General features: G+C 42.7%; 12 protein-coding genes and 1 pseudogene across 18 annotated transcripts in view; 5 read left to right on the top strand and 8 right to left on the bottom strand.

Moving 5' to 3' along the window:
- LOC311116835 (thrombospondin type-1 domain-containing protein 7A-like) overlaps nt 1-37,590 on the top strand; it is a gene marked incomplete at both ends in the record, with an annotated part of 107,647 nt that extends 70,057 nt beyond the window's left edge. Inside the window, 19 exons of the mRNA XM_084157455.1 lie at nt 3,738-3,853; nt 5,298-5,433; nt 8,427-8,530; nt 10,066-10,260; nt 10,807-11,073; nt 16,697-16,875; nt 17,789-17,922; nt 18,095-18,248; nt 19,754-19,895; nt 23,090-23,205; nt 23,871-23,988; nt 31,775-31,920; nt 32,133-32,307; nt 32,685-32,858; nt 33,883-33,978; nt 34,113-34,198; nt 34,556-34,769; nt 35,603-35,690; nt 37,500-37,590. Of these exons, the coding sequence (XP_084013581.1) occupies nt 3,738-3,853; nt 5,298-5,433; nt 8,427-8,530; nt 10,066-10,260; nt 10,807-11,073; nt 16,697-16,875; nt 17,789-17,922; nt 18,095-18,248; nt 19,754-19,895; nt 23,090-23,205; nt 23,871-23,988; nt 31,775-31,920; nt 32,133-32,307; nt 32,685-32,858; nt 33,883-33,978; nt 34,113-34,198; nt 34,556-34,769; nt 35,603-35,690; nt 37,500-37,590 (2,731 nt within the window). The remainder of the gene's footprint in view (nt 1-3,737; nt 3,854-5,297; nt 5,434-8,426; nt 8,531-10,065; nt 10,261-10,806; nt 11,074-16,696; nt 16,876-17,788; nt 17,923-18,094; nt 18,249-19,753; nt 19,896-23,089; nt 23,206-23,870; nt 23,989-31,774; nt 31,921-32,132; nt 32,308-32,684; nt 32,859-33,882; nt 33,979-34,112; nt 34,199-34,555; nt 34,770-35,602; nt 35,691-37,499) is intronic.
- Nucleotides 37,591-40,479: 2,889 nt separating this feature from the next.
- Nucleotides 40,480-46,265, top strand: LOC311111595 (neurexophilin-1-like; the record flags this gene model as incomplete). The annotated part of the gene is made up of 2 exons (XM_084154362.1): nt 40,480-40,557; nt 45,504-46,265. 2 exons carry the CDS (start codon nt 40,480-40,482, stop codon nt 46,263-46,265), a joined length of 840 nt encoding a protein of 279 aa, XP_084010488.1.
- A 13,170-nt stretch (nt 46,266-59,435) lies between these two features.
- LOC311117810 (islet cell autoantigen 1-like) lies at nt 59,436-67,752 on the top strand. Its single transcript, XM_084157566.1, has 15 exons — nt 59,436-59,566; nt 59,817-59,915; nt 60,392-60,421; nt 60,537-60,711; nt 60,951-61,023; nt 61,193-61,316; nt 62,922-63,120; nt 63,562-63,687; nt 63,805-63,903; nt 64,143-64,246; nt 64,356-64,396; nt 64,700-64,762; nt 64,962-65,240; nt 66,179-66,271; nt 66,519-67,752. The coding sequence occupies exons 3-15, from the start codon at nt 60,405-60,407 to the stop codon at nt 66,638-66,640; spliced, it is 1,515 nt and encodes a 504-aa protein (XP_084013692.1). The 5' UTR covers nt 59,436-59,566; nt 59,817-59,915; nt 60,392-60,404; the 3' UTR covers nt 66,641-67,752.
- A 552-nt stretch (nt 67,753-68,304) lies between these two features.
- On the bottom strand, nt 68,305-89,446 carry LOC311117792 (glucocorticoid-induced transcript 1 protein-like). 2 transcript variants are annotated; one of them, XM_084157565.1, is made up of 9 exons: nt 89,274-89,446; nt 88,774-89,154; nt 85,645-85,793; nt 79,633-79,725; nt 75,441-75,548; nt 73,354-73,491; nt 72,684-72,873; nt 71,319-71,439; nt 68,305-70,843 (listed from the first exon to the last, which is right to left on the bottom strand). In XM_084157565.1, the coding sequence occupies exons 2-9, from the start codon at nt 89,102-89,104 to the stop codon at nt 70,426-70,428; spliced, it is 1,548 nt and encodes a 515-aa protein (XP_084013691.1). In that variant the 5' UTR covers nt 89,105-89,154; nt 89,274-89,446; the 3' UTR covers nt 68,305-70,425. The 2 variants fall into 2 exon arrangements, with proteins under 2 accessions (XP_084013691.1, XP_084013690.1); XM_084157564.1 differs by having other exon boundaries at nt 75,441-75,551; nt 89,274-89,356.
- A 584-nt stretch (nt 89,447-90,030) lies between these two features.
- Nucleotides 90,031-99,654, bottom strand: LOC311113471 (GATOR2 complex protein MIOS). Of its 2 annotated transcripts, XM_084156695.1 has the most exons (12): nt 99,417-99,435; nt 97,973-98,850; nt 97,337-97,826; nt 96,760-96,858; nt 96,322-96,576; nt 95,728-95,897; nt 93,783-93,848; nt 93,496-93,654; nt 92,924-93,076; nt 92,347-92,551; nt 91,591-91,720; nt 90,031-91,387 (listed from the first exon to the last, which is right to left on the bottom strand). In XM_084156695.1, exons 2-12 carry the CDS (start codon nt 98,789-98,791, stop codon nt 91,297-91,299), a joined length of 2,637 nt encoding a protein of 878 aa, XP_084012821.1. In that variant the 5' UTR covers nt 98,792-98,850; nt 99,417-99,435; the 3' UTR covers nt 90,031-91,296. The 2 variants fall into 2 exon arrangements, with proteins under 2 accessions (XP_084012821.1, XP_084012820.1); XM_084156694.1 differs by having other exon boundaries at nt 97,973-99,654.
- A 1,611-nt stretch (nt 99,655-101,265) lies between these two features.
- On the top strand, nt 101,266-112,725 carry LOC311123791 (uncharacterized protein; the record flags this gene model as incomplete). Its single annotated transcript, XM_084158219.1, has 35 exons — nt 101,266-101,392; nt 102,267-102,829; nt 103,509-103,529; nt 103,621-103,680; nt 103,847-103,900; nt 104,001-104,045; nt 104,188-104,214; nt 104,306-104,350; nt 104,454-104,498; nt 105,521-105,574; nt 106,149-106,217; nt 106,307-106,375; nt 106,580-106,648; nt 106,810-106,878; nt 107,038-107,106; nt 107,234-107,302; nt 107,439-107,507; nt 107,629-107,700; nt 107,820-107,888; nt 107,978-108,049; nt 108,135-108,203; nt 108,330-108,398; nt 108,505-108,573; nt 108,677-108,745; nt 108,880-108,948; nt 109,109-109,177; nt 109,287-109,355; nt 109,531-109,611; nt 109,696-109,731; nt 109,818-109,854; nt 109,944-110,164; nt 110,953-111,286; nt 111,545-111,729; nt 112,123-112,396; nt 112,553-112,725. The coding sequence occupies 35 exons, from the start codon at nt 101,266-101,268 to the stop codon at nt 112,723-112,725; spliced, it is 3,561 nt and encodes a 1,186-aa protein (XP_084014345.1).
- Nucleotides 112,726-113,117: 392 nt separating this feature from the next.
- LOC311127067 (uncharacterized protein) lies at nt 113,118-126,705 on the bottom strand. Of its 2 annotated transcripts, XM_084158815.1 has the most exons (14): nt 126,027-126,705; nt 125,772-125,911; nt 125,330-125,505; nt 124,946-125,106; nt 124,510-124,650; nt 124,255-124,376; nt 123,426-123,594; nt 120,520-120,665; nt 119,777-119,901; nt 119,448-119,574; nt 118,407-118,540; nt 117,190-117,311; nt 115,127-115,260; nt 113,118-114,031 (listed from the first exon to the last, which is right to left on the bottom strand). In XM_084158815.1, exons 1-13 carry the CDS (start codon nt 126,509-126,511, stop codon nt 115,170-115,172), a joined length of 2,139 nt encoding a protein of 712 aa, XP_084014941.1. In that variant the 5' UTR covers nt 126,512-126,705; the 3' UTR covers nt 113,118-114,031; nt 115,127-115,169. The 2 variants fall into 2 exon arrangements, with proteins under 2 accessions (XP_084014941.1, XP_084014942.1); XM_084158816.1 differs by lacking the exons at nt 113,118-114,031; nt 115,127-115,260 and having other exon boundaries at nt 116,398-117,311; nt 126,027-126,701.
- A 2,253-nt stretch (nt 126,706-128,958) lies between these two features.
- On the bottom strand, nt 128,959-145,813 carry LOC311126609 (septin-7-like). 2 transcript variants are annotated; one of them, XM_084158540.1, is made up of 14 exons: nt 145,724-145,813; nt 143,920-144,022; nt 141,603-141,709; nt 139,673-139,773; nt 139,368-139,502; nt 136,911-137,028; nt 136,552-136,644; nt 132,826-132,922; nt 132,665-132,716; nt 132,386-132,514; nt 131,510-131,530; nt 130,693-130,828; nt 130,249-130,391; nt 128,959-130,033 (listed from the first exon to the last, which is right to left on the bottom strand). In XM_084158540.1, exons 2-14 carry the CDS (start codon nt 143,927-143,929, stop codon nt 129,994-129,996), a joined length of 1,182 nt encoding a protein of 393 aa, XP_084014666.1. In that variant the 5' UTR covers nt 143,930-144,022; nt 145,724-145,813; the 3' UTR covers nt 128,959-129,993. The 2 variants fall into 2 exon arrangements, with proteins under 2 accessions (XP_084014666.1, XP_084014667.1); XM_084158541.1 differs by lacking the exon at nt 131,510-131,530 and having other exon boundaries at nt 145,724-145,800.
- An 884-nt stretch (nt 145,814-146,697) lies between these two features.
- LOC311114477 (serine/threonine-protein kinase Nek10-like) lies at nt 146,698-158,567 on the top strand (the record flags this gene model as incomplete). Its single annotated transcript, XM_084157195.1, has 33 exons — nt 146,698-146,855; nt 147,009-147,075; nt 147,166-147,299; nt 147,386-147,481; nt 147,575-147,659; nt 147,849-147,890; nt 147,990-148,068; nt 148,155-148,222; nt 148,411-148,490; nt 148,592-148,678; nt 148,870-149,094; nt 149,454-149,593; nt 149,870-149,931; nt 150,079-150,156; nt 150,257-150,321; nt 150,407-150,509; nt 151,269-151,397; nt 151,746-151,883; nt 153,463-153,508; nt 153,591-153,712; nt 153,859-153,961; nt 154,179-154,254; nt 154,430-154,559; nt 154,653-154,723; nt 154,883-155,181; nt 155,270-155,341; nt 155,454-155,508; nt 155,652-155,689; nt 155,785-155,885; nt 156,038-156,148; nt 157,974-158,079; nt 158,249-158,319; nt 158,484-158,567. The coding sequence occupies 33 exons, from the start codon at nt 146,698-146,700 to the stop codon at nt 158,565-158,567; spliced, it is 3,321 nt and encodes a 1,106-aa protein (XP_084013321.1).
- Nucleotides 158,568-160,286: 1,719 nt separating this feature from the next.
- On the bottom strand, nt 160,287-179,847 carry LOC311108485 (retinoic acid receptor beta-like; annotated as a pseudogene). Its single transcript has 9 exons — nt 179,697-179,847; nt 174,697-174,848; nt 173,006-173,147; nt 163,617-163,646; nt 163,342-163,508; nt 162,745-162,921; nt 161,527-161,731; nt 161,076-161,234; nt 160,287-160,451 (listed from the first exon to the last, which is right to left on the bottom strand). The product of its transcript is annotated as a retinoic acid receptor beta-like (transcript).
- A 17,218-nt stretch (nt 179,848-197,065) lies between these two features.
- On the bottom strand, nt 197,066-204,341 carry LOC311126602 (nuclear receptor subfamily 1 group D member 2-like). The gene is made up of 8 exons (XM_084158539.1): nt 203,884-204,341; nt 201,360-201,587; nt 201,067-201,155; nt 200,759-200,903; nt 199,895-200,571; nt 199,454-199,630; nt 198,955-199,165; nt 197,066-198,441 (listed from the first exon to the last, which is right to left on the bottom strand). Exons 1-8 carry the CDS (start codon nt 203,900-203,902, stop codon nt 198,245-198,247), a joined length of 1,743 nt encoding a protein of 580 aa, XP_084014665.1. The 5' UTR covers nt 203,903-204,341; the 3' UTR covers nt 197,066-198,244.
- Nucleotides 204,342-208,570: 4,229 nt separating this feature from the next.
- On the bottom strand, nt 208,571-214,909 carry LOC311120852 (ubiquitin-conjugating enzyme E2 E1-like; the record flags this gene model as incomplete). 2 transcript variants are annotated; one of them, XM_084157900.1, is made up of 6 exons in its annotated part: nt 208,571-208,762; nt 209,208-209,355; nt 211,406-211,538; nt 212,668-212,718; nt 212,998-213,131; nt 214,823-214,909. In XM_084157900.1, 6 exons carry the CDS (start codon nt 214,907-214,909, stop codon nt 208,665-208,667), a joined length of 651 nt encoding a protein of 216 aa, XP_084014026.1. In that variant the 3' UTR covers nt 208,571-208,664. The 2 variants fall into 2 exon arrangements, with proteins under 2 accessions (XP_084014026.1, XP_084014025.1); XM_084157899.1 differs by having other exon boundaries at nt 212,998-213,172; nt 214,823-214,904.
- Nucleotides 214,910-215,321: 412 nt separating this feature from the next.
- On the bottom strand, nt 215,322-253,454 carry LOC311120843 (ubiquitin-conjugating enzyme E2 E2-like). Its single transcript, XM_084157898.1, has 6 exons — nt 253,316-253,454; nt 251,173-251,358; nt 245,845-245,895; nt 217,883-218,015; nt 216,463-216,610; nt 215,322-216,087 (listed from the first exon to the last, which is right to left on the bottom strand). Exons 2-6 carry the CDS (start codon nt 251,349-251,351, stop codon nt 215,990-215,992), a joined length of 609 nt encoding a protein of 202 aa, XP_084014024.1. The 5' UTR covers nt 251,352-251,358; nt 253,316-253,454; the 3' UTR covers nt 215,322-215,989.
- Nucleotides 253,455-288,358: the final 34,904 nt, after the last annotated feature.

Genomic DNA, 288,358 nt, shown 5'->3' with positions numbered 1-288,358 from the left:
CTCCATGCAAGATCTCACCTCGTGGAGTTGCAATGATCATGAGAGCGGTGAGGAATCAGCCCAGAACTACACGGGAGGATCTAGTCAATGATCTCAAGGCAGCTGGGACCATAGTCACCAAGAAAACAATTGGTAACACACTACGCCGTGAAGGACTGAAATCCTGCAGCGCCCGCAAGGTCCCCCTGCTCAAGAAAGCACATATACAGGCCCGTCTGAAGTTTGCCAATGAACATCTGAATGATTCAGAGGAGAACTGGGTGAAAGTGTTGTGGTCAGATGAGACCAAAATCGAGGTCTTTGGCATCAACTCAACTCGCCGTGTTTGGAGGAGGAGGAATGCTGCCTATGACCCCAAGAACACCATCCCCACTGTCAAACATGGAGGTGGAAACATTATGCTTTGGGGGTGTTTTTCTGCTAAGGGGACAGGACAACTTCACCGCATCAAAGGGAGGATGGATGGGGCCATGTACCATCAAATCTTGGGTGAGAACCTCCTTCCCTCAGCCAGGGCATTGAAAATGGGTCGTGGATGGGTATTCCAGCATGACAATGACCCAAAACACACGGCCAAGGCAACAAAGGAGTGGCTCAAGAAGAAGCACATTAAGGTCCTGGAGTGGCCTAGCCGGTCTCCAGACCTTAATCCCATAGAAAATCTGTGGAGGGAGCTGAAGGTTCGAGTTGCCAAATGTCAGCCTCGAAACCTTAATGACTTGGAGAAGATCTGCAAAAAGGAGTGGGACAAAATCCCTCCTGAGATGTGTGCAAACCTGGTGGCAAACTACAAGGAACGTCTGACCTCTGTGATTGCCAACAAGGGTTTTGCCACCAAGTACTAAGTCATGTTTTGCAGAGGGGTCAAATACTTATTTCCCTCATTAAAATGAAAATCAATTTATAACATTTTTGACATGCGTTTTTCTGGATTTTTTGTTGTTGTTATTCTGTCTCTCACTGTTCAAATAAACCTACCATTAAAATTATAGACTTATCATGTCTTTGTCAGTGGGTAAACATACAAAATCAGCAGGGGATCAAATACTTTTTTCCCTCACTGTATTTTTCCCACTGTGTCTTCTCTTCCCACCGTTCTACTTGGCAGGTAGGTTCGATTAGCGCTCCCTTAGGAACCTGGCAGAGCAAACAAGCACACGTCTGCCTCGCTGGTGTGCATGCAGATGTGCCCCAGCTTGCTCACAGAGGGCTCAGAGCTGTCTTCACACACCCCGAGGCAGTGAACCTCACACAGTGTCACCACACACACTGTCAAAGCCCAATAGAGAGGAGAGTCTCTCAGAGACAAATATGTCACTCCCTCAGGCATACGCTTCTATCAGTCGATATACAGAGGACTGCAGTGGGATTTGGAACTAAAACATATTGGTTTATAGATTGTGACAATTTGCATGTGGATTGACGTCTGATGTGTTTGTATAATCGCACTGATGCTTACTTGGACTACCGGAAAAGGATGAAAAATGGTGATAGTGTTTGATAGTCATAGTCGATCATGTGAATGTGTCCTAATGACAACTGTGTTTAGTCACTGCGGATGACAGTGATAGATGGTTGAAAGCTGTCGAGACAGAGGCCAAAGAAACTTACGCACAGCCGGAGCTGTTTTCTCTCCAAATTTTAAACAAATTTTGTTTTATTTGCTGTTGTATTTTTTTATAATTAACATAATTAGTCCTTATCGTTTTGTGCCAGGCCTTGTGTGCTTTTGCAGTCTCTTAAAACGATGTTCAACCATACAGTATACTCCTTTTGAAGAATCTCTTGTCGAACAGATTATTCAAGTGATAATAGCAAATAGCAGAACAAAAACATTACCCTTGCAGACTCTTCTTAATGATATGCTGTGGGACAGACTCAGAGTAAATGTTGTGTTTCTTGCCTCACTACAAATCATTACATTTAAAGATCATTAAGATATGATAACACTAGCAGGGAAAACAAGTCGGCTAAAACCAGATGATGCTTTAATTGGATAATCTAATGACTAGTCGAAAAGTCTGCATACTTCAATAGCCGTGAAGACTGAGTTTCCTGTGGCGTCGGTATTGTTCTGGCAATGAAAGTGGCCTGTTTTTTTAATGAGAATGTAATTTATTTTTAATAATCCAAATTCTGATAATACCTGTCATTACACCTGACCTAACATACAATTAAAATAAAAGGGAACAGTAGGAATGTTTCTGTCTGCTGGAGCATTAGTTCAGCATTAGTTATGTGAGGTAGTTAAGTGCTCGGGTCAACAACTCAATCTGTGTCATGTTGTTGTGTCTCATATGTTTTGTCTGGAACGTTGTTAAAACTGAAAGGGAACAGTAGGGATGTTTCTGTCTGCTAGACTAGAGGGCAATCAGCTTTAGTTATGTGAGGTGTATTGAGGTGCTAAATGCTCAGCTCAAAAGCTCAATCTGGATTATGTTGTTGTGTCTCATTTTTTACTGTTTTGTCTAGAAGATTGTTCCCTGTAGGCTTTTCTTTTGAAGTCTTTTGAAGTAGCTTGTCCTTAAACAGGTTCACATTACCTTTGCACTTGTTGTTAATGCAGTTAATCTGTGTAAACTCTTTAAACCTAAAGAGGAAATAAGAAACTGATTTGACCCATATTTATCATCATCAGCATCGCTCTATTCTCCATCCCTGAGCACTGCTTTGGAGTGTAGAACCGGTGTACGAACATGCCAGAGGATTTGTCTCACTAAAGAGGGATTTAGTTCTCTCTATTGGTATTAAACATAAATCTCTCCTCTCTTCGCATATCTGCCTGCTGCATTATTACATTGTGCGTGTGAGGCACCCTGTTTCTCCCCTGACGACACAGTGCTAATGAGTGGAGCAACCCCAGTAGAAGATAGTGCTCCTACTCCCAATGTGTAAACCTGACCCAGATGATCAGCGCTAGCTAGGCTATCTATGCTATCTCAGCAATAGGATAAGGAAATAGAGCCGCACTTAGAAAGCCCCAGGAGAGCCCATGTCCGAAACATCAGATTACTTGATGTCTTTTAGACTGACAATTTCCCCCCGTTTATCTTCGTCCAGTGGCCATTCACTGGGGATCAGAGGTACTTATAACTATAGGCTGAAGATTACATATAACCCTTTGTCCGTTAAATATGAAGACCAACTCCAACCACAATCCCAGAGATCTAACGGATTATCGTCCAGTAATAGAATCAATTTAAAACAGAGCAGAAAGATGGGAAGGATTCCCATGGAGGGTCTTATCTATAGTGAACTGAATCTAGCCTGGAGGAATTAACTGCAGATTCTCCATTTAAGAGGAATGAATATTAACAAAGGCACTGCTGAGCTGCTAAAGCCGTATACTGTAGGTCATGTTTAAATTTCCCTACATAAGACATAAGATGATCTTCTCTTTCCTTATCTGTCAGTGGTACCATAGATTGACATGGACATAAGACATAGGACTTCTTATCAGACAGTTGCTTCTTGTTGTTCTAGTTTGTGCTTCAGAAAACACTGGATTTCTCTCAGTAAAAGCCAAGTGGTTTTACAAAGAAAAATGACATAGTAGGAAGCCAAGCAGGTTACAGTACTTTCTAAGAGGAGCATCTTCAAAGCCAAGAATCTATCATTGTTCGTCGATAGCTCCATGGCTCTTGGCCAATCGGATGAGTCATTTGAATTCCTGCAGCCAAAGTGAGAAGCCTGTGTCTGTGTGTTACCAGCTATATGTTTGTGTGTTTACCATGTAGATGTCCTGAGAATCCTCGTCCAGGTACAGTGCGGCCCTGTCGAATGCCCTGTAAGAAGGACTGCATCGTCACCCCCTTCAGCGACTGGTCCCAGTGCTCTCCCACCTGTGATGCAGGTATGAAAGAAGAGTTCAAGCTACTGTGAAAAGACATGCACACAAATAACAACCCTACAGATGTAGGGTCTTAATTTGATGACCCTGTTGCAGGAGAACTTACCTGCTATGCAGTGTATTTGAGGCTTAAAAATACTTCTAAAGTTTGTACTTTCCACTTTGAAATTTCAGACGTAATTTTCCCTATGAAAAATTTATCAACCCCTACAAAAAATTTATATTAATTCTAATCCACATAATAATTCACATTTCCCGTTGCTGCAGGAATATTTTCCAGCTGTAGCAAACTGGCTCAAATTAATATCATACATCTGTATCTTTTCATTGTAAGTCTCTTGGAAACTAAGATCTATGGACCAAAAATGCTCTCCTAAAAGGAATTGCTTACTTATCCAACCTCTCGGAGGAACATTATGTATGGCAGCTTTTATCATGAAGCATCATTTGGAGATCATTGATATTTTAAACCAATGGAAAACTGGGACGAATAAGGAAACTGGCACCAATTGGGTGATGCATGCAATGTAAACGGCTCATTACAGTTTCCTTAAATTGTATTACTCTCGTTTCATTACGGATATTTCATTTGACAGATTGACATGTAGGATGACCTTAAAATTACCTAATTTAGTGTAACCCAGTAAACATACTAGCCTATGGCTACAAGTGACAGGGTGCCATGTTGTTGTTGTTGTTGTTGTTGTTGTTTTCATGCTGTGATAAAAACGCCTCCAGACCAGGTCTCTTTTGTCAGACAGCCATGTCCACAGCTGGAGGACATTGTTGAATACATTACATTGATTTAGGGCATGAAATCATCATCGTTCAGATTTTGATGACCTCTTTATTTGGCATGAGAGCATAAATCTTTGGCCCTCGCCACACACAGTCTCAGATTTTGATAGTAGTGCTGATGTTCTCCTACTGTATAGGATGACCTGCCTCGCACCCACACTGGTTGAAACTAAAGGTCAGGGATGCACAGAGCCTGTAATACACTCATATGATTTGATTAAACACTCCTGGGCCAGTCCTGGACCATAAAACGACATCTTAATCAGTCTAGGTAGCCAGTGCTCTGGCTCAACTTTATAGTTCTTTATTGTATTTATTCAACGGTGTGTCTAATGGGAATACCACTGATCATGGGGAAAGCATCCATCTTGTTGATGTTACTTCATCATTAGATTTGGACTTGACGACTATATCGATTTTACTGCAACAATAAAGCAGTCAACATTCGCCCACTCTGCCCTGAATATGTTAGTTTGATATGGAATGTCTCAACATGATATACATTTCAGAAATGTGTCAAAGTACCTAAACCTCTCTGACTCAGTGTTGAGCCAGACAGGTTTAGGTACTGTGACAAATTTGCAGTGTTTGAAAATCTAATTATAATATATAATTAAAGTAATACTTCATGTACTGTGTGCTTTGTCAGCTGGTAACATTCAGAAGAAGAAGCAGTCGAGAAACCGCGTCATCCTCCAGCTGCCAGCCAACGGGGGCCAAGACTGTCCTGAGGTGCTGGAGGAGGAGAAGGACTGTGCGGCTCCCAAAGTCTGTCCTGGTTACAGGTACAGCACAGTACCAAGAGTACTGGCAGTTATACAGTGCCTTCAGAAAGTATTCACACCCGTTGACTTTTTCCATATTTTGTTGCGTTACAGCCTGAACTTAAAATTGATTAAATTTAGATTTTGTGTCACTGGCCTACACACAATACTCCATAATGTCAATGTGGAATTATGTTTTTAGATTTTTTTTAAAATTAATAAAAATGAAAAGCTGAAATGTCTTGAGTCAATACGTATTCAACCCATTTGTTAAGGCAAGCCTAAATAAGTTCAGGAGTAAACATTTGCTTAACAAGTCACAAAATAGGTAGAAGGATTACTTTATCCTATCCCAGGTATTCCTTAAAGAGGTGGGGTTTCAAATGTCTCCGGAAGGTGGTGAGTGACTCCGCTGTCCTGGCGTCGTGAGGGAGCTTGTTCCACCATTGGGGTGCCAGAGCAGCGAACAGTTTTGACTGGGCTGAGCGGGAACTATGCTTCCGCAGAGGAAGGGGAGCCAGCAGGCCAGAGGTGGATGAACGCAATGCCCTCGTTTGGGTGTAGGGACTGATCAGAGCCTGAAGGTACGGAGGTGCCGTTCCCCTCACAGCTCCATAGGCAAGCACCATGGTCTTGTAACAGATGCGAGCTTCAACTGGAAGCCAGTGGAGTGTGCGGAGGAGCGGGGTGACGTGAGAGAACTTGGGAAGGTTGAACACCAGGCGGGCTGCGGCATTCTGGATGAGTTGTAGGGGTTTAATGGCACAGGCAGGGAGCCCAGCCAACAGCGAGTTGCAGTAATCCAGACGGGAGATGACAAGTGCCTGGATTAGGACCTGTGCCGCTTCCTGTGTAAGGCAGGGTCGTACTCTCCGAATGTTGTAGAGCATGAACCTACAGGATCGGGTCACCGCCTTGATGTTAGCAGAGAACGACAGGGTGTTGTCCAGGGTCACGCCAAGGCTCTTCGCACTCTGGGAGGAGGACACAACGGAGTTGTCAACCGTGATGGCGAGATCATGGAACGGGCAGTCCTTCCCCGGGAGGAAGAGCAGCTCCGTCTTGCCAAGGTTCAGCTTGAGGTGGTGATCCGTCATCCATACTGATATGTCTGCCAGACATGCAGAGATGCGATTTGCCACCTGGTTATCAGAAGGGGGAAAGGAGAAGATTAGTTGTGTATCGTCAGCGTAGCAATGATAGGAGAGGCCATGTGAGGATATGACAGAGCCAAGTGACTTGGTGTATAGCGAGAATAGGAGAGGGCCTAGAACTGAGCCCTGGGGGACACCAGTGGTGAGAGCACGTGGTGCGGAGACAGCTTCTCGCCACGCCACTTGGTAGGAGCGACCGGTCAGGTAGGACGCAATCCAAGAGTGAGCCGCGCCGGAGATGCCCAGCTCGGAGAGGGTGGAGAGGAGGATCTGATGGTTCACAGTATCAAAGGCAGCAGACAGGTCTAGAAGGATAAGAGCAGAGGAGAGAGAGTTAGCTTTAGCAGTGCGGAGAGCCTCCGTGACACAGAGAAGAGCAGTCTCAGTTGAATGACCAGTCTTGAAACCTGACTGGTTTGGATCAAGAAGGTCATTCTGAGAGAGATAGCAAGAGAGTTGGCTAGAGACGGCACGCTCAATAGTTTTGGAGAGAAAAGAAAGAAGGGATACTGGTCTGTAGTTGTTGACATCAGAGGGATCGAGTGTTGGTTTTTTGAGAAGGGGTGCAACTCTCGCTCTCTTGAAGACGGAAGGGACATAGCCAGCGGTCAAGGATGAGTTGATCAGCGAGGTGAGGTAGGGGAGAAGGTCACCGGAGATGGTCTGGAGAAGAGAGGAGGGGATAGGGTCAAGCGGGCAGGTTGTTGGGCGGCCTGCCGTCACAAGTCGCATGATTTTATCTGGAGAGAGAGGGGAGAAAGAAGTCAAAGCATAGGGTAGGGCAGTGTGAGCAGGACCAGCAGTTTCATTTGGCTTAACAAACGAGGATCGGATGTCGTCAACCTTTTTTTCAAAGTGGTTGACGAAGTCATCCACAGAGAGGGGGGGGGGGGGGGGATTCAGCAGGGAGGAGAATGTGGCAAAGAGCTTCCTAGGGTTAGAGGCAGATGCTTGGAATTTAGAGTGGTAGAAAGTGGCCTTAGCAGCAGAAACAGATGAAGAAAATGTAGAGAGGAGGGAGTGAAAAGATGCCAGGTCCGCAGGGAGTCTAGTTTTCTTCCATTTCCGCTCAGCTGCCCGGAGCTCTGTTCTGTGAGCTCGCAATGAGTCATCAAGCCACGGAGCTGGAGGGGAGGACCGAGCCGGCCGGGAGGATAGGGGACATAGAGAGTCAAAGGATGCAGAAAGGGAGGAGAGGAGGGTTGAGGAGGCAGAATCAGGAGATCAGGAGAATCAGGAGATTGCACACAATCCAGGTGTGCAAAGCTCTTAGAGACTTACCCAGAAAGACTCACAGCTGTAATCGCTTCCAAAGGTGATTCGAACATGTATTGACTCAGGGATATGAATACTTATGTAAATTAGATATTTCATTTTCATTTTCAATAAATTTGCAAACATTTCTAAAATGATGTTTTCACTTTGTCATTATGGGTATTGTGTGTAGCTGGATGAGAAAAAAACATGTTTAATCTATTCTGAATTCAGGATATAACACAACAAAATGTGGAATAAGTCAAGGGGTATGAATACTTTCTGAAGGCACTATACATGGAGATGATTACACCAATGATGATACTATTGCTACTATCGTTAGCAACTCTTACTCATGAAGTGTATTCTCATTATACGATAATTACCTCTACTGTCTGCTGATAATGTTAAGTACAAAAATGTATGCACTCACTACTGTAAGTCGCTCTGGATAAGAGTGTCCGCTAAATGACTCAAATGTCAAATGTAAATGAATATGATTATTTTAATGATTATGATGACATTGACTTGATGATCATCATCACGTTCAACATCACTATCATTATCACAATCATCATCATCATCATAATACTTCCTCTATTGCAGGTGGAAGTCACACAAATGGAGAAGGTGTCAATTGGTGCCATGGTACATCAGGGAGGACAGCCCAGGGGCTCAAGAGACATGTGGACCAGGTCTTCAAACAAGAGGTGAAATTACATCTCTTTTCTTTCATGAATCCCCTTTTATTACTTTCTCGTCTATCCAATTTAAACATCCACAATGAAATTGACATTCTTTGTGGCCTCTGAATCTCAGCCAGGAGAAAACAGATGGATTTGGCAATGTTAGGAGAGGCCAATTGTGCTTCCTAAACCACTTGTCAAATCCCCCTACTTAGACAAAGATGTGAACTGGGGTTGAAACTCCCTACAGCACCGAGGACACCATTTGTCATCCCTCAGTGAATTTAGGATGTCAATGTCTTCATGACTAGACATCCACCTTGCTTGTGACAGTTGGAGTTTCTAGGTACCAGGTACCTTAGGCTCTTTTCATGCAGCTTTAATTACAGTTCCGTTTGGGAGAGCTGCTACATTCCCCCTCTGGCTAACTACAACCTGTAAATATGTTTCAGTTGTAAGCATACACCAAATGACAGCATTTTGAAGCGTAAGTTTGACTTGCATTCAGGAATGGCTCAACTACTGTAGCTGCATGGTCCTCTGTAGCTCAATCGGTAGAGCATGGTGCTTGTAATGCCAGGGTAGTGGGTTCGATCCCCGGGACCACCCATATGTAAAAATATATGCACACATGACTGTAAGTCGCTTTGGATAAAAGCGTCTGCTAAATGGCATATTATTATAATAATAAAAGAAGCTGTACTACAAAGTACTGTAAATGTATTTTTTCAGGTCAGATAGAATAATTAAATTTTTGTATAGCTTCAATGGAGAACTATTATCAGTGGCAATGTTGTAAATTGCCACTTGTGAAGTTCTAATATGCATAAATGGTAGGAGGCACATTACAATTTCCTTTTCTTCATACAAATGATCTGACATCCAAACATCTTGCCAATCCTACTGAGTGTTGGACTGACTCTCACAGCCTGTGATAGTAGACGTCAACATCCCTGGGCTCTCAAGCATCCAGGTCACTGTTTGTCATTCTCTGAGACATGTTGAGACATAGTGCCTCTTTACCCCTGGGGCGTCTCACAGCTTCTCACAGCGTCTCACTGCTGTGTACCTGGAGGGACCTGGAACACTCCTGAACGCCAGTCACACTCACCGTCAACACACATGCCCCCACAAACAACCCCACACACATCAACAGACTACAGCAATCCAAAGGTATAGAGTCAACAGAGGCCCAGGGAAGTTTGAGCAGAACTCTGCTTGTAGGTTACTTTGGGGTAGCATAATGAAAAGCACATATTGCAATATCTCCAGTAATGTCCTTTTAATCAAAATACAACATATTTGACGTATTAACATTGAACCTGTATTGACCGTTATTTATATTTTACCATAACTCTTATTTCTTGTTACAGGCAGTATAAACAAAACTGTCTGCCTGAGGCTGTGTTCAATTGACAGCCACCCTGTGTTACATAGTACACCTTTTCTGCAACCCTACCGAACCAATCAATGTCTCCATTCCTGCTAAATCTCTGTGACCCAGACAAAATGGCCACCAACCCTGTAAGGGACACTGTGCCTTTGATTTCCCCCCTCAGCCGTGTCCTGTCGCCAGCTGGACGGAGCGCAGGCAGACATTGGGGAGTGTCTGAAGTTTGCCAACACCATGCCCCCCATCACTCAGCGGTGCCAGCTCCCATGCCAGGACGATTGCCAGCTCACCAACTGGTCCAAGTTCTCGTCCTGCACAGCCGACTGTGTAGGGGTTCGAACCAGAAAGAGGTTGCTTGTAGGTGAGGAATGGTAACAAAACGTGAGGACTTTTGGCAGTATCGCACCTTTGCACAGTGGCAGTCCAGTAAGGAAGTATAGCTTATAAGCAACACATGACTGATTGAGTTTACGCTATGACCTTGTGAGAAGGGGAAGTAGCATGTAGCCTGCTAGAGTGCAGCATAGATGCTATTAGCAACTATTAGCTCAAGTCCCTTGGTTTGGGGAGCAGCCTGAGAATTGTAAAGAGGTCTGGTCCAATTCATCTGGATGTGGAATATTTACATTTACATAATGATGCATATTAATGCCTGGTGATGGGCAGCTTTTAAATTGCACGACAGACAGGCAGACACACACACAAACTTCATACCTACTATGTAGTCCTCTGTAGCTCAATTGGTAGAGCATGGCGCTTGTAACGCCAGGGTAGTGGGTTCGAACCCCGGGACCACGCATACGTAAAAATTTATGCACACATGACTGTAAGTCGCTTTGGATAAAAGCGTCTGCTAAATGGAATATTATTATTATTATTACTAACCCCTATCCTCTCTCCCCCCCAGGGAGAAGCAAGAAGAAGGACAAGTGTAAGAACACCCAGATGTACCCTCTGAGCGAGACCCAGTACTGCCCGTGTGACAAGTACAACGCCCAGCCCGTGGGCAACTGGTCCGACTGCATCCTGGCCGGGGGAGACCGCGTGGAGAGCCTCCTGGGCATAAAGGTCCAGGGGGACATCAAGGAGTGTGGCCAGGGCTACCGCTACCAGGCCATGGTGTGTTACGACCAGGACAACAGACTGGTGGAGACCTCACGATGCAACAGCCACGGTGGGGTGGAGTTGTTGGGTGTGTGGGGTTGTTGGGGGTGTGGGGGTGTGTGGGAGGATAGGTGGAAAAATGTGGGGTGTGTGTGTACCCCCCAGGGGGAAGTCGACTAGCCGTAATCCCTCCTGAGCCCCTCACACACACACACACTAATACACACACAGAGAGAGTGCGACCTAATCGCATCATGCATTGCTCCGTTAACTACGACCCCTGATCTCTGATGATGACTGCTGACCTGCCAGCACCAAATCTGCCCCAAATCACAGCTACAGTGTTTGGTTTGATGCCAAGGGCGGGGATGTGGGTCGACTGGGTTGTTAGGTTTCTCTCCAATGATGATTTCAGTGATACAGTAAGCACTGTGTGTACCAAACTTTGCAATATCTGTATTTGAATTGAATATGTTTTGCCACTTTCAAAGTTATCTGGCTCTCATGAATATCACTATTTTTAAAAGTGCTGTTTATTTTTAAAACTGTACTATTTTAACTGAATTTGACATGATTTCTTTTCTCAAACATTCTTGTCTGGACTATTCTTATCTGAATCGCTCTTATCTCCTTGTTCTTAAAACATTAAGCGCAAAGGAACACTCGATACCATCTCAAATTTGACACATGAAGACAAATTGCTTTTAGAATAGTTGAATTTTGAAGACGTGTACTGATATAAGCAGTAGCACAGAGCGAGATATAGAAATTAACACATCAGTGTCATGCATTTCTGAACAGAGCCTAACCTATGACTCAGAGATGCAGTTGCACATTAGTAAGCCTGGGACTGGGTATGACTGGAGCCCGACATTGGGACGTATTAGGAAAGAAAATATGTATGTTTGTGGGACAAGGTATACTGTATATTATTATGGAAGGGCATTATTGATAGTGTACTAGAAGAGTGTGTTTTTGTAATAGAGATTACATTGTTACGTATCGTCTCATTACAGTATGTATCGTAATACATCCAATACCACTCTCCCTTCCCTATCTCTCTCTCTCTCTCTCTCTCTCTCTCTCTCTCTCTCTCTCTCTCTCTCTCTCTCTCTCTCTCTCGCTCTCTCTCTCTCTCTCTCGATCTCTTTGTTTCTCTCTCTGACTCTCTCTCCCCCTCTCCCCCTCTCTTCTCTCCCTCTCTCTATCTCTGACTCTCTTTCTACCTCTCTCTCTCTCTCTCTCTCTCTCTTGCTCTCTCGCCCCCTCTCTCTCTCTCTCTGCGTATCTCTCACACTCTCTCTCCCGCTCTCTTTCTCGCTCTCTCTCTTGCTTTTTCTCTCTCAGTCTCTCTCCCTCTCCCTCTCCCTCTCCCTCTCCCTCTCCCTCTCCCTCTCCCTCTCCCTCTGTCTCTTCTCTCTTGCTCTCTCTCTATCTCTATCTCTCTCTCTCTCACTCTCTCAATTAAAGCAAATTACATTTGCTTTATTGGCATAACGTAACAATATACAAATTGCCAAAGCTTACTTTGGATATTTACAATATTAACATAATTAAAATAATAATAATCAATATTGTCAATGGGACAACAGTAACAACAATAACTAAGGGTCAAAATAACCATTGAACAATAACAATATAGAGGACATGTGCAGGTTGGTTGGTCTGTCAGACACTGTCCCTCATCTTATGGCAGGCAGCAATGTAGTGTGCTGCCAACCCACAGCTCTCTGTGTCCTCCCCCAACAGGACGGGTAGCCTATTCTCATCAGAGAGGTCATTGAAACCCTTCCCCAGGTTCCTGTTCACACAAATGCCTCTGTAATTGTTAGGGTCAAATATGTTTCCGTTCTTAAAGATTGGGGTTATGAGTCCTTGATTCCAGATGTCAGGGAAATAACCTACACTCAGGATCAAGTTAAACAGTTTTAATATAGCCAATTGACATTTTGCACTAGTGAATTTGAGCATCTCATTTAGGATGCCATCAGGTCCGCATGCTTTTTTAAATTTGAGGGCCTCTCTCTCTCTCTCTCTCTCTCTCTCTCTCTCTCTCTCTCTCTCTCTCTCTCTCTCTCTCTCTCTCTCTCTCTCTCTCTCTCTCTGTGTCACTGTCTCTCTCTCTCTCTCTCTCTCTCTCTCTCTCTCTCTCTCTCTCTCTCTCTCTCTCTCTCTCTCTCTCTCTCTCTCTCTCTCTCTCTCTCTCTCTCTCTCTCTCTCTCTCTCTCTCTCTCTCTTCCCTCTATCCTCCTCCCATCATCAGGGTTAATGCTAATAGAAGAGGAAACATTGTCCTCTCCACCACTGTGTGTATGGTGACATATTGCCCCAGGCTGTGATCGAGATCAGTGAATGTAGTTATCTCCATTCCCCCCAGATATCAATAGAGGCAGGGATTAACGCTAAAAGGCTGTGTTGCTCACAGCTACAACATTCACAGTCCTTTTACTGCTCACTTTATTTTAGAAGGCACCTTCCTTTTTTTAAAGGGCGTGGATGCTTCGAGATAACTATTTAATCTATTGCTGATTTGTTGGAGTCTATGGAGTTTTCCTCATTTTTTGGGGTTAAAATTTTCACATGTGAATTGTTAAAGTCTCCATGGTGGGTAAAAAATATGTTGGTTGGGAGACTGACTAGTGACCATGTGCACAGAATCCATATTAGGAACATTGCCATTCCTCCTCATTAGACCTCACCCCTTACCTTGATAATGTTCACAATATGGATTCTGTACTTTGTTACTCTGCTATGACATTTTCTATGATTATATACTATAGGATGGCTCTGAGGGCCTTGGCCTTGGCTTGACAGGAATTGGGTGGTTAAGAGGGAATGAGGTCACTGTGGGAATCTGCGCTATATGTGGAGGCTTGTAGTAGTAGTAGGGCAGACATGTTGGTAAGGACCAGTAACCTCTAGCAGTGTGGGAGGTTGTGGTGGTGATGTGGTTTTGTTGGAGGCGGACATATTAGTAAGGGCTAGGGAACTACTCTACATGGGCAGGAGAACGCTGTTGAGGATTAGCTAATATAGTGGGAGGATGAGGGGCTGCCATGGTATTAAGAGATGACTGGGGCACTTCCAAACTGCTGAAAATGATGCAGCAAAAAATCAAGTGAACGCAATCGGTTGTGCTAAATCTAAGCTGTGCAACCATAAATGTTTATATTTAAATAGTACGATTGAACTTTTGATGCTACACATCCTGTCTATGAATCCCTCAAGAAATGGAATACAGAATGCAGTTTTTCACCCACCTCGTATCCTCCCATTCCACCACACCCCTGCACACACACAGCGGACAACTATACATCAAAATGTGTTTTGGTTTGAAACTGTCTTTACACTGTAGCTGTAGGACTAATCAAACATATACAGACACTCTCCATATTTTTAACTCTGGTACTAATTCCACTGAGTGGAATTGGCACTGTAGGAACCGAACTGTAGCATGGGGTTAATGTACATGTATAGGAGATGGAACACATTCGTGATGGTTCTTGAACTACATGGAATAAGGGGTGATTTTAATTAATTGGGCTGGCTTAAAGAGAAATTGAAGGCAATAAATAACCTGGCCTATGTGGCATCGATATTAGTCAGAAACATTTGTTCTAGTGTCAAAATGTACTACGAAGTGTAAATAGGATAATTTTGCTCATAGAGTCAGTCTCGTCCAAACAGAGATTTGAGAGATAATTAGGAAAAAAATGATACGTCACGGAATGAAGGGTACAGTATCAGTTTTCCTTGGATTGGGTTTATTTCAATCCTGCCCACAGCTTGCAGCATCCAAGTAATCATCAATTTGGGAATGCGCAGCTGCCCATGGTCAATTTGGTTTGACATTCCTCATCCTTATGGGGCTAGTTAGGGACAATCAGTAGATTACACAATGTACATGGGACAATATTTTAAAATGTCAATAGCTCCAAATTTCAATAACTTAAAAATCTCTAACCAACTATAAATTGTAGAAATTCATATAGAAATATTAAAAGCATTTAATGAGACAACTAAAACGCCTACAATACCTAAATCTCGTCTTATGTTGCATTTCCTAACAAGGAGAATTGAAACCGAGGCTAAATCAGGAAGTTCATCCCCTCTTTAAGGGAGTCTGGACTAGAGAGGGAGGTCAAGGGTGATGACCCTGATTATAGAAGTCATGCTGATCCCAGCAGGACACTGAGAGGGCGATGTGGAGATGGACTGAGGGCCACTGTGGGTGTAATGGGGGGAGAGGTCAATGGGATATGTGGGAGGTGTGTGTGTCAGAGGAGGCTCATTGTAATGGCTGAAATGGAATAATTGGAATGGACTCAAACATGTGGTTTCCATATGTTTGATGTGTTTGATACCGTTCCATTAATCCATTCCAGCCATTACAATGAGTCTGTCCTCCTATAGCTCCTCCCACCAGCCTCCACTGGTGTATGTGATGTCACATGACAGTAAGACGTGTCACTGTGCCACTAGGGTCACCCCTGTTGGGATCGGAGAGGCTTTTCTCCCTGCCACCCCGTCTTCCTGTCACGTGGTCTGTCCCATCACTCAGGGAGCTCCTATGTTTGAACAGGATTCCAGGGTAAAATACTGCTGACAATGGCAGCAGTTTAATAGCCAGGGCTTCCAATCAATCACAAATCTAGCGCCTAGAGAGAGTCTTCAGGAAGACAGAATGTTGTCAAAAAGTGCATTTTATGCACAAACACTTCATTTTGTCTCCTTCCGTGTTCACTACATTGATTTAGATGTTTTCCAATTAAAATCTGGATTGGACCACAGGGAAATGCTGTTACACAATAGTTCAGCCTCAGGCCTTAAGCTTTAGTTCAGACCCAGCCCTCAAACTTATACAATACACTGTATATTCCAGTTCCTTAACAACTGTCTCGTGAAAGCATAGAGAAGAAATGTGTTGTTCCCCACTGAAATGTAGTCAGTGGTTCACATGGATAGCCTCCTCCAGTGAATTAGCCTGGGACCTCTGTGTGTTTGTCCAGACAGACACAGGATATCAGGATTGGGGATGTAGGCATCCAGATAAACAGGAGTAATAAGCAGAGTGAGATGCTTAAGCCAGCCAGCCACAGTTACCATGTCATGACCCTGTCAGCCACTTGAGGAAACATAGATTACATGAAAAAGCTTACAGTGGACCCAAACCACTGCTCAAGTGTATTTTTAGACTTGATATAACAGCTTCATATGAGACCCTGGAGTGTAGCTCTATTGTTATAGCACAAAATCAACAGTCTCTGTAAATCAACAGTCTCTGTAAATCAACAGTCTCTGTAAATCAACAGTTGAGTCATTATTTGCTCATGTTGTTGGTACTAGTATTGGCTTTCTGGTCATGTGATATCGTTACACCTTGGATTTTGTCTAAGTTGCACATACAATATTTTCAACACACACAAGTTTATTATAATATTATTGTTTATAACAGAAAACAAAAAAATAATAGGTAACACTTTATTTTTGGTCAGTGCTTTTAACTCCTTCATGAAAATGTCCTGAACATGCCATTGAGTTTTATAACATGTCATAACCTTATTGCAATCAGACCGAAATAGATGCTATGCCATGGAAAGGAAAGGCTATGCTTCTTAGGGCTCCTGAGGGCCTCTATGGGCCCCTGTCTTTTCCTGGCCCTTCTCACACCACTCTCTCTCTCCTCCATGCAGGCTACATTGAGGAGGCATGCATCATCCCCTGTCCCTCAGACTGTAAGCTCAGTGAGTGGTCCAACTGGTCCCGCTGCAGCAAGTCATGTGGTAGCGGGGTCAAAGTGCGTTCCAAGTGGCTCCGGGAGAAACCCTACAACGGAGGGCGACCCTGCCCCAAACTGGACCACATCAACCAGGTACAGCATGATAAACACTCACAAGGCTGTCTAATGTAGAAATGAGTTAATGTTTACTTGTAAGAATTTTGTCTGACAGCTGAGGGATTTCCTAATATGGATGCCATTTTTTCCTAATATGGATACTGTTTTTCAGGCACTGTTTGTGATAAAAAACAGTTTTTGTGTTAGCAACACATTATTACAAACACATAGGAGAGAGAGAAACAAATTAAATATTCATGAAAATATTCAGTTTGCATTACCTTCCATGACTTTCTCTCATGATTGCCAAATTGCTTTTGCTGGGTAGAACAGAGAGCCAGAGGAATGAACGCTATAAATGGATCCGTCCACACTAATGCCCCTGTGAGCTGGCTGATTCCTGATTTGAGAAATGAAATAGTTTACCTTCAATATGAATAGAAACAGATTCAGAGAAGTGGATTAAAGTAATGTCATGTTGATCTGTTTGTCACTGTTTGAATTCTCTAAAGGGGTCTTCACAGAGGCAGCCTTGATTTACAATGTCACATTCATCAAATGTTTGATCTTAGCAGTTCAATATTTGCATTTGTCAATTATACCAAATCTATGTCACTTTCATTCCACAATGCACACTGGATACGGCTTACCACAATAGGCCCAGGTAAGACCCTTTTCTGTATTATGAATTCATATTGTCAACAATGTTACATATACAGAATATCTCTATTTGTGCATAGTACTGTACAAAACATTCACAGATGTAGCTTGGTAAGATTAAAAAGGATGGACATCAGCACTAACAAAACACCTCTGATAATGTCTTAATCATCTCAACACAGTAATATCATTGACGCTATTCTTGTCATCCAAACTCAATTATAACGGATGTAATAACCATATAAAATACATATTAATGTCAAACCCCTTGCCTGGTGCCTTCCCCCAGGTGTATGAGGTTGTGCCCTGTATTAGTGACTGTAGTCAGTATGTGTGGGTGGCTGAACCCTGGAGTGGGTGGAAGGTCAGCAACGTGGACCTGAAGGAAAACTGTGGAGAGGGCGTCCAGACACGCAAAGTCAGGTACTATACCGTTTCACTACATCACACTAATGTAGACTAAGTAAAACCATCCCAAGAAATGTTCTACTCCCTCATATGAAGAATATATTGCATTTGATTGACAGTTGATTTTAATGGAAAATATTTTGACTATGTAAGGTCATATGAACCCATCTCTGGGCCAATCCCGTAGGTGTATGCTGAACACTATCGACGGTCCATCTGAGTCTGTGGAGGACTACCTGTGTGACCCAGAGGACATGCCCCTGGGGACGCGGGGAAGCCGGCTGCCCTGCCCCGAGGACTGTGTCCTCTCTGACTGGGGCAGCTGGAACCGCTGCAGCCTGGTAAGAATAACTGGTCTGAGACCAGTCATCTCTATTCATGTATGTATGATGTGTATGTGATGGCTGTAGTAAGAAGTATCCTGGATCTGTACAAAAGTGTTGGCCTCTCTGGAGTCGATGCAGCCTGCTAAGAACCACTGGTACATGTCTGTGGTAAGAACTGACACTGGATCTGTAGGAGAGTATTTTTAATTCACCCACTGATTCTGTGATATGAAGTCCTGTGATTGCAACTGTGATACCCATTTCTCACTTTTTGAAAGAGACTCGAACATAACATAAGGAGTTTGTTTGTCTTAGTATAAATGGACTGTGAGTCTTTCACAGTATGATATTTCTTCCTCCACAGAAGCAGAAAAATAATAAAAAAGAAATATGTGCTGTAGAACGGTAACAAATGCCTGTGAATCACATTATCCAATTCTCACCCATTAACATAGACAGGGAAAGAAACCGAGGTAACTACTCCTGAAAGAGACTTCACTGGAGGTGATTGTATTTCTGGATGTAAAAATCCCCTAGTGAAACAGATGCACCTGCTCTGATCGGATCATGAACCACTCTCACTCTCTAGCCTGACACATCCAACATGTCATTACTGCTGGGAAGCCTTTGTAACATGGTAAAGATAGACAGACCATGGTTGTCTCACAGCTGTAAAATAGACATAAATATAAATATGTATAAAATATAAAATAGTACATATACTGAATACAATCAAAGTCCAGTAGTTATCCGCAGTAACAGTGGGATGCTGCCTTGGTCCACTCCTACCTCTCTGACACATTTCATTGGTTGTAAAAAAGCGATTGAACTGTTTCGACGTCACCTGCTGTTTTCCTGAAAGGGCACCAGCCATTGTTAATCACACCCCATTCTCTTTAAGTGCTTGACATGCTGACTTCCCACAATTCCAATCTCGACATGGAGTCGCGCTGGTACCAGCAGGGCTTGTTCTATGTTTTATTCATGACGAACAAAACATTCCAGCAATGGAGTTATTCCAGAGGCAGCGTTTTTTCCGCTCTCACACTGTGTAAATTGAATGTAAGGAATGTTAGGATGGAATTTCTATTTGAGAAGCATCCTCAACTTTTTCCGGGAACAAATTCCTAATAATTCCATATTCCGGGAATGCCAGTAGAGAGGATATGGAACAGTTGTCAGTCCTGGGAATTGGGAATGGCATGACATCAGAACATGGAACCTTAATCCATTTATTTAGGAAAATTAAATATGGAGCAAGAAACTGGGAAATAATCCAGAAGCCTGCAAATTCACACAGTTTAATCGACTTTTATGTTCAATAAATATGGACATCATGGCAGCAAGGTCTCTCCATTGAAAAAGGGCTTAGTTCCAGCTCAGTGATCTGTCTACGTATAATTCTTATCACTTGCTGCAATATGGATTTGTAAATAATTTACGCTATAAGAAAAATGCACGGCCCTCCCCCTTTTTGCTCAACCCCTCCATGTTTACGTGAAATTGTGCCTACCTTTCAGCCATGCAGTTACAACAACAGCAGGAAACGGACAGCCTACGCCATCAGGTCACCTGGAGCAGGGAGACCATGTCCAGACACCACAGAGAAGGAGCCATGTCGTCTGAACCTGAACTGCTTTCACTATTTCTACAACATCACAGGTAAAAAAAAACGAATGAATCGCAGAACATCCCACTTTGACATCTTCCATTTAGTTTGTCTATAAGTAGGTACTTTCCCTTATCAGTGGCTATCTACTTACACTGTTATTTAAAGGCCCAATGCAGCTGTTTTTATCTTAATATGAAATAATTTCTGGGTAACAATTAAGTACCTTACTGTGACTGTTTTCAGTCAAAATGGTCAAAAAGAAACAAAAATAGCTTCCTAGAAAGAGCAATTTCTTGGTCTATCAACTTATTTACCGCCTGGTGACTCCATCACCAAAACAGGCAGACATTTCAGGCAGTGTTTTTAAACAGCTCTTACACTAAAAGTGCATTATCATCATTTTCACAGTATTTTCATAGTATTCTTCCAACCTCATAGTGTGGAATATATATAAAACACAGGAAAATCACGTTTTTGACTGCACTGGGCCTTTAAGTGTTCTAATTTTACTCATACTGAAATAACTTTACCCAACTAATGCAGTTTTTTTTAAATCTATATACACGCTATATGGTAGTGTATTAATATTGCACACTCTTGGTGCAGCATACTCTATCTAGTGCTACTCCTACACCACTTGCTCCAATTAAACTGCACAGTCTTTTAATTTTTTGGTGGCTCCTTTGTGATTCCAGAGATTTGTAGTGTTATCTTCAATACCGTAGCTCTCTATCCCTCTCCTTCTGTTGCTCACTTCTCTATAAAACCCCACTGCTAATATGTAGCGCTCCGCTCCCAGCAGCACCCAGGCTTTTCAGGGCCACACAGTAACTACGTAAATAAAATACCAGTAGAGATCATTACTGGAAATGCTCTATTTCATGTTGCCAGGGACCATCTTGCCTCTGCTTCTTTGAATCGCTCTCTCTCTCTCTCCGCAATCTCCCTCTTCCACTCCCCCGAGTGCCACAAAGCTTTGCAGCAGGAGTTGAGCTCCTAAAACAGCCGCTAAAAACAGCCACTCATCTTTGTCAGAGTGTTGCAGGCATTTAAGTGATCCCCGGGCCCCTCCGTGGTAGACAGGCTTCCTGGCTTTAACTAGAGCCATGTGGTTATCTGACTGGGGGCTCTGGGACTCCAACTTCTCTGGATTCAAATTATATGCTTCACTTCAGAGGCTCGTTTATTTTGGGTCTGTATTAAACAGGTTGAACTGCAAAGTCAAGGTGGTGTCTGAGAAATTAGTGATGGGAGATGCGAAAGGGGCACAACACACAACTTGATGTCTTTCTTGAACAGTGGTGAAAGTACTTACGTTTTGGTGTAAAGTTTTTTTGAGTATCTGTACTTTAATTTTCTATTTATATGTTTGATTACTTTTCCTTTTACTTCACTACATTCCTAAAGACAATTATGTACTTTTTACTCCATACATTTTCCCTGACACCCAAAAGTACTCCTTACATTTTGAATGCTTAGCAGGACAGGAAACTGGTCCAATTCACACACTTATCAAGAGAACATCCCTGGTCATCTCTACTGCCTCTGATCTGGCAGACTCACTAAACACAAATGCTTTATTTGCAAATGGCGTCTGAGTGTTGGAGTGTGCCCCTGGCTTTCCATAAATTTAAAAAACAAGAAAATTGTGCCATTTGGTTTGCTTAATATAACATTATTTTACTTTTACTTTTGATACTTAAGTATATTTTAGCAATTACATTTTACTTTTGATACTTAAGTATATTTAAAACCAAATAATTTTAGACATTCACTCATGTAGTATTTTACTGGGTGACTTTTAACTTTTACTTGAGTCATTTTCTGTTAAGGTGTCTTTACTTTTACTGAAGTATGACAATTGAGTACTTTTTCCACCACTTCTCTTGAAATAGGCGTGGGCGTTTCTTTTGAGCTTTTTACGTGCTCCTCCGTCATGTGCCCTAGTTTAGCTGTCAAAAGCATGGCAGAGCAGGTGTTACAAGCGGTCATGACTCTGTTCAGTTAATGAGTTCAAGTGTTAGAGGTGTTCTCTATGCATCTGTTGCCAAACTAATCAACTGCCATCAAACTCAACTGAGTAAATATCCTATCTTTAGAAAAGGGCTTGGGGTTGGAACTGCCTAAAACAGGCTTTGACATCAAATGTACCCTTTGCGTAATGATTGAAGCTTTGCACGCGTATCTCAAGTTTGGGCCAATGATGTATATAAACACTATATTGCATGAAAGGCTTTGAAGCCACCGGTCGGGCATATTGGTACTCCCCAGAAGAAGGAGTCATCCATAGGAATGAATGGAACTCTACAATATTTCAATTAAATGTTTCAAGGGAAAAATTACATGTATTTAAGTATTTTAATATTGTACTGGGGACAGCAACATTATTACTCTCAAAAAAGTATACTTTAAGGAAAATGTTCTTATATATTTATTTTATTCTTATTTGTATGTTTAGCTCACATAATATAATTTCAAAGTATGCATTAAGGTGTCTGTAATAGAATAAACTTGGTAAACATTTCTATAGCTTATTTCTTACAACGGTGGGGGAGTAGTAAAATGGAGATGCGGTGGCTTCAAATCAGCGCCCCCTGTTAGCTATCTAGTGTATATATAAATCATTGGTTACTGTACACTGAGTATAGAAAACATTTAGAACACCTGCTCTTTCCATGACATAGACTGACCAGGTGAATCCAGGTGAAAGCTATGACCCCTTATTGATGTCACTTGTTAAATCCACTTAAATCAGTGTAGATGAAGGGGAGGAGACATGTTAAAGAAGGATTATCAAGCCTTGAGACAATTGAGACATGGATTGTGTATGTGTGCCATTCAGAGGGGTGAATGGGCAACACAAAAAAAATGTGTGCCTTTGAACGGGGTATGGTAGTAGGTGCCAGGCACATCGGTTGGTGTGAAGAACTGCAACGCTGCTGGGTTTTTCACGCTCAACAGTTTCCCGTGTGTATCAAGAATGGTCCACCACCCAAAGGACATCCAGCCAACTTGGCACAACTGTAGGAAGCATTGGAGTCAACAAGGGCCAGCATCCTTGTGGAACACTTTCAACACCTTGTGGAGTCCATGCCCCATGACGAATTGAGGCTGTTCTGAAGGCAAAGGGGGGTGCAACTCAATATTAGGAAGGTGTTCCTAATGTTTGGTATACTCAGTGTATGTTTGTGAGTTTTGGTTGAATTTGAGTGTGATTTCCATACTGGTCTGCCTTTCCCCTCAGACTGGAGCACATGTCAGCTAAGTGCCAATGCTGTGTGTGGGAACGGCATCAAGACGCGGATGCTGGATTGTGTACGCAGCGACGCCAAGTCTGTCGACCTCAAGTTCTGTGAGGAGGTGAGACCCTCTTAAATGCTCTATCCCCAAATCCTGATTACGATCCTTGCTCTCATTCAGGTACACTATGATGAAAGTCAATACTGAGTCAATACTAGTGATATTGAAATTTGACCTTTTCCAGAGTAACTGAACCATCTGTACTGTCAATAGTTTGAAGTTGTGTGTCCTTAGAGTATTGCTAATTTAGCTCAGCAGAGCAGCAGTAACGTAATATATTATCTATTTGGATCAGTATCAGCCACAAGTGATTCTAGGCCATTAAAATGACAGGCATGTACTGTATCTCCATAAAACATTTAGAAGTGTTTACACATGAGGACTGCTGTAGTCCCATCAGATTCAACTCAATTCATTCATAATCCATTCAGACTCTCTCAAATTGTCCGCTGCAGGCTGTAGTGGAAAGACTAACCTCACTGCTATTGAACCCATGGCCCAGTTTCAGTCCGGCTCAATCAGTGATAATAGGGTTTAAACAAGCCGGGTGCCCATCCTGTGCCAGAACAGAACCAGAGACTCCTAGGAATTATAGGCTGTTTACCTAGGGGTCAGACAGAAGTAATGGGTCTGGGCTGGCTGTAACAGTCTGTTGCAAAACCCCACTATGATAGGTGTTGTGACTGATAATGTTACTGAGTGAAAATGATCCCGCTCTTTCATAGCTGAGCCTGGAGAGGAAGTGGCAGATGAACATTTCCTGTGTGGTGGAGTGTCCCGTCAACTGCCAGCTGTCTGATTGGTCAGCCTGGTCGGAATGCTCGCACACGTGTGGACTGGATGGTAAGGCAAAGACCTGATCATACTCTTATATCCTTATACTGTCAATGGCTCCTAGGTAAATGTCTGAGATTTTAAAAAAGGACACTTAATGGGTTAACTTCTCATGAGGGTAATCAAACCAGACTCATCTTGATGGTTATTAGAATATTGGTTCCATATGAGATTGTCACGAACGTTGAGAGACGGGTCAGACCAAGGTGCAGTGTGGTATGCAAACATGTTTATTTAATACTAAACACAAAAAAAACAAAAAAAACAACGTAACGTGAAGTCCAAGGCTATACACAATACAAGGCTATACACGGAACAAGATCCCACAAACATAGTAGGCAACTGGGCTACCTAAGTATGATCCCCAATCAGAGACAACGAGCGACAGCTGTCTCTGATTGGGAATCACACCCGGCCAAACATAGAAACACAACTCTAGATCCTAAACATAGAAAACATAGATTCACACACCCTGAGTCCACAAACAAGAGTTCCATACGTCAGGGCGTGACAGAGATACAGTGCATGAGTTACATAAGGAATGTTTGAATGTTCTACAATTGAATGCCTTGTTTGCTACAAATATCCTAGTCAAGCTATTATCACAAAATATCTCAGACAGCCATTGTTCGGAAAAAACAAGATTACAAACAAAACAATAAGCATTAAACACAGTCATACAGTATCTTCAATCTCACCCTATTTCATTCATCCAATGTCCTTACATAATAGAATGCACATCTTCCTACATTTACATTACATTTTAGTCATTTAGCAGACGCTCTTATCCAGAGCGACTTACAGTTAGTGAATACATATTTTCTTTATACTGGCCCCCCGTGGGAAACGAACCCACAACCCTGGCGTTGCAAACGCCATGCTCTATCAACTGAGCTACATCCCTGCCGGCCATTCCCTCCCCTACCCTGGACGACGCTGGGCCAATTGTGCGCCGCCCATGAGTCTCCCGGTCGCGGCCGGCTGCGACAGAGCCTGGATTCGAACCAGGATCTCTAGTGGCACAGTTAGCACTGCGATGCAGTGCCTTAGACCACTGCGCCACTCAGGAGCTCAATGATAACATGGATGTCACATGGCTAGGTTAGTTCTTTGTAAATAATTCTAATCCTGATGGGACAATAGAGGAAAACAAACTAAAAACATTAAAGGAAAACAAGGCAACAGTAAACATCCCCCACGAATGATCCCCTCCAGAAATTAGCCCAATAACATTTTGATGAAAAGCAATATTTTTAGAGCCTGTACATATTCCTACATTCGCATATTCCTACATTCGCTGTGCTATCAACCCATGTTAAATCAACAGCTCTTCTACGCTGTCAGATTACCAACGATCATGGGGATCTCTGCCTGCACAAAAACAACATCGGCCCATTTGAGACACATCACATCACACTCTTACTGGGGGTGGGAGAACCCAAGAAGGGTTCGGGAAAAAATCACGAAACTGCTCATTGAACTGAGAGCGATTGCATCATAAATCGCCCTGTAAAGTGACTGCTCTGTCCTTGTTGTTTGTTGTTGTGCAGCATCAGACAATTGATTCTGTCCTATTATGTCTGTCTTCTCGGGGCCCTGTGGGGAGCCCTTTGAAGTAACAGCCAGCCTGTAGCCTCTAGCACCTGCAGCTAAATCACAGGCAAGAGATACAGTGGGGAGAACAAGTATTTGATACACTGCCGATTTTGCAGGTTTTCCTACTTACAAAGCATGTAGAGGTCTGTAATTTCTATCATAGGTACACTTCAACTGTGAGAGATGGAATCTAAAATAAAAATCCAGAAAATCACATTGTATGATTTTTAAGTAATTAATTAGCATTTTATTGCATGACGTAAGTATTTGATACATCAGAAAAGCAGAACTTAATATTTGGTACAGAAACCTTTGTTTGCAATTACAGAGATCATACGTTTCCTGTAGGTCTTGACCAGGTTTGCACACACTGCTGCAGGGATTTTGGCCCACTCCTCCATATAGACCTTCTCCAGATCCTTCAGGTTTCGGGGCTGTCGCTTGGGCAATACAGACTTTCAGCTCCCTCCAAAGATGTTCTATTGGGTTCAGGTCTGGAGACTGGTTAGGCCACTCCAGGACCTTGAGATGCTTCTTACGGAGCCACTCCTTAGTTGCCCTGGCTGTGTGTTTCGGGTCGTTGTCATGCTGGAAGACCCAGCCACGACCCATCTTCAATGCTCTTACTGAGGGAACGAGGTTGTTGGCCAAGATCTCGCGATACATGGCCCCATCCATCCTCCCCTTAAGGGGACAGTCGTCCTGTCCCCTTTGCAGAAAAGCATCCCCAAAGAATGATGTTTCCACCTCCATGCTTCACGGTTGGGATGGTGTTCTTGGGGTTGTACTCATCCTTCTTTTTCCTCCAAACACGGCGAGTGGAGTTTAGACCAAAAAGCTATATTTTTGTCTCATCAGACCACATGACCTTCTCCCATTCCTCCTCTGGATCATCCAGATGGTCATTGGCAAACTTCAGACGGGCCTGGACATGCGCTGGCTTGAGCAGGGGGACCTTGCGTGCGCTGCAGGATTTTAATCCATGACGGCGTAGTGTGTTACTAATGGTTTTCTTTGAGACTGTGGTCCCAGCTCTCTTCAGGTCATTGACCAGGTCCTGCCGTGTAGTTCTGGGCTGATCCCTCACCTTCCTCATGATCATTGATGCCCCACGAGGTGAGATCTTGCATGGAGCCCCAGACTGAGGGTGATTGACCGTCATCTTGAACTTCTTCCATTTTCTAATAATTGCGCCAACAGTTGTTGCCTTCTCACCAAGCTGCTTGCCTATTGTCCTGTAGCCCATCCCAGCCTTGCGCAGGTCTACAATTTTATCCCTGATGTCCTCACACAGCTCTCTGGTCTTAGCCATTGTGGAGAGGTTGGAGTCTATTTGATTGAGTGTGTGGACAGGTGTCTTTTATACAGGTAACGAGTTCAAACAGGTGCAGTTAACAGGTAATGAGTGGAGAACAGGAGGGCTTCTTAAAGAAAAACTAACAGGTCTGTGAGAGCCGGAATTCTGACTGGTTGGTAGGTGATCAAATACTTATGTCATGCAATAAAATGCAAATGAATTACTTAAAAATCATACAATGTGATTTTCTGGAATTTTGTTTTAGATTCCGTCTCTCACAGTTGAAGTGTACCTATGATAAAAATTACAGACCTCTACATGCTTTGTAAGTAGGAAAACCTGCAAAATCGGCAGTGTATCAAATACTTGTTCTCCCCACTGTACGTGTTTTAAGAGTGGCTAAAGGTGCAGTGGGGATCCTCACCTGATCTATAGAGGATGTTCTGTTGGCTAGAATTATTTCAGAGGGAGAATGTTGTATTTTACTGTCTGAGAAGTGTAGCAGGTGTTCTTTGTTTTTTGGTTGAGGGAGAGGATAGCTGGCTCTGTGTTGGTAAATAAGCTGTTATATGTGACCAATTGCAAAACACAGATGGAGAAAGGGTAAGGGGTTTGAAAGAGTATGTGGCGTGGAAGCAGTGAGATGGATTTATACGAGAGGGGTGGAAATTGAGGAATGAATGCGAGAGGAAGAGGTGTAAATTGAGGCTGTAGTACTTGAAGTACCAGTGTGTTACAGCAAATCACAACCTGTGTGTGTGTGTGTGTGTGTGTGTGTGTGTGTGTGAGCTCACTTAATACCTATACTTCATCTGAGATGATACACTCTTAGTATAACTACTGTATACATCACATTGCAAAGCCCTTAGAATCAAGAAAGCTTACAAAACACTCAAACTGCAGCACACTGGATCCATTACACATAAGAGACTTCACCACCTCATATGCTCCTGTACTGGTGTTATATAAAAGGAAGGCAGTAGTTGGCAGAACAGAAAGGAAAAGTAATTTTGCTCAAGTGGAAGAGTGGAAGTAGAGAGGTAATCGATATAGCTGGAGGACAGAACAGCATAGCAGGATTTTTCAAGAGCTGCCTTTGTTAAGTCAAGCAGTTATGGACAACTAATACAGTAACCTATGAATAATACAGTAACACACACGCACACACAGACGCACAGGAGTACACACGAATACACACACACACAAATACACTGTCACGTTCGTTCAAGGACGGGTCAGACCAAGGCGCAGCGTGAAATGCGTACATGTTTATTAAACAGAATAAACACACGACAAAACAATAAACAAACGAAACGTGAAGTCCTAAGGTAACACACAACAAACCTAAACACGGAACAAGATCCCACAACCCATGAATGCCAATAGGCTGCCTAAGTATGCTCCCCAATCAGAGACAACGAGCGACAGCTGCCTCTGATTGGGAAACACACCCGGCCAAACATAGAACTACAAACCTAGATCACAAACGTAGAAAATACAACATAGAACATTCACACCCTGACTCAACATATAAGAGTCCCCTGAGTCAGGGCGTGACAGTACCACCCCCCAAAGGTGCGGACTCAGACCGCACAAACTTTACATGACAGGGTAGGGGCCGGGTGGGCATTCCGCCTCGGAGGCGGATCCGGCTCCGGGCATGATGACCACATACTCTCCGCCTCCCGGTTGCGCCTCTGGTCTGGTCTGAACCTCAGTGCGCTGCTTCCCCTCTCCTTCCTCCCACGAAGTACCAAGCCCTGTCTGGACCCTGGTGTGGGAGACCCCGAACCTGGAGAGGGGCTGACGTCTGGGTCTGGACTGGAACCGCTGACCGGAGCTGGACCGGGCACCGGTGGAGCGGACTGCTCAGGCTCCGGACTGGAGCTGCTGACCGGAGCTGGACTGGGCACCGGCGGAACGAACTGCTCTGGCTCCGGACTGTAGCCGCTGACCGGAGCTGGACCAGGCACCGGTGGAGCGGACTGCTCAGGCTCCGGACTGGAGCCGCTGACCGGAGCTGGACTTGGCACCGGTGGAGTGGACTACTCTGGCTCTGGAGTGGAGCCGCTGACCGGAGCTGGACTAGGCACCGGTGGAGTGGACTGCTCTGGCTCCGGAGTGGAGCCGCTGACCGGAGCTGGACTCGGCACCGGCGGAACGAACTGCTCTGGCTCTGGAGTGGAGCCGCTGACCGGAGCTGGACTAGGCACCGGTGGAGCGGACTGCTCTGGCTCCGGAGTGGAGCCGCTGACCGGAGCTGGACTCGGCACCGGCGGAACGAACTGCTCTGGCTCCGGAGTGTAGCCGCTGACCGGAGCTGGACCAGGCACCGGTGGAGCAGACTGCTCAGGTTCCGGACTGGAGCCGCTGACCGGAGCTGGACTTGGCACCGGTGGAGTGGACTGCTCTGGCTCCGGAGTGGAGCCGCTGACCGGAGCTGGACTAAGCACCGGTGGAGCGGACTTCTCTGGCTCCGGAGTGGAGCCGCTGACCGGAGCTGGACTGGGCACCGGTGGAGCGGACTGCTCTTGCTCCGGAGTGGAGCAGCTGACAGGAGCTGGATTGGACCCCGGTGGAGCGGACTGCTCTGGCTCCGGAGTGGAGCAGCTGACGGGCCGTGCCGGACTGGACACACGCACCACTGGTCTGGTGCGAGGAGCAGGCACAGGCCGGACCGGACTGGGAACACGCACCACAGGCCTGGTGCGAGGAGCAGGAACAGGCCGGGCCGGACTGGCAACATGCACCACTGGCTTGGTGCGAGGAGCAGGCACAGGCCGGACCGGACTGGGAACACGCACCACTGGCTTGGTGCGAGGAGCAGGTACGGGTCGTACCGGGCTGGCGACACGCACCACTGGCTTGGTGCGGGGAGCAGGTATGGGGCGTACCGGGCTGGCGACACGCACCACTGGTTTGGTGCGGGGAGCAGGCACGGGCCAGACCAGACTGGAAACACGCACCACTGACTTGGTGCGAGGAACAGGAACGGGCCGGGCCGGACTGGGAACACGCACCACTGACATGGTGCGAGGAGCAGGAACGGGCCGGGCCGGACTGGGAACACGCACCACTGGCCTGGTGCGAGGAGCAGGAACGGGCCGGGCCGGACTGGGAACATGCACCACAGGCCTGGTGCGAGGAGCAGGAACGGGCCGGGCCGGACTGGGAACACGCACCACTGGCTTGGTGCGAGGAGCAGGAACGGGCCGGGCCGGACTGGGAACACGCACCACTGGCTTGGTGCGAGGAGCAGGAATGGGCCGGGCCGGACTGGAAACACGCACCACTGGCTTGGTGCGGGGAGCAGGAACAGGCCGGGCCGGACTGTGGAGGCGGACTGGAGGTCTGGAGCGGAGAGCTGGCACAACCCGTCCTGGCTGGATGCCTACTTCCGCACAGTATGTGTGAGGCATCAGCACAGGACGCACTGGGCTGTGCACGCGCACTGGCGATACAGTACGTATAACCGGCGCAGGATATGCGGGACCGAGAAGGCGTACTGGAGACCAGTAGCGTTGAACCGGCACATCCTGTCCTGGCTGGATGCCCATCTTCGCACGGCACGTGCGTGGTGCTAGCACAGGACGTACAGGACTGTGCCGGCGCACTGGCGACACAGTACGTAGCTCCGCATAACACAGAGCCTGCCCAGTCACACGCTTCCTCGCGTGAGTACGGGGAGTTGGCTCTGCTCTAACACTAGGCTCCGCCAACCACCCTTTTAGCCCCCCAAAAAAATTTGATTGCGGCTGTCTCTCGGGCTTCTTCCTCGGCCGGCGCCTTCTGCGTTGCCGTTACTCCTCCCAAAGACGGCGATCCATCCCAGCCTGAATCTCCTCCCAAGTCCAGGATCCCTTACCGTCCAGGATCTCCTCCCAGGTCCAGGCTGTCTGCTCCAGGGCATGCTGCTTGGTCCATGTTTGGTGGGATCTTCTGTCACGTTCGTTCAAGGACGGGTCAGACCAAGGCGCAGCGTGAAATGCGTACATGTTTATTAAACAGAATAAACACACGACAAAACAATAAACAAATGAAACGTGAAGTCCTAAGGTAACACACAACAAACCTAAACACGGAATAAGATCCCACAACCCATGAATGCCAGTAGGCTGCCTAAGTATGCTCCCCAATCAGAGACAACGAGCGACAGCTGCCTCTGATTGGGAAACACACCCGGCCAAACATAGAACTACAAACCTAGATCACAAACATAGAAAATACAACATAGAACATTCACACCCTGACTCAACATATAAGAGTCCCCTGAGTCAGGGCGTGACATACATACTAACTGTTTGTAGGCCTATACTGTAATTACATTTATTTGCCAATTAATTGAATGCACTGAATGGTGAATTAACTGACATTAAAACAAAGGATGAACTTTAGAATACTGCTCCATTCAAAAGCAAGGAAAAAACAAAGGACCGAAAACAATACATCATTGACTTGCGTTTGTCTAGACAGAGATCAGTGCGGTGTTTGGTTTGTAGCCCAACCCCATGCATCTCTCTACTCAAACATCAGTCATATTTTGATGTAAATTACGGTCAAAACATCCTTTCTGAATAAAATAGTCCCAATGTCTGCATGTCTTTAGGAAGATGTGATACTATAACTACTACATATGTAGGATCTTAATTTGAGCCAGTTTGCTACAGCAGGAAAATAATCCTGCAGCAACAGGAATTATTATCTGGATTATAATTCATGGACATTTTTGAAGTGGTTGATTACAAAGTGGAAATTACAAACTTCAGGAGCCTTTTAAACCTCAAATACACTACACTGCATTGCAGGAAAGTTATCCTGCAACAGGGTGATCAAATTAAGATCTTACATCTGTACAAGACTAATTGTCCAGTGAGTGTCTCATGCTGCATCTTTGTGTTCTAGGGAGGATGTGGCGGAGCAGGGTGGTGGTGCAGGCGTCCCAGGGAGACGGGCGTCCCTGTCCCTCTCAGTTGGAGCAGTGGAAACCTTGTCCTGTCAGACCCTGTTACAGGTGGCAGTACAGCCCCTGGTCTGAGTGCAGAGTGGAGGTAGGCTACAACACACACTGTCTTATTCACTCTTTGACCCTTTCACTCAGTTATCATGCACAGAGGATATGATCTGACTTGTGTGTGTTGGTGTGTGTGTGTGTCTGTGTGTGTGTGTGTGTGTGTGTGTGTGTGTGTGTGTGTGTGTGTGTGTGTGTGTGTGTGTGTGTGTGTGTGTGTGTGTGTGTGTGTGTGTGGTGTGTCTCCCCCAGGAGGTAGTATGTGGAGCGGGACTTCGCTACCGGAACCTGTCATGCTTCGTGTCGGACGGCTCCAGAGAGGGAGAGGGCAGCATGGTGGAGGAGGAGCAGTGTGGGGGTCTGGAGCTGGCTGTCAACAGAGACAAACTGATCATACTGAAGGAGACCTGTGTTCTGCCCTGTCCAGGTAAACAACTAGCTAACTGTATACAGCACTCCTGTCATATGTAGGTGTGCTGTTTTTTTATATTGTGCATCATGGTACAGTGTGGGTGGTTGCATAGATCTAGAGATGAAGCCTATTCCTGTACAAAAAAAGCATAGAGAAAAAACAGCACAACACTGTGAATTCATAACATCTTTTTATATGCAGATATACACATACATTACATCAACAACAATCTGCTTTGAACTGTAATAGACGTTCTTTAACCCCAAGAGTTTAATAATCCTGACTTGGTTAGCTTTAGTTGTGTTTCTTGCTCTGTTGTCTTTTCTCTAGACCTATCACTCCAAATGGAACAAAGCTGTGTGGTTCCCTATCTCCTCTCTCTCTCTCTGAAGGTGAATGCTACCTGATGGAGTGGTCTGACTGGAGCCCGTGTCTGAGTGTGTGTGCCAAAGGGGCCGGCGTGGACTTTGGCTCTGTCCAGGTGCGCTCGCGAGCCGTCATGGCCCAGGAGCCCGAGAACATCCAGCTGTGTCCTGACCAGGACTGGGAGTCCCGACCCTGCACTGGTGAGACTGGGAAAACAGGGTTGTATTCATTAGGGCACACAAGCAAAATGTTTTGCAATGGAAGACGAAAATGAATGTTTTTTTATTGGACAATTAAGGTAGTCCCTTCCAGCTTCGGTCCTTTTTCTTCCATTTGGTGCCTAGTGAATACGACCCAGGTTTTATGTTTTCACCGAAGTCAAATAACAATGCCCATGAGGAATTTATTTTACCAGGTCAAAATATGGCAAAACAAATTCCTCATGTTTATGTACAGTACTAGCATTGTCCCTCAGGCATCTTATTCATGGGTTAGACTAGAGCATAGAGTGTTATGTGAATCCCCAACCCCCCACTACATCCCCCTGGGCTCTGGCTGGGGAGTCCCTCGTCTTCTCACCCACTGCTGCGGCCGCCCCACGGCAGCCATCGCTGGAATGACCTGGTTTATAAGCATCACTATGGGCCCATGAGGGAGAGGGGAAGGGGTGGCCCAGCGCTCTGGGACAGAGAGGAGGGGGAGACAGGGGATAGAGAGGAGAAACAGGAGAGAGAGGAGTGAAAGAGAGAGAGGGGAGAGGTAGAGAAAGCAATATAGGGAATAAAGAGAGAGAGAGAGAGAGATAGAAACAGCTCAGATCATTATACCCTGACAGATAACAGTATAAAAAATGTATTGTATTGATTGTAGTGATGATAATGTAGCTAGCGAGCACTGAGAGATAAATCTCTATTTTTTCATGGTTAGATTGTTCATTTACGATGGAGTTGAACTACTTGTGCAGGTGATTAGTTACATAGGGCTCCCTAAAGAATACGGGTCATTTGGAGTACTGATGGAGATATTGATAAAACATTAACAGCGTTCATGGTAAGCCGTCTAGCAAAAGCCTGAGCCTTTCATCCAGAATGTAAAAATCGAACCACACCCCTCTGTTCAATTCAGTTCAGTTTAATTCAGTAGAACTGATCTGAATTCAATTTGGCTCTGTTCTGTACCTGGCTTAATGACTCATCGATATCATTATGTCTTGTGCTGTTACAGATGGGGAGTGTTATGAGTACAAGTGGATGAGCAGCACATGGTCAGGCTCCTCTCGCATCACCTGGTGTCAGCGCTCTGATGGACTCAACGTCACAGGTAGACACTACTAAACCTTTAATGGTGCATAAATGTACTTCTTTCCATATGCCTTATTATAGTTGACATCAAAGTCTAAAGATCTGCCCAATCACATGCCATCTGATCCTTCTTTGGTGACCTTTGACCTACAGGAGGATGTCCCCCTATCAATCCTCCAGGGGATGACAACAACTCCTGTGGCCCACCGTGTCAAATGCCAATGTCCTTCTGTTCTGAGGTGAGCTGTTCACGGGTAGTCATCTATGTTTAGTGAGAGTGGTTCAAATTAGGTTTGTGCTCTGAACACGTTGCACTTCAGTCCATTCTAGCATGGCCAGATAGTGACAAGCTGACAACCGTGGTTGTGTCTGAAAGCATTACTAGCTGTCAAATCCTTGCTTCCTCCATCCTTGTCTCCTCAATTCCTCTCAAAGTGCATCAGAGGAGAGGATCCAAGGTCCTCCCTCTGACCTCCTCCTCCAATTAGATTTGAAAGAAATTGAGGAAACAAGGACAAAGGAAGCAAGGATTTGACAGATAGTAACATATTCAGACACAGCATTGAACTGTATTTGTGTAACACTGCCCTCTCCAGGCTGGCGTGTGCATGTGCGAAGAGGGCTACACCGAGGTGATGTCCTCCAGTGGCCAGCTGGACCAGTGCACCCCCATCCCAGTTCTGGAGATCCCCACAGCCGGGGACAAGAAGACTGACGTGAAGACCAGCCGTGCCATCAACCCCACCCTGCCTGCCACCATACAGCCTGGACGCACCGGACGCACCTGGTACCTGCAGCCCTTTGGACCAGGTGAACCAGCTACGTCACTAGCGTAGAAGTAGGGAACACACATTCAGTAACTTGCAGGTGCAGGGTACAAAAAGTAAACCCATGATAGAGGCTGCGGGGCATTATTTCTTACAAGATCCAGCTACGTCGACCACAGTAAATAGCTTTTATAGCTTTTGGTTTAAGAGAGTTACATTTCTGCACACTCTTCTGACAATAGCAAATATAGCAAGAATGTAAAGTGATGGAGGACCAGTTTGGATCTGCTACTCTTGCATTATTGCTAAATAAGTGCATGAAATGAAAAGGAAGCACTTGGCTGATGTTTTGTTAGATGCTGCAACAGGATTGTAGCCAATACAGGAGATACCATGTATTATGCTAATTTCCTGTATGCTCTTACCTAATATGAACTGCTTTAACATTTCTAAAGACCAAAATGCTTTGTTAACAACATAGTGCTTTCTGGTTAGAGCGCTGCATGTCACTGAGGCTGTAAGTGGAACTTGGGCTCTTACCATTTTCAACAGATTGAGACTGTCTAAACATGTCCTTCAATGCACAATTCAGACCAACATTTTCAAAGGCAGAAATGAATGGAAACTGGCATATGTTGCCTTGCATTGCTAATCAACAAAACATGTCCATTTTGTAAATTGCGGAACTAAGTGAAAGCGCTGAAGACTACTTTCAAAAGGATGCCATCATCAACCTTGTGTTCCTTCCTTAATCCAGTTCCGTTAGATGCGTGAGCAAAGTGCTTGACAAATGAATTGTTCTTCCCAATTCTGATTGTGTTACTGACACAGTCAGCCGTGTAGCCAGCTGAACTGACAGCCCTCCCTCCTCCACAGATGGCAGGCTGAAGATGTGGGTGTATGGTGTAGCAGCCGGAGCCCTGGTGCTGCTCATGTTCATAGTGTCTATGATATACCTAGCTTGGTGAGTCCGCACTGATCTTGTCCTTTTTCAGTCGTTTTTAGTCATCCATCCCTTTATCATTCATAAAAAATCCCCATAGTGATTTGTTTTGGTCCGATTAGATTTTAGATTTTGAACCCCTTCATTTAGTCGTTAGTCAGTTCAAACCCCCTCATCTTTTTGGTTGATTTATTGTTTTGTTGTTGTTTGTTTTGTTGTCTTCATGCCATCTGTCGCCAGCAGCAGTTACAGTGTCATCCGCCGTCATCTTCAGGCCACCGAGTCCGATGCCAATGGGACGGTGGTCTGGATGGGCCAAAATGCACATGAGTTGACTTATACGTGCCCCGATTGCCAAGAATTGGGCCAAAGCAGTGGCCAAAGCAGTGGCCAAAGCAGTAGCCAAAGCAGTGGCCAAAGCAGTGGCCAAAGCAGTGGCCAAAGCAGTGGCCAAAGCAGTAGCCAAAGCAGTGGCCAAAGCAGTGGCCAGGGAAGCAGCTAAAGCGGAAAAGTGGGTGGCCCTATGAGTAGCTGCAGTGCCCATCCTTGACCCCTGACCTGTGACCCCTCCACCAGTGTCACATGACATGTCCCGCTTGACTAAATGGGTGAAGTTGCTGGTGCAGGTGAGGTCCCAGGAAATCACCTTCTAGGGGTCCCTCTTACTGTAGGTGGTAGGCTCCGGATAGAACCTGGTCGTAGGTAGGCTTCCGACTTTAGGATAAGCTTACCTTCCCCAAATCATAAACCTAAACCATTAGAGCAGTGGTCTCCAGACACACCTAATTACTAATCAACAACTCAAGATGAAGATTAGTTGACTCAGGAGTGTTAGTGTTGACCTGGAACAAAATCTGTGATCAGGGTTAGTGACTACTAATGTGACTACCATTGACTAATTCAACCCCTATTAAGACTCATTCTGGCCTTTTCCTGTAGCAGGATTTCCAAAACTCGGTCCTGCCCCCCCCTCTGGGTGCACGTTTTGGTTTTTGCCCTAGCATTACACAGCTGATTCAAATAATTAACTAATCTTCAAGCTTTGATCATTTGAATCAGCTGTGTAGTGTTAGGGCAATAACCAAAACGTGCACCCCTTGGGGTCCCGAGGACCGAGTTTGGGAAACGCTGCTTGTAGACTAATTTGTTTTCTTGAATGTAAAATCGCACAATGATGATGTCATACTGCCCTCTGGTGGCCATGACAGATATCTACTATCTTTTAGAGCTGGAGCAACATTCCCCTGCTTTTACCCAATCCCCTCTGCTATCTCATCCCTGTTTATCCTCTATTTACCATACATTGTCACATACATTTATTATGTTGCTTACGTTTGTTATGCACGGAACACCAATTGTTGAGGATGATCACGTTCACATTACCATCAAGAAATATGGACACATGCAGTAGAAGTAAGCATTTATGCATGCATCTTTTTGAGGCATTAATGATTGCAGGACAACAGTAGTGCTTCTCTTTTCCTAGGATGGTGATGTTTGCTAAATAGCTCTGTAATATTCTTGCATTGTCAGAGCTGATACAAAAGGTACTTTATAGCTCAGAGCCATAGAAGTCAAGTGAAGCATGGCCACAGATATGAATGCAAATTAACATACTAATACCTTTAACTTGCTTTTTATCTTTTTGATATGCCTATGTCTTCCGAAATGTCAGTTTTATAGAGATATAGTTCATTTGGAACAATCGCAGCGATATGTTAGAACTGACATAATAGTATGCCACTTTCTAGTGTTGGTGGTATTTTACTTGCACTGTAGTGTATAGATTGTAAGGCATGGTAGTAACATGTTGTCTACTCTTCCTCTTAGTAAAAAGCCAAAGAAACCACAGAGACAGAGGCAGATGAACAACCGATTGAAACCTCTCACCCTAGCCTATGACGGGGACGCTGACATGTAGGACTCTGGGATAGCCTAGTCCTCCAGAGACCTGCCACACCTGCCATAAAAACAAAGAGACATATCCCATCATAGGAAGGAAAGGGATGTTTTCATCAGCAGATCAGAAGAAGACCAACGGCCATCTTGAATCCATTGTGGGTCCTCCAGAGTTAAATGGAGATTGGAATTGAGGAAACATTTCTCCACTTAGACATATTTGGGGTTAGTCCATTTCAAGCAGCAGTTCTCCTTTTTCTCCTTTTATTTTTTGATATTTCCTTACGCAAAAGCCTTCACAGCCTCCACTCACTACGAGGAAAAAGCCTTTTTTTTGTTTCCCCTTATTTGTCAGCAAAGACTGCTTTCAGATGGAAGGGCTGCTGCGAAGAGACAAACTGTTTTGTCTTTGAACACAAACAGCACAAGCTCATTTATTTGCCGTGTTTTCTGCTTGTCACTGAAACGCTGAGAGTCTGGAGGCTTAGGATGCGCTGACGGTTCGCACGTTGCCAAAAGTCACCGCAGGGAAGGGGAGAAAATCTCCATGAAAAGGCTCGGATTTCTTTCTCAAACCTCAACTGGATTTTGACTGAAATCTCCTTCTTCAGTCGCAAACAAAGAGATACTTTTGATTTCTGGTTGATTCCTAGGCAGAGGCCTATCTTGAAGGATGAACGTACAGACAGAGAGCACAAGATGAGAAACGACCACTGGTTACTGGATCTATTGCTTTGTTTCAGATACTATTATTGCACTATATTAGTGCAGCATGAAATGCACATGATGACTTATACATTGTATTGCCATATAACATTGCCTCTCTTAAGAAACAACCATATGCAGTTGGAAACAAAATGAAAATAATGGGCATTTTCAATGGAACACTACACCATGGATACATGAAAACTGGAGATGATGTCCACATTTTATAACACAGGGGGTGTGAATCAATAGTAAATATGTATAGATTTTATTTTGTCACAATTGGTTTTGTTTTTGGTCCCATATCTTTTGTGGTCTATATAGTTTATTTGGTATTATCCCTCTCTATGCCTAAATGAAATCCATCAGACTACTTAAATGAGGACAATTGATTCTGTTCTTGCTTACAATGAGATATTTCCAATGGTTTAAATGTTCAAAATATGAAGCATAGCCCATATGTAGATGGAAGATAAATGGGTAACTGGATTTTCTTCTTTTTTAGATAACATGTTTCGCAAAAAACTAAACCCTTCTAAAGCTAAAACGATGTGTGTGGCTACTATTGTATTTTTATCTAACTTCTAATGTCACGCAAACGTAACTTCTGCCTTATTGTCAATGATCAACTATCTACAGTACCATATACATTCATGAAACCAACATATTTAATGATGGGTGCTGCACAGGTTTAAACTGTATGTCGTTGATATGTGATGAATGATTGATGAATTTGATGATTGATGAATTTAGATGGAAGTTAAACAATACCATTTTCTAGGAGCTGTCGGGAACACTACAGTTCTTTTAAGTTCTCACTTAAGACTATTTAAATGTCTTTTTTCACAATGACCCATATCATAGGTGCCCTTACACATTATAATGACGCAGTCGTTCTCCTGAGGTACAATATTACATCATATATTCTGTATATATCGAGGTCCATCTAAGCAACCTTCATTACAGTATATGAATACAGAGGAAATATGATGCCGCTGTCCTACAGTGGCAGAATTCGACTAGTCTGCCTGATAGCTAGAAGAGCAGCTGATGAGGAGAATGTTTACTTTTCTGTTAGTTTTCCTTGTAAATAATAACATTTGTTAATTTTCTTGAAAAAAATATCAACATATGTGTACATTTATTTTGTATTGCACAGAAATGTTTAGTTTGAATATTGCAAAGTGGGTGTATGATATTGCTGATGGTGGTTCTCTTGATGCAAGTTGTGTGTTGTAAAAAAAGATAAGACTCCGTCATTTTGTAGAGGTTGTTTATATATGTATCGGAAGAATTACTAAAAATAAATGAAGAAAATGTTATAAACATACTAAGTTACAGTGAAAATGTTGATGGATGCCTTTCTACTGTACTGTCATTACGTTAGATGTACCACTAGATGTCTCTATAGACACAAATGAAAAGTTATGTTGCAAGGCTCTCTTGCGGTCTCTTCTTTCCCTCTATCTCTCTTTTTACCCCTTCTCTCTCTTTCGCCCTCTTCCTGCCTTTCTCTATCCCTCCCTCCCTCCCTCGCTCTCTCTCTCTCTCTCTCTCTCTCCCACCCACCCCCTCTCTCTCTCTCTCTCTCTCTCTCTCTCTCTCTCTCTCTCTCTCTCTCTCTCTCTCTCTCTCTCCCACCCTCTCTCTCTCTCTCTCTCTCTCTCTCCTCTCCTCTCTCTCTCTCCCTCGTCCTCTCCTTTCTCGCTCCCTCTTCCTGCCTCTCTCACTCTCTCTCTCCTCTCCCTCTCCCTCTCTCTCTCCCACCCTCTCTCTCTCTCTCTCTCTCTCTCTCCATCTTCTTGCCTCTCTATCTCCCTCTCTCTCTCTCCCTCTCTCTATCCCTCCCTCTCTCTCTCCCTCTTTCTCTCTTCTCTCTCTCTCTCTCTCTCTCTCTCTCTCTCTCTCTCTCTCTCTCTCTCTCTCTATAAAACATCACATCACACTGACAATCAGACCTACAAGCACTACCATTCACGCAACACCGCCACTAATCCTGGGACAAAGAACGTATCATTCATCTTCCAATAGACAAAACATAGACAGAGCATTTGATTTTCAACCCTCAGTCAATCTGAAGATTGATCCCTGCTATTTGCTCCAGGGTCTGTTTTGGGTTTCTCTTTTTCATTTATCTCTGTAGTTGTGGAATTTCTACCTAGTCAATTAGAATTTTTTCAAGAAAGGGTTTTGCGTACAGGTTGGCATGAAAAGTGAAGGACTACCAAGAGGAATGAAGTCCACATGTTGGTGCGTCGTTGTTCTCCTGTCACTCATTTCTATGGTAAGTTTAGTTTTTGTTGTCGATTATGTAGTCAAAATCGATTTTAGCTACCAGCTAAATGTACAGATGTTGCCTGTGCCATAGCATTTTTCCAAAGACCTTTTTACTCACAAGTGTTTGGTAAATGTATATGCTGCATAGATATTTTGAGAATGCTTTTCAGCACCTTGGAGAGCACCAATCTTTGCTTTTACTCTTAAAGGAAATTTCACCATATTTCAACTTCAGATTCATCATCTCCAGCAACACCCCAATATCAACATATGTGAAAATGGCGTGTTTCTATGTTTTGTAGTAAAAAAGATAGAGGAAGATAAGTCTTTCCAATGACATCATCAACCAATGCCTACTAATAGTTGATTAAAATCACACGATGCACACCGATGATGTCATTGGAAACACTTATCTTCCTCTATTTATGATGAATATGAAGTTGAACAATTGTGAAATTTCCCTTTAAATCTTTAACTCATCTATTGTTTTAATAGATGTACTATTGTGTTGTGTGCAGAGGGAAACATTTTGTCATTCACATTCCTATGGTTGTAGATCTAATTTTAATCAATCAACTCAGATTAATCTCCCATTTGAGTCACTCAATTCAGTTGAAAAGTAATAGTGCTTGACATTTCACCTTTTGATAAGCTTGACATAATATCTTCATTGTTACACCATCACAGTTTCTGACAACCCAGTGTTGTTAATCTTCTGGTACACAGTAACCCTGCATGAGGTACATCTGTCAACAGACAAAGAGAAACAGGCCCAGTTGTCTCTTACTAATTATTTTCATTTAATCCCACAAAGTTGACTAATCTTCAATAGTTACCTTGGGTTATCAGCACTTAATTTGCATAGTGATTGAAATAAGTCAATTATTAATAATTATTTCTACGACTTAATTCCCATTATCGAATTGAATTTGCAGTCTTGAAAATTATAAACTCAATTTCATACTTGACTAGGCTCACTAATCATTTTATCCCCTGAACTAATGAAGCCTTTCCTTTTTTAAGGAACACTTTTATTCAGTGGAATATGATGCAATTATATTAAACTAATGCTATATTACTGTAAAATGTCATTACAGTATTGTAAACATAAAGCGTTGGATGTACAGAAAGTGTTTACTCTCAATTGTACCACTTGATGTGAATGTTTTTCCAGGCTTTGCCTCCAAATTGCTTCGCCATGCTTTAATGGGGTGCTCATAATTGTTTCGTGCTCGGCGCATCCTAAGCTCTAGCCTCCAGCTCCTTCGACAGATTGACAGACCCATGGGAACCTCTCAAACTTATTTTGGACGCCTTTGAACCAACTCGTGTGTGAAATAATATGATGATGTATTTATCCTTTGGGTGAGTTGGAGAAGCTAGTGGCTAGTCGTTTCTTTTGTCACAATAATAACCTTAGTCCAACTGCTGACCATTTTGATTCTCTACAGAAGTCATGGCGATAATACCGTACTGCCCTAGTCGCTCCAAATGGTGCTATATCTTTGATAGTCTTCCATTCTATTTCACACCTATTTGAGATGTCTTGAGATGCCTCACTCTAAAGCTCATAATATTTTACCCCTCAGGTAACAGTGGGGTTAACATGGAGACCACGCTTTCTGGTGATTTCACATTGATCTCTGTTCATCTCTGAGAATGCTATAGTTGATCCATGAAAACATCAGAGAAATAAAATCCTACATTTTCCAAGATCAATTTGGATATCAGCACAACCATACAATCCCCGAAAGAAGTGATGGCCAGCTCCCCCAGGAGAGCTACTGATTAGTAGAATCAAGTGTGTTAGATTAGGGCTGGAACAAAACCCTGCAGGGAGTAGCGCTCCAGAAGAAGGGTAGGCCACCACTGCCCTAAAACATATCCCTGGAGATGTGTACAGTCTTACTGCGCTTTGATCCAATTCCATTCTGCTCACTGAACGATGGAATCATGTCCCTGCGGACTCACAGATTCTGAATGGTTCTGATTGACCAGTGCTGTAAGGTGCTCTCTGAGATTCATTTAGGCACATATGGTAGCTGAGAGTTAAAAGGGAACTAAATTTTGTCATGTCAGTGAAGATCCTTTATATGCTAAATAGAATGGGTGGAATGGCCATGATTCTTGGATTTACAATGATGCATCAACAGGGTGCAATTTTGTTTCACTATAACACAAAATACTGAGACAAGTTATGGTAAACAAACAACTAGAAAATACCCAAACAAGATGTCAGATGGACGACATTGTTGCTTTGAATAGGAATAGAGATAGCTGGTTCCAACCATTCTAGCTCAAATGAATGTTTAACCGGAAGTGTCGTCTCTAATCGCAGCACCCAGAATTCACTCAATTGAGTTACTAAAATGGTAACAGTCTGTCGGAGGAGACTAGTCTGCCTCAGAAACACCCCTAAGAGTTCCAGCTGCAGTACCATTTCAGTGAATGAAAACTGACACATTTTTAATAGTCTCTCCTAGGTGTTTTTTAGCTACCAAGGTTGTCTTATCAAAACAAGAAATGGTTGCTATATTAGGGTTTTAACCTATAGCATATCCTCCTCTTCACAAGGGAAGCTACTGTACAGTCCCAGACTTTATCTTCCTCTCTAGGGAAAGTATACCTTAACAGGAATAGATAACATTCAGGTTCATCCACCTACTGTGTATACCACACATTATGTCTATGGGTATTTTCAATAGGACTCACTGGGGTGTTTCCTATAAGGTTTCAATAAGGTATGTTCTCGATGATAAAATCATCCCAGTATTTGTGTAATCATGTGCAGGAATTCTGGTTTGTTTGAGGCCACAGGTAAGATTGAAAAAAAGTGAGATTTAGAACTGGCTGATGAGCAATGCCTTAAACCTTTCAAATTCACCCCAGTACAGCTGTTGGTGACAACCTGTTTCTCCACCTCAATTTAACACCAAATCATTTTATAATAATATAATATGCCATTTAGCAGACGCTTTTATCCAAAGCGACTTACAGTCATGCGTGCATACATTTTTGTATATGGGTGGTCCCGGGGATCAAACCCACTACCTTGGCGTTACAAGCACCATGCTCTACCAGCTGAGCTACAGAGGACCACCATTTTCCTGTCTTCTTTGTCTCAAACAGAGCGAGGTAATTTTGGCCTTTCCTCAGACAAGGCTGCCTTGATGTAAATGTTGGTTTAGTCAGGAGTGCCTTGATTTGCCTAATCTCTGTAGTGTGGATTACAGGTTGGTTATAATCCGTGAATTGGGGTCCCTGTGAATGTGACACGGAGCCCTCTAATCCCGACCATGACAGTTTGCACAGGCTGTCAGGTGCTTCAGATGAAAGCTAATTGCATGACAGTATTGAACCCAGTTTAAATACGCTCATGACAAGACAGCATGGACCAAGCTAGCTCTCAAGAGAAACTGAGAAATGATGTACCCTATACAGTGTAATTGTGCATATGGTTGCTTAGGAGAAACATGTCTGAATCAACCAAATGGGCTATATGTTGTGAGATCCTTAAAGGGAAAACTAAAGCTGTTACTTTCCAGGTCGCCCTCGCAAAAGAAGCTTCTAACCTCAAGTCTTTCTCCTGGTTAAATAAAGGTTAAATGAATAAAAAAAATTGTTGGCAGTCCTTCCGAGTAGGGGGAATCCATTGAGATTGAGCTTCAGTCATTTAGCAGCACAGTTAATTACAGCTCTATGAAAACTATATTTGATTTGGTCATTGGAGACCCCACTGCTAATGAATCAGGAAAGAGAAAGCCTTGGGAAATAAATGGGGCTTATTTGAATTATGGGTCATACTTCCTATTCAATGAAACTGAACCACTCAACCTTTCCTATTTCTTTTCATACGGAGAATGCAAATGTAGAGTAAAATAACATTCTTAGTGCAAAATAATTGTCCAAAGTGTAAAAAATACCTTAAAGTCATTATATTCTTGTAGTGTAATTTAATTTTAAAGCTTTCTTCAACAATGTGCGTTATGAGGAGTTGATTATTTAACTAGAGTTTAGTAAACTGAACAATACATAAATAGTTGCCCCTTTATAACGCACATTGTTGAAGAAAAGTTTGAAATGAAATCAGGCTGCCAGATTATAATTAGGTTTTTGCACAATTCTTTTGCACTACACATTTCTTTTTGTTCATTGTATGAAGTCAAATTTGGCCCAAAACAAAGATGAGATTGAAATTAGGCTTTAGCACCACTAAACAGATTTGATATTTTTCAAAGGAAGTATTCTATGTCCAAATCCAACATGCATTCATACTATAACTGTTGCAATATACTGACTACACTACCGCAATGCCATCCAGTGAACTTTGTGAAAGAGAGAAGACCTTATTCTCCCAGTATTGATCTGGGGTAAAGGTACAAAATGTAAGGCTTTGCCTAGACAGATCTGCTGTCACGTTCCACAGTTGAGGATAGGCCATCACTGTCACCATTCTTCATGAAGTGCAGGGGGAATCTTAGCCCTCTCATCTGTATTATTATAAGGGCTGGAGTAAAGGAATCATCAATCAACCGTTCAGGGCACATTCAGCAGGTAATAGTCTGCTGTTGCATCACGTCTGTAGGCTACTGAAAAAACGCTTCATTCATCTATATGTATGGCAGGATTGAAATGTCCTTACTCTTCATAAAGGACACTGTGTTCATATGAGGCAATTGTGTCATGCACTGCATTTGTCTCATATTCTTTCTATAGCCATTAGTCACAACCTTCAGCATCACTGAATTTCAAATGGGAATTGACTTTATTGCCATTTCAGACCTACAGTTAATGTATGATCTATTGGTATATAACAAAACAATGACATATCAAGGACAGATCACTTTTTATCCTACACAGCAGGCTTATTTTTGTATGGTTTATTCCATTCATGGCATGCCTGTTGTGTTTCATAATTGAAATAGGATTGTAATGTCTCTTTGTTTTCCACAGGTTACAAGTGCCCATTCATCTGCTTCTGGAAGCTCAGACGTTCTGAAGTCAGAGAGCCCAAAGTCAAGAGCTAAGGACCTCTGGACAACAGACTCCAGCAAGGACTTATCCATCAGTCACCTGCTCTCCCAGACCTTTTATGACAAGAACCTGTCTGGCCTGGATCTGAACTATGACAAGTTAGAACCGTACTCTAAACAGGAGCTATGGGACTGGCTCCACAACACCTCTAGCCTCCATGACCCTCGCTCCCGATCCAAGAGGAGACCCATCGTCAAGACGGGCAAGTTCAAGAAGATGTTCGGCTGGGGCGACTTCCACTCCAACATCAAGACAGTCAAGCTCAACCTGCTGATCACCGGGAAGATCGTAGACCACGGCAATGGCACGTTCAGCGTCTACTTCCGCCATAACGCCACGGGCCAGGGCAACGTGTCGGTGGGACTGGTGCCGCCCACCAAGGCCGTGGCGTTCCAGCTGCAGCAGTCGACGGTCCTCGAGCCCAAAGACACCAAGCTGTTCAACTGCAGGGTGGAGTATGAGAAGGTGGAGAAGGGCACCAGGAAGTCGCTGTGTTCCCACGACCCCTCACAGAGCTGCCCTCAGGAGCAGACCCAGAGCCATGTGTCCTGGCTGTGCTCCAAGCCCTTCAAAGTCATCTGTATCTACATCTCCTTCTACAGCACCGACTACAAGCTGGTGCAGAAAGTGTGTCCGGATTACAACTACCACAGCGATACTCCCTACCTCCCCACCGGGTGATTGGCTGAGCGGCTATGGGAAAGGAACAGAGACAGACAGGGCATTCGCTCCTGAGAGGTGTCAGTTGATTTGAGCTAGGCTGGCACGGCCCTCAAAAGAACAGGGGGGAATGCTGTACTGTCGGAACAGAACTGTTAAAAGGTATTATTAAAGCTAATGTATCTCTGCTGCTTGTGAGATCGCTACACTGAGCAGACCTTCCCTATGGCCATTATACAAGCATTTAGGACGCAACATTTCCTGGCTTGGCATACTTTTTACTAATGTATTTTGACCCTCTATAGTAGTTATAACAAAGTACTCAGACGGAGCCCTCCCTGAAGATTTGTCATTATGTACATAATAACAGAAAGCCCACTTGATTCTATTAGAAACTGTTTTCTTCTTCTAATTGAACTCTGTGTGTTGATGGAATATAATTTTTCATTTTCCATCTCTCTCATTGTCCATTTCTGTTTGTCACTGGTGATCACAAAACGGAAATTAAATAAGTAGATGTCGACTTACTGTGAAGGAAAGTGTCAGAATGCATTAAGACTTGCCATCTATTTCATTACATGTTTGTATCTGTATGACAGCCAGAAATACAGATCCTTTCAAAATGGTTTCTTTTTCAGTCTCAGTGAATTATTGAAACATCAACATGGGGAAAATACACACTAAATTGGAGGCATCTAGGATCTAGGCTACATTTAATAAGAGCAACTCAAAAAAATAAAAAATATTCCTACAGATATACACTGAATATACCAAACATTAGGAACACCTTCCTAACATTGAGTTGCACACCCTTTTGTCCTCAGAACAGCCTCAATTCATCAAGGCATGGAGTCTACAACGTGTCAACGCATTCCAAAGGTATGCTGGCCCATGTTGACTCCAGTGCTTCCCACAGTTGTGTCAAGTTGGCTGGATGTCCTTTGGGGGGTGGACCATTCTTGATACACATGGGAAACTGTTGAGCATGAAAAACCCAGCAGCGTTGCAGTTCTTGACACAAACCGGTGCATCTGGCACCTACTACCATACCCCGTTCAAAGGCACTTAAATATTTTGTCTTGCCCATTCACCCTCTGAATGGCACAGATACACAATCCATGCCTCAATTGTCTCAAGGCTTAAAAATCCTTCTTTAACCTGTCTTCTCCCCTTCATCTACACTGATTGAAGTGGATTTAACCAATGACATCAATAAGGGATCATAGCGTTCACCTGGATTCACCTGGTCAGTCTATATCATGGAAAGAGCAGGTGTTCTTAATGTTTTATATACTCGGTGTACATTGTTTTTGGTAGATAAAAAAAAAAAAGATTAGCAATGGTTTTCAGCTCTGACATGGATACCATGTTGATAGCAATCTCTTGCCATCAGTTATATCCTATCCAACACAAGTTAATGTAGAGTAAATCAGATCAATGGAGGCCTTTCATTCATTATTGATCAATATTTAAAAAATAACCATTTCTGTTTGCCCCATGACAAAATACACAGTAAAGAGTCCCCACTCTGTTCACTCTAAAAAATGTAATCAATGAAATCAAAGGAAGGTACAGCATAAAATGTGCTGCTTGCCAAAGGACATGCATTAAACTTCAGGGGCATCTCTCCACACATTATAACAACTATATAATCCCATTTCTGACACCAATAACGCCAATTCTGGATGATGATGATGTAATAACACTATACGATAATGATACTGGATATTCGATTTGGCCATTAAGCTTTCATTATGTAAATGTGATGCTTGTAGCTGATTGTGAAACATCTATGAGAACCATCACTGTGATCGTCATTGTGTAAGAACATAATGTCTGGGTTTGATAGGCACCTTGAGGTATAGTTCTTTATGCGGTTTGCATTGTACATCTAACTAGTGAACTATTACATGGAATGCAAGATTTGTACTTTATAAGAAGTAGGGTGTGTTTCCTGTGAAGAGAGGGGCCTATGTGAACAGGGATTTGTGATGTGCATGAACAGAGCTGACAGAAATAAGCATTAACATTTGACTCATAAATTGAGAGCAGTTATCTGTCATCATGGCTACTGCATGACAAATGTTTCAGATTACTTTTTTTGAGTGGGTCTTCCATTTTTATAGTCATTTTCTGTATAAAGTCAGTTAAATATGTTGCCAAACTGGACACTCTTGTCTTCATTTTGTGGAATACACTATACTGCACTTGAGTTATGGCTAATTATTATTTATTTGAAATATATATATGAATCCAATTGCACTGTTTTAGATGGACTATGTCCGATAGTTGCACTTGGTTCTGAGTCTATGCTCTATCTGGCACCATTTCTATGAATGAAACTCTCTATCTGTAATATACTACTGCATGATTAACACAAGGCTTTTGATGAGTGAATTATCCCCCATCCTAGATCCAGTCCGTTGGTGCAGTTTTCCTGGGCCAGAGCCATACACCAAGCCTCTGGTCTCCTCCTGCTCTAAGAAAACTTCCTGATTAATGTGGTCGGGGGGGGGGGGGGGGGGGGGGGGGGGGATGTCACAAATGGCAGAGAGAATCAGGGGATTTCTCCTTCAGACTCCCAATGACACCCAGTAGCTGCAGGAGTAAACAGATGACTAACCACTGGCCTTTTGGCAGCCATTGGAGACTGGGAGGAGGAGGAGAGCTGTAAACGTTGCCTTGACATTTAGGTGGATTAAAAAGTTATTGGGATCTGGCTCTCCTGGTGTCAGAGGTAGTTGACTCCGTAATTAATTGTGCCTTGGTCTTTTTTCAAGAAGCTAAGCTAAAAGCCTGCTAAGTATCATGCTTGTTGCAGTCCTTCACATACTGTATGTAGGGCTAGGGACACTTGCTTAGCCTAGCTCTTTATCTGATATGACATCTATATTAGTGACCAAATAGCATATCACTCATAAACAGATAATCAGATGGGGATGTCAAATTACTTATTTGAGTATTGGCATCAAATTCCAGAGTACTATTTTCAGAATTCATGTTATGTTTTGGTTTGAATCTGTGAGGTTAATTTCTGTGTGAAATACTGACATATTAAAGCTTTATCAGACAATGGCTTGTGGTTTTTGAATTACAAATGAATTGCTCTCGTCCAAACGTTATTACTATCCTGGAAATGAAAGCTCACTCATTGTGAATGTCTCATATCAGGTAAAAACTAGAGAGAATTAATTAAACTTTGTCATTTTAATTGCTTTAGTGACAGCTGTCCTTAGGTGATGGAGCTATCCCAATGCACATACTGTGGCTTGTCAATTACTTTCCCAGTGAATAGATTAAAAAGCCACAGAGGATTGGATCGTTTCATTAGTCTGAATTAATGCCCCTGGGCAGAACAAGGTATGAACACTTCGCCCCTAAATATGCTGCAAAATGAACAATACTATTTAGACCATATGAATAGAATCAATTGTGGCAACATGAAATTAAGTTTACGCTCTATTAATCCTTTCAAACTGCTCGTGCAGCAATATTTGACATGCTAAACTTTTGTCACTCAGTTCCAGGCAAATTGTTGCCATTTGGAGAAGGACGTCATTCTATTCAACATTCAACTGTATGGAGAGAATTCATATTTGATGTAATTTGAGCGCAATTGGACCACCACATGAACATCTGTCTATGCTTCTCTCTGGAACAGTAGGCTTCCACAACTACAAATTCTCACATTATATTCATTAAGACAGTTTCTGAAGCTATTTTTACATGTTCACGTTGTCAGCTGGTACACTGTATGGCTGTTTTCAACAGCTTTCACTGTAACTCAAAGCAGGTCGACTACCACTCTACCTATTGCTTCAATAGAATAAAGAGAATCAAGCCATTAATCAAATGTTCCATAAAGGTGACTTGAGGAAGCATTTTTAATTGGACATTTTGACCATTTTAATCAAATTCACATTTTGATCATAGGGATAATGAACCAATTTAGCGTAATAGGTACACAGCCAACTAGACACTATTATATTTACACATTACACTAAGTAGGGCTGAATCATTCATACGTAGCAACAATGGTAAGTGTGAAATTGAACGATCCAAAGCAGACACCTAAGTAAGTATTGACGTTTTTAAGTGAAGGATCCATTGGCTCCTGTAAATGACATGAGGCTTAAGCGGATTACATGCCTCTCACACATTCCTCTACCCATCGTCTGTGTTATCAGCCTCCAATCAGCAGGGACACTGTAGCTCTGTATTTCCCTGCTACGGTTATGTATCGCCAACGAGAGGAGAAGAGGCTGAGCCAGCTCCCTTGTCTGAATATGTTTGGCCCCATTTCAAGTACAGAAAAAAAACATATCTAAACATGTAAATAAAGGTAATTATGATTCATGACCAGTTAATGTATACAGTGCCATGTTTACTTTTAACTACTCTGCTGCTACCCCGCCTTGGATATTCTGGCGATGAAACAATCAGGGTCGGCATGTTTTTGAGCTGGGGGTTAGTTTTCAATTGATTTATATCTCTAGAACCTCTCCTCCTACCTCTACCGCTAAAGGTGAGATGGAAAGGCAGTGTTTGTGACAGAGATGAACTAGGTGCTACGCAGAGAGAGAGATGATGCACTTAAAAAATGCATCACCATTAAATCAAGGAGTAACCTTGAATGAGTCAAACTCTGTGCCAACACAGTGACGTGAATTCTGCCCTCAGTGCCACATAGAATGCCAAACAGTGTGGGGATGGAACTAGCCAGGCACTGGCATTAACAAATAGTACCTTACTTTCCCTGACAAAGTCTTATGCAATTTGTTGTACAGTGAAATTCAGAGAAACTATAAAGACAAGAATGTCATTCAACCTATTAAAAGCAAATATTCTTGAGTGTTTGAACGTTTAGAGGGCTTGTCACATCTGTTCCAAGAGTAACTGACAACCATTAACTGCTGATACGTAGGGGATCCAAAATACAATATCCCAATCTAACCCTCAAAACCAACACTTGGTGAAACATGCGATATCCACATCACTGGTTGTCAGTGGCTGGGACTTGAAAGCCTGCTGAAAACGGGACCATATTGCAGTATAGTAAAGTGTATGGACAATTCCCATGAAGGGGAAGGGATTATGGATTTAGGCCTCTAAGCTGCCTGGATGCCCAGTGAGGATGTATCTGTGCTAGAGACTAATCTTCAAACACAAGCAGAAGAAGTGATGAATCCTGACTGGGCACTGAGGAGTTCGGCTTGGAATCTGGATCATGTTCTAGTGACAAACTGAGGAAAGGTAGAGAGAAACAGACACTACTTTGTAACAAAGATGGGCAGAGAAGTTTAGGTTAAAAAAATGCATTTTGGAAAAGCACTGAGTTTTGGCATAAAGCCTTTATCAGGTCTTCTCTTGCCATCTGTAACAGTCGAGATACAAGACTGGTAAAGGGCACATAATGCTTACAGCAATGGTCAGGAGAGTCTTGTGGTCAAGTGTGCTGTGTAAAATATGGACCTAGGTTTTTATACATTTCATTTGTATCGTTTTCATCTGGCATAAAGCCTAGGTCCACCATGAGAAGGATTGAGAGTGGAATTTGTGACTCCCAACCTATGGATGAATAAAAACGACCATCTGAAATTGTTTCCCATCAAATCCGGACATAGCTTTACTGTACAGCGGATACAAACTACTGAGTGGCGCAGTGGTCTAAGGCACTGCATCGCAGTGCTAGCTGTGCCACTAGAGATCCTGGTTCAAGTCCAGGCTCTGTCGCAGTTGGCTGCGACCGGGAGACCCATGGGCGACGCACAATTGGTCCAGCGTTGTCCAAGGTAGGGGAGGGTTTGGCCAGCAGGGATGTGGGTTTGTTTCCCACGGGGTATGAAAAAAAACAAAAAACAAAACAAACAAAAAAACATGTATGCATTCACTAACTGTAAGTCGCTCTGGATGAGAGCGTCTGCTAAATGACTAAAATGTATAAGAGCAGTAAATTATGGTTCTCAGTAAATGCCATGGTTCCTTATCATCAAGCTTAACTGCAGAGAGAAAAGTCAATTGGGCAATTGTTAGAGACCTATCAAGGCAGGAATAGTCCATTTGGGGGTCAGGGGATCTGGAGTGGAAACCTTTCTGGTGACAAACACATTTTTTTATTTTCCTTTTGACCCAGTGTTCTGGGAAATAATAAGGCATTTGTTGGTTGCAGACACAAACCAATTTGCTCAATTAGTCGTTAATTGTGACATTTGCTAATGTAGGAGGGTAGAGAAAAGTATTTTAACAAAGAACAAGACTGTGACAAGGAAGACACAAGAGCTTAATGGAGATGATCCTCAAGTGGACACAAGCTGCAGTAGGAGAATGGCACTTGTCAGACAGAAAGAATCAATCTGTTAGGTAGCCTCCGGTCTGATTGAGATCTTCATAAATCGATAACCTTTCCCTGAGAGTCTATCCTGATTTAATTGTATTGCAAAAAACAACTATTTTAAGATGCTCCATTTTCTTGTGTAGTTTAAGTAGAACCAAATTGGTTTGATAAGATCTAGGACGTTGAGATAGGGTTGGTAAGAGCAGTTGGAGGAACAGATAGGGTGGAGGACATCAGTAAGTATGGAAATGATAGAGATCAAGATTAAAATGAGACACTACTACATTAGCCCAAGCCTGGCCTGGAGCCTTCCAGGGAAGTCAGAGGTCAAGCTATGAACTTCTCAGAGGAAAGGGAAATTTAAATGAAGTGGAAAGGAGACATATTAGGATTTGTGTGAAGAGTATGGCAGAGTAGTGCTTTACGTAGTCTCTCATGACAGACTGTTCAGGCAAGATTTGGTTCTCTGTTCGTAGATTATACTTTGCATAGATTCACATGACACAACGTTTTTACATCTTTAATGAGAATGACCTCTTTACATAAAAGCAAAGAAGTGATTAAACACATATAATTGTTATAAATCCATGGATAATTGATTGATTGATTTTATTTGCCAGTTTTAAAAAATACATATACACACAGTACATACATATTAAACACCTGACAGGGATAACACAAAAAAAGTCAATGACTCATTTCCATTGTGGTCCCTTAATGGTGCAAAACATTACATAGATACACACAAAGATAGATTACATAGATATAGATACACACAAAGATAGATTACATAGATATAGATACACACAAAGATAGATTACATAGATATAGATACACACAAAGATAGATTACATAGATATAGATACACACAAAGATAGATTACATAGATATAGATGCACACAAAGATAGATTACATAGATATAGATACACACAAAGATAGATTACATAGATACAGACATAAAAAAAGGTCATTTGGTTCAGTCATCAGCCTTTTGGTAGGCCTATGATGTTGAAACTCACGATGAGGATTTAACAACTTTTTATTGATCGTATCAGAATCATTGAATTGATGAGGCATCATCTCCATAATAGTATACAATCTAAGGAGCTATAATTGAATGGACTTCAGTCATGATGAGACAAACACATCTATAGGTCAGTGCTTCAATGGAAAGGGAGGGACAATCCTTTCTCCTTTCCTTGATGTTTTGCTGCCATCTTATGGTCGTAACTGTTACCACAGCATATCTGCTATTCATTTCCTTTATAGTCCATAGTCTGTTACTGTATGCTGATGTAAACCATGTTATTGCAGTACAGATGTTGCCTATTACAAATGTGTCTTTATTATGAAAACATAGTGCATTAGTAATTCAAAGACACATTCTGTTATAATTGTATGCTCTCTCTCTCTCTCTCTCTTCTCTCTCTCTCCTCTCTCTTTCTCCTCTCTCTCTCCCCTCTCTCTCTCTTCTCTGTCTCCCACCTCTCTCTGCTCTCTCTTTCTCACTCTCTCAATTCAATGGGGCTTCTTTATTGGTTATGTTTACATTGCCAGAGCAAGTGAAATAAACAATTAACAAAAGTGAGAAGAAACAAATGTAATAACAACTACAAAAAATGATTATTAACAGTAAAACATAACAAATTGCACTCACAAAGATTTTACAAATATAAAGACATTTCAAGTGTTATATTATCAGCTATGTAGTGTTTTTAACAATGTGCAAATAGTTGTAGTAGGAATAGTGGGGGGAGATAAATAAGTATTTAAATGTTGTTTTTGCTCCGCTGGTTGCCCTTTCCTCATGGCAACGGGCCACAATTATTTCTGCTGTGATTGCACATTGCGGTATTTCACCATGGGAGTTGATCAATGTTTGATTTGTTTTCAAATTCTTTGTGGGTCTGTGTGATCTGTGGGAAATATGTGTCTCTAATATGGTCATATATTTAGCAGGAGGTTAGGAGGTGCAGCTCAGTTTCCACCTAATTTTGTGGACAGTGGGCACATACCCTGTCTTCTCTTGAGAGCGAGGTCTGCCTATGGTGTCCTCTCTCAATAGCAAAGCTATGCTCACTGAGTCTGTACATAGTCAAGGATTTTCTTCATTTTGGGTCAGTCACAGTGGTCAGGTATTCTGCCACTGTGTATTCAGACCCCTTGACTTTTTCCACATTTTGTTAGGTTATAGCCTTATTCTAAAATTGATTTAAAAAGATTGTCCCTCATCAATCTACACACAATACCCCATAATGATGAAGCAAAAACAGGTTTTTATTAGGTTTTGCTCATTTTTTAAAATAAATTACACTGAAATGTCATATTTACATAAGTATTCAGACCCTTTACTCAGTACTTTGTTGAAGAACCTTTGGCAGCGGTTACAGCCTCAAGTCTTCTTGGGTATGATGCTACAAGCTAGGCACACCTGGATTTGGGGAGTTTCTACCATTCTTCTCTGCAGATCCTCTCAAGCTCTGTCAAGTTGGATGGGGAGCGTTGCTGCACAGCTATTTTCAGGTCTCTCCAGAGATGTTTGATCGGGTTCAAGTCCGGGCTCTGGCTGGGCCACTCAAGGACATTCAGAGACTTTTCCCGAAGCCATTCCTGCGTTGTCTTGGCTGTGTGCTTAGGGTTGTTGTCCTGTTGGAAGGTGAACCTTCGCCCCAGTCTGAGGTCCTGAGCGCTCTGGAGCAGGTGTTCATCAAGGATCTCTCTGTATTTTTCTCTGTTCATCTTTCCCTTGATCCTGACTAGTCTCTTAGTCCCTGCCGCTGAAAAACATCCCCACAGCATGATGCTGGCACCACCATGCATCACCGTAGGGATGGTGCCAGGTTTCCTCTAGACGTGACGCTTGGCATTCAGGCCAAAGAGTTCAATCTTGGTTTCATCAGACCAGAGAATCTTGTTTCTCATGGTCTGAGAGTCTTTAGGTGCCTTTTGGCAAACTCCAAGCGGTCTGTCATATGCCTTTTACTGAGGAGTGGCTTCCGTCTGGCTACTCTATCATAAAGGCCTGATTGGTGGAGTGCTGCAGAGATGGTTGTCCTTCTGGAAGGTTCTCCCATCTCCACAGAGGAACTCTAGAGCTCTGTCAGAGTGACCATCGGGTTCTTGGTCACCTCTCTAACTAAGGCCTTTCTCCCCGGATTACTCAGTTTAGCCGGGCGGCCAGCTCTAGGAAGAGTCTTGGTGGTTCCAAACTTCTTCCATTTAAGAATGATGGAGGCCACTGTGTTCTTGGGGACCTTCAATGCTGCAGAAAATGTTTGGTACCCTTCCCCAGATATGTTCCTCGACACAATCCTGTCTTGGAGTTCTACGGACAATTCCTTCGACCTCATGGCTTGGTTTTTGCTCTGACATGCACTGTCAACTGTAGGACCTTATATAGACAGGTGTTTGCCTTTCCAAATCATGTCCAATCAATTGAATTTACCACAGGTGGACTCCAATCAAGTTGTAGAAACATTTCAAGGATGATCAATGGAAACAGCATGCACCTGAGCTCAATTTTGAGTCTCAACGCAAAGGGTCTGAATACTTATGTAAATAAGTTGTTAAAAAAAAAAAAACTGTTTTCACTTTGTCATTATGGAGTATTATGTGTAGATTGCTGAGGATTCTTCTTTTAAATCCATTTTAGAATAAGGCTGTAACGTAACAAAATGTGGAAAAAGTCAAGGGGTCTGAATACTTTCCAAAGGCACTGGAACGAGTTTTGTTAGGCCTGAGACGAAGTCGAGATTGAAGTATTTTTAGCCAGATCCTAATTGGGATGTTGAGTTTTATGTTCATTTTACATTTACGTCATTTAGCAGACGCTCTTATCCAGAGCGACTTACAGTTAGTGAGTGCATACATTTTTCATACTGGCTCCCCGTGGGAAACGAACTCACAACCCTGGCGTTGCAAGCGCCATTCTCTACCAACTGAGCTACAGTTACCTGTGGTGGGGATGCTTAGTTCGAGGTACAGTAGGTATAATTCTTTGTGTGCTCTAGGGTGTAAAGATAGAATTTGTATTTGTTGTCCTGGCAACTGGACATTTTTTGGAACACCATTATTTTCGTCTTACTGAGATTCACTGTCAGGGGCCTGGTCTCACAGAATCTGTGCAGCAGACCTAGGTGCTGCTGTAGGCCCTCCTTGGTTGGGGACAGAAGCACCAGATCATCTGCAAAAACTCCAGTAGGGTGGCCGGGTGCTGCAGACTGTTCTAGTGCCCTTGCTAATTTGTTGATATACTGTATACAGTATGTTGGAGAGGGTAGAGCTCAAGCTGCAACCCTATTTCATCCACGGCCCTGAGGAAAGAAATCTGTCTGTTTATTGCCAATTTCAACTGCACACTTGTTGTTTGTGTACATTGATTTTATATAATATGATATGTTTTTCCCCCAACACCGCTTTCCATCACTTTGTATAGCAGACCATCATGCCAAATGTAGTCAAAGGTTTTGTTGAAATTAACAAAGTATGAGAAGACTTTGCTTTTGTTTTGTTTGCTTGTCAATAAGTGTGTGTGTGGTCTGTCATACGGTATTTTGGTAAGAAGCCAATTTGACATTTGCTCAGGACATTGTTTTCAATGTTGGAGTTTGCTGTTGATGATACTGCAGATGATTTTTCATGAAGCAGATTCCACAGTAATTATTGGGTTCAAATTTGTCTCCACTTTTGTGGATTGAGGTGACCAGATGTTGGTTCCAAATATTGGGGAAGATGCCAGAGCTGAGGATCATTTTAAAGAGTTTAAGAATAGCCCATTTGAATTTATGGTCTGTATATTTTATTATTTCCTTTAGTATACAATCAACACCACAGGCCTTTTTGGGATGGAGGGTTTGTATTTTGTCCTGTAGCTCATCCAATGTGATTGGAGAATCCCATGGGTTCTGGTGGTCTTTAATAGCTGATTCTAAGTTTTGTAAATTATCATGTCTTTATTGTTGGTTATTTGTTTTATGCCGAAAAGGTTGGAGAAGTGGTTTATCCATACATCTCCATTTTGGATAGGTGGCTCTTCGTGTTGTTTGTTTAGTGTGTTCCAATTTTCCCAGAAGTGATTTTATTTTATGCATTCTTCAATCACATTGAGCTGTTTTCTGACATGCTTTGTTCTTAGTGTATTTCTGTACTGTTTCAGTGATTCCCCATAGTGAAGGCGTAAGCTACATTTTTCTGGGTCTCTGTGTTTTTGGTTGGATAATAATAATAATAATAATAATAATAATAATAATAATATAATAATAATATGCCATTTAGCAGACACTTCTATCCAAAGCGACTTACAGTCATAGGTTTCTCAATTTCTTTCTAAGGTTTTTGCATTCTTCATCTCTCTCTCTCTCTCTCTCTCTTGCTCTCTCTCTTTCAAAGGGCTGTCCCTTGACTATATTTGTATTTATTTGTTAATCAATTCATCATAAGGCCATGATGTTATATCCTCCTGAGACCCAGCAATTCATTTTGGTCCTCTCTAATGGACATTAGTTGTTGGTGCATAGCTCTAAGGCCGTAGATGCCACTGTGTTAGTTTATGTTGTACCCTTGAGAGGACATTCTGGGCTTTTCAATGATATCACATGTGTGGGGTTGTCACCTTGATACTTTTTTATTTCTGGTTCATCAAAATGGCTACCATCACAATTACCATCACAATTAGCACATTTTATGGTAAGTGTGTGTAATTGTGTAATTATAATTTTAATGACTTTCATATTCAAATTGTTTCTGAAGCCTCGTTTATACCTGGTGTGTAATGTGTCCTTTGAACTGATTGTGCCCACATTTTCAGAAATATGCCTACGCATGATATTAAAATGTGTCTCACTGCGACCAGATTTCCTGGTCCCTCCCTGTATGCAAATTATTTGGCAGCTATTCTTTCACAAAAAAATATGTATTTATTTATTTTAAGACAGATATTGATGTCATTAGTCAATTGTGCCACCTGGCAATGATTTTAGGAGGCGGGATCATGATGATTTAAATGGTTTCACTGTCGATATCCAGACACAATGGACGAGTTCTTCTGCCCAGGCGTTGCTGACTGCTGCCAGATCTTACAACGCCAGAATATGTATTTTAGGTATCAGCAAACCACATCATATGTTATAGCAATCCGTCTGTCGATGACGTTGCACACAACCATTGGTTGATGCCCATGCAACGTCTGAGCAGGGGATCGCGACCAATGCGTGCCTGACTACCCCCGGAAGCGGTCAGGAAGATCAGAATCAGATCACAATGCATCTTTTCATAATCTACACCTGTCTGAAAATGTGGGCACAATCAGAATGTGGACAAGAAAAAGGATGCAAGTTAGAACCAGGTATAAACGGGGCTTAACAGGTATCAAGAATAGTTTGGTGAGTTTTCAGAGCAGTGTAATCATTTTTTTTTCTTCACATTAAATAAGAGCTAAATAAGAGCTTGTTAGTAACTGTCCTCTGTAGTGGGCGTCAAGATGCGCTAACAATTTTTACCTACATTTTACATTTACATTTTAATCATTTAGCAGACGCTCTTATCCAGAGCGACTTACATGAGCAATTAGGGTTAAGTGCCTTGCTCAAGGGCACATCGACAGATTTTTCACCTAGTCGGCTCGGACGTACTGACCCCCTTTACTGTCATTTTTCATATTTACCATCAACCGAGTCCTTAAGGCCACTACACTGCACATAACAAATTATATAATTACATGCAGGGAGGTTATTCATGCAAACCTATCCCCTGCCGCTTTATTTGCCAATCCCAAATATTTGATCAACAAACGCGACTGCACCTTTTTTTAAGGGAGCGAAGTGGGAGTGAGTTTGGTGCGTTGTTACATGACGTCATCGATCATTCTGCGCAAGGATTGTACTCAACAGAATGAGCAGCTGGTTACACTGTATAACCTACAGTCAATAATAATAGAATAAATGTATGGACGTTGGCTATAGCTGAATGATAGGCTATCAACACAGCAAGGTATGTGATTTTCAATGTAAATGAATTGCTTTTGGTCAATAGGTGTTTATTGGCGGCTATAAGAATATGGAGAGGGGACGGTCTGGTTCACATACGCTGATGATGGGAAGCCTTCTGTGTTTATTCTGGTACGGCGGCCGAATAAAGCCGGACATTGCAGGAATCATCTTATTATGAATCTTCTGTTATGACATTATATTTTGCTATCTGATGATAATGTATTGAACAAGGTGCGTGCTTGCCTTCTCAGCGAGCGGCCTAAAACCAGGCACCTTATTATCAGAGGCTGCTGAATCGTGACAGCGTATTGCCCTTTCGGGTCTGGACTGTTAGCCTACAGACTAGCATGGTAGGTTGAGCCTTGTTTCATTTTGTAAACGGTTATTATATATATATATACCTATTTCTCAATGAATAATTCAATGTTTGTTGTTGTTTGAACTGTCTATCGAGCAAGATAATGAGTCCCCTAACATGATACATTTTATATAAATATGTTTACCAAAAAAAGTATATAAAAAATAATCATTAATGCATGAAAATAACAGAAGGATTGGGTTCATAAATTGGCCATTCTCCCAATCATTTGCCCATGACTGTCTAGGATAACAGGTTGTGCAGCAGGTGCACTTTTCAAAATGGTGTTGGATGTCAAGTTTGTTTTCACAGTAGCTACTTTTGGTTAATATTTGACCTCAACCAATGGGCAGGTAGAAACTCATACAGTTTGAGTCCACTGTCAACACCATTGGTCCAGACCTACCTGGTGAAGGGAGTTGAAATTGGCCTTCAAAGCCTTGACATAACATGTCACCTATGTTACAGGTAACCTGACAAAATGGAGAGGGGAAATTAGTGAGTACACAAACATTCACCATATTCATTGAATTAGCATCACAAATGTATTTATGTTTTTTATCATATGGCTGATAAAGTAACACGACTTTGACCGTTTCGGATGTCATTGCAGTGGTGGCTACTCCCGGGAATATTTTGACCGCTTTATTGAAAGTCAAGACTCGTCTGTGGTGAACAAGTTCCAGCAAAAGTACTGGAAAACCAAACAGAAGATCATCAAGGTCACAGGAAAGAAAGAGGACGAACATGTCGTGGCGTCAGACGCAGACCTGGATGGCAAACTGGAGGTTAGCTTCACAGATCAAATGCTTCAAATCTGTTTTGTTACTGTTTCATGTATACATTGTCATAGATACACAGACAACTGTTGGGCCAATTCCCAAAGACCTGAGCTGACAATATCAAGTATCAACCTCCGTTAATCTCAAATAACAGAGGCAGATGACTGTTAAAGATTAGCATAAAATGCATATATATTTGTTGACTGGCATGACTGTGCACAAGTAATTTTTCCATGGCATTGTAGGTGTTTCACTCTGTCCAGAGAACATGCATGGAGCTATTGAAGGTGATAGAGCAGTACCAGAGAAGAATCTGCTGTGAGTCTGTTTTTCACCCTCACATTTGGCACCCACTTCCATGCTAAACGCTAGCATTTACATGTCGGACCCAGTTACATCAGGATACTCAAGGTTCTTCTGGACCCGGATTCTGAAGCCCTGTTCAATCCTCTGAGTTCTACTATGTGGTTCTATCCCTCCTCTTCAGTTCTATCCCAGGAGGAGAATGAGTTGGGGCGGTTCCTGCGCTCACAGGGCTCCCAGGACAGGACCAGGGCTGGGAAGATCATGCAGGCTACCGGGAAGGCCCTCTGCTTCTCCTCACAGCAGAGGTTTGTACCTGGACCACACTACCAGAGGACAGACAGACACACTGGATATTGCAATGCAGATAGAGAGACAGACAGGATAGGGGGCTCACATTACAAGGTAGAGAGACCGACATGCAGGATAGTAGTCTCTCTCCCTCTACCAGAGGAGACGAGACAGACTACCAGTGTAGAGAGATAGACATGCAGGATAGCAGTCATAGGCGGCGCATCCATAAGGCTAGGGGAATTCAATTGCCAACATGATATAGCCTAATTAGCCTACTCCTGTCTATACAGAAATAAATAAAATCATTCAAAATAGGCTACTACACCAGAAAGCATGGTTTGGCCACAGAGGATCATTAACTTCTTTTAAAATGGGCGGCAGGTAGCCTAGCTGTTAAGAGCGTTGGGCCAGTAACTGAAAGGTTGCTGGTTTGAATCCCAGAGCCGACTACTGTTGGTGACTATATTTTAGTTATCAAAATTCTCAACTTAATTGAGTGAACAATCTTATCAGCACCAGCCGAGGTCATCGGCTATATCCCTGGTGAGTGCACATATTCACTGATCAGTGCCACTTGAAAGTTAGGTTTTGGACAATAATTTCCTCTTCTGGGTTAGATGGACGTCATATTGAATGTATTTGTGTCTCCCCTTCTCGTAGTCCTATTATAATATATTAGGCCTAGGAGAAGGGGAGACACGAATACAATATGGATCAGACAACATCATTTTTATTGATCTGTTTGTCAGTGTCAGCAGAGTAGGTTACCCTGTAATTTTTGATTCTGCTAATGTCTCCAGTCATATAAAGTGTTGTAGAGTTGCATGAAATGTGTTTATAAAAGATTTTTCCCATGCAAAGAAAGGAGAAGAAACGTATCTGATATAGCCAGGGTCTACTCTACTTTACTACTCGCTCAGCCATGCATTGAACAGTATTTTTTGCAAACAGTGATTGAGTTATATTATTAGCCTAAATCATGACTATCCAATCTACTCATCACATTATGAATAGTAGGCTATCTTACATAAGTCTGCAAATGCGATGATGCATGGAATGCTATATTATAAAGGTACATTTTTATGGAGAAAATTAGCTTCCCCAAACTTGAAACTTATGCACTGTCTATGATAGTCTCCATCTACCAGAAGAGAAGAGTCAGACAGACAGACCAGTGTAGAGAGACATGAGACAGGAGATTGCATCAATTGGCTCCTAGGGGACAGGCTAGGAGTCTGCTGTGTAGCGAGACAAAAAGAGAAAGAAAACAGCATACAGTGACAGCTTTGTATTCCGACAGACATAGGCCTGTACTGTACTGTATCAACACAGTACCCAGAGTGTTTGAATAGAAACTGAAGACTCATTATTGAGAGAGTGCTATGGTAATCCATGTCGTTTAGGTAACGGTTCAAAGGTTCATTTTTACTTACTGTTTGCTGCTCCATCTTTAAGCTTTAGTGACCATAACGCAGTCAAAAAGAGTCCGAGTATATTTTCATCCAGTTCCTGCTCTTCACCCCACTCCCTCATCCACATTGTGTCAGCTGCACTTGTGTCAGCTGCATTTGGATGAGTGGAATTGTTCTCTGTTGATGACAGTATTTTTTCCCCCTCAGGCTGTCTCTGCGTAGTCCTTTGTGTCGCCTCTACCAGGAGGTGGAGACTTTCCGCTACCGGGCCATCTCTGACACCTGGCTGACGGTGAACCGCATGGAACAGTCCAGGACGGAATACCGTGGAGCACTGCTCTGGATGAAGGACGTATCCCAGGAGCTCGATCCAGACACACACAAACAGATGGAGAAATTCCGCAAGGTTAGTGTACTCTCTTTAGATATAGGTCTCAATCATATCAGGATGAAGGACTGTTTAAACAGTATGGATGAAGTCTGTGGGCCAGATTGATTAAGCATGTGTTCCTCTTTCTTTACAGAGAGAATTCAATCTGAGTTTCATAGAATCATACTGAAAATGGAAATTGTTACATTTACCACTAGATGGTGCAATTTACTGTAAAATTGTTGTGTGTGTGATTGTGTACTTTAGTGTGGAGCTGATTCATGGGAACTAGGGGAAAGGCATGTTTTCTTCTGTTTAGTGTTGGTTGCACTCAGGGGTTATCTTGAGTGAGAAAGACTTCAGTTGCACTTGCAACATCTGTGTATTCTGATGTGTGATCTTTATTCCATGCAATGTTATGTACCTATGTTATGATCTTGTCTTCGGTTGAGCAATATTTAATATCTCTTATCTCAGGTTCAAGTGCAGGTGCGAACCACTAAAACAAGCTTTGACAAACTGAAGAATGATGTATGCCAGAAAGTCGATTTATTAGGAGCCAGCCGCTGCAATCTGCTCTCTCATGTTTTAACCACATACCAGGTACACCAGAATATCAAGGAGTGGTGTATGTACAGAAAGTAAAATAATAATTATGGCATAATAGTAATTGTTGGCTACAGGCACAGCCTTGTGCTAATATGTATTTGGGTGTTTCAGACCACCCTGTTGCACTTCTGGGAGAAGACGTCTCACACTATGGCTGCCATTCATGAGAGCTTTAAGGGCTTCCAGCATTATGAGTTCTCTACACTCAAGGTGAGGGAGGCCTCTATCATATCACTCTGTAAGCTGTATCATTTGTCAGGATTTAGGAAACGGTGAATAGTCCGTTTCATATCTGTGATATACTCAAAAGATGTCCATACAGTTTTGTACTTTACATTAAGAAGGAACAGTATGTTTCACCATAAGGCCTCAGTTAGACGACAGCACAAGTTGTCTTTGTCAGTGTCATGTCTTGTGACGTCATCAGTATGTCGTTCTTCTACTTCCAGAGCCTCCAAGACCCCATGGATAAACTATCATCTCAGGGATCAAAGAAAAAGGGGGAGAAGAAAGCCAAAGCAAAGAAAGATCTTGAGGAGACTGCAGATGACCAGTAAGTGGAAATCCATACAACATGACAGAATTCATTTAAAGTCTTACATTAGGCTACACAGGATCATATACTGTACACTATATGTAACATGTTTATTTTTTGTCCATAGACTTGTCTCAATAGATCCCAATGAAGAGTCCAATGAAGAAGGTAAAGGACAATAGTGTATTAGGAATATTTTAACTAAATAACAAGCCATTGTAACGCACAATTGTTCTATACTGATGGATTTAAGGCTAGATTAAATCAGATTCCCGACACCCGCATAGCTGTTGTGTTGACAGTGTCTGAGGTGGAACTGTGATAGAGCTGTCAAATCCACAAGCGGCTACCGGCATTATACCTATCACGGACATTGCCATTGGCTGCATAGAGTCCGGTTTAATGCTTAATTAGATTGAATCTAGGCCTTAAACCAAGTTACCATGCACTTTTCACTCTCATCCTATGCAGCTCAAACCAAGACACCTTCTGGACAATTCTTTGAAGACATCGACCTTAATAGACAAATGACAGGTAATGTACAGAAGCACCTCCTCAACGTATGTGTCCCAATGTCCTAAATGAATACCAGAGAAAAATAAATGAACAGATCATGTGAAATTATTTCTTATTTCACCCCAATAAACATACTTAGCAGCCATATAATCAACTACCCATTATCAGGCCCCACTGTCCACCTCTCAATAACACAGTATTTGATTGGTTCTTCCAGGGCCTGAGGATCTTCTCTCAGCCTTTTCTCGTCAGGAGCAGGAGGAGGGTGGAGAGAGGGACAGCATGGCCTTGTTGAATGAGATTCTGGGCAGCACGTCTCTGGATGAGGGCGAGTTTTCACAGGAGTGGCAGGAGGTGTTTGGTAAGGGGGACCAGGGGAGCGGAGTCGCTAGTAGAGGGGGCCTAGTGGAACCCCAGCAGGAGGAAGACTCCTCCATCTTCCTCCCATCTTACCTCCTGGACCAGAACAGGAACAACCTCCAATCTTCTCTCTCAGGTCAGAGGTCAAATACTGTAGATCATACAACACTGTTATGCATATTTATTCATTGGTCAGATTCCATTGCTCTTCATTGAAAAACAAACCATGTGAAGCATCACCGTGTAGCTCTTCCAAAACACAGGATTATGTGGGGAGAAAGCATGTACAAGGTCATCCTTGATTAAATTGAGGAGAAATCCCTAACCAGAGTATGAAGCATGCGACAATTGAATCAATTTGTATTATTAGCGTAATTAAATTCAACCCTGTGGTTGGTTAGATTTTATGAATGAGCCCAGAAATGACATAATTAGGGCTGTGCAGTCGGCCTTGACAGTTTTTCTTCTCTCTGAATAAGTACTTCAACAAATAAACCTTGCGTAACAATTTCCACACTGAGAGAAAAGTGGCCCTAAAATGAGTTTTGAAAGCTACAGCTGTGTAAGTAATAGATAGTGGCTATTTGATTTGCTTACCCATAGCTAATTGCTAATCTCTTTCCATTCCATTTCTCTCTGGGTCTGGGCAGCGACTACTAGTCCCTCATCTGTTTTTGTGTTTGTGTCTATATTTATCGAGGGGGGCTAGTGAAGTGAACAGTCACACTGAAATATAATCTTTTAACCTCATGTGGATCTAAATGTATTATTAAACACACATTTCCATTTCACACCACACTTGTACAGGGTACATACATACGTGTACATGTGTGAAACAGTACAAATATAAGCAACCCTTATTTGACCTTTGAAATGGTTATGGACTGACAAAATAGTATTTTGGAGAACATACATAGATTTGGTAAAGACATGCATTGTTCAATAATTACAATATTCATGTCTATTGCACAAAGTCAATACAAAAGCTCTGTGTGAAAGTAATTTATTGTCTCCTGGATCAAGCAACAATGTGTATCCCCTCAAGATAGGTCTAAATCTGCATCTCCCTTCCAGATTGGGCCATGAGCATTCCACAGCCCATCTCCCAGACAACAGAGCAATCATCTGGAGCCAATCAGAACCCCTCTAGGCCAGCAGCAGCGAGAGGTAGGATTGGGCCAAACGAGTAAAACATATGAATAGAATTGAAAGAAAGGGTTTAACTCATAAAAAAGCTGTGTTTCCAGCAATAACCTGTGTTGGAGTGCTTTTCGGAATACTTGTGGGGTATAAATATTTCCAGGAATAGCACGTCTGAGTCAGATGAAGCCCTGTATTAAACAAGACATCCAAGTTTACTGTGTGAGATAGTAAACTTGTGTGAAATAGTTTACCCCTGGTTCTGATTTTACAGAGATGCCAGAGACCTCCAAAGACCTCTCAGCCTGGTTTAACCTGTTTGCCGACTTGGACCCTCTGTCGAACCCAGATGCAGTAGGCAGGAGTGGTCCGGAGCATGAGCTCCACAACGCATAGACCTGCGACCTGCTTCACGTCTAGGGCAAAATTCTCCAGTATAAGTTAGCATAATGCAGAACAAGCCTATGGTTATTTTGCTGTTAACAGCTGTTCTAGGGTCATCTCTCTCGACCCCTGTCCTACTCCTTACCATTATGAGTTGAACAACAATTTGGCCCTTGACCAGCTGTTACGGATGCATTTACTGTACATGTATTCAATGATATCAATCGTTTGAGCTTGAAATCATGAATGCCAAAAGAAAAATGTTATTTGTGTCTGTTTGACATGATTTATCAATGTTTGTAAGTTATCAGAGAGGGTAGATGCTTTCAACAACCAAAGGATGTACGAAGGATTCATGATTAACTTTTTCAGAATTATTGCCTTGTCATTCGGGTATACCTGTAAGCTTTCTGGTGGTGACAATGATGAGACCCATCTCAACAATAGGAAAATCAGTATACAGTATGAAAGAGTAAAATCAGTATCAGTTTTGGCTGATAGATCATACATTTATTGCATGTTTTGTGTATTCCATATTTAGATGTGATTTCACTCACAATTTGTTATTGTTGACAATAACATATCTAACATTTGATTTATTTGAGATACCCTGTCTTTAGGGCCGGGAATAAATTCAAGGTGCATTAGAGCAGCACAGCAGACAATGCACCTTTTTAAAGGCATTTTCTCAGACGTTTGCAGAAATCATATTCACAGTAACAGCTGCACATGTCGACTAAAGCGTAAATTACCTTTAAAAGTCTGTTCTAGTGCGCTGTTCTATAGCACGCCTCAGATTGAATCCCAGCCTAGGTGTACATATATTAACTAGCTGTACTTTCAAGTACACAATCTGTATTATATTGCTTGGAGAGCAACCTGTGGAAGAGTGAGAAATGTGCATAAAACACATACTAACCTGCATAAAATAGATATGCCGTAATTGGTGACTGGTTTTAAGCGTGTAAACAAGAAATTTAGAGAATATTTACATTACTTTTATTAATTGTGTAGTGCTGACGTGTGCATTTTGATTTTCAGTTAATCTTTGCTAAATGAGACTAACTTATTAGAATTAAACTATTGCCATGATTTACATTAAAGCCTTGTTTATTCCTGTATTATCTTATGTATTGTTGCTTTATTTGAATGCTGTAAAGCTATGCTGTTGTTCCTCTTGTCAGGTTACAACTACCACAAGACTGTATCCTTCCTCTTAGGTTTATTAGCTTTGAATAGATAGTGGGATGTGTGCATTCTCTCAACTGACAGCATTTCTACTATCTCACTATGAATTCCTGAATCATATGCTGTCACTGTAGGCTTCCTCTGAACCATGAAACTAAACTAATAAGCCAGGTTTAAGGAGTTCTAGGGCACGATTCAAACCTTCTCAAGTTCAGCGCCACAGCACGCTTGAAATAAAATGTCAGATTCAGACAACATATGCAGCGTTTACCGTGAATGCAGGAACGTTGCCTTTTAAATTAAATTTGTGCTATAGCGCTGAACTTGGCGATACGGATTGAATCGAGCCCCTAGTCCCGTGTGGCCAGCCTAACAAAATCCTGTCTCGTTGGAAGCCTGGGCTTCATAAGCTAAAGGGGTTCTAATAATAACATTAAAATAATGTGAAGCTAGTGCCTTAAAAAAATAATTTAGACAAACAGCAAGTGTGATTTTATTGCTTACTTTATTGTAAAAACACACAAGGTCTACATATAAAACATGGAATACACAGGCATGATATATTAGTGCCGAACATGGCAAGCCTTGCTGAACTTTGAAAATAATGTGTTAGTATGATTCAAACTAGTCACGGAGCAGCGGTCATCTTTACCGACAAAATATACATCTAGGTTTGAGTGGATTGTGTTGCATATGTTTGTTCGTTTTGCAAATGGTTTTGGCTATTTTTATTTGAAAAAGCATTTCTTTTATTATTTGTAAATATTATTGCCAAGGGGTTTTAACGTAATGTATTGAAGATACATAATACACTTAGGCACTGGATTCAATTCGTATCGCAGAAGTATCGAGGGAGATCCACGTTATAGCACAATTTAAAGGCAATGTTCTCGCGGTACTTCCGCAACACGGATTGAATCCAGCCCTTGTACAGTTTCATGAAATATTTTACTCCATACTGAACGTCAAATCAACACTAGTTTGTATTTTTTTAACAGATCTGTAATTGCACACTTAACATTATCTGATTTGCTTTACATTTTATATAGTACTGTGTAATATTACTATTAAATAGTGATTATCCCGCCTGGAATTAAGTGCTTTGAAAATATCATTAGCCTCAATGTTAAGTGAGACATTGACAGAATTATAAGTGTTTGTTGATTGCTTATCTATTTCGTACAATTTAACTTTCTGCTTTGCTTTTTTTCCTAATTTCTTTTTTTGTTGTTGCTTAAAATATTGTTTTTAGGGGTAGATTCTATCAGATCTGCACTAGCCAACAACCGCATTAGAGCTGTCAAATCCACAAGCGGCTCCCGGCATTATACCTAAAGCGGACATTGCCATTGGCTGCATGGAGACGCATTAAGAGAAATCCCATGCAGCCTTGTTTACAAGTTTGAACACTGTAACGTGAGATGTAATCTATACCTCGATAGAAGTTCTCATTATTTTGTTGAATGATTTTCAATTTGAGCGTCATTATTTCTATATAGCCTACACTTTCTCTTTCTGAATTTCTATCGCGAGTGGGACGGGTGTGGCTTCGTGACAATGATCACAGGAGCAGCTGTTCACCGATTTAACAGCTCCAACGCAGTAACACCTCTGACCGCTGGTTAACGCTTAATCCGATTGAATCTAGGCCTTATTTTGACTATACTAAATCTGCTAATACTGTTGATATATTGGAGCTACAATATAATAACCTCTGGAATGTCTTAAGCACTTGAAACTATCTTTACGGATTTCCCGTACACCAGGTTATCATTTCTATCGATGGCAATCCTTTAATAAGTCGTGTTGAAAGATTAGAATCAGCACTTGTTTAAAGACTATGGAATGTCTTAGGAGTAATGTCATGAATTAACCATAAAAGGCAACGTTGAAGTTCATGCATGAGTAGTACATTCCAAATGACCTGAGTTCATTGGTTCTTCAGGGGACCTGAAACAAGGCAATGTGGGAACACTGCTTTGTAGCTGGCTGTTGGGTCACTTTCAGATAGTCTTTCTTTAGCTTTTTGTCATGAGTTTACAAACTGGACTGAGACCTGAAATAAGTAGAAACATTCGGGGAAAAGTGGAGCATTGTATTGTAACTGTAGGACATCCCAATAGGGTTTTCAATATAAACAGGCATGTTATTTTTTTTCCATTTAAAAGCTTATCCATGCTGTAATATTAGCTAGCAACACAGAACAGCTAAATAAGCTGGTTAGATAAACATTTTCAAAATTCAATAAAATATATGTTCTTCTCTTGCCCATTTAATTTTTTCTCAATTTCTTGAATTGACTTTGATAAAGCTGATTGCTACAGAACACAATACATGAAACAATCGAATCTACCCTCTGAAAAGAAAACAAGTCTTTCTGGAGGATGTTGCCTGCCACACCTTGCAGAAGAGAAGGCTAGGTTAGTAAGAATAGGCCCTCCTTGCTGGCTAATGTTGCATTAAAAGAGCCATACTCAGCTAGCCTGGTCCCAGATCTGTTTGTGCTGTTTTGCCACCTCCTATGGTCATTGCGACCATAGGAGTTAGCAAGACAGCACAAACTGATCTGGGACCAGGCTAATGCTCAGCAGCTGGACTGTCCCTGAGAACTAGCTGGTAAGAAGGATGTGTGTAGTGGAGCAGGGATCTGTAGACAGGCCGTCTGAGACCATTGCTGTGCTTGTCAGTTGATTAGTGTCTGTGTTAGGGCCTGTGTCTCGGCTCAGACTGTCTGTGCTGTTCTCTGTGCTTGTGTCGGTGCCTACGCCTGTGTCTGAGCTACTGACCATGTCTGTGCCTATAGACGAGCTCCAGTTAGTGGAGGCTAGAGTGGTGGAACTAGTGGGTGTCATGGCGTCCTCGGGCCATGTGCTGCCTTTTCCATGGAGACCAGGGCTGGAAGAGGTTGTGGTGAAGAGGGAGGAGCAGAGGAGTTTGACGGGACAGAAGGCGGAGCCCCTGGGGATGAAGTTCACCTTGTTTTTGTCTGGGCATGAAAAAAGAGGGAAGCCTTTGGAGACACCAGACCTGGGGAGGAAAAGAGAGGGAGATGTCTTCATCTTTTTATCATCACATACCAAAGTGTGTATATGAAACACCTACAGTGAGAGAGTCCTACATATGTAGGATCTTAATTTGATCACGCTGTTGCAGGAGAACTAAATGAAGATCCTACATCTGTACAGTGGCATAAGGACATACAGTATCAGACCAATTAAAAAAAGAAACTAAAACATGTAGCACTATGAAGTTGAGAAGCATTACAATTAGAAATACCCCTCAAAGTAGTGAAGACGGCAGCAGGTAGCTTAGTGGTTAAGAGCGTTGTGCCAGTAACCGAAAGGTCGCTGGTTCTAATCCCCGAGCCAACTAGGTGAAAAATCTGTCGATGTGCCCTTGAGCAAGGCACTTAACCCTAATTGCTCCTGTAAGTCGCTCTGGATGAGAGCGTCTGCTAAATGACTAAAATGTAAATGTAATGAAAAGGAGAGAGAAGACTTACACCATCTCTTCAAACACTTTGACCCTCTCACACCCCTCCGGAGGCTCCCGTTTGAACATGTAGCTGTTGTTGGGTTTGGGAGAGGTGGCAAACTTGGGAAGGGGAGAGCTGCATCCGCTGTCTGAAAACAGAATGAAACATGTAAGCAGGTCATTGTGGGGATCCCTTTAAAAGGAACATGTGTTAGCGATCTGTTGTCTATAGAAGACAATGAGGTGATTCATACAATACGGCACAGTATTAATATAGCATGAGACATTTATCATTAACCAAATCCTAATCACTAGACTCCTGAGCAGAGTATATGAGCGGAGCGTGCCCAATTTGATTGGAGCGTGGAGCGAGATTCCCAAAGGCTGGAGTGTCGGCCTTCTCACTCGCTCCAATTTCGCCCCCAGTAGCGCTTACTTCACGAGCTCAGGGCATGCCTGCCCCAGCATACATTTATAGTCTACTTGTTTTGATTGGGTTATTTTGCCTAAAAACCTTTAGGCCTACCTATAGAAAAATACAAAAAAACTCTGCATCTCTGCCCAGCCTGGCAAGATTGGCCAAAAGGGTGTTTATGGAGAGGATATTCTCCGCTGCTGGCGGCTCTCCAGGCACCATTGCATGAGCCTGAAGCCACAGGCTGGCCAAACTCGTGTTTCTAAAAATGAATTCAAAAGGCACTAACAACTCATTTTTCATTTAATTTGTATTTAATTAAAAAGTAAGTCACAGCCTATATGCGCAATTTATAGACTATAATGATTTAATACAACAAACTGTTGTTTAACTGCTGAGCCCTTTATGTCCCTACCAGCCTATTGTGTTACACTCACAAATGCTTCACAATGTACTTCTATGTAGACTATAGCCTTGAAATAATTGAAATAATATAAATAATATAGCCTAAATAATCCATTTTCGTTCCTTCTTAGGCTCCCTGTCTGGCTCCTGACCTATTTAGAGTGTTTATATGCTGTTTAATATGACATGTAGCCTATTTGAAATGATGTTCGCTTCTTACATTTACCTTCTCATGTTTATTCAAATACTTTTCATTCAAATCCATATGGTTTGGTATCAATACTTAAAAAACAATTGGTAGGTCCAGGTATTCACAAAAATAGATCGGTGTTGGTTAAATTGTGATTTTAATTAATGGAGCGAATTTGGAGTGAGTTTTTTTTCCTGTGAGCGTAGAGCGGTTTTTAACGGAGTGGTAGGAAAGGACATGGAGCGATGAGCAGGATTTCCAACTGCTCAACTACGCTCACAAACTCTGCTCCTGAGATATGCAATGGGTGGAGACTGTTGAATGTGTGCACTGAACAACAGCAATAGATCATGCAAGCCAAAAAATGCATCTGAATGGAATACCTTTGTCAAGCTCTTCTGCAGAGCAGGGGCTGCCTTCTGGGGAGTGGAGGGGGTCAGGGGTGAAGGGGCAGGGCCAGGGGCTGGAACCGCCACTAGAGGGGGCCTGGGTATCCGTGTCGCGTGTGTCACCGCCATTGCCGTAGCGATGAGGCTGAAAGGGGGCGCGGTGGCCGTCCAACACGTCCAAAGCCTGAGAGGTCAGAGGTGGAGATGGAGGGAAGGATGAAGGAGTGCAAGAACCACAGCAGGACACTATATCATTTACAATTATTATTGATCATCATACAGCAGTAAATTCAATGCATTCAGTTAATTTCAGTATTATCACACTGCATGTAAACTCCAGTTTGTGTGGAGGTATTAGAATGACAAGCAGAAAAGCGAATACCAGTGCAGATGATAATGCCTGGTACTGTATGAAAACGTTCAGAGCCCTTCTGCTTGTGCTGCAAGGTACAGCTGATTCTGAGATGAGGAAGGCTTGCTGTGCTGCAGGTCATAAATATGTGTGCACGAGTGCCCACATGCATGCACATGCTTCAGGGAGAGCAATTTTGTTAACCTGTCAAGGTTTACTTCCCTACTTCACACACAATTTACAGCTCTACTCAACTCTCAGCAATTTAAATCAGTGTGAGTGAGAATATAGTGTGTGTGTGTGTCCCCCCACCTGTATTCCCTGCTTCCAATCCTCTCTGATGAACACATTCTCCAGCTCGTGGTTGATGCCCTCCACGCTGCTAGGCACTCTCGATATGAGGGACTTTGGCACTGGGATATTCAACAGGGCTGTGGAAACCACCTTATTCTGGAAAATATGGCAAACCAATGGTTAAATTACATTTTGTTAGGTGTTGGAAATGTTTTGTAGCTTTTCTATGATAATTTTAAAACAGACATCTAGTCAATTGTATGCTCTCCCCAGTATTTCAGTGTATGATATTGCTATAGATTGTGATTTATGTGAGATTAAATATGAAGTTAAATGATATTAAAGTGAGGTCAACGATAATATAGGATAATACAGATTGTGATCTATCACAAGTGAAAGACATACCATGGCTAATTTAGTTTATGTTCTTTTTCCCAGTGCTTTGTTTACAGTTGCTCAGTATCCGTTAATGAATTCACCACAAACACAGAGACGACTGGGAACTTGGCATGCCCAGACACGTCTCCTCCTCCTCTCCCTCTCTGTCTTGTCAGAATGTCAAAATAGGGACAAGTGACCTAAATCAAATATAACACTCCATAAAACATCTATTGACTTATAAACATATATTGACATGTAAACCACAGTTCAAAAGTTTGGGGTCACTTAGAAATGTCCTTGTTTTCAAAAGAAAAGCATTTTTTTTGTCCATTAAAATAACATCAAATTGATCAGAAATACAGTGTAGACATTGTTAATGTTGTAAATGGCTATTGTAGCTGGAAACGGCTGATTGTTAATGGAATATCTACATAGACATACAGAGGCCAATTAACCGGGATGCTGACCTTCTAGGCAGAGTTGCAAAGAAAAAGCCATATCTCAGTCTGCCCATCTTAATCTTTTATTTTTATTGGCCAGTCTGAGATATGGCTTTTTCTTTGCAACTCTGCCTAGAAGGTCAGCATCCCGGAGTCGCCTCTTCACTGTTGACGTTGAGACTGGTGTTTTGCGGGTATTATTTAATGAAGCTGCCAGTTGAGGACCTGTGAGGAGTCTGTTTCTCAAACTAGACACTAATTTAATTTGTCCTCTTGCTCAGTTGTGCACTGGGGCCTCCCACTCCTCTTTCTATTCTGGTTAGAGCCAGTTTGCGACGTTCTGTGAAGGGAGTAGTACACAGCGTTGTACGAGATCTTCCGTGTCTTGCCAATTTCTCGCATGGAATAGCCTTCATTTCAACAAGAATAAACTGACGAGTTTCAGAAGAATATTATTTGTTTCTGGCCATTTTGATCCTGTAATCGAACCCACAATTGCTGATGCTCCAGATATTTTTGCTTTTTTAATCAGCACAAGTTTTCAGCTGTGCTAACATAATTGCAAAAGGGTTTTCTAATGATCAACTTGGATTAGCAAACACAACGTGCCATTGAAACACAGGACTGATGGTTGCTGATAATGGGCCTCTGTAAGCCTATGTAGATATTCCATAAAAAAATCTGCAGTTTCCAGCTACAACAGCCATTTACAACATTAACAATGTCTACACTGTATTTCTGATCAATTTGATGTTATTTGAATGGACAAAACAAATTACTTTTCTTTCAAAAACAAGGACATTTGTAAGTGACAACAAACTTTTGAACGGTAGTATATATATATATATATATATATATATATATATATATATATATATATATATATATATATACACACACACACACACATCAATATATGTTTTATGGAGTGTTATATTTGATTTAGTTCAGGCATGTTTCCTGTCATATACATTAATATGACAGGAAACATGCCTGAACAATTGCCTGAACAATTCTGCACTACAGCAAAGCCACATTGTTGTTTTGGAAAGACAAGTTGCCTGAAGCAGAAACAGCCTGGCACCCAGGCTACCAAAACCCTAGTCTATAAATTTACAATCAAGTATTATCCATAATAAGTACTGTATTTATTTAAGGTTGTACATGGTACGGTGACACTCCCACTGTGAATATAGCATTGGGGCAGACACCATACTAGTACAATGCTACCATGCCCTGTGATCTGGGTGGCAGACAGGGAGGCAGCAGTAGGGTATAACTCACCTGGGGTTGGCATGGGGTGCTGGTGTGTAGACCCGGCTGCTGATCCCTGTCTTTGCTCTGGCGGCTGACCTGTTTACTGCGCTGGAGCTGCAGCCTGAGTTTAGCAATCTGCTGGAGAAAGACAGGGGGTTTATCTCAGAGAAAAATGAATGGTTCTCAATGGACATTCAAGGTAGCCTGGTGGCCCCATACTGTATGTGCTGTGTAACCAACACTTCTATTGTTTCATGCCATACATGGCAGAGAGGAGTTGGCTAAAGCACAAACAGACTGGAACACCAGGCTATATTTGAGATATAATTCAATAGAATATGCCTTTAGCAAAGGTACAAAGCAATAGGTAAGGGATAATCAATGAGGGGCAATGCATTCGATGGAAAATTATGCACGATGTGGAAGGTGTGCTACGATGCGCAGCGGAGTGCCACTAAGCTTCCTCGGAGTTGCATTGCTTTTTTTTGTTTTCCTCAGAATAGCATTTCTCCAGCATTCGGAGTGATTTGTCCACAGATTCAGAATGAACTTGAAAAATGTTGTAAAGAGAGGGCTTTTATGGATGTAGCTATGATCAAACATAAGTGAAGTCAAAGGGTTATTTTGTTTCTGTACTGGTTATATAATCATAACATAATCAGTTATATAATGCAGACTAAGGCGAGGTCTTTTAATGCTGATTTTATAATCCTGGCAATACAGTACACAGAAAGAGTATGTCTACTTTATAGGATGCCCTTCCCTGCATGTCATCCATAGAGGTTATTATAGAACAGTACCATGTCATCCATAGAGGTTATTATAGAACAGTACCATGTCATCCATAGAGGTTATTATAGAACAGTACCATGTCATCCATATAGGTTATTATAGAACAGTACCATGTCATCCAGAGGTTATTATAGAACAGTACCATGTCATCCAGAGGTTATTATAGAACAGTACCATGTCATCCAGAGGTTATTCTAGAACAGTACCATGTCATCCATAGAGGTTATTATAGTACAGTACCATGTCATCCAGAGGTTATTATAGAACAGTACCATGTCATCCATAGAGGTTATTATAGTACAGTACCATGTCATCCATAGAGGTTATTATAGAACAGTACCATGTCATCCACAGAGGTTATTATAGAACAGTACCATGTCATCCATAGAGGTTATTATAGAACAGTACCATGTCATCCATAGAGGTTATTATAGAACAGTACCATGTCATCCACAGAGGTTATTATAGAACAATAGGGCGGCAGGTAGCTTAGTGGGTAAGAGCGTTGTGCCAGTAACCGAAAGGTCGCTGGTTCTAATCCCCGAGCCGACTAGGTGAAAAATCTGTCGATGTGCCCTTAAGCAAGGCACTTAACCCTAATTGCTCCTGTAAGTCGCTCTGGATAAGAGCGTCTGCTAAATGACTAAAATGTAAATGTAAAATGTAACAATTGTGCCCTTGAGCAAGGCACTTAACCCTAATTGCTCCTGTAAGTCGCTCTGGATAAGAGCGTCTGCTAAATGACTAAAATGTAAATGTAAACAGTACCATGTCATCCATAGAGGTTATTATAGAACAGTACCATGTCATCCACAGAGGTTATTATAGAACAGTACCATGTCATCCACAGAGGTTATTATAGAACAGTACCATGTCATCCACAGAGGTTATTATAGAACAGTACCATGTCATCCACAGAGGTTATTATAGAACAGTACCATGTCATCCATAGAGGTTATTATAGAACAGTACCATGTCATCCATAGAGGTTATTATAGAACAGTACCATGTCATCCATAGAGGTTATTATAGAACAGTACCATGTCATCCATAGAGGTTATTATAGAACAGTACCATGTCATCCATAGAGGTTATTATAGAACAGTACCATGTCATCCATAGAGGTTATTATAGAACAGTACCATGTCATCCATAGAGGTTATTATAGAACAGTACCATGTCATCCATAGAGGTTATTATAGAACAGTACCATGTCATCCAGAGGTTATTATAGAACAGTACCATGTCATCCAGAGGTTATTATAGAACAGTACCATGTCATCCAGAGGTTATTATAGAACAGTACCATGTCATCCATAGAGGTTATTATAGAACAGTACCATGTCATCCACAGAGGTTATTATAGAACAGTACCATGTCATCCACAGAGGTTATTATAGAACAGTACCATGTCATCCATAGAGGTTATTATAGAACAGTACCATGTCATCCACAGAGGTTATTATAGAACAGTACCATGTCATCCACAGAGGTTATTATAGAACAGTACCATGTCATCCACAGAGGTTATTATAGTACAGTACCATGTCATCCATAGAGGTTATTATAGAACAGTACCATGTCATCCATAGAGGTTATTATAGAACAGTACCATGTCATCCATAGAGGTTATTATAGTACAGTACAGTGTGGTTCATCTGGATTGACTTGCATTGAGAGAGTACATGATAGGAGTCAATAATGACAAGGCGATCCATATGAGGTTTCTGAAGATGAGAAAGAACAAAGCAGTGTAAAGCTCATTGTATTAAAGGGCTGGACCTCACAATATGATCACAATACTTAGGTGAGCGATACGATATGTATTGCGATTCTATATGTATCACGATTCTGTATGTATTGCGATTGGATACTGCGATTTTATTGCGATTTGATGTTCCAAACATATTGCTCACTATATGTCTGCAGCAGACGGATAAGAAAAAGCCATGACAAAATGAGTTGGAGAACTAGCTATAGGATGATAAATACCAGAGTTCTGGCGAAGGTACACCTGACTAGCGCTAGCTAACGTTATCTTGTATTTTATCTTTTACAAATCAATACTTGGAGTCAACAGTATCGATATATAATCGACCAAAACAATATTGCGATACTCTACTGCTTTGAAACTCAACTCTGGACCTCGAAGCCAGTTACACTGCGTTTTTTTTTGTTCCCCTCTAATCAGGGACTGATTTAGACCTGGCACACCAGGTGGGTGCAATTAATTATCAGGTAGAACAGAACATCCGGACCTCGTAGGGTAAGATTTGAACACCCCTGCTTACTGTATTGATTCCCCCTCCCCCCCATCTCTACTGTATAGTACCACTCACTGTTGGGTGGGAGGATTTGGCCTTTGGCTATATATGACTGGGTCTCTCAGGATATAAGTGTCAGCTAAAATAATACATTTCATTGACAATATGTAAGACTACATGCCAAATCCAAATGTACCTATTGCTACTTTTATACACTACAATGGGCGACTAAGTTAAACTTAGATCATTAGTATCTTTAGAAACATGTACATGTTGCTATACTGTATGTTACTACATGTACATACAGTACAGTATCATATCATCATAATCATGTCAAGAACAAAAAGAAACATCTCAACATAGTGAGAGAACATTCCATCCATTTAGTGTTTATTGGTCATCTAACAGGCCTATCTTATGTAAGTCAGCCCATTTCAAAAGCCTCAATACCATTGTTTTGCTGTGTTGCTCTTGAGCAAAAGCCAGCAGACTGTAACAAGCTTATATATGTGTTGTTTGCAGGAGGAGTAGGCCTTTATGGAGTTAGATAAGGTTCATCCTTGTCACTAGAGTATCAACAGGGCCAAGCTGAGGGGGAAATGATATGGCTGTTACACCCTGCAGACAAGTTCAGTGCCTGCTCCCCCTCTCAAAACAACCAGCCACAATGAGATGCGACGGACTAGGCTACAGAGGGAAAGGAAGGTTAAATAAAGACTGTGGTCTGGAAGAGCTAGAGAACTAATAGCTCAATGTGGTCTCCAGCTAGCCACTAATTCAGCCAGGCAACGCGCATGGAAACCGACCTTCAGGAGCATAATATTTAACTGAACCTCATATCCTGACAAATAAAACACATTTCAAGTAATGGCTGAACCTCAAAGCTCTGACAAAAACTTGTTGGAGGTATATTTGACTGTGCACATACAGTGCAGCTCCAATAATGTCAACAATACAACTCTTGCTGGATGTTTTGTGACAGACCAGCTATTCTGGTCTAACGTTAAACTCCTCAGAGAGTTATGGTGTTGACATTGGTTACAGTATTGGATTACAAATAATAGGATAGCGCTCCTTACAGTTGTTTTGGCTAGAGACACAGGTCATGCAGAGAGTGTGTAGGCTAGCCTATATATGCTAGGAAGTTTGAGTGTGGCACCTACCTCTTTCAGATGGTCTGCGCTACCCCAGGAGGCTGACCGCTGGTGTGGGCTTCCCTGCTCCCCTCCAGCATCCTCTATCCACAGACCAGGAGTCTGAAACACACACACACACACACACACACACACACACACACACACACACACACACACACTCTAAGCAGTGGATAAACAAATACACCCACATCATCCCCTTCATTTGTATGGAATTCAGGAAGACTGAGACAAGACTCTGGAATTCATTGAGATGAACAGATGAGAGAGAGGTGGGTGAAAGCAATCATGAACCCTGTGCCTTCGCCAGAGATGCACACATCTGGAAACAATCAAATTAGTCAAAAATGGTCTTTGCGGGATAAAGATGGATGCAGCTCACCAGAAGCAAAAAACAGTAATAACATGTGTGATAGCTACTACTTAAAGTTGTATCCTTACAGTTGTAACGACAATCCACATTAGGACAGATTGCCAAAGGCTAATTTGTGGTTGGTGATTGACATACTACATACTAACTACTAGCTGGTAATTCTGTGGGAAATGTCTGCTCTTTCTCCACTACAGCAGATAGAGAAAAGTGCTCTAGTGTCTACAAGAATGCAACCTTTACATAAATAAGGAAACGGTTAACTTATGTAAAATACATGCAAAAAAGAGACAGGATGTTTCAAAAGCATGTTTGCAACCATGATGCACTTCCCTTTGATTATGCATATCAACAGTGACATTGGTCCTCCAAGGCGTCGTGGTCAATACAGTAGAGTGAAGCATCTTAAATGTCAATGTCCTCGTACTGCCTTACGTTTGACCCTTGTCGAAAAACAAAACATCCTCTATAACGCACAACGTTACACAAAAGACCCACTCTATGATATGCAATATGAAGAACACCAGTGAAGCGTTAGGGCTGGCTACTGGCACATTGCTCTTCAGAAAGGACAAACGGTTTAAACGGGTGTTTGTGCCCCAATAAAGAGGCCACTATGCTGGATGACAGATGTGCTACCGTTTAGAGTAACATTTTGTACATGGCTATGGTATTGCTGTGGTGTTTGATGCTAGAGCCAAACATTGAGGGCTGAATGAATAGTGAAAGGAAAGTTTCCACTGCTAAGTGCTAACTTTGCAAAAAGTTATATTGAGATGTTAAGTAATATGGATATTATTAACTTTACTAATTATTAACTAGCCTAGTTCTCCAGTACTACTAAAGCCTACCCTTCAGCAAATAGATAAAATGGTACAAGAACATAGCATTGCCATAGGCTACTTATCATCATTTTAATAACAATTTAAATGTTTATTTTTAACAACAAATGAAGTGTCTGTTCATAGAGCTCCCAGCTTTGTTTACTTCAAGACACTTGTATCAAGTTAGTTTTTGCACTTCCAGCCTGCCTTGTGGGTTTGTGTGCCAGGTGTTATGCCAGATAATGCTCTGGTGAAATAAAGTTAGCGTACTTTACTTTCACAGCCTACAGCTCATGTTAAATGATTCTCACCCCACTTAAAATCCTGTTTGATTCCCCAGCAGGGATACTGAACGTCAATGGATTTACAATGGAATTCAAGTTGGTTTGTTTAGTTTACATGCTGAGGCAAGAGTATAGAATGCCGCTGCTATCATTTGGTCTGATTTGAGTTGATGAGGGCATTACGTTCTGGTTCTGTGAGCTTCTTGGTCTTCTCATCTACAGCGCATTCTGAAAGTATTCAGACCTCTTCCGTTTTTCCACATTTTGTTACGTTACAGCCTTATTCTAAAATGGATTAAATAAATGTTTTCCTCATCAATCTACACACAATACCCCATAATGCCAATTTAGACATTTTAGCAAATTTCTAAAAAATTAAAACAGAAATACCTTATTTACATAAGTATTCAGACCCTTTGCTATGAGACTCAAAATTGAGCTCAGGTGCATCCTGTTTCCATTGATCATCCTTGAGATGTTTCTACAACGTCATTGGAGTCCACCTGTGGTAAATTCAATTGATTGGACATGATTTGGAAAGGCACACACCTGTCTATATAAGGTCCCACAGTTGACAGTGCATGTCAGAGCAAAAACCATGTCATGAGGTCGAAGGAATTGTCCGTAGAGCTCCGAGACAGGATTGTGTCGAGGCACAGATCTGGGGAAGGGTACCAAAAAATGTCTGCAGCATTAAAGGTCCCCAAGAACACAGTGGCTTCCATTATTCTTAAAATGGAAGAAGTCTGGAACCACAAAGAGCTGGCCGCCCGGCCAAACTGAGAAATCGGGGGAGAAGGGCCTTGGTCAGGGAGGTGACCAAGAACCCGATGGTCACTTTGACAGAGCTCCAAAGTTCCTCTGTGGAGATGGGAGAACCTTCCATAAGGACAACCATCTCTGCAGCACTCCACCAATCAGGCTTTATGGTAGAGTGGCCAGACAGAAGCCACTCCTCAGTAAAAGGTACATGACAGCCCGCTTGAAGTTTGCCAAAAGGCACCTAAAGGACTCTCAGACCATGAGAAACAAGATTGTCTGGTCTGATGAAACCAAGATTGAACTCTTTGACCTGAATGCCAAGCGTCACATCTGGAGGAAACCTAGCACCATCCCTACGGTGAAGCATGGTGGTGGCAGCATCATGCTGTGGGGATGTTTTTCAGTGGCAGGGACTGGGAGACTAGTCAGGATCGAGGGAAAGATGAACGGAGCAAGAGCGCTCAGGACCTCAGACTTGGGCAAAGGTTCACATTCCAAACAGGACAACGACCCTAAGCAAACAGCCAAGACAATGCAAGAGTGGCTTCGGGACAAGTCTCTGAATGTCCTTGAGTGGCCCAGCCAGAGCCCGGACTTGAACCCGATCGAACATCTCTGGAGAGACCTGAAAATAACTGTGCAGCGACGCTCCCCATCCAACCTGACAGAGCTTGCGAGGATCTGCAGAGAAGAATGTGAGAAACTCCCCAAATACAGGTGTGCCAAGCTTGTAGCGTTATACCCAAGAAGACTCGAGGATTTAATCGCTGCCAAAGGTGCTTCAACAAAGTACTGAGTAAAGGGTTTGAATACTTATGTAAAATGTGATGTTTCAGTTTTTTATTTGCAAAAATGTCTAAAAACCTGTTTTTGGTTTGTCATTATGGGGTATTGATGAAGGAAAAAAACTATTGAATCCATTTTAGAACAGGGCTGTAACATAACAAAATGTGGAAAAGGTCATGAAGTCTGAATACTTTCCGAATGCACTGTATCTTACAGTATGCACGTCTCTAAAACATGAGGAACATTTTAGTGAATAGATAAATATCTTTGACAAAACGCTTATTATGGATTCAAGCTGCTTGAAGAACATGGAATGAGCAGTAATGCATAACTGCTTACTTTAGACAACTCATAAGTAAAACATGCTGAGTTGATTGTCATCGATAATATACAGTCCACATCCTGCCTGTGTAACAATTCTAAAAACAAAGATTAAGACAGTCTTTAGTCTGGTGTGTGTGTGCGCACACATGCAATCATTGCACTCTGTCTGTCTGTGTGCCTGTGTGTGTGTGTGTGTGTGTGTGTGTGTTTAATCTTCATACAGACATTCTCTGTGTTCTGTAACCACAGGGCCTAGGGCAGATAGATCTATCCCGGAACAGTGATTAGCATATGTATGGCCCTCCGCTCCTCACTCCCACACAAAGGCAGACGGGCCAGCCACGAGGGCCAGGTGGTAAGCAGTGGGATTCCTCTCCTCGCCCCAACCATCGCCTGAGGGACAGGTGCAAACAACTTCACCTCCGTCTCTAGATTGTATGCTACAACAAAGAGCTGGGACTTTTTGTCCCAGGTTTTTTTGATGTTACAGTGTTACAGGCGATTTGGGATAATGGGATATTTTGTTAACAGGAAGAAGCTAGTCTGTGACTGTACTTGGGGAGCTTGTGCTTTTCCTAATCCAAGTGGTTTAAGTGAAGCAGTCCACACCATCATTAGGGGAACGTTGATTCTATACAGTGAGGGAAAAAAGTATTTGATCCCCTGCTGATTTTGTACGTTTGCCCACTGACAAAGAAATGATCAGTCTATAATTTTAATGTTAGGTTTATTTGAACAGTGAGAGACAGAATAACAACAAAAAAATCCAGACAAACGCATGTCAAAAATGTTATAAATTGATTTGCATTTTAATGAGGGAAATAAGTATTTGACCCCCTCTCAATCAGAAAGATTTCTGGCTCCCAGGTGTCTTTTATACAGGTAACGAGCTGAGATTAGGAGCACACTCTTAAAGGGAGTGCTCCTAATCTCAGTTTGTTACCTGTATAAAATACACCTGTCCACAGAAGCAATCAATCAATCAGATTCCAAACTCTCCACCATGGCCAAGACCAAAGAGCTCTCCAAGGATGTCAGGGACAAGATTGTAGACCTACACAAGGCTGGAATGGGCTACAAGACCATCAGCAAGCAGCTTGGTGAGAAGGTGAATACATTTGGTGCGATTATTCGCAAATGGAAGAAACACAAAATTACTGTCAATCTCCCTCGGCCTGGGGCTCCATGCAAGATCTCACCACGTGGAGTTGTAATCATCATGAGAACGGTGAGGAATCAGCCCAGAACTACACAGGAGGATCTTGTCAATGATCTCAAGACAGCTGGGACCATAGTCACCAAGAAAACAATTGGTAACACACTACGCCGTGAAGGACTGAAATCCTGCAGCGCCCACAATGTCCCCCTGCTCAAGAAAGCACATATACAGGCCTGTCTGAAGTTTGCCAATGAACATCTGAATGATTCAGAGGAGAACTGGGTGAAAGTGTTGTGGTGAGATGAGAACAAAATCGAGCTCTTTGGCATCAACTCAACTCGCCGTGTTTGGAGGAGGAGGAATGCTGCCTATGACCCCAAGAACACCATCCCCACCGTCAAACATGGAGGTGGAAACATTATGCTTTGGGGGTGTTTTTCTGCTAAGGGGACAGGACAACTTCACCGCATCAAAGGGACGATGGACAGGCCATGTACCGTCAAATCTTGGGTGAGAACCTCCTTCCCTCAGCCAGGGCATTGAAAATGGGTCGTGGATGGGTATTCCAGCATGAAAATGACCCAAATCACACGGCCAAGGCAACAAAGGAGTGGCTCAACGAGAAGCACATTAAGGTCCTGGAGTGGCCTAGCCAGTCTCCAGACCTTAATCCCATAGAAAATCTGTGGAGGGAGCTGAAGGTTCGAGTTGCCAAACGTCAGCCTCAAAACCTTAATGACTTGGAGAAGATCTGCAAAGAGGAGTGGGACAAAATCCCTCCTGAGATGTGTGCAAACCTGGTGGCCAACTACGAGAAACGTCTGACCTCTATGATTGCCAACAAGGGTTTTGCCACCAAGTACTAAGTCATGTTTTGCAGAGGGGTCAAATACTTATTTCCCTCATTAAAATGCAAATCAATTTATAACATTTTTGACATGCGTTTTTCAGGATTTTTTTGTTGTTATTCTGTCTCTCACTGTTCAAATAAACCTACCATTAAAATTAAAGACTGATCATGTCTTTGTCAGTGGGCAAACGTACAAAATCAGCAGGGGATCAAATACCCTTTTCCCTCACTGTACGTAGCAACTTGAACCTGGAGGCCCACTCACCACTTCCGAAGACTAAACAAAGAGCCCCAAGGTGAATGAAGGGTTAAAGGGATGAAGCCATGTAAATGAGGCTGGGCGGCGCTCATTCAGCCACATGAAAGGATTCTATTAGGACGGACAGCTCGGCCATGGTCAATGGCCCTGCCATCATCATACATATTCAATATGGGTTCATAACCACAAAAATCTGCCCATTCTCAAACTGCATTGAACGGTCAATCACGTTGACCAGAATAGTGAGTGCTGATGTGTGGAATGCTACCCAGGAAAATTGTGGTCAAAATAAACCCAGTACGTGTTTTCCTAAAGAGAAACTTGATTTAGAAAACATATGCATTTAAATAAATTATTATGATGTGCACCATTAGCTTTTATGGGTCCTTTGACCTAAAGTTACCTGTGTGGCTTTGTCTTTCATGCAGGAAGGGTAGGGTCCGTGGGAGTCACGAGGCCACTGGCCTGTGAGGTACGGCCCCATAATGGCGTCCAGGGAAGATGTCCGCCGGATAGCACTGGAGCTACGCGCCTGCAGTTTGGACCTCTCTCCTACAGGAGCGAGGGGAGAGCAAGGGTCAGGACAGGACACACCCACACTGTCATACTGAACAATGTCTTGTTGTTTTCCATAAACAGTTCTATTGCTAACCTTATTGAGTATCAGTGCTTTACAGTGATATATACTAGGCCTAACTAATCTGGTTGTGTTGAAGCTAGGTCTGATGTTATGGGAGCTGCCTTCTCGAAGCCAAAGTAGTTAAACACACACCACCCACATAAGAACTCATAAACAACCACACCACAATTAACATCAATACGGCCTGCATTCACTCAACATTCCTCCTGCAGTAACTCACAGTAAAAACCCAAACACAGAAATGCACTGTTTTTCTAAAGCAGGGAGACATGGAGGGGGAAATGGGTGAAAGCATAGGCTAGTAGGCAGTATTATGCTTTGTGATTGTTGAAAGTCAATGGGAGCTCCTTGCTTTCCATTTCAAAGAGCTTATGAAGGGTGAAGCAGGTGACCAGGGTACACATTCTTCATTCAATCTGTTCCTTGTCTAGGTGCACAGTGTTCCTTTTCGATACCACTACACACCACCTAGGCTCTAGGGTCTAGATGATCAGCCAAGTCTGAGCATATCAACCAAAAGACATTGGCTAAGTAAGTAAACCCAATGACCTAGGGTAAACTATCTGAGGAAAAGGGAGTGGATTTCCATCAATATTGTTACAGCCAAAGTTCTCCAAACACAGCATGCAAATTTAGCCCGAGTGATTTTCCACCGTCTCTCCACTTTGCTAAATTTAGGCTCTCAAGAACAAAATAAAGTCAGATAATTTTCTGGCTTTTAGTATGCATAAGGTCCCTTTCACAATTTTCAAATCAACCTTTTCAAAAATAGTGAACTTTCTACCAAAGTTGATAGATTTTAGGCTGGGTTCTAAATTTAACAACATGCTTGTTTTCCAATTTACTCTTACTCTGCAGTTTGGGGACGTGTGACAATGAGGAAGGCCATTTCAGCACAGCTGGCACTTTGACAGGGAGGGGGAGTTTCTTTGTTGTGGCCATTGGGATGGCCTAGTGTGGGGATGATGTCATAGTGTGAACCTAAAGGTCATGCGGTGGAATGTCACCCTTCTCCATGGCCTTCACCCTGGCCCGTTGTCCTGGCGACCCTTTCACCACCACCTAGCTCAGATGAGATGAGTGATGCCAATGAACATGCTGACTGACTGAAAGGAAGATGCCCACTAGTTAACTTCTCCAATGTTCCAATCACAAAGCTGCATGGCTGACAAGGACACAATGTATTGTCCACTTTAATGTTTAACCTTAATTTGTCAGATGCCTCGAAAGACAAAACCACAAATTCACCACAAATTCCCTTCAGTGTGTTCACTGCAAATAGCATACAATTCTGAGGAAACGGTCAAATAAAAATACCTCCATATTTCCATTTGACAATGAAAGATGAACAATACATTTACAAATGTCAATTTCCATCCCTGTACACTTCCCAGTGCTATCCCAATTCCACTTGTCGCAATGCAATGCAATGCACCTCCTACCCCTAGCTAGCAGATGACATCACATGAAACAAACTAGCCTTGTTTCGACTGGGAGGTCACTGCCATCAAACAGCGGATCAAGTCTCCATCACGAACTATGTGACTGGACACTGCTCAGGGTTGAAGGTCATCTCATTCTGAGGACCAGGGAATGCAAGGCATGTCATGCCATTTTCCCGAACATAGAGTTACCAACCCCACAATAACCGCAATGCAGCTCAGAGACAAGGAGGCTGCCATCTTGGGGAAAGGTAAGGCGGACGCCATTATACTCCACTGATGTAGGAGAGCGTCAAGACAGCTGGAGTGTCATGGCTGTCACTGGTTGAACCATGGTGATTCATGACCTGCCCTCGTAAAGTGCCGGAGGTCATTGTAGTAAAAATACCTTGTTGCATAGTGAGTACAACATAGTCCTGGATGCAAATTTGGAGTCACAGAACAGGTTCGACGCAGTCTCCAAGCTGTGACAGAAAAAGCTAACGGTATTCAGAGATTTCTGCTTCACAAAGGCAAGCAGACATTAACTGGATGCTTTGTGTGTCTTGCGTTTTACTGCATAGAGGGTTTGCTGAGAAATACAACTAAAGTGTTCCAGAAAATATTGTGTTGGGGAAGATAAATATAATCAGTCTCAATACCAGAGGCAACATCAATATTTGGCAGGAGACCCTGTCTCAGAAACAGGATTTAGAGTGGTCTAGTCTCCCATCTCCCCCTTCAGTCCACCCTCCATCTCCTTATCACCTGAAAGTAACAATGGCTCAGGTTGAAGCAATAGAGCCATGAAATGTCACACCACTCACTTCCATTCTCCATAACATAGGGCTCACAATATGTTCTCGATGTGTACAATACAGTACAGGTGAAAGGGAGTAGGTCATATACCTGTAACCTGACTGTTTGTTCAACAACGATTCTCAGGTTCTACGTCCCCTTTACAACCCATAAGCATGTTTTGCTGCCAATGATCTCCTCCCCTTTTCTGTCAATAGTCCATAAGCAGCAGGAGTGTAAGAGGAGAGGACACTATAAGCTTCCTTATTAGTGACGTACTGTAGTAGTAGGCCTACATATGGGCCTACTTCCCCTTTTGTGTAACTCTGGGGCCATATATTCAATCAAAACTAATATGCTGGTGAGGTTTTATACAAATTATATATTACATGAATCCTAATCAGCACAAGACAAATTATGTTTTTGACTTACCTTATAAACCTTGGGACCTATTCCTTGTCAGGGTGACTGAATAGGGCCCAGTGAGTCTCATTAATCCATCAATATTGTACAAATTAATTCATCTATAAAATGCATAGCAAACACTGTATTACAGGAATACAAAAGGCCTACAATCTCTTGACCATCACCAAGAGCAAGCTAAAGGGTGCATTTGTCCTGAATACATCGATATTGTAGCATGTGGTAGATGGTTAATATAACAATATTTTACCTCTACAAACGGGTGAGTTTGGACCCCGGTCAGGTGAGTGCGAGACCCTATTTTCAGGAGACAGTCTCTGTCTCGTGGCACCAGTGCAATTTACTCCAAGATTCAGTGTCGCACTTGGGGGAGATGACCCGCGGCTATTTGTCGGTCCATTGTTGCCTCCAACAGAGTGAGACGGAGAGCGTGTCGGGCTGCTCTGGCCCCCGCGTAGGAGCTGGTAGGGCACAGTAGCACGGATGGGGTGCAAACGACAGCTGTTGGATAAACTGGGGGACCCTGCATTGCTACGTCTGACTGTGGACTGTTGTTGAAGCGAGTTGGTGGGAGCTGACATTCTGCTGCTTCGTATCACTTTCAGGAAAAATATCGCCAAGATATCCGCTTCTGGAAAACAGAGGATACACTTCCTTTAATTCTAGCTCGTATGCTGTTCGAGCTCATTTAGCAGCTATCTCGCAGTTATCTTGCATCTCGAAAAGGCGAATTCTACTGCAATAACTTACCTGAAGAACACTAAAACAAGTCTTCTTTGTGCATGTTTGTCGAAAACGTTCAATATATGTTGTTTAAAAACATAATTTGTACAGTTAGCTAAACATATTTACTATTTACTATTCTTTGGTTCTTCCCTACCTTCCCCACGTCCACTGTAAATGACAGTTGTATCGACAAGACTACTGGCTGATAAACGTGGGCGGGCTGCACTCTTTCATTCTGATCATGTGGTTGGACAGCTAAATTATACAGTAACATTAGTAATTGGTCCAATGATGTCTATCGACTGTACTTTCAGCCAATAACTTCATCGATGTATTATAAGAATTGGACCAATTTCTTTCTCAAAACCTTCGTTTTAAAAATTAACTTAAGAATATTTGTGTAATTACCTGTACAATTAAATACATAATTTTTGATGTAATGACAATATGGACGAAATGTTGTTGGACAAACCTGATTCTAGGACAAAGACATGATTTGATTAAATATTTTTAAATCAAATTTGCATAGTCCCAGGACTAAGCTATATGTGTATACGTGTACCCCCTAGATATTTACTGGAGTCATTGTGTATTTTATATCCTCTAGATAGGCAAATGTAAATGTGAGACAAAATGGTAACGGTTGCATCATACATGATAGAGAATACCAAAGACGTAGGCCTAAAGTTGTAATTAAAAGAGCATTCGTTTCCACCATAGATTTAAGCAATTTGTTACTTTGATTCCGTTTTCAAAAGGCAAATGCAAAAACCCTTTTAGGAGACTTGAGTTCAAGTAACTTTTTATTCAGAATGGTACACGCCTACCGAATTTGTCAACCCCACTCCATTATGGGTCACAAAAGGGTACACCATAAAACATCCGACACTGACGGACAGTGGTGAAAAACAGAATACAGTAGCTCGCATGCCCCCTCCCTACTCCATGACTAAGTGATTTAGCCAGCACGGTGCAGGCTCCTCTCACTTACAATGGTTCCCCGAGTCGAATCAGTAGAGTCCAAGGGGGTTGGTGGCAGAGAAAGAAAAACACATTTACAATGCAGCTTACACATAGCCGTCCCTGTGGAGTACGTCTGGACACCCATCCCGAATTGATGTGTGGTATGCATATTTTGTGCGCAATTTTAGCCCGGGAAGAGAGAACCGAGGGCCTTCTCGCTCTCCAGCTCTCGCCTTCTTTGAGTCAATGGTGTTCAGTGGTGTTCCGGCAGCTGAAGTTCTTTATGAGGAGAACAATCTGGAGGGTCTTGTCGGAGTGCCGAGCAGCTGCTGTTTTTTCTCTGCCTCTTTTCACCAGCCACAGGCCGGGAGTGGGGAGGTGAATACACAGACAACTTCCCCCCTCCCTGCCCCTGCACTGTAAGCCCTAACATACAATGTGAGATGAAGAGTGGCACAGGCCAGTGTAACCAGAAGAGAGAGAGCATTGTCAATGTGTTCTCTTTCTGTTGCCTGGGGTAACTAACTTTCTTCCTTCATCACTTTGTCAATGTTTTTCGAGATATCTGTCCGATTGTGAACCAGAAAAAAAGTTTGAAAATAACTAGAAATATAAGTCTTAAAACATAGCTACAATATATTGGCACACAATCACATCCTTTACCTGCTGGCTGATTTGAGGCATAGGGGAAATTAAGGCTATAAGCGAAAGCTTAAATTAAAGGATCATCCTGATTCAGGTTTGGTTAGAGGAGGCCGTTTATAACACAACCTTTATAATATATCCCTTTAAGGATCTCCTTAATGTCATTAGTAAGTATCAAGTCACAATCCTTCAAGACATTCATTGATTCATCAGTAACACATCTAGCCTCTCTTACCATAAGATTATGAAAAGATGTTATGTTTTTATTCAACTCAAGCTATCACCCAGTGTTAACACTATTCAAGCGGCCTGTCCAGAACAGTACCCAGCAACCTGGCTTAGTCTGGGGTGTGTTGACTGGTGGGTGCTGTAGTGTAGTGAGAGTGCACAGGCAGGTTTTAGGCTGGTGGTTAGGCTGTGGCCCCTACCAGAGGCCCCTCTAGAGGCTGTCTGAAGGCACCAGGTTTCCTGTGGTGTCCAGCTGCATGCACTTACAGGTGCAGGCCGACACTGGACACTCTGTATGGTCCCTATGGGGAACAGAGAAGACAACCAAAGGTGAATCAATAAACAACCAATAGATAACCATTCAAATGCACAAACCACTGAAAATGTGACACTTCTCACAAAGCTACCACATTGCCTGACATCGTACAAGACCTATGATTCATTCTGTTCACAAAACTACTCCGATACAGAAAATATTATCTGAACGTTCCGGTAATGTTCTTACCTAAACCAGCTGAGTATGTGACCTGCGTGGCCGCCATGGCGGCAGTTGTGGCACCAGGTGAACCAGTTGTTGAACTGGGCCAGTTTGTTCTCCCTGGTCAGATCCACCTTCTCGTCTGACTTCCCCGTGCCTGGAAAAAACAACAGTGGAATCAAGTCCAATCAATTGAATTTACCACAGGTGGACTCCAATCGAGTTGTAGAAACATCTCAAGGATGTTCAATGGAAACACGATGCACCTGAGCTCAATTTTTAGTCTCATCGCAAAGGGTCTGAATACTTATGTAAATAAGGTATTTCTGTATTTGTTTAGTTTTTTTATACATTTGCAAACAATTTCTAAAAACCTGTTTTCGCTTTGTCATTATGGGGTATTGTGTGTAGATTGATGAGGAACAAATTTAATTAAATTTTTTTTAGAACAAGGCTCTAACATAACAAAATGTGAGAAAAGGGAAGGGGTCTCAATACTTCCCGAATGCACTGTATGCATTTTTCTCGCTCAATTACCCTGAAGTGTGTGTATGCACTTGCATTCCTATTTGCATAATAGGGTGTGTAATGAGGAAGTTAGACTGGCTGCAGAACTGTGAGAGTAGGGTAAAGTGGACCTTCGACACTGATCCATGATCAGTTTTTTATTCTCTTCCCATAATGGTTATGGTTAGGTTTAGGGGAAGGTAAACAGATCCTAGATCTATGGTTACAGGCAACTTCCACCCAGAGCCTATCTGTGGAGCATACCATGTCCAGTACCTGGGCAGTTGGACACAGGCGTGCCCATGTTCATGAGGCAGAGGGCACAGCGGGGGAGGGGCTTCCTGCAGCCGGGGCAGCTGGTGACCTTTGACTTGGTGGGCGAGCCGCTGACCCCGTACTGGCTGAAGCCGCGGCCCTGGTGGGGCATGGCCGAGCAGCTGTACGATATGGATTTCCCACAGAAGTTACAGCTCACAAACACCTGTAGCAGGCAACAACACAACAGTCAAGTGTGATAAGGACTGGCAGGTTAAATTAGAGCAAGCAGAAGCCACATGAATAGGTTATAGCGTCGAGATCATTGTTGAGATTATGAAGTTAGAGATTAATGTACGGGTCCAATATAGTGTTTCATTATCTAACTGACCAATAACAAATAAATAACTAGCATCACTTATTAATCAGGATATTCATATTCATTATTGTCTTTTAAGTTTATGTAAAACCTGCAAGCAAGTTGGTCACTCAGTCACATCCTCCATGTGCAGATTTATGAACAGATAGACCAAAATACAGAGAAATGAATAACTATGAACAACTGTCCATCTCTTAGTGCAGTGTTCCCTTTCCTTGCCTGTGCCAGTGGTTTGGAGCTGGGGTCCAGCTTGCTCCTGTGGATGTCAAACTCAGCCCGTTTGTGCCAGAACCTCCATGCGTCCAGCAGGTTGCGGTAGTTCTCGATCCAGCACTGGACACGCGGGTCCTTCACCACCTCCCCTGGGGAACCCTGGGAGGGAAGAACACTAGGTCATGAAGCTCCCCTTACGGTGACAAAGTTATTTGAGTTTGAATCAGAATGGAAGTGGGCTCCCATAACTGTGTCAGTCTCACATCAACAGCATAGCTTCTATGAAATGTGTATTGTTATGTCACTTTTACAGTTGTTTTTCATTCTATCAGTAAGCATTTGAACCCCAGCAAATCTTACAAATTCAACAAATCTATAAGCCTGAATGTGGGAAAAAACTTGGGTAAAAGATCCAACAATCGATCTTGAGCGAAACTGTCTAAATTCTAGCCAACATGGGACAGGTGATCATAGTTAGTATGAACCACAAGGTCAGTCAGCCTGTTGCCTCGACTACAACCGTTCTACGGTGTGATGTCGGGCAGTGCAAGACTATTCAGCCCCTGCTCTGACCATACCTTGAGCATGCAGAAGCTGGCGGTCTGGACGTCTCCGGTCCGGTCCACGTAGCTCTCCATCAGGTCCACTCCGTCTTTGGTCAGCCCCGTCAGCAGGATCCCCTCCAGGTTCCCCACCTCCTTCATCTCACTGGTCAGCTTCTCCATGTAGCGAGGCAGCTACATAACAACACACATAGAAAAGGAAACACATTCCTTTCAATAGATAGAAACGGGGTAATCAGTGAAAAAAACGATGATTATCTATTTAGTATATGTTGTTGTGTGTTTGCTGGAGGAAGTCTTACCTGTGCGTCGTTAAGGAACATGCATGCGAAGGCCACTCGGTCCGTTACGGCCACACTACTCTCATACTAAGGAGGGAAACACAAAAAGGTTTGTATGACTAAGTTGTACTTTTTTTATGTTGGAATCTTCAAACTACTATGTCAAACACTGCCCTCTTCATGCTGCTGCTGATATTTAGGATTCATTTGTAGTTTCCCTGCTTTTTGTGGATCCCATGAAAACTCACTGAGGCCCCCTGGTGGTCCCTAGCCCCGTTTGACAATTCCTGTACAGTCGTGGTCAAATGTTTTGAGAATGACACAAATATTAATTTTTACAAAATCTGCTGCCTCAGTTTTGATGATGGCAATTTGCATATACTCCAGAATGTCATGTAGAGTGATCAGATGAATTGCAATTAATTGCAAAGTCTCGCTTTGCCATGAAAATGAACTTAATCCCCAAAAAACATTTCCACTGCATTTCAGCCCTGCCACAAAAGAACAAGCTGCCATCATGTCAGTGATTCTCTCGTTAACACAGGTGAGAGTGTTGATGAGGATGAGGCTGGAGATCACTCTGTCATGCTGATTGAGTTAGAATAACAGACTGGAAGCTTTAAAAGGAGGGTGGTGCTTGAAATAATTGTTCTTCCTCTGCTAACCATGGTTACCTGCAAGGAAACACGTGCCGTCATCATTGCTTTGCACAAAAAGGGCTTCACAGGCAAGGATTTTGCTGCTAGTAAGATTGCACCTAAATTAACCATTTATCGGATCATCAAGAACTTCAAGGAGAGAGGTTCAATTGTTGTGAAGAAGGTGTCAGGGCGCCCAAGAAAGTCCAGCAAGCACCAGGACCGTTTCCTAAAGTTGATTCAGTTGCGGGATCGGGGCACCACCAGTGCAGAGCTTGCTCAGGAATGGCAGCAGGCATCTGCACGCACAGTGAGGCAAAGATTTTTGGAGGATGGCCTGGTGTCAAGAAGGGCAGCAAAGAAGCCACTTCTCTCCAGGAAAAACATCAGGGACAGACTGATATTCTGCAAAAGGTACAGGGATTGGACTGCTGAGGACTGGGGTAGAGTCATTTTCTCTGATGAATCCCCTTTCCGATTGTTTGGGGCATCCGGAAAACACCTTGTCTGGAAAAGACAAGGTGAGCGCTACCATCAGTCCTGTGTCATGCCAACAGTAAAGCATCCTGAGACCATTCATGTGTGGGGTTGCTTCTCAGCCAAGGGAGTGGGCTCACTCACAATTTTGCCTAAGAACACAGCCATAAATAAAGAATGGTACCAACACATCCTCCGAGAGCAACTTCTCCCAACCATCCAAGAACAGTTTGGTGACAACCAATGCCTTTTCCAGCATGATGGAGCACCTTGCCATAAGGCAAAAGTGATAACTAAGTGGCTCGGGGAACAAAACTTCGACATTTTGGGTCCATGGCCAGGAAACTCCCCAGACCTTAATCCCATTGAGAACTTGTGGTCGATCCTCAAGAGGCAGGTGGACAAACAAAAACCCACAAATTCTGACAAACTCCAAGCATTGATTATGCAAGAATGGGCTGCCATCAGTCAGGATGTGGCCCAGAAGTTAATTGACAGTATGCCAGGGCGGATTGCAGAGGTCTTGAAAAAGAAGGGTCAACACTGCAAATATTGACTCTTTGCATAAAGTTAATGTAATTGTCAATAAAAGCCTTTGACACTCATGGAATGCTTGTAATTATACTTCAGTATACCATAGTAACATCTGACAAAAATATCTCATAACACTGAAGCAGCGAACTTTGTGAAGACCAATACTTGTGTCATTCTCAAAACTTTTGACCACGACTGTACTATAGCCCTTTGTACTTTTGCCTAACATAATAATGAATGTTATAAAGGGTTGGATAATGCATATAAAAATCTGTCAACCCAGTCTATATCAATGGTTTACCCCCTTCCCTGCGTACCAGTACTCCGTCGTAGGTGCCAGGCTCACTGGTGAGGAAGGCAAACATGACACACAGGTAGGGGTTCTTGAGCTGCAGCCTCAGAGAGCTGCACATCTCCCTCCACAGGGAACTCTTCTCGTCCGTGTAGCCTGACAAAGCCATGGCAACCACGTTTAGGTTCAGGTCCCCTGCGAGGAAGGAAGGGTGGGGAAGTTTGGTTTATTTCGCTTGGATAGCTTGGTTTATTAGCCTGGTTCATTAGTCGTTTATTCTCTTGGTTTATGAGCTTCCACTGTACACTATAGCCAAATCCTAACCTAATATTAGTGGGTATACTTTCTGACTGTATACTGCTTTTGTTTACAGTGGTGAAATCCTAGAAGTATGTTATGGTACTTTTGCTGTGATGGAAGTGACACCTCAGGCACAGGAGGGTAATGCATGTGCTGTTAACACTCTATATCTAATTAGTCTCCCTGTCAGTCATGTGACCAGGCAGTAATTAGTAGCATACTTTATGCAGTGTATATTGCAAACAAGTTTTCGAGCCCTTACAAAGAATCTTAAAAAATGCATTACATAGCCCTATCACAGATGACTCCACTCCAGTACCTCTCTCAGCGGAGGCTCCCTTGTTGAGGATCTGGATGGCCCTGCGAATGTCCAGGTTGAAGAGGGCCACGGCGGCCGCACGCTCCCACTCGCCCTCCCCCTCCAGGGAGCGCAGGAAGGGCTCCACGTTGATGTCGGGCCCCCGGCTGATCCAGCCGCACAGACGCAGGGCAAGGCTGCGCTCCTCGCTGTGGAACCTGGGTACGTCCGTCTGGAGGTCCGAGCCGCTCCAGCACCGCCGGTTCTCCGTAGTGCCTGGTGGAGTAGAGATCAACAAATATACAAATGATACTTCAGGGGCTTTTTTGCTCCGTGAAGAAAATCCTAGGGGAAACACTGAAAAAGTTGTACAGTGTTACATAGTACTTTCAAGGGTTCAGCCTGTATATTTAGCCTAGATATAGGCCTAAAGATTATCTATATCTTTAGGTTGCTTACCTGAGCTGGACTTGACTATGTTCTTGATGCCTGAATAGACCAGGGCCTGTTTGTTCGCCTGCTGTTTCTGCTCCATGTCTTCAGTGTACTGCTTCATGAGTGATACTTACATAGGAAATGGAACGCTGGGACATCATAAGAACCACAGTGCAAACAGTGACATACAATATAGCAACTTAGTCTATGTACATTGTATCCAGTTTGTCAGGTGTAAGAACACAAAGACAAATGATAATTCAATTCATCACTACAGTGCAAGCAGAAAGCCAGGCATGTCTCTCACACAAGGACATTGTGTCTACTTTATCTAAAATAAACAGAACAAACAGCACATAATTACTCACGCAAAGCCAGATATGTTTAGAAATGAGTATGCACCAGTAATATAATAAAGCAGGGGTATTCAACTCTTACCCAACGAGGTCCGGAGCCTGCTGGGTCTCTGTTCTACCTGATAATTAATTGTACCCACCTTGTGTCCCAGATCTAAATCAGTCCCTGATTAGAGGGGAACAATTAAAAAACGCAGTGGAACTGGCTTGGAGGTCCAGTTGAGTTTGAGGGTAATAAAGGATATAGAATAGAGTGTACCACAGGGACTTGAGCTGGGGGTCGTCCCCTCCGGCCAGCAGATGGTTCTTCCACACCTGGACCGTATCATGACCGTACCTGGACTGGGCCCTCTGCCTCATCTTAGTGGCTATGTCCTTCTCTACTGTACCCTCCCCTCCCACGCCCCCCTCCTCGGCACACTCATACAGGTGCCTGCCGCAGGCCCACATGAGCGAAGTGGTGGAGCTCCAGGCTAAAGAGATACGTTCGAACACTGTGAAGTCGGTCATGGCGCGGTTGGCGGCCGAAACCACCACCATGCGGTTCTGGGAAGTTGGGTGCCAGGCGAAGCTGCCGATGAGGCTGTTGCTGGGCTGCACGCTGCGCTCGATGATCGTGGGCTCTGTCTCGTCGCCAATGGGCGTGGGTGTGTGCTGCATGTCGTAAAGGCGAATGATGTTGCTGTCGCGCGTCAGCGTGGCCAACAGGCCCATGCGCGTGGGGCACCAGGCCACCTGGGAATGGAAGAACAGTGAGTTACATCCAAAACATGTAGGCTATCACACAAAAAGTATACTCCTGATATGTGCAAGTCGATTTGTACACTGGATGGCAGGGGATAACAGAATTTTACAAACAAACAAGCATACCAGTAAGTTACCTTGGTGAGCGGCTTGGGCTGCTCGGTGAGCGTGAGCACTGGCTTCTCAAACTTGCGCAGGTCCCAGATGGCCACCTGGCCCTCGAAGAAGGAGGCCACACGGTCGGGGAAGTGGGGGTCCACTGTCACACCCTGGATGGCCTTGGTGTTGACAAAGGTCTTCTGGCTGGTGTTGCGCAGGTCAAAGATGGCCAGGTTGCGGTGCATGCCAGCCAGGAGCAGCTTCTGGTCACGGGGCAGCCAGCAGAGGGACAGGCAGGCATCGTTCTGGCCTATCTCATACAGGGGCTTGGTCACCACTAGGCCAGAGTCTGTGTCTCCTGACGAGAGACGGATCTTTTCAGCGGCTACACTAGCCTCTGGGGAGAACTTACTGCTAATGTCCCATATGAGCACTGAGAAGTCTGCTCTGTGCTTGTCCAGCCCTGCGGCTAGCCAGTTGCTGTCCAAAGGGTTCCAGGCTAGGGTGTTGCATTGACGTGCATGCTTGGGCACAAACTCCTTCCCCATCAGCTCCTTGCACTTGGAGTTGTGGCTCTGCCCTAGGCTAGTGAGGACTACCCTGCCGTTAGCCTGTCCAACCGCTAGCAGACACTCAGGCTCGTGCTTTGGGTACCAGGCCACACATTTCATGTATGGGGTGTCAGAGTTGATAGCTAATAGGGTAGCAGCGGTCTTCTCAGAGAGGGGGAGGGCTCCGGCTTTGGTCTCGCCGCTCCCCACAGGTCCTATGCGGTAGAGTCCAAGCTCTGAGTCACAGATGACATAGCGGTCAGCGTGGTGGGGAGACCACAGGATGTCTGGCTTTGAGCCACTCATTGTTCAAATGGAAAAGCTTCTGTCCAGGAGAATTGTCTTGATGGTTACAACTTGATATACTGAGGGAAAACAGCATTTACAGTACAGCTGAAAGTTACCAACTGGCATCTACCATGTAGTCTAGTACTGAGCAAATTAACATGTTTAGCCTAATTTCTATAAACTTAGCTTAAGATATTGTACAAATGTTGTCACCATGTAGTTAGCTACCATTATGTGTAGCACGGGAGCAACACATTAGGTCGCTAACTGCTAGCTAGTGACATGTGACAAGTGGCACAGCTAACTAATTACCTAACGTTAGAAACTCACGACTTAGCTAGCAATCCCTAGGCGTAAAATAACGTTGTTACTGCAACATTGTAGTTAGCTAACTAGTTAATTAAACAAAAACATGTGGATATAAGATACTTTGCAGCAGATTTGTTAGCAAAATATCTGAACGTATGCTAACTTAGCTAGCTACAGTAGTTAGCTAACGTTATCTGGCTAGCTACAATTTTGTTGACATTGCAAGATTAGCTTCCTGAAGTACCAGTATCAAGGAAACAGATGTACCGCAAATAAACATTCGTAAATTGTGTTTCTAATAATAAAGATACAACAATTATTGAAAGAAACGTACAAATAGCTACAGACAAACCAGAGTTTCCACTAGTTACCACAGCCACAAAGTCTATGTGGCTATATCGTAAAAATTCATGAAAACAAACATTTGTTTTTTAGTCTTAATTTAAAGCTGGGGTTAGGTTTAAAATCACATTTTAAGAAGATAAATTGTAGAAATAAGCGGGCTTTGTGGCTGTGGTAACTAGTGACGACCACAAACCTATGCCGTGCTTGTTTTTGTGTTACACCTGAATATTTCCCCGGAAAAGTAGATTGCTATTCGAGGCGTCCGGTTACGCACAAACCAGTTAGAATTTTGGGGAACACGGCACTGTCAATTCCTAAAGGTGGCGCTACAACCAAAGATGTATGATATTGGGATACTACTACGTTTGTATTATACTGCAATGAAACGACAGGGAGCAGGTCTCGAACCCTCAACCTTCCAGCGCGCCATCGACTGTGCCCTAAAAGCATGCTCCCGTGGCAGAGTCGATATCCGCGCTTATAAACCCAGGGTCGTTACAATACTGTAATAGTAGATATGCATGTTTAATAGGCTTTTACATCTGTTAGATGATCAAGGGTTTTCAAAGCGCTAGGGGTCCCCGGAAAAGTTGGAGAAAGAGAAGAAAATTCAGCCCTCATATTTTTCATTAAATTATATATTTGTTTTATTATACCAGCAGAACATGAGTTGGGACATAACAAGTTAGCCCTAGTTTACCATAGCACTGGCAGGTTGGCCTTATCCTACTGTAAATCAAATTAAGTCTCATTCCACGTGGAGCCTGTGTTCCGGTTCTGACTGCTTCTATCTATTGAAAAAACATCATGCCTGTTTTTCAAGTTAGTAGGCGTGCAAGTGGAGAAGAGGAAAATCGTCATAACATGTATCAGTTGGGACCTTTATGTACAACATCCAAACAATCACCATGCAGAAAGGTTACAAACAGTTCTAACTGGCAAATAACAGGATTCAAACATAGACTGTGGGGAAAGTGAAATGTTTCAATAAACCACAACGTGTTTTAACTTTTTATCCTTAGCTTATTACGCATCTATAATGCTTAATTAAGCATAATACGTTATAAGGAATTCATGAAAGTCGTGTGTACACTGCCCAAAGCTACAGTATTTCGCGCGCTACTATGGGTGACTACAATTTATTCAGTGTCTGTGAGTCTGTAAAATTTCATTAAGATAAATGAAGATAATACATATTGACATGTAGCGCACAATAATCTACAAATTCTTGCAGAGGAACAGAGCGCTGTCCATCCCTATGCGAATCACACTTCACGTCGTGGACTAGTCCGAACCGGTGATCAGGACGAGATGCTGCTTCCTAAACCACTCCAGATGATTATGCCAAAACCGGTGGCTGTATTTAAATGAGAACTAAGGTAAGATTATAAAAATCCACATTTTCAAATCAAATGACAACTTTTTGAGTAGTTGGCCAATTCTTTTCTCTTGTGCAATGTAAAAGATGAAAAATAGATTACTTTACACTGATGACTTTGTTTTCTAGGCAAAAAAAAACAAAACATGAATGATGTGGCATGTTGTTTTAGTTGAATATTTCGTTTTTTTTTTACGTGCCAAGGAGGTGTGCTCTGTATAAATATTTGACAACATTAAAGGAATTCATAAAGTACATTTATTTTGCCAGCTTCAGCCCATAGTTGATACAGTGAATGCAGATGGCTCATGTAGCCTACTGATTGATTCTGTGAACCAACAATTGGGGTGAGAATCAAGAATGATCGTGATTGAGGAGGAGAGCGCATCCACACCTGACATATAGAATGATGTCACACTTGAATAAGACATATGTTTGTTTTTTTATGTATAGGGTGTGAATGTTGAGAAAGGACAACATGGGGAAAGGAGTGGCACTGTTCATTTTACTGTTGGCAGTTCTACATGAGGCCAGAGGCCAGAGAAGAAGAAAAGGAAAGTACAGTGTCCTCAGAGATGGAGGAAATGGTAAATGAAGTCATTAAGTCCACGTTAGTGATGATGGTCAGTCACTGTGGCTTATGCATGATTCCTTTGATCTATATGGCTACATTACATCTGAAATATCCCATGCATGTTAAAGGGGGGCTGAACTTACTGATTTAGCCTCTGTTTCAATCCTCCTCATTAGGAAATGCGACTGAGAATAACAGTTACCGTTTTTTTCCTAATTATCTCGCAAATCTCAGTTTGGACTGACTTTATGACGAAAATTATCAAATTTACACTGTGTAGTAAACGTTGACACTAAAATATTTTTTTCTGACTCATATCGATGCCACATAGTCCGTTTTCAAAAGGAGAAGTTGCTTATTACATTCAGTTGCTCTTTAAGGTGTTAGGGTCTTTTGTAAACAGGGTGCACAATCTGCTGGAGAAGTCAAATAACTTTCTCACCCAACAGGAGGATTTAATTTATCAATGTCTGATGGTGCCTAGTCTCAATCATTGTAACAGCAATTTATTCTAAGTAGATGTATACTGAACAAAAATATAAACGCAACATGGAACAATGTCAAATTTGATCAACTCTATGCGAAAGAAATCTGTCGCGCTGCATGAGGCAAATGGTGGTCACACCAGATACTGACTGGTTTTCAGATAAATAAATAAAAAGGTATCTGTATTCCCAGTCAAATGAAATTCATAGATTAGGGCCTAATGAATTTATTTATTTTGACTGATTTCCTTATATGAACTGTAACTAAGCAAAAATCTTTGAAATTGTTGCATGTTGCGTTTATATTTTTGTTCAGTATAGATGTTCATTTGCTTTTGACATTGGCCTGAAGTTTATCCAATCGATCTCCATGTGAAACACATGTATGTATCCCTCTCCCAGACATGGCAACATGTTCCATGGAGGTGGCCTTCATTCTGGACAGCTCAGAGGGCGCCAAGACCTTCCTGTTCGAGAAGCAGAAGTCCTTTGTTCTGCATTTCAGCACTGGTCTCACCATGCTCCAGGTGTCTGGATGGACCCTGAGGCTGAGGATGGCTGCTCTGCAGTACAGCAGCTCCGTGTCTGTAGAGCACAGCTTTACTGCCTGGCAGGACCTGGATGTGTTCCACAGCAGAGTCAGCTCCATGGCCTACATTGGCCACGGCACCTACTCCACCTACGCCATCACCAACGCCACGCAGCTCTTCACCCAGGAGACCAAGGAGGACAGCGTCAGGGTGGCGGTGCTCATGACTGACGGTGCTGATCATCCGAGGAACCCTGATGTGATCGGAGCAGCGGCAGAGGCTAAGGGTAGTGGTGTGAAGCTCTTTGCTGTAGGGTTGTCGGACCTAGCCCGCCAGAACAGTGCCAAGCTCCGGGCTATCGCCAGCACGCCGGCCCAGCAGTTCGTCCATAGTCTCACTGACCCCCAGCTAGAGGAGAAGTTACTGAAATGGTTGGTGAGTGTTCTGTCATCAAAGTCACCATACACTCAAGTTGAAGATGATTGGTATGCTGAACCAGGCCGGCATGGTATGGCTTGGGATCATTATTGTTGAAAGGGTATGATAGTACCACCACACTGTCTTCACACATTTTTCCTGAGGTTTGTGAGGGTAAGAAGTGGCGAAAACTAAGTTTGAGTTAGTTGCCACACAACATCACTGTCCAACAGTACTGAGCTCCTCAGATAAACTTGTCTTGTTATCATGTCTGTGTCCTAAGCGCGGGCTCAAACCTCAATGGCAGAATTTTCCTGTGTGGGAAATTCTTCCCCTAATATGCATTTTCCATAAACACAGAGATTTGTCTATAGGTCAAGACCTGTCTATGGGCAGACAATAGCATGAATTATACATTTCCCAAAAATCCATCATAGTTTTTCAAATTCATATTCATCATTAGCGGAGGTTTAAAAGAGAACAACTTTATTAAGCAAAACTGACAGGAAGTGATCTAGCTATCTATCCTCTCTGTTGTTTTATTCTTCCATAGAACAATGTCTTGACCATCTGTACCATTGTTCATGTACAGTAAGGCTTGCTCAGGTACAATACAATGTTCAGTTAATAGTGGTACTGTTGGAATTGTTTCTAGGTAAAAATCTCACACAATCTTCTTGTATTTTTTCCCATCCAGGGTGCAGTAGCGCTTGAGGCGGTAAGTACTTCAAAACAATAAACACTACAATGGCACTGAAAGTAGCAGGTGGAGTGATACGATTGATTTTGTATTATTTTCATTGTATCAGTGTCCACAGGCTAAAGTGTGTTTGTGTGAAAGAGGGGAGAGAGGCCCTCCTGGAAACCCAGTGAGTATACTAGATGTTTTTCAACAGAACATGTACGTCAACAGTAAGGATTATGCAGTATCCCAGTATGACTGACACACTACACAAAAACATTGTAAGAAATACTGAATACTCTCATTCAATAATGACTCCATATACTAACTTTTTAATTGTGTGTTTCGTCAAGGGTAAAAAAGGAGATCCAGGATATGAAGGACCATCTGGTCCAAAAGGATCAAGGGTAAGTATTAAGAAGATAGTGAATTTCACTATTTTAATGGCCTCAGTGATTTACATACAATCCTGATCTCACATTTATAACACTGTCTCAATTCTACAAGGGAGAACCTGGAGTCAGTGGCCGACCAGGAAGTGAAGGTCTTGAGGTATACTATATATTTCTTTATTCTGTAATTATTTTCTGAGGCATTCTATTCTAATTAACTTCCATCTAGCCACCATATTTCCATAGTTGACTGAGATACCTTTCAGTACAGGGCGTTGAACACTGTTATTCTTACTTTACAGGGCAGTCCTGGTTATAAAGGTGACAAGGTGGGACATCTGTTTTCAAGACATTTCAGAATACAACTGTCTTGCTTAAAGTGTCTTGCCAATGATTGGTTGAACCTGTGCTGTATTTCAGGGGGAGATAGGAGACTGTGGCACTCCTGGGGAAAAAGGAGATGAAGTAAGTTCACTGATTACTGTGCCATTTTGGATCAATCATCATTGTGATCTATTCTACAGTATGCGTGCCAACTGAAGCATGATGTCATCTTGTCATCTTACAGGGCCCTGGAGGACCTCCTGGCCCACGGGGACCCAGAGGAGACCAGGTACAATGTAAAATTGTTGTTTTTATAAGAACACTACTACTTCAATACATTAATAGGTATCTTTCGCTACCTATTTAGGACCTTGTCTTAATCATGATCGCATATGATACAGTATGATCATATGGAATAGGTTAATTGATTCTCAATTAATGATGCACTTTAGAGCAAAGGCTGAGTACTTTTTTCACTGAAATGTTGTTTGATGACAGGATGAAACAAGTTTAAAAATACCCAGAATCCTGAGTACAGACATTGAGAACAGACTACATATAAGTATAGTAACAATCATCACCAGTCAGAGAGATCCCTTTTTCCATTTCATTCTCAAACATGGAAAATGGAAGTTGAGTTTGTCGTTTTCCCACCCATGCACTTATGGAATGTGAATTTTGGATTACGCCTAATCCTGATGCTAATGTGAGTATCTAAAGCAGTGAATCCAAGCTTGCAGGATATTATTCTTTTCGAGGAGCAGACTTTGTGTCGTAGGATTAGCTGCTAGGACAGGGTTGCCAGTACAGTGCCACTATTCCACCTCACTATCAGCCCCTCGTCTGGCATGGTATCAAAATGTACGCACTCACTAACTGTAAGTCGCTCTGGATAAGAGCGTCTGCTAAATAACTAAAATGTAAATGTATCAGTGGTTGTGTTGTTTTGACACCAGGCCCTGAGAATGGAAGGAAACTACTGTTCTGTTCATCTGTATTGCATTAGTTCAGTTGTAAGAATTGACTACCAACTGGTACATTGTAAAATATAAAATACCCCTCCTCACAACATAGTTTTGGCAGATATCAGGGCTGAGTTAGATTTTCTGGGCTATCAATTCTATACAAAGAGTAACTACATAATGTACAGTGAGAAAAAAGGCTGTGTAGATTTCAAAACCATTTCACATGGAGCTGTTAGGATACTGCAATGTAACTAGTGCATTATGTAATTCAACTTCATTGTACTTTTATTCATTGTACTTTTATTCATTAAGGCCATTTCTGGATATTTTTTTGTTTCTTCCACAGGGTGTTAACGGACCACCCGGGGACCAGGGTCCGGAGGGCCAAACAGGACCTAAAGTAGGCACACTGATTCTCAGCCAATGACATTCATGGGTGCTAGGAAATCAGCCTATTACATTCATGGGTGCTACTGTATGACACTTTCCTACATGGAAACACATTTTCACACAGCATCTCTATTGTCAAAGTGTGTTGCTTGGCCAGAGGAGCCATGAGAGCTGAGTTGACCTTTCTGTCCAAGTCTATTTAAATACTGATCATTCACTTTCTTTCACACCAACCAGAACTCTTAAACAAGGAAGGCCTTGGAATCAAGAGTGATTTAGAGCCATTTAGCAATTGCATAAAGTATAGCAGGAACAAGTGACTGCTGTATTCTTCGTAAATGCCACTCACTCTGAGATGCATTATTGAATCCCATGAAGATCCTTTGTCTGCATTTTATTGCCATTTTCCATCCTCGTAGACTTCTGTTGGAATGGATAGAGTTCCTCTGTGGAGAAGCACTGTGGATGAGTTTTCTCTCACAGTATGAACTTGGAATAGAAGTGTTTTATGACTAACTTGTTGGTGGTGTTGGTTTCAAATAGTAGGTGTTTTGACGTATTCACACCATACACCTCTAACACAGGGGGACCAAGGACCCACCGGTGCATCTGGACCAGCAGGTGAAATTGGCATTGGGTTCCCAGGTCCAAAGGTAACCCAATAATAACCAATACAGTGATTATGCTATACATTTACAGTTTATGTAAACACATAAATGTTGAAATGTGTCATTGTTCCCAGGGGGCCAAAGGAATTCAGGGAAGACCAGGACCCCTTGGTCCCATTGGAATAGGAGAGCCAGGACAGCCAGTAAGTATTAGATACCAGCTTTGGATACCCAAACAGTGATCGCTATGGGAAAGTTATACATGACCCTATCCTTCTACCTCTGATTCATATGATCAGATCTGACAATGGTAATCTAAAGACAAAACTAAATGTTGCCATTTACTGGACAGTAAATGTTGAAACTGTTTGAGTGTCAAAAATGATGAGACTGTTTGTTTATTTCAGGGACCCCCAGGACTTGCTGGAGCACAGGGTAACCAGGGAGCTGTTGGGGAGGGGCTCCCTGGCCCAAAGGTGGGCAAATATTTGAGTGTCTGAGTATTATCCTGTTTCATGTATACTGTTATGTATAATTGTACACAACCAAGTCAGAATGAGGTCTGGTGTAAGTACAATGGGTCATGGATATTTAATATTTTAAAAACTCAATGTGGACTCAAGTATTTCTTTTTCAGGGGGATCGAGGCTACGAGGGCCCCAGAGGTGAGCGTGGTCTCACAGGTGTTGGGGTCAAAGGTGATAAGGTAAAGCAAGTTTAAGACTATTGGACATTGCTATGTTGAGGTCTCAAAAATATTATAAAGATGGTCCGTATGATGATAAGTGATCAATGATCCATTGAGAATGATCCCATATTCCTTCAGTGAAATGATAATTGATGGGAGGTCTTATGTTTCTCTTAGGGAAATCCTGGACAGCTTGGATCACAAGGACCGGTGGGAATGCCAGGGGCAGGGATTCAAGGAGAAAAGGTACATTCTGATTAAACTGCAGTCAGATCCTTTTGTGTAATGTCAATTAGTCTATTCTCACACATACTATATACTCACACATACTTATACTAATATTCCTTTTCTTCTAATGTTCCCTTCTGCTCAGGGGAACCAAGGGCCAGTTGGCCCTCCAGGCCCCAGAGGGAATCCAGGTGTGGGACTTATGGGCGAAAAGGTAAGGTCGAAGGTCACATGATCAAAGGGAGTCTAATGTCAGACAAAAACGAAAATCTTAGATCTGAATGCAAGACGCAACCGTACAGTATATTCATTTAGTAAATATGATATCACATATACTGTTTGTTCTGCAGGGAAGCCAAGGCTTCTCAGGTGAGCCTGGAATCCCAGGGGAGAGAGGTGTTGGGGAGCCAGGACCTAAAGTAAGTCTGATGGTTCAGTAAGACAGTATTTACACCAGATCAAGTAAAACTGTGTAAATAGAGATTTGTAAATGAGTAATGAATCATTCATTGATAACAATTTGACCCCCTGCTCCTCTAGGGAGACCCAGGATCGGAGGGGTTACCTGGTATTCCGGGCCTCTCTGGAGAGGATGGAGCCATAGGACAGAAGGTGGGCACAGTGTGCTGTGATGCAATGTCATTATCACTAGGACAGTACATTCATGCCAGTCTGTCAACTGACAGCATTCATTGTTGACAGTATTGTGTATTTATTTCACATGGTATCAGGGTGACATTGGTTCACAGGGGCCCAGGGGACCTGATGGGGCACCTGGAAAAGGTGTCCCTGGAGAAAAGGTACAGATCAGTTGTATTAAAGCATTTTCACTATTTCAACGGATGTATGGAAAAGAGTGTCTGAAATCAAGCTGTGACTATTCTCTCAGGGGGACCGAGGGGAGCGGGGCTCCAGAGGCCAGCTAGGAGCAGTAGGGCCTGTGGGGACAATGGGGGCCAAGGTAAGCACATGCACAACAGTCATGCTCAACACTACTGACCCAAAGCATGGTTTGTTGTGCTGTTAAAAAGTGTTTCCTGTTTCAGGGTGAACCAGGAAGTCCTGGACGAGCAGGTACAAATGGACCACCTGGGCGGGGTTTACCCGGTATCAAGGTAAGTTCTGGTGAGAAGGAACATTAACAACACTGTTGGTTACCACTTTATTAGGAGGGTTACCGTATCTTAAGGATGATGTCAGTGTTCTATGTTCTATTCTATGTTCGGTTGTTTTGTTTACAGGGGGATCCTGGTGCAGTAGGCCCACCCGGACATGTCGGTGAACCAGGAATAGGGATCACTGGACCTAAGGTAATTGATTCAGCTTCTTTCAGTTTGATTTGAGAGGTGCAAGTATTTCTTCAATGTCCAATGAAGCACATAAGACCATTGGTGTGAAACCACTCTCACTTTTTAGGGTGAGAGAGGGCTACCAGGGTCCATTGGTCCACCTGGGCTTGAAGGGGAAGGCCTTCCTGGAACTCCAGTAAGTATCCCCATTTTCTCTAATATTATGATCATATTCATTGATCTATGCTGACTATTCAGTATGTATACTGTATGAATGCATGGTCTGTCATGCTTATTAGGGACCCCCTGGGATACCAGGACTGGCAGGCGAGATTGGACCAGAAGGAAAAGGTTTACCTGGTCCTAAGGTGAGTTTTCCAGTGTAATGATTGCATAAACTCGATTTAGGTCACAAAATAACCCTAACCCAATTATAGGGTCAACTTTATTTTAGTTTTGTGATCTATATGTGAGTATTTAACCTGAGGATCTTTCTGCTCAGGGAGACCGGGGAACTCCAGGCCCCACAGGACCAGCTGGAGCACCAGGAGTCGGGCTAATGGGACCCAAGGTCATAAATCCTATTCAGACCAATAATAATCATTTTATCAATGTGTCGGAGGAGAAAATTAGCCGTCATGATTAGAGTACACAGGATATCAATGATTGAGCAAGATTGATATGAACCATATGACTGGCGGAGCATCAAGATCACATCATTCTTTCTGCAGGGGTCTGCTGGTCAGATTGGAGCACCGGGTCCCCAGGGACTGCCTGGAGAGGGCATTCAAGGACCAAAGGTACAGTTAAAGGACCATTTAGTACGCCATGTTAGGTCATGGTACAGCCAGGCATATACTAGTGCTGTGTTTCCACAGGTCAAATTGCTGAATTGAGTTTGTCTAATAGGGGGAGTCAGGATTCCAGGGGATCACTGGCCCCAGGGGCCCCCCAGGACAGGGTATTCAAGGGAATAAGGTAAGAACCTCCACACAAACAACATAAAAATGTAGCTTTATAAATAAATAGATGTTATCCAATCTCTAATCTAGGCACCTAGACCCAAATCCAGTCTCACAAATGGTCTTGAACTTGACAAACTTATATTGTTTCCAGGTTATAGAAAAATGATGCAGTTTTACCGTTCCTACAGGGAGACAGGGGGTTTGTGGGTGAACGAGGCAGAAAGGGGGACAAGGGAGAGACTGGAGAGACAGGAGCGGCTGGACCTTTGGTACTAGTCTTACTAGAAATCTGGAAAAAGCATGGACATTATCAGATTTATATATTTGTTATTAAGTGATCTCCTGAATTACAGGGCAGACTGGGAGAAAAAGGGGAACCTGGCCTAACAGTAAGTAGAGTTTGTTTTGTACACTGTACCTCCTTACTGTAGTATTACAATTACTAGACACTAAAGTGTTTTACCATCTGTTACAGAGAGAGGAGGTCATCAAACTGGTCAGATCTATATGTGGTAAGTGTGGTAATTCACACACCAGGTACAATACCATACCTATAATGGCTGTTGGCAGAGACGTTCAATGAATCTTTCTCTTTCCCCAGGTTGTGGGGTGAAGTGCCGTGAGAGCCCACTGGAGTTGGTCTTTGTGATTGACAGCTCAGAGAGCGTGGGCCCCGACAACTTCAACGTGGTCAAGGACTTTGTGAACGCTCTGGTCGACCGCGCCTCCGTGAGCCGAGAGACCACTCGCGTCGGGGTGGTTCTCTACAGCCACATCAACATGGTGGTGGTCAGTCTGCACCAGCAGGCCAGCCGGGACCAGGTCAAGACTATCTCAGTTTTACATTTTTAAAAACTTTATTGAGGCCTCTGTAATGATTACATTCAATTCATATGACATAACAGTACAACGCAAGGTGAGTGGAAAAACAGTACAAGATGGTGACACACCCAAACATAGAATAGGCTACAAAATTACTGGATAAAAATAAGTGCCGATCTGATTAGTGGCGTCTCCCAATCCTGGTTCGAATCCAGGCTCTGTCGTAGCCGGCCGCGACCGGGAGACCTATGGGGCGGTGCACAATTGGCCCAGCGTCGTCCAGGGTAGGGGAGGGGAATGGCCGGCAGGGATGTAGCTCAGTTGGTAGAGCATGGCGTTTGCAACGCCAGGGTTGTGGGTTCAATTCCCACGGGGGGCCAGTATGAAAAATAAAATAATGTATGTACTCACTAACTGTAAGTCGCACTGGATAAGAGCGTTTGCTAAATGACTAAAATGTAAATGTAATTAGAAAATACATATTTTATCATGATTGGTTGTCAGGGAGACTTTACTTGTAGAACACCAGATAAGAGAACATGACAATGTAGCCAGGGTCGTGAGATGGATTGGGGTCCTGTCCACTGTGAGCATATAAAATAAAAAAGTCTTACTCTCTAGTACAGTATCATGGTTAAAAGTCGTTTGAACAAAGCATCATCAGTAGCCTGATCCCAGATCTGTTGGTGCTGTCTTGCCAACTCCTATGGTCATTGTCACATAAGACCTCACAAACAGATCTGGGACCAGGCTACATCAGAGATTTTTTCAATAATTATCACCACCAGGTGAAGAGGGCGGTCCGCACTATGACCTACCTGGGCGAGGGCACCTTCACGGGCAGCGCCATCCATCAGGCCAACCAGGTGTTCAGGGCGGCCAGGCCCGGGGTGAGGAAAGTGGCCATAGTGATCACAGATGGACAGGCGGACGAGAGGGACTCTGTGAGGCTGGAGGAGGCAGTGAAAGAGGCCAATGGCAGTAACATTGAGATGTTTGTCATCGGGGTGGTGAACCAGAGTGATCCGCTGTACGAGGAGTTTAAGAAAGAGCTCCACCTCATGGCCTCTGACCCAGACAGGGAACACGTCTACCTGATTGATGACTTCAGGACACTTCCTGGTAAGCAGGAAGTACCTTTTACTATGATGTCCATCCTTACTGAAGTTAATGTTCCCTGTAAGGAACATCTTGTAAAGCCACAGTTATATCTGAGTAGTCAATGTAGGCCTAAATACTTCTAAAGCCATAGAAACACCTGTGCTGTTAAAACTAGCCAAAGAAAAAACAAAGTCCTAAATGTCTGTCCGTTTTAAATAGCTGGTTCTTATTACCTAGTCCCAATAATATCTGGGTACTGTCTTGTCTTGGATCATCCAGCCCTTGAGAGCAAGCTGCTGAGTCGGATCTGTGAGAGTAATGGCGGGGCCCAGTTCAGCTCCGTCCCCAGCTCCAGATACTCCCCCGGAACCCCTGGACAAGCCGGGATTGTAAGGGAAACCCCAGAGAGGACTGATACTGACACGCCCACTTTCAATGGAGACTTCAAGAAAACACAGATGGTGGTGAGAAGAACAAAACAACACTTCCACTTTCCATAGTGGTTCTGTCATGATCAGAATAGGCTGCGTGTTTACTGAGCTCACTAAGCTTTGAAAAGTGCAGTACAATATATCATGTCATTGTAAAATATTATATTGTCAAGAAAATTAGGAGAGAACTCACCATAATCAAAAGATTGCTAAAAAGGCCCCACATAAGGAGAGTGTCTGAACTTGGGCCCAAAATCGTATTTCCGCTAAAATCAGCCATGAATTGAGTGTGTGAAGAGTTTGATTGCAATCACATACTATAGACAATAACCCAGATTCAAACCTATGCAATTGCAATCACATACTATAGCAGATGTACAGAATACATATATCCATTTAACCATTTCTTTACCCTTTGTTAAACAGCCAGGTCCACCAGGAGAGTCAGACAGAGTCTTTATCCCACAGGGCCCCCAGACAGGGGACCAAGATATCTCAGAGACCTACAGGGTCCCATCCTTTGACAGGGAACCCTTCAAGCGCCTACCAGAGTTCCTTCTTCCGTCAGAGGTAAAGAATCCCACCCACAGTGTGGTCATGACGGGCACCCAGGCCCCCACCCAGAGGCCCCTTCCCGTAGTAAAGCTACCCAGGCTCCCCCCAACCTCTCTACCTCTGCCCCAGGATGCTTTAATACCAGGTAATTTGATTGATAGGATATTGCACTTTTCCAGAGCTCAAACTACTGTGTATCACCTTTGCTGATATTTCCCCATTTCCTATTCTTGTAATTTCATAGAACGCTAGACAGTAGAAGTAAAAGCAATGTCCTCCATTTCTCTTCCTTTTTCCCCAGATGAGAGATGTGGACAGATTCTGGACCCCGGGCCTTGCAGGGATTACGTTGTGAAGTGGTACTATGACACTACGGCGAATGCCTGTGCCCAGTTCTGGTTCGGAGGCTGTCAGGGGAACCAAAACCAGTTTGAGTCGGAGAAGAGCTGTAAAAAAACCTGTGTGAAGGTCTAACATACACACGTTTGTTGACTCGTTTTGAACGCTTACAAATCGATTGTATTGATAAGACAGATGATGTATTTGGGTCAAAGGTGGGTCAATTTCAATATCAGTGCCTTACCTCTTCACCAGTACTTTGACATGGGGATAGAAAACTTGTCGAAGAGAGTACTAGGTGATGTTGAGACCAAATGTTCAATCACAATTATTTTGGATTCGTATTCCCTTGTCTTGGAACTGTTGGTGGTAACATCGCACCAATTCAATTCAACTTAATTTATCCCCTCAGGGGCAATAAGCAATTTACATAACTCTGTATATCTGTGTCTTTGGTATAACATAAGCTCACTCATTCCTTGGAGGTAACTGTAAGTGAATGAGACTTAGGGCTTTTGAAAGAAGTATACAGTGAGGGAACCATTCCATTTATTAATGTTCAAGATGGAGTAATAAGGGCAGTGCTAACCTTATGGATTTCTAAAAACACTGTTGAGCAGTAAATAGTAATGTTGCAAACATGGTAGAATGTCTTAACACTAACCTTTATCCGTGATTAACTTTTCTATAAGTAACTCATTTGTATGAAAACTGACTTCTGGATATTAATGTTTATAATACTGCACAATTTCATTAAAGTTAATTAAATGAACAAAGAGAATGTTAATTTGAACATCCAGAGATGATATTTTAAAAATATTTTATGAAATATTACACTGTTTAATGCATTCGTGTCTGTGGTAGCAATTGTAACCAACCCCCACTCCCCCAACCTTTGCAAGTAAACCGTTCAAAAATACACACTTGAATAATTGAAGAAGCAGAAAGTGGTTGATCTTGCGTCAGGAATAGAGTCTTGTCATCGCCTGAAAGTTTAAGTTTGACACTAAAAGCTAAGTTTGTGTAATTACACATAATTGACCAGGTAGCCAAGATAACAAGAGCACCTTCTTCAACTTTTCTGAAGAGCAAAATTAGCTACTCAAGATGAGATTATATCTTCTTTGTATCGAACTTGAGTGAAAACTCGAGTGGGAAAATTGTGACACACCCATAGAATAGGCTACAATATTACTGGATAAAAAGAAGTGCCGGTCTGATTAGAAAATACATATTTTATCATGATTGGTTTTCATTCGCATCAATCACAGTCATTAGAATTCACATTCAAGACAATCAGGTTGTCAGGGAGACTTTACTTGTAGAACACCAGATAAGAGAACATGACAATGTAGCCAGGGTCGTGAGACGGATTGGGGTCCTGTCCACTGTAAAGGCCAAAGTAGAGCAGGGTATTGGCTTCAATCCCACTCATGTCCAGCTGAGAAGGAAGACAACAAGAAAGAACACTTTAAGGCCTCAGGAGAAACACTATAGTAACCAAACAACCATAAACAATAGCCCCAATACTGTAATATCTATGGATTACAAATGAAGCTTGTGGTAATGAAATGGTCATGAAAATGATGCGTGTGTATCAAATTAATAAAATGTAACTGAAGCTTTGGAAAGAGAGGGTCATGTGTGCCTTCCCAAGGACTCATGGGGGATCAAGTGCTGTACTCATCTAATAGGCTAATTTCATGAAGGGCACTCCACTGCAAACTAATGGACACAAATGCCTACTGTAGCAAACATTTTGAGAAATTGAATGCTTAACCTTTTCGTCAAAAAACCTGCAGTGTGTGTGATAGAAGATGAGCAGAATTGTTGTCTTGAAACTCTTTCAAATGTCAGAAATAACATCTAAAACACCAAAAAAGGCTTTCAAATTTACAAAGACTCTGTTATGGTAGTGTTTACATGGTGAAAGACTGCCTCTTTAGTATGCATTTGAAGGTGGCAACATTGTACTCTGAAATTAGAAAATATAAATATGTTGCATCATTTCATAGTTCAATATCAATCCAGTATGAGGTGAGGATGAAAGAACCATATAAATACAATTATTACATTCGATAGATCTATGATAGATCTAATGATACATTATATTTCTATGGAAAGGACGTATAGAGCCAATTTTTGTTTACAACTAAACGTCACGTTCGAGCGATGCACACGCATCCCCACACCAAAAAGCTCTGTAGCAGGATAGCCAACGCTAAAGTCAGGACCCTGACAAACTTAACAGTGACTGAGTGATGACCATGGAAACATGCAAGACTGATGGCTATAGCTATGTTCAACAAGTACATTATTATTCTGGCTTTAACTAGCTCTATTTGTGATTTAATCAATCCTCTGATGACATCTGCGACGTTGTAGATGATAACCATCTGATTCTATGTTTGTTAACTTGCGTGAGCTGCATTTGAAATTGCATGTGATCGTATCTACTGCTAGGTAAATAAAGAGTTTTCTGATGACGAATCGCAGGCGCAACTTCTCCTGACGTGGCCTGGCAATGGTTCTATACCTGTGTGGTGATGTCAGTCCTCCAGGGGTTGACCTGTAGCCCATCACACCAGCCTCCACGCCCGTACAGCCAGGTGCCATGCTCGTTGGGCACCGCCCCCTCTCCCACCCGCATGGCACACCCCAGGGCTGAACCTGGAGAATAACACAACACCAGGAAACAGTCAGGACAATGGGATCATTAAAGAACGCTGTATTAAAAGCATGGTAAATGTAGTAAAATACATTGATATGGTAGTATCTACATTCATTTGGAACAGAATGCATGACAATAGACCCACACCTGACTCACTCAAACAATAATAGAATAGGGACACAAGCAGGCAAATGCCCTAGGACGGGTCAGCAACAGGCAAATGCCCTAGGACGGATCAGCAACAGGCAAATGCCCTAGGACGGGTCAGCAACAGCCAAATGCCCTAGGACGGGTCAGCAACAGGCAAATGCCCTAGGACGGGTCAGCAACAGGCAAATGCCCTAGGACGGGTCAGCAACAGGCAAATGCCCTAGGACGGGTCAGCAACAGGCAAATGCCCTAGGACGGGTCAGCAACAGGCAAATGCTTAGGACGGGTCAGCAACAGGCAAATGCTTAGGACGGGTCAGCAACAGGCAGCTTGCAGGCCACATTCAGCTGAAAGTGATTTTATTTGGCCCCAAAATACATTTTTACAAATTATCATTTTTGTTCTTGGGCAAAAAATACACATTTCCAGGAATTTAGCATTCTGGACCCCGGGCCTTGCAGGGATTACGTTGTGAAGTGGTACTATGACACTACGGCGAATGCCTGTGCCCAGTTCTGGTTCGGAGGCTGTCAGGGGAACCAAAACCAGTTTGAGTCGGAGAAGAGCTGTAAAAAAACCTGTGTGAAGGTCTAACATACACACGTTTGTTGACTCGTTTTGAACGCTTACAAATCGATTGTATTGATAAGACAGATGATGTATTTGGGTCAAAGGTGGGTCAATTTCAATATCAGTGCCTTACCTCTTCACCAGTACTTTGACATGGGGATAGAAAACTTGTCGAAGAGAGTACTAGGTGATGTTGAGACCAAATGTTCAATCACAATTATTTTGGATTCGTATTCCCTTGTCTTGGAACTGTTGGTGGTAACATCGCACCAATTCAATTCAACTTAATTTATCCCCTCAGGGGCAATAAGCAATTTACATAACTCTGTATATCTGTGTCTTTGGTATAACATAAGCTCACTCATTCCTTGGAGGTAACTGTAAGTGAATGAGACTTAGGGCTTTTGAAAGAAGTATACAGTGAGGGAACCATTCCATTTATTAATGTTCAAGATGGAGTAATAAGGGCAGTGCTAACCTTATGGATTTCTAAAAACACTGTTGAGCAGTAAATAGTAATGTTGCAAACATGGTAGAATGTCTTAACACTAACCTTTATCCGTGATTAACTTTTCTATAAGTAACTCATTTGTATGAAAACTGACTTCTGGATATTAATGTTTATAATACTGCACAATTTCATTAAAGTTAATTAAATGAACAAAGAGAATGTTAATTTGAACATCCAGAGATGATATTTTAAAAATATTTTATGAAATATTACACTGTTTAATGCATTCGTGTCTGTGGTAGCAATTGTAACCAACCCCCACTCCCCCAACCTTTGCAAGTAAACCGTTCAAAAATACACACTTGAATAATTGAAGAAGCAGAAAGTGGTTGATCTTGCGTCAGGAATAGAGTCTTGTCATCGCCTGAAAGTTTAAGTTTGACACTAAAAGCTAAGTTTGTGTAATTACACATAATTGACCAGGTAGCCAAGATAACAAGAGCACCTTCTTCAACTTTTCTGAAGAGCAAAATTAGCTACTCAAGATGAGATTATATCTTCTTTGTATCGAACTTGAGTGAAAACTCGAGTGGGAAAATTGTGACACACCCATAGAATAGGCTACAATATTACTGGATAAAAAGAAGTGCCGGTCTGATTAGAAAATACATATTTTATCATGATTGGTTTTCATTCGCATCAATCACAGTCATTAGAATTCACATTCAAGACAATCAGGTTGTCAGGGAGACTTTACTTGTAGAACACCAGATAAGAGAACATGACAATGTAGCCAGGGTCGTGAGACGGATTGGGGTCCTGTCCACTGTAAAGGCCAAAGTAGAGCAGGGTATTGGCTTCAATCCCACTCATGTCCAGCTGAGAAGGAAGACAACAAGAAAGAACACTTTAAGGCCTCAGGAGAAACACTATAGTAACCAAACAACCATAAACAATAGCCCCAATACTGTAATATCTATGGATTACAAATGAAGCTTGTGGTAATGAAATGGTCATGAAAATGATGCGTGTGTATCAAATTAATAAAATGTAACTGAAGCTTTGGAAAGAGAGGGTCATGTGTGCCTTCCCAAGGACTCATGGGGGATCAAGTGCTGTACTCATCTAATAGGCTAATTTCATGAAGGGCACTCCACTGCAAACTAATGGACACAAATGCCTACTGTAGCAAACATTTTGAGAAATTGAATGCTTAACCTTTTCGTCAAAAAACCTGCAGTGTGTGTGATAGAAGATGAGCAGAATTGTTGTCTTGAAACTCTTTCAAATGTCAGAAATAACATCTAAAACACCAAAAAAGGCTTTCAAATTTACAAAGACTCTGTTATGGTAGTGTTTACATGGTGAAAGACTGCCTCTTTAGTATGCATTTGAAGGTGGCAACATTGTACTCTGAAATTAGAAAATATAAATATGTTGCATCATTTCATAGTTCAATATCAATCCAGTATGAGGTGAGGATGAAAGAACCATATAAATACAATTATTACATTCGATAGATCTATGATAGATCTAATGATACATTATATTTCTATGGAAAGGACGTATAGAGCCAATTTTTGTTTACAACTAAACGTCACGTTCGAGCGATGCACACGCATCCCCACACCAAAAAGCTCTGTAGCAGGATAGCCAACGCTAAAGTCAGGACCCTGACAAACTTAACAGTGACTGAGTGATGACCATGGAAACATGCAAGACTGATGGCTATAGCTATGTTCAACAAGTACATTATTATTCTGGCTTTAACTAGCTCTATTTGTGATTTAATCAATCCTCTGATGACATCTGCGACGTTGTAGATGATAACCATCTGATTCTATGTTTGTTAACTTGCGTGAGCTGCATTTGAAATTGCATGTGATCGTATCTACTGCTAGGTAAATAAAGAGTTTTCTGATGACGAATCGCAGGCGCAACTTCTCCTGACGTGGCCTGGCAATGGTTCTATACCTGTGTGGTGATGTCAGTCCTCCAGGGGTTGACCTGTAGCCCATCACACCAGCCTCCACGCCCGTACAGCCAGGTGCCATGCTCGTTGGGCACCGCCCCCTCTCCCACCCGCATGGCACACCCCAGGGCTGAACCTGGAGAATAACACAACACCAGGAAACAGTCAGGACAATGGGATCATTAAAGAACGCTGTATTAAAAGCATGGTAAATGTAGTAAAATACATTGATATGGTAGTATCTACATTCATTTGGAACAGAATGCATGACAATAGACCCACACCTGACTCACTCAAACAATAATAGAATAGGGACACAAGCAGGCAAATGCCCTAGGACGGGTCAGCAACAGGCAAATGCCCTAGGACGGATCAGCAACAGGCAAATGCCCTAGGACGGGTCAGCAACAGCCAAATGCCCTAGGACGGGTCAGCAACAGGCAAATGCCCTAGGACGGGTCAGCAACAGGCAAATGCCCTAGGACGGGTCAGCAACAGGCAAATGCCCTAGGACGGGTCAGCAACAGGCAAATGCCCTAGGACGGGTCAGCAACAGGCAAATGCTTAGGACGGGTCAGCAACAGGCAAATGCTTAGGACGGGTCAGCAACAGGCAGCTTGCAGGCCACATTCAGCTGAAAGTGATTTTATTTGGCCCCAAAATACATTTTTACAAATTATCATTTTTGTTCTTGGGCAAAAAATACACATTTCCAGGAATTTAGCAAATTTAGGAAATCTGTTCCCAAGTATTACCACAAATACATACAGAGACATATGTGACCGTGTCTCAATGTAATCAAGGTATGAAATGATTATGTTATTGTGAAATACAATATCTATTTGGGCTTACTTGCGGTGTAAAAATGATAACAATAATGTTCCACCCCCCCAGTCCATCCAATTAGAAAAGAATTGGCCCACGGTTAAATCTAATTGCCCTAGGAGGAATACAACCTCATCATGCTAATGTAACTATGGCCCAGACTATGGGAAGATTATATGAATCTGCATGACCAAACTCTAACGTTAGTCATTTCTCACCTGCCGAGTCAAAAATACGGGTGTTATTGAACGCTCCGTTGACGAGGAAGTGGTGTGATGTCACGCAGAACTCGCCGCAACCGTTCTCGTCGCTCCCGTGGCCTGTGATCACAGCATACAACTCCACCTAAGACACAATATGCGACATAAAATGACTGATTACAATAATACCTTTATTTGTAAGCAGCTTTCTACACACATTATGGCCAAAGCACCAACTAAAACAAAGGCATATTAAAAAATAAAAGAACATATGATAACTGGCCTTTATTTCACTTAATTTATTATGAGTAAATATAAACAGAAGTAATATCAATTCTGCATCATACCTTTTTTGTTGAGGCTGGGACAGTGAATTTGATTGGTTGGTATCTCTTGTTGTATTCCTTGTCAAAGGTCCCTCCACTGTACAATGACATCAGCTTAAAGGGGTAAAGCATGTCTGTGTGATTGGCTGTAACAAGAGCAAAACCTAGTTATAACATCTGTTTGAAGAGTTCATTCTGTTACTCATTGCCATATAAGAATACAGTATGATACTGTCTTTAGACGGTATTGCATTGGTGTAGTGAGAAAAAGCTGATACTGGAGTACTTTTTTCCATGACTACTCTGCCGTGACAGACTCATAGGGGGGTTGTCCTTTGCCAGGACAACTTTCCAGCAACAATTTGCAGACATCCTGTTATTTTGCATGACACTCCACTTTGCCTAGGATGGAAGTGCTCATCTTTTTCTACACATGATGAACGAGGGATAAAATTGTCTAAATTGCTCAAGACAAGTAATTTCTGTCCATTGCTTTGTCACTAGTAGTAACTATACACAACAGGACGGCATACTCACCTACTGGAAACCTATTTAATGTTTATTTTTAATTTTTGTGAAATAATCTGTCCTATTGCCTAACCCTAACCATATACTGTAAAAAATATACATATTTTAGAGAAGAATTCGGATACACAATGAACAGTAAAATACTAATTAAAAAGTGTAGAGTTTTAATGTCTTATGACAGTGTTATGTAGGCTTTATAACACCTGTGACCGTATTATGTAGGCATTATAACTTACCTGAGTGATTTGTGTGGCTGAATCTCAGACTCAGGGACACCACCCAGGGCATGGCCCAAGGCACAGTCTTCATGGTGAAGGTACATCTCCCATTGTTCAACAGAGGCACCAGGGGAGAAACATCAGTGAGCCAGCGCCCAATACCTCTGGGGGAGGAACATTAACATTGTTTAAAAAAATTGCAGGAGCGTTTTTCTAAGCCAAAGGGGATGGCTTTGAAGTGGTAAAGGCCATGAGCACAGAGGTAAAAGGCCCAGTGCAGGCAAAAGTGTGATTTTCCTGTGTTTTATATATACACTGAACAAAAATATAAACGCAACAGTGTTGGTCCCATGTTTCATGAGCTCAAATAAAAGATCCCAGAATTTTTCTATACGCACAATAAGCTTATTTCTCTCAAATTTTGTGCACAACTTTGTTTACATCCCTGTTAGTGAACATTTCTCCTTTGCCAAGATAATCCATCCACCTGACATGTGTGGCATATCAAGAAGCGGATAAAACAGCATTATCATTACACAGGTTCACCTTGTGCTGGGGACAATAAAAGGCCACTCTAAAATGAGCAGTTTTGTCACACACAACACAATGCCACAGATGTCTCAAGTTTTGAGAAAGCTGGCAATTGGCATGCTGACTGCAGGAATGTCCACCAGAGCTGTTGCCAGAAAATTGAAAGTTAATTTCTTTACCATAAGCCGCCTCCAACGTTGTTTTAGAGAATTTGGCAGTACGTCCAACCGGCCTTCCAACCGCAGACCACGTGCAACCACGCCAGCCCAGGACCTCCACATCTGGCTTCTTCACCTGTGGGATCGTCTGAGACCAGCCACCTGGACAGCTGATGAAACTGAGGAGTATTTCTGTCTATAATAAAGCCCTTTTGTGGTGAAAAACTAATTCTGATTGGCTGGGCCTGGCTCCCCAGTGGGTGGGCCTAATGAATTTATTTCAATTGACTGATTTCCTTATATGAACTGTAACTCAGTAAAATCGTTGAAATTGTTGCGTTTATATTTTTGTTCAGTATATATTTCCACACTATGAAGTTGGAATAATACTGTAAAATTGTGAAAATTATGATAATACCCTTTTAGTGTAAGAGCTGTTTGAAAAGACTGGAATTTCTGCTTGTTTTGCACGGGTGGAGTTTTGACCTGCCTGGCAACATCACCATGCGGTATAAGTTAATAGACCAATAACAAAGAGCGTTTCAAACCTCTCTGCCAATTACCGCTAGTTTTCAGGTTACATATCCCTCCCATTAGGCTCCTCCAATTAGGCCCCTCACTGAGACCACTCCCAGAAAGTCCTAGCAAAATTCTTGTTTGAGAAATTGCTCTTTGATAAGAAGCTATTTGGGTTTCTTTTTGACATTTTTAACTGAAAATAATCACAGTAAGGTACTTCATTGCTACCCAGAAATGATTTGATATGGAGATGGTAAGGGTAGGTAACAACACATCTGCCACGCTGATCCTCAACATGGGGGCCCCTCAGGGGTGCGTGCTCAGTCCCCACCTGTACTCCCTGTTCACCCATGACTGCATGGCCAGGCACGACTCCAACACCATCATTAAGTTTAAAGACGACACAACAGTGGTAGGCCTGATCACCAACAATGATGAGACAGCCTATAGGGAGGAGGTCAGAGACCTGGCCATGTGGTGCCAGGATAACAACCTCTCCCTCAACGTGATCAAGACAAAGGAGATGATTGTGGACTACAGGAAAAAAAAGAGGACTGAGCACGCCCCCATTCTCATCGACGGGGCTGTAGTGGAACAGGTTGAGAGCTTCAAGTTCCGTGGTGTCCACATCACCAACAAACTATCATGGTCCAAACACACCAAGACAGTCGTGAAGAGTCCACTGTAGCTCAGTTGGTAGAGCATGGCACTTGCAACGCTAGGGTTGTGGGTTCGTTTCCCATGGGGGGCCAGTATGAAAATGTATGCAATCACTAACTGTAAGTCGCTCTGGATAAGAGCGTCTGCTAAATGACTAAAATGTAAAATGTAAGAGGGCACGACAAAGCCTATTCCCCCTCAGGAGACTGAAAAGATTTGGCATGGGTCCTCAGATCCTCAAAAAGTTATACAGCTGCACCATCAAGAGCATCCTGACTGGTTGCATCACCGCCTGGTATGGCAACTGCTCGGCCTCCGACCGCAAGGCACTACAGAGGGTAGTGCGTACGGCCCAGTACATCACTGGGGCCAAACTTCCTGCCATCCAGGACCTCTGTACCAGGCGGTGTCAGAGGAAGGCCCTAAAAATTGTCAAAGACTCCAGCCACCCTAGTCATAGATTGTTCTCTCTGCTACCGCACGGCAAGCGGTACCGGAGCGCCAAGTCTATGTCCAAAAGGCTTCTTAACAGCTTCTACACCCCTAGCCATAAGACTCCTGAACAGCTAAGCTACCCGGACTATTTGCACTGTCCCCCACCCCACTCCATCCCCCTCTTTTACGCTGCTGCTACTCTGTTTATTATTTATGCATAGTCACTTTAACTCTACCCACATGTACATTTTACCTTGACTAGCCGGTACCCCCGCACATTGACTCTGTACTGGTACCCCCCTGTATATAGCCTTCCTACAGTTATTTTATTTTACTGCTGCTCTTTAGTTATTTGCTTTTATTTTATTTTTTTTAAACTGCATTGTTGGTTAAGGGCTTGTAAGTAAGCATTTCACTGTAATGTCTACACCTGTTGTATTCGGCGCATGTGGCAAATACAATTTGATTTGATTTGATAAAAAGGCTGCATTGAACCTTTAAGTCAATGGAAATGGAACAGCTTTGCCCTTCTTGAGTGATCTTAATGAATATCAAAATGCATTTTGGGGACTCATGTCACATGGTATCCATGTCATGTGACAACAAATGCACAGACTATACCTGCGGAAGGCTGTTATCCAGCGCCCCATCTCCATGTTGCAGTGGGGACTGAAATGGTCACAGCACACAAACAGCTGCACAGTGTGGTCCCAGTGGGCGCAGGAGTCATCCCTCTGGCTGGGACAGGACAGAGACGCGTCCAACTCCAGCATGTCAAAATCCAACATGTCTACCGACACAGTGAAATGGCAAAGTCAATATTCCTATCCCTTTGAAATATCTATCAAATTCTAATTATATTCAAAGCTGATGCATTTCTGGTTGACTTAGTGTATGGCACGACCATAAATGCTGAGTGTACAAAACATTAGGGACACCTCAATTCGTCGGGGCATGGACTACACGGTGTCGAAAGCGTTCCACAGGGATGCTGGCCCATGTTGACTCCAATGCCTCCCATAGTTGTGTCAAGTTGGCTGGATGTCCTTTGGGTGGTAGACCATTCTTTGATATACACAGGAAACAATTGAGCGTGAAAAACCCAGCAGCGTTGCAGTTCTTGACACACTCAAACCGTGCTTGGCACCTACTACCATACCCCGTTCAAAGGCACCTAAATCTTTTGTCTTGCACATTCACCCTCTGAATGGCACACACACAATCCATGTCTCAATTGTCTCAAGGCTTAAAAATCATTCTTTAACCCATCTCCTCCCCTTCATCTACACTGATTGAAGTGGATTTAACAAGTGACATAAATAAGGGATCATAGCTTTCACCTGGATTCACCTGGTCAGTCTATGTCATGGAAAGAGCAGGTGTTCCTAATGTTTTGTACACTCAGTGTATATGTAAATTAACTGGTGGAGATACAATGAGGTTTCTTTACCAGAAGGCAGGTTCACAGTGGCTACTGCTCCACTCTGTCCTTGCATCTGGACCATCTCAAACACAGGGACCACCAAGGCTGGGTCACGGAGTCTAGTCTGAAGCCCCTCATAGAAATCAAACCTAGGAGTGAATGGTTAAAGCTACCCAATAGCTGAAAATCTTGCTCTTTCTTCACATACTCCTGACATATGAATTCCTGATGTCTTCAGTATACTGCAATAACTGGGCAATCCATAGTGTGCTTACTGCTTACCACTGGGCCTGCCAGTTGATGAACTTGAAGGAGGGGTAGAGGAACCAGCCCATCTCAGACAGTGCCCCCTGCTGGTCAATGCCAATGAAGAAGTTTGGAGAGGGGGTACTCTGAAAGGACACGTTCACCATGTGCCCATATCTACAAAACATAGAACAGAATATAAACATCCATATATTCCCTTTATTTGGTCCAATATTAATTCATGGTTGAGAATTTGACAATCAACAAGTTTAAAATAACATACACAGTATGTTCTATTGACCATTGCACGCATATCTCATCAGGTCAGGAGTCAATAGATAATATCCATGAGTAATCCATCTAAGACTACTGAGAGAACACTTTATCCTTAGAGGAAGCATGGCTTCTAGTGAGTTAAGTGAAGAAAGCAACTTGACCTAACACTGTACGAGTCAGTCAGAGTGTTAGTTACCTAAGGGCCTGGGCCACAGAGGGCTCACAATGCACCATGGCAGCAGGTATGCCTAGTGGTGTAGAACATTCATCTCCCACACAGTTCATATCCTGGATCGGGTTTCCAGGAAGTGCATGGACAAGGACACCTGTGGCATTGGACTTGGCCATGTTCTTCACCTGGGGAAGGAAACAAACAATGTCAATGTGTTCCTTCATGTCGAGTTCAAGCACATTGAAAGTCTGTTTGTGAGTCTTTACACAACCTCTCAAACTCTATGGGCAACATTATGGACAAATGTATAACAACTCTTCTGTTAAACCTGGAAAATGACAGTTAAATGTTTCCCCGCATCTCTCCACCTCTCCCTCTCTGTCTGTCGCTGTCCCTCTCATAACTGACCTTGGTGAAAAAGGAGCAGTTGCCCTCGGAAACCCAGGCAACAGCACCTGCAGCGGAGGGGGCGGGCTCACACCCATCGCCTGCATCAATCAACTGGTGTTTCCTCTGGCTCCAGCAACCCATCAGCCAATCGTATCGCGCATCAAGTCTCTTGACAGTCACAGGCATCTTCCACCCTGTATGTAATAAAAATTCAATAAATACCTCACTTCCAGAAGATGGACATAGAAATCAATAAATACATGGATTATCTGTCATTAAATAACTCTGATGACACCCTGAGAACAATGAACTATAATATGTTCATCCAGGATAGAATAATAATAGTGTCAAAAACAAAAGTTAAAATGGACCACAAACAGTAAATACAAGGGACAATGAAACTTCCACTGGTGCTTTGATGAGTGCACCAGTCCTGCAGTGCATAGCAAGTATTCCCTACCTGTAGAGGTAAAAACTGCCTGAGAAAGGCCACAGTTGTGTCCCGAACAACCCCAAGAGTACAGCACACTGGGAATCCAGTTCCCCAAGTCAAATACAGGAACAGGGGAGAAGTGCAATCTGGACAAAACCTCTTGCTTTCTGTTGAACAGAAACACAAAGGGAAAGTTGTAATATGTCAGTTCAGTTCAATGACCTGTCTCCTCTATATTAACAAGCAACAGTAAACATTTGTGTTGCTCCTTTGTAATGTTACCTATGCGATGCTACACGAAGGACTTGATCTCTCATCCATAAGGCATCGTTGACAGAGCTGTCATCCAGAGACACGAAGAGGACTTGGGTGCTCTCGGGTAGGTCCTGGACCAAGTCGGTTAGTGACGACTCGGAGTTCCACAGGCACTCCAAAAAGGCAGACTTGTTGGTAAAAGAATGAATTATCAATGGCCCTTTCAACCCTGCAAGTGGCGGGTAAACGAATTCTCCATCCAGGGTTGGCACTTTGAAAGCTGGAGCGGTGTTACCTGGCTCCAATCCCGTGACTTGTTGAGGAGTTATTTTGGATCTGAAGTTGACGGTGCTGTGCGCAAATGTAGATGGCGAGAATGTACGCTCGTCGTAGTCTAAATTATGAGTTGACTTCATCACTCTCATTTTCGCTGTTGCATCAATTTCATTTACATGTAGGCCTACCGTTACTGTTAAGCAGCACAGCGCCAGAGTTGATGATAACCAAGCCATGTTCCTCTCACAACGGCGGCGGTATGTCGATAATTTTCTAAATCAATATGCGCACAACAGTATCTTGGGTCATTGCTGTGTGAATGCAAAATATGAATTTAAAAATACAAATTTAAACTGACACCATCGTGCTGGGGGTTGACAGATGGTAAGAACGAATACTTCCTTGTTTATTTCAAGGGATTTATGAAGTGGGCGCGTGCACTTGTACGGTGGCCCATAAATGCTAAAAAGTCTTACACACTCAAGGATTATTACCTTACGTGTGCCTATGCTTGTTTCAAGTATTTCACTGTACACACACACCAACACTCTGTCTCTTTCTTTCTTTCTTTCTCTCTCTCTGTCTCTGTCTCTCTCTCTCGCTGTCACTCACACACACACACACACACACACACACCTGCTTTCTCGCTCACTCTGACACATCACACTCTTTCCTTTTATTGAAACCTACTCCCTACTTAAAATGCGCTATAAATAGGCTGCCATGTATTAAATATGACGTTTTGACTTCACTTGTATATGTTGTACTTCTGGATGGAATTGATTGAGAGCCCAGCACAGTGCCAAAAGTAGGCTAGCCTTGTTCCAGACGTTTAGATTTTAGGCCTCTGTTGAACAGATGCAACAGTGGTTTGCCCCTTCAGAAATTAAAACACAAAGGCAAACCTACTGACTCATAATATGACCAAATTATGTTACAACGAAACTTCTTGACATTGACATCCACTTCAGCTCTGCCTCTGCATAAAAACGCCGGCGTGCACAGGTATGCCGATTGCAATGTCGCGCCAAATGGATAGACGCACTTCTCTCTGTGAAAATTTGCTCCATAGGGTACTCCAGCAGGCTGCATCTTTGAACCTCTTGATATTATAGGAATTCAGTATTTATTCAGACCATTATAGTCTGATTTTATCAGTGAAGTTACTCTCATCAAATAAAATAAACGCATGAAGAGGAACAACTTTACGCACAGCACATCTGCTACCACAATGAAGATAATTCTACTCGTTATGGTATTTTCCCTCGTTTTGGCAACTGTCCTCTGCCAAAAAATCCATTTTGATGACAGTTGGAGAGAAGACAATGAAACGGTAGGATACTTCTCTCAAAAAAATGTATTTTAAATATTTGACAATGGCCTATAGTGTCATTGTCGATATTAAGATAAATGTTTCAGCACTGTCCTGTACATTTGGAAATGTGGACTATTTAAGAAGATGCCACAAGCAGTGATAGGCTTCATAATAAGCATCTCATGATTAGCCTAGGCTACTATCAAATGAATAAACTAAATTGTGTATTTTATTATTCAGAGCAAATGGCCACAATCTGAGCCATATAAAGAAATCCTGAAAAGAATGACTCGAAAACCTGAGTCACGCCAATTATTTGGTCTTATGGGGAAAATAGGTTCTGGTAGGCTAACTACTTTCTAGTACTAATTCAATATTTTAAAGGATATACATTCTATTTCTATAAAAGCTAATCTGTATTTTTGCTTTGTCCCTTCCACTCTTTGCAGCGAAATCCCAGGTAACAAGAAGAAGTAAGTGTTGCATGCATTAGACACTGTTGGCAATGACCGTTTCTATTCCATTTTACTGAGGCTACTAGTATGAAGATATGAATGGGATATAAGGCACAGAGATCCTATTAAATTATGTAATTCTATGATATAAGGTATGAAATCCACTAAGGTGGAACTGTTCTCATGCCATATACACTTCATACAAGAGACTCTCTGGTGTGTAATCACTGTGGGAGATTCACTTTTTTCAGTCTGAAATAGCCCTACTCTCGCCTCTTTTCCAGGGCAGAAATTTGAGTCTTTTGTTGGACTGATGGGTAAAAGGAGCTCAGAGGAACAAGGTAAACTACCAGCATTGAGTGCATCTATGACTCATTCTCTGAGTGACAGTGTTTCTTCTCTTAGGACATACAGTTGATAACTGTTATTCCTGCAGGTTCCTTCTAATGGATCTCAAAAGCAGCTACATACAACTTTGCATCAAAAGAACCAAGTGTGTACCAGGATGCACTGAAAGTGTTTGCATGATTGTTTCAGTCAAGTGTGATGTCCAATATTTTGATAACATTTTGCATCAGCAAATTAACAGTACTTGCAAAAATTGCTTTAGAAAATTGAGGAATATCCATATTACTGTGGTGTGAAATATGTCAAATCTATTCAGGCATATAACCTGTTAGTCCTCTGAAAACATTCATATTATGCATGCAATGTGGCAGAATACTTACATCAAAAGTAAAACAACTGAGAAATGCAGAAAAAAGGAAACCCATGTTGCCTTCTGGTGGAGATATGTAGACAAAGCAGATTAATACTCAACTACAGAGCAAAATAAGTAACACATTTAAACTGTTTACATTTCAGTAGGCCTACATAATAGGTATTCTGAATTTAGTAATGCAGTATCAACATGCATCTCTTAGCAGAATTCATTGCATTGCAAGTCTATCATCACATGTTTATTAAGTGACTTTGTACAATACAAATAAAAAATAAAATAAAAAATACAGATGGAGTACATAGCCAAAGCAAACTGTGGTGTTGACTTTCCTTTCCCACTTAATCTGATCACACGTATGTGGAGTTACAGAAATATTCCTTTCATTTTTTTTTTTTGCTCTTTGCACGACTACTGAATGTATTTTAAACAGTCAATCCTCTTCAGAAACTGGTCAAAGCTTCAGAAGAATTCTCGAACATACAAAAAAGTATTACTTTAGCTGGCTCGGTATATATAAAAATAAACTAACTGAAATATAACATTTATGAAGTTAATTGTGGTCCAAGGAGGCTAGTGAAATTTGCTAAAAACAGAAGAAAGCGTTACATTTTGGAAAAAGCTTTAGCCATAAAAAAGCCCAAGGTGCATTTTAGCCTCTAGATTTCCCATTACTCCTGTTGAGACAATGAGACAGTTGTTTCGTGTTAGGCTACACTGAGACAGTTGTTTCGTGTTAGGCTACACTGAGACAGTTGTTTCGTGTTAGGCTACATTGCATGGGGAGCTGTTCAGTATGAGGTTTATCTGTTACACTTTACTAAACAAAAGGATTTTAATGCCATTTCCTTTTCACATCATGGGAGAGCTTTTGTGCATGTAAACGAATAAAACCCCTGAAACATGATTGTACAACAGTTCATTTTTTTTGTTGCTCTGCATAAAACTGTAGACATCAGTTGTTAAATAGATATAGCAACCTTGGGGGGGTGGGGGGGGGGGACAGTATTCAGTTATATATGGGTTTGGCCTGTCTAAGACGGTAAGTTTCGTTAAGGTAAACACATTCCTTGGAGAAGTCCACAGGCAGCTCTCTTCCGGTCATTGTGACAGTACATGCAGACCCAGCTGGGCTGTACAAGAGCTTTGGTGTTGGTTTGGTGCCACACACGGATGTCCGGGCTGGCAACATTGGCAACAAGTACAACTTGGTGTTTCTGCAAACTGTCTCTAAAATATCTTCCCCTTCTTTTTGTTCTTTTCCAGAGTCCTGTAGAGGAGATAATGTAATACATGAGGCAATATATTGATGAGATATGATTATACAACAGTGACATCTAGTGGGACACGCTGGTATTACGTTCTGCACAGACCGTTGATTTTGTGTCCAGTTTAGCTTTTTTCTCTATCCAACAGACAAATAGAGCTACATTAGTAACAACCAAAGTCAGCGCTACAGATCAGGGGCGTGACAGACAGTGTTACCTGGAGGCATCCATTCTCTGTTGCTCCAGGCGCTGATTGGTCTCCCAGTTGGCCCGGTCATCCTCAAACTGGCGTCTCTTCTCCTCCAGCTCCTTGTGCTGGGCCTCCAGATTCTTCTTCATCTGCTCATGACGCCTCGAGAGCTGCAGAAGAAGAGAGAGTCAGAAAATGTGAAAGACATGCTCACAACTGTATGACTCACTGAAAAACAGTGACAATTGTTACTAAGAGGACTATCCTGGTTTAATAAGAGTACATTTGAAAATGTAACATTTCAGAGAGAGGGGCAGTGAACTTCACACACGAGAACTAGCCATTAAACACACCCAACTCACAGCGCATCAACACCCACCGAAAAGTCACAGCGTTTATGCATCAGGAAGTAAGAAGTCAAACCATACGGTAGAGGACAGTAGTGTAGTAAGGCAATGTGACTGATGTTACCTCAGCCTCGGAATCTTTCAGCTTCTGGATCTTCTCCTTGACCTTCATCTCAAACACCTGCTCCATTTCCATCTCCATCTTCTTCATCTTGGCCACGTGCTCCCTCCGCTCCTCCTCCATCTGAGCCAGGGGGCTCCTGCAGGGTCACACACACACAGTCAGACCTGTCCTACAGCGCACCGTCACCGATCCCCTCCCTCACCAACACAGTGGAACAATCCGCACAGTAATGTCACCCCCATTTCTCTGCAGGGAATTGGTACATACAAGGATCTATGCATGAAAGGAATGGTAGGACAGTGTGGTGACTGAAGTGTGGAAAAGCAGAGGGAAGAAGAAACCCAATTGGTTCTGGAGCAGGGACTCAGCACCAAGCAGTCCCTGAGCTGAGTTAGCTAAGCTGTTAGCATAGGCTAGTGAGTAACTGTAGTGAAATAGTGGTGCTTTGGGATGTTAGCTTAGCTAAATGTTAGTAAACTCAATTGAAAGTGAGAAGAAGCCACCAGTTGAGCAAACAAAAAATATTTAAATGGATAAGACTCCACTCATGTCCAACTACGCTAATTCCATTTGAAGTATTTGCAATGTAATTATGCATATTTATCAATTCCCAGTTAACTTTTCTCACAATGTTGGCATCTCTACAGTGTTCCTTGAGACCTTGTCTGACATAAGGGGGGGAAGAAAGGAGAAGAAAACTCCCTGAACTGGGAGAAAGAGAGAACCCAGACAAAGTAACACAAACAGGGGAGGAAAAAGGTATATTCAAAAAATGATCTTACAGGAGGTTCTAAGAAAACATAAATTGACCACTTACATGCCTTCACCTGTGTCATGTCTAAAAAAACAGAAACACACACACTTAGCATGCTGCGATGAAATCATGCACTACGACAACGGAAAAACGAAACGGACTGACCGCACTAACAAAAACATGGACTAAGAACGAAACATCTACTTTCTCACGGTAAACAAGGAAAAGTTCACAAATAAACAAAACTACTTTTCAAGAGGCATGAAACGTTGTGTGTAGCAGCCTTACATTAGCAGCATGTGTTTGGTGAGTAGCTGTGCGTTAGGAACCGCAGTGTGTGATGGTGTTTCTCAGTAAAGAGCTAAGATGCTGAGCGTGGTTGGTGTACATAAGAGGGTCTTAGGTGTGAGAGAGCAGCAGTGTGGAATTTAAAGGGATACTTCAGGATTTTGGCAATTAGGCCCTTTTTCTACTTCCCCTGAGTCAGATGAACTTGTGGATACCATTTGTATATCTGTGTCCAGTATGAAGGAAGTTCGAGATAGCATTGGCTCGCGAAACTAGTTAGCAATTGCGCTAGCGCTAGTTAGCAACTTCATTCAAACTCCACACAGAGACATAAAAATGGTATCCACGAGTTCATCGGACTCTGGAGAAGTAGGGAAAGGGCCTCATTGCCAAAATTCCGAAGTATCCCTTTAAACTGTAATACCTGCATTTGGAATGATGGACCTATATTGGACAAAAATACCTCCAGGAACACTACGACAATAACATCCATTTATACAGCCTAAAAATCGCATCAATATGATAAAACATTTCAAAAGTCTCAGATGTCCAGTAGATTATCTGTCAGGTAAAATATGCCTTTGATCAATGACAAAAATAGTTAGGCTATGCCTTGTTAAATAGAGAACCATTGGTAGCTGTTGGACTCACTTGGTCGACTGTTGACCCTTGACCCTGTTGTTGTCCTGTCCGTTGTAGGTGACGGCCGCCAGCTTCCTGCTGCGATAGTTTTCATAGTGGACGTTATTGGTCACGTCCTTCAGGTCCTGCATGTGGGTTCTGTACGCACACAGAAAGACAGACAAAACAAGTATTAGAAACCTTTAAAGTTGAGGCTAAGGTCAATGTGGTTGACAATGCTACAAAAAATGCATTGTCATTTCCCCATTTTCTATAAATGTTTGTAACTTCATGTTTTAAGGTCTGTACCTGATGAGCATGTCTCGTAGGATGGTGAAATCACAGTGGTCTCCGTTCTCAACTGCAAGGAAAGAAAATCAATACATATTTAAACCCCTCTCCTAAAGGAGCCTCTTTCTATAGATTTTCCTTTTCCCTGAACAAACTACATCTCCCATCATGCCTGGTACCTTCTGCCACTCCCCAGGGGTACTGTCGTCCTCTGGTCCTTTTCCCATTCACCTCGATGATGGTGTTACTGCCCACCACGGCCAGGGGAAGACGGTCCTGCAAGCAAAATAACACAATGATGTGTGAGAGAATGTGTGTATGTACAGTTGAAGTCGGAAGTTTACATACACCTGAAATGTCAGAATAGTAGTAGAGAGACTGATTTATTTCATTGCATTCCCAGTGGGTCAGAAGTGTACATACACTCAATTAGTATTTGGTAGCATTGCCTTTAAATTGTTTAACTTGGGTCAAATGTTTCGGGTAGCCTTCCACAAGTTTCCCACAATAAGTGGGATGAATTTTGGCCCATTCCTCCTGACAGAGCTTGTGTAACTGAGTCAGGTTTGTAGGCCTCCTTGCTCGCACACGCCTTTTCTGTTCTGCCCACACATTTTCTATAGGATTGAGGTCGGGACTTTGTGATGGCCACTCCAATACCTTGACTTTGTTGTCCTTAAGCCATTTTTCCACAACTTTGGAAGTATGCTTGGGGTCATTGTCCATTTAGAAGACCCATTTGCGACCAAGCTTTAACTTCCTGACTGATGTCTTGAGATGTTGCTTCAATATATCCACGTAATTTTCCTTCCTCATGATGCCATCTATTTTGTGATGTCCACCAGTCCCTCCTGCAGCAAAGCACCCCCACAGCATGATGCTGCCTGCCCCGTGCTTCACGGTTGGGATGGTGTTCTTCGGCTTGCAAGCGACCCCCTTTTTCCTCCAAACATAACGATGGTCATTATGGCCAAACAGTTCTATTTTTGTTTCATCAGACCAGAGGACATTTCTCCAAAAAGTACGATCTTTGTCCCCATGTGCAGTTGCAAACCGTAGTCTGGCTTTTTTATGGCGGTTTTGGAGCAGTGGCTTCTTCATTGCTGAGCGGCCTTTCAGGTTATGTCGATATAGGACTCGTTTTATTGTGAATATAGATACTTTTGTACCAGTTTCCTCCAGCATCTTCACAAGGTCCTTTGCTGTTGTTCTGGGATTGATTTGCACTTTTCACACCAAAGTATGTTCATCTCTAGGAGACAAAACGCGTCTCCTTCCTGAGCGGTATGACGGCTGCGTGGTTCCATGGTGTTTATACTTGCGTACTATTGTTTGTACAGATGAACGTGGTACCTTCAGGAGTTTGGGAATTGCTCCCAAGGATGAACCAGACTTGTGGAGGTCTACAAATCTGGCTGATTTCTTTTGATTTTCCCATGATGTCAAGCAAAGAGGCACTGAGTTTGAAGGTAGGCCTTGAAATACATCCACAGGTACACCTCCAATTGACTCAAATGATGTCAATTAGCCTATCAGAAGCTTCTAAAGCCATGATATCATTTTCTGGAATTTTCCAAGCTGTTTAAAGGCACAGTCAACTTAGATGTTAACTTCTGACCCACTGGAATTGTGATACAGTGAATTATAAGTGAAATAATCTGTCTGTAAACAATTGTTGGAAAAATTACTTTTGTCATGCACAAAGTAGATGTCCTAACCGACTTGCCAAACCTATAGCTTGTTAACAAGAAATGTGTGGAGTGGTTGAAAAACAAGTTTGAATGACTCCAATCTAAGTGTATGTAAACTTTGACTTCAACTGTATGTATATACAGTGAGGGAAAAAAATATTTGATCCCCTGCTGATTTTGTACGTTTGCCCACTGACAAAGACATGATCAGTCTATAATTTTAATGGTAGGTTTATTTGAACAGTGAGAGACAGAATAACAACAAAAAAATCCTGAAAAACACATGTCAAAAATGTTATAAATTGATTTGCATTTTAATGAGGGAAATAAGTATTTGACCCCTCTGCAAAACATGACTTAGTACTTGGTGGCAAAACCCTTGTTGGCAATCACAGAGGTCAGACGTTTCTTGTAGTTGGCCACCAGGTTTGCACACATCTCAGGAGGGATTTTGTCCCACTCCTCTTTGCAGATCTTCTCCAAGTCATTAAGGTTTCGAGGATGACGTTTGGCAACTCGAACCTTCAGCTCCCTCCACAGATTTTCTATAGGATTAAGGTCTGGAGACTGGCTAGTCTTAATGTGCTTCTACTTGAGCCACTCCTTTGTTGCCTTGGCCGTGTCTTTGGGGTCATTGTCATGCTGGAATACCCATCCACGACCCATTTTCAATGCCCTGGCTGAGGGAAGGAGGTTCTCACTCAAGATTTGATGGTACATGGCCCCGTCCATCGTCCCTTTGATGCGGTGAAGTTGTCCTGTCCCCTTAGCAGAAAAACACCCCCAAAGCATAATGTTTCCACCTCCATGTTTGACGGTGGGGATGGTGTTCTTGGTGTCATAGGCAGCATTCCTCCTCCTCCAAACACGGCAAGTTGAGTTGATGCCAAAGAGCTCGATTTTGGTCTCATCTGACCACAACACTTTCACCCAGTTCTCCTCTGAATCATTCAGATGTTCATTGGCAAACTTCAGACGGCCATGTATATGTGCTTTCTTGAGCAGGGGGACCTTGCGGGCGCTGCAGGATTTCAGTCCTTCACGGCGTAGTGTGTTACCAATTGTTTTCTTGGTGACTATGGTCCCAGCTGCCTTGAGATCATTGACAAGATCCTCCCGTGTAGTTCTGGGCTGATTCCTCACCGTTCTCATGATCATTGCAACTCCACGAGGTGAGATCTTGCATGGAGCCCCAGGCCGAGGGAGATTGACAGTTATTTTGTGTTTCTTCCATTTGCGAATAATCGCACCAACTGTTGTCACCTTCTCACCGAGCTGCTTGGCGATGATCTTGTAGCCCATTCCAGCCTTGTGTAGGTCTACAATCTTGTCCCTGACATCCTTGGAGAGCTCTTTGGTCTTGGCCATGGTGGAGAGTTTGGAATCTGATTGATTGATTGCTTCTGTGGACAGGTGTCTTTTATACAGGTAACAAGCTGAGATTAGGAGCACTCCCTTTAAGAGTGTGCTCCTAATCTCAGCTCGTTACCTGTATAAAAGACACCTGGGAGCCAGAAATCTTTCTGATTGAGAGGGGGTCAAATACTTATTTCCCTCATTAAAATGCAAATCAATTTATAACATTTTTGACATGCGTTTTTCTGGATTATTTTGTTATTATTCTGTCTCTCACTGTTCAAATAAACCTACCATTAAAATTATAGACTGACCATTTCTTTGTCAGTGGGCAAATGTACAAAATCAGCAGGGGATCAAATACTTTTTTCCCTCACTGTATGTATGTAACAGCCCCTCCAGGATTTTGTGATCGGCTAGTGGTGGGCCAAAATACTTTGCTGCAGCAATTCAGACATTTTGCATGGCAATTTGCGATGATTTTGTCAAATTTGTCACAAAAAAGTCCTGACAAGGGAAAATGTTTGTTGACATCTTGCTTGATTGAACCATTTTATGCAGTAAAAGTGCGTGATTGGTTAAAATGTCCAGCACTCTTTTTGTGTGTGCGGTGACTGGAGAGTTCTATGCGGTAATATTGCAATGATTTACTGTTTTATTGGGTAATAGTACAGTGATTGGTCATTTGCAACCCTTGCATAATAAGCAGGAATTGTTGATTTAGCAAAAACAATTGCGATCGCAATATAACAAAATCCAGGCGGGACTGATGTAGCCAAGTGCCTAAAGGTTTAAATGGCTAAGTTCGTTGGTGCATGCATGGTGCTTACAACAACATGCGGTACATTTGTTTCATACCTTGATCTTCTTCACCAGTTTGTTCTCTTCCTCATCATCCGTCTCTGGGAACTCGTAGATCTTGATTTTGTGCTCCAGGATTTCCCGCATGATCTGAGGAGAGGGAAGGTTCAGTATGTTTTATTAAGAAGGACCCCAATGACAATCCAAGACATGTAGGACAGTTCTTTATCATGTGGTATCAACTCCATTCAGACTGTATCAATGTACTATCCAGGGGAAACTTTGAGGGCATCGTCAGAGCAGTATGTGGAATAGGTAACCACCATTCTGGCCAAACTGTGCATTTCTATCTGCAACACTCAAGTCTTCGTCAGCGTAAACCCTTGATGCCCAGCCCCCAGACAGAGCCCACTGACCTGCTTCTTGAACTGTTGGCACTCCTCTGGGGTGAGAGTGTCTGCTTTTGCGATCAGTGGGATGACGTTCACCTTCTCATGCAACCGTTTCATAAACTCAATATCCAGAGGCTTCAGTCTGGAGGGAGACATGACAAAATAATAATAATGTTATTATTAATACCATAAATGGTGGGGTAGGGGTACTTTTGGACAGATTCCTGACAGGTCCAGTATTTGAATAGCAAACCACGAAGCTCACATTTCTTTCCTTCATTCTATTAACTAATAAAACATTTTTGCAATGGAGCTCCAGTAGTGTAAACAAACAAGTAATTTATCAACGATGACAACACAAATAACAGTATGGTCTGTGTGTCCAGAACACTTTCCCCTGCTGTTTCTCATTAGCAGTGTCACTGTGCAAGGCACTAGAGCGTGAGTGACCTATATCAGCTGGTGCTGTGAGGAGTGTGTGTGTGAGGGGTCAGTGTGTGAGGCCAGCATAAGCTTCTCATCCTAAGAGCCTGTCTCAACACTGACTGGGGGATTGTATGGACACAATGCCTCATAGAACAGAGTATGAACAGTGAACGCACGCACACACCCTCTTTACCCCACAGCCACGATACACACAGCCTTCTCTGACAGAGAGCCAATGCCCTTTAGCACTATCAGTCATATGAAACACAACTATGTATGTACAGTGGGGAGAACAAGTATTTGATACACTGCCGATTTTGCAGGTTTTCCTACTTACAAATCATGTAGAGGTCTGTAATTTTTATCATAGGTACACTTCAACTGTGAGAGACGGAATCTAAAACAAAAATCCAGAAAATCACGTTGTATGATTTTTAAGTAAATAATTTGCATTTTATTGCATGACATAAGTATTTGATCACCTACCAACCAGTAAGAATTCCGTCTCTCACAGACCTGTTAGTTTTTCTTTAAGAAGCCCTCCTGTTCTCCACTCATTACCTGTATTAACTGCACCTGTTTGAACTCGTTACCTGTATAAAAGACACCTGTCCACACACTCAATCAAACAGACTCCAACCTCTCCACAATGGCCAAGACCAGAGAGCTGTGTAAGGACATCAGGGATACAATTGTAGACCTGCACAAGGCTGGGATGGGCTACAGGACAATAGGCAAGCAGCTTGGTGAGAAGGCAACAACTCTTGGCGCAATTATTAGAAAATGGAAGAAGTTCAAGATGACGGTCAATCACCCTCGGTCAGGGGCTCCATGCAAGATCTCACCTCGTGATCATGAGGAAGGTGAGGGATCAGCCCAGAACTACACGGCAGGACCTGGTCAATGACCTGAAGAGAGCTGGGACCACAGTCTCAAAGAAAACCATTAGTAACACACTACGCCGTCATGGATTAAAATCCTGCAGCGCACGCAAGGTCCCCCTGCTCAAGCCAGCGCATGTCCAGGCCCGTCTGAAGTTTGCCAATGACCATCTGGATGATCCAGAGGAAGAATGGGAGAAGGTCATGTGGTCTGATGAGACAAAAATATAGCTTTTTGGTCTAAACTCCACTCGCCGTGTTTGGAGGAAGAAGAAGGATGAGTACAACCCCAAGAACACCATCCCAACCGTGAAGCATGGAGGTGGAAACATCATTCTTTGGAGATGCTTTTCTGCAAAGGGGACAGGACGACTGCACCATATTGAGGGGAGGATGGATGGGGCCATGTATCGCGAGATCTTGGCCAACAACCTCCTTCCCTCAGTAAGAGCATTGAAGATGGGTCGTGGCTGGGTCTTCCAGCATGACAACGACCCGAAACACACAGCCAGGGCAACTAAGGAGTGGCTCCGTAAGAAGCATCTCAAGGTCCTGGAGTGGCCTAGCCAGTCTCCAGACCTGAACCCAATAGAAAATCTTTGGAGGGAGCTGAAAGTCCGTATTGCCCAGCGACAGCCCCGAAACCTGAAGGATCTGGAGAAGGTCTGTATGGAGGAGTGGGCCAAAATCCCTGCTGCAGTGTGTGCAAACCTGGTCAAGACCTACAGGAAACGTATGATCTCTGTAATTGCAAACAAAGGTTTCTGTACCAAATATTAAGTTCTGCTTTTCTGATGTATCAAATACTTATGTCATGCAATAAAATGCAAATTAATTACTTAGAAATCATACAATGTGATTTTCTGGATTTTTGTTTTAGATTCCGTCTCTCACAGTTGAAGTGTACCTATGATAAAAAAGTATAGACCTCTACATGCTTTGTAAGTAGGAAAACCTGCAAAATCGGCAGTGTATCAAATACTTGTTCTCCCCACTGTATATTGCAAAACAACCCTAAAGAGAGAAAGGCTATAAGAGGCAGTAGCCAAAAATGAATGGAATTTCTAATATGGAGTATTCTACTTTACACTTGTGAAATCTTATTAAATCATAAGAAGCCCTCCCCCTTCATTCACACTGTCCAACCTCTCTTTCTCCCCCCTCCCAGACTCACCCGTGTCCCGAGGGGGCGATGAAGTAGAGGCAGCACTGCACTCTGCTGTCGGGCATCAGTCGTCTGTTCACCCGCGACTCACAGTTGAGGTAATCCTCAAACTTGCTGTCTATGTGGTCGATGACCGGCTGCCAGCTGCATGGAACACAGCCCCAGGGAGGAAACAAACCCACACACATTGAGCCAGAATGGATGCTACTTCCTGGAAACCTGTTTGCAAGCTATGAGCCGAAATGGCTGTCAAATGTGTCAAGATCAATGCATTTATTGGAGCCAAAATGGAGGAGTTGTCAAGCTTTGCGTACCAGTTGCTGTTGTCCACAGCGTCGCCGAATCCTGGGGTGTCAACTATAGTGAGCAGGAGCTGGACACCACCTTCCTTTACTAACACTTTGGATTGCTCCACCTGGGAAATAGATAATTGTATTAGCATTCAATAGTTGTCTTGTCTAAATGCATACTGTTACTGTTCATATTTGGTGTATGACAGTGAACAATACAACTTTCCTAAGAATTGTCGTAAGAATATTAAGCACTCACTACACTTCTGGTTGTTTAACTTTTGGACAACAACGCAGGCCCCACTGTGTTGAGCAAACACCTGTCTCCACAAGAGTGTTTGCAACAACACAGAAGAGAATGAAGGGAAAGAAGAGTACCAAAACAACTTCTCAGGAAGACAACTTGTCCCCAATTACTAGTCTAAATGTGTGTATCACACATTGAGGCCAGTGGGTGACTCTCATTCTAGCTGCATGTATCAACATGCAGCCCAACACTGTACTATTACCTAACAATGCAGAGGAACCAGAAAAACAGACGAGCATCTGTGTTGAGATAACGTTATGTTTTGGAGACAGAGTAGAGCAAGTTTCTGGACTAAATGACATACAGTGCCTTCAGAAAGTATGAACACCCCTTGCTATTTTCCAAATGTTGTTGTGTTACAGCCTGAATTTAAAATGAATTACATTTTTGTCAGAAGTCTACACACAATACCCCTTAATGTCATAGTGGAACAATGTTGTTTGAACTTTTTACAAATTAATTAAATAAATGAAAAGCTGAAACGTCTCAAGTCGTGCAGTGAATTTCAAACACAGATTCAACCACAAAGAGGTTTTCCAATGCCTTGCAAAGGGCACCTATTCGTAGATGGGTAAAAAATAAAATAAAAAACCATTGAATAGCCATTTGAGCATGGTGAAGTTATTAATTGCTCTTTGGATGGTGTTTCATTACACCCAGTCACTAAAAAGATACAGGCGTCCTTCCTAACTCAGTTGCCAGAGAGGTGACTTTAAAACAGTTACAGCATTTAAATGGCTGTGATAGGAGAAAACTGAGGATGGATCAACAACATTGTAGTTACTCCACAATACTAACCTAAATGACAGAGTGAAAAGAAGGAAGCCTGTACAGAATAAAAATATTCAAAAACATGCATCCTGGCACTAAAGTAATACTGCAAAAAATGTGGTAAAGCAATTAACTTTTTGTCTTGAATACAAAGTGTTATGTTTGGGGCAAATCCAATACAACATATTACTGAGTACCACTCTCAATATTTTTAAGCATAGTGGTGGCTGTATCATGTTATGGCTATGCTTGTAGTTGTTAAGGACTGGGGAGTTTTTCAGGATAAAAAAAAAAATGGAATAGAGCTAAGTGCAGGCAAAATCCTAGAGGGAAACCTGGTTCAGTCTGCTTTCCACCAGACACAGAGATTAATTCACCTTTCAGCAGGACAATAACCTAAAACACAAGGCCAACTCTACACTGGAGTTGCTTATACTGGAGTGGCAGAGTTACAGTTTTGACTTAACTTCTTAAGGATCAGACCCTTTTTTTTCAATTTTTGCCTAAATGGCATACCCAAATCTAACTGCCTGTAGCTCAGGACCTGAACCAAGAATATGCATATTCTTGATACCATTTGAAAGGAAACACTTTGAAGTTTGGGGAAATGTGAAATTAATGTAGGAGAATATAACACATTAGATCTGGTAAAAGATAATACAAACAAAAAAATCGATTTCATCCATTTTGAATTCAGGCTGTAACACAAAATGTGGAATAAGTCAAGGGGTATGAATACTTTAGTCTGCTCTATATCGCAGAATGTGTTTCAAATGCCAAGGTATCAACACTGAGGCAAACTAACATGGTCATCAGTGGAAGAAGGATATTCAACAAAAGAATACAGGACTGTTATGCAGAAGTGTTTTAAACTACCTGTACAGTCTTTTTGACTCTGTGTGAAGGCCCAGGGTATTCTGAAGAGTACAAGTCTGTTAGGAACAGAGAGTTGATCAACGTGGACTTGCCCAATCCTGATTCACCTAGAAGAAAGAAAAAAACTGTTGCAATAAAACTGAATCTTTAAAAAAATATATATAAATCATGGATCATATAGCCTAATGGCAGTGTTGCTACATTAGGGTCATTGTCCATCAGTGTCATTTTAAATGAGTGAATCAATGCAATTCAATCAACATATAGGCCTAGTGTGCACAGTATACAATGTAGCTATATCAGCAAGAACAACATTTAAAGATATAGGGGAACACTGACATTATAAACAGCTAACCATACATGTTGAAAACGGGTACATCCCACTGTGTGATAGCCAGTCATGCAACTTTAGAGGCATCCAATAGTACTGTAGAAGCATCTAATAAAGACCAGCCAATAAATCCCATCAAAGGTCATGTCTTTGATTGAGGGCCATTGACATTTGTCCAAGACGACCATCCATCTGAATGATTGTGTAAAGGGATAGGACAACAGCTTCTAGTCTGAACATGGCTAGAGAATGCCTCTTATGCTGGCTGTGTGGTCCCGTTTCTCCAGTATGGCTAACCATTGTGTTCCTGGTCTCCATGCTCCTGGTGAATGGAATCATTAGGGCAGTGGAAATTACCACTGGCACTGACCTCACTGGCTGGGGGCTACGGCTCGATCGTCAACGAGCTGCCATTTACAGGCTACAGTATTGGGAGTTGAGAGCTATCATTTCTGTGTTGAGTGACTGCACTTGACAATGTGCATTTCAATACCCATCTTCATACTCCTATGAATATGGATGGCTAGTTTCTATCAATACACCAGTGTTTTCCAGGTAACGGGACAGGTTGGCGTGCTGCGCTCAGCGAGGCATAGTGTGCTGTGCCAGTCACTGCTGTGCCAGTCACACTGCCAGGCACTGCTCTTCAGGACTGAGTAGAGGAGCTAGCTCCGCCTACTGCTGAGGCAGTGTGTATGTAACAGTGTACGAGAGTGATATTGCTGAATTAGTAAACAGTAAAACTATCAACCATTTTCTTTTTTGCTGTAGATGTTGTATTAAAATGTACATTAATGTATACAAAATCCACAGCAAAAAATAAAATGGTTGATAGTTTGACTGTTTGCTAATTCCATTTTATTTTTTGCTGTGGATTTTGTATACATTAATGTACATTTTAATACAACATCTACAGCAAAAAAGAAAATGGTTGATAGTTTTACTGTTTACTAATTCAGCAATATCACTCTCGTACACTGTTACATACACACTGCCTCAGCAGTAGGCGGAGCTTTGAGCCCACATGTCCCTGCTGGTTTAGGTCACTGGTGGTGTAGTGTGAGAAAGGGCTAGCGTTATCAGCAGTGACTGACACAGCACACTATGCCTCGCTGAGCGCAGCACTCCAACCTGTCATGTTACATGGAAAACACTGGTGTATTGATATAAACTAACCTACTTCACATATGCACAGTATGCATCGTTTGTGATGCGTTTGCATTCCCAGAAATAGGACTTTAAAATCATATTATTATTATTGCAGCAATCAGGCTGGCAAATTATTCAAGGCATTTTTGGGCCCCAACAGCCAACTTGGGCACCATCCAACACACTGCCTTTAAAGGACATTTTATACAGCAGGGTAAATCATGACTTGTTTAAGAGGAACCCAGTTGCATGCGAGTGCCTGGCAAGGCAGACATGTTTAGATAGAATGAGGAGTGTAGCCTAACTTCTTAAATTGATCAATCATAAACCCATGACTGGCTCAGAAAGAGGCTGCTGTTCAGATGAAATGCGATACGAACTATTTTTAGCAGTGAGGGACCAATTCTGCTATGCCGACCACAGGAAATGGTTTGACCCAAAGAAACATTTTCCCTCCAAACAGTGACTGATTAGCAAATGAAGGTCCTTGCCGAGTTCAACGACCACATCCAAGTACTTCAACAGCACTCTTGTATTTTTTATAATACTGCACAGTTTTGAATAAATCCAATCAAAATAATGCTATTTTAATAAGCAGGATGTGAAAAAAAGTAAACGAGAGAGGTTATCTTCCCTCTCCTGACTCGAGGAGGTTAAAATCACAGACACACACGCACTTTGCTTGTACACAAATGTGGTCACACACATATATTCCTGTCTCCAAATCTAACTTACCATTTACAGCTTTAACTGGTAAACTGTATTGTGTAAACTGAAATGACTGAAAAAATGACTCTGTTGAACCATGACCTCAATATATGAATAGCATTTTCTTACCCACAACCATCAGGGTGAATTCAAAGCCTCTCTTCACAGACTTTCTGTACACTTGGTTGGGAAGGCTAGCAAAGCCCACATATCCCTCCAGATTCTTTTGTTGCTGCAAAGTAACATACGAGCACAACATCATCACCACAGCTTTTGCAATGTTATGTAACAGGCCTAGGTTACTTCAAAATTAGGGGAAAGTCATTCTGATAAGCAAGCAAATAAACATTGGCCTAACTGACCAATCCATCCATACTTACAGCTGTTTTATGGAAATAATCATGCGATGTGGTCCAAAGTGAGGGAAGAGCCAGAGGAGAGAACACAGGCGACAACAACAATCAATATCAGCAATCATCCTAACAAAGAATTCTGTTTTCATAATCAATTTCACAAACTGTAAAGCCTGCAGATAAATAATGTGTTTAGGCTAGCAAGCATAACATCACAGAGTTGGATAGTATGATACATTGTTATTGGCTTCGCCATGGGCTATAAAGGAGTCCAATCTCTGTTGATGCCCCTAGCCTTGGACTGTTGTTCAAATGTTTTCAATTGAAAGCCTATGTCTGTGCGAAATTATCGTTAAAATTGTATGTCTTCTTTATCTCCATGCAAGAAACTTTCAATGCATGGTATGAGTGAGACCACTACCTGTACACCAGTGGAGGCTGGTGGGAGGAGCTATAGGAGGACGGGCTCATTGTAATGGCTGGAATGGGATAAAAGGAACTGAGTCCAACTTGGTTTCCATGTTTGATACCGTTCCAAATATTCCATTCCAGCCATTATAATGAGCCCGTCCTCCTATAGCTCCTCCTACCAGCCTCCACTGCATACACTTTTACAAAGCAAAAAAATGTGGCAACTGATTCAAATCCTTCTTCATGATTCTGCGAGTGTAGTTTCCGTTAGCGGGTCAACTGAAGGAAGTGGTGAGAGGTGTACACATTTTTCTCATGCAGTCATGAGAGTATCTTCATCGCAATTTAATAGGGCTTCTTTAATAAAAACCTGGCTCACTTTCACTTGGTCCTACCCCCAAACCGATTTGAAAAGGCAGACACCCAAGGATACCCATCTTAACACTTGACTTGTCCTTAGATCTATCCAAGGTCTGAGAATCTAACTGTGTTGGCTTGAGCGAGTGTTTATCCTCATCTGTCCCCTTCCCTACATACTCTGTTTTGCGGTTTCCCTCTACACTCTATGGTGTCACACACTTCAATCTATTTTTCAGTGTAGCACTCATGGGGAATCAAATGTATGAAAAAGCTGGAAGTAAATAAATTGCTTGACATTGTTTAGCTAGTTAACCATTAACAAGAAACAATGGCTTGCTTGGTGACTACTGGGACAATAACTTAATTTAAGGCTAAGGACTTGGCGTTAGCATTTTCTGAATCGTAGGCTAGCAAGCCAGCTGGCAAACGTTAGGCGGTGAAAATGACGTTATCGCCACACTAAAAAAGCTAGCTAGCGTTACGTCGATGGAGTTTACTTAACAAACACAAGATACATAAAATAAAACATTAGCTTTTAGAATGAACCACTAGGTAGGTAAAATTGGGTCAAGTAATTCGTGATGAGGGACAAAATAACTACACAGGAAATGCCTTAGCTAATGCTAACCTGCTAGCTAGGCTAGCATCTCATCCAACAACTGGTTGGGGGACGACTGGGCGTTGGTTACTCAGACAACTAGAAAGCCACGAACAACCATTACTTTAAAATAGCAATTCTGATACAACAAGCTATAAATGTCATTTCCAAAGCAGTTTTCGGAAATGTTTGATACAGTAAGTAGGCTCACCCATAATGTTGACGTTCGCTACCGCTCAGAAACCGATCATTCACAACCCGACATTCCCCTTCTTACCACTAGCGTATACCTACGTACTATGGCCGACGTAATGTCACACCTGAACGACGGAGAGTACGCCAGATACAATGCGTACTGAGATTATGAATAGCAAAAATTAAGGACCAAATATCTCGCGGTAGTTTGTGCATTGCCTGAGTTATCCACATGCTATCGCGACAACAATATTACATTTTCGCTAAAAACGTAGAGAATCTCTGTTTTCATCTTATTTATTTTCCATCAACAGATACCTGACAGAAACTCTGCATCTACTTAACTTTCCAAAATCTGAAGTTTATTTTGCATATAGATAGATGCACACAGGTTAGCAGTTTATGAAAAATAAATATTAATAAAAAATAAGAGCTGTAAATCTACTTGTTAATTACAGTTATTTACTATTAATGTGTTTATTTATGCACTTGGTGAAACTGGAACAACTACTGAGCTATAATAACAGGGGAACAACAAACAACTACATTCCAAAGACAAAATGATCTGGTGACAGAATGTGAAAAGGCGTCAGTTGTATCCATAGAAACCTACACATAATAATGTTGTTTCCTCCTATTGGTTAAAACTATCATCAATTTCAGTATGACCTTTTCCAATTCGGGCACATACTTTCCCATGATATGGCCATGAATAAATTGCAACCATGAAGGAGAAAACAAGCTTGAAAAATAATAATAAAATAACAGGTGTATCCTACATATTTGCCATGGTGAAGGAGGGTAAGAGACTGCTCATTGGCTCAAAGGAAACATTTTTCTCCTTTGTTTTTTGTTCCCTTGTAGTGGATGGCTGCATTATGCCTGAACTATGTCGCATTTGTTGTTGTTCAGTGTTACTGCTAGGCTAATGTTTCTAAAACAGACTATGTTTATTTGTATATTGAGAGCAGTTACAATGTACCAAATGCCATGATATTGAATGCATTGTTATATTGTGTCAATTATCGGAAGTTGAACGTCAGGTATGACCCATGGAAGCAGAGAGGAGTTTGTATAATGCCCAACCCAGTTAAAAAGGTGAGAAGAGCAGACAAACTACTCCAGAAGTCGAAGGGACCAGACAACAAGTAAGTTGTATTGAAGTAATTTCAGTTTCAGTCAATTCAGATACTGCACATGCATAATGTCAAAATAGGCCTACTTTCTTTGGACATTTTCAACTAAAATATTAGCACACAACTGATATCCTGTTTTGACTGGAATAAAATGATTGACCAAAGTGAAACATTTTCAGGGAATCTCAGGAAACTTCTGTCCCTGCTTGCAACTAATGCTCAAAGACACCAGGTAAGGAAATGTCAATGCATATGAATGTAAAACCCTCTATTTTGTGTTGTACAGTATGATGTGATCAGGTTTGTCTGCCTGACATTCCAGGTGGCAGCATTGAGTCAGTCATGTAAGGTCCGCAACAGTGGAGGAAGATCCCAGACCACTCTCCAGCTAAATAATGCCAGCAAAAATAGTCAGATTCACATAACCTCTGAAGATCCTGAGCTGGAGAAATTCTGGTATAACCCTAAATAATGCATTTTGGATTCTTTAAATATGATTGATCAAATAATTAACTTTTCTTACACATCTTCCGTTCTAACAGTGCAACATACAAAAATCAACATTGTTTCAGCAGTCATCCTCAACATAAGCTATTTTTGGAGATCCTTACCTCTTTGGTCAAGAACAGACTGTGCAGGTAGTCTCATATGGTTTCAACAATTTTTGTGCAGGTGATGTTGTTGACAAAGGTCTTGAAAGTTGCTCAGTTGTGTGTGTACTTCCTTTGTAGTAACTGGGTCAACCATGCACCACCTGAGTCTGTCCTTAGAGTGCTCACCTGCTTACGATTGCTTATAAGAGAACCACTTTATCAGGTAAAACTAATGGTGGGCGTTATCTTCCTTCAACTTCAGATGATGCATCAGCGTGGCTTCTTGTAAAATAGAAATTACTTGTGCTGCCTTTCTCTTATGACTTGTTGACAAAAACCTGACAAGCAAGTAGGACAATTCAACACTGAATTCAGGTATATTTTAAATTCTCTTCATACCCTCTCTTTTCAGAGAGTTTTTCATCAACTCCAAGGTGTTGATCTTCTCGCAAGGGTAAATGTACTTTAAATCTATTTTAAAAACCTTCTAGTCTGACAGTCCTGTGATGCTTTTTATCGCTGTCACATTCTATCCCTTCCCCTCCCTCTTCAGTACATGGAGTTGGTGTGCAGCAGTTATCTGGAGTGTGGAGAGCAGACATTTGCCATGGAGAAGTTGGTCACTATGACATGTGAGTTATCAAATCCCCCCCAAAAGTAGCCTGTATTTCCCTCAATGTCCTTCCTTATCATTCCTTGTCTCTTCATTCCTGAATAGATATGTTTCAGAAACTGTCTGCAGTGGAGGACCAAAGGCAGTGGGTTATTGAGAGGGGAGCTCATAAGGTAAACAATTGTACAAATTGCACTGCCTCATACAATATACTGTAGGATTGTGTTAAATGAAGAGCTGTGCTCCTAACTGACTATTAGTGCAATGTCTGATCCTTATTACTTGTGGATGAGTTTTAGTTTTTTCTGTCTGGGAAAGTAGTAACTAATGAGCATATAATGATATAAGATTTCATGCTCAGACCCTGGTAAAGCTCCTATCAACGCGTGACAGCAGTGTGTTACTAGGTGCCCTCCTAGCACTCACCTCATTGTCTGAGAGGTAACTGCTCTTATAGAGGGACCTTGGGACATCATGCATACTTTTAGTAAAAGTATAGACTGTAGCTAACACTTAAATACATCACTTGATCTATCCCCTAGTTCAGAATGCAAGGAGAAGATAGGAGAGTTGGCAATTGTGGAGAACCTTCTTGTTATACTACAAGAGTATGACTTACTGTCCAAAAGGTACAGTACCTAACTGCCTAATCAGTCACACTCTTTGCGTTAATCTTTACACAACAAAGTTGCTTAAAAATAAAGAGTTCGCCTTACACCCCATCAACAGCATGACTATATCAGTAGCAATCACATGTACCTTCCAATGTCTTGCTTTGATATATGTTTTGCATATCCATTTTTCTTTGTATTCCTTTCAGGATGAGTGCAGAGTTGCTGCGTCTGCTTTCCACGGTACGGCAGGTGCGGGAGCAGTTGAGAGAGTGCGAGGGCCTGCCGGTGCTGCTCAGCCTGCTGCACGGGGAGCACCTGAAGCTGCTGTGGAGCATAGTGTGGGTCCTGGTCCAGCTGTGTGAGGAGCCAGACACCAGTGCTGAGATACGCACCTGGGGAGGGGTGCAACAGGTGCTCCGCATCCTCAACAGGTGAGAGGCTACCTCTGGATAGACTAAAGAAGTATCATAAAAGTTAACGGAGAGCATAGACTATTCAGGAGTTCACTGGGTCAAATGCAGTAAATTGGGTGAGGTTAGTGCATATTATGACCTTGAGTAAATTATGATTATGAGAAAATGGTATGCAACCTCTGGTTAGGCTAATATAGTATCGTAAACTTTAGAGCATAAATTAATGAAGAGTTACTCAAGAGTTTAGTGGGTCAAATACAGTGGTAGAAGCATTGGTTAGTGCACATTATGACCATGAGAAAATTCAGATTATGAGAAAGCGGTATGCAACCCAGACCAGTAGGGTTCCGTAATGTACTGTATGTTGTCTGTTCCAGTGAGCGGGCGTATATTTCCGACCGCTCCTCTATCGAGGCCCTCTACAGCGCCAATGCAGTGGGACGCATCCAGAGACAGCACATCAGTGAGGAGCTCAGTCCACAGGAGGATGTGGACGACACCATGTCTCTACAGTCAGGTAGGAACACACACTGGATATGTTGGATATTTTGGCTATAGATTATTTTTTAAAACATTTTAGTCATTTAGCAGACGCTCTTATCCAGAGCGACTTACAGTTAGTGAGTGCATACATTTTCATACTGGCCCCCCGTGGGAAACGAACCCACAACCCTGGCGTTGCAAGCGCCATGCTCTACCAACTGAGCTACAGGGGACCTAGATCATATAGATTGATCTATGTCCAACATTATCTTGTGTAAATGTCGATCTTTTCCTGACTTGTCTATTGCAGCATGCTGTGCGGCTCTGACTGAGCTTGTTTTGGATGACATCACTGCACATCAGGTGGTTCAGGTAAGGGCACCTACCCACAAACAGAAACAGAGTGTTGGCTGCCATTAGAATGGTCAATGAACTGGACAATATATAGGACTGTGATATTGATTCAGAATTGTGTTAGTGGAAAGGACATTTTGAAATGCGTTCTCTTTGCTTCGTCAGGAGAATGGAGTCTATGTAATAGCGAAATTGATTCTGCCACAAAGCTCTCGCAATGGACCAAAAGCAATATCCCTACAGGTATTACACATGCATTACATAATGGTGTAATTACAATTATCATGTCATGTCTGTCCTTACACTACAATGATAGTAATTATGTTATTGTTGATGTTGACAGTGCTATGCATTTCGGACCCTGCGTTTCCTCTTCAGCATGGAACGTAACCGACATTTGTTTAAAAGGTGATGACATAAGACATTGTTTCTTAAAGTCAATGTACATATTCTTTCCTTTCAGAAAATGTGTGAAAGTGATTTTCTGTTTCAGGCTCTTTCCTACAGATTTATTTGAGCTGTTCATTGATGTTGGACATTATGTGAGAGACATCACTGTCTATGAAGCACTTCAAGCAAAAGTTTCTCTCTACACTGTGAGAACTAATATACTGTAAAAACGACTATACTGTAACATACAGGTAACTGACAAAATAAAGGAAACACCAACATAAAGTGTCTTAATAGGGCGTTGGGCCACCACGAGCCAGAACAGCTTCAATGCATCTTGACATAGATTCTACAAGTGTCTGGAACTCTATTGGAGGGATGCAACATCATTCTTCCACAATAAATTCTATAATTTGGTGTTTTGTTGATGGTGGTGGAAAACGCTGTCTCAGGCGCCGCTCCAGAATCTCCCAGAAGGGTTCAATTGGGTTGAGATCTGGTGACTGAGACGACCATGCAATATGGTTTACATTGTTTTCATGCTCATCAAACCATTCAGTGACCACTCGTACCCTGTGGATGGGGGCATTGTCATCCTATGGTGGCATACCCATAGTAGCCAAAATAATGGCCTGCCCAACATTTTTATACATGACCTTAAATATGATGGGATGTTAATTGCTTAATTAACTCAGGAACGACAACTGTGTGGAAGCACCTGCTTTCAATATACTTTGTATCCCTCATTTACTCAAGTGTTTCCTTTATTTGGGCAGTTATCTGTACATTCAAGAGCCCTCACCTGTCTCCTCTTACCTGTTAAATACATTTAGATTGTAAAGTAAAGCCCCATATAATCATAATAATGATTAATTTACCATTTTCATTACCTATGCTCTGCGGTCATTACTACCCCACTCAACTCAGTGAGGATTGTTTACTGGCGTGTATTGGCTTGCCTTTAGCAGGAGGAATTGGACAGCCTGAGGGAGAGCATTGAAGCTGTCGACCAGAACCGCCCTCCTCTGAGAGTGATCAATGGCTACTCCATACTGGACCATCTAGGCACTGGGGCCTTCGGCAGTGTGTTCAAGGTAGAGCCTCCCACTGAGCCGTTCATCAGTGCCAACCTTAATGTGCCTGTAAGAATGGACACATGACAACCATTACAATGTGGTTGTGATTTATGTGGCATGTCTGATTGTGCTTTGATTTCAATAACTCATGGTCATGAATTGCAATCACTAGAATTTAGCTACCTCTACATGCTTGAGTTTGAATTTGTACAATTTGGCATGACTATGGAGTGATTTTAGTGCCAAAAGAAATTGAATCTGAAATGTATTTTGGCACAAATATCACTCCACACATGTCATTAACATTCTTTATGGTATATTTTCTGCCTGTTTGGTTTTGGTTGTTGTGTGGGGTTGTGCGGAGAGGTGAGGAAACAGAGTGGTCAGAACCTTCTGGCTCTGAAGGAAGTGAATCTCCACAACCCTGCCTTTGGCAAAGATAAGAAGTCCAGAGACAGCAACGTGGAGAAGATAGTGTCTGAGCTCACCATCATTAAGGAACAGGTTAGCATTGGTTTACTATCGGCCAGATACAGTAGCTCATGTCTCACACGTAGCTGTTGTTTGTTGGTATTCTACCATGTGGTTATATACAGTGAGGGAAAAAAGTATTTGTACCCCTGCTGATTTTGTACGTTTGCCCACTGACAAAGAAATGATCAGTCTATAATTTTAATGGTAGATTTATTTGAACAGTGAGAGACAGAATAACAACAAAAAAATCCAGAAAGACGCATGTCAAAAATGTTATAAATTGATTTGCATTTTAATAAGGGAAATAAGTATTTGACCCCCTCTCAATCAGAAAGATTTCTGGCTCCCAGGTGTCTTTTATACAGGTAACGAGCTGAGATTAGGAGCACACTCTTAAAGGGAGTCCTCCAATTTCTCAGCTTGTTACCTGTATAAAAGACACCTGTCCAGAGAAGCAATCAATCAATCAGATTCCAAACTCTCCACCATGGCCAAGACCAAAGAGCTCTCCAAGGATGTCAGGGACAAGACTGTAGACCTACACAAGGCTGGAATGGGCTACAAGACCATTGCCAAGCAGCTTGGTGAGAAGGTGACAACAGTTGGTGCGATTATTCGCAAATGGAAGAAACACAAAATAACTGTCAATCTCCCTCGGCCTGGGGCTCCATGCAAGATCTCACCTCGTGGAGTTGCAATGATCATGAGAACGGTGAGGAATCAGCCCAGAACTACATGGGAGGATCTTGTCAATTATCTCAAGGCAGCTGGGACCATAGTCACCAAGAAAACAATTGGTAACACACTACGCCATGAAGGACTGAAATCCTGCAGCGCCTGCAAGGTCCCCCTGCTCAAGAAAGCACATATACATGCCCGTCTGAAGTTTGCCAATGAACATCTGAATGATTCAGAGAACTGGAAGTGTTGTGGTCAGATGAGACCAAAATGGAGCTATTTGGCATCAACTCAACTCGCCGTGTTTGGAGGAGGAGGAATGCTGCCTATGACCCCAAGAACACCATCCCCACTGTCAAACATGGAGGTGGAAACATTATGCTTTGGGGGTGTTTTTCTGCTAAGGGGACAGGACAACTTCACCGCATCAAAGGGACGATGGATGGGGCCATGTACCATCAAATCTTGGGTGAGAACCTCCTTCCCTCAGCCAGGGCATTGAAATAGGTTGTGGATGGGTATTCCAGCATGACAATGACCCAAAACACACGGCCAAGGCAACAAAGGAGTGGCTCAAGAAGAAGCACATTAAGGTCCTGGAGTGGCCTAGCCAGTCTCCAGACCTTAATCCCATAGAAAATCTGTGGAGGGAGCTGAAGGTTCGAGTTGCCAAATGTCAGCCTCGACACCTTTAATGACTTGGAGAAGATCTGCAAAGAGGATTGGGACAAAATCCCTCTGTCTCTCACTGTTCAAATAAACCTACCATTAAAATTATAGACTGATCATTTCTTTGTCAGTGGGCAAACGTACAAAATCAGCAGGGGATCAAATACTTTTTTCCCTCACTGTACAGTATTACCTACAACACACCAGTCAGTACATATTTTTGAATGATAAGCACTCATGCTTTTTTCTCTGTTCCCTGAAGATGACCCATCCAAATGTTGTGAAATATTACAAGACATTCTTGGAAGGTAAGTATCAGACACACACCACTATTTTGAGTTAAGATTATTAAGATATCAGCTTTATAAATGGCTATGAACACTGTTTTAGGTGACAGGCTGTACATTGTCATGGAGTTGATAGAAGGAGTTCCCCTCTGGGACCATTTCAACTCTCTGAAAGAGAAGGAGCAGCAATTCACAGAGGAGCGACTTTGGAACATATTCATCCAGGTAAGTATCGGCCTCCATTGCATTGCACTGACAAGAAACCTACTGTGACTCTCTTGGATAATTACTATGAATGAATCAATCAATGCTATGATGTTGTTTACTAAAGTGCATATCCTTGTTTTCTTTCTCCCGATGAAATTCCTCAGATGTGTATGGCTTTAAGGTACCTGCACAAGGAGAAGAGGATCGTCCACCGAGACCTCACTCCTAATAACGTCATGCTGGGAAAGAGGGACAAAGTCTCTATCAGTCAGTCAATTACAGTTGTCCTTTTCATGCTCTATTTCTCTCTCCTCATGTCATCTCCTACTAAAACTAGAAGCGCACGTACTGTAAATGTGAATAAGTCATATTCTTCAGCAAACCACTTATCATTCATTTTACTTACATCATGCCCTTTTGTCTGAAGGTATATGTGTCGGTAAAACATTTGTCTTTGGTAACATGTGACCTGAATCCATTTCAGCTGACTTTGGGCTGGCTAAACAGAAACAGGAGAACAGCAAGCTAACATCAGTGGTTGGGACCATACTGTACTCCTGGTGAGTTCTAATAGTTACTCAAAATCAGGGGAGATTTCAGGGAGATCTGTTCTGATGATGAAGTAGGTCATCTCTAAGGTACGACTTCCTTTAGCAATCATTTGAATGATCTCTACAACTGCCCCTTTTTTGTGTGTCTGTGTGTGTGTGTGTGTGTGTGTGTGTATTTGTGTAGTCCAGAGATAGTGAAGAGTGAGCCGTATGGGGAGAAGGCTGATGTCTGGGCTATAGGATGTATCCTCTACCAGATGGCCACACTGAGGCCTCCATTCTACAGCAGCAACATGCTCTCCCTCGCCACCAAGGTAACACACACAAATACACATACACACACACTACTCACATAGGTTATCTGTGTATCTAAGGCTATTGTTGTTAAACTGGGTTTGTGTTGGTAGATTGTGGAGGCAGTCTATGAACCAGTGGAGGAAGGCCTTTTCTCAGAGAGAGTCACAGACATGATTAAATGGTAAGATGATAAAGTGAATTAATTTATTTTTCACTTATAGATCTTTGATGTGGATAGCAAAGGGCTCCCATTGCATCACACAAATCAATGATGGACAGTGCTTGATAAGATGCTACATTATCTGATTACTACCTAAATAACTCCCATAATACCCCTCAGGTGCCTGACAACTGATGCAGACTTGCGTCCAGACATCGTGGAAGTCAGCTCCAAGATCTCTGACATCATGATGAGGTTCATGGACAGCTTGTACACCTCCCAGAATGCTTTGGAGAGGAGGGCGGAGCGAGACAGGAAGCGAGCACAGAAGTACTTCCTGGAGAGCCATCGGGGCAAGGTCAGCTGCTGCCACTCATCTAAAGACCAGGAGAAAACCACTAGTAGGACTGATGAGTCCATGGTACCATACTTCTCTTTAGGCCACAGCTCAAACCAAAGCAAACAAATGCACAGCCAAGGTAAATCTTCCCTGGATTGTATGGCCATAATTCATGTTTCTCATAAAAATTTGCTACCATGTTGATTATGATCTATGTGTTTATATAGATAATGGCTCAGATGAAGATCTAGATCCCTCTCATACCATCATCTCCACTGCCTCGGGGTATAAAGACGCTGGTGAGTACTTGAATTCAAAATGCTCACTTGAATTTAGATCTTTCAACTACTAGGAGTATTTCCAATTGTAATGTTTGGATTGGAATCAGTTGATATCTGTAATTGTTTAAAGGGCCGATAAAGCGCAGCGTCAGTGCCTCTGTGGCAGATGAAAAAAACATAGCTGGGTGAGTCTGTATACGATCATACTCTAATATATTATATGCTGTTGAATATTACCCATATCATAATTTCATCTGAAGAGGTACTGTTTGTGTGATGACAACAGTTTGTCAGTCAGGTGATAAAATAATCATCTTGTTTTCCTTAGTGGTGAGTTTGCTGTTCCGAAGCCAAAACCTCGACCAGGTAAATTGGGCCATTTTGAAGGATGTTCTTTTTTCCTCCTTCAACTCTTTGGTTAAGTGGGTTCAACTCAACTGATAAACATGTGGGTTTCATAGCGTCAGCAGGAATCTGTGTATCTCAGAGGAAGGTTCGGCAGATTGATGACCCTGTCCAAAGACTCCTGGTACAACTGCATAAGATCATTTACATCACTCAGGTAAGTCTCTATGTACTTTAGATTTTCATTTGATTAAGAGTTCAGGTAATAATAATGAGAACTATGTACCAGTTGGTTGGTGTATACAGTATGTCTAGACATTTGAGCCATTATATTTTAAATCGTACTGTTTTTAACAATGTTATGTTCAGCTTCCCCCAGCTCTTCAGCACAGTGTCAAACGGCGGGTGATTGAGAGATTCAAAAAATCCCTGTTCCACTATGGAAGCAGTCCCTACAATCTCAAGGTGGAGCTTAACAAGGTAAGTACAAGACACCAGGAACTTACAACAACGTTAGTGCAGTCTGTCTCAACTATCGAGTTGCACTGCGGTAGTTAGCGTGGCATTGAAAGCCTATATACCAGTCTATCTAATGGCCGCAGGGACAGATTGATTACCAGGACGTGTACTCCGAGCATGCGCTGACCAACTGGCAAGTGTCTTCACTGACATTTTCAACATTTCCCTGACTTAGTCTGTAATACCAACATGTTTCATGCAGACCACCATAGTCCCTGTGCCCAAGAACACTAAGATAACCTGCCTAAATGACTACCGACCCGTAGCACTCACGTCTGTAGCCATGAAGTGCTTTGAAAGGCTGGTCATGGCTCACATCAACACCATTATCCCAGAAACCCTAGACCCACTCCAATTTGCATACCGCCCCAACAGATCCACAGATGATGCAATCTCTATTGCACTCCACACTGCCCTTTCCCACCTGGCCAAGTGGAACACCTACGTGAGAATGATATTCATTGACTACAGCTCAGCGTTCAACACCATAGTGCCCTCAAAGCTCATCACTAAGCTAAGGATCCTGGGACTAAACACCTCCTTCTGCAACTGGATCCTGGACTTCCTGACGGGCTACCCCCAGGTGGTAAGGGTAGGTAACAACACATCTGTATACGATCACGGGGCCCCACGGGGTGCGTGCTCAGTCCCCTCCTGTACTCCCTGTTCACCCATGACTGCATGGCCAGGCACGACTCCAACACCATCATTAAGTTTGCAGACGACACAACAGTGGTAGGCCTGATCACCGACAACAGTGAGACAGCCTATAGAGAGGAGGTCAGAGACCTGGCCGTGTGGTGCCAGGAAAACAACCTCTCCCTCAACGTGATCAAGACAAAGGAGATGATTGTGGACTACAGGGAAAAAAAAGAGGACTGAGCACGCCCCCATTCTCATCGACAGGGCTGTAGTGGAACAGGTTGAGAGCTTCAAGTTCCTTGGTGTCCACATCACCAACAAACTATCATGGTCCAAACACACCAAGACAGTCGTGAAGAGGGCACGACAAAGCCTATTCCCCCTCAGGAGACTGAAAAGATTTGGCATGGGTCCTCAGATCCTCAAAAAGTTATACAGCTGCACCATCGAGAGCATCCTGACTGGTTGCATCACCGCCTGGTATGGCAACTGCTCGGCCTCTGACCGCAAGGCAATACAGAGGGTAGTGCGTACGGCCCAATACATCACTGGGGCCAAGCTTCATGCCATCCAGGACCTCTATACCAGGCGGTGTCAGAGGAAGGCCCTAAAAATTGTCAAAGACTCCAGCCACCCTAGTCATAGACTGTTCTCTCTGCTACCGCACGACAAGTGGTACCGGAGCGCCAAGTTTAGGTCCAAAAGGCTTCTTAACAGCTTCTACCCACAAGCCATAAGACTCCTGAACAGCTAATCATGGCTACCCAGACTATTTGCATTGTCCCCCCCACCCCACCCCCTCCTTTACGCTGCTGCTACTCTGAATATTATCTATGCATAGTCACTTTAACTCAACCCACATGTACATATTACCTCAATTACCTTGATTAACTGGTGCCCCCGCACATTGACTCTGTACCGGTACCCCCTGTATATAGCCTCCCTACTGTTATTTTATTTTGCTGCTGCTTTTTAATTATTTTGTATCTGTTTTTTACTTAACCAACAGTGCAGTTTTAAGAAAAAAAGTGTTAAGGGCTTGTAAGTAAGCATTTCACTGTAAGGTCTACACCTGTTGTATTCGGCGCAGGTGGCAAATAACATTTGATTTGATTTAATGTGTTGATCTCCATTTTGTTTCTAGCTGCTCCAGGGGTCTCCAGAGCTAATGGAGTCAGGCTATGCCAACTCAGACTGGTGGTATCTGGTCCAGTCTTTTGGAGGAGACCATCTAGGTGCTGCGAAGCAAGGTAAACTAACCTCAATGCTAGTGCATACTGGTTAACATAGCAATCTAACAGAATACTGAGCCAAGAGGCACAGCTACTTAATAAGTGCTGTGTTCTCACATTGTCTCCCATGGGGGTCGCTAGAACTCTGCCTAGGTGTTTAGATGCCTAAAATTGTTCTGCTAACAAGTGCAACTTTGTGCTACAGGTGATATGGAAAATGGGAATCTCAAAGAGGGAATCAGCTATGAGCAGATGCAGGTTAGTATCTGGGATATGTTTTAAGGTATAGAAATAAAAGGCAGATGCATACAGTAAGATAGCCTGTTGTAGTTGACATATTTGTGGACATGTGGATGTCTATGCCTGGCTAAAATTGAGAAACTGGTAAAGAAATATGAATGCTATAACATCTTTCATTTCAGGCCATTATAGAGGAGGTTCTGGAGGAGAATGGATACTACAACGCAATGAGGAATGACCATGGTGCAACAGGGGCAAACAAGTGACCTCCATCCTTATAAATCATATCTTTATTAGTGTGCTGGTGTTTTCCAGTCACGTTGTGGAAATGGGATAACATTACATTTCTTTGCGAGGCTGATAACCTTGACAAAGAAGTAGATCAATGATACACAGTCTGCATAAAGGGGAGGTGTTTCACGGCAGGCTCAAACAGAGACAAATAAGGTCAGAGTACTGATTTTCGGGTCAAAGAAAGCAGTCATACTTCTCTATCACATATGCATATTAGACTATTTATGGCCTATGACATTTTAGCTGTATGGTTACTTGGGAGTTTTTCCACTCTGAGCTTGCACTGAGCTAATGTACTCATACATTGATCATGTACAAATCTATACAGTTTGTAGGGTCTTTCTCAGTGGGGTGCTGTTGTGTGCTTGTGTGAGGTTTGTGTGATTCTGTTGTGATCTCTCTCAGGTTACACTTTCTTTAACTTGAAGTAGACTCAGGATAAGGATTTTGCGGCTTTATCTCTAGTATTGTATGGCAGAATTGCACATCAGAAGGCATGTTTCTAATGTCTCTATACAATTCGTTTTTTGTTGTTGAGGACTTTGCATAACTAAATTGTCAACTTCCAGATTATATTCTGTTAAATGTTATTCATTGTACATTTTAATTTGTTTCTAAACAGCTATGCTTTGAGGAAATCTCAGGTGAAGCTTGATGCACTTTCTACCTATGTTTAACTTTCAACAGAAAGGAATTAGTATACTCAGGTCTTCGTGTTAAGTAATAGTAACTCTTGCATGTATTTCCATTACATGGGAAATAAATATATTGTTGTGGAGAATCCTGTTTTTATGTTTGGCTTTAGATTATTGAGCAACTCTTGACTCTTTCATATCATTAGTGTGTTTGTTTATACAGTAGTTTTTCCACCGAGGCAATGAGTGTAATTCTCTAAAAAGACCACAGGGGGGCAGTATCAACCTTTGTATGGAGCACTGGATCGTGTAAAGATGTTTCTTTTTATGAGTCAGACACACCCAGGGTATTAATAGTTTCAAGACTTTAATAGACCAATAACTATCTGAAATATGATCATAATCAATATCACAAAAATGCACCATGACATTCATCATAGAGAGAAACATAGCCATACAATGGTATGTAGAATATATGTTGACATGATGAGAGTAATAGCACTTACTTAACAAAGCCAATCATGCAAGACTTGAAATAATGGAAACAGCCCAGTTCTGCTGTTTTAAAATCTCATACATTTGTGACCTACACACACCCAGTAATGACCTCCGAAAAATGCATCCTTTTCGAGAGTTAAACTGAATACATATAATGCAAATTGTCATGCTTTGCCCCTGTGTTGCACCACAATGGAATGTCTATTCACAATTCACATGAATCTCCACTCCCATCCGTATAGAAAGGCTCTGTGTGAGGTTAATACGTTAAGCTACTCTCTAGTACTGCAATGCACTGTATGTATTTAAACCACCTTCTGAGCACCTTATGATACTGTCCAACACACAGGCTAGTCCTGTTATATCTCCAGTCACATCCAGTTATGAGTAACTAAGTACTGTAACATGATTCTATTTACAATTCCCTTTACATATTCAACCCTGAATACACTGTTCACTGGTATTGTTCACATTTGACCATCCTCATAATTTCCTTTCTGGGACATCCCATTGGAGGTATATTTTTCTTGTAAGGTTTTCAGGCAAACAGGCCAGTGTCTATTTACTGTGTGGACATGGTGTGGGTGATGTTCTTGTCTGCTCTCTGCTCCTCCTCAGACTGCTTCTGCTTCTCCAGGTTCTCCATCTCCTCCAGCATCTCCTGGATCAGAGGAGGCATGGAACCTGGGATCTCCATCTTCAACGTCACCACACGTTCAGCTCCTGTGGAATTAGAAGAGAAAATGTCAATTAGACTTTCTAGAGTAGTAGAAGTGTCTCTTAACTATATCACTCTAATCAGAGGCAGATTTCCTTTATTTTCTCCTATTTAACCCACCTCCACCCAGCATGTCTTACATTTACATTTACATTTACGTCATTTAGCAGACGCTCTTATCCAGAGCGACTTACAAATTGGTGCATTCACCTTATGATAGCCAGTGGGACAACCACTTTCCAATTATTTTTATTTTTATTTTATTTTTGTGGAATTCCTTTCAAATGTAAATATATATATATATATATATATATATATATATATATTTTTTTTAATTTTTTTAATTTTTTAGTGTTTTTAATTTTCATTTGTTTTATATATATATATATATATATATATATATATATAAATTAATTTTTTTATAATTTTTTTATTTTTATTATTATTATTATTATTATTATTATTACATCCTTGGATGTGGTTGGATGTGCACTGGTGTTGTAAAAACACAATATGCCATAAACACCAGGTTATAACAGTCATGATGCCAAGCCATGAAGCCTGTTGGTTGGAGGTTTGTAGTTAAGGTCAAAGTAAGTGTCATGGCCGATAGGGAGTTGACCTCTAACCTTTGGCGCTGATGCTGCGCAGGTCGGTGATCTTCATGAGGACCTTAGGGAACATGAGGGGCATGCTGGGCCGGCGTTTACGGGAGTAGATCTTCAAGGCCTCCAGTAAGGGCTCCTGCAGGACTTCCACCTTAGACGGCTCCTCCAGATCCTGCCGATCTGACACAGGAGAGACACTGTCAGTGTGAGACCTACACATAATTCATCTACAGCTAATACAGCTCATATATCTATTTTGTTTGTGTGACTCCTCTACATGGGCTATATGTATTATTTAACTACACCCACGGAAACTTCTACACACAAAAACGACAACAAGGTTAATTTAATGGAGTAAATATTTGTAAATAAATGTACTAAAAGTACATCCATTCATAAAACAAAAAAAAAGATAGTTCATGTTCCATATAAAACATTCTGCCCGAACTGAAGCTATGGCTAGTTGCAGTACCTCCAGACACCAGGCAGATGGCACTGAGGAGGCCACTTTCTGTGTCATCCATCTCCAAGGGCAGCAGCTGGCCGGCGAAGGTGAACACCTGGTCTGTGAGTGGGCCAAAGCCAGCGTTGTGGATCTGTGTACGGGTCAGGGTCAGCCCGTCTGAGAAGGTCATAGTGTCCTGGTCAGGTGTGTACCTCGTACAGATCCGCAGAATCTACAGGGAGACAGAGGGGACATAAGGGGTGGCTCAGTATAGAAAAAGGCAATGGTGAGATGCAGGTTCAAGAAGAGGGGGATGGAAATTAAAAGACATGAAAGACAGTTCAGGCAAAGAGAAAACGAGAGAGAAAGAGAGAGAGAAAGAGAAGTATAGAGGTAAAACATCAACGTAAATGAAAGAGTCTGCATAAGAAAAAAGAGATAGAGGGAGAGAGAGATATTGAGAAAGAGATAGACAGATCAAGAGTGAGAACTTCCAAAACTATTTAAAAAACCCGTCAGAGCATAAATAATGCTACATCACAACAAGGCACTGAGTCAAGTTTCACAAACGACACAAATCACCATACATTTTGCACAGTAATTGACCCTACACACCTCATTAGAAACCACCTCAGTAATGTAAAATAAACATGATAACACTTTGATTTCAGATTAAGGAGCTCCCATAGAGAAAATAGAGCCGTGAGTGAATCACCATTGTGCAGCTAGTGAGAATCCACCAACCTTTGATGGTGCTGGAGAAAGACAGAGTTGACAATGAAAACCAGAAGAGATGGGGAGATAAAAGAGAATAAAACAGTAACACTCTGTCTGAACCCACCACCACCGTGTCTGTCTTCAGCACAAACGTATGCTGAGACAATGTAACGGCAGATCCATAGTGTCTGCACCAAACAGCACACTGTGAGTGAACCCTTCTAACTCCACACGGGCCAGTTGATGAGGTGCGAGATGTGCTTTGGAGATGATGATGTGGACACACACACACACACGCACACGCACACGCACACACACACACACACACACACATACACATCCCCTCACGCATACAGTATACACACACAAACGTACAGTGTACACACACACACACACACACACACACACACACATCCCCTCACGCATACAGTATACACACACATACACACACACACACACATACATCCCCTCACACATACAGTATACACACACAAACGTACAGTACACACACACACACACACCGCTCACCAGAATGTCCAGACAGGCTGCTTTGAGGAGGGTGATCTGGTCAGTTATGGTCAGGCCGGTGAAGCCAGGCACCCGTTTGGCAAACTCCACAACCTTGATGATACATTTGGTGGCCAGCTCACTGAACTTATCCCACAGCCCCAGGTCCAACTGGATCCTAGTGTCTGAGCTTGAGTTCTACAGAGAGATGGACAGAGAGAGAGGGGGAGGGGGGAGAAAGGGTAAAGGAGAGGTGAAAGATAGAGAATAGGTGGGAGAGAGAGAGAGAGAGAGAGAGAGAGAGAGAGAGAGAGAGAGAGAAGGGGGCAGAGAAAGAGGGATGGGAGGAAGAGAGAGAAAAGAAAGAAAGGAAAAGAGAAATAGAGAGAGAAAGGGAGAGAGAAAGAGAGGCCGCACGCGAGAGAGAGAGCAATTCGTTCTGAGTATTATCTCAACAATACAACCAGTATGATCCATTTAGATTAATGGATTATGGTACAGGGATAGTGTTTCTGAGCCTCAACAGAGACAGGGCTACCCACATAATTAAATGGAACACTATCCATGATACATGTAATATATATATATGGTGCTAACATGGCAGTGGTTGTTACTCACTGTAGTGTATTTGCCCAGCTGGCAGAGGGAAGGGAAGGTCTCTCTATGAGCCCTACAGATGTTCTCCACTACACAGCCCAGTTCTGCTGTCAGCTCATATGTCTCCATGATGGTCATCTTGGGAGTCTCCTTCTTCTCCTTCCTCTTGCTCCGGTCATTCCTGACAGCTGGGAAGAGAGGATGAAATATGAACGGAGCTAACTCAAGAAAAAAAAAGAAATTGAATTGGTTGCAATAGCTAAGTTGGTTAGATCATGGTGCTTGTAACACAATACTTCTGGTGTGATTTCCCTTGTGGGCAACAGCTGCAGAATACAGTGAGGGTAAAAAGTATTTGATCCCCTGCTGATTTTGTACGTGTGCCCACTGACAAAGACATGATCAGTCTATAATTTTAATGGTAGGTTTATTTGAACAGTGAGAGACAGAATAATAACAAAGAAATCCAGAAAAATGCATGTCAAAAATGTTATAAATTGATTTGCATTTTAATGAGGGAAATAAGTATTTGACCCCTCTGCAAAACATGACTTAGTACTTGGTGGCAAAACCCTTGTTGGCAATCACAGAGGTCAGATGTTTCTTGTAGTTGGCCACCAGGTTTGCACACATCTCAGGAGGGATTTTGTCCCACTCCTTTTTGCAGATCTTCTCCAAGTCATTAAGGTTTCAAGGCTGACATTTGGCAACTCAAACCTTCAGCTCCCTCCACATATTTTCTATGGGATTAAGGTCTGGAGACTGGATAGGCCACTCCAGGACCTTAATGTGCTTCTTCTTGAGCCACTCCTTTGTTGCCTTGGCCGTGTGTTTTGGGTCATTGTCATGCTGGAATACCCATCCACGACCCATTTTCAATGCCCTGGCTGAGGGAAGGAGGTTCTCACCCAAGATTTGACGGTACATGGCCCCATCCATCCTCCCTTTGATGCGGTGAAGTTGTCCTGTCCCCTTAGCAGAAAAACACCCCCAAAGCATAATGTTTCCACCTCCATGTTTGACGGTGGGGATGGTGTTCTTGGGGTCATCGGCAGCATTCCTCCTCCTCCAAACACGGCGAGTTGAGTTGAAGCCAAAGAGCTCGATTTTGGTCTCATCTGACCACAACACTTTCACCCAGTTCTCCTCTGAATCATTCAGATGTTCATTGGCAAACTTCAGACGGGCCTGTATATGTGCTTTCTTGAGCAGGGGGACCTTGCGGGCGCTGCAGGATTTCAGTCCTTCACGGCGTAGTGTGTTACCAATTGTTTTCTTGGTGACTATGGTCCCAGCTGCCTTGAGATCATTGACAAGATTCTCCCGTGTAGTTCTGGGCTGATTCCTCACCGTTCTCATGATCATTGCAACTCCACGAGGTGAGATCTTGCATGGAGCCCAAGGCCGAGGGAGATTAACAGTTATTTTGTGTTTCTTCCATTTGCGAATAATCGCACCAACTGTTGTCACCTTCTCACCAAGCTGCTTGGCAATGGTCTTGTAGCCCATTCCAGCTTTGTGTAGGTCTACAATCTTGTTCCTGACATCCTTGGAGAGCTCTTTGGTCTTGGCCATGGTGGAGAGTTTGGAATCTGATTGATTGATTGCTTCTGTGGACAGGTGTCTTTTATACATTGATTGATTGCTTCTGTGGACAGGTGTCTTTTATACAGGTAACAAGCTGAGAAATTGGAGGACTCCCTTTAAGAGTGTGCTCCTAATCTCAGCTCGTTACCTTTATAAAAGACACCTGGGAGCCAGAAATCTTTGAGATTGAGAGGGGGGTCAAATACTTATTTCCCTCATTAAAATGCAAATCAATTTATAACATTTTTGACAAGCATTGTTCTGGATTTTGTTGTTGTTATTCTGTCTCTCACTGTTCAAATAAACCTACTATTAAAATTATAGACTGATCATTTCTTTGCCAGTGGGCAAACGTACAAAATCAGCAGGGGATCAAATACTTTTTTCCCTCACTGTATATAGTAGGTGTTAACAGTAAAGAGTCTGTTAAATTACCATATTTTTCTAAACAAGCCATGCACATTTACCAATGAGTGTGTAAGTAATGTAAAAATAATAATGTTACCTTCCAACTGATCTATAAATCATGTAAACGTACTTCAACCATTGGTTTTCAACACAGGCCACTCATTCTACTGAGCTAGATCTCAGGGAGAGATCCATCTTATGCAACTGGTCTCATGCATCAGACTGATCTGTGCAGTCAATGGATAGTCTACTCTGCCCTACTTCCTGTAATCATTGTGTAAACACTTCACTCTGGGCTGCATTACACACCAATCAGTGACAATGGTAGTAGTAGTAGCCGTTCCATACCAGCCACAAGGCCACAAGGCTGATACATGTGCTGATGGATTTATGTAATGCTGACATGCTGGGTAGAAGGGATGAATGACATTGGTAGGCATCCATCACCATGACACCATCCCCCTACCCACAACAGAGATTGTATCTGGGTCAGTGGCCTTCTGGACAATGGTGTTTGAAGTGCTTTCATGTGTTGGACAGCAGAGGTGGAATTAGTTTTCTTGGAAAACATTTCGGACAGGTTTTTAGTTACAGTGCTTTCAGAAAGTATTCACACCCTTTGACGTTTTCCACATTTTGTTGAGTTAAAACTAACTCTGTGTGCAATAATGGTGTTTAACATGATTTTTGAATGACTACACCCTCTCTTTACCCAATACATACAATAATCTGTAAGGTCCCTTAGTTGAGCAGTGAATGTCAAGCACAGATTCAACGACAAAGACCAGGGAAGTTTTCCAAAGCCTTGCAAAGAAGAGCATATATTGGTAGATGGGTAAAAAAAAGCAGAGATTGAATATCCCTTTGAAGTTATTCATTACACTTTGGATGGTGTATCAATACACCCAGTCACTGCAAAGATACAGGCGTCCTTGACGGAGTTCACGGAGAGGAAGGAAACCGCTCAGGGATTTCACCATGAGGCTAATGGGGATTTTAAACTAGTTACAGAGTTAAATGGCTCTGATAGGAGAAAACTGAGGATGGATCAACAACATTGTAGTTACTCCAAAATACTAACCTAAATGACAGAGTGAAAAGAAGGAAACCTGTACAGAATAAAAAATATTCCAAAACAGTCTCTAAGAGCTTTGCAAACCTGTATTGTACAATATTTGCATATTATTCTTTTTTAAATTCTTCAAGCTCTGTCAAGTTGGATGTTGATCATTGCTAGACGGACATTTTCAAGTCTTGCCATAGATTTTCAAGCTGATTTAAGTCAAATTACCCAGAAAGACTAAGGTGACTCTAACATGTATTGACTCAGGGTGTTGAATACTTATCTAATCAAAATATATGAGCGTTTTATTTTCCATTAAGTAAAAAAAAGTAAAACATTTCTTCCACTTTGACATTTCACAGTATTTTAAGTTGCACAATTTAAGTTGCACAATGCAGAAATCGCTCCGCCATTTCCTGGTTGCTAGAACTCTAATAGTTCGCTTACTTTCAGTTTATGTGACAAAATAAGATAGTATAGTGTTGAGAATCAATGTACCATCTAAACCGCTGTGAAATATATTTTCCATAATCAAAAATATTTTAGGTTCAGCTGTTTGAAGCTGGTGTACAAAACCGAAAGTAAAAGACGCACAAACAAAAAACTTAAGAACGGGAAGCATAGAAATAGCGCACATAGAACAGATCTACCACTTCTTAGACTTGCTTTCAAGTAGAATGATAGATCTATAATACACATTTCTATGTGAATTTGGTCAGGTCGCCCAAAAAGTTACATATTGTCACAATCCATTTTAATCCCACTTTGTAACACACCAAAATGTGGAAAAATTCAAGGGGTGTGAATACTTTCTGAAGGCACTGAGTATTTTGAGTAAGAGTTTTACGAGACAGTTTGGGAATGTTGTATAGCAGTGTTTTGCCGTTTTGGGGTGTATTACAGAGGAGTTGGGCGATGTTTAGAAATCAATCAATTCAATCAATTTTATTTTATATAGCCCTTCTTACATCAGCTAATATCTCGAAGTGCTGTACAGAAACCCAGCCTAAAACCCCAAACAGCTAGTAATGCAGGTGTAGAAGCACGGTGGCTAGGAAAAACTCCCTAGAAAGGCAAAACCTAGGAAGAAACCTAGAGAGGAACCAGGCTATGAGGGGTGGCCAGTCCTCTTCTGGCTGTGCCGGGTGGAGATTATAACAGAACCATGCCAAGATGTTCAAAAATGTTCATAAGTGACAAGCATGGTCAAATAATAATCAGGAATAAATCTCAGTTGGCTTTTCATAGCCGATCATTAAGAGTTGAAAACAGCAGGTCTGGGACAGGTAGGGGTTCCATAACCGCAGGCAGAACAGTTGAAACTGGAATAGCAGCAAGGCCAGGCGGACTGGGGACAGCAAGGAGTCACCACGGCCGGTAGTCCCGACGTATGGTCCTAGGGCTCAGGTCTCTCAGTTGGCTTTTCATAGCCGATCATTAAGAGTTGAAAACAGCAGGTCTGGGACAGGTAGGGGTTTCGTAGCCGCAGGCAGAACAGTTGAAACTGGAATAGCAGCAAGGCCAGGCGGACTGGGGACAGCAAGGTGTCATCATGCCCGGTAGTCCTGACGTATGGTCCTAGGGCTCAGGTTCTCAGAGAGAAAGAGAGAACGAGAGAATTAGAGAGAGCATACTTAAATTCACACAGGACACTGGATAAGACAGGAGAAGTACTCCAGGTATAACCAACTAACCCCAGCCCCCCGACACATAAACTACTGCAGCATAAATACTGGAGGCTGAGACAGGAGCGGTCCGGAGACACTGTGGCCCCATCCGAAGAAACCCCCGGACAGGGCCAAACAGGAAGGATATAACCCCACCCACTCCGCCAAAGCACAGCCCCCGCACCACTAGAGGGATATCCCCAACCACCAACTTACAATCCTGAGACAAGGCCGAGTATAGCCCACAGAGGTCTCCACCACAGCACAAACCAAGGGGGGGGGCGCCAACCCAGACAGGAAGATCACGTCAGTAACTCAACCCACTCAAGTGACGCACCCCTCCCAGGGACGGCATGAAAGAGCACCAGCAAGCCAGTGACTCAGCCCCTGCAACAGGGTTAGAGGCAGAGAACCCCAGTGGAGAGGGGAACCGGCCCGGCAGAGACAGCAAGGGCTGTTCGTTGCTCCAGCCTTTCCGTTCACCTTCACACTCCTGGGCCAGACTACACTCAATCATATGACCTACTGAAGAGATAAGTCTTCAGTAAAGACTTAAAGGTTGAGACCGAGTCTGCGTCTCTCACATGGGTAGGCAGACTGTTCCATAAAAATGGAGATCTATAGGAGAAAGCCCTGCCTCCCGCTGTTTGCTTAGAAATTCTAGGGACAATTAGGAGGCCTGCGTCTTGTGACCGTAGCGTACGTATTGGTATGTACGGCAGGACCAACTCGGAAAGATAGGTAGGAGCAAGCCCATGTAACGCTTTATAGGTTAACAGTAAAACCTTGAAATCAGCCCTTGCCTTAACAGGAAGCCAGTGTAGGGAAGCTAGCACTGGAGTAATATGATCAAATTTCTTGGTTCTAGTCAGGATTCTAGCAGCCGTATTTAGCACTAACTGAAGTTTATTTAGTGCTTTATCCGGGTAGCCGGAAAATAGAGCATTGCAGTAGTCTAACCTAGAAGTAACAAATGCATGGATTAATTTTTCTGCATCATTTTTGGACAGAACATTTCTGATTTTTGCAATGTTACGTAGATGGAAAAAAGCTGTCCTTGAAACAGTCTTGATATGTTCGTCAAAAGAGAGATCAGGGTCAAGAGTAACGCCTAGGTCCTTCACAGTTTTATTTGAGACGACTTTACAACCATCAAGATTAATTGTCAGATTTAACAGAAGATCTCTTTGTTTCTTGGGACCTAGAACAAGCATCTCTGTTTTGTCCGAGTTTAAAAGTAAAAAGTTTTCAGCCATCCACTTCCTTATGTCTGAAACACAGGCTTCTAGCGAGGGCAATTTTGGGGCTTCACCATGCTTCATTGAAATGTACAGCTGTGTGTCATCCGCATAGCAGTGAAAGTTAACATTATGTTTTCGAATAACATCCCCAAGAGGTAAAATATATAGTGAAAACAATAGTGGTCCTAAAACGGAACCTTGAGGAACACCGAAATGTACAGTTGATTTGTCGGAGGACAGACCATTCACAGAGACAAACTGATATCTTTCCGACAGGTAGGATCTAAACCAGGCCAGAACTTGTCCGTGTAGACCAATTTGGGTTTCCAGTCTCTCCAAAAGAATGTGGTGATCGATGGTGTCAAAGGCAGCACTAAGGTCTAGTAGCACGAGGACAGATGCAGAGCCTCGGTCTGACGCCATTAAAAGGTCATTTACCACCTTCACAAGTGCAGTCTCAGTGCTATGATGGGGTCTAAAACCAGACTGAAGCATTTCGTATACATTGTTTGTCTTCAGAAAGGCAGTGAGTTGCTGCGCAACAGCTTTTTCTAAAATTTTTGAGAGGAATGGAAGATTCGATATAGGCCGATAGTTTTTTATATTTTCCGGGTCAAGGTTTGGCTTTTTCAAGAGAGGCTTTATCACTGCCACTTTTAGTGAGTTTGGTACACATCCGGTGGATAGAGAGCTGTTTATTATGTTCAACATAGGAGGGCCAAGCACAGGAAGCAGCTCCTTCAGCAGTTTAGTAGGAATAGGATCCAGTATGCAGCTTGAAGGTTTAGAGGCCATGATTATTTTCATCATTGTGTCAAGAGATATAGTACTAAAACACTTAAGTGTCTCTCCCGATCCCAGGCCCTCGCAGAGCTGTGCAGATCCAGGACAGCTAAGCCCTGGAGGAATACGCAGATTCAAAGAGGAGTCCGTAATTTGCTTTCTAATGGTCATGATCTTTTCCTCAAAGAAGTTCATGAATTTATCACTGCTGAAGTGAAAGCCATCCTCTCTTGGGGAATGCTGCTTTTTAGTTAGCTTTGCAACAGTATCAAAAAGAAATTTTGGATTGTTCTTATTTTCCTCGATTAAGTTGGAAAAGTAGGATGATCGAGCAGCAGTGAGGGCTCTTCGGTACTGCACGGTACTGTCTTTCCAAGCTAGTCGGAAGACTTCCAGTTTGGTGTGGCGCCATTTCCGTTCCAATTTCCTGGAAGCTTGCTTCAAAGCTCGGGTATTTTCTGTATACCAGGGAGCTAGTTTCTTATGACAAATGTTTTTCGTTTTTAGGGGTGCAACTGCATCTAGGGTATTGCGCAAGGTTAAATTGAGATCCTCAGTTAAGTGGTTAACTGATTTTTGTCCTCTGACGTCCTTGGGTAGGCAGAAGGAGTCTGGAAGGGCATCAATGAATTTTTGTGTTGTCTGAGAATTTATAGCACGACTTTTGATGCTCCTTGGTTGGGGTCTGAGCAGATTATTTGTTGCGATTGCAAACGTAATAAAATGGTGGTCCGATAGTCCAGGATTTTGTGGAAAAACATTAAGATCTACAACATTTATTCCATGGGACAAAACTAGGTCCAGAGTATGACTGTGGCAGTGAGTAGGTCCAGAGACATGTTGGACAAAACCCACTGAGTCGATAATGGCTCCGAAATACTTTTGGAGTGGGTCTGTGGACTTCTCCATGTGAATATTAAAATCACCAAAAATTAGAATATGATCTGCTATGACTACAAGGTCTGATAGGAATTCAGGAAACTCAGAGAGGAACGCTGTATATGGCCCAGGAGGCCTGTAAACAGTAGCTATAAAAAGTGATTGAGTAGGCTGCATAGATTTCATGACTAGAAGCTCAAAAGATGAAAACGCCATTTTTTTTTTTTGTAAATTGAAATTTGCTATCGTAAATGTTAGCAACACCTCCGCCTTTGCGGGATGCACGGGGAATATGGTCACTAGTGTAACCAGGAGGTGAGGCCTCATTTAACACAGCAAATTCATCAGGCTTAAGCCATGTTTCAGTCAGGCCAATCACATCAAGATTATGATCAGTGATTAGTTCATTGACTATGACTGCCTTTGAAGTGAGGGATCTAACATTAAGTAACCCTATTTTGAGATGTGAGGTATCACGATCTCTTTCAATAATGGCAGGAATGGAGGAGGTCTTTATCCTAATAAGATTGCTAGGGTGAACACCGCCATGTTTAGTTTTGCCCAACCTAGATCGAGGCACAGACACAGTCTCAATGGGTATGGCTGAGCTGACTACACTGACTGTGCTATTGGCAGACTCCACTAAGCTGGCAGGTTGGCTAACAGCCTGCTGCCTGGCCTGCACCCTATTTCACTGTGGGGCTAGAGGAGTTAGAGCCCTATCTATGTTGGTAGATAAGAGGAGAGCACCCCTCCAGCTAGGATGGAGTCCGTCACTCCTCAGCAGGTCAGGCTTGGTCCTGTTTGTGGGTGAGTCCCAGAAAGAGGGCCAATTATCCACAAATGTTATCTTTTGGGAGGGGCAGAAAACAGTTTTCAACCAGCGATTAAGTGCTGAGACTCTGCTGTAGAGCTCGTCACTTCCCCTAACTGGGAGGGGGCCAGAGACAATTACTCGATGCCGACACATCTTTCTAGCTGATTTACACGCTGAAGCTATGTTGCACTTGGTGACCTCTGACTGTTTCATCCTAACATCGTTGGTGCCGACGTGGATAACAATATCTCTATACTCTCTACACTCGCCAGTTTTAGCTTTAGCCAGCACCATCTTTAGATTAGCCTTAACGTCGGTAGCCCTGCCCCCTGGTAAACAGTGTATGATCGCTGGGTGATTCGTTTTAAGTCTAATACTGCGGGTAATGGAGTCGCCAATGACTAGGGTTTTCAATTTGTCAGAGCTAATGGTGGGAGCCTTCGGAGTCTCAGACCCCGTAACGGGAGGAGTAGAGACTAGAGAAGACTCAGACTCAGACTCCGACTCGCTACATAATGGGGAAAACCGGTTGAAGGTTTCTGTCGGCTGAATGAGCGACACCGGTTGAGCATTCCAACAGTATTTCCCTCCAGAAGCCATGAGAAAGTTGTCCGGCTGCGGGGACTGTGCGGGGGGATTTATACTAACGTTACTGTCTGTACTTACTGGTGGCACAGACGCTGTTTCTTCCTTTCCTACACTGATATTACCCTTGCCTAACGATTGCGTCTGAAGCTGGGCTTGTAGCACAGCTATTCTCGCCGTAAGGCGAGAATTCTCCTGTATATTATGAGTACAGCGACTGCAATTAGAAGACATCATGTTAATGTTACTACTTAGCTTCGGCTGTTGAAGATGTTGATGAACCATGTCCAGATAAAGCGTCCGGAGTGAAAAAGTTGAATAAGGGAAAAAAGTTGCGATGGAAAAAAGGAAAATAACGTAAAGTTGGCAGCTAAAACGCACAGGAAAATGACTCTTCTGTCTCGGGATAAACGTCCGGGGTGAAAAAGTTTAACGAAAAAAGATGAGTGAGGACAAAACTAAAAAGTTGGTAAATTTGTTGAACACAGAGATTGATTAAACGTTTATTAAAAGTAAAACGTGAATAATTTGGCAGGTAGCCAAGTAGCAACAAACAGCACAGCAGTACGGAGACAATGCGGAAGCGAGACGGAAGTCACAAATGTTGCTCTTCAGTGGTTGAATGGAGACATTCTGAAATATTATTGACACTTACACTCCTTGGACATGCCCGCGGCGAAGCACCTCTGTAGCCGGCAGTACTGACAGCGGTTCCTGGTGATCTTATTGATGATGCAGTTCTTGTCCCGGTGGCACGTGTAAACCATGTTCTTCTGGACACTTCTACGGAAGAAACCCTGGGAGGCACCAATGGAAAGGATAATAATATGTTTTAAATAGAGAAGCAACCAGAAGTTAACATTCTATAGATATCTGAAAGGAGCTCTAATGACTTTGGAGGTGGCGTAGTTATTACATCACCATCTGAATACATATATCATTCTTAAATTATGATATTAAAGGGATACTTCGGAATTTTGGCATAAAAATGGTACCCACGATTTAATCTGACTCTGGGGAAGTAGATAAAGGGCCTCATTGCCAACATTCCGAAGTATCCCTTTAACATCAACATGTGTTTTCCATATGCAAAGAAAAAAAACTACTTTTAATTACTTCATTTATAATGAATTACTGTTATCACACAATCACAAAGAAATTATAGAAAGAAAAAACAACAGACCAAATGCAACCAGAATCATGTTGTGAAACACGTCAATAGTATAGGGTGTAGCAGGGTAACACCACACGTGTTGTGTCTGAAGCGGTGTCCTGTCCATAGTCTGTCAATAGTATTGACTGATGCTGTCTGATCCCGACACATGAGCTGTTTATCAGGGCCAAGAGTCAGGCCCTTTAGTGATACTAGTGTTTGCTCTGGGTAAACACGGCAGCCAAACAGTCCCTAGTGGCCTTGAATCTACTATTTAGGGTTAAATACTGTAGGTTGAGTAACGTTACATAGTTGTACTGTAAGTTGGGTTACTTCTGGGCTACAAGAGTAAAACAAAATCAAAAAATCTACAAGCTACCTTTCTTCTAGAGTAAAAATATTTTTAATTTGAACATCTAAATAGATATGCCAGGTCAGATCAATACATGTATCAACAGACACCAACTGATATTTCTAAAGAATGCAGTTTTTACTTTTTTCCATTTCCACTTTCAACGCGTTGAGAAAACGAACAATCGACAAATCTCTTTCATGCAGATCCTTATATGAGGTCCCCCTCCAGGCAGGCTTGTGAAGGTGATAAGAGAGATAAGCTCCATGCTCACTTCCTGCATTAAACAGTCACAGAGTCAACTCTGTAACTAATGCCACTTCTCATCTCTAACACAGATGTGATCTCACACTTAATCTATAATTAGGATCATTGCCTTTCATCTTGTTCTGAAAGATGAGGAGGAGAGAATGTAATCTGTAGTCATGGTCTCCTCTACGCTCTTGGTCTTGTTTGCTGTGCTGCCCATCAATGATTTACCTTCTCTTTGTGGAGCCTTAGTTGCCCGAGCATTCAGCTACAGCGGAGGGCCAATCGGCGTTGCTTTCATTAACAATTGTGTTAACACCTACTCACTATAGCTCACTGCCATGGACCATTAAAGGGTGGTAGATGGGGGACATTTGAGAACCCCAGAGAATAGTGGGAATTGTGTGTGTGGTGCTTGTTGCAGTTTCTCGCTTTACATATCCATATCACAGGTAAATTAGATATTGGATTGAACTCCAAAGTAGAAATGCTGAATACGTTAAAACCGTTGAAGAAATACAAGTGGAATTATTCATGGTTTGAGCAGTCAGATGGGTTTTGCGATATGTACATGATCAGTCTGGTCCCTTACCTTACAGCCCTCACAAGCACTGACGCCATAGTGGTAGCCTGAGGACTTGTCTTGGCACACAAAGCAGGGTTTGTAGGTGCGGGGAGGGGGCGGAGGTGAGAGAGGACTGGCGAACAGGTCCTCTGAGCTGGAGCTCTGGGTTTCCACAGCTGCTGACACACAGGATGGAGAGAGGGACGGAGAGAGGGACGGAGAGAGGGATGATGAGGCTCTGGGAAGAAAGACGGGCACTGAGTGTTGGGAGTGAGATGAGGGCTTCCACTGCATACACTCTGAAATGGCTTCCTTTCCTTATCGTCTTTCTATCATAAGATGTGACTGGATTTTCATCATTTTTCTGTCACTTTAATTCACAAAAATCTCTACCGTGAAGACGAGGAGGAGAGGAAAGTGATATTAGGACAATGCTGGGAGAGGGAGAAAACTCCAATGCAGCTGCTGAAAACGCAGTCATACATCGAATTTATGTAGCTTAATGTTCTTCAAACAGTAATGTGTTGAAGTAAAACAGTATTTGATCCCGAAAAACGGTTGAAACATCAAACTAATTGCAATATGTCCTTGGGCCTCCTCTTTTATTCGAAGACCAACAGTTATTTCTATGGTCAGTAAACATTCTACAAAGTGACTACGCAACATAGTATTCAATCAGTTTTTTGTTTTTTTTTATATGGAAAAGGATTCACAAATGTACTGTAGATGAGTTGAAAACACAGGTCATATCAGCCCACAGTGCCAAGTCCACTTGTGTTCCTGGGGACATGTTGAGGCCTTGTGTTGATAGGCATATCTGACTGAGATAATGCTCAGGTAAAACAATTTTATACATTTTCTTTTAAGATTTCTGAGTCGTCCTTTTCCCAGAGAGTGCAAGGGTGAAGAAGAGGCGAGATACAGTCATACTATTCCAATGCCATACTTTATGGGAAAAAGACGACAACAGACACTCTTAAGACATCGCTTCAGTTTTATAGAGAGCCCCCACTGCGACAGTACAAGCATCCCTGCTGGCTTTTTATCACCTCCACCATTAAAGCACATAGGGCCAGTGACAGATAACTAAAAAAGCCAAATGTAGGGGACAAAAATAAAGAAAATCCTTATATCCATCCCCTTGAACCCATGGCCTCCAGTTGAACCTACCCCTGCCGGGTCAAACAACAGAACACACCCATTAGCAAGTATTCTCTCCACTGCAAAACAATGGTGGAGCATGCCAGAAGATCAACTGACTGATGAAGCAGTGGAATCTTATACTAGCCTACGTGGTTTGGAGGGGGAGGGAGGTGCTCACCCACATTTAGGAGAGAAACTGGTAAAGAGTAATGTTTTGCCACGATCTGCTTACACTATGTCAAAGAAAAGTCACTTTCTCTGCACGCTATCACAATGCTATCACAATGCTATCACACTATCACTGAGGTCTTTTGGGGGACTTTTGGGGCTAGATGCTGAAAGTAAAGACAATCTGTAGTGAGGGAATTTCTGTGGTTGTGAGTAGGCTACTCACCATGAGGCCAATTGCTCAGTGAGATCCAAACACCCTTAATATTACACTTGTATTATTATTACACAGTGTCTTCACTGACATTTTCAACATGTCCCTGACTGAGTCTGTAATACCAACATGTTTCAAGCAGACCACCATAGTCCCCGTGCCCAAGAACTCTAAGATAACCTGCCTAAATGACTACCGACCCGTGGCACTGACGTCTGTAGCCATGAAGTGCTTTGAAAGACTGGTCATGGCTCACATCAACAGCATAATCCCAGAAACCCTAGACCCACTCCAATTTGCATACCGCCCCAACAGATCCACAGATGATGCAATCTCTATCGCACTCCACACTGCCCTTTCCCACCTGGACAAGAGGAACACCTACGTGAGAATGCTATTCATTGACTACAGCTCAGCATTCAACACCATAGTGCCCTCAAAGCTCATCACTAAGCTAAGGATCCTGGGACTAAACACCTCCCTCTGCAACTGGATCCTGGACTTCCTGACGGGCCGCCCCCAGGTGGTAAGGGTAGGTAACAACACATCTGCCACACTGATCCTCAACACGGGGGCCCCTCAGGGGTGCGTGCTCAGTCCCCTCCTGTACTCTCTGTTCACCCATGACTGCATGGCCAGGCACGACTCCAACACCATCATTAAGTTTGCCGACGACACAACAGTGGTAGGCCTGATCACCGACAACGATGAGACAGCCTATAGGGAGGAGGTCAGAGATCTGGCCGTGTGGTGCCAGGACAACAACCTCTCCCTCAACGTGACCAAGACAAAGGAGATGATTGTGGACTACAGGAAAAAAAAGAGGACTGAGCACGCCCCCATTCTCATCGACGGGGCTGTAGTGGAACAGGTTGAGAGCTTCAAGTTCCTTGGTGTCCACATCACCAACGAACTATCGTGGTCCAAACACACCAAGACAGTCGTGAAGAGGGCACGACAAAGCCTATTCCCCCTCAGGAGACTAAAAAGATTTGGCATGGGTCCTCAGATCCTCAAAAAATTCTACAGCTGCACCATCGAGAGCATCCTGACTGGTTGCATCACCGCCTGGTATGGCAACTGCTTGGCCTCTGACCGCAAGGCACTACAGAGGGTAGTGTGTACGGCCCAGTACATCACTGGGGCAAAGCTCCCTGCCATCCAGGACCTCTATACCAGGCGGTGTCAGAGGAAGGCCCTCAAAATTGTCAAAGACTCCAGTCACCCTAGTCATAGACTGTTCTCTCTGCTACCGCACGGCAAGCGGTACCGGAGTGCCAAGTCTAGGTCCAAAAGACTTCTCAACAGCTTCTACCCCCAAGCCATAAGACTCCTGAACAGCTAATCATGGCTACCCGGACTATTTGCACTGCCCCCCCACCCCATCCTTTTTACGCTGCTGCTACTCTGTTAAGTATTTATGCATAGTCACTTTAACTCTACCCACATGTACATATTACCTCAACTAGCCGGTGCCCCCGCACATTGACTATGCAACGGTACCCCCCTGTATATATAGCCTCCCTACTGTCACTTTATTCTATTGTATATATAGCCTCCCTACTGTCACTTTATTTTTTACTTCTGCTCTTTTTTTTCTCAACACTTTTTTGTTGTTGTTTTATTCTTACTTTTTTGTTTAAAATAAATGCACTGTTGGTTAAGGGCTGTAAGTAAGCATTTCACTGTAATGTCTGCACCTGTTGTATTCGGCGCATGTGACCAATAAAATTTGATTTGATTTGATTTGATTTGATTTGTAAGCAGGAACAGCAATTATAGTTATTTGGTAGTCATCGCTGGCGCATACAACATTAATGTGCTCATAAAATAGCCTAAGTGATGAATGAGGTAAATATATTATTAGGCTTTGCTTGCAGAGTTTCCCAACAACTACTTTGCTGTGGGGGAGACAAGCCAAGCAGTCTGGGTCTTGTCTGACCTCTTGTTGGTGACCGTCCAATGAACCCTCGGTGAAACCCAGTGACCGTCCTGAGCACTGGCTTCGGTTGAGATGCTCCTCCATCTCCAAACTGAGCGCTGCCAGAGAAGGTCTAATTTTGTAATAGGCTTTGGCTTTGATATCGCAGAAAATATAAGGAACATAATGTCCTGTGAAGCCCTGGTGTTAGGCTAAATAAAAACCTCCAAAGAGACAGCTAGATCTATCAGCAAATAGAGGAAACCAAAGGTATCTTAATGGAATTTGACTTCCTAATCTGATCTGTAAATGTCAACAACTAGTTGAAGAGGGACAGTGAGTGTAGTAGGGCGACAACAGAGGTGTGATAAGTCAAATAAGAGTGCAGATTTGATGGCCAATTCATTATCAATGGGTTCACAGTAATAATCCATGTATTATTGATTAGGATAACAAGTAAGTATACTGATTGATTGCACAACGGTGAATTCATTCCATAAACTAGAAGGTAGGCTTACCAATACTAAATTAATGCAATCATCAGTTGCAACAAAGCAAACAATGTGCACAGGTAAAATAACAACAATATTGACCCTATTCCCATGCTATAAAGGCACAATCAGTCCTTCCCTTTTCAGCCAAATGGCAGCCCTGTCACTTGGTTTGCTATAAAGCTGAGGGATGGGGCTTGAGAAATGTAACCACTCTCCAATTATCAATGAAGCTATGGATGCAAGGACTGACAGTTATATCAACATTATAGTTTGAAACATATTTTGAAGCTATACATTGTTTACAAAGGCATTATTTACAAACAACGGAGTAAAATCAAAAAGCAACCTTATATTTTGGCTTATTTACATATACATTTACATTTTTAGTCATTTAGCAGACGCTCTTATCCAGAGCGACTTACAGTGGTGTAATACACTTGTACTAAACGCTTTCGGGCATTTATAAGTTTTTCTTCAAGATTCAATGGGTATCATTAATTGAAATGACCAAAAAAAACAGTAAATATTGCAGATTGCACCTTTAACATAAACGTGAACGTGTAGGCCTACATAAATGCTGTTGTGAGTAATTTTTTGTTTAAGTTTGATTTGACTGTGCAGGCCTCTATATTGAATTTGATGTAGGCCCTATATCTGAAATAATATTATAATTTTAGTTCATCTGAACTAGATATGCCATCAACTACATATTCAGAAAGATACATGAACAATGCCATCGAACTACATCTTGAAAAAAAGATGGTAGCCTACATACAACATGACCTAAATAAATATGTTTACATTGTCTTTGGATTAAATATGCAATGATACAGGACTGCACAGGGAACAGTTTAGGCTACAATGTACGAACAACTGACACAGGAATAGGCTATATTATAAATATTACATAAAAGGTGTGAGGAGAAGATACAACTGGGTGAATCAAGTCAAGTCCCACGTTCAGTCTTTCCTCGTGTAACATGATCACAACAAATATTTAGATTTAGTGTAGAGTAAAACAGTGGGCAACTGAGGGAAAATTACTTAAATCCTCAAATAGACCAAATAAAAATAAAGCTTCACCTACATTGCGCGATCCGATGAACTTGCCAATCCGTTTCTGTTAGTCCAGTGAAGCATGCGGTTAGAGATGGTTCCTGGAGCATACAAGGACTTGCAGTATAGAAATCCAGCATTTCTCCTGGACAGACTGCGAGAAAATCCATATAGTCAAACATGGTTTTCTATAACATTAGTGTAAGGTGGAGTCCTTCCTTATCAAGATGCGTCAGGATCTAAAGAAATGTAAAAATGGAACAAATGGAACGCAAATGTCCTTAATTCGCACGCCCAAGTAGGATTATTTCCGCCCAAGTAGGATTATTTCCCCCCAATCAGTCAAGGGTATGATGGACATTTTTGTTAAAAGTTTGTAATTGACCAAAATTATATTTTATTAATTTGAGTCCATGCAAAAATATCTACAGCCGTATGCGCGCTCCGAGAAACGATTTCCATCGACGCATTCATAAAAAAATCATTGTGTCCATCGCGCGCAGGGAGCACAACAAAATAGTCGGTCCTTGTGAAAACCCGATAAAACAGAATTGTTGGCTATTTTACATAACAAAGTTTGTGTTGGAGTTATTAGCTCCCATTTATTGACGAATGGGTTATGCTGTCTCAACACAACCACTTCATACTAGTTATGTCACAGGGACCGATTGAATTACCTAATATATGCAGGTGAACTTTCCCTGAACTTTTTCGGCGGCTGCTAACCTTCAAATGACCCAAACACTGTCTAAGTACCAGGATTCCCTCACCAGACGTGATGAACGTCAATATTTTGTGCACACTTGGGTAGAATGTTGGGTAGAATGTTAGGTCAAATGGTAGTAGAAATACAGTGTGCGAGCAGGTTGTAGGATTCTGATTTCATTCTTCATTGATTTCACACTTTTTACTGACTATAGAAATGACATGTCTTTGGGAAGTCTGATACGATAGAATATAATGGAATAGAACAGAACAGAATGGAATAAAATAGATTATTGGAAAAATATACTTTTCATTGCATGATTCCCCTAATTCAAAATGTAGGCTATCTAGCAACCACGTGCAATCATCTAAATCTCACCCTGTGAATAAGTGGAAGTTAGGCTGTGTTTCATATCTGGAAAGTAGGTCTAATATTAATGACAAAGGCCCTACTCTTTTTTTTCCACATAAGGCCAATTGTGTACTCTATACCTAAAAATGGACCTAAATGTTTCTGTAAGTGAAAATCTTGGGTGGGTGAGATAGATAAGCAGTTCAAGTATTGAACAGTGTTATAACAAAGGCTATGCTCTAAGCTCTCCCATCAGCAGAAAATAGATGATAAGAAAATGATAGAGCTTCGCGCTAAAGATAGAGATGGAATGAAATAGAAAGGAGAGGTCAGAAGAGCTATGCGGACATAGATTCTAATTTGAAATATGTCAAATTCCTTTGCTTTAAGTAAAACCTTAAATAACAAGGAAGTCCCCGATAAGGAACCTTAAAACCGCAGTCTGTAAGATTTACATTAATTTAAACTGAAGAATTATACCCCTTGATTTTAAAGAACAGATATGATAGGTTAAATACTTTAATGAGAGTAGTACAACTGCCTTTCCTAACCAAAAAGACTGCACACATTTGGCAATCCCATTATATTATTATGCAGCTCACAGTGTGGCTTTAAATCCGATTTGCTTAGTTGTTTTTAAGAATATATTTTCCCTGAGAATGTGTGGTTTGTAAGCAAAGAGGTGGCTAAGGCAAATTCAGAACCTGTAACTGTCAGAAAAGGCCACTTTAACTGTCACTTTTAAAGGGACACTCGGAATTCAATAAAATGAAGAGAGTCTAAAATAAAACAAATAAGGAGGATGTCACAGTATTGGCATTTTGGGATCTAAACTACAATGTCTCTGGAAAATCCATACTCTTTAGCTTCCGTTTTTCTTAATCCATGTCTTCTTCCATTTCTATTTCCTGACATAAGGAAGACAAATTCACTGAGAGAGAGCACCATAATTAAATCTAGTGCAGGAGAGATAAACTAGGCCATCAAGATGGGGCGGGGGGAATCTGCTCAATTTCAACATAACAGCACCAACTGCAGGTACATCAACTAGAAACAAACCAAAAGAAATAGGAGGAGTGGGGGATTAACACACACATATAAACTGGGAATGTACATAAACCAGATGGGGGTGGTTTGACTGAGAGAATAAAGATGAACATTTTAGAATTTGAGTTTTTTACATGGTAAATACACTTAATAGTTTCCCTCAATGCCACTGCTAACCCCATTCACGATGTTAAAGGAGGCTAATTACCCAGTATCTCCCACACTCCAGGGAGGAAGGGTCATTCAGAGGACAGGCATGCAGAGCATTCCTGCAGCCTGCTGGCCCCCCACCACCCAGCCCAGGCAGCCTCACTCCCTCTCCTTTTACAGTATCTCCCTTTCTCTCTCTCTCAAAGTTTCAAGTTTCCCCTTATTTTACCAGGTAAATTGACTGAGAACATATTATATTTTACAGCAACAACCTGGGGAAGAGTTACAGGGGGAGGAGAGGGGATGAATGAGCCAATTGCAAGCTGGGGATGGTTAGGTGGCGATGTTGGTATGAGGACCAGATTGGGAATTTAGCCAGCACACCGGGGTTAACACCCCTACTCTTACAATAAGTTCCATGGGATCTTTAGTGACAACAGAGAGTCAGGACACCCGTTTTAACATCCCATCCGAAAGACGGCACCCTATGCAGGGCAATGTCCCCTTCACTGCCCTGTGGCATTGTATGTGACAATAAAACATCTATTATTATTATCTCCTTAGACCAGAAGGAAGAGTGCCCCCTACTGGACCTCCAACACCACTTCCAGCAGCGTCTGGTCTCCCATCCAGGGACCTGCAGGGATCGAGTCAGGACCGATCCTGCTTAGCTTCAGAGACCAGCAGTGGGATGCAGGGTGGTATGCTGCTGGTATGTACTCCCTCGCTTTCAATCTGTCAATTTACATCATACATCCCCGTTCACTCTCTCAAGTGCATGAATTTTCCCTGATACCAAAAGTACATGTTACATTTTGAATGGCTAGCAGGACAGAAAATTCATGCACTTGTCAAGAGAACATCCCTGGTCATCCCTACTGCCTCTGATCTGGCAGACTCACTTAACACAAATGCTTCGTTTGTAAATGATGTCTGAGTGTTGGAGTGTGCCCCTGGCTATCCGTAAATAAATAAAAACAAGAAAATGGTGCAGTCTGGTTTGCTTAAGATAGGGAATTTTAAATGATTTATACTTTTACTTTTACTTTCAATACTTAAGTATATTTTAGCAATTACATTTACTTTTGATACTTAAGTATATTTAAAAGTAGTACTTTACTGGGTGACTTTCACTTTTACTTGAGTAACTTTGTATTAAGGTATCTTTACTTTTACTCAAGTATGACAATTAGGTACTTTTTCCACCACTGTCTGTTGGTCTACATGTCGGTCTGTGCCTGTCTGTTGGTCTGTCTGCCTGTCTGTTGGTCTGTCTGCCTGTCTGTTCATCAATTCATCACTTTATATGATGCCATATGTTTCTGAGGCATGTTGATATCTACCAATGGGTGAGCATAAAACAATTATAGCATTACTTTCTACCAAGATAAGCACTCTCTTCCCGCGCATGTGAAATAGCTGTGAAATTTCATCTCAAAGGAGTGCAGTAGTGCAGATTACTAGCAAATATGCACTGATTAGATAAGGATGCCCTAATATGGGAAGCAGCTTTCCATACCTTAACACCATAGTTAGATTGTCACAATGCATCCTCCCCCAGTGCTACTCAGATCACAGTGAAACATTGATACCACAGTACATTTATTTGTGATGAATACATTATTATTGTTGAATAAATATGGTCCTGTGTATGACACTGTGACTGTCCTCTTTCTCTTCACACATAATCCAATAAATCTGTTCCAATTACACAAACTCATTACCCACATAAACTACATCAATGAACTAGTATAATTGACAAAATATTGGCATGTTATTGCTGTTCAACATCAGACTACATTACACCCATCCCATTCCAAACCCTGGGGAATATCCTTATAGTTTAGTTCTGGAAGGAATGACAGATACTCTTCTTCTCACCCTTAAAAAGGCAAGAATTGGAAAAGCGGTACTATGAGTAAAGGCAACATTTTCTTTAATGTTATCTTTGATTTTTAGCTGTATACAGCCTGTTGTTAGCCCTCACTCAGCTCATCACATCTTTAAATAGTTATTTATTGGAGTTATATATCTTTTATACGGGCTTTTACACAAGCAGCAACAGGATGAGAGGGACAAAGTGGCTTTAAAGCTGCCTACGTTCAATCAAACTATTTTTAAAGGGGTGTTTGATTTTCTAAAGGGATAGTGTCAGGCCTATTAAGAAGCAAACAAAGGAAAACCATCTTCTTGATTGATGTATGGTTGCCATGGTTATTCAAAATGGGGCATCTGTTGCCAATGGGGATTGAGGACACCCATACTGTCTCTGTTTTGGGACCATGTTGTAATCCTAATCTATGTGGAATAAAGACATTCATCTGCACTTGACCCATATTTGTAAAAGACACAGTCAAATTCATTCAGATGTAGGATCTACATTTGACCAGTATTGCCACTGCAAAATAATCCTGCAGCAACAGGATTTCAACGTTTAGTCCATAATGTTGGTTGATGGGTGGTTAGGTTATTAGCTACCTGAAAAGTGCAATACTGTTAATATAACATTGTGTTATGAAAGGTTGTCAGTTAATTTATGTAAATCATGAAGTCCATCTGCATTTCCTGTGGTGCAGGAAAGAAAAAGACTGATCAAATGAAGATCCTACACCAGTAGATAGATGAGTTGCATGGATTATAGCATGGGTCATGCGACACAGAGCAGAGTATTCAAAGGATGTTTACAAAGTGTGTCTGACACAATTGTTTCATTGAAAATTACTAAGCTATATTATCATTGTCCAACGTTGTAATGAACCAAAAACATAAAAAATATATATACTAAATTACTAAAAATACTGAGTATCTTCAAAGCAGCTGTACAAACTACATAATTACTTACACAAAGTATTATTTCCAACAAAACACAGGTTAACAACAATTTGCAGATTACACTTGAGAAACCACTGCACACATCAATTTAATATTTCGATTTAGTTACCAAACCTCATTTTACTTATTTTATGCATACAATGAGATAAACATTATACTCTTACTGTAAAACAAACAATAAAATGAAATTCCTTAAATGACACACTAGGACATTCAATCCCAACCACAATCCCATCTCGTCCCACTACATTGTATAATTTCCATAGTGGAAACCATTCCGCAGTTGCTGTTGAATTGACGGAACAGTTTGTGTATGGCTCTTACCATCATAGCAGACAAAGGATTTCCAATCACTACAGGGCACATCATTCCAGTCTGTACTATCCCCATTTTCCCCTCTATCGTTACACAGTGCTGATCGCTATGCTTATTATTCGGTTGACCGGTCCACCAGTTTTGAAACCCTGTAGCTTTCTCACCAGTGCTATTAGCCAATGACCATATCCAGTTATCATACAGTCCTATCCAGACCATGTCAGTATAATCAGCCGTAATGTTATTCAGTGTAGTCATATCCTCCATGTTGTCTACGGTGGCCAGGTCAATATACTTCTCTCTGCAGTAGCTCTGTGCTTAGGCCCAGGTCATGGGCAAGTCCACAATTAACGTGCCACCAACCTCATGTGTAGCAAACACATACCTGGGCATAATCAAACAGGTACACACCAAAAAAGTAGGGTTCTTCTAGGGTTCTTTGGGAAGGGTGATGGTTCTATGTGGAACCATACTTATCCAAATAACCCTTTGAGCCCTTCAATGGTTCTTTGCTTTTCCTCTTTTAGCGATAATTAAAATGTAGGAGCGGCGGCTCATTCAAATCTTTTGGGGCGTGGTTTGTTCACAGCTCTTTTGCTGCAACCATGAGTGAGTGTCATTCCAGTTGATCTAATCTGTTGTTTTATGCTAGTACATGTTATTTATGACTATGTCCAGTTTTATTTTATTTTTTATTTTTTATTTCACCTTTATTTAACCAGGTAAGCCAGTTGAGAACAGGTTCTCATTTACAACTGCGACCTGGCCAAGATAAAGCAAAGTAGTGCAATAAAAACAACACAGAGTTACATATGGGGTAAAAAACATAAAGTCAGAAATACAACAGAAAATATATATACAGTGTGTGCAAATGTAGCAAGTTATGGAGGTAAGGCAATAAATAGGCTATAGTGCAGAATAATTACAATAGTATTAACACTAGAATGCTAGATGTGCAAGAGATTATGTGCAAATAGAGATACTGGGGTGCAAAAGAGCAAAATAAATAACAATATAGGGATGAGGTAGTTGGGTGGGCTAATTTCAGATGGGCTGTGTACAGGTGCAGTGATCGGTAAGGTGCTCTGACAACTGATGCTTAAAGTTATTGAGGGAGATAAGAGTCTCCAGCTTCAGAGATTTTTGCAATTCGTTCCAGTCATTGGCAGCAGAGAACTGGAAGGAATGGCGGCCAAAGGAGGTGTTGGCTTTGGGAATGACCAGTGAGATATACCTGCTGGAGCGCAGACTACGGGTGGGTGCTGCTATGGTGACCAATGAGCTAAGATAAGGCGGGGATTTGCCTAGCAGTGATTTATAGATGGCCTGGAGCCAGTGGGTTTGACGACGAACATGTAGTGAGGACCAGCCAACAAGAGCGTACAGGTCACAGTGGTGGGTAGTGTATGGGGCTTTGGAGACAAAACGGATGGCACTGTGATAGACTACATCCAATTTGCTGAGTAGAGTGTTGGAGGCTATTTTGTAAATGACATCGGCGAAGTCAAGGATCGGTAGGATAGTCAGTTTTACGAGGGCATGTTTGGCAGCATGAGTGAAGGAGGCTTTGTTGCGAAATAGGAAGCCGATTCTAGATTTAACTTTGGATTGGAGATTCTTTATGTGAGTCTGGAAGTTGAGTTTACAGTCTAACCAGACACCTAGGTATTTGTAGTTGTCCACATACTCTAGGTCAGACCCGTCGAGAGTGGTGATTCTAGTCGGGTGGGCGGGTGCCAGCAGCGTTCGATTGAAAAGCATGCATTTAGTTTTACTAGTGTTTAAGAGCAGTTGGAGGCTACTGAAGGATTGTTGTATGGCATTGAAGCTCGTTTGGAGGTTTGTTAACACAGTGTCCAATGAAGGGCCAGATGTATACAAAATGGTGTCGTCTGCGTAGAGGTGGATCTGAGAGTCACCAGCAGCAAGAGCGACATCATTGATATACACGGAGAAAAGTGTCGGCCCAAGAATTGAACCCTGTGGCACCCCCATAGAGACTGCCATAGGTCCAGACAACAGGCCCTCCGTTTTGACACACTGAACTCTATCTGAGAAGTAGTTGGTGAACCAGGCGAGGCAGTCATTTGAGAAACCAAGGCTATTTAGTCTGCCAATAAGAATGCGGTGGTTGACAGAGTCGAAAGCCTTGGCCAGGTCGATGAAGACGGCTGCACAGTACTGTCTATTATCAATCGCGGTTATAATATCGTTTAGGACCTTGAGCGTGGCTGAAGTGCACCCGTGACCAGCTCGGAAACCGGATTGCATAGCGGAGAAGGTACGGTGGTATTCGAAATGGTCGATGATCTGTTTGTTAACTTGGCTTTCGAATACTTTCGAAAGGCAGGGCAGGATGGATATAGGTCTGTAGCAGTTTGGATCTAGAGTGTCACCCCCTTTGAAGAGGGGGATGACCGCGGCAGCTTTCCAATCTCTGGGGATCTCAGACGTTATGAAAGAGAGGTTGAACAGACTAGTAATAGGGGTTGCGACAATTTCGGCGGCTAGTTTTAGAAAGAAAGGGTCCAGATTGTCTAGCCCAGCTGATTTGTAGGGGTCCAGATTTTGCAGCGCTTTCAAAACATCAGCTGTCTGAATTTGTGTGAAGGAGAAGCGGGGGGGGCATGGGCAAGTTGCAGCAGAGGGTGCAGAGTTGGTGGCCGGGTTAGTGGTAGCCAGATGGAAAGCATGGCCAGCTGTAGCAAAATGCTTGTTGAAATTCTCGATTATTGTAGATTTATCGGTGGTGATAGTGTTTCCTAGCCTCAGTGCAGTGGGCAGCTGGGAGGAAGTGCTCTTATTCTCCATGGACTTTACAGTGTCCCAAAACTTTTTGGAGTTAGTGCTACAGGATGCAAATTTCTGTTTGAAAAAGTTAGCCTTTGCTTTCCTGACTGCTTGTGTATATTGGTTCCTAACTTCCCTGAAAAGTTGCATATCGCGGGGGCTATTTGATGCTAATGCTGTACGCCACAGGATGTTTTTGTGCTGGTCAAGGGCAGTCAAGTCTGAGGAGAACCAGGGGCTATATCGGTTCTTAGTTCTGTATTTTTTGAATGGGGCATGTTTATTTAAGATTGAGAAGAAATTACTTTTAAGGAACAACCAGGCATCCTCTACTGACGGAATGAGATATATATCCATCCAGGATACCTGGGCCAGGTCAATTAGGAAGGCCTCCTCGCTAAAGTGTTTTAGGGAGCGTTTGACAGTGATGAGGGGTGGTCGTTTGACCGCGGACCCGTTACGGACGCAGGCAATAAGGCAGTGATCGCTGAGATCCTGGTTGAAGACAGCTGAGGTGTATTTAGAGGGTATGTTAGTCAGGATGATATCTATGAGGGTACCCATGTTTACGGATTTAGGGTTGTACCTGGTAGGTTCGTTGATAATTTGCGTGAGGTTGAGGGCATCTAGCTTGGATTGTAGGATGGCTGGGGTATTAAGCATATCCCAATTTAGGTCACCAAGCAGTACAAACTCTGAGGATAAATGGGGGGCAATCAATTCACATATGGTGTCCAGGGCACAGCTGGGGGCTGAGGGGGGTCTGTAGCAAGCAGCAACAGTGAGAGACTTATTTCTGGAAAGGTGGATTTTTAGAAGTAGAAGCTCAAACTGTTTGGGCACAGACCTGGATAGTATGATAGAGCTCTGCAGGCTATCTCTACAGTAGATTGCAACTCCACCCCCTTTGGCAGTTCTATCTAGACGGAAAATGTTATAGTTGGGGATGGAAATTTCAGAATTTTTGGTGGCCTTCCTGAGCCAGGATTCAGACACTGCTAGAACATCAGGGTTGGCAGAGTGTGCTAACGCAGTGAATAACTCAAACTTAGGAAGTAGACTTCTGATATTTATGTGCAAGAAACCAAGACTTTTGCGATTACAGAAGTCATCAAATGATAGCGCCTGGGGAGTAGGAGTGATACTGAGGGCTGCAGGGCCTGGGTTAGCCTCTACATCACCAGAGGAACAGAGGAGGACTAGAATAAGGATACGGCTAAAGGCTTTAAGAACTGGTCTTCTAGTGCGTTGGGTACATAGAATAAAGGGGGCAGATTTCCGGGTGTTATAGAAAAGATTCAGGGCATTATGTACAGACAAGGATATGGAAGGATATGAGTAAAGTGGAGGTAAACCTAAGCGTTGGGTAACAATGAAAGAGATAGCATCGCTGGAGGCATCAATTGAGTCGGTCTCCGCGTGTATAGGGGGAGGGGCAAAGGAGCTATCTAAGGCAGGTTTAGCTAGGCTGGGGGGTCTACAGTGATATAGTACAATTAGAAATAACCGAAACAACAATAAACTAACCATGTTTGGGCTGAGGCTAAACATAAACAGGATGTAGTACCGTAAAAAGGAACAGTCCAGCAGATATCAGCTGTATAGCTGAGTTATCATAAGGTCCGGTGGTGAAGCACTAGTGAGTAAGAGGCCACGGCTAGCGTGTGCTAGCGGGCCAGGGCTAGCAGATGGATGGAATCTTCGCGGTTAACGTCGTAACCACATCAGACGATTTCGTCGGCAGACCAGTCGTGTAGGATCGGCGGGGCTCCGTGTCAACACTAGGTGGTCCCGTCCGGTTGACAGAGAGGTAGATAGCCGGGAGATGGGCCTGGCTCAGGATGATTAGCCAGACCACAGTGAGGATGTCTTGTGAAAGACTCACGTATGGCCTTGTGTCAATTGAGAACGGTTGACTAAGTCAATAGTTCTCAATTCTTTCCTCAGGGACCCCCAGCCGTTCCAGAGCTAGCACACCTGATTCAACTGGTTAATTAACACAATATTAAAACCTACATAATTTTAACAATATAATATGGCTATTAAACCAGAATAAAAAACCGATGAGCATGGTACTTTATAGAAACTTTTCAAAAAGGTTCCATATAGCACCAAAAAGGGTTCCGCTGTGGTTACAAGCCAAATAAGCCTTATTTGGCACTATAAAGAACCATTTGTTTTTAGTGTGTAGAAGGTGAGATGAGGTTATTGCAGGTCACGTCAGGTCAGGGGTAGTCTCGTCCACCAGCCAGCTCTAGCAATTAGCCTGGGGACGAGGTTTAGAAGGATTACTTTATCCTATCCCAGGTGTTCCTTAAAGAGGTGGGGTTTCAAATGTCTCCGGAAGGTGGTGACTGACTCCGCTGTCCTGGCGTCGTGAGGGAGCTTGTTCCACCATTGGGGTGCCAGAGCAGCGAACAGTTTTGACTGGGCTGAGCGGGAACTGTGCTTCAGCAGAGGTAGGGGAGCCAGCAGGCCAGAGGTGGATGAATGCAATGCCCTCGTTTGGGTGTAGGGACTGATCAGAGCCTGAAGGTACGGAGGTGCCGTTCCCCTCACAGCTCCGTAGGCAAGCACCATGGTCTTGTAGCAGATGCAAGCTTCAACTGGAAGCCAGTGTAGTGTGCGGAGGAGCGGGTTGACGTGAGAGAACTTGGGAAGGTTGAACACCAGACGGGCTGCGGCATTCTGGATGAGTTGTAGGGGTTTAATGGCACAGGCAGGGAGCCCAGCCAACAGCGAGTTGCAGTAATCCAGACGGGAGATGACAAGTGCCTGGATTAGGACCTGTGCCGCTTCCTGTGTAAGGCAGGGTCGTACTCTCCGAATGTTGTAGAGCCTTGATGTTAGCGGAGAACGACAGGGTGTTGTCCAGGGTCACGCCAAGGCTCTTCGCACTCTGGGAGGAGGACACAACGGAGTTGTCAACCGTGATGGCGAGATCATGGAACGGGCAGTCCTTCCCCGGGAGGAAGAGCAGCTCCGTCTTGCCAAGGTTCAGCTTGAGGTGGTGATCCGTCATCCATACTGATATGTCTGCCAGACATGCAGAGATGCGATTCGCCACCTGGTTATCAGAAGGGGGAAAGGAGAAGATTAGTTGTGTGTCGTCTGCGTAGCAATGATAGGAGAGGCCATGTGAGGATATGACAGAGCCAAGTGACTTGGTGTATAGCGAGAATAGGAGAGGGCCTAGAACTGAGCCCTGGGGGACACCAGTTGTGAGAGCACGTGGTGCGGAGACAGCTTCTCGCCACGCCACTTGGTAGGAGCAACCGGTCAGGTAGGACGCAAGTACTGTGATTTTCCCAGAGTCTGTTCTAGACTTGGGGACTGTGAAGAGACCCCTGGTGGCATGTCTTGTGGGGTATGTATGGGTGTCTGAGCTGTGTGTTAGCTGTTTGAACAGATGCTTTAAACATGTCAATACCACTCACAAAGACAAGTAGTGATGCAGTCAATCTCCCCTCTACTTTGAGCCAGGAGAGATTGACATGCATGTAATTGATATTTAGCCCTCCGTGTACATCTAAGGACCAGCCGTGCTTCTCTGTTCTGGGCCAACTGTAATTTGCCTATGTTCTTCTTTGTGACACTTGACCATATAACTGGACAGTAGTCCAGGTGTGATAAAACTAAGGCCTGTAGGATGTGACCCACCATACACAAACATCAACTACAATGTTTCAAGATACTTTGAGGTTATAAGATACATTGTTTTAGCCCAATAATGCTAATGCTGGTATTTTTTTAAATGTAAGTATCCCTTTAATTCAACAGTGGTGAGAGAAACTCTAGGAAAGCCTGTATGTCCATGATCTAGCTAGCTGGTGCTGGACAACTATTCAGGACACTATACAAATGAAAAACAAAAGTCAACCAATAGCTCTCTAGAATTTGGTAAGGAAATATTTATTCAAATCTTTACGCTAAAAACTGTGTGGGGCACAATCCCTGTTGATACTATGTGTAAAACATCATTCTCTGAGCACACTGAAATGAAATGTGTTATTCTAGGACAGACTTGATGCCCATTGTGCCGGAGTCTAACGTAGTGGTCAGCCCTCCAGACTCAGAACCACATATACCCCTGGCGGTATACCCCAATGCTCATTATTGCTTCTTCAGGCAGAATTTTATTGAAATAAGTGTACTTTGTACTTACCTTACACTCACGCATCCGTTACAAAGACTCCACTTCTGTCGGTCACAGTGCAGCTCCTCTGCTGATGTTGTTGGACATTGTATTACAAAAATAAACGTATTGATATCAGTTTTCAACATGGAAATAGTTGTACGACATAAAAATGTGTGGACAGCATACCCTTGTGGAGGAACCTAGTCACTGCATTTCAGATCCACGTGGTTACAGAGTTGGGTGTTTTTTTTAATTATTTTTTATTTCACCTTTATTTAACCAGGTAAGCCAGTTGAGAACAGGTTCTCATTTACAACTGCGACCTGGCCAAGATAAAGCAAAGTAGTGCAATAAAAACAACACAGAGTTACATATGGGGTAAAAAACATAAAGTCAAAAATACAACAGAAAATATATATACAGTGTGTGCAAATGTAGCAAGTTATGGAGGTAAGGCAATAAATAGGCTATAGTGCAGAATAATTACAATAGTATTAACACTGGAATGCTAGATGTGCAAGAGATTATGTGCAAATAGAGATACTGGGGTGCAAAAGAGCAAAATAAATAACAATATGGGGATGAGGTAGTTGGGTGGGCTAATTTCAGATGGGCTGTGTACAGGTGCAGTGATCGGTAAGGTGCTCTGACAACTGATGCTTAAAGTTATTGAGGGAGATAAGAGTCTCCAGCTTCAGAGATTTTTGCAATTCGTTCCAGTCATTGGCAGCAGAGAACTGGAAGGAATGGCGGCCAAAGGAGGTGTTGGCTTTGGGAATGACCAGTGAGATATACCTGCTGGAGCGCAGACTACGGGTGGGTGCTGCTATGGTGACCAATGAGCTAAGATAAGGCGGGGATTTGCCTAGCAGTGATTTATAGATGGCCTGGAGCCAGTGGGTTTGACGACGAACATGTAGTGAGGACCAGCCAACAAGAGCGTACAGGTCACAGTGGTGGGTAGTGTATGGGGCTTTGGAGACAAAACGGATGGCACTGTGATAGACTACATCCAATTTGCTGAGTAGAGTGTTGGAGGCTATTTTGTAAATGACATCGGCGAAGTCAAGGATCGGTAGGATAGTCACTTTTACGAGGGCATGTTTGGCAGCATGAGTGAAGGAGACTTTGTTGCGAAATAGGAAGCCGATTCTAGATTTAACTTTGGATTGGAGATTCTTTATGTGAGTCTGGAAGTTGAGTTTACAGTCTAACCAGACACCTAGGTATTTGTAGTTGTCCACATACTCTAGGTCAGACCCGTCGAGAGTGGTGATTCTAGTCGGGTGGGCGGCTGCCAGCAGCGTTCGATTGAAAAGCATGCATTTAGTTTTACTAGTGTTTAAGAGCAGTTGGAGGCTACTGAAGGATTGTTGTATGGCATTGAAGCTCGTTTGGAGGTTTGTTAACACAGTGTCCAATGAAGGGCCAGATGTATACAAAATGGTGTCGTCTGCGTAGAGGTGGATCTGAGAGTCACCAGCAGCAAGAGCGACATCATTGATATACACGGAGAAAAGTGTCGGCCCAAGAATTGAACCCTGTGGCACCCCCATAGAGACTGCCATAGGTCCAGACAACAGGCCCTCCGATTTGACACACTGAACTCTATCTGAGAAGTAGTTGGTGAACCAGGCGAGGCAGTCATTTGAGAAACCAAGGCTATTTAGTCTGCCAATAAGAATGCGGTGGTTGACAGAGTCGAAAGCCTTGGCCAGGTCGATGAAGACGGCTGCACAGTACTGTCTATTATCAATCGCGGTTATAATATCGTTTAGGACCTTGAGCGTGGCTGAAGTGCACCCGTGACCAGCTCGGAAACCGGATTGCATAGCGGAGAAGGTACGGTGGTATTCGAAATGGTCGGTGATCTGTTTGTTAACTTGGGCAGGATGGATATAGGTCTGGATGGATATAGGTCTGTAGCAGTTTGGATCTAGAGTGTCACCCCCTTTGAAGAGGGGGATGACCGCGGCAGCTTTCCAATCTCTGGGGATCTCATACGTTATGAAAGAGAGGTTGAACAGACTAGTAATAGGGGTTGCGACAATTTCGGCGGCTAGTTTTAGAAAGAAAGGGTCCAGATTGTCTAGCCCAGCTGATTTGTAGGGGTCCAGATTTTGCAGCGCTTTCAAAACATCAGCTGTCTGAATTTGTGTGAAGGAGAAGCGGGGGGGGCATGGGCAAGTTGCAGCAGAGGGTGCAGAGTTGGTGGCCGGGTTAGTGGTAGCCAGATGGAAAGCATGGCCAGCTGTAGCAAAATGCTTGTTGAAATTCTCGATTATTGTAGATTTATCGGTGGTGATAGTGTTTCCTAGCCTCAGTGCAGTGGGCAGCTGGGAGGAAGTGCTCTTATTCTCCATGGACTTTACAGTGTCCCAAAACTTTTTGGAGTTAGTGCTACAGGATGCAAATTTCTGTTTGAAAAAGTTAGCCTTTGCTTTCCTGACTGCTTGTGTATATTGGTTCCTAACTTCCCTGAAAAGTTGCATATCGCGGGGGCTATTTGATGCTAATGCTGTACGCCACAGGATGTTTTTGTGCTGGTCAAGGGCAGTCAAGTCTGAGGAGAACCAGGGGCTATATCGGTTCTTAGTTCTGTATTTTTTGAATGGGGCATGTTTATTTAAGATTGAGAGGAAATTACTTTTAAGGAACAACCAGGCATCCTCTACTGACGGAATGAGATCTATATCCATCCAGGATACCTGGGCCAGGTCAATTAGGAAGGCCTGCTCGCTAAAGTGTTTTAGGGAGCGTTTGACAGTGATGAGGGGTGGTCGTTTGACCGCGGACCCGTTACGGACGCAGGCAATAAGGCAGTGATCGCTGAGATCCTGGTTGAAGACAGCTGAGGTGTATTTAGAGGGTATGTTAGTCAGGATGATATCTATGAGGGTACCCATGTTTACGGATTTAGGGTTGTACCTGGTAGGTTCGTTGATAATTTGCGTGAGGTTGAGGGCATCTAGCTTGGATTGTAGGATGGCTGGGGTATTAAGCATATCCCAATTTAGGTCACCAAGCAGTACAAACTCTGAGGATAAATGGGGGGCAATCAATTCACATATGGTGTCCAGGGCACAGCTGGGGGCTGAGGGGGGTCTGTAGCAAGCAGCAACAGTGAGAGACTTATTTCTGGAAAGGTGGATTTTTAGAAGTAGAAGCTCAAACTGTTTGGGCACAGACCTGGATAGTATGATAGAGCTCTGTAGGCTATCTCTACAGTAGATTGCAACTCCACCCCCTTTGGCAGTTCTATCTAGACGGAAAATGTTATAGTTGGGGATGGAAATTTCAGAATTTTTGGTGGCCTTCCTGAGCCAGGATTCAGACACTGCTAGAACATCAGGGTTGGCAGAGTGTGCTAACGCAGTGAATAACTCAAACTTAGGAAGTAGACTTCTGATATTTATGTGCAAGAAACCAAGACTTTTGCGATTACAGAAGTCATCAAATGATAGCGCCTGGGGAGTAGGAGTGATACTGAGGGCTGCAGGGCCTGGGTTAGCCTCTACATCACCAGAGGAACAGAGGAGGACTAGAATAAGGATACGGCTAAAGGCTTTAAGAACTGGTCTTCTAGTGCGTTGGGTACATAGAATAAAGGGGGCAGATTTCCGGGTGTTATAGAAAAGATTCAGGGCATTATGTACAGACAAGGATATGGAAGGATATGAGTAAAGTGGAGGTAAACCTAAGCGTTGGGTAACAATGAAAGAGATAGCATCGCTGGAGGCATCAATTGAGTCGGTCTCCGCGTGTATAGGGGGAGGGGCAAAGGAGCTATCTAAGGCAGGTTTAGCTAGGCTGGGGGGTCTACAGTGATATAGTACAATTAGAAATAACCGAAACAACAATAAACTAACCATGTTTGGGCTGAGGCTAAACATAAACAGGATGTAGTACCGTAAAAAGGAACAGTCCAGCAGACATCAGCTGTATAGCTGAGTTATCATAAGGTCCGGTGGTAAAGGACTAGTGAGTAAGAGGCCACGGCTAGCGTGTGCTAGCGGGCCGGGGCTAGCAGATGGATGGAATCTTCGTGGTTAACGTCGTAACCACATCAGACGATTTCGTCGGCAGACCAGTCGTGTAGGATCGGCGGGGCTCCGTGTCAACACTAGGTGGTCCCGTCCGGTTGACAGAGAGGTAGATAGCCGGGAGATGGGCCTAGCTCAGGATGATTAGCCAGACCACAGCGTCCGTTTTGTTGTAGCTAGCTGGTAGCGATGAATCCGGAGTTAAAGGTCCAGTGATTCAGTGATTCCGGCGGAAAAACTGATATGTTCTGGGTCGATAACGCGCTGTGCAGACTGGCCGAATATCCGGTGATTAATGTCCAGTGATTAAAATTAATCCCGCAGAAAAAAATCCAATGTTCTGGGTGAAATACCGCTAGCTGTGGCTAATAGCAAGTAGCTAGTTAGCTGGCTAGCTAGTTTCAACTGGAGATTCTAGATTCTAGATAAAGGTAAGTCAATAATAGAATCCGTTCCACATTGAGTGAGGCGGGTTGCAGGAAAGTATATTTTGTAGAAGGATGAAAAGTCTGATAGGGAAATATGTATGAAAAATACAGAAAAATAGGGTATTTACAGGCTATTTACAGACATACGATAAAAACACAACTGCACTACTACGCCATCTTGGACATCTACTTTAAGTGACTTTAAGCAAGGGGCGTCAAACTCATTCAAAACTGTAGGTTTTTGGTTCTTCCTTTCAATTAAGCCCTAGACAAACAGGTGTGTGGAGTTCCTTACTAATTAGTGACCTTAATTCATCAATCAAGTACAAGGGAGGAGCGAAAACCCGCAGACACTCAGCCCTCCTTGGAATGAGTTTGACACCTGTGCTTTAAGCCAATTAATTGGACCTGGTTTGTAATATTGAAAATCACTATACAATAACGGTACCTCTACAAATGATATCGCAATGTAACTAACCATATAAGTACAGTTCTTAGTGCTTTACCCCTCATGGATGCTAATATTAGACAATATTATAGACATATTATTACCAAATGAGTTCAAACATATTGCACACAAAAAAAACTCAAGACCGTAAATAACTTCACTTGTATTTATTTATACTATTTATATATTTATCTGATAGATATACATAATTTATTTACAAATTGCAATCTTGTCAGTAAAAGGAGACAAATATAGACATTCCCAAAAAACAACAGATGGGAAATGATTTCAGTTGCAAAGTCATGTGCTGTGCCAAAATGCCAGGAGGTAAAGTAAAAACCACCCGAGTAACTCCTCACTGTGAGGAAGGTGGGAAATCCGTTAAGGAACACTTCAGTATCATCATGTTTACATTATGCACACATGATGTGGGTCTGTGCTGGCATCTGTGTGGGTCTGTGCTGGCATCTTTGGAGGTTGACAGTCCACAACACATTGTGCAAAGTTGTGTTGCTGAAAAGGTGTACTATCAACAACTCCCCAGAAGGAGGCATGGTAGAAGCAGCTGTCAAAGACTTGCAAAAATAAAATATTCAAAATATTCAGACTAATTAAATACCCTATGTCCACAAAGGACAGTAAAGATGACAATGCAGTTGAACAATTCAAAAATAAAGAAATGACTCCTTCCTCAGAGGGTTGGGCACGACAACATCAAGTTGTTCACTTAAGGATAGCCATGCAATAGCAGCAATCATCTGATTCATCAAGCATTCTTTCTGATAGATAGATGTTTACATTGAGTCTTGAGGGCTTTTATCAAACATATATTGGGTTGAAAACAGTGACCAATTGATATTGCGCATCGTTTGAAACATCCAATAGATAGCATAATCATCACATTCACACTGCTCGTGAGCAATACACTTTGGAATTAAATGGCTTTAACAAAACCAAGTAGTTCTGCACTTCTTCATTTCAAAAAGCCTGTATAGTATTTCTTCATATTTTTCTTTAAAAATAGAAAGGTGCCTCTAACTTGGCAAAACTACAAGCCTCTCACACACACACTTGTTCATAGCCATCATAGGCATCTCCTATGAATAGAGTACAGTATCTTCTCTTCTCTGACCTTTGTCCCTTTCAACATAGTCCAAAATAACTTCTCACTACATTTTGGAGAAATACACTGAGTTCGTCGACTGCAAACAGTAGGTCCCCAAGGTCTCCCCTAGGTCCTGGTATAGGAGTGGCAGAGGAGGTCAGTCCTGGTTTTAAAGTGTGGAAGGAGGGTATTTAGGAGTCAGATGAGCCCTATTGTGAGTGCCCCATTATGAGTGCACTTTGAAGGCCAGCAGTTCTTCAGAGTGCATGTTGTTGAGGGAGCGCAGCTCGGGCAGCTTCAGCAGCAGCTTGGTGAAGGTGGTAGTCTCGTTGGCGTGGTTCTTCATGATCAGACTACGCAGCGCTCGGATCAGCGTGTCCTGCAGCGCCTCCACTGACTTCAAGTCCTGGATCCCCGAACGATCTGATCACAGAACAGAGCATAAGAACAGTCAGTATCAAAGAAGCCTTTGGGTTTCATCGTACACATAATTATTGTGTGTTTGTTAACACCAGTGGCTGAATGGTATGTACAGGACTGCGTTTAAATGTCACTTTTGACCAAAGTAGTGCACTATATAGGGAATAGGGTGCCATTTTAGACACAGAACCACTATATAGGGAATAGGGTGCAATTTTAGACGCAGAACCATAATACAGTCAGCCAGCCAGCCAACCAGTCAGCCAGAGGACAGCCAGCCAACCAGTCAGCCAGAGGACAACCAGCCAACCAGTCAGACAGAGGACAGCCAGCCAGCCAACAAGTCAGCCAGAGGACAGCCAGCCAACCAGTCAGCCAGAGGACAGCCAGCCAGCCAACAAGTCAGCCAGAGGACAGCCAGCCAGCGACATGAGGACAGTGTGTTTACAATTACAGCGTGTTTAAAAGGGCACTGTGTTTTACAAGGCCACTGTTTACAGGGACAGTGTTATTTACCGGCGGAGACGAGGACGACGGCAATGAAGAGGCTCATCTCATCCTTGTCCAGCTGCAGAGCGGCCAGCTTCTCGCTGAAGTCACACATGGAGGTGAGCAGCTCCCCGGCCCGCAGCGAGCGCAGCAGCTCCAAGCTGTAACACTTCCCCGTCAGGAAGGTCACCGTGCGCTCGGCCATGTCGAACAGCGAAGCGAAGCGCACCATAAGCACCTGGAGAGAGAGAGGGAGGAGAGACTGTGTGTTAGAACAGGGATTTATGGTGTCTAGCACTGGACAACATCCCGGCAGAATTCAACAGTGATAATGCACACCTAACTGGGTTAGAGAGAGTTCAATGTTGAGTTAAAATACACTGATACTCTACCATAACATATCTACAGACTGTACTATATTCAACTCAACACTCAGAGTTAAAGAGAGTGCAATGTTCATTTGGAACACGACAGCAAGAGGTGGGAAATATCTATTTTTGTTATCAGATAGTCCAGGGATTCTTACCTCAAACGTTCCGTTTTTGAGCAGGCTGACTTGGTCGTCCTCTGAGAGGTCTCGGAAGCCCGGGATGCTCTTGGCAAACCCCACCACCTCGCGCACGGCCGGGATGAAACTCAGAGAGAACTCCTCCCATATCTCCTGGCTGCGCTGGCGGGGGTCCACATAGAGACTGGGAGTGACCTGGGGTGACAAGAGTAGAGAACAGGGCCCTCAGCAATGGAAAACAGGATACAGGAGCAATAATGCAGAAGAAACAAGATGGAGGGGATTTAGAGGATAGGGCTTTTTAGGTATTTTCTATGTGTGCTTTAGGCATGGTTATGGTGTAATTTCAGGTGTGCAGTATACAATGCATTTCTACTGTAACATTTTGTAAAGACTTTCAATCTCATAATTTCCTCAATCTTTCAATAAAGGCAAATTAAATGATAAAAGGACACTCACCAAGTTTGTCCTGTGGTCCTGTAGGCTGTATGATGGTCCACTGTAACCATTGGAGACGGTCTGTGCGTTGTGCATTGTGTTGAGGGTCCTGTGATGGAGGCTGGGGGCGCCGTTTAGTTGCGGAGGCCGCTGCTGGTAAACAACTCTCTCTTCCCGGTAGAGACCGTTGGTGACGTGTTGATAGCTGTTGCAACTAGGTTGGTAACCCCTGGCGATGGCGTCTTCATTGCAGCGGTTCCAGCTCTCCCGCGGTTCCTCCACACAGCTGTCTCTCCTGTCTTTTTCAGTTTCCCTGGCGACCGGCGAAGGTGACTCGTCCGGTTCCTCTTTGATGGACTGTCGCTGCTCACGGCGGTATGTGAATGTGCCCTGGTGACACACCCTGGAAGGAGGAACCTCGTCATCCGACGAACAGGAAGAGGCAGAGCTGGTCTCCATGGAGTCTTGAGCGGAACGGGGTGAGGAAGGGTTGGAGCCTGATGAAGACGAGATAGATGAGGAGGAGGAAGAGGAGCTGCCGTCATTGGGGAGCCCTTCCATGGGGCGGGGTGGACTCTGGGTGCCGTGGAGCATACTGTGGAGCTGGCTGTTGTTGTTCATCATGTTGTTCATGGCGTTCTGCATCTCCAGCAGCATGCGCTGCTTCTCCCTCTTTGGGATGCGGCCAAACCTAACAGCTGGAGAAGGCAATCAAAAATAACACACATTAGTACATATATCACTAATAAGGGCTCAAATATCCCTACAGTCAGTCAATCCATCAAACTTCTAAAAGGAAACTCCTCACCCCCATTAACCATTGTATTTCCATATGGGAAAAATTAAGTTATTATTTTCTATGTACATGTAAAAGTGGAGACTCACAGTCTCTAGACATGCCCACAGCCAGACACTTCTTGAAGCGGCACTGCTGACAGCGGTTCCTGTTGATCCTCATGACGGTGCAGCTCTCCATCTTCAAACACTTCTTATACTGGATGTTATGCTGGATGCTCCTCCTGAAGAAACCCTGAGAATAATAACATAAAACATTGTTTGTGCACGGTTATTACCCAGTTAAAACACTAATGGCACTGTTAAAACACTTATGACACAGAGCCATTGAATAACATGAATGAAACCTAGGACTAGCAGTGTGGCATTCCATGAGAAGCAGTCAGGACTAGTCTTACCTTGCAGCCCTCGCAGGCATGGACGCCATAGTGGAACCCTGAGGCCACGTCGCCGCACACTTTACACAACAACACTATGCCATTGATCTCTGTAAGGAAAAACACACACCAATGTTACTACTAATTCATACCTCTCTAACAACTGTACTATTCCACCTGTACATGAGGATGACACATGTAGACTTGAGAATAGTGTGGCAACTCATACAATTCATTTCCTATCCTTTGCCATTTTGAATATATCTAGTATCCTTGCCATACTGAATGGATTTCCAGGACTGAAATACACTCACTGGTGATGCTGCTCTTGGTGGAGGTGGATCGCCCAGTCTTCTCTGTGCCGTGGCTACGTGGGTGCTTGGCTGTGGTAGGGCGGGCGATGTCCACCATGATTCCTACTGCCCGGCTTGGCAGTGAGGGATGAGGCGAAGAGGAGCACAGGTAGCCGCTGCTGCAGCTGTCACTCAAACAGGACTCCGGGCTGGAGGCGGAGCCAGAAGAGATGTAGGCTATTACACCACCTGAGGGGAGAAGGAAAAAACCACAAGGTTAGTGGAATTAAGTCAAATTTACGTCATAACAAAAACATAATATTGATGTCGTAGTAAGAGGGACACAAAGTTTTATTCTATGTTTTTACCCAATTGTAAGTCAGAGTAAGGTTATAATAGTGATGGAATTGGACCAACTGGGTCAAAGGTAAATAATAAACCATATATAAACATAATATAAACCATAAAATCTGATAAAACATCTGCCTGTTTGCCCTTGCCACACCCAATATAGAGCAGGACTTATGCCAGACCGTTTCCCCCCTTCCTTCATTCATCCTGGTGTTTGACCTGCTTTTACTACCTCATGCCTGGCGATTGAATAACACCACTGTTACATTACAAGCCGGCTCTATGGGTGTGTACAGTTATCCTAAATAGTACAGCAAAGCCTGCAGTCCCAGCCAGGGTCATACATGTCACCATTATTGAACAGAAATTATGAACAAAAACACTTTATTTGAAGACTTTTGGGCACAGGGTGATAAGGTGTGTTACATGATACACCGAAACCTAATAAAAATCACAAATATCTTCCATTTTACCTAAATTACTTAATGGTGTACCGTCAAAACATGACACTTTAAAGTGTAAAAAAAAAACGTGTTTCTGTCATCATTTGTATGCGCTTTAACATTTCTATTCCATCTAGGTTGGGGTTGGGTTTCTCAGTTCTTCTATAATATATTAAATTGAATAATACTGCCCTCTACAAAGCAAAAGAGCAGTAACTGCACATTTGGTCAAAAATGAGTGGACATTTTTGATACACTAAATACATGCTTTATCGTGTGGACAAAATTGTTTCGGATCAAATGGGACGTCATGTTTGCAGTAGCTGGAAAAAGTTAGTGAAACCAAGGAAAAAAGCAGCAACTGCAATCGCTCACCTCAGTTACTGCTTTTTACCTTGAATCACTAAGCTTTGGGCTGCAGTTACTATGGTTTACCTTAGCATTATTTATTGTTGCCTGTTGAAACAAGTATCAAACTATATGACACTGACAGCCACATACAAATAAATGTATGAACACAAGTTTGTGTTTTAAAAAATGGTCATTCCAGTGGGTGTACCAAGCAAGAAGGCAGTAACTGCCGTCCAGGGTCAAAGATAATGTCAGAGGTCAGGGTCAATATGAATACAGAGATAATGTCAGAGGTCAGGGTCAATATGAATACAGAGATAATGTCAGAGGTCAGGGTCAATATGAATACAGAGATAATGTCAGAGGTCGGGGTCAATCTGAATACAGAGATAATGTCAAAGGTCAGGGTCAATATGAATACAAAATAAACGGAGAAAAGACAACATCTCCAATGATCTGACTACAACTCATTTGACAATTAAAAAACGCTGAAGTCATTTTTCTACGTTTCAATTTATGAGCAGTTACTGCTCTTTTGCTTGACAGGGCATAATAATATATCATATTTTTGTTTCTGTCAAAAGCAAAGTTATTCCTGTAGTCATTGGTGTTATGTCACGTTATTACATAAGAATGTTGACATTATTAAACCAAAAGCTTGAATATGGGCTAAATAAGCCCAGCTAGGGAAAATAATACACCTGTTGCTTTGGGTACAGGAGGCTCAGACACTAAATCAACATTTATGATCTACTATGTAGTCATAAATGTAGTTCATGCTCTCGAAAACCTGGCCATGATTACCTAACCAGCTATGACTATTCGCTTCCAAAACCCACCCACGTGTGGAGCTGTCATGTCTAAGAGCAAATCTAGGTCACGTGGTCTCACGTGGACCTGCATACAGCCCTTGAGCTGGGACAGAATTACGCAATGATTGCGTCACAGCCTCTTCTCGACCAATGAGCAGTGAGAGTCGAGAAGGATCCGCACATTGCTAGGCAGCTTGGTCCATGTGAGGCGAAGCAAAGCAGAACATTGTAGTGTCAAAACATAAACCCCGTAGCACAATGGCATTCCTAACCCATATACATGGCTTGACAATAAGTAGACCAGAAAAGCTAAATAATCTATTAGAAGGTTTCTAATTGTGTTCCATATACAACTTATAAAAAGCACACAACTATATAAAATATGAACTAATAATAGCCAGATTGCACAAGCTTTTTTCTAGAACAGATACTTAGAACGACACAATATTTCTAGAAAGCAACAGTAACACTAGATTCGTAACAAAGTAACACATTTGTAACAAAGTAACTGTTCAATGTAGCGAGAGTTGGACAGTGACAAGATACATTGTAACATTGTAATAGCACGGATAATAAAGCCGGTCTTACCAGGCTTGGTTGATCCCATGTCTGCAGGCTCCTCGATTCCGGGAATCGTTAAGAGAAAGCAACCTATGCTGACTCAATGTCTTGTCAATAATTCGCCAGTTTCACAAAGTGCACTGGATGTTTTCTTCAAGGATTACAAAGTGCTATTATCGTTAGTAGCACAGTGGTTACACTGTAACAAACTCAAATTCAAAGCGTCGATCATCTAAAGCTCAACACTTTTTCTTATTTCAGTCTCAATGACATTATTGTAGTAAATATTTGTAGCATTAATATAATTCTCTGCACTCCACTGTCAGTATCCTGAACAAAACAAGTTCTGCTCTTCTTTCAGTCAAAATGTTCCGAGACAATTCTGTGGCATCTAATACAACCCGAATTGATTTTGTATATTTAAAGATCTGTAACAAGATGATAAACGCAGGATGAACTCCGTTGTTTGATGACTCTTCTGTACTGAATGTTCTCAATAGTGTTAACCATGTGACCCAGTTGTCAGCCACTCCCACTTGCCTGGGCGCTTGAGACACTTTAACCCAGTGACACACTTTCACAGACCAGAGGCAGAGTTAAAGGCACAGTGCACTCAAAAACGTGATTGTCCTGTTATATTCACACACATACTGTATATCAACACTATGAGCTTGGAATAATACTGTGAAAATGACGATAATGCCATTTTAGTGTAAGAGCTGTTTGAAAAGACCATCTGACATTCCAGCCTGTTTTGGTGGGATGGAGTTTTGGCCTGCCTGGTGACATCACCAGGCGGTAAATTCCTTAATAAACAAACAAGAGAGTTCCAAACTTTTCTGCCAATAACAGCTAGTTTTCCGTTTTCACCTCCCCACTCCCAAACAGTCCTACCAAAATTATTGCTTGAGAAATTGCTATTTTCTGAGAAGTTGTTTTTGTCCATTTAAATTGAAAACAATCACAGTAAGGTACTTAATTGTTACCCAGAAATGATTTGATAGAGATAAAAATGTATGCATTGGCCCTTTAACACAATGATAAACATAATTGGGTAACTGCTCCAAGCCAATCTCTAGATGCTCTCACGCGTAACGTGAATCCATAGGCAGTGCATTGTGATCATCCATCCTTCATTGGATTGCATCGAAATTGTACAGAAGGAATGCAACATATGTATAGTTCAGAATTATACAACATGTGGGTCTAATCCTGAATGCTGATTGGTTAAAACCGCATTACAACCGGTGTCAATTCCACAAATTACCACCGGCTAAATCTATTATTTTAAAATGCCTATTTACTCTGTTCCACTGTCTCATCAGCCCAGCCAGACACTTTATAAACTTGATCTCCACTATAAAATGCATTCTTTTAGACTAACATTTAGTTTTCAACAGCGGAGATTTGTATAAACCTTGCTGTCTGTCTGTCCGACATTTGCAACATTGTTTCAATATTCAAATACTATCTCTAGCTGTCCCATAGTAATGAACGTGTTGGGAGTCGGGACGAGACAGACAGGCAGGCAGCGTTTCTCAGCTAGTCGAAATCATGAATCAGCTGGCATCATTTTTATGGATATATACAAAGAAATGTCAATTGAAAAAAGTGCAGCTAGTTTGCAGTCTTTCCAGCTTCAGTTTGAAGTGATTGTGTTAGCTCAATAGCTGTGTTGTTGGCTAGCTCTTTTGAACAACAGTGTCCTGACGAGTGAGCACATCTTCTATGCCAGGTGAAATCGTACCTCATTAGCTCATTGTTATGGATGTATCACTAGAAAACAGCTTAAACAAATGCAAAAAGGCTACTTTGCTGTTATTCTGGCTGCACTTTTTGACATGACTGCAAGTTAGCCTTAGTTGGCTAGCTAGCAAGCAATGGATAAGAACGTTGCCAGCCAGTATGGCAATGGAACATTTAGAACAAAAAGACTGAACGACTGAACCCCAACCATGCAAGAACAGATTGGTGACGACCAATGCCTTTTCCAGCATGATGGAGCACCTTGCCATAAGGCAAAAGTGATAACTAAGTGGCTCGGGGAACAAAACATCAACATTTTGGGTCCATGGCCAGGAAACTCCCAGACCTTAATCCCATTGAGAATTTACATTTACATTTTAGTCATTTAGCAGACGCTCTTATCCAGAGCGACTTACAGTTAGTGAATACATATTTTTTTATACTGGCCCCCCGTGGGAATCGAACCCACAACCCTGGCGTTGCAAACGCCATGCTCTATCAACTGAGCTACATCCCTGCCGGCCATTCCCTCCCCTACCCTGGACAACGCTGGCCCAATTGTGCGCCGCCCATGAGTCTCCCGGTCGCGGCCGGCTGCGACAGAGCCTGGATTCGAACCAGGATCTCTAGTGGCACAGTTAGCACTGCGATGCAGTGCCTTAGACCACTGCGCCACTCAGGTCGATCCTCAAGAGGCAGGTAGACAAACAAAAACCCACAAATTCTGACAAACTCCAAGCATTGATTATGCAAGAATGGGCTGCCATCAGTCAGGATGTGGCCCAGAAGTTAATTGAAAGCATGCCAGGGCGGATTGCAGAGGTCTTGAAAAAGAAGGGTCAACACTGCAAATATTGAGTCTTTGCATAAACTTAATGTAATTGTCAATAAAAGCCTTTGACACTTATGGAATGCTTGTAATTATACTTCAGTATACCATAGTAACATCTGACAAAAATATCTCATAACACTGGAGCAGCGAACTTTGTGAACCAATACTTAATTCTCAAAACTTTTGACCACGACTGTACAGTATCTCACAAAAGTGAGTACACCCCTCACATTTTTGTAAATATTTGAGTATATCTTTTCATGTGACAACACTGAAGAAATGACACTTTGCTACAATGTAAAGTAGTGAGTGTACAGCTTGTATAACAGTGTACAACACACAGCCATTAATGTCTAAACGCTGGCAACAAAAGTGAGTACACCCCTAAGTGAAAATGTCCAAATTGGGCCCAAAGTGTCAATATTTTGTGTGGCCACCATCATTTTCCAGCACTGCCTTAACCCTCTTGGTCATGGAGTTCACCAGAGCTTCACAGGTTGCCACTGGAGCTGGTGGATGTTAGAGACCTTGCACTCCTCCACCTTCCGTTTGAGGATGCCCCACAGATGCTCAATAGGGTTTAGGTCTGGAGACATGCTTGGCCAGTCCATCACCTTTACCCTCAGCTTCTTTAGCAAGGCAGTGGTCATCTTGGAGGTGTGTTTGGGGTCATTATCATGTTGGAATACTGCCCTGCGGCCCAGTCTCCGAAGGGAGGGGATCATGCTCTGATTCAGTATGTCACAGTACATGTTGGCATTCATGGTTCCATCAATGAACTGTAGCTCCCCAGTGCCGGCAGCACTCATGCAGCCCCAGACCATGTCACTCCCACCACCATGCTTGACTGTAGGCAAGACACACTTGTCTTTGTACTCCTCACCTGGTTGCCGCCACACACGCTTGACACCATCTGAACCAAATAAGTTTATTTTGGTCTCATCAGACCACAGGACATGGTTCCAGTAATCCATGTCCTTAGTCTGCTTGTCTTCAGCAAACTGTTTGCGGGCTTTCTTGTGCATCATCTTTAGAAGAGGCTTCCTTCTGGGACAACAGCCATGCAGACCAATTTGATACAGTGTGCGGCGTATGGTCTGAGCACTGACAGGCTGACCCCCCCACCCCTTCAACCTCTGCAGCAATGCTGGCAGCACTCATACCTCTATTTCCCAAAGACAACCTCTGGATATGACGCTGAGCACGTGCACTCAACTTCTTTGGTCGACCATGGCGAGGCATGTTCTGAGTGGAACCTGTCCTGTTAAACCGCTATATGGTCTTGGCCACCGTGCTGCAGCTCAGTTTCAGGGTCTTGGCAATCTTCTTATAGCCCAGACCATCTTTATGTAGAGCAACAATTCTTTTTTTCAGATCCTCAGAGAGTTCTTTGCCATGAGGTGCCATGTTGAACTTCCAGTGACCAGTATGAGGGAGTGTGAGAGCGATGACACCAAATGTACTACACCTGCACCCCATTCACACCTGAGACCTTGTAACACTAACGAGTCACATGACACCGGGGAACGAAAATGGCTAATTGGGTCCATTTTGGACATTTTCACTTAGGGGTGTACTCACTTTTGTTGCCAGCGGTTTAGACATTAATGGCTGTGTGTTGGGTTATTTTGAGGGGACAGCAAATGTACACTGTTATACAAGCTGTACACTCACTACTTTATATTGTAGCAAAGTGTCATTTCTTCAGTGTTGTCACATGAAAAGATATACTCAAATATTTACAAAAATGTGAGGGGTGTACTCACTTTTGTGAGATACTGTATATGAGCTTGCACTGTTCCTTTAGCACCAAATACCATTTGCTTTTCAAGTTAGAGATTACCATAATGTTATTTTGCAATAACTAAATGCTATTAAAAGTAAAACATGGACATCAAAACCGTAAAAAATTACTTCGATTTGTAGCTATTGTGGTACAACTGTAGTGTAGTTCCATATTAAAAAGGTGAATTGGCGAAAGGTGAAATGTTTTTATGGCACCGTTTATGCATTTTATTTTAGGGATAGCTTACTATATTTCAGGAGATTAGCAATAGGCTAAGCAGTGGAGTACCCTACGGCGAGTCCGCTAATAAAATATATGACATTACATATTGTTTCATTGTTTTTCTTTATTTTCATATGCAGAGATAACTTAAATCAGGAACCAAAAAATATACCAGACAATAAAGTACTAAAAATCCCCCCCAGACTGCTGTGCTCTATGGGCCTATGTGGCGTACCGCTTCGTCCACTGTTTGGCTGTTCTGTCATGCTCGGCTCTGTTTGTTGTGTACTGGGTGGCGATGCTTCCAACCAGGGGATCAGCTGTAAGTGAAAAGACAACATGAAGGAAATAACAGTTAGATGAGGGTTGTGAATCTTGAAACAATTACTTTGCTCCAAGTGATTAATTCAATGCATTTTATAACTACTTATGAGTTAGGACAGCTTATAGCAAGTGTTATAATGCACTATCAGTGGTATCATAAGGAATTATAAATGCACTTATAAGGCATTGTGTGTGGGCTTCAAAGTGTTACCCATAATATATATTTTTTAAAGTATTCCATATCTGAGGACAAAATGACACCAAAGAAATGGTCCGGTATTTGCTATTTACCATGTTACCTGCAGATTCAATTTGACCCTTCTCGGGAGTCAGGAATACTAATATTTTCAGCCTGGGACAGATGCAGATCTGAAGACAAACTAGTAAAAGGGGACAAGGAAGCCAGTTAGGCTCCCCGTCATGGTTTGATGGATCACTTACCTGGGTTACAGTCTGTGAGCAGAGAGCAGATGGACAGCAGCACCTTGGAGATGGTGAGGGCAGGGCTCCAGTTGTCCTTCAGGATGTCCAGACAGATCACCCCCTGACTGTTGATGTTACAGTGGTAGATCCTCGTCCGAAACGTTACCTTGAGGAAAAACAAAACAGGAAAAAACGGATAACGTACCTGCCATGTGCATATTAAACATAAGGCTAGACACTAGATCAAAATCTATACTGAACAAAAATATAAACGCAACATGTAAAGTGTTGGTCCCATGTTTCATGAGGTGAAATAAAAAGATCCCAGACATTTTCCATATGCACAAAAAGCTTCTCTCTCAAATGTTGTGCACAAATTGGTTTACATCCCTTTTAGTGAGCATTTCTCCTTTGCTAAGATAATCTATCCACCTGACAGGTGTGGCATATCAAGAAGCTGATTAAACAGCATGATCATTACACAGGTGCACCTTGTGCTGGGGACAATAAAAGGCCACTAAAATGTGCAGTTTTGTCACACAACACAATGCCACAAATGTCTCAAGTTTTGAGGGAGCGTGCAATTGCCATGCTGACTGCAGGAATGTCCACCAGAGCTGTTGCCAGATAATTTAATGTTCATTTCTCTACCATAAGCCGCCTCCAATGTTGTTTTAGAGAATTTGGCAGTACGTCCAACCAGCCTCACAACCGCAGACCACATGTAACCATGCCAGCCCAGGACCTCCACATCTAGCTTCTTCAACTGCAGGATTGTCTGAGACCAGCCACCAAGACAGCTAATGAAACTGAGGAGCATTTCTGTCTATAATAAAGCCCTTTTGTGGGAAAAAAAAGCATTCTGATTGGCTGGGCTTAGCTCCCCAGTGGGTGGGCCTATGTCGTCCCAGGCCCACCCATGGCTGCGCCCCTGCCCAGTCATGTGAAATCCATAGATTAGGGCCTAAATAATTTATTTAAATTGACTAATTTCCTTAGGTGAACTGTAACTCAGTAAAATCGTTGAAGTTGTTGCATGTTGCGTTTATATTTTTGTTCAGTATAGCTATTTATTAAAGTGGATCAACCTTTATTGAGGCAAAAGACAATGCATGTAGGGCCGGGATGATAACAGTCTCGCGATACTCGTTAGTATCGTGGCAAGGAAACAAAACATGAAGCAGATTTTATTTATTTAGCAAAACTGCTCTAATGTTGGAAACAAACATCATTATGTTGTCATCCAGAGTCACATTTATTTATTTTCCAAGCTATAGCACACAATATTTTAGATACAGCAGGTTTTTAAAGGACCAAAGAGTTTGGTCTCCTTCGTGTTTTCATTTTTGCCATGGAAAAAATATTGTGATACTGGTATTGTCCCAAACTTAATTCAAGCGTCAACAACTGAATCATTTAAACACACGAAGCAGAAAATATCTAAATGTGAAAGAAAATCACATCCATAGACTGTTCTAGCACCCAAGTGGAGGAGTCACTTGGTGGTTGATGAGAGTACTTCAACATGTTAACAAGGAAATTCTATCAAACCGCAGCGATGGTTGGTACTGTAGATATGCTGCCTGGTGTGTTCTAGAAACTGGAGGAAATTCAGTCATCCTCATTTCACCATTCACAAAGAGAAATTCCATAGTTTAATGAAATTATCAAATGTGACATCATAAACAGTTCATATAAAATCTAATTTCATTCAGAGCAAATTTCAATGAAGCGTTTGGATTTGTTTTTAGCACATGGAATGAAACTTAGAACGGAAAAGTTAACTAGCGAACTAACTAGTGAGCTAACTAGCCAAGCTACAAGCTATGTTCCGAATTGGCTATTTAGTTAGTGTTGTTGTTATCTATCAAATTGTATAGGCTACCTTGCTGTCTCTGGCAACGACCTGACTCGCACATGCACATAACGCGCACAGAGGCACACATGTAAATAGCTCTCTAGCATCTGGAAAGTGAGTCTTGGTAAGAGTATCATTTTTTGTTTTCTTTTTTTGCTGTGGTGCCAATAATTTTGCAGAGGCACAATATAACAATATAACATCATCGCCGGTCGCATTTTCTGCTGTGTATACCCCAAATAACACGCAAATCAATGCTAAGTAAATCTGTCCCATTCATTGCGAGGGACTAAACCAAGATGACTGTTTTGTGGTGTAGAGAGTAGGTAGTGACAGGAAGCTGACGATTGCCCAGTACCTTGGGTGGTTTGAAGGGGTAGTCGGGTGTGAAGGCGATGTCCAGGAAAAAGACCCCTCCCTCATAAACAGAGCCCGGTGGTCCCAGGATGGTTGACCTCCACTCATAGATGTTGTCTCCTTTGGGGCCAGCGCTGAAATTAAATGAGAAAAAGTTACAGATTATGTTACACTATTAGCCTGGTCACAGATCTGTAAGTGCTTTATCCAACTCCTTTGTCGTTACCCACCAGGAAAACCAAAGGAGAACAGTCTCCCTAATTGGCGTAAACCGGACCAAGTTCTTTGTTATTGTTATGGCTCAGGTCATTTGTGTGTGTGTGTGTGTACTTCGTCTCATTGCCACAAGGGACAGATAACTTAAAGCGTCAATCAGCAGTTGAAAAAATGACAAAGCATTCTCCCCCCTTGCTTCGGTAAAAAGCTGAGGGATAGGGCTAGAGAAATGTAACCACTCAAATTCATAGACAGAGCTATGGATGGTGAGACTGACCATCCATGATTTCAAAATTATAGTTTTAACCATGTTTTGAGGCTATATAGTGTTACAAACCTTGGAGTGAAACAATATTATATATTTTGGGTTCTGATAGGGTACAACAGTTGAACTAAGCTCATAAAGTTATAGAATAAGTTATCTTCTTCAAGAATCAAATGGGTACATTTCATTAATTCAGAAGTCCCAAAATGGATGAATCGCTTGTCCCTTAAAAGTATTGCACCTGCAAAAGACTTGTTTGTAGCAGTTCTGCCAAACTGTTTAGAGCCTATTATCCCTTGGGGTTGTACTCACCTGGTGACCACACAGCTTTATATTGAGTGAGAGAACAGTACATTTTCTCTCAAGCTTCAAAGAAGCCTCCATTCACAACCAATCACTGATGACGTGCCTCTGTATCATGACCCATATTGATTTCCTCAGAACAAATCAGCCTTTATCCTTGGTACATGCTAAACATGTAGTGGGAATTATCTAGGGAGTCATGACTACAAGGCTGATCCAATACAATGTGGGAGATGTAAAATTGTGCTTAATCCAGCCTGGCATTTCAAGTAAAAACAGTTTGATCAAAATAGAGGGTGTAGCTTTATTTTATCAGCATATGGGACAACATGAGAAACATCAGAAAGTAATGCAAGCCTTTATGAATAAGTGGTCAAATCATTATTGTTTTGAGAGTCGTCTGTACGTATTGACTATGGCAATATGCAAGACACTGTGGACAGATTGGAACAGAGAAGATGAGCTCAAATAAAACCAACCTGCAGTTTGGCGGAGGGTCCAGCGTGATATCTGCCAGCTCTTTCTGAATCCTGCAGAAACAAACATGCATTCAGATCAATCATTGATTACCCAGCCATACCTTTACACATCTTTGTTTTCTCAGCCATGGACTTGCGAAAGTAAACATGGCACAGATATTTTGGTCCAATACAGTGAGGCTAGAATAGTTTGAAACACAAATAAAGTACAGAGAAAATCCTAGTGCTGCTACAATCATCTAGGAGATTAACCCACCCCTCTGACTAAATGTCACTTTGTGGGTGTTGTGTGTGACAACCAGCCAATATTTCATGAGGTTTGGGTGTTACCTCTTCGCGCTGGTGGATAGCAGCTTGGAGGTCTTGCTCATACTGGCTTTGCTCTCCCGTTTCTTGCAAGGTGTGTCCTTTGGTTTGTTTTGATTGGAGGAAGAAGATGACGAACTGGTGCTGACACGGGAATCCTCATCCGACATACCGGTTTGGACAAGAAATTAGCAGGAACCTACAATGTGATTATGATGCAGCAGTTGAAGAACAAAAAATAAGTTGCTTTGACAAATTATATTGCTTTCAAGATATTTGCAAAATGAAGTAACGTTACAGTTATGACAGAGCACCTTAGACGTTCTAGGAAAAATAGCTACCCCAACATAGCTTGCTGAGATTACCTAAAAACACGCCACTTCGACACAGCTATGACCGGAAGTGTCTTTTTCGTAGCAGGTTAGCTGAATTTACGCAGCAGGTTAGGAGAATTAACGTAGCAGGTTAGGATAATTAGGTTATGGTTAGGAAAAGGTTTAGTGAAAATGCTCTCCTAACCTGCTAGGAAAAGTCACTTCCGGTAGTAGCTGTATCGAAGTGGCATGTTTTTAGGGAGTCCCTAGGCTTAGCGGAATTGCCAACAACCTGATGCATCTGGTTTTCAGGGATACAGCTTATTACACCTAGCTTCCTTTTCCGTTCAAACCGGGAGGTGAGAACTCCGCTCAGGCGTTTTATTTTACACCTGCTACGTTAGGTTAGGGCAGTGGTTCCCAACCTTTCAAATTTTGCTCTGCCCAGAGTACGCCTGAATTACCCCCTCATGTGCATTTTACCATTAGGCCTATGGTCTCATGAGTCTTCAAGTACCCCCTGTGGATAGGCCAAGTACCCCTGGTTGGGAACCACTGGGTTAGGGAGTCCTACACAGCTTGCTGCTTGGCTAGTGCTCAGTTGAAGTAGAGGTAATTGGCTAGCTGCCACCCACCTCCCTCCCCCTGGCAATAATATTGTGAATATGAATCGTTGCGCAAACAATGTTGGACAGTTTAGAGTTGGACAGCCCTGATATGGCAAGCCTCCATTATTCCCCAAATGTAATAGATCATGAATGATATTGGACAATTTAGCTACCTTCAGAAAATACTAAAACCGCCCCAGAACGAACAAATGGAACCATGGTGGTGAACAACAGCTAGTTAGTCTGTGTGGCCAACCACCATTTGATGGGAACATTCTCGGGCCTCCTTCACAGTAACTAACGTTAGCTTGCTAGCTAGTATCTCTGGTCTGGAGTTATTTGCTATACAACCTCTTCGCTCCGGGAGACCTGAAACGTTAGACATTGATCTCACACATTGTCCTGTGTGTAAATTAAAGGTCTCCTGGAGCGAAGAGGCTACAGTAGTTTGCAATTGCTTGTGCCAAGTCAAGCTGCTTGGACTAGCCGGTTTGGTTAACTAACGCTGGTCACAAACGTCCGACCTTCTGATTCTGCCTCCCCAATTATTAGCCGACCGTTTAACTGCCCAGACCTTAGCCAACGTTAAGTTAGAAAGTTAGCAAAATACTGCAGTTACATCAACGTTAACGACGCCCCATCGCAACCTTTCAAAATGCAAAGATATTTAACTTAGCCAACTAGCTATTTGGCAAACAACCTTACACCATACAGTGAAGCTAGCTTAGCTAACGTTACTAGCTTGAGTTAGCTAACGTTATTTATTTCCTGAGCCAGGCACTGTCACCACAAATGTGTCTTGGGTCGTTAACTAGCCGTATTTTCCAATACTAAACAAGTTGAATACACTCAGAGAACTTCAATGTATTTTATAAGTCATGAGAAATATTCAATATTAAAAGTAACGTTAGCCAAGTAGCAAATTACCTCCTTTGTGTCTGCCTCAGTCCACTGCCTGAGCTCGTGCGTATCGCATTCTGTGGAACGGAAGTGCCGCGGGTGCATTGGAATCATATTGCGCCCTCACAATAATGATGTTTAATCGGCGCACAGGGATCATTCAATATTAGGTCACAGTAGACTATTACATTTTGATATCACACATCAAAAAAATATGCACAAAAAAGCACATGATATCTGATGAGGGCCAAAATAAAATTTGGAGTGTCACCAAGTCAGGGTGCGAGAGAGGTTCATATATGGTCTATGGTTCATGCCCACCTCTAACCTAGACCAGTGATGCAGTTTCTTCTGCTGTAGTCTATTTTACCCTGGTTTCACTGATTCCCTGGAGTTCCTTATATGCACAGGCAGTGGCAATGTGTGTGTGTGTGTGTGTCATGAGGCAGAAGGATGATAGGTCCAGACATTAACCTCTTCTTAACGCCTGTCACAGAACACAGAGGGGTCACAGTTACAGAACAGAAGAGTATAACCACAAGTCACAAGCCAACCAGTGTGTTTTATTGGGTGCTTCATTAATACAAGTGCACAACAAACCACCCTGCCATGCCAGAGTAGCCAGTAAATGTACAAGTCCTGCCTCTTTCACAAGCAGACCTATATTTCTGTGGTCTGCCTCAAAAGCGTTTGAAAAAATACATACAGTACAAACAAAACCAGAGAGCGTAGAAGAGCATTAAATGTCATTTGATGCAAATCTTCCTCCTGTTCCATGCAGATAACATTGATGACTGGAATAGGAAAATGAAAAACACACAAGAACCTAGAGTAAAGTAAAAAGAGTATATAATCTGCATTTTGTTCCTGGAGCCACTATGAAAACATGGATACATACTGTATAGTTGAGGGACAATGCTTATCAGAATAATAGCCTTTTTTCAATACAATAATTCCAACATTCAGATATTGGAAAATAAAATCCCAATTTACTCTTTGTATAAAAAAAGAAGCTTTCAAGTCAACAAGGAACAAAGGACAGTTCTTTACAAAGAAAAGGTAGATACAAGGTTTGGGGGGAGAATGACAGGTACACCGTTGCACTTAGTGAGTGTGCTTTGAAAGGCTGGGGAGAGAGGTAGAGAGGTACAGTGGGGGGGAGAGGGTAACAGTGGGAAAGTCAGACAGGGGGATCTATGTGGCGTATCTCTTCGTCCACTGCTTGGCTATTCTGTCATGTTCCGTTCTGTTGGTCAGGTATTGTGTGGCAATGCTCCCCACAAGAGGGTCCGCTGCAATGACAAAGAAAAGGATGCAGATCAGAGCATGCATTTATCAATAGCATTTCACAGGTGTAAGATTTTTGGACCCAGAGAGAGTTTAGAACATATTATTACATTGTATTAAAATATGAATAAGGACTTATTTTTTTAAAGATAATTTAAATTCCATCAACAGGTTCAACAGAAACAGAGCTACTGTCCCAGGGGAAGGGAATGCTGGAACTCCACTAGCAGAGCAGCAGACAGTTATCAAAGCATGAAACATTATCACCATCTCTGTGTGTAGATAGTGCCAACTCAAATGTCATTTAATCAGTCATGAATCACCAACTGAAATGAGAACACTGCAGATCATCATGATGTGGACATTGATAGGTCTCTTACCTGGGTTACAGTCTGTGAGCAGAGAGCAGATGGACAGCAGCACCTTGGAGATGGTGAGGGCAGGGCTCCAGTTGTCCTTCAGGATGTCCAGACAGATCACCCCCTGACTGTTGATGTTACAGTGGTAGATCCTCGTCCGAAACGTTACCTGGCGAGTACAGGGAAATACAGAATTTGGTGACAACCCTCATAACACAGCTGCAGAGTTTTTGAATACCATAAAAATTACCCACATTTTTATGTCTTCTAATTTCCTTAGGCTTTGATATAGCCAACAGGGGGCAGCATGGTGCATTTACCAACATGCAGAAAACCTTTATAATTGTCATGAAAAGCCCCAGAAACAAACTCATGCCGATCTCTAATCTCGCCATAACCGTTGCATATTAGTTTGAGGGGAAAATAATCATTCCTATAATACTTTCACAGGGATTCAAATAAGGGGTAAAAATGACTTTATTTGGTTTCAAAATGTGCTTACTTCAAACCTTTGTACAACAAACATCCACACAAACGTCCCTGTTAAGTTTACTACCGTGTTTCTGATTGAACGTGACACTGACATCTGTTTAGGCCTGACACCTGACACCGACCTAGTCCTCCAATCACCAACATCTGGACAGACTGACCCTGACCTTGCAGAGGAAACATCTAATGAGCCTAGGCATTCTGAACACACCGAGGACAGGACATTATAAATAACTCCACAATGGTGCGCTCTCTGCCCCACTAACCCTAACAACTGAATCTTATACTTCCAATCTGTCCAACAATCTTGTCAAACTGGAGTTTCAGTTAGGGGCTTGAAAAAAGTTCTGGTAAGAGTCTATAATATACAGCAAAACTCCAATGGAGCATTTCAATGGAGGAGTATATCGTGCGCTATCGTGACGGAAGGACTGGCTACAGATCACAGTGGGACAAAACACTTGAGCCCTCTGGCTACACTGAGCAGACCTTGAGCCTGTGGATTTGTTTGAGTCTGCTGTCAAAAAGCAGAGCCGGTTCTTACACAGCTCAGAGAGAAACAGAGACAAAGAGAGATACTGAAAGAGGGGGGGAAACAGACACAATGAGAGTGAGACAGTCAGAACTCAAAATGAAAGCAAGTGAGAGGGAAATTGGGTTCTAAGAAGCACAAAGAGAGATATCCGAAAGCACATTTCATACACTTGATAATGACATCCACTCAACAACCAAAAATATTCCACAGGGTACACTTCATGAAAAGGCTAATAAAGAATGAATTTAAAATATGAACAGTGAATTGGTAAAGGCTTGGAGAGCACACCATATTCCCAGAAAATCATATTAGCTGTTGAAATTACATTAAAGCAAGACTTCTCCACAGAGGAAAAGAGCAGCACAATGGAGCTAAAGCTATAAACCATTTGTGGTCAGTGTGGTGGTGGGTGCTGACCTTGGGTGGTTTGAAGGGGTAGTCGGGTGTGAAGGCGATGTCCAGGAAAAAGACCCCTCCCTCGTAAACAGAGCCCGGTGGTCCCAGGATGGTTGACCTCCACTCATAGATGTTGTCTCCTTTGGGGCCGGCGCTGAAACAGAAACATGTCAATATGTTTAGCAACTCAGGGCATTGGAATTGACAACCGGCTACTGATAGCCTAAAGTAGACAAAGTCTGAGTCCAAGTGAGCGAGGAGAGAAATGCTAGTTTCTGACAAGTTAATGAAGGAGATTTGCATTGTTTAGAGATTTTTCTCAGTCTGCTCTTTTTAGCCTGAGGTTTAGTTCTGTTCAATGTTTATCACTCAAGCCATCTAGGTTGTGCTGCCAAAGCAAATCTGAAACATTCCTAAATCCCCCAAAATGTGCAACATTCACAAAGGCTAATGTCATCATCCATCCATTGAAATAAACAGTTTGTCAGTTGAGGAATCTCGTTTCACAAATAGAGAACAGTTCAACTTTGTCAATTGATACAATATATACACAAAAATGTAATTGTATCTTGAAGGTCCTTTATTAGATGAGTAGTTATGTTGAGTGGGGTGAGGGTCACATCTGTTGGATAGTCTGGTAATTAATGTCATTTCCATATTAAGTCTCCACCCTCCCCCACTGGTAGTAAGGGTTTTTGCTGGAGCAGTGCCAACTGAAGACTGTCTGGGACACCGACCAGATCAGAAAGCCCAGGACAATGAGCAATTCTTCAGATTTCATGTCATTACCCACAGGCGCACAAGAGCACACACACAGACGACTGCTCACACAGGTGCTTACACATACTTGGACAGAGATTGGGAGCAGGATTGCAGCAGCACAGAAAATGCATAACTATCAAAGTCACCACTTGCTTTGTTCATGTTGACAAGCCCCAATAATCTGTGACTGACGTTTCCAAATGGCCATGTCAGAATGAAATGACTAACAAGTTATGCTTTCTCCACAACATAATAACCTCAAATAATGCGACTTGAGTATCAAACAAGTGTCTGGCTCAGTGCATGCCCATGAGAATGGATCAGTCTCCACAAATAGAATTAAAGGACTAGACATTTCCTATTTCCTGTAGTGTAAACACATGCAGATTTCACTAATCTTCTTATACTATTTATTTTTCTAAAGCAACTGTTCGAAGCCTTCTTTAATTAGTTAATTATGATCCGTTCTTCCTCAGGGACTTTAATATTTTTCAATAGCTGTTTTGTGCCCATAAGAGCAATGCAAATTTGGACTTATCTTGACGAGGCACAAAGGAAATCTGTTTTATACTGGTATGATTTGGTAGAGTGAGAAATGACTTAAGCATAGCATCTGGAGACCATGTTGGTCCCGTGTGGCTCAGTTGGTAGAGCATGGCACTTGCAATGCCAGGGCTGTGGGTTCGATTCCCATGGGGGACCAGTACGAACAAATATGATCATGTATGCACTCAGTACTGTAAGTTGCTCTGGATGAGAGCGTCTGCTAAATGACTGAAAATGTTGGCCAATATTCATTGTCAGTGCATTGCAACAGGGCAGATGTGGCCTATTAATAGCTAGCTATAATGAATCTAAAAAATGTTGTGATGTTGCTTAGATGGGTGAGGTAACCACTGCACTGGAGAAAATGAGTAGCAACCAGGCACAGGGAGAACTGTTTCTATGTGGGTGGGTGGGGAAGAAGTTGTCACCAAAGGTGTTATTTACTCATCTACACATCCCTGCACCAGAGGTAATCTGCAGATTTAATGGGTCATGTTCATAAGGCCCGAAACGGAAGAAAGATGAGTGAAATGGGAAGGTTGTATGTGAAATTATCCAATGAGAACTACTCATTTTCATTTTCTGTTGTAAAGGGTTTCGCTACAGTGTGCCATTTTGAACACCACACAGATATTTGGCTGTAGGCAATTTCCTTTTCAATACTTACTGAAAAATTCAACTTTAATCAAGAGTCTACATTAAACATGAAAACGAATTGTAGCATGATACAATATTAAAAAAGAATACCTCCCACTGTGCCAGATGAGTGTGATCCTTTTCAAAAGCAGCACAGATACAGGGACTCTTTCATGTCCTTTGAGGCCGATCACTTTTGAGTCCAGATGAGATAGATGAGACAGATGAGACAGCATGGCAGAAGATCCACTCTACACCACCTCTGTGTAGATCTGACAACACACGGACCTCTGGGTAAAAGCTATGTCAATAGTTTAAAGTACATGCCACGACTGGAGGTTGCCCGGCAACACCCCCCCCCCCCCCCCCCCCCCACCCACCCACCCACCAACCCACCCACCACCAGCAGGGGTTGTGGTGCTTTGTGGCGGCTGCCTGAGCGCTGGCTGGGCATTCGGGACCTGACTGACAGTCTCTCATTAGACCAGTGGAGTGGGAGAGCAGGGGAACACGGCATCGGACTGAGACGGAGAGAGGCTGTCTAGGTTTAGGATATCTACTGAATCAGCATCCTGAATGGCCAGGGTTAGGTGTCAAGGGAGATACTGCTCACCCTTACATCCTGCTTTGGTCATGGGATGAATAGAGATGTTTTATAACAGATCCTATTCACCAAGCCCTAAACCATGCTAGGGGTATTAGTGATCATTACTGAACAACTTAAAATGCACAACCATTTTAATGCTAGTCAAAGGATAGCAACTTAGGATGCTTAACAGTTATAGGGACGTGCCTGCGCAAAATCTTACATCAAGTCGCTAGGCGTTAGAAGACAGACAAAGCACCAAAATATCTGTTTTTGTCATGTGGCATAATCTAACCCCAGACTGTAATATCACTGTAGGCCTATAGCTGAATACTGCAATTTCGCAACAGTAATAGAACTCTCCTCTCTCTACTATGGGAAAACTCTTATCCATTAATGCAGACATATCTAGTTTAGTTCAATACCCATGACATTAAAACATGAAATCGCTATGGTTTGCAATAATATCCTCTGTGCGACTCGAGAGTTATAATAAATCTGCAGTACGTCAGTAGATTTCTTTGAGTCAGTGAGTATTTGGGTCATTTGTTCCAAGAATCTGGGATACATTAGTGTGCGGGTGTCCGTGAGAATCTACCACTAGCCATCCTCTGCGATTACACTCATGTGGGAATGGCTCCGACAGCTGGAGTGCTTCCTCCGCAACAGAATGCAACCGAACAGAATCCCCAAATAAAACCCTTCAGGCCCGATCTACTATTTTCAAACCGCTGTGGAACTCGCTTAACTTGTTCGAATCCAAATAAAAAACTCAATGCAAAGCTAAAACATGTTATGCTCTTCAGTTAGCTAAGCATAGCTGATTCCTTTTTAACTTGATACATCTTGTATCTCATCTTTCTGGACAAACCACATACATATCATAATGAACCATGTTCACTTCATGTATGCTCTTACATGCCCATATACAGAGGACAAAGAATCTATTCTGAAATACGTCTCATTACACCATTTCAAGATAAAATATACTAGGCTGGCTGACACAAAGGAACCCTTAGAAAATGTCTTTTTTATGGAGGCGGTGTACTGCAGCCCTTCTCCATTCATACACCGTTACAGTTCACACCAAAAGTTGTAGTTACTGGAAACTATCCATGTAACAAGCTGTGATCCATAAGTAACTGAGACCAGAAATTTCCATATACAGTGACGGAAAAAAGTATTTGATCCCCTGCTGATTTTGTACGTTTGCCCACTGACAAAGAAATGATCAGTCTATAATTTTAATGGTAGGTTTATTTGAATAGTGAGAGACAGAATAACAACAAAAAAATCCTGAAAAACGCATGTCAAAAATGTTATGAATTGATTTGCATTTTAATGAGGGAAATAAGTATTTGACCCCCTCTCAATCAGAAAGATTTCTGGCTCCCAGGTGTCTTTTATACAGGTAACGAGCTGAGATTAGGAGCACACGTAAAGGGAGTGCTCCTAATCTCAGCTTGTTACCTGTATAAAAGACACCTGTCCACAGAAGCAATTAATCAATCCGATTCCAAACTCTCCACCATGGCCAAGACCAAAGAGCTCTCCAAGGATGTCAGGGACAAGATTGTAGACCTACACAAGGCTGGAATGGGCTACAAGACCATCGCCAAGCAGCTTGGTGAGAAGGTGACAAGTTGGTGCGATTATTCTGAAATGGAAGAAACACAAAATAACTGTCAAGCTCCCTCGGCCTGGGGCTCCATGCAAGAGCTCACCTCGTGGAGTTGCAATGATCATGAGAACGGTGAGGAATCATCCCAGAACTACAAGGGAGGATCTTGTCAATGATCTCAAGGCAGCTGGGACCATAGTCACCAAGAAAACAATTGGTAACACACTACGCCGTGAAGGACTGAAATCCTGCAGCGCCCGCAAGGTCCCCTGCTCAAGAAAGCACATATACATGCCCGTCTGAAGTTTGCCAATGAACATCTGAATGATTCAGAGGAGAACTGGGTGAAAGTGTTGTGGTCAAATGAGACCAAAATCGAGCTCTTTGGCATCAACTCAACTCGCCGTGTTTGGAGGAGGAGGAATGCTGCCGATGACCCCAAGAACACCATCCCCACCGTCAAACATGGAGGTGGAAACATTATGCTTTGGGGGTGTTTTTCTGCTAAGGGTACAGGACAACTTCACCACATCAAAGGGACAATGGACAGGGCCATGTACCGTCAAATCTTGGGTGAGAACCTCCTTCCCTCAGCCAGGGCATTGGAAATGGGTTGTGGATGGGTATTCCAGCATGACAATGACCCAAAACACACGGCCAAGGCAACAAAGGAGTGGCTCAAGAAGAAGCACATTAAGGTCCTGGAGTGGCCTAGCCAGTCTCCAGACCTTAATCCCATAGAAAATCTGTGGAGGGAGCTGAAGGTTCGAGTTGCCAAACGTCAGCCTCGAAACCTTAATGACGGAGAAGATCTGCAAAGAGGAGTGGGACAAAATCCCTCCTGAGATGTGTGCAAACCTGGTGGCCAACTACAAGAAACGTCTGACCTCTGTGATTGCCAACAAGGGTTTTGCAGAGGGGTCAAATACTTATTTCCCTCATTAAAATGCAAATCAATTATAATATTTTTGACATGCGTTTTTCTGGATTTTTTTGTTGTTATTCTGTCTCTCACTGTTCACATAAACCTACCATTAAAATTATAGACTAATCATGTCTTTGTCGGTGGGCAAACGTACAAAATCAGCAGGGGATCAAATACTTTTTTCCCCTCACTGTATATTGAATGACCTTTCTAGACTAGAGCACCCTCTGCCCCATTTAACATGGTCTATATTACATGATTCCAGACAATCTAGAGATTGTGCCAACATGCCATAACCTTTATCATTTGGTATGGCGATTATACAGTAATCTCTGTCAAATCAGTGGCCTCCCCGGGATATCTACAGCTCTGATAGTATCGTCAGCTTTGGTAATTCTCCCTGCCATCAGGGAAGCAGTTGAGTTGATGAACAGACGCAGACAGGTGTGTCATTAATCCTACTCATGATGACAGAGACAAGCCGATGACAGTGTTCTACCGCTGCTGACCTCAGTTACAGGGAGCATTGCTTGATTGTGTGTGTGTGTGTGTGTGTGTGTGTGTGTGTGTGTGTGAGACAAAAAGCCTCAAAACTCAGACCATTCTGGGAGGGCTGATGCTGTTCACTTACAGTATTTATGGAATTTAGTGGGGTGCTTTCTAGCAAACGCTCACTGTGTGTAGGAGTGTGTCTGTTCAGCAGAATGTCTAAAATGTTCTCTCTTTTCCACCTTTGCCATCCGCTGTGCAGTCAGTGACAAGGGAGCACAAAAGGTTATGAGTGTAATCTATCCCTCATCTTATTAGCTTGTTGACAGAATATTTTTTTTCAGCCAGACTGCAGAAGACCAACAGAACCAAACACAGGGACAGAAACTATGCCAGCATTTGTAGTTCAGTTCAAGGTCAAACAAACTGTTAATGCGTACAAAATAATAATTATCCAAATATGTTGCCAGAAGGCAAAGTAGCAACAACCATATTAAAATCAACAATTTAAAAGACATTTGGGTACATGCTCATGTGTGGAGTGACTTGTTAACATACAAGGCCAGGGAACTTTATGGAATCCTTATGTAGAGAATGTACCTTATCTTGCAGTACCAATTGAAAATGTGCTTGTGCAAGCAGCCCTATCCTCCAGGACTACAGTTTCTTAAAATAATTGAGCAAAAACCTGTTATACCTCAAGCTGTTCAGTATGTTGCTATATAAAAAGGTCTCTCAAAATTGACCGCCACAGCAAAAGGTGTTATACAAAAGAGTAACGGAACCTGTAATTGAATGTGATTCAGTCTGTTTTGGCGCTTTTTAACACTGCCATGTGCAAATAGAGCTATTATCTTAATTATTCACCATTCCAGTTAATTTCCCGTAGGCACTTTTCTTTACTAAATGGCATAGTCATTCAGTTAAGATCTTCCATTCCATTGGCGCAGCGGCTGTGGCGGTTATCAGAAGGGGAACTTAATGAAGCAATCTTCGTTTCCCCTGACCGTGAAAGTAAAGCGCCGAGGACCAATTACCATGTAGATCAGCAGCAGAGGTGACATTTCCCTCCCCGGTCTTTCGTCTTTATTTGCACAAATGACATGGTTTGTTTTTAAATCAAGCCTTTTATTGTTCATCCGTACTATGAACACTATAATTATTTGCCTGTGATTTATCCTGAAACAAGCATTTATGGTGGAAATGGTTGAACATGTGCACGGTTTCCTCGAGTCCAAGTGAACCACATACCAGTATTTACCCATAACAGACCATTTCACATGCTGGTTCAATCAATTTAAACTACCTTCCATTTGGTATTGATGAGAATGTGTACTTTGGAAGGTAATTCAGATACTTTTATGTCACCAATAGGTAATCAAATCTTTTCTATTCCCATTCCTCCATTCTAATTTACTAAGACGTTTCTGAAAAACTGGGACTTTGGTGGGTAAACATTTATCTTGCTGGTGCCTGAAGCAAGCTTCTAATGCATTGCAAATGTTTGTCTCAGGACTCTCAATAAATAATGTAGAGCATATATCATTATCATAATACACAGGCTTCGCATACATGAATGACTCAAAATGATGACTCATAAAAAAAACACTTAACCCACAGAGTTTTGGTGTGTCCTGAACTGAAGTATGTCACAACAAACAAATGAGTCCATACTTGAAGTAGCTACATCAGAAAAGCACTGCTGCTCACACTCCAAACCCTTAACCATTCAGCCACGACCAGAGTTTTTTTCAGTACACATAATCCCCCGACAAAGCTGAAGCGCCCGGGGCAGTTGGATGGCCTTGTAGCCGAGGAAATGGACTCGTTACCAGAAGGTTACTGGCAGAGATGAGTGGTGCAGTGTTATTTTTTGGTGAAGCACATGATATCTAGCCTGGTTGCCGTCTCTATTCAGCTATTACATTCCACTCCTGTCATTTGCCAAAGAGACTGGCCTTTCGGCAATCTTCAAATATCAATATTATATCATTAATGAGCTCGAGGAGATCAGAGGATTTGATCCTGATTCGATAACCCTCACAGCTATCATCCAATCACAATGTTTATGCAAATTAGACTGATAGGAAAACGTTCAAATTTAATTCATTAATTTGATTGGAAACATTCTAACATTGGTCATTCTGACGTAATACTTTTCATTGTAAACATAAACATTGGGTGTTGGGTGAACAGAGGATTCCCATTTATAGCATTTTTACTTCCAGCCAATGTGATCACATCACATCAGGGAAGCTGAACAAAAATAAACGCAACATGCAACAATTTCAAAGATTTTACTGAGTTACAGTTCATACAAGGAAATCAGTCAATTGAAATGAATTCATTAGGCCCTAATCTATGGATTTCACATGACTGGGAATACAGATATGCATCTATTGGTCACAGATACCTTTTTAAAAAGGTAGGGGCGTGGATCAGAAAACAAGTCAGTATTTGGTGTGACCACCATTTGCCATATGCAGCGCGGCACATCTCCTTCGCATATACTTGATCAGGCTGTTGATTGTGGCCTTTGGAATGTTGTCCCACTCCTCTTCAATGGCTGTGCGAAGTTGCTGGATGTTGGCGGTAACTGGAACACACTGTCGTACACGTCGATCCAGAGCATCCCAAACATGCTCAATGGGGTGACATGTCTGGTGAGTATGCAGGCCATGGAAGAACTGGGACATTTTCAGCTTCCAGGAATTGTGTACAGATCCTTGCGACATGGGGTTGTACATTATCATGCTGAAACATGAGGTGATGGCGGCGGATGAATGGCATGACAATGGGCATCAGGATCTCGTCACAGTATCTCAATGCATTCAAATTGCCATCGATAAAATGCAATAGTGTTTGTTGTCTTAGCTTATGCCCGTCCATACCATAACCCCACAGCCGCCATGGGGCACTCTGTTCACAATGTTGACATCAGCAAACCGCTCGCCCACACAACCCCATTCTGTCTGCCATCTGCCCGGTACAGTTGAAACAGGGATTCATCCATGAAGAGCACACTTATACAGTGTGCCAGTGGCCATCGAAGGTGAGAATTTGCCCACTGAAGTCTGTTACAACGCCGAACTGCAGTCAGGTCAAGACTCTGGTGAGGACGACGAGCATGCAGATGAGCTTCCCTGAGGAGGTTTATGACAGTTTGTGCAGAAAGTCTTCGGTTGTGCAAACCCACAGTTTCATAAATGTCCGGGTGGCACGTCTCAGACCATCCCGCAGGTAAAGAAGCTGGATGTGGAGGTCCTGGGCTGGCATGGTTACACGTGGTCTGCAGTTGTTGTGAGGCCAGTTGTACGGACGCCAAATTCTCAAAAATGACATTGAGGCGACTTATGGTAGAGAAATTAACATTAAATTCTCTGGCAACAGCTCTGGTTGACATTCCTGCAGTCAGCATGCCAATTGCATGCTCCCTCAAAACTTGAGACATCTGTGGCATTGTGTTGTGTGACAAAACTGCACATTTTAGAGTGGCCTTTTATTGTCCCCAGCAAAATGTGCACCTGTATAATGATCATTCTGTTTAATCAGCTTCTTGATATGCATCCTGTCGATGGATTGTCTTGGCAAAGGAGAAATGCTCATTAACAGGGAAGTAAACAAATTTGTACACAACATTTGTGAGAAATATATTCTTTGTGCGCATTAAACGTTTCTGTGATCTTTTATTTCAGCTCATGAAACATGGAACCAACACTTTACATGTTGCGTTTATATTTTTGTGAAGTATATTTTTTAATTGCTCAAAATAAGTGACCAAAATATATTGCTACTTCTGGGACACGCATTGGGCTAGGCTACTGGTTCAAGAGTTATAAGAGGAATATAGAGAAGATGGAAGAGAGGCCAGTGGAGATGCCAGCGGAGATGCATGAATTGTGCAAGAAGGGAACAATGAAGACAGAGAAGTTAGAAGTGAATGTATAGGCTGGGGCATTAATCCACCATTTCTATGCTAGTCTACATATTAGGCCTTGCCTTTTATAGTGAATTTAGGTGATGTGATGAAACTTTTTTGCCCTTTGCTCAAACATTAATAAAATGGGCTGGCAATAAGCTGTAGATCACACTATTTACCAAGAGAGTTATCTATATTTCTAGCTGTCCATTTACCACCACAAACCGATGCTGGCACTAAGACCGCACTCAACGAGCTGTATAAGGCCATAAGCAAACAAGAAAATGCTCATCCAGAGGCAGCGCTCCTAGTGGCCGGGGACTTTAATGCAGGGAAACTTAAATCCTTTTTACCTCATTTCTACCAGCATGTTAAATGTGCAACCAGAGGGAAAAAACTCTAGACCACCTTTACTCCACACACAGAGACGCGTACAAAGCTCTCCCTCGCCCTCCATTTAGAAAATCTGACTATAATTCTATCCTCCTGATTCCTGCTTACAAGCTAAAACAAAAGCAGGAAGTACCAGTGACTCTCTCAATACAGAAGTGGTCAGATGACGCAGATGCTAAACTACAGGATTGCTTTGCTAGCACAGACTGGAATATGTTTCGGGATTCTTCCGATGGCATTGAGGAGTACACCACATCAGTCACTGGCTTCATCAATAAGTGCACCGACGACGTCGTGACCGTACATACATACCCCAACCAGAAGCCATGGATTACAGGCAACATCCGCACTGAGCTAAAGGGTAGAGCTGCCGCTTTCAAGGAGCAGGACTCTAACCCAGACGCTTATAAGAAATCCCGCTACGCCCTCCGACGAACCATCAAACAGGCAAAGTGTCAATACAGGACTAAGATTGAATTGTACTACACCGGCTCAGACGCTCGTCGGACGTGGCAGGGCTTGCAAACTATTACGGACTACAAAGGGAAGCACAGCCGCGAGCTGCCGAGTGACACAAGCATATCAGACGAGCTAAATTACTTCTACGCTCGCTTCGAGGCAAGCAACACTGAAGCATGCATGAGAGCATCAGCTGTTCCGGATGACTATGTGATCACGCTCTCCGTAGCCAATGTGAGTAAGACCTTTAAACAGGTCAACATTCACAAGACTGCAGGGCCAGGCGGATTACCAGGACGTGTACACTGAGCATGCGCTGACCAACTGGCAAGTGTCTTCACTGACATTTTCAACATGTCCCTGACTGAGTCTGTAATACCAACATGTTTCAAGCAGACCACCATAGTCCCCGTGCCCAAGAACACCAAGGTAACCTGCCTAAATGACTACCGACTCGTAGCATTCACGTCTGTAGCCATGAAGTGCTTTGAAAGGCTGGTTATGGCTCACATCAACACCATTATCCCAGATACCCTAGACCCACTCTTATTTGCATACCGCCCCAACAGATCCACAGATGATGCAATCTCTATTGCACTCCATACTGCCCTTTCCTACCTGGACAAAAGGAACACCTACATGAGAATGCTATTCATTGACTACAGCTCAGCGTTCAACACCATAGTGCCCTCAAAGCGCATCACTAAATTAAGGACCCTAGGACTAAACACCTCCCTCTGCAACTGGATCCTTGACTTCCTGACGGGCCGCCCCCAGGTGGTAAGGTAACAACACAACTGCAACGCTGATCCTCAACACGGGGGCCCCTCAGGGGTGTGTGCTCAGTCCCCTTCTGTACTCCCTGTTCACCCATGACTGCATGGCCAGGCACGACTCCAACACCATAATTAAAAGTTTGCCTGACGACACAACAGTGATAGGCCTGATCACCGACAACGATGAGACAGCCTATAGGGAGGAGGTCAGAGACCTGGCCGTGTGGTGCCAGGATAACATCCTCTCCCTCAACGTGATCAAGACAAAGGAGATGATTGTGGACTACAGGAAAAGGAGGACCAAGCATGCCCCCATTCTCATCGACGGGGCTGCAGTGGAGCAGGTTGAGAGCTTCAAGTCACCAACAAACTATCATGGTCCAAACACACCAAGAAGAGCGCACGACAAAGCCTATTCCCCCTCAGGAGACTGAAAAGATTTGGCATGGGTCCTCAGATCCTCAAATAGTTCTACAGCTGCACCATCGAGAGCATCCTGACTGGTTGCATCACCACCTGGTATGGCAACTGCTCGGCCCCCGACCGCAAGGCACTACAGAGGGTAGTGCGTACGGCCCAGTACATCACTGGGGCCAAGCTTCCTGCCATCCAGGACCTCTATACCAGGCGGTGTCAGAGGAAGGCCCTAAAAATTTCCAAAGACTCCAGCCACCCTAGTCATAGACTGTTCTCTCTGCTACCGCACGGCAAGCGGTACCGGAGCGCCAAGTCTAAGTCCAAAAGGTTTCTTAACAGCTTCTACCCCCAAGCCATAAGACTCCAGAACAGCTAATCAAATGGCTACCCGGACTATTTGCATTGTCTCCCCCCCACCCACCCCCTCTTTCTACACTACTGCTACTCTCTGTTTATTATCTATGCATAGTCACTTGACCTTTACCCACATGTAAATATTACCTCAACTAACCTGTGCCCCCGCACATTGACTCTGTACCGGTAACCCCTGTATTTAGCCTCGCTACTGTTATTTTACTGCTGCTCTTTAATTATTTGTAATTTTTTACTTATCTATTTTTTACTTAACACTGATTTTTCTTAAAACTGCATTGTTGGTTAAGGGCTTGTAAGTAAGCAGTTCACTGTAAGGTCTACACATGTTGTATTCGCCGCACGTGACAAATATAATTTTGTTTTATTTTATTTGAATTTGACTGGTAAACTCATGGGTACACTCGCAATGGCTGTCTGTATTTTAATGCAATAATCTCCATGGTATTGTAGAATGTTCATTCAAATTATGTTTACTTATGATGTTTAAGCAATGGAATATATTTTTGGTTCTCAGTTAAGTTACATCAATAAATCACAGCATATACAGTGGGGGAAAAAAGTATTTAGTCAGCCACCAATTGTGCAAGTTTTCCCACTTAAAAAGATGAGAGGCCTGTAATTTTCATCATAGGTACACGTCAACTATGACAGAGAAATTGAGAAAAAAAAATCCAGAAAATCACATTGTAAGATTTTTTATGAATTTATTTGCAAATTATGGTGGAAAATAAGTATTTGGTCACCTACAAACAAGCAAGATTTCTGGCTCTTACAGACCTGTAACTTCTTCTTTAAGAGGCTCCTCTGTCCTCCACTCGTTACCTGTATTAATGGCACCTGTTTGAACTTGTTATTAGTATAAAAGACACCTGTCCACAACCTCAAACAGTCACACTCCAAACTCCACTATGGCCAAGACCAAAGAGCTGTCAAAGGACACCAGAAACAAAATTGTAGACCTGCACCAGGCTGGGAAGACTGAATCTGCAATAGGTAAGCAGCTTGGTTTGAAGAAATCAACTGTGGGAGCAATTATTAGGAAATCGAAGACATACAAGACCACTGATAATCTCCCTCGATCTGGGGCTCCACGCAAGATCTCACCCCGTGGGGTCAAAATGATCACAAGAGCGGTGAGCAAAAATCCCAGAACCACACGGGGGGACCTAGTGAATGACCTGCAGAGAGCTGGGACCAAAGTAACAAAGCCTACCATCAGTAACACACTAAGCCGCCAGGGACTCAAATCCTGCAGTGCCAGACGTGTCCCCCTGCTTAAGCCAGTACATGTCCAGGCCCGTCTGAAGTTTGCTAGAGTGCATTTGGATGATCCAGAAGAGGATTGGGAGAATGTCATATGGTCAGATGAAACCAAAATACAACTTTTTGGTAAAAACTAAACTCGTCGTGGTTGGAGGACAAAGAATGCTGAGTTGCATCCAAAGAACACCATACCTACTGTGAAGCATGGGGGTGGAAACATCATGCTTTGGGGCTGTTTTTCTGCAAAGGGACCAGGACGACTGATCTGTGTAAAGGAAAGAAGGAATGGGGCCATGTATCGTGAGATTTTGAGTGAAAACCTCCTTCCATCAGCATGGGCATTGAAGATGAAACGTGGCTGGGTCTTTCAGCATGACAATGATCCCAAACACACCGTCCGGGCAACGAAGGAGTGGCTTCGTAAGAAGCATTTCAAGGTCCTGGAGTGGCCTAGCCAGTCTCCAGATCTCAACCCCATAGAAAATCTTTGGAGGGAGTTGAAAGTCCGTGTTGCCCAGCGACAGCCCCAAAACATCACTGCTCTAGAGGAGATCTGCATGGAGGAATGGGCCAAAATAACAGCAAGTGTGTGAAAACCTTGTGAAGACTTACAGAAAACGTTTGACCTGTGTCATTGCCAACAAAGGGTATATAACAAAGTATTGAGAAACTTTTGTTATTGACCAAATACTTATTTTCCACCATAATTTGCAAATAAATTCATTAAAAATCCTACAATGTGATTTTCTGGATAATTTTTTCTCATTTTGTCTGTCATAGTTGACGTGTACCTATGATGAAAATTACAGGCCTCTCTCATCTTTTTAAGTGGGAGAACTTGCACAATTGGTGGCTGACTAAATACTTGTTTTCCCCACTGTATTGATGGGTAGTAGGGATTCAAATTTCAGTCAATTATGCTGCCGACTAACTGACCCTCATTAAACCGGTCAACAAACAGTTACATTTTTCCCCAAACAGTCAAATGAAGTGACCAACAGAAAATACTTTCAGAGATCTGTATATAATGACGAGATGTTTATGTTTCCGCCCTAACAATGGGAGTCGTCCCAAGGCGGGAAGGCAGGCGACAAGCTTAGGCCCAACATAAGCCCATAGAAACAAACATTTGCGGAAAACAGTTCTAAACTGCGCACCTAATGAAAATCTCTGTTAGAAACTTAGAGGGGGGGGGGGGGCTCCCGAGTGGCGCAGTGGTCTAAGGCACTAGCTGTGCCACTAGAGATCCTGGTTCGAGTCTAGGCTCTGTCGCAACCGGCCGTGACCAGGAGACACATGGGGCGGCGCACAATTGGCCCAGCGTCGTCCAGGGTAGGGTTTGGCCGGCAGGGATGTTCTTGTACCATCGCACACTAGCGACTCCTGTGGCGGGCCGGACGCAGTGCATGCTGACTCGGTCGCCAGGTGTACGGTGTTTCCTCCGACACATTGGTGCGGCTGGCTTCCGGGTTAAGCGGGCACTGTGTCAAGAAGCAGTGCGGCTTGGTTGGGTTGTGTTCTGGACCGTCGCCTCTCCCGTGTCCGTACGGGAGTTGCAGCGATGGGACAAGACTGTAACTACCAATTGGATACCACAAAATTGGGGAGAAAAAGGGGGTAAAATACCACACACACAAAAAATAAAAAAACTTAGAGGGGGAATCTAATAGCAACTACTATGATGGGTTGTTAATATGACTAGGATTTGGCCTTTGGCTTCTGGACAACGATAGAAAGTTATGAAAACCAATAGAACAGGAGAGAAATGCTGGTTAATGGATGTCATGAGGAAGTCTATAAAATAATTGCCTCCACGTTTCTATGGATGGATTTTCGCAAGGCTACATTGAAGCAAGTTAAGACATGCCTCATTATTTAAAGTAAAGTAAAACGTTCAGGTTTGAGATTGAGAAATAAATATAGCTTCTTTTTAAAATCGTGGCCACCAAAGCTAACACTCGATTTCATTTAGAATTGTTATTGACTGAGTTTACAAAAGCAGGTTTCACTCCAGTAGCCTACAGGCTTTTTGAGGAGCTACTCTCGCGCTGGTAGGCTATTCCGCTCCTCAAACTAGGCTTTGTATGCTGTGCGCGTGATAAATAAAATGCATGACGACTAACGAAAATACACACACGCCAATTTAATTCCACAACAGTATGAAAATGAACCTATAGATCAATAAGCATGATGGGTCAAATGTATTTTTCGGCAGCTAACCGATAAACGGTTAACATCCCTAATGGGTACACTTCCTGCTTTTACTTCCTGCTTTGCGCCTATGGGTACACTCGCAATGGCCGCCAGTCCACCCATTTTGCCATCATTGACTTGAATAGGGACGCCCGTTCTATTCATTCTATTTCTATGGCAGCACATGCAGTCCAGAGCGGAGGAAAGGAGAAATGTGTGTCCCCCAAAAAAATATATGGCTGGCCAATTACCGTCATCCAAAATTACATGACCGTCACAGTCCTATTGGTATCCTGTATTGCCTCATTAAAACGTTTGTCCAGCTGATTAAATCTTTTAGGCCTAGGCCACATTTCTGTGCCGACGTTGCAGAAAAAAATTCATATACGTTCATTCATATACGTTCTCAGGTTAATACTCATCTGACAATGACACTTCATTTACAAGTTGTCACCACGAGAAATCTCAGTTGATTATGATGAACACATTGTAAATTTTTGTCTGTACAATATAAATAACTGAAATGGTAAGAAAGAGCCTAATTCCTCTTGGAACGGTCTATTGGTTGTGAATCTGAGAAACCCATTAAGCTTTGAGATGGTATCCCTGCCAACATGGTAATGGGATCGAAGAGCAACTGTTTACTTTTGAGTTATTTGTTCCTTTGCCAAGATTTGACTGTTTGCTTACGCGTCAGCTGTGGATTACCATCCTGTCAGTCTCAATGACCTAAATGGCTTCTGTGAACCAGTTGTGTAATGGCTAGACTTCACCATAGAGTGGCCACGTGATGATTCACACTTGGTTTCCCCTAGAACACATTAATAACATTTGGGACATACGTTTGTGAGAAGTGCTGCACAAATGATGACATTGAGACAGGCTGTGTTCGCTTTCAAACAAGTGCCTTGGTGGAGGGCAATAAGGATAAAATAACGTGAGGTGATGTCTGAGGTCTGGAACAGAGCATGTTACCTTCAGTCACTCACAGCTTGTTTCTTTTCCACTCAACTTTCTCTGCAAAACGACTGACAGACTTAATTAGAAAATGTCTAGTTCAACAGATGCTACACTAGCTCAGTATTAGCAATACCAGATGAGGTGAAACATTTGAAATCATTTACAGGTGTAGGATCTCAGTTTGACCTATTTTGTCACAGCAAAATAAGGCTATTCGCTGGTCGAAAGTAGGCTACATGAAAAGTGCAATACCGTTAATATAACCATGTGTTAGTTTATGTAAATAAATTCTCAGCAACAAAAGACTGATCAAATTAAGATCCTGTATCTGTACTAGGGTTTAATACTTCCCCTGTATTTTACTTAATGTTCCATACTGAGAATAAATCACTTTTCTCCCAGGTAACCCGGTATTTCCCACCAAAACCAGAAGTGTCATTCTAAAGCATATAAATATAAATATGTCTGGATTTGATTTGAGCTTTGATCAGCATGAAAATTCAAGCCTGACGCTACCTGAGCCAGATGATGAGCCCTACATTAAAGACATAAAAGCCCATAGATGTGTGCTCTATTGGGTAAATAAATGAAACAAGCTCCAGTAATCTTTTTGAGTGTGGACTGTATTATTGTACTGTATTATACGGACTGGAATTACACACCTCGTTCAAACCATGAAGCTGGGAGAGAACACGCAATGCTGGTGCAAGACATGCACGCAGAAACCCCAGAATAAAATACAACTAATCCCATCCCAGACATAGATTATGATAGTGAAATTGATCAGCGATGTGTTTATGTTGTAATGCCATGGATGTTTGGTCATCAGGACATCCCAGTTTTACACTAAAACCTAGTTGAATCAGATGTGTCAATCAAAACCCTGCACACCCAGACCCAGTAGCTCTCTGTTCAGGAGGGTTGGTCACCATCACCATCACCACCACTAGTGAATTTGAAATAAGGGCGGCAGGTAGCTTAGTGGTTAAGAGCGTTGTGCCAATAACCGAAAGGTCGCTGGTTCTAATCCCCAAGCCGACTAGGTGAAAAATCTGTCGATGTGCCCTTGAGCAAGGCACTTAACCCTAATTGCTCCTGTAAGTCGCTCTGGATAAGAGCGTCTGCTAAATGACCAATTATTTATTATTATTATTAAATATAATAGGGTCCATTTACAATTTGTATAATTAGCAGTGCTTGACTTGGGATGAAAGAAGTGCAGGAGCTGTCTTTTTCCAAGTCGGTCCATTAGACTATTTTCACCGAAATTCACAAATTGTATTATGCTATAGAGACCTCTGATATTCTCTGTTAAGGGTTTATACACATTTTCCATGACTTCTTCATGACTTTTAACCAAATTTCCAAGACTATTATTATAGCCTAAATGAAAAAGTAAGCATTATTGACTGGAAGGCTGCTGTGTCTGATCCCATGTAGACCTAACATTTCCTGCCGTTGTGCCCTTGATCAAGGCACTTAACCCCCCACAAAGTAGAACTGCACTGTCAGTCACGTTGTCAACATGTGGTCAACCTTTCATCTGGAGAGCTCCTGGGTATGCAGGCTTGGCTTTTGATTCAGCCCTGAAACACCCAAGTCATGTTCATGTTGAGCAGTAAATGTTTAAGCTACAATGTGGTTAGGCCAGTGCTTGAACAAAAGCCTGCACACCCAGTAGCTATCCTGGAGGATGGTTGCCACTATTGCAACATTACAAACCAATACCTTCGTCTTTATACAATTATTCCCTCATTCAATGAATCAGGGATCAAATGGATAAGGTAGGCTACTTCAAAGCAAGGTATCTAACTAGACATGTTTATATTAGGCTAAAATATTCATGTTTCAGGGGAGATCGATGCACATTATTTGTCACAATTACATGGCTACTGTTTAAGAGGGGAATCCCAGCTTTATTTAATAGAGGGGAATCCAACAGATTTATTTAGGCTATCCACAGTGCCAGTGGAAAGGCGACAACGACATTAAAGCTTAGTTAGTTATAACTAGCGAGATAGCCAATTCAAAAAAGAACTTGTAGCAGTTATCTAGTCAGTCTGTTGCCTGCCATTTTATACCTGCTGCTGAAACGTCGCACTCTCTCTCCTTGAACGGCCCACTCGCACTGACACACACACAGCACACACAGACACGCACTGAAGGGTCATTCCGATGATGGTTGATAGGTAGATTTCTAAGTGATTGATAATATTTAAAAGTGTGCCTTGATGAATTACACGGACAACAATTATTAAACTAATTTCCCTGACCTTACAAACCCTCATTTAACAACATGGAGCAGCGCATCATGCACATTCAGGCTGGCACATTTTCAATCTGCGCAATCTCAAACAGCCTACTGTCACACACAGATTCACAGACTAGCAGCAAATAAACTTGAACAAAGCAGAATCCGAAATGAATGCCCACTCCCCATTGCTATTCAATGCAGATCCCACCTTCATTCCACTTTGATCAACCTTTTTTGCCTCGGTGTGTGAATCTGGGCCAGCGATAGGCTACTTTGTTTTATAGAGGAGCTGGTATGCAATTCCCTAAAAAATGTGAGGCGCCAATACGGCGCTCCTGACAGCTCCAGCCCATATCAAGCACTGATAATTAGTAGACTGACACATTAGTCTACCTTTCATAATATTTCCCCTAATGTTGTGAGAGGTGCATATTACCTTCTCCTTCGCTCTCCATTGTTGCTTCATTCCTTCCTCGTTCTCAACAGTTAAATGAAATACATTTGTAATGACATGCTTGAATAATTAATACAGGACCTCCCGCCCCCACCTACCGTCAACCAACTATGTCAATGCAGAGCTATACGGAGCCCTCTGCAATGTTAGAACATTTGGGCAGCGCCTGGCGATGCAGAGTTCAATTTGGCCTCCACATGCCTCCGGAGGCGCCGCAATTGCATCACACCATCCATATGGCACCTCCGACCACATTTTCAGATCAAGCATAAATGAGCTTTTAGGCCGTGGCTACGGATACAGAGTTTTCAACCATGCCCGCCCTGGCAAACCCTCTTTCTTAAAGCTAAGGATCCCGATCCCGTTCTGCGCGTGTTATTTTACGCAAACATTCGTTTTTCTAACGTAGCTGTTGCTTACACTACCCCTCCCTTCACGTTTCGCTCTTTACTCACCCTCTTCTTAACCATGATGATGTAGCCTGTCTCTACCTCATATTTCTGAACAGTTGAAATAAAAATCCTGCAGCGTTTTGAACAAACATTCTAAAACATATTATGAAGGCTACAACCTTCTCTGTCTGTCGGAACGGATATTGCAGTTGCACAAGCAGGAAGCAGTCCCTACACTTTGGAAAAAAACAAATCAGCGTTTTGTGTGATGATGGCTAATCTTTAATTGCTTCCATATTGTAGTTCCTGTCTGCCTCCTGCACAGCTTAGCAGTGTTTCCACTGCAGTCATCAAGCTGTGGCGCTGCACCCACAGCAAAAAAATATGGAACTTGAAAAAACATTTCTGCCGAGGTGAACTTTGAAGATGCTACAACAGTCTACATTTACTTTCCCTCTGCAAACAATAAGAGTAATGAATAAAAAAATATATAGTCTGACAACCCCATAGGTTTCTATTTACCTAGTCAGCTTGTTGTTGTGTGTTCTATGCGAGATAGATATTCCTCTCGAGGCGCATTCAAGTTATGAGTGCCATTGGGAAACATGCATTCTGACAAGCAGTCAGTCAATGCACAACAATTCTTGCAATTCCAGGGAAGACAGCAGCTTTAATGGCCTTTGTTAAAAAGAGGATGATCCCAGCTTTCCATTAGTACTTTATTTCTCAACTTCTAAATATGCGCGAACTGCACCATTTTAAACTAGAGTTTTTAGCACATTAATGCTAAAAGTAACTCAGGTCAATTGTAGGGTAACTTGGTAAAACGCCACTCTACCTCAAAATAATTTTTGGGGAGTGACTTACAAAAAGTGTGATATGGTGATAATGCTTTTTGCTAATAGCATACCTGATAATATGGACCTCCCCTTGCGACGTTTTCCCCCCACTGCTACACATTTTAGCAGAGGAAACACTGCAGCTTAGCCAATATTCGCAATGATGATGAAAAAATAACATTAAATTGCTAATTAGACTGCGTGTCGGTGTCTTGCTGCGTTCCACCTCTGGGCAGCCGAACATTCTAGGCAACCGAGCATGTATCCGCACCGGTAAAAATAATCTGACAATGAGCGAGTTCGTTTTGCATCGCCCCATGCCATAGTTATTATATATGCTGATATCATGGCGAGACTAACTAGCTGCATGTAACTCAGCAGATAACATTAATTCGCTAGACTGACAACAAAGTTTGAACAAACATGTCGATAATGTATTTTGTGTAAAACACGTAAATAGCTGCATGTAGCCTACTCCCCTCCTGAAAAATAATATGAAATCATGATTTTACTTACTGAGGCATGGAAGGCAATAGTTCGAACAGTTTTGTGTACAACATGAAGTTTGTAGGCTACACCAGTGACCAGACAAAGGCGATCAAGGAGGGGGAGCGGAGTACGCAGCACAGCAGCTACGTAGGAAGCGGAGTGGGCACTCGGCTATGCAAAAAAAAAAAATATTGCACATGCGCAGAAATATCTGTATTTTTAGCCTTGGCAAATTGGGATACAGACACTCCATATCCTTAGCCACTCCGTTAAATTGAACAGTCCCATTTCACGTCATGCTGTTCTTAATAATTCTTAAATAATTTACCGGTTTCTCGCAGTTATTTATCCCGGGAAATGGGAGTGGGTTAGGGCGGGAAATCCTGGTAACCTGCTTCCCACTATTAAACCCTAATCTGTAAACATACAGCATTTTGATCCACTGGGAAACAACCATTATCAAAAGGACATGAACAGGTTGATACATTTAGATGATAGAAGACTCATGTTGTTATCTGTGATTGTACAACTTGGCATGCATGAGAACAAATGTCATAAGCCATCAACAATCTACCCGAATGAGTTTAATATATTTTCTGTTCCAGTCTTTTTCCTCACGAATCTTGGAGATGTGTGTCAAAATTCTTGGAAGTTGAGCTGCAGATGACAATGATCAAGTATATTTCCCAGAGGCCACTGTGGCGCTCATCCCCCTCCCCCCTCATGAATATTGATACTCTCCCGCTGTGGCCTCTTAGATGTTAAGTCCCCTGGTAAAGCCTGTGAAAAATGGCTCCGAGTTTGTCACTCCCACAGAACCCCAGAGGGCCACAACGCAACACTAATAAGCAGCAGTCACTCAGACACAGTAGTGGAGATGATCCATCGTGTAAAGGGGGATGGAGATCTGTGTGGGCATTATTGGTTGTTTGCCTCATGGCTCAGAGAATGCATTTAGACAACCAGGATAGCAACAAGCAACCAGTCAACATCACACAATGTCATGTTAAAAATCCTGCTGAGTGCAGACACTTCCCATCGGGCCTGGCTGCCCTGACATCATCAGAAAGTGACATTTTTTTAAAGGGCATTACATCATTTGGATTCAGAGGCCAGCAGATGCTATTTGTGCTGAAGACTGACAGTGTATATCATCCAAATTAGAGTGCATCTGGTCTCATGAGATACGTGGCCAGCGCTACAGTAGGCAACATTCAGTAAGAATAAATGCTATTCTGTTCCAGACCCTTTTCATTGTACAGCAATAGTTGAAATATCTGAGAGTTAGCATAATCACAATGCCCAAAGCCTATTTGGTGTCAACTGGTTTCACTCGTTTGATGAGTGACAATGCCAAGGTGAGAGAGCGGTCACAATAATGTTAGTAAAATGGAGCTGGAAATGACATTAGCTTACTGCCCTCGTGTTCACATGCTGATGAAACACCAACAACAGGCTCCAAACCGCTTAGAACAAATGGAATTTCTAACAAATATTTAGTAACAGTGCTGATGAAAGACAATGTCAGATCATGGATGCTTAGGATTGTTATAAAGAAGAGTACTAGAAAGTGATTAGACAGTAGCCAACGACACCTCAACTATTACTTTCAACCTTCCACGATCACCTCATGATTCAATTTGCAGGCCAGTCTCCGAATCTCCAGAGATGTTTTATTACAGGATGATACGACTGGGAGAGTCTTCCCTGCTTGAACAAAGGGGATGTCTGACTGCAGGCCTCTCAGTGAGGTGAGAGATGAGAGGAAATAAATCAGCTGCCCCGGCTCTGTGTGTAATGTGCCGAGCGAGGTGATCTTTTCAACACAACACACACTGTCTCCTGAAGGGGCCAACAGACAGTGACACCATTTGCAGTGTGAAATAATATGAATAACCTTTGGGACTAAATGGAAGGTAGTGAGCGGTGTGTAAGGCATAAATGATGTCATTAACTTTGTCAAACATCTTTTTCATGCAAAGCAATTGCTTTTTTTGCCCTTATCGACATTCACTTAAAAACGTGTGTGTGTGTGTGTGTGTGTGGGGGGGGGGGGGTTCTATTAAGCTAACATATGGAATTGTTTTAAGATGGTCATACCATGGATCATTTAGCTATTTGATTTAGAATTTTAGGACTCCTTTAGGTATCAAAAATATATCTAAAAAAAGTATTTGATAAAATATTGAATTTGGCCTTTACTACTATAGAACATAGAAATGACAGTACAACAATTAATAATACGGAATAAGGTTTAAGTGTCTGTCCTATATCTAGGAGGTAAGAATGCTCAGGAAATATTTTTGTTTTTTTGGACACATATTTCTACCCTTATTTTTGTTAGTGCAAAACTACCTCCATACTTCCATTCATTTGACAGAACAAAACCGACGTTTTCGTTAGAAGACCGATATTCGGGATGTCTCATGGTCTGTGCTCGGCCACCTTCTACCGCAGAAGACCGACATAGGCGGATGTGGATTGAGATGCAAAAAACCATTTCTCTCTAGCTTAAACTGATGGATTTTGATGGGGATTTTTGTATTATGTTACTTAGATTGACGCACGGGTGCATCAATAGACTCTTAAGGATTAATGAACTTGTCTGTTATACATATTCTATAACCTTATATCACACCATTATAACAGTGGGAGAACATTTTAATTGGGATGTGTTATAAAAGCCATATTATTTCAGTTGTTATTGGGGCCGGGACGATACCAGTATCGCGATACTCGTTAGTATCGAGGCAAGGAAACAAAACACGAATTGGGTTGAACTTCTTTAGGAAAACAGCCCTAATGTTGGAAACAAACATCATTATGTTGTCATCCACACATTCATTTATTTTCAAACTATAGCACACAGTATCTTACATACAGCAGGTTTTTAAAGGACCAAAGAGTCTGGTCTGCTTCGTGTTTTCATTTTTGGCATGGTACTGTGGTACTGGTATCATCCTGGCCCTAGTTGTTATATGGGATTAGCATGAATATGCAGCTGGGGAATAAACACAGAGGATTGTCTGTAAGACACCTAATTGTTTTCCAGGCAACTAGTTATTTTGATGACTGAACATTTCTGTTAGTGATTATTTTACTTTCAAATTATGCTGCCTTTAAATCACCCTGCCTGTGAAACCTCAAGCAAAATCATTCCCAATGTGACAACCTAATTTTTCTGAGTCCATTGAAACAGATTATTTGAAGTCCTTGAGTAAAAAGAGCCAATACTCAATATCTAATTTACCCTTCAGTAACTACATTTTGAATTAAAATGAAAAGGTTACCTATATATTCACCCTTACAGCAAGGGTGTTAACTCAAATCAAATTTTATTGGCCACATGCGCCGAATACAACAGGTGCAGACATTACAGTGAAATGCTTACTTACAGCCCTTAACCAACAGTGCATTTATTTTTATTAAAAAGTAAAATAAAACAAAAAAAAGTGTTGAGAAAAAAAGAGCAGAAGTAAAATAAATTAACAGTAGGGAGGCTATATATACAGGGGGGTACAGGTGCAGAGTCAATGTGCGGGGGCACCGGCTAGTAATATGTACATGTGGGTAGAGTTAAAGTGACTATGCTTAAATAATTAACAGAGTAGCAGCAGCGTAAAAAGATGGGGTGGGGGGTGGGGGGGCAGTGCAAATAGTCTGGGTAGCCATGATTAGCTGTTCAGGAGTCTTATGGCTTGGGGGTAGAAGCTGTTGAGAAGTCTTTTGGACCTAGACTTGGCACTCCGGTACCGCTTGCCGTGCGGTAGCAGAGAGAACAGTCTATGACTAGGGTGGCTGGAGTCTTTGACAATTTTGAGGGCCTTCCTCTGACACTGCCTGGTATAGAGGTCCTGGATGGCAGGAAGCTTGGCCCCAGTGATGTACTGGGCAGTACGCACTACCCTCTGTAGTGCCTTGCGGTCGGAGGCCAAGCAGTTGCCATACCAGGCGGTGATGCAACCAGTCAGGATGCTCTCGATGGTGCAGCTGTAGAATTTTTTGAGGATCTGAGGACCCATGCCAAATATTTTCAGTCTCCTGAGGGGGAATAGGCTTTGTCGTGCCCTCTTCACGACTGTCTTGGTGTGTTTGGACCATGATAGTTCGTTGGTGATGTGGACACCAAGGAACTTGAAGCTCTCAACCTGTTCCACTACAACCCCGTCGATCCTCTTTTTTTTCCTGTAGTCCACAATCATCTCATTTGTCTTGATCACGTTGAGGGAGAGGTTGTTATCCTGGCACCACAAGGCCAGGTCTCTGACCTCCTCCCTATAGGCTGTCTCATCGTTGTCGGTGATCAGGCCTACCACTGTTGTGTCGTCTGCAAACTTAATGATGGTGTTGGAGTCGTGCCTGGCCATGCAGTCATGGGTGAACAGGGAGTACAGGAGGGGACTGAGCACGCACCCCTGAGGGGCCCCCGTGTTGAGGATCAGTGTGGCAGATGTGTTGTTACCTACCCTTACCACCTGGGGGCGGCCCGTCAGGAAGTCCAGGATCCAGTTGCAGAGGGAGGTGTTTAGTCCCAGGATCCTTAGCTTAGTGATGAGCTTTGAGGGCACTATGGTTTTTAATGCTGAGCTGTAGTCAATGAATAGCATTCTCACATAGGTGTTCCTCTTGTCCAGGTGGGAAAGGGCAGTGTGGAGTGCAATAGAGATTGCTTCATCTGTGGATCTGTTGGGGCGGTATGCAAATTGGAGTGGGTCTAGGGTTTCTGGGATAATGGTGTTGATGTGAGCCATGACCAGCCTTTCAAAGCACTTCATGGCTACAGACGTCAGTGCTACGGGTCGGTAGTCATTTAGGCAGGTTATCTTAGTGTCCTTGGGCACGGGGACTATGGTGGTCTGCTTGAAACATGTTGGTATTACAGACTCAGTCAGGGACATGTTGAAAATGTCAGTGAAGACACTTGCCAGTTGGTCAGCACATGCTCGGAGTACACATCCTGGTAATCCGTCTGGCCCTGCGGCCTTGAGAATGTTGACCTGCTTAAAAGTCTTACTCACATCGGCTACGGAGAGCGTGATCACATAGTCATCCGGAACAGCTGGTGCTCTCATGCATGCTTCAGTGTTACTTGCCTCGAAGCGAGCATAGAAGTGGTTTAGCTCGTCTGGAAGTCTTGTGTCACTGGGCAGCTCGCGGCTGTGCTTCCCTTTGTAGTCTGAAATTGTTTTCAAGCCCTGCCACACCCGACGAGCGTCAGAGCCGGTGTAGTACGATTCAATCTTAGTCCTGTATTGACTCTTTGCCTGTTTGATGGTTCGTCGGAGGGCATAGCGGGATTTCTTATAAGCGTCCGGGTTAGAGTCCCGCTCCTTGAAAGCGGCAGCTCTACCCTTTAGCTCAGTGCGGCTGTTTCCTGTAATCGATGGCTTCTGGTTGGGGTATGTACGTACGGTCACTGTGGGGACGACATCATCGATGCACTTATTGATGAAGCCAGTGACTGATGTGGTGTACTCCTCAATGCTATCTGAAGAATCCCGGAACATGTTCCAGTCTGCGCTAGCAAAACAGTCCTGTAGCTTAGCATCTGCGTCATCTGACCACTTTTTTTTATTAACCGAGTCACTGGTGCTTCCTGCTTTAGTTTTTGCTTATAAGCAGGAATCAGGAGGATAGAGTTATGGTCAGATTTGCCAAATGGAGGGAAAGGGAAAGCTTTGTATGCGTCTCTGTGTGTGGAGTAAAGGTGGTCTAGAGTTTTTTTTTCTTCCTCTGGTTGCACATTTAACATGCTGGTAGAAATAAGGTAGAACGGATTTAAGTATCCCTGCATTAAAGTCCCCGGGCACTAGGAGCGCTGCCTCTGGATTAGCGTTTTCCTGTTGATTTATGGCCTTATACAGCTCATTCAGTGCAATCTTAATGCCAGCATTGGTTTGTGGTGGTAAATAGACAGCTATGAAAAATATAGATGAAAACTCTCTTGGTAAATAGTGTGGTCTACAGCTTATCATAAGATACTCTACCTCAGGTGAGCAAAACCTCAAGACTTCCTTAGTATTTGATTTTTTACAAATATACACAGACCGACACCCCTTGTCTTACCGGAGTCAGCCGCTCTATCCAGCCGATGTAGCGTATAGCCCCCTAGCTGTATGTTGTCCATGTCGTCGTTCAGCCATGACTCGGTGAAACATAAGATTACAGTTTTTAATGTCCCGTTTGTAGGATAACCGTAATCTTAGGTCATCCAATTTATTCTCAAATGATTGAAGATTGGCTAATAGGATTGATGGCAGAGGCAGTTTACTCACTCGCCGTCGGATCTTTACAAGGCACCCCGACCTACGTCCACGATATCTCAGTCTCTTCCTCAGTTAAAGTGATTAGTTCATGCACAGCACCACACACACACACACGACTGTCTGTACATCATTGGATGAGTCACTGAGGGCCATTTCTCAGTTGTTTTAACAGGTGCATATAAAATGAACACAACCAATCTAAAATGGCCAAAATGCAGCAACATCTCCTAATGCACTCCATCTCCCGCAGATAAATGCCTAAACTTGCCTTCTGCCTGGCATCCGTTTTCTCTGGTAATTTGCCTTTGAATGCTGAGCCTGTGGTAATTACTGTGCTGTTATAAACAGGGAGATAATCAATGACAACGTCACTTTGTGTTCTTTAAGTTAATAAGGCCTGGCCTCTGCACAACGTCCCCCAGGGATGCCTTTTGTCATTTGGCGGCTGATGCACATGTGGTCGGTTTGCCACTTGCTAGCTGGCCACCATATCTCTTCCTCAAAGGACAGGCAGCAGCAGAACACAATAACCATTGTCTGTCTGTGGTAAATCCCCAGCAGAACGGGGGAACCACATGAGAATCTAAACTTATTTTTTAAAACACACATACTCTTTTTCCTTTTTAGATGGGCTTTCAACTGAAAACATATGATCTAAAATGGTAAGTTTCCTATGCGGTTAGAAAACTAGGCCTACATCTTGTGTTAAGTAAAAGAGAACAAACTATAGGATGTTGTGAAAAGTGCTAGCGTAATCACTCTTACACGTATGATAACCATCTTTATCATAACAAGGACATACCACTATAATACCTGACTGCCTATGTAAAACTAGAAAGACTGAAGTCCATCCTTTATTCTTAGAACCAAGAATCCCTAACAGAAATACAGTATATCCTGAAATCCCAAGCCCATAACATTAGCAAGGTGAATAAACATAAATGCTGGTAGAGAGCAATATTTCCTTACCTGCAGTTTGGAGGTGGGTCGAGTGTAATTTCTGCAAGTTCTTTCTGAATCCTGAAAAACAATGATACTCTGTTTTAATCTTTGTGGCAATGAATATCTCTATCACATATAGGAACTGAAAAAGCTCCCAGAATGCATTTGACCCAAATGTGATGATGAAATGCACAAATGTCATGTGGTTAATAAATCCATAGAACATGATACAGGTAGACCAGACCAAAAATTGCAGTTATATCAGTTTACATATCATAAAAATCTCTATTTAACAAATGACAAGGCAATCCATTATAGGCCTATTATGTCTAGGGTTGGGCCGATACAGTGCCTTGCAAAAGTATTCATCCCCCTTGGCATTTTTCCTATTTTGTTGCATTACAACCTGTAATTTCAAATGATTTTTATTTGAATTTCATGTAATGGACATACACAAAATAGTCCAAATTGGTGAAGGGAAATGAAAAAAATAACTTGTTTCAAAACAATTATACAAAATAAATAACGGAAAAGTGGTGTGCGCATATGTATTCACCCCCTTTGCTATGGAGCCCCTAAATAAGATCTGGTGCAACCAATTACCATCAGAAGTCACATAATTAGTTAAATAAAGTCCACCTGTGTGCAATCTAAGTGTCACATGATCTCAGTATATATACACACCTGTTCTGAAAGGCCCCAGAGTCTGCAACACCACTAAGCAAGGGGCACCACTAAGCAAGGGGCACCACCAAGCAAGCGGCACCATGAAGACCAAGGAGCTCTCCAAACAGGTCAGGGACAAAGTTGTGGAGAAGTACAGATCAGGGTTGGGTTATATAAAAAAATATCTGAAACTTTTAACATCCCACGGAGCACCATTAAATCAATTAAAAAATGTGAAAGAATATGGCACCACAACAAACCTGCCAAGAGAGGGCCGCCCACCAAAACTCACAGATCAGGCAAGGAGGGCATTAATCAGAGGCAACAAAGAGACCAAAGATAACCCTGAAGGAGCTGCAAAGCTCCACAGCGGAGATTGGAGTATCTGTCCATAGGACCACTTTAACCCGTACACTCCACAGAGCTGGGCTTTACGGGAGAGTGGCCAGAAAAAAGCCATTACTTAAAGAAAAAATAAGCAAACACGTTTGGTGTTCGCCAAAAGGCATGTGGTAGACTACCCAAACATATGGAAGGTACTCTGGTCAGTTGAGACTAAAATTGAGCTTTTTGGCCATCAAGGAAAACGCTATGTCTGGCGCAAACCCAACACCTCTCATCACACAGAGAACACCATCCCCATGTTTTTCATCGGCAGGGACTGGGAAACTGGTCAGAATTGAAGGATGGCGCTAAATACAGGGACATTCTTGAGGGAAACCCGTTTCAGTCTTCCATGCTCAAGTTCTGTTTTTTTGTCTTATTTCTTGTTTGTTTCACAACAAAAAATATTTTGCATCTTCAAAGTGGTAGGCATGTTGTTTAAATCAAATGATACAAACCCCCCAAAAATCCATTTTATTTCCAGGTTGTAAGGCAACAAAATAGGAAAAATGCCAAGGAGGGTGAATACTTTCGCAAGCCACTGTATATGATTAAATCAATTATTGTGAAATTTGACATTGACGATATATTGTGAAGTGCAAGACGATATTGTGATGTGCAAGACTAGAAAACTTTGCAGTTTTATCAGTTAGGCTGTATCAATGTGTTTAAAATTAAGTCTAAATAAATTAACTAAACCAACAAAAGAAAGGCCACTCAAAGTTCATTTCATGAGAATGTGACTATAATATGGTAAATAAGCACAAAAATTGCACAGTCTGGAATGATTTAGTCATTAATGGCGCAACACGATTATATCGGATATGGCAATATTTAGAGTAGCATATCGTAGAAGAGGTCTCCCCAAATATCACCCAAGCTTAATGGTGTCACACAGTGCCATACTGTGTTGTTACACTGACTTTTCTATGAGGAAGCATGAAGCAGCATTAGGCACATTACAAACATGATGAGACAACCTCTGTTTAAAAGAATTGCAGATCCTGAAAGGTTCAAATCTGAAATGATTTATCAGAGTCTGTGTCATTACAATAGGCCTGTACAAATGTCAACATCTTTCAATTACTCTTTCAAATTCAACCACGCAGCAGTCACCTGCGAGGGAAGGGTTAATAACAGAATATAAACATTTTTGTATAACAGGGATGACAAATCACAATGACATGTGACGATTAACTAAACGCACAACAGTGCAATTTAACCCATCAGTCACACATTATACCATCACTGACATAACTGCACTGTGGTCATAATACTAAAACCCTGGGTTTGAGCACAGTGGAGTGTCTTATAAGTGTGCTACACATCAGGAAGATGTTCCAAATATCAGGGGTAGTTAAAAAAGCGCTGTAGCCCCAGTCAATCCCTGGCTCGGCTGGTTGCATAATTCTATCATCACCTCCTATCAATCTGTGTTTCCACTGGCAAGGTGGGCGACAGAGGGAGTGCTGTTCATGACAACACTAACCACACATATACAGTGGGGAGAACAAGTATTTGATAAATTATTTTACATTTTAGTCATTTAGCAGACGCTCTTATCCAGAGCGACTTACAGTTAGTGAGTGCATACATTCTTTTTCTTTTTTTTCATACTGGCCCCCGTGGGAATCAAACCCACAACCCTGGCGTCCCCATGCTCTACCAACTGAGCTACATCCCTGCCAGCCATTCCCTCCACTACCCTGGACGACGCTGGGCCAATTGTGCGCCGCCGAGTGGCACAGCTAGCACTGCGCCACTCGGGAGGATAGCACACTGCTGATTTTGCAGGTTTTCCTACTTACAAAGCATGTAGAGGCTGTAATTTTTAATCATAGGTACACTTCAACTGTGAGAGACGGAAAAAAAATCCAGAAAATCACATTGTATGATTTAAGTAATTAATTTGCATCTTATTGCATGAGTATTTTATCACCTACCAACCAGTAAGAATTCCGGCTCTCACAGACCTGTTTGTTTTTCTTTAAGAAGCCCTCCTGTTCTCCACTCATTGCCTGTATTAACTGCACCTGTTTGAACTCGTTACCTGTATAAAAGACACCTGTCCACACACTCAATCAAACAGACTCCAACCTCTCCACAATGGCCAAGACCAGAGAGCTGTGTAAAGACATCAGGGATAAAATTGTAGACCTGCACAAGGCTGGGATGGGCTACAGGACAATAGGCAAGCAGCTTGGTGAGAAGGCAACAACTGTTGGCGCAATTATTAGAAAATGGAAGAAGTTCAAGATGACGGTCAATCACCCTCGGTCTGGGGCTCCATGCAAGATCTCACCTCGTGGGGCATCAATGATCATGAGGAAGGTGAGGGATCAGCCCAGAACTACACGGCAGGACCTGGTCAATGACCTGAAGAGAGCTGGGACCACAGTCTCAAAGAAAACCATTAGTAACACACTACGCCGTCATGGATTAAAATCATGCAGCGCACGCAAGGTCCCCCTGCTCAAGCCAGCGCATGTCCAGGACCATCTGAAGTTTGCCAATGACCATCTGGATGATCCAGAGGAGGAATGGGAGAAGGTCATGTGGTCTGATGAGACAAAAATAGAGCTTTTTGGTCTAAACTCCACTCGCTGTGTTTGGAGGAAGAAGAAGGATGAGTACAACCCCAAGAACACCATCCCAACCGTGAAGCATGGAGGTGGAAACATCATTCTTTGGGGATGCTTTTCTGCAAAGGGGACAGGACGACTGCACCATATTGAGGGGAGGATGGATGGGGCCATGTATCGCGAGATCTTGGCCAACAACCTCCTTCCCTCAGTAAGAGCATTGAAGATGGGTCGTGGCTGGGTCTTCCAGCATGACAACGACCCGAAACACACAGCCAGGGCAACTAAGGAGTGGCTCCGTAAGAAGCATCTCAAGGTCCTGGAGTGGCCTAGCCAGTCTCCAGACCTGAACCCAATAGAAAATCTTTGGAGGGAGCTGAAAGTCCGTATTGCCCAGCGACAGCCCCGAAACCTGAAGGATCTGGAGAAGGTCTGTATGGAGGAGTGGGCCAAAATCCCTGCTGCAGTGTGTGCAAACCTGGTCAAGACCTACAGGAAACGTATGATCTCTGTAATTGCAAACAAAGGTTTCTGTACCAAATATTAAGTTCTGCTTTTCTGATGTATCAAATACTTATGTCATGCAATAAAATGCAAATTAATTACTTAAAAATCATACAATGTGATTTTCTGGATTTTTGTTTTAGATTCCATCTCTCACAGTTGAAGTGTGCCTATGATAAAAATTATAGACCTCTACATGCTTTGTAAGTAGGAAAACCTGCAAAATCGACAGTGTATCAAATACTTGTTCTCCCCACTGTATGTGTTATGAATGAAAGTATGGTCATCATTGTTAGGGCTCAGGCCACCTGACCTAGCTAAGGAAAGCTCTCTGAAAATGCTATAACCAAGGATAACCAGGCTGGGCCCAGTGTTTCCTGGTACGCTCTTATCATCACACGGCCAGGAAAGACACAGGGGCATAGTCATCATAGTAATCTGCCTGTCAGATGAATGACGGGCATTACAGTGTCATGATGCGATAGATGCAACAAGGGTACCTTTCATTACACATCTTGTATGGATGATTAAATCTAATGGATATATTAATAGCATGAGTGTGATTAGAATAATGATGCCCATAGGACCGGTTAGCGTTATATAAAATGAGTGTACAAAACATTAGGAACACAAGCACTTTCCATGACATTGACTGACCAGGTAAATCCAGGTGAAAGCTATGATCCCTTATTGATGTCACTTGTTAAATCCACTTCAAATCAGTGTAGATGAAGGGGAGGAGACAGGTTAAATAAATATTTTTAAGCCTTCAGACAATCGAGAATGTGTGCCATTCAGATGGTGAATGGGCAAGACAAAATATTTTAAGTGCCTTCGAACAGGGTATGGTAGTAGGTGCCAGACACACCAGTTTGAGTGTTTCAATAACTGCAACGCTGCTGGGTTTTTCACACGCAACAGTTTCCCGGGTGTATGAAGAATGGTCCACCACCGAAAGGACATCCAGCCAACTTGACAACTGTGGGAAGCACTGGAGTCAACATGGGGCAGCATCCCTGTAGAATGCTTTCAACACCTTGTACAGTCCATGCCCTGCCGAATTGAGGCTGTTCTGAGGGCAAAAGGGGGTGCAACTCAATATTAGGAAGGTGTTCCTAATGTTTTGAACACTCAGTGTAACTCACCGCCCTAAGGATAGGGAGGTGCTCAAACCTGCCCCACTTAAATACCACTAAACTGAGCCAGATTCAAGGTTTACCTCTTGGCACTGGTTGAGAGTTTGGCAGCTGTTTTACTGGAGATCTTAGTCTCCTTCTTTTTGGGCTGTGCTTGTTCCCGCTCCTGTTCTGGGGGTACCGATGATTCTCTTTGTTCGATATCCGAGCTCCCCCCACTGGTGCTGGGGCTATCGTCCGGTCTCTGCACTTCACTGGACATCCTGGCCCTGGGAAACAGAGACCAAACAGCACAGCTTTAGCTTTCATTATGTTTTCTATACAAAATAAATTAGTGGTATGTTAGCCTGCCCAGGCCTTTAAAAAAAAAGTACCTTGTGTGGACTGCCAGGGTTCCAAGGTTGCACAGCCTATGATTTTACTAGTCATTGTGCAGGTTAAGATTAAGATCACTGTATTGGTCAATTGCAGACAAGGTCCAACCAAAATGTGACTTCCGCTTTTAACCTAACCCCTCTGAAAGACACACATACAGGTTTTTTGGGGGAGAGGTGCGGGGGGCTGCCACACCGGGCGCCCGGGGAGCTGTTGTTGTGGGGGGTTAAGTGCCTTGCTCAAGGGCACAACAGCAGGCAATGGCATCTAGGATTTGATCCCAGCAACACTCCGGTTGCCAGCTCACTTCCCGCCAGATTTTTCCTGTCAGACCCTGGATACAAACTGGCAACCCTCCAGTTGCTGGCTCTTCTCTCTAACCACACAACAGCGGCTACCTGCCTCCATTGTGTGGTTGAGTAGAACAGAATACTTGATTGTCCTTGCAGGAGGAAATTATTTTCACAACAGGGAAATAATTTAAAGTCTGTTTCACTGCTGGTTAATGTGTTGAAGGCAAGGTGGTGAAGCTATTTTGTGTGTTGAAAAGGAAGAGGTAGTGAGCGGTTCGTCAATATTTTCACAAACTACTAAGATCTCAAACTCTTTCAAGAAGATTCAATATTACTGCGTTAACAAACCACCTACACATTTTTTGAATGCATTAGAAACATGACTTTGTTGAGATTTAATGGAATATAGCCTAGTATGAAAGAACAATGCTGTCAAGATGTCTTGACTTGAAGAGTCAACATGTCACAGGCCTACTGACAATACAGTCTAATCTAAAACAATTAATTCAATATCACCACTCATTAACCTTTTCAGTAGTTGACCACATGGATTGATGGAACATAGATCGAAAGAGACACTAGTCGATTAAACTCAACTAATCAGGGAGTTGAGTTTAGTAGGCTAAAGAGACACTAGAACAGTAGGCCTGTGCCTCTACAAAGGGCATCAGACGACTGAGATATCGCCTTTGATGACAATAATGAGGTGAGGTAATTTTTTATCTATCACGGTCATGGGCGTCAAGCCAAACGTATCAGTTTATATTGTTTCGAATAAAAGCCTGGGGAATAGGCCTACGGTAAAACATACAAACGGTTAATCAAACGGTAAACTAAAGTAGTGCTTAACCACTACCTTTCCCGGGGGTGTTATGATAAGGACATCAACGCTATTAGTGTATCCACTCGACAGACATGTATCGACTTGCAAAACAGGCGTGCGATGGCAACTTGGGGCAATGATATCAATTCTGAAAATTGTTAGTTACATTTATCAAAGACGACTCGCGTGTTGACTCTAGGGGCCTCAATAAATAGGACACAATAATGTATCACTTTCTTCTGTCGTTGTTTCGGAGCCAGCTGAGCAATAGGTCAACACAATTTGCAAGCCTCCCCCTTTCGACTGAAAAAATAAAAATAATAACATGTGCCCGCGACACAAATAGAGCTGTCAAAAAAGCAATGCATAACAAACATCTTTAACACTGCAGGAAAAAGTAGCACCCGCTGTGCTATGTCCTGCTATGGGGAATTTAAATCAAGAGGCCTGAGCGTTTAAAACTCGGGAAAATATGCAGAGAACATCACGTTTTAGAAATTCTTCGACAAGGCATCAAGGGCTCGTCAAGGCCAGTCGACGCGAGGGCCAAATGAACGGCTTGGAAATGTGTGAATCCAACGTTTCTCAAGTGTCCACAATGAGCGTTGAGCTGCTCGGGCACAAAGGGAGGCACGTCCCACACATCCCCCTCATCGGAAAATGCCACTTTCACGGGACATTTACTTACTTTCTGTACACATACGAAGGACAGTAACATGCGTGCGTAAATATTACCTGGCAGCTGACCGTCGATGCTGTATTTTGTATTAAAATCCCAAGTGAAAAGTATATCCACACACACACGGCCGTCTGCTCGCACTCGTGTCCTTGCTATTTAACTGAAGGTAGCAACCGAAAAGCGATTACAGAAAACTGAAGAAGCCGGACCGCCTCCACGCGCGCTCTCATATTGCGCGCGCCGCTCGTGCACGTATGATGGTCCCATTCGCCCGATATAAAACAAATCTGTATGCTTTGGAGAAGTTGTAATAGTCCAACATCAACACATGTGATACATTACCACAAAGCAGTTGTATTATTCAAAACAACAAATATAGAGTTGAACTAGTCAAACTACTCAATGTTGGATGTCGGCTATCTGAAAATGATGGACACTGCAGGTCGAATGAGAAAGGTAGGCTATGATTATGCGCGTGTAGATCAGGAAACTCAACATATCATGGCATAACACTGGGCTGGGTTTCCCAAAAGCTTCTTAATTCTATTGAAACTAAATAATAAATTTGGGAAACACAGACTTGGTTCACGCATAGCTGTCCATGGGCAACATAACTTTAGTGTAATGGGGATGAATAGTGTATGTGTATATAAGTGGAAGCTCCTCAGAGGAGGAAGGGGAGGACCATCCTTCTCAGTGAATTTCTAAATAAATAAATAGTGAAACATAAAAATTATGCTTTTTAGATAGAACTATACTAAATATATTCACGTCACCAAATCATTTAAAACACACTGTTTTGCAATGAAGGTCTATAGTAGCTTCAGCAGCACTCTGTACAGTACAGTAGCTGATGTGTTGTGGTCCTCTGTAGCTCAATTCGTAGAGCATGGCGCTTGTAACGCCAGAGTAGTGGGTTCGATCCCCGGGACCACCCTTACGTAAAAATGTATGCACACATGACTGTAAGTCGCTTTGGATAAAAGCGTCTGCAAAATTTCATATTATTATATTATTGTGCACTGAAGCGAAGGGAAAAGTGAGAGGAGGAGAGCGCGTAGATAGATGCGAGAAGGAATTGTATACACAACGAGCGGTTTGTATGTGGCTGCTATGCACGTGAATTGTGTTTGCGTGTGATCAGGGGTGTATTCATTGCGCAGATTCTGTTGAAAAACGTTTCTTAAACGGAAGCAAACTGAACGAAACGGGGACATACCTGCATTTGTCCAATAAAAACTCTCGTTTGCAACTGTTGGACTAATGATTACATCCTAGATCAGCTAGATGGAGGCAAGAGTGTGCAAGGCGGTATTGATTGTGTCACTGTCTCTCAACTTGATTACACAAAATTATCTCGACCTGTGCACCTACGTTGTAAACTTTCATTCATAGGCTAGGTTGTAGCAACCTCATGATGGGTACAGGGAAAATTTTAGTATCATGTAGTAGCTTAAACCTATCGATGTTACATTGAGCTGGATGAATGGAATATGAATGACAGTCATCCAATATGCTGTAATAGAAACAAGGCCATGTTTATTCAAATGTTTATTGTTTAAGGTTTGAATTCAAGCAAAGTCTTCCCCTGCAAAAATAGCCCAAAACAACATACACTGTCATACAGGGCAGAGCTTTTACTGTGCAGGGCAGAGCTTCTCCTGTATGGACTGTGAGATACTTCATGATGACACACTGATGGAGGGACTGTGCATTCATTCCCCATTTGACCAAACTTATTCAATCAAATAATTCACTGCAGTGCTCCCATGCAATGCCTCCATGTTCCTCCCTCATTGAATGTTTATGAATTCTGATCCTCATTCTAATGAAGGCCTTTTGGATTACCCTTCACAGTCATTAGATCAGCATAACAATAGCCATCGGCCATGGAGGGGCCTGACAGCGACCTACGGGCCAGCGTGTGAATAGAGGAGGCTGCAGCACAAGTACTTCCTGAGTCTCACCGTGACAGGGCACAAGGTCAGCTCTGCACTGTGCTGAGGGCCTTTGTGATGGAAATTGCAGTGTATAAGTTTCAACCCAGAACAATCGGGAACCTCGCCCTCCATGTTCCTCAGGTCCCTTCTCCACACCAAAACCAATGGAGAAAGAATGCTGAATGCTCTGAGTCTCCTGGGGCAGTTCACTGTTAGGGCCTACTAGGCTTGTCTTCAGATTGGTTGGAACTTCAGTTCATGGCTGGTGCGTTTTTGTGTGTGTTGAACAGTTGAGTGGAGTGACATTAGATTCACCAAATTCGACACAGATGTTGTGCTGCTTGAGAGAAACACGTTCAATTAGGTCCATCTGGGCAAATGTGTCAGTGGATTGGATGGGGTGTAAATATTATTTCACTACTAAAGCTGTTGAGCAAATGTAGGCTAGGTCTATTTGGAAGTAGTATCAATATTTGATATTGAATGGTAATGTATTATAGGCTATAGGTCCACTGATAACACAATCACTAAATTAAATAAAAACGACATAGAAAGTTATTAAAGCTACAACATATTCAATATAGCATTAGCTACAGCAAATTCAATGCATTCCGCAGCCACGCATGAGGAATAAGTAAGTATTGTGTCATCAAATATCCAAGATTTGACCTGAGAGAGCTGCTCAATTAAGCACTATGCATATGAGGGTATTATAAAGACTTTATGTTGATGGTGCTCACATCCGTTGTTATCCAACATTTATATGTTGAATCTATATGTTTAATCTTTTTGAAGGCCCTATCCAATGGCAGACACAGTGATCAGATCCTGGCTGACATAAAAGGCATTGAAATGGCTCAGCATCCTGAGCATCAGTGTGTGTTAATCCTTTCCTGGTGTTGAACACAAGGTGGGGCTATGACACCTGCCACTGGGGCCTAATCAACTCTCCTCTCCTGCACTTTATCACTGTCTTCTGTACTGTTCTCCTCATGCCTGTACATCCCCATGTTATTCTGTGGTCTGATGCCACACTGACATCAGTGACATTTCTGTCATCTTAATGTCATTGTAATGTGGTGAGGACAAGGAGAGAGGAGGCCAGGGGGCTGTCTGTCTGTCTATCTGTCTATCTGTTACTCCTCCATCCCAGGGACTAGCAGCAATTCAGGCGGAGAGACACTGATTGGACAGCGGCAACGCTGGGACAGGAAGCCAGGGACAAGCCAAGGTCACTCAAACACACATCATCTTCTCTCAGAGGGTAACTATCAATATGAGCTTCGATGGGTTTCTATTATCAAAGGACCTGTAAGTAGAGAGACCAAGGTGTTCTGGTGTTGTGTTTATTGATTATATGTTTATTGATTTCACCAGAAATCTATTCAACTGCATCTGTTTTGCCTATCCAAAGGCAATTAAGTGATCTTATTATCTTATTATGGGAACCCAGACCCAGAAAATTAGTGTTTTGAGAGTCTCCTTTAACTCTTATAGAAGCGAATGACATGACTATTATTCACATATAGATTGATACATTCTCCTATAGCATTACAATGCCAACATGGGTCTTACAGATTCAGCACTTTTGTTCACATCAGGCACCACTATAACCCTGTTTGAACTCATCCTGATCCTGATTAAGTCAGTGTAGATAGATTCTCATCCTTGTTCAGGAGATTGACTGAAGCCGGTTGTTTAGTCCTATACCTGATCAGTAAGCCTGCAGACATCACAGTCTTCTCGTTTCAGAGTTGGCTGCTCCTGTTGTGAGAGCCACAAATAATTCCTTAAAAAAAACTTTCACCCAGCACACATACTTATCACACCCAAGCCCACTGAAACCAAGAAGAGCCTCTCTGAGACAGACTTTAAACTTTTCCAATAATCACATAAGGCCTTGGACTGTGTAGAAATCATCCAAGTGTGCCAGAGTGCTCTTTTGTGGTTGTCTTGTTCTATTCCAGGGCAAATTGTGTGAAACCGATTCTCTTCTCAGCCACAAAATGGATCTGGACACCTGCCAGTTTGTTGCTGTTGCACTCAGCTCTCAAGAAGGATCGCCTCTGTTCAGAAGAAAATACAAATCAACAAACATTTTTAGGGGTTAGTGAATAGTGAATAGTTATGCATGCTCAAGTTTTGTGTTTTTTTTGTTTGTTTCACTAGAAAATATATTTTGCATCTTCAAAGTGGTAGGCATGTTGTGTAAATCAAATGATACAAACCCCCCAAAAATCAATTTTAATTCCAGGTTGTAAGGCAACAAAATAGGAAAAATGCCAAGGGGGGTGAATACTTTCGCAAGCCACTGTATACACTACCAGTCAAAAGTTTGGACACACCTACTCATTCAAGGTTTTTTAAAAATAATTTACAGGACTAGTAAAGGCCCAGTGCACTACTCTTGTGTTACAAAATATATATATTTTATATACAGTACCAGTCAAAATGTTGGACACACCTACTCATTCAAGGGTTTTTCTTTATTTTTTAAAAACTATTTTCTACATTGTAGAATAATAGTGAAGACACCAAAACTATGAAATAACACAAATAGAAACATATAGTAACCAAAAAAGTGTTAAACAAATCAAAATAGCCACCCTTTGCCTTGATGACAGCTTTGCACACTCTTGGCATTCTCTCAACCAGCTTCATGAGGTAGTCACCTGGAATGCATTTCAATTAACAGGTGTGCCTTCTTAAAAGTTAATTTGTGGAATTTCTTTCCTTCTTAATGCATTTGAGCCAATCAGTTGTGTTGTGACAGGTAGGGGTGTATACAGAAGATAGCCCTATTTGGTAAAAGACACACAAAAGTAGTGCACTGGGCCTTTACTAGTCCTGTATTAGCGGACCAATATAGCCATCTGTATCGCAGGTTTTAAAAAATGGTATACGCCCACATCAGTAGACGGCAGCATATAATGCACAACTTGGCAGTGGTCACATATCAATCACTGACTATTCAAACACAATCAACAGTTTTTGTTTTGGAATGACAACTCCACTCAAATTACTAATACAATCATATCTGATTGGTGCAGTGTATGTTGGTCAGAATCCAAAGAGATCAAGTTCTCATTGGCACTGACCCAGCCTAGTTTCCTCCAAAGAAGGGAGAGAGAAATGCTTAAATAGAACACCTGTTCCACAATCTTTTAAATGATAACAGGGTATCAAATGAAAACATGTATCACTATGGATTTGCTATGGAATGTAAATATTACTGTATGTATTGATAATGGAATCAGTACTTAATAAGTTATCCAAACTCACGATAGTACAGTAACTCTATTCCTTGAAAACCAGAGTATTGGTGTTCCCATAGTGGCCTATAAAATAGGGAACTTGTAGCAGTCTATAAGGGCAGAAATGTTGCAGGAGGCAGGCAGGATCAGGTACAGAAGATATGCTTTTATTTATTGAAAATGATGGTCCATAGATGCAATTGGCAATATAAAAAAAATGATAAAAAAAAAACAGATATTTATAAACTTCTCAATTTGACATAATAATGGAAAAGAAAATGCCAAGAGCAGGCAAACCTGTCTATACCATAAGACTCAGGTTGGGCTATACCAGGCTCATGTCAGCCACAATTACCAAGATCAATCTGCCAAAGATAACCCCAAACAGGCGTTTACATTCCACTAGCCCTTCCCTGGGACATACCACTGTTAAAATTGACAATTAACAAAATTACATGGTATTCAATGTAAAAGGCATGTCCCAAAATCCTTAATTACATTGTATAATAATAGTCTAAAGGAGACATAATCATAATCATAACACATTCATAAAAGGAACTTAATTTCATTCACAATTCACAGTAGACTAATTCATAATATTAGCATCCTCGCTGGAAGGCCACGTACAACTATTGGAATGCGCAGGAATGTGCACCCTTAATTTTGGCGGGTAGGCTCAGGGCCGGACTACCGCATTTAGGAAAACAGCTATCTTGTCACGACCGTCTTGAAAGGGAGCAGACCAATACGCAGCGCGTTGAGTGAACATGATGACTTTAATGAGTACAGCACGTAAATACAAAACAAAAGACGATAGTGAAGTCCAACAGTGACAATGACTGAACCTGGAACAAAAACCCACAATTCCCACAGGAAAACATTCAGATAAATATGGCTCCCAATCAGAGATAACGAGCCGACAGCTGACACTCGTTACCTCCGATTGGGAGTCATAGACCAAACCTAGAAATGAAGCCAACAGAAAAGCAAACATAGAAAATACACCCAAACCCAACATAACAAAATACACCCTGGCTCAAATACAAAAGTCCCGGAGCCAGAGTGTCACAGTACCCCCCCCTAAAGGTGCGAACTCCGGGCGCACCAGCATACAGTCTAGGGGAGGGTCTGGGTGGGCGTCTGTCCCCGGTGGCGGTTCTGGCCCTGGTCGTGGTCCCCACCCCACCTTAGTCACTATCTGCTTCCGTAGCCTCCTCCACATGACCACCCCCCCACTAAACCCCACTGGATTAAGGGGCGGCACCGGACTAAAGGGCAGCACCGGACTAAGGGGCAGCACCGGACTAAGGGGCAGTACCGGACTAAGGGGCAGCACCAGGATAAGGGGCAGCACCGGGCTAAGGGACAGCACCGGACTCAATGGCGGATCCTGGCTGGCTGGCTCTGGCGGATCCTGGCTGGACGGCTCATGGCTGGCTGAAGGATCTGGCTGCTCATGGCTGGCTGACGGATCTGGCTGCTCATGGCTGGCTGACGGATCTGGCTGCTCATGGCTGGCCGACGGATCTGGCTGCTCATGGCTGGCCGACGGATCTGGCTGCTCATGGCTGGCTGAAGGATCTGGCTGCTCATGGCTGGCTGACGGATCTGGCTGCTCATGGCTGGCTGACGGATCTGGCTGCTCATGGCTGGCCGACGGATCGTTCAGACGGCGTTGGGCAGACAGGCAGTTCAGGCGGCGTCGGGCAGACGGCAGACTCTGGCCGGCCGAGACGCACTATAGGCCTGGTGCGTGGTGCCGGAACTGGTGGTCCCGGGCTGAGGACACGCATCTCAGGGCTAGTGCGGGGAGAAGGAACAGGGCATGCTGGACCCTGGGGACGCACATAAGGCCTAGTGCGTGGTGCCGGAACTGGTGGTCCCGGGCTGAGGACACGCATCTCAGGGCTAGTGCGGGGAGAAGGAACAGGGCATGCTGGACCCTGGGGACGCACATAAGGCCTAGTGCGTGGTGCCGGAACTGGTGGTCCCGGGCTGAGGACACGCATCTCAGGGCTAGTGCGGGGAGCAGGAACAGGCCGGGCTGGGCTGGCGACGCACACCGTAGACTTGGTGCGGGTGGCAGGAACAGGCCGGACCGGGCTGGCGACGCGCACCGTAGGTTTGGTGCGAGTGGCAGGAACAGGCCGGGTCGGGCTGGCGACGCACACCGTAGGCTTGGTGCGGGTGGCAGGAACAGGCCGGGCTGGGCTGGCGACGCACACCGTAGACTTGGTGCGGGTGGCAGGAACAGGCCGGACCGGGCTGGCGACGCGCACCGTAGGTTTGGTGCGAGTGGCAGGAACAGGCCGGGTCGGGCTGGCGACGCACACCGTAGACTTGGTGCGGGTGGCAGGAACAGGCCGGACCGGGCTGGCGACGCGCACCGTAAGTTTGGTGCGAGTGGCAGGAACAGGCCGGGTCGGGCTGGCGACGCACACCGTAGGCTTGATGCGTGGAGTAGGAACAGGCCGGTCCGTACTGGGAACACACACCACTGGCTTTAACTGGGGATCAGGAACGGGCCGGACCGGACTGGTAACACACATCAGTCTCTCACGCCGTGCCGCAACAACTTCCCTTCCTCTACTCGCCAATGGCTCCCGTAATCCGATAGCCTTCTCTCCACATCTCCCTGTGGCAGCCTCCTGCTGCCCAACCGCCCAAGCCATGTGCCCCCCCCCAAAAAACTTTTTGGGGTTGCCTCTCGTCCCTCCGACGATGGCCCTGCCGACGCCGTTGCTCCTCTCTCCGTCGCCTCTCCACTGTCTCGCTCCATGGACGGCGATCCATCCCCTCCAGGATTTCCTCCCAAGTCCAGGACCCTTTTCCGTCCAAAATCTCCTCCCATGTCCATGAATCCTTTGGAGCTGGGTCCTGTTGCCGCTTGACACGCTGCTTGGTCCTCTTATGGTGGGTTTTTCTGTCACGACCGTCTTGAAAGGGAGCAGACCAATACGCAGCGCGTTGAGTGAACATGATGACTTTAATGAGTACAGCACGTAAATACAAAACAAAAGACGATAGTGAAGTCCAACAGTGACAATGACTGAACCTGGAACAAAAACCCACAATTCCCACAGGAAAACATTCAGATAAATATGGCTCCCAATCAGAGATAACGAGCCGACAGCTGACACTCGTTACCTCCGATTGGGAGTCATAGACCAAACCTAGAAATGAAGCCAACAGAAAAGCAAACATAGAAAATACACCCAAACCCAACATAACAAAATACACCCTGGCTCAAATACAAAAGTCCCGGAGCCAGAGTGTCACATATCTTCCTGCATTTCAACACAAGTTTAAAGCTAATTTCCTGCAATTCTACCCATTTTGCTGTCTTACCTCCAGGGGGCCCTGTGTATATTATGACCTGCGTGCCCGTACGGTAATCCGGCACTATGTAGGCTAGGAACATTTGACAAGACACTCCAAGGACTTAACAGCAAACAAACACATTTTCTGGAAATGAAATGTTCTTCTACATCCTGAGTCTTGCAAATGGTCATGTGCATTATAAAGATTGTGCCCACTCAGAGGAGGAGAAATGGCAAATGAAATGCATCGATACAACAACAGGTGGGCTACATCGTAGGCATCGTCCCACTGGGCATGATGTCAGTTTTGATTAACATTTGGTTGAGTTGTCAACTAACGTGAATTCAACATGAACTCAACAAAAAATGTCACAATGGTTAAACGTTTTGTAAAAAAAAAGACTTTTTCAAATCCAATCATTTTTCATCACATTGATTTTTGTTGGTTGAAATGACGTGGAAAAAACGTTGATTCAACCAGTTTGTGCCCAGTGGGGTAGGGCTATCAAAATGAAACAGAAATGTCTACAATGTTTTAATAAACAGTAAGTCAATTAAATGGTGTTACACTAGTGATTCTTGTAAGATAATATGGAATATAGTATTAGCAGGAAATGTGTTTAATTTGGAACAACAACATCAGACACTTTCAATGGAGAATGCTCTCTAAAATGGCAGGAGTCTGGAGAGCGTACTAGTGGAGAGTGGAGGCCCAATTTTTTAAGACTGGTCTTCAGTGGTTTCTTAAAATCTTTACCACCTGCAATTTGTGACATCTCAGCAGAGTGTTTACATTGATGACAAAATCAGTTTAGAAATGGTTTTTCAAGTGTTGACAACTTGTGTTGGTCTATGGGCATAATGATGTTCTTTCTGAGGCTATTTTCCAGAGTAATGGTTTGTTTGCATTCGCTGTGCACTATGGGACGGTTTCGCAGACAGAGTTTAATTTAAATCAGGACTAGGATAATTCTACTTAAATCAATCCAGATTTTTAAAACGGCTTTGTGAGACTTTGCTTAACTTCAGATTAATTAGTTCTAGACTAGGGAGTCCCAGACTATGGTAATTAAGGACTAACCAGTTAATCTTTGTGAAGCTTGATTAGATTAACAATGTGCAATTGGTGCTGACCTGAGGACGCTTCAAAAACCAGGGATGGGGCACTAATAAATAATAAGCATTGTGTGGAATTGGAGCAAGTCACCTAAACAAAACAATGGAAGGAGGTAAAAGAAAACGTTCAAAGAATTTCAGTGACTTTGAAAAAACCCGCTTGAAGCGAATTGTCAAACCACCCAATTATGGAGAACAAACAGCATGATTCATCAACAGAAAACAAGAAGAAGAACGCCTGGACTACCAATTGTAATGAATTCAACTCAAATGAAAAAAGTAAACAAAAGGACACTACAACAACTTCAGGTGTGATACTATATTTATTTTTTGTTTACTTTTTAAAATCAGAGTAACTTTGAAATGTTAGTTTTTTTTGTGTTAAACATCACAGTGGGGCCTAAATGTATTTGTGTGACAGAAATGTCAATACCATACATAATTGCTAATATCATTTCTATATTGTCTTTCTAAGGTCCTGTGGAAAAACATTTGAAAAAATCTACATTAAAAAAGACCAGAGACAGATGAGCTGGGGGACTTGTTGACCGGGATCATTGATAGCCAGCCACCCCTAGAAGGTATCCCCGATGATGACCATTTGGACAGTTAAGATGTGGGACCGTTCCAATCCTCATTTGGTAGGACGCATTCATTCAACATGTGCCATCCCTGGACTGCAGGGAATATGTAATGTTGTCAGTCATCTCTTGCACTCCCATCTTGAAATGTTCTCTAATGCAGCAATGTAATCATTTTCTAGAGGCAGATGATCACCATAGCTTGGAGGGGACTTGTCTTAACAGGATGAAGGTCAGCCTGCTACATCTGCAGCAGCCGGGAGGGAAGATTGTGTCACTAATCCGGGCCGGAGGACAAAGACAGAGGCTGAGCATGCATGAGAAACTGCCCATGGAATTTCATAAGTGCAAACTAATGTATTTAAAAGAGCATGATCTGAAGATGCAAATCCTTCATGTTGAGTTGGCTATGAAGGAGGAGGAAAGAAAACATGAAGCAGCAGCAGTACCAATGTCATTCTCCACCAGTTTGGGGTCCATACATTTCCATTTGTGAATTAAAAACCTTTTTGTTACCAATCCATGGGTATTGTTTGCTTCAATCATGAGCTATCTTTGTTGTGAGAAGTGTTGCATAGCAAAATCATCTCTGTAGTCTTGTCCATTTCTGTCATTGTCTGCCTCAACCATGGGAACCTCTGGGTCATCTTCAATACGAGGATCTGGGCAGCCATGTTTGAGGTAATTGATCTGGGCAGCCATGTTTGAGGTAATTGTGAAGCACTGCTGTTGCAATTATGACAATGCAGCATCTTCTTTGTTGAAAGCGCAATGTGTTTCTGAAACACTGGAAACCACTCTTCCATACACTAAACACGTGCTCCACTACATCTCTGGTGTGGATATGAGCTTGATTGTACCGTTGTTGCTCAGGTCCTTTTGTGGGAAGATAGGGGATGAACAAGAAGTTGGTCTGTGCATATATGTATGATTCAACTCTGTTGTCCTCCTTCAAGCTGAGCATACAAAGATGATCCTTGAGTCATTAGCTGCACCTTTTCAATGTACAACAATGTTGGAGAACTGCACACACTTTGTTCATTTATTGAGAACCAGTTTTTAAGATTCCTGTACTCTTCAGCATCTGCTGTAGAGGGACACTTGATGGGAATATGACATCCATCTATACAGCCAATGACTCCAGGGAAGTTCCCATATTCATAGAACTATACCTTGTAGTTGGCTCGGGCAGCAGCATAAGGGAACTTGATGTAATTGGTGATCAGTACTTGTAGGGAAGGAGGGATGGGCCTTCCCCGAAGAGAGTCAGATGAAAGCCTTGGATCAAGCAAACAAATGTCAGCTGCATTTTCTTTGTACATATGGAAATGGTCACAGAAATGGATTTCATCAAAATCATTTAGTGAGTTGCTCCTGTCTATAACCACCCTTCTGTCTGGCCTTGGTGGTGCTCTTTGATCATCCTTGAAATAGTTTATGTAATCCATTTTCCTCCATTGCCAAGATCAACCTGGGGGCCAACATCCATTAATCTAAAGTTAAACCTGCCTCTGGCCAGGTTTAATTTAAGCTTTTACTTATACTGAACAAAAGTATAAACGCAACATGCAACAATTTCTACGATTTTACTGAGTTACAGTTCATATAAGGAAATCAGTCAATTGAAATTAATTCATTAGGCCCTAATCTATGGATTTCACATGACTGGGAATACAGATATGCATCTGTCGGTCACAGATACCGTTTAAAAAAAAGTAGAGGCGTGGGTCAGAAAGCCAGTCAGTATTCTTCAGAGGGCATTGAGGAGTACACCACATCAGTCACTGGCTTCATCAATAAGTGCATCGATGACGTCGTCCCCACAGTGACTGTACGTACATACCCCAACCAGAAGCCATGGATTACAGGCAACATCCGCACTGAGCTAAAGGGTAGAGCTGCCGCTTTCAAGGAGCGGGACTTTAACCCAGAAGCTTAAAATAAATCCTGCTATGCCCTCCAATGAACCATCAAACAGGCAAAGCGTCAATACAGGACTAAGATCGAATCGTACTACACCGGCTCCGATGCTCGTCGGATGTGGCAGGGCATGCAAACTATTACAGACTACAAAGGGAAGCACAGCCGCGAGCTGCCCAGTGACACGAGCCTACCAGACGAGCTATATTATTTCTATGCTCGCTTCGAGGCAAGTAAAACTGAAACATGCATGAGAGCATCAGCTGTTCTGGACGACTGTGTGATCACGCTCTCCGTAGCCGATGTGAGTAAGACCTTTAAACAGGTCAACATTCACAAGGTCGCAGGGCCAGATGGATTACCAGGACGTGTACTCCGAGCATGCGCTGACCATCTGGCAAGTGTCTTCAATTACATTTTCAACCTGAGTCTGTAATACAAACATGTTTCAAGCAGACCACCATAGTCTCTGTGCCCAAGAACTCTAAGGTAACCTGCCTAAATGACTACCAACCCATAGCACTCACGTCTGTAACAATGAAGTGCTTTGAAAGGCTGGTCATGGCTCACTTCAACACCATTATCCCAGAAACCCTAGACCCACTCCAATTTACATACCGCCCCAACAGATCCACAGATGATGCAATCTCTATTGCACTCCACACTGCCCTTTCCCACCTGGACAAAAGGAACACCTATGTGAGAATGCTATTAATTGACTACAGCTCAGCGTTCAACACCATAGTGCCCCAAAGCTCATCACTAAGCTAAGGACCCTGGGACTAAACACTTCCCTCTGCAACTGGATCCTGGACTTCCTGACGGGCCGCCTTCAGGTGGTAAGGGTAGGTAACAACACATCCGCCACGCTGATCCTCAACACGGGGGCCCATCAGGGGTGCGTGCCTAGTCCCCTCCTGTACTCCCTGTTCACTCATGACTGCATGGCCAGGCACGACTCCAACACCATCATTAAGTTTGCCGATGACACAACAGTGGTAGGCCTGATCACCGACAACGACAAGACAGCCTATAGGGAGGAGATCAGAGACCTGGCCGTGTGAACTACAGGACAACAACCTCTCTGTCAACGTGTTCAAGACAAAGGAGATGATTGTGGACTACAGGAAAAGGAGGACTGAGCACGCCCCCATTCTCATCGACGGGGCTGTAGTGGAGCAGGTTGAAAGCTTGAAGTTCCTTGGTGTCTCATCACCAACAAACTAACATGGTCCATGCACATCAAGACAGTCGTGAAGAGGGCACGACAAAACCTATTCCCCCTAAGGAGACTGAAAATATTTGGCATGGGTCCTCAGGTCCTCAAAAGGTTCTACAGCTGCACCATCGAGAGCATCCTGACTGGTTGCATCACTGCCTGGTATGGCAACTGCTGGTAGTGCGTACTTCCCAGGACATCACTGGGGCCAAGCTTCCTGCCATCCAGGACCTCTATACCAGGCGGTGTCAGAGGAAGGCCCTAAAAATTGTCAAAGACTCCAGCCACCCTGGTCATAGACTGTTCTTTCTGCTACCGCACGGCAAGCAGTACCAGAGCGCCAAGTCTAGGTCCAAGATGCTTCTAAACAGCTTCTATCGCCATACCATAAGACTCCTGAACATCTAATCAAATGGCTACCCAGGCTATTTGCATCTTTCCTTGACATCATGGGAAAATCAAAAGAAATCAGCCAAGATCTCAGAATTTTTTTTGTAGACCTCCACAAGTCTGGTTCATCCTTAGGAGCAATTTCCAAACGCCTGATGGTACCACGTTCATCTGTACAAACAATAGTACGCAAGTATAAACACCATGGGACCATGCAGCCGTCATACCGCTCAGGAAGGAGACGCATTCTGTCTCCTAGAGATGAACGTACTTTGGTGCTAAAAGTGCAAATCAATCCCAGAACAACAGCAAAGGACCTTGTGAAGATGCTGGAGGAAACAGGTACAAAGTACCTATATCCACAGTAAAACGAGTCCTATATCGACATAACCTGAAAGGCCGCTCAGCAAGGATGAAGCCACTGCTCCAAAACCACCATAAAAAAAACAGACTACGGTTTGCAACTGCACATGGGTACAAATATCGTACTTTTTGGAGAAATGTCCTCTGGTCTGATTAAACAAAAATAGAACTGTGTGGCCATAATGACCATCGTTATGTTTGGAGGAAAACTGGGGCAGCTTGCCGAAGAACACCATCCCAACCGTGAAGCACGGGGGTAGCAGCATCATGCTGTGGGGGTGCTTTGCTGCAGGAGGGACTGGTGCACTTCACAAAATAGATGGCATCATGAGGAAGGAAAATTATGTGGATATATTGAAGCAACATCTCAAGACATCAGTCAGGAAGTTAAAGCTTGGTTGCAAATGGGTCTTCCAAATGGACAATGACCACAAGCATACTTCCAAAGTTGTGGCAAAATGGCTTAAGGACAACAAAGTCAAGGTATTGGAGTGGCCATCACAAAGCCCTGACCTCAATCCTATAAAATATTTGTGGGCAGAACTGAAAAAGCGTGTGCGAGCAAGGAGGCCTACAAACCTGACTCAGTTACACCAGCTCTGTCAGGAGGAATGGGCCAAAATTCACCCAACTTATTGTAGGAAGCTTGTGGAAGGCTTCCTGAAACGTTTGACCCTAGTTAAACAATTTAAAGGCAATGCTACCAAATACTAATTGAGTGTATTTAAACTTCTGACCCACTGGGAATGTGATGAATGAAATAAAAGCTTAAATAAATAATTGTCTCTACTATTATTCTGACATTTCACATTCTTAAAATAAAGTGGTGATCCTAACTGACCTAAGACAGGGAATTTTCAATAGGATTAAATGTCAGGATTTGTGAAAAACTGAGTTTAAATGTATTTGGCTAAGGTGTATGTAAACTTCCAACGTCAACTGTACATGTACATATTACGTCGACTAACCCGTTTTCCTGCACATTGACTCGGTACCGGTACCCCCTGTATATAGCCTCGCTATTGTTATTTTACTGCTGCTCTTTAATTATTTGTTACTTTTATATCTTATTTTTTTTAGATATTCTTTCTTAAAACTGCACTTTTGGTTAAGGGCTTGTAAGTAAGCAATTCACTGTAAGGTCTACACCTGTTGTATTCGGCGCATGTGACAAATACATTTTGATTTGATTTGATTTATCTGTTGTGACCACCATTTACCTCATGCAACGCGACTCATCTCCTTCGCATAGAGTTGATCAGGCTGTTGCATGTGGCCTGTGAAATTTTGTCCCACTCCTCTTCAATGGCTGTGTGAAGTTGCTGGATATTGGCGGGAATTGGAACACGCTGTCGTACACGTCGGTCCAGAGCATCCCAAACATGCTCAATGGCTGACATATCTGGTGAGTAAACAGGCCATGGAAAAACTGGGACATTTTCAGCTTCCAGGAATTGTGTATGGATCCTTGCGACATGGGGCCGTGCATTATCATGCTGAAACATGAGGTGCAGATGAATGGCACAACAATGGGCCTCAGGATCTCATCACGGTATCTCTGTGCATTTAAATTGCCATCGATAAAATTAAATTGTGGTCGTTGTCTGCAGCTTATGCCTGCCCATACCATAACCCCACCGCCACCATGTGGCACTCTGTTCACAACGTTGACATCAGCACACCGCTCGCCCACACGATGCCATACACGTGGTCTGCGGTTGTGAGGCCGGATGGATGTACTGTCAAATTCTATAAAACGACGTTGGAGGTGGCTTATGTTAGAGAATTTAACATTAAATTATCTGGCAACAGCTCTGGTGGACATTCCTGTAGTCAGACATCTGTGGCATTGTTTTATGTGACAAAACTGCACATTTTAGAGTGGCCTTTTATTGTCAGCTTCTTGATATGCCACACCTGTCAGGTGGATGGATTATCTTGGCAAATAAGTAATGGTCACTTAAAGGGATGTAAACTAATTTGTGCACAACATTTGAGAGAAATAAGCTTTTTGTGTGTATGTAACATTTCTGGGATATTTCAGCTCATGAAACATGGGACCAACATTTTACATGTTGCTTTATATTTTTGTTCAGTGTAGATCTAGATTAACTCTAATTGTCCTTCTGGAAATTAGACTTTTAAAATCTAGACTAGGGCAAATCTGAGACCTTTTTAAACCATGTCTGAGAAATGCAATTTCAGTTAGTCCAGTTTAAAAGTGCAATTTAGTCTAGGATTAGGCTTAACATGTGTCCCAAAACCGCCCCAAGGAATCCATAGAAGTTTCAAGTGACTAAAGTGTTGCCAAAGAAGTGATATAGATTGTGCAGTCTTCTTTCTTTGTAGTCCCATCAGTTATTGCACAACTCTCTTCAAAATTGATACCTTTTCGTCAATAATTCCGTCATCGTCTTTATTTATAATAGAACACTATGTCGGTGGCAATGTCTAGCAGACTGGTAGCCCAGAAATGTTTAGCAGCTTGAATTAAAACATTATTATATATTACCTCATACTGTGCCTTATAATATACCTTACTATTTAATCATAAAAAATCTACTTGAATTAATCCCCCCCCCTGTGTAGTGCTAGGGCAAAAACCCAAAATATGCACCCCAAGGGGTCCGAGGACCGAATTTAGGAAACCCTGCTTTATAGGGACATAATTGATAGTTCACTGGAAACATCATTACATGAGGGAGGAGAGGACGGTTTATGCAGTTCCATATGTGACCTGCAGATGACAGCAGCAGCATGCTCGGAACATAACGGTATGCCAGTTAGCCAAGTTAAACTCAAATTGAGAGGCGACTAGCGTCACTTAAAATGACGTTTTTATAAAAAACTACGGATTTCAGCAACCACAGAATAGCCCGCAATTAAAAGGGACAATGTCGGAGCTCTAGTCAGCCCACACTCCGTTGATGTGAAGTACATTGTGGAGTTGAGTTTTACTTGGCTATAGGCCAGTATACTGCTAGGCATTGGTTCATAATCTGAAACATGCTCTGAAATACCATACCCTCAGAGAGCAAAAACACTGATAATGTATCAAGAAGTGCATTTGCTCTAATTTAATCATAAACTTTTCTTAATCTCTCCTGAAATTCTCCTGAATTTGTTTAATCTTTTAGTGGTTAAGTAAAAGGAAGCTTAGAATACTTCCCTTACCTGCACTGCAGTCTATGATAACTATTTTTATTTGACTCATGTTCCCTCACTGCCAAAATCTATGTTTCACACATACCTACTCATTCTCAGTGCAATATGTCCCCTTACTTTTACAGTGGTATGAGGTGTTTTTTTCTTGAGGAGCAGTCAGCAGATCTGTAAGCTATCAGCAGATCTGCACTCAAGTGAAAAATGGATTCGAATTTTTTTTCATTTGGTTCAAAGTGGGGACATTTATTTCACAGTCCAATAATGTCTCAGTGTGGTTTGAACTGCTGAGCGGGCCAATTCAGAATTGACTGGAGTGTTTTTCACAGTTTTTACCTCACTCCCAATACTTTTTAACACGTCCACTAAGAGAAGGAAATGGCTTTGCTGACGTTTCACTTCATTGTTTAAAACTGTGACATAGTGTTTTCTTTTATTTATACACAAACCAGACATTTTCATGACAAGTTTATATAGACTTAAAACCGAATCTCACATTTAACTGCTGGATGTCGTCATGCTGTGTGTGAGTGAGTCAGTGTGTTAATTAGAGTTAGACGCAGGAAAGTACTGTAGCATGACAGCAAAACAACAAATTAGGGACAGATTAGGTGACAGTGTTTTGGGAGATGCACTTTTTGCATTGACCCTTTTCATCACTGTTTACTATCTGTCACTTTATTACTAGTTACAGTGCCTTGCAAAAGTATTCATCCCCTTTGGCGTTTTTCATATTTTGTTGCATTACAACCTGTAATTTAAATTGATTTTTATTTAGATTTCATGTAATGGACATACACAAAATAGTCCAAATTGGTGAAGTGAAATGAAAAAAATAACTTGTTTCAAACAATTCTAAAAAATAAATAACGGAAAAGTGGTGGGTGCATACAGTTGAAGTCGGAAGTTTACATACACCTTAGCCAAATAAATTAAACTCAGTCTTTCACAATTCCTGACATTTAATCCTAGTAAAAATTCCCTGTTTTAGGTCAGTTAGGATCACTACTTTATTTTTGTCACGATCGTCGACGGATGAAGACACGGACCAAGGCGCAGCGTGATAAGCGTACATTCTTTATTAAGTGTACACAACACGAACCAAAACAATAAACCAAATGATACGTGAAGTCCTAGGTTATACACAAAACCATACGGAACAAGATCCCACAATAAACTAGTGAACACAGGCTGCCTAAGTATGGTCCCCGAAATCAGAGACAACGAGCTACAGCTGTCTCTGATTGGGAACCACCCTGGCCAACATAGAAATAAACGATCTAGAACAAAACCCATAGAAAACTAAACATAACAAGTCCACACCCTGGCTCAACATTTAAGAGTCCCCAGAGCCAGGGCGTGACAATTTTAAGAATGTGAAATGTCAGAATAATACAGTGGGGGAAAAAGTATTTAGTCAGCCACCAATTGTGCAAGTTCTCCCACTTAAAAAGATGAGAGGCCTGTAATTTTCATCATAGGTACACGTCAACTATGACAGACAAAATGAGCATTTTTATTCCAGAAAATCACATTGTAGGATTTTTTATGAATTTATTTGCAAATTATGGTGGAAAATAAGTATTTGGTCACCTACAAACAAGAAAGATTTCTGGCTCTCACAGACCTGTAACTTCTTCTTTAAGAGGCTCCTCTGTCCTCCACTCGTTACCTGTATTAATGGCACCTGTTTGAACTTGTTATCAGTATAAAAGACACCTGTCCACAACCTCAAACAGTCACACTCAACACTCCACTATGGCCAAGACCAAAGAGCTGTCAAAGGACACCAGAAACAAAATTGTAGACCTGCACCAGGCTGGGAAGACTGAATCTGCAATAGGTAAGCAGCTTGGTTTGAAGAAATCAACTGTGGGAGCAATTATTAGGAAATGGAAGACATACAAGACCACTGATAATCTCCCTCGATCTGGGGCTCCACACAAGATCTCACCCCGTTGGGTCAAAATGATCGCAAGAACGGTGAGCAAAAATCCCAGAACCTGGGGGGACCTAGTGAATGACCTGCAGAGAGCTGGGACCAAAGTAACAAAGCCTACCATCAGTAACACACTACGCCGCTAGGGACTCAAATCCTGCAGTGCCAGACGTGTCCCCCTGCTTAAGCCAGTACATGTCCAGGCCCGTCTGAAGTTTGCTAGAGTGCATTTGGATGATCCAGAAGAGGATTGGGAGAATGTCATATGGTCAGATGAAACCAAAATACAACTTTTTGGTAAAAACTCAACTCGTTGTGTTTGGAGGACAAAGAATGCTGAGTTGCATCCAAAGAACACCATACCTACTGTGAAGCATGGGGGTGGAAACATCATGCTTTGGGGCTGTTTTTCTGCAAAGGGACCAGGACGACTGATCCGTGTAAAGGAAAGAATGAATGGGGCCATGTATCGTGAGATTTTGAGTGAAAACCTCCTTCCATCAGCAAGGGCATTGAAGATGAAACGTGGCTGGGTCTTTCAGCATGACAATGATCCCAAACACACCGCCCGGGCAACGAAGGAGTGGCTTCGTAAGAAGCATTTCAAGGTCCTGGAGTGGCCTAGCCAGTCTCCAGATCTCAACCCCATAGAAAATCTTTGGAGGGAGTTGAAAGTCCGTGTTGCCCAGCGACAGCCCCAAAACATCACTGCTCTAGAGGAGATCTGCATGGAGGAATGGGCCAAAATACCAGCAACAGTGTGTGAAAACCTTGTGAAGACTTACAGAAAACGTTTGACCTGTGTCATTGCCAACAAAGGGTATATAACAAAGTATTGAGAAACTTTTGTTATTGACCAAATACTTATTTTCCACCATAATTTGCAAATAAATTCATTAAAAATCCTACAATGTGATTTTCTGGATTTTTTTTCCTCATTTTGTCTGTCATAGTTGACGTGCACCTATGATGAAAATTACAGGCCTCTCTCATCTTTTTAAGTGGGAGAACTTGCACAATTGGTGGCTGACTAAATACTTTTTTTCCCCACTGTATAGACTGACAGGGTAGTACAAGAGAAGGCGCCTGTATAGATACATACTTAGAGATTTACTCTAAGATATCCAAGTGGGTTGGATCACTTTAATAAACAATGGACTGACATACAGCTGTTCAAATGATAGCAGAGAGCTTTACAGGACGTCCACTTAAATGCCAGTCACAGTCCTGGAAAAGCAGAGGGCTATATACATCACTCATTTTGGCTGAATTTTATTGGTCTGTCTTGGAAGTAGAGGACTTCTCATAAAGTCACTTTATATGACTTCAAAGTACTCCGTATGGCAGTGCACAAGTCTGAGAAAGAATTCACAGAGCACTACCTCAAGGCTAATAGCTAGAGAATCTGACAATGGATGTCTGCTGCAAAATGCTAATCATAATCAACAAAGTGATGTAGATGACAAGAGATTTAGCCTCATATACCCCAGTGCCAATCGCTGTTAGCATGTGTTATGGTATTACCTGCTTGATACAGTGGAGCTGTATTTACAACCTCCATAAAGCACATGCTACTCAGAAGTCTATGGGGCTCCCGAGTGACGCAGCAGTCTAAGGCACTGCATCTCAGGCACTGTCACTACAGACCCTGGTTCGATTCCAGGCAGTATCACAATCCGGCTGTGATTGGGAGTCCCATAGGGCGTCGTCCGTGTTTGGCCGGCGTAGGCCGTCATTGTAAATAATAATTTGCTCTTAACTGACTTACCTAGTTAAATAAGGTCAACACATTTTAAATAAAAATTAAATACTCATGGGGCTTCTGTGTTTTTGGAGGGGAGGTGAAATTAAGTGGGAGAGACGTGAGTGAAGTCTATTATGTGGAGGAGAGGATCAGCTGGTGGAGAGAGATGTTTGTTTTAGCCTGGAGTTGCCCGCTGGCTTGGCTCTGTCACTACTCCTGATTACCAAGGGAAAGAAACCATGGGGGTCACAGAGGACATCGCAACTGTGCTTATCACCAACTAGCTGTAATAATGTCATTGTTGTCAGTTCTAGTAAACTGTGTTTATTTGTAGTGCTCTGTAATCCATGGGGGACCATAAGTAGTGTAGACATCGCATTCAACATGAGAGCATTTTCTATTAAAGAGATGCTTTGATGTTCACTCACACACACATGCGCATGCAAGCACACACACACTTTTCAAGCACTCTATTCAAACTAATGTGATCACCCTCAGTGCAAACCCTGCATTTTCCACATTCAATTTAGTGGATTGCACTTGTTTTTAGGGACAGGCGGATAAGGCATTTGGGAGATAAAGTGGATGATAACTCTCAGGCAACAGTGCTCTTTTCCCCAACCAAATTGCAGTGGAGAGAACAGAGGAATTTTAAAAGACACATTTATCTGCTCCCGACAAGGCCTTTATGCAGTGAATAATTAATGCGGTGGGCTTGATGTGTCTTCTAGTTCTGTCCTTGAAGGCTGTTGTCTCGGGGGATGTTGAGTGTTGAGTTGAGCGTCCAGAGGTTGTTTGCATGGAAGTCTTATAATACCCGCTCTGGGCCATACATCCGTGTCTAATAGTAGATTTACATAGGGGTTTGCTTCACTGGCCAAATAAAATTGTGCTATGAATTACTAGACTAGAAGCTAGGCTATGTAAAAAAAAATTATCCAATAAATAAATAAGAGCAATAAAAGGCTGAACTGTGATAGTAAAAGCCATTAATGATAGTGAGGAGAGACTAAATGGATTGTAATGGCTGTGTGGGTGTCACGCCCTGACCTAGAGAACTCTTGTTAGTTGGGTCAGGGTGTGAGTTCTGTTTGAGATCTATGTTATTGTATTTCTATGTTGGATTCTAGTAGTTATATTTCTATGTTTGGCCGGGTGTGATTCCCAATCAGAGGCAGCTGTCGCTCGTTGTCTCTGATTGGGGATCATACTTAGGTAGCCTGGTTGCCTACCTTAGTTGTGGGATCTTGACTCGTGTTAGGCTTGTTGTTTGTAGTCACTGTTTGAGCTTCACGTTTCGTTATTTTGTCAAGTGTTTATTCATCTTAATAAACATGTACGCATACCACGCTGCACCTTGGTCTGACCCGTCTCTCAACGATCGTGACAGTGGGGTATGATGAGAGAGTGGAGATGACTTTGTTGCTAGCTAACTCCCTGATGAAATATAGACATTATATGACATTATGTGTTATTACACTTTTTATTAGCTTTAGGCCTACATTAAAGGATATTTCAGCAAGAAAGACTCTTTCAATATGCGGTGTTACACTGTCATATAAATAACATTAACAGTTGTCTCAAATGCTCAGCAATGTAGCCATATGCAGGCAGTATAATTTTGGTTTAGGTGACAACAGTGTGATGCTGGCTTTATACTGCAGTATGGATTGTCAATGTAAAGGTATTTGTAAAAAAACAGTTTTTTGGAAGGCCAAGTATCTAGTGGAGCATTGTCATAGTTTCCCTTATACAACATGAGGTGAGGTTAAGCTCCACCATACTAGGTTTCCGAATCCTGTGGCTTCACATTTTACACATATTTCTCATATTTCTAAGTGTAATACAATAACTGTAATCCTCTCTTCCCTTGCCTATGGCTATAGTTCTAGTACCTCTCTGTCTCTACACTCCCACTGTCATTTGGATACTTACTTTTCTGTGGCATTGATTACGGGTTGAGTGTGGATGTAGAGGATTTAAAGGAAATTAAGACAGGCTGTTGCACGCCAACGAGGTTTCCCCCAAATCCTTGGAGACTTGATTTTGTTTATCCGATGTTCACAGCTGTGGGGTCAGCTAATCGTCTTCTTTCACAGCCCTCAATTTATCTGGATTTCATTGAACGGAAATAAGGTCTTAGTGCACAGTTTTATTTGTTTGCTTACAACACAACATATATACTTTTTTGTGTGTTATCTGACTGGGATTAGTCCATAGGGACAAAGTATCAATTTAACATGGATTTCAATGGAAGTCAATATCTATTTATTTTCATAGATTCACTTTAATGTCTAGATGTGAGCTTTCCCTTGTGTTGTGTGTGATCTCAGTAAGACATATGACGATTTCCATTTCTCTGGATAATACTTGCTTAACATACTGGGAATGAACTGTGAGGCTGTCTCATTGATATGATAAAACTGGGCAGGTTTAGGTTAAATAATCAAATGATAACTGTTTCAGGGATGTGCAGCCGGTCTCTGAAGCTCAGGTTATTCTGGTCCTTAAAGCTTCCGAGCCTGTGATCGAGATTGCTCAGGTTGACAGCTAGGAACATTGATTATCTTTCCCAGAAGTCGTCTGTGAAATAATCTGTGCTCTGAGGTGCTGGGGTTTACCGCGGATAATTGACCTCAACGTTTCCAAGGTGTTATGTTCTTTTAAAGGCAGTGGCCAATGTCTCAGAGTGAAGGAGGGTGATTACGGCTCCTGTTGGAATATGATCTCATTTATCTCGGATGACCGTTCACCACAGAGGAATCTATATAGGAGTCTATGTATTGTCAATATGAGTAGTTGTATTCTAGAACAAAAACACTAGTCAGAGATAACATGCATTCTTAGGTTTTCTCTATAAATCATAGTCAAAAACATACAAGATAGAGCTATTTCTTCATCATGAGAGAATATATTCTCTCATGATGAAGAAATATGTTTTTGACTATGATTTATAGAGAAAACCTAAGAATGCATGTTCCGGAGTTACTTCTCCCGAGTGGCGCAGTGGTCTAAGACACTGCATCGCAGTGCTAGCTGTGCCACTAGAGATCCTGGTTCGAATCCAGGCTCTGTTGTAGCCGGCCGTGACCGGGAGACCCATGGGGTGGTGCACAATTGGCCCAGCGTCGTCCAGGGTAGGGGAGGGAATGGCCGGCAGGGATGTAGCTCAGTTGGTAGAGCATGGCGTTTGCAACGCCAGGGTTGTGGGTTCGATTCCCACAGTGGGCCAGTATAAAAAATAAAAAAAATAATAATAATATTACTCACTAACTGTAAGTTGCTCTGGATAAGAGCGTCTGCTAAATGACTAAAATTTTATGTAAAATGTCTTATCTCTTCACTTGCCATATTGGTTCTTCTCAACTCTACCCTACTTCTTTTCACATTCTTAGCTATCTTCTTCTAAAACAAATGATGTATGCTAAATGACATGTATTGAAATACTGATATTATTTTCTTGCCTGAATTACACCTTTATGCTATGGCAAACCATGAGGGCCATTTTACTTATTAGCCTTTGCATAGCTGAGTGTTTACTGAGGCTGCAGTGGTTAAGTGCCTTACTCAAGGACAGCTGTATCCTCTCATGGGAAACACATTAATGCAGTGATGATCTCTCTGCCAAACTACAGGCCAGAGAACGAGGCTGGCTACCGGAGTTAATGCATGAACTGTGTACAAACACATGCCGTAGTGCTAATACAGTATAGTGCTATTTGGACTGTAAGCATGCCTTAGTGTTAAGCAATGTGACTACTAGATTATTATATACTGGCTATACCAGATTAACTATGGTGAAATAATCTTAAATTACTTCAATTGCACCATAAACCCCTATATAAAGTAGAAAATGTATGGTGGTCATATGTAACAACAGGGCACCAACATACTATAGGTTATGCCACTATAGTTCCATGATTGTGATATATAGTCTTATTGCATGGGATTTATCTTCCGTTTCCCATCATGCACTGAGACAGCTAGGATAATTAGATATTGATAGAGGGCCAGTAATTAATGATGATGAGTCTAGGTGCAATATTATTTGCCCGTGATTTCATCTGAGTGGCCACTGTGATTGGTTCAGAGAGTCACGGAGACATGGACACTCGTTTGTCAAGTCCCTTGAACTGAATCTGGGGTAATGGGATGGAGTCACACAGTGAATAGTTCTGAAATGGTCAGTGATAGTGATAACCTCCAAGCCATTTAGGGTATGGTGTAATTCAGGCAATGGTTATGGATTATAGATCGATCGGTCGGTGCTCTGTCGCTTTTCTCGTTGTGTCTCTGTAAGTTCTTATGAACCAGGTCATATTGTGTTATTGTAAAGCTATCGATATTTATGGACATATTCGATAACATCTAATTGGGATTCATTAAGTGTTTAGGAGTTGGTAAGAGATATTTATGGTTTCATGTTTATGAACTATTTACAGTAATCAATTTGGCATACTTTTGATAGAACCAAACAGAAAAGCTACGTGTTTTATAATATGTAGAACTACTCTGAATAATCTTCAGAGGTCCAGTGCAAACTTCTAGCGATTGAGATAATTGAGCTATGAAATGCAATAAATAACATTTTATTTGCTATAAATATCTGCTGTATACATTAGGAGTAGAGAAAGTGAGGACTGGAGCCTCTTGAAGGTCCTAGTGTGTGTGCTGTGTGTGTTTGTGTCTGTATATGTGTGTGTGTGTCTGTGTGTGTGCTGACGTGTGTGTGTACGTGAGTGCGTGTGTGTAGCCTACGTGCGGAAGTGATCGTCTGTGTCCCGGCTCCCCCTGTGGGGACGTGTGTGTGAGTGATGGCTCTGTATCTGAGACGGCGTCGTGTGTGAGCAGCAGTGCGTGTAATGAACGTTACCGTCACCCCCACTCCCCCCTCATTCTCTTTCCTCCCTCATTCTGCTACAGCAGATCCTGTACAGGGCCATTCCCATCACACACATCACAGTACATCCCTCCTAATCACTATAGGTTATCAGACCGCACACACTCCAGGGAGTACAGTACACTAGTCCCCACGGTCTGCCCTGATGACCATGTTTGAACACAGATGCATAGGCTCATTCACTCCTTGACAATGGGATGCAGTGTGATATACTATGCGCAAATTTTGTTTTGTTATGTTTGACCTGTGATAGATGATGTTTGTGAAAGGTCAACCTGTTTACATCTAATTAGCCTCATTTGAATACAGTTGATTTCATTCTGTGAAATGTAGGGAAATAATGATATGTAATGGAGACTGGATGACATCCTCAGATCAATCTCTATGACAATGACAGAGTAATAGGATCTACAGTACAATGACTATACCCAAATAAGCACCCCCATTCCTAGAAATCCTTCAGTAGCGCTGGCAAACCTAAATGCTACACATATACATTATGCTTCGTGACACACATTCTGCTTATGAATCAGCACTCTGAAATGCAAACAGATTGACTTCAAATGCTCCACAAAAGGCTATGTGGACCAATTCCCCGCAGCTCCACTGTTAAACCATGACCCACTCGATCATAGCTCTTTGGTGCCCTGGTGCATGACAACCCAGTTTTGGCTAGTGTTAACCCCTTCAGGGCAGGCAAAGCAGCTCTAACTGCATATGGATTCCATATGGGTTACTCACTGAGGTAGCGTCCCAAATGGCACCCTATTCCCTACACAGTGCCCTACTTTTGACCAGGGCCCATAGGGCTCTAGTCAAATGTAGTGCACTAAATAGGGAATATGGTGCCATTTTGGGAAGCAGCCTGACTCTCCCTCTGTAGCTGTAGTAATGGAACACCTCTATGTAGTGGTGATTTTGAAATTTCACCCAATCAGGACATTTTTACCATCTCAGGAAATATGTTGATATGTAAAAGAAAGATGTGGCTGTAGGCTTTAAGGCTGACAGGTCATAGTTCGACGTCGAGGCGTTACCTATTCTGAGGAGATTAGTTTTGTGATGAATTGTTCGATGCTTGTCGTCGCCTGCAGCGTGTTCTTTTCTCTTCCCTTCACTTAGTTGAAATGCAGCCGGAGTCAAAGGTCCTTCCCATTCATCAGGCAATTTATGCCATCATCCGGCATACTGCTGCATATGGGAGGAAATGTGCATGGAAGGAAAATAGTGTGTGTAGGAGGTTGATCCAAACGTGTGATCTGTGATCAGTAGTACTGTCAAAAACCTGAGTGATCAAAACGGATACAATGCTGACTGGATTCAATCTATGAACCATCCATGGATGGATGCCGGGGTGATTTTTTTGAGGGATCAACAATAATCTACATAAATTCCTTGTTGTTTACATTCCTGCTGGGTATACAGATCTGAGAGTGGATATGTGTTATGAGACTTTGCTGAGTAGGATTAGTTAGTGGCACATTACACACACACACACACACACACACACACACACACACACACACACACACACTAAGAGAGCAGGAATTCCATCAGTTGGAAATATTAAAGCTCATAATTTTCTGTGACCAAAAAGAAAAACGAGCAAAAATATTGGAGATAAAATTTTTTGTAAAAGGTTCGACGAACGCAGAGAATTCAAACATCTGGGACGTGTGTTACTTTCCACAGCTTTTGCACTTTATCCTTATTGTTGCCATTGTCAATTAGTTGAACACATGGCTCATGGAACATGACTAATGATGGTGAGTTATATAAGCATTATAAAGACCAGAAGGTTGTCAGAGATTACTGATGTGGTGGGGAAGGTTTTCTGTGGCTTTCTCGCTGGGCACTGCTATTATCAAAGAGAGCTATCTTCTCCAACAGATGCTAATTGATACCAGCTCTGGCTTCTGGGAAATGTTGGAGACTGTTTTTTCTCGCTCCTTTAAAGAATCCATATGTTATGTTATAGGTTATGACGTCACAACTTTAAATGGTCTGTATCTCATTTTCGGTGATTGGTACCACCCTTGTTTTTGTTTTTGAAGAATTAACATAGACTGTAATAGGTACAGTACTAGCATTAGAGAGATCAATAAAGCTATTATAGTTATAAAGAGAGTTTATTATGTTCTTGAAGCAATTTTGAGTAATGAGATTTGCTAATCTCCACACGTGACCCAGTAAATGTGTTTCGGATTGTGTGAAAAGGAAAGAGGAAATGTTTCAAGACAAACAAACAAAGGGATCAATGTGTACATCTTTGTCCGCCTTTGCCCGTCTGTCTGTCTGTCTGTCTGTCTGTCTGTCTGTCTGTCTGTCTGTCTGTCTGTCTGTCTGTCTGTCTGTCTGTCTGTCTGTCTGTCTGTCTGTCTGTCTGTCTGTCTGTCTGTCTGTCTGTCTGTCTGTCTGTCTGTCTGTCTGTCTGTCTGTCTGTCTGTCTGTCTGTCTGTCTGTCTGTCTGTCTGTCTGTCTGTCTGTCTGTGTGCGTGCGTGCGTGCGTGCGTGCGTGCGTGCGTGCGTGCGTGCGTGCGTGCGTGCGTGCGTGCGTGCGTGCGTGCGTGCGTGTGTGCATATCTCCAAGCATTTTTTTGTGTATGTGAGCCTGTCTGATACACTGACAGGTTTGGAATGTTCTCTCTTATGAGACAAGAGGCATTGCTCTCTCTTGTCAACATTCTTTCCAAGCAGGGCAAAAGGGAAAACACGCCCTATCTTGTCTGTCATATTGAAGAATGGCTTTCATTTTCATTTGTTAATGCTTTCAAATGTTTATGAATAATTCTCAGATAAGGGCTGAGGACCATAGGCTTCCATATCTTTATATATGAGTTCCGTAATCATACATCTATTATTATGTTGATTGATGTATATATACTGTGTGTATGATAAGATCTATATCTGTATCCTAACCTTATATGGTTATCCTCATGTCTTTCTATGTCTCATTATCTAGCCTTTGCTGCTGAGTTCGTTACATGAAAATACTTGGTTTCAGAATTGCTTATCATTTCATTTCAAATCTCAGCATTCCTCCACATCCCCTCTGCTAACTCATCTGCAGATTACCTGTTCTTGCAAGATTGTGATCTCAAGAAATACTGCCACCCTCCATCGACTCCTTCAGGGTAGCTCCTTGATAGTTGATCATCATTGGCCAGGAGCAGGTAATGTGCAGATAAAGCCATGTAGACATTACTAAGAGGTTTGAATAATGGATGAATCATCATTCAAATGTAAGGCAAACGTAGGGCAAAAAGGACAGGTGCATTCTGTTTTACTACTTCCTGTATTAGTTGTTAATGAACCAGGTACCCACTCTCAACAGAAATCAGTCTCACTGCAGCACTCACACACCAGGTGACAGAGGCCAGGTAGATCATTGTGGGAGTGTCCATCATCCATGCAGAAAGGACAGGGAACCTTTCAGTCACCAGGCCCCATTGTTCAATGAAGGGCAGTGGCAAGGGGGAAATGAAATAGGGTGACACAGCAGAGAGATAACACATAATGGAGAGGAATCTGGCTCGCTGCCATGTATTATGCCAACATAAAACATATTCATTACCACTATATATTACTTAGCAGCAGCTGGGCAAATCAAATCATTTTATTTGTCACATTCTTCGTAAACAACAGGTGTAGACTAACGGTGATGTGCTTACTTACAGGCCTTTCCCAACAATGCAGAGAGAAACATAGAACAATTATAGAAAGATAATAACACAAGGAATAAATACACAATAAGTAATGATAACATGGCTATATACATGGGGTACCAGTACTGAGTCGATGTGCAGTAGTATGAGGTAATTGAGGTAGATATGTACATATAGGTAGGGGTAAAGGGACTAGGCAACATGATAGATAATAAACAGTAGCAGCAGTGTATGTGATGAGTCAAAAGAGTTAGTGCGGCTACATCATGTAGATACTGTACAGTCGAAAAACACGTTTATTGGGTAATATTTTAAATAAATCAAAAGACTGGTTGGAGGCATGGGCCAACTAATGGTAAACAACATGCTGCGTACAGTACTCTGCAGTCATAATTCTGTCTGGAAAGGTTCCCAGGCAAGTCGGGCTCAGCATGAGTCTTTATGTGCAGTCTTCTTTGAATTGGATCCCCTGGAATGATTAAACCTTTACAACCTATAGGGATAAGTGAACTGCGCACAAGAGGGGATTTACTCCCCGTCCCCCCAAGGAAATCAGAACCTCCTGTATTTTTCACCAATAATGATTTAGTCTCAAATAATGACTTTCATATTTTTGGATACAGATATTATTAAGAGTCCTCTGCTCTTTATGGAGAGCTATTATTTTAATAGGAAATGACATCACTGGAAGCCCAAGGTGGGCCCGTTCAGGGACAAAACATCTGCACTGCCCATTGGCACAAACATGCTAGGGCCGTTTTATTTTTTTCACAGGTGAGGGAACTGAAATTAAGGGTATTTTGTTCACTCACACTAGGGTCAAAAAATATAATTCTGGGACTTGCAGAGACAGCTGGGTAGTAAAAGAAAAGAAGAGGAAAATCCCCAGAAAAAAGCCTGGTCTTAATTACAAAAGGCTGATGGGAATGGTTGAATAGACAAAGCTTTGGAGAGCAGATATTTGCAGCGGGATCAAAGAAGAAATGAGGGATGACAAATAACCCCCGGCCCAAGTCTGCTGGAATTCAACTGGTAGACAGTCTAACCCCAGGGATACGGAGAGAGAAGGAGAGAGAGCGGAAGGGGGGATGGGGATTGCATCCATCTATTTGAGTTTGCCCTTTTCCTGCTTTTTTCCAACAACGTTTTGGCATCATTTGTATCCAGAAAATAAGGAGCAGGTGGACCTTGCCAATACTATATTTTAAACAATTGCAATCCCCTCGAGCTGTACCAATACAGTACTGTTTTACAACTTTTTATTTCGCAATCGCAGCATTTCAATGACGTCATCAAAAAAGGACAGCAGAGTAGGAGAGCTCTTGTTGTGATGTGTTTTCAATGTCCAGTTCAATGTTTCACCAGCGCTGTCAACGGAACTGTCACTTTAGGCAAGCTTTGGTGAATTGAGTGCCGTTTAAAAAACAGGAAATAAAGTCACCCGTCTTTCCTCTCATTCCGAACATGCAATCTCCTCCGGCTTTGGGAGAATTCCCAGCTCAGCCACAGTATGAGTCCTGATTGTTTACACACTTCCTCTATTCAACACCAGGCCGACATTATGAGAGGCTTTATTGTGTATTTTAGACCAAGAATAGGGACCAAGACTAAATGAAAGAGGACTGCCTATAATGTGACAAAAGGCAATCCTTTTTGTTTGACATCTGTTTTCACTGGCGAGTGGTATCTGGAGTCATAGTCGCGGGAAGCAGGGGTGCTGAGGGTGCAGCAGCACCCCTGAAAAATCAGAATTATTTTTTTGTATTAATAACTATAATTTTTTGGAGGGGAAATGTTGTTTCCCACGAAAGTAGTATACTTGGCCTTTAATAGTTCTGTATTAGCGGACCGATATAGCCGTCTGTAGCACAAACACAATTTTAAAGGATTCCACCTGATCATCTACTGCACATAACTTTGACATTACTGTAAGATGATTCAAGTACTGAGCTAACACAGTATATTTTTCTTCCTGTCCTGTTCATGTAAGTAACTGAGCCCATTGCTTAAAAATCACCCATACAAAGGATTACAAAACCGGTGTCAAATTGTTTCAAGGGTTTGAGAGGAAATCACATTAATCTACGGTATATCATTATTGTTACAGGTTTCAAAAAGAACCAAAGTAATCTTCTTCTTCAATCTTCCCAGATGTCAGTATGGTGATTGAAGACATACCCCAGTACCAACCCCATTCTAAAACACACCATTGGGAAGAGAAGAGAGAAGAGTAGCATTACAAAACGGTCCCTGGGGAATCTCAAGTTAGTCCATATAAAATAAAGCCCTCTGGTAGGGGAAATGAGCGAGAAACCTGCATTAAGGTACCTAAGAAGTAATACCTTCATCCAGTCCATTGATTTACAGTGGTGGCTAGTACTCTATGTTACAGTAATTGGCTTTTTAGATAACAAAACAACTTTAATAGGTTTGTTCTGACTGGCTGAGCAGGCTTGTTGTTATCTGGAGTGCAGTGCACTTTGGATGATGGATTAAGTTAGTGGTCTCAGTCATAAGACAACCGGGTCTTTGAAAAATTTGCCCTTATCTTGCTGATGTCATCAAAGAGAGACTGTTGTCATGACTCATGATACAGCAATCATACATGTCTGGAATGAACAATCACAAGGGCAAAGTAATTACTTTTCCTGAGAGATATTCAGGACTATTTCCACACTGATTTAATGGAGCAAAGATACTTGACATTGGTTTTAGAATTAAAATATACCACTTGTGTTACAGGATAGCCATACACCTTAGATGTCTTCTGAAATTAGACATTCATTGGTCTTAATTTGGTGTAATTGGGAATAAAGTTGAAAGCACACAGAGAGCTTTTAAGGTGCTAAAATATCACTGCTGCAGTGGAGAACTAATGAAAGCCGGCCAAACAGTTTCCAACCCTAGGAAGGAACATGGTGTATTGAATCTCTGTGTGCTCCACTGTATCTGAGGCAAATGAAATTCTAGAAGCCCTGTAATGGATTGTGCTGTCTGCTATTGTATTGTGCTTTCAATATCCGCCTCAGCTGGGGCAATACAGCCCTTCTACTCAGTGCCAAAGTTGCCGTTAGCCCAGTGAAAGTAGCCTGTTGTGTCCTTCCTCCCTCAGTTTTTTCTTTAAAATTGGATAAAGCCAAAGTTGTCCAAGTTGCTTCAATATGCTGACCCAAAACAACAGCGCATTAATGGGAAGGCAAGTTTGTGGAAAACACATTGTTGTTTGTGTGATTTTTTGTAGGTTTCATTTTCGGGGGTTTTGCGATCCAGATGCTTGTAAAATGAATAACCACTAACCAGTTATGAATATCTATCTAACGTCAGATGTTGCCTTAAGTTAATATTATGCCAAGTGGTTATTTAAAGTCTATGTTCCTCAGACACAAAGCAGACCCTTTAATTTAGGAAGTACAAAATTATGTCCTCATACTTATTAGGACAAATCATTATCTAATTATAGATGAAATCTTGTCTACTTAATGTTTTATCAGCCAGCCAGCGAAAAAGGATTATACATAAAACATCCTAAATTGATGTGTGGTCGGGTTTTCAACCCCAGTCAATCCTTTGTGGCTTAGTTAATGTAGAGTTGCAATGGAAATTATAGGATAAGTTAATTACTTGCCTGTGATCTTTGCTGCATCTTTGCCCAAAAAGAACATTAGTAACATTAAAGAGATTCTCTGGTAGTTTTGTATACTTTTTAGCCAGTTGTCTTGAAAGTAGCGCTCATGAGCCAAAAGTGGTCCCCTGAAAATTGCATACTACATCACATATGTGCAGATATGTGCACCCGTCATTGTTCTCTCTCTTACTCTGCTGTGTGTTCATCTTGCTAGCTCAAATGGTGAGTGTATGAAGCTCATTGGCTAGAACTCGAATTGCTAGGGGGCTGGCCCACGTGGGAGAAAATGTAGGGAAAATGGCGCAGCGCAGCACAGCTTCCAGAAAACAAACACTTTCAAACTAGGGATTGTGTGGCTAATTGAGGTAATACAGTAATTCTGCTCATAGTTTTTGCATGTATGAACTACATACACATTGACCCGTCCAGCCCAAAGCAAGATGTTTAAAAAATACTTAGTAGTAACCAAAGTTCCAGAGCATGTCTTTAAATGAAATCTGTGGAAAGGATCAGGGAGTTATCATAAAATATTATAAGCCATACAATAAGACATTATAAAGGCTCATACATGCTTATAACAAGTAATAGCATTATAAGCAGGTTTTAAAGTGGAACTGACAGCGTTTTAGCTACATGAAATCTTATTACAATCTTTTCATATACACCCCCAGGAAGAATATGATGCCTTTTTTTTTATTCTGAGAAGCGAGCACTTAGATATGGCCATTTTCATGTTTTCATACTTTCATAGAATGTTTGGGAATGAAGTAGATGAAGGCATTATAGAGTGAGAAAGCAGTCGTGCGTTTGGACAATTGATAGACACTGCAGTAAATAAAACCTAATAAAAACATGTCAGCCTTGTCCAGGACTGGACTCCACACCGACAGGTGCACATTTTTTTACATTTACATTTTAGTCATTTAGCAGACGCTCTTAACCAGAGCGACTTACAGGAGCAATTAGGGTTAAGTGCCTTGCTCAAGGGCACATTAACGTCATTTAGCAGACGCTCTTAGCCAGAGCGACTTACAAATTGGTGCGTTCACCCTATAGCCAGTGGGATAACCACTTTACAATTTGGGGGGGGGGGGGGGTTAGAAGGAATACTTTATCCTATCCCAGGTATTCCTTAAAGAGGTGGGGTTTCAAATGTCTCCGGAAGGTGGTGAGTGACTCCGCTGTCCTGGCGTCGTGAGGGAGCTTGTTCCACCATTGGGGTGCCAGAGCAGCGAACAGTTTTGACTGGGCTGAGCGGGAGCTATGCTTCCGCAGAGGAAGGGGAGCCAGCAGGCCAGAGGTGGATGAACGCAATGTCCTCGTTTGGGTGTAGGGACTGATCAGAGCCTGAAGGTACAGAGGTGCCGTTCCCCTCACTGCTCCATAGGCAAGCACCATGGTCTTGTAGCGGATGCGAGCTTCAACTGGAAGCCAGTGGAGTGTGCGGAGGAGGGGGGTGACGTGAGAGAACTTGGGAAGGTTGAACACCAGACGGGCTGCGGCATTCTGGATGAGTTGTAGGGGTTTAATGGCACAGGCAGGGAGCCCAGCCAACAGCGAGTTGCAGTAGTCCAGACGGGAGATGACAAGTGCCTGGACCAGGACCTGCGCCGCTTCCTGTGTAAGGCAGGGTCGCACTCTCCGAATGTTGTAGAGCATGAACCTGCAGGAGCGGGTCACCGCCTTGATGTTGGCGGAGAACGACAGGGTGTTGTCCAGGGTCACGCCTAGGCTCTTCGCACTCTGGGAGGAGGACACAGCGGAGTTGTCAACCGTGATGGCGAGATCATGGAACGGGCAGTCCTTCCCCGGGAGGAAGAGCAGCTCCGTCTTGCCAGGGTTCAGCTTGAGGTGGTGATCCGTCATCCATACTGATATGTCTGCCAGACATGCAGAGATGCGATTCGCCACCTGGTTATCAGAAGGGGGAAAGGAGAAGATTAGTTGTGTATCGTCAGCGT

Source organism: Coregonus lavaretus (genome assembly GCF_964263955.1).
Source record: "Coregonus lavaretus genome assembly, chromosome: 3".
Taxonomy (NCBI): Eukaryota; Metazoa; Chordata; class Actinopteri; order Salmoniformes; family Salmonidae; genus Coregonus; species Coregonus lavaretus.
The sequence above is the reverse complement of the archived record's forward strand: the minus strand, read 5'-3'. Positions and strand labels throughout refer to the sequence as shown.

Bases quoted from the DNA above. Each gene is read 5' to 3' on its own strand.
- LOC311120843 (XM_084157898.1), bottom strand. From the start codon at position 251,351: ATGTCCAGTGAAGTGCAGAGACCGGACGATAGCCCCAGCACCAGTGGG. The intron at 218,016-245,844 runs GTAAGGAAATAT...TTTCTGTTTCAG, and splicing joins GACCCACCTCCAAACTGCAG to CGCCGGCCCCAAAGGAGACA. The intron at 216,611-217,882 runs GTCAGCACCCAC...TGTACTCGCCAG, and splicing joins ACCCCTTCAAACCACCCAAG to GTAACGTTTCGGACGAGGAT.
- LOC311126602 (XM_084158539.1), bottom strand. The intron at 200,572-200,758 runs GTGAGTCTCCAC...TGCCTTCTCCAG, and splicing joins TGTGGGCATGTCTAGAGACT to CTGTTAGGTTTGGCCGCATC. The intron at 199,166-199,453 runs GTAAGAATCCCT...CTCTCTCTCCAG, and splicing joins TCAAAAACGGAACGTTTGAG to GTGCTTATGGTGCGCTTCGC.
- LOC311127067 (XM_084158815.1), bottom strand. From the start codon at position 126,511: ATGGCTTGGTTATCATCAACTCTGGCGCTGTGCTGCTTAACAGTAACG. The intron at 125,107-125,329 runs GTCAGTTATGAG...TTCCTTCCCCAG, and splicing joins ACTGCTCCTTTTTCACCAAG to GTGAAGAACATGGCCAAGTC. The intron at 115,261-117,189 runs GTAAAGTCTCCC...GTTATTCTCCAG, and splicing joins TCTTATCTGGTGTTCTACAA to GTTCAGCCCTGGGGTGTGCC.
- LOC311117810 (XM_084157566.1), top strand. The intron at 60,712-60,950 runs GTTAGCTTCACA...ATGGCATTGTAG, and splicing joins ACCTGGATGGCAAACTGGAG to GTGTTTCACTCTGTCCAGAG. The intron at 61,317-62,921 runs GTTTGTACCTGG...TTTCCCCCTCAG, and splicing joins TGCTTCTCCTCACAGCAGAG to GCTGTCTCTGCGTAGTCCTT.
- LOC311126609 (XM_084158540.1), bottom strand. The intron at 132,515-132,664 runs GTACAGACCTTA...GTGTGCGTACAG, and splicing joins CTACGAGACATGCTCATCAG to AACCCACATGCAGGACCTGA. The intron at 131,531-132,385 runs GTGAGTCCAACA...CTGTTTTTTTAG, and splicing joins AAGGGTCAACAGTCGACCAA to ACATGACACAGGTGAAGGCA.
- LOC311117792 (XM_084157564.1), bottom strand. From the start codon at position 89,104: ATGTCAGCTCCCACCAACTCGCTTCAACAACAGTCCACAGTCAGACGT. The intron at 85,794-88,773 runs GTAAAATATTGT...TCGCTCCTGTAG, and splicing joins AAACTCACCCGTTTGTAGAG to GAGAGAGGTCCAAACTGCAG. The intron at 79,726-85,644 runs GTAACTTTAGGT...TGTGTGTTTCAG, and splicing joins TGAAAGACAAAGCCACACAG to ACTCCTGGTCTGTGGATAGA.
- LOC311113471 (XM_084156694.1), bottom strand. From the start codon at position 98,791: ATGAGTGGCTCAAAGCCAGACATCCTGTGGTCTCCCCACCACGCTGAC. The intron at 97,827-97,972 runs GTAACTTACTGG...TTCCATTCCCAG, and splicing joins AGCCCAAGCCGCTCACCAAG to GTGGCCTGGTGCCCCACGCG. The intron at 96,859-97,336 runs ATATCCTTTATT...TGTAAGTATCAC, and splicing joins CCTGTGGTACACTCTATTCT to TCATGAAGCAGTACACTGAA.